Source organism: Misgurnus anguillicaudatus, chromosome 16 (assembly GCF_027580225.2).
Source record: "Misgurnus anguillicaudatus chromosome 16, ASM2758022v2, whole genome shotgun sequence".
NCBI classification, from domain to species: domain Eukaryota; kingdom Metazoa; phylum Chordata; class Actinopteri; order Cypriniformes; family Cobitidae; genus Misgurnus; species Misgurnus anguillicaudatus.
The window spans coordinates 34,518,821-34,807,178 of NC_073352.2; the positions used below are offsets into that span (position 1 = coordinate 34,518,821).

Sequence of the window (288,358 nt, forward strand, 5' to 3'; positions counted from 1 at the left end):
GTTTTCAGTGTTATTAAACTTTCGTTGATGGCAAAGTTCAACTTGTAAAGTGATATTTTTGCTCTACGTGATTGTGATTTCGGAAAACACTGCAGGTGCAGATCCCTGCCGTGGAAACACTCATAGCTGGCATCTGGTTGCGGTTGTTTGAATGAATATTTTAAGGGACCTGAAGATATTCATGTACAATCACCCTCATGTCGTCCCAAAACTGTATGTGTTTTTTGCATGAAATGCAGGAGGATAAAATGGTATGTGGCTATTTTTGGAAACCCTCTAACAATAAACATCATCCATGTACCCTTTAACTCTTGACTCAAACACATAGGGGTGGTTTCCCGGACAGGGCTTATCCTAGTCCTAGACTTAAATGCATGTTTGAGCTGCCTTAATTTAAAAACACCTTGCACTGACATATTTTAACATATTTCAGTGCTATTGTTTTGTCTCAAGATGCACACCAGTATAGGTTTTTGGACGTTATGCATGTAAAAACTAATTAAATGTCCTAATATAACTAATGCCTAGTCTTGGATTAACCGCAGGAAATCCCCCCCATGTACTAGTCACATAAAATATTCACATATTAACTCATTCCCTGCCAGAATTTGTTGTGATTTTCACAAAAGTTTCACAACATGCCTTCCAGGAAGATTTTCTTCTAGAAATATATAAACATACAAATATATCAAATGAAAGAACAGAGACACTGCTTTCAAACAAACAAACAAAACGGGGAAAAAAACATTTCATTCTGTCTTCATTTGTTCTCTTTTATACACTGCAAAAAAACGACTTTCTTAGTATTTTTGTCATCCTGTTTTTAGTAAAAAAAAAAAATGTTTTAAATTCTTAAATCAAGATCTATTTTCTTGATGAGCAAAATGACTTAGGAAAATAAGTCTAGTTTTTAGACAAAAAATATACAATTGCTTAAAACAAGCAAAACAATCTGCCAATGGAATAAGATAAATTTTCTTGAATTAAGTGTTTATGAAAAAAGTAAACTTATTTCAAGACAATTTGTCTTATTCCATTGGCAGATTAAGCACAAATTCGCTTAAAACAACAAAAAATACTAAGAAAGAAAGTCATTTTTGCAGTGTAACCTCTAGGTTTCTTTAAAAAATACATATTTTTGAGCAAAAAGCTGAAAGAATTGTATTTTTGTTAAGGAATTTTGTTAGAGATTCAGAACGATGATCAAAACATACACAGAATTTAAAATTAATTAAATTTGTTTTTGCTTCATTTTTTATACATTTGGTAAGGGCGTAAGAACCATCTAGTGGATAATAGCGGAATTACAGATTATCGTAAAAACTTGTCAGGAAAGCGTCATTGGTTTTCTCTTAATTGACGAGATAACTTGTCAATGGCAGGGAAAGAGTTAATATACCGTATTTTCCGAACTCAAAGTCACTTTTTTTCATATTTTGGCTGGTGCTGCGTCTTATTCTCAGGAGCGCCTTGTAAGTCAGTATGAATAAATTTTGACATTTATAAGGCAAGAGATACCATTACCGTCTACAGCCGCGAGAGTCCGCCATATGCTGCTTCTGTATTTGTGTAATTCAATGGATTCAGTGATGTTGAATGACGAGGCCGCGAACTTGATGCTCGGTGGCTTGTTCGGTTAATTTATGCTCTTCAACCTTCCAGGTAAGTTCTGTATGCTATTGTGTGTCGTGTAAATAACTGATAATATTACTTTAACGTACAGACATCTATTCAGTCTGCTGTTCTGTCTGCTATTGTTTAGTTGAATAACTTATATATGTTATTTTGTCTGACTGACGCATTTTTGATTGGTGCGACTCAGGCACGTGCACACATAGACATCAAAGGGGGCTTGAGCACCTGCCCTTTTTATTCCTGGAGAGAAAGTGCCCTTTTTTCTGGGGTGCTTTTAAAAAAAAATTTTTTTATTCATATAACAACTTATGTCTGTCTGTTTCTTGTGTTTTTTACTTGTTGCTTATTTAATTTAACATGAATTTATTCAGAAATCATTTAAATGAGATTTAAACTCTTATATAAAGAAAAATAGCGCTATTTGTGGCACACAAACGGTTAACAGATGAGTCCCGCCTCCAAAATTCAAATCGCTAATATGATTGGCTTTACCTTTCCTTAGTCCCGCCTCTCTAACTTACTTCGCTTTTGATTGGTTTGTCTAACCTCGTGCTGCATCATTCGCGCGCTTTAAGCGCCAAAGCTCAGCCCGTGAGTTCATGATTATGCAGGCAGCTACCGGTAAGTGTGTGAGGAAAGCATTCTTATATTAACAGTTTTATGCAATATGGGACACGTTTTTACACATACCGATTCAGGGACATTGTTTTCCATGGCAAATGGCAATCCCATATTAACCTGAAGAGTTGCAAACTTGTAACAGTGTAGTGTATGTAGTTTAAACAGACTGCTCATATAATAATAAAGCACAAACAATAAAATAATTGCTAACTGCAGTAGTAAGCTTTTTTGTTTGCGTTTTTTGTAATGGCTGTTAAATAAGTAAAATGTAGTATACTGGAGTGATGTAGTTAGATTGGGAAGAAATCTGATGGTTCAGTATTTTACTTGCCCAGTCTAAATTTTCACTGACATCACAAAAAAGTAAAATATAAAATACAAATAAAATAGGCCTAATCTATATTTGCTGTTTCTGACATGTGTAACCCTAATAAATATGAAACCTAAGATTAAAGGTGCAATAGGATGTGTTTTCATAATATGTTAAATTGTTCTTTGACAATTACATAGAAGGTATGTTGCTTTATTAAGTGCAAAAATTATCCAGAAACGTTTTTACATGTCTATTTACAACCCTAGAATGTGTCATTTTAATTAAATGGTCTATTTTTGCCCTATTTGAAAGAGTCATGAATAATAATGTTGAGCTCTGCACTGATTGCTCTGCTCTGAGGCTCATGCCAGAAGCTCACATTAGTAAACAGACCTTATATTTTGAGCCCTTATCAGACAAAAATACATTTTGAGTAACAACTAATCAGCTAAACGCTAGCATATGATATAGCATTTATTGGCATGTAGCGCTAACTCAGCAGTCACAACTTTGTTTTTAGCATTTTAACAAATTTGTAATTAATGTGTAATTTAATGTTTTCAAAACATGCACATTGTGTAATTGCTTCCTTTGCTGCTCTATAAACCTAGACTACTAAGGAGACCATTGTGTCTGTGTGAACAACTGATTATTTTGTAGACATCTTTTGAAAATTAAACAATAGGTTGGTTTCACGTGACGTCACATTGCTGCTTCGCGAAAGCGCGAAACTCAGATGGAGGGCAGGAAGTGAAGTAGCTTCATCTGCCGTATGTTAAAATGCCTATGTTTTGTGTAATTTACGGCTGTTCCAATCGTTCTAACCGAGAAAAAGGAAAGGGGGTTTATAGAGTTCCAAAGATTGTCGTTCATAAAGGTGAAAAATGTAAAAATCTCACAAAACAACGACGGAAAAAAGTGGATTTTAAGCGTACGTCTGCCGCCGGGAGGAGCAAACTCTGCTAATGCCCGCAGCGATCACTTGGTCGGAGGTATGTTGATATATAACTTGGTTTTTGTGACTGTGTTTATATAACATTAGGTTGACGTTAAATGCTCATTTACGTAGTAATGATTATTAAGTAACCGGTAGTCTAATGGACCTCATTTCTACATTTTAAGCTGCCCTAGTGCTTTGTGTGACGCTAATGGGCTCCGACATTCAACCTCGTTTAACTTACCAAAAACTAAACTCAAATCATAGGCATGTCTGCCACGAGAGCAGATGAAGATGTTTAAGAAATACCAACAAACACGGTCGGAATGTACAGAGGCTATTGGATCTCCAATAGACAGCTGAGAGCCTGGATCTGACGCAGACAGCCGAGAGCTCCGAACCGAAGCAGCCAGCTGACAACTACTCACAATCAGAGGGCATCAGTGGGAATGGGACATTAAATGATCAAGGTAAATTATTGTACTAAGATGTGTAACTAGCATTATTATTCAATGTTACAAATGTGATTGTCAGAAACTCACCCTGTGTAATTGGACCAGAGAACTTGAATGTTTGTAAAAAGGTTGTCAACCAACTCCACAAAAATTCACATAATTCATTCATGAATTTCAGGTGATACTCGAAAAATTAAAATATTGTAAAAAGGTTTCACCTATAAGTTGAATTACTGAAATAAGTTAACTTTTGCACAATATTCTTATTTCTCAAGTTTCACCTGTAACTAATTATGCTCCCCACTGCTATATTGCAGGCTATGCAGATGCCGGATGCCAGACTGAGCTGATGATGGATGACATTGAGAAGATGAAGCATGTTCTGAGACATAACACAACAGAACTGAGAGATCTTTGGACCAAACCACTAAGATGACAAAGTTCTAGACAGGGCTCCCCAACTTCTTAGTTTTAATTCAGATTTTTTAGCTGTGCAAACCCTACATCACATGTGGTCCTATGTCTGTGCTGTCTAAATTTGAATAGTTCATTTTAGTTTGCTAAATAAATGTAAGAGCTGTCCAAATTGAAAACGACCTTCACTGACATCTTAAAACACATCAGTGCCCTTTGTTTTGCTTTAAAATGCACACAAGTAATGTTTTTAGTAAGGCATGTTTGTTAAAACTAGTTATATTTCATAATTAAACTAAGGCCTAGTCCTGGCTGAAAGATTTAGCTTGAAGATTTATAAATGCCTGTTATTTGCTGTGTCTTGTCTAATCTTTTGGAGTCTGTCATCACATTAGAGTAATGAGGAGGGAGGGTCATCAGTCACATCATGTGTTTTCAAATGTAATATTTTTATCCCCTAATCTAATTGTACTGGCAATATGTATTATATGAAATGAAATGGATGCCAATGTATTATTGCACACCATGTTCTTGTAGTTAGTATAACAATATTGTTTAAAAAATCTTGTAAATAAACCAATGGCATTTAATCACAACAATATTCAAAATGTCATCTTGTCTCATACGACACTATTGATATAACAGAAATATATTACACAGCCTACTTTAAAGAGTGCTTGGAGTTCATATCCTTTCATCACATTACACATGTAAGTTTGTAACTTGCTGTCGCGGTATTTCTGGAAGTATACAGTTTCTAAAAAAACATTCAACTTTAGGAATCACACACCATCCCAAAGTTTAAGATCTGGCAAAAAAAATACTTTCAACAAAAATTCCATTACAGTAGTTGTCAAGACTTTGGTGACATTATCCCCATCGATACGATGTCGTTGATAATCGGTGATGTCAACAGCCTTGACTGTCGGTAAATCTTTCAGTTCTACCGAAAACTCACTCATCTTCATGAGGTAAGGGTCACGTCTAACATATGTTAATAAACTCCTTGTATCTATGTCTTGAAACTGGATCTAATTCTGTACAATACGGACTCTCTGCAACGGTTCCCTCCATTAGACGTATTCAGATTTTTACTTCCTGCCCTCCATCTGCCCTCAGACCCGCCCTCGCGCGTCATCAAAATCACGTGACTGAAACCCTGCTATTGCGTGAGTTTGAACTTTTTTGAACTTTTAAAATATTTTTTTTAAAAAGGAAGTCAGAATTGTGTTAATATATATACTTTTTGTTTAAAAAAAAAGAAAAAAAATATACATAATGATGAGAAGTGCCCTTTATTTCACTTGAGCCCCTGCCCCTCAAAATGTCTGTGCACGTCCCTGGTGCGACTTATAGTCTTACGGTAGCTTATACCACAGGGTTGATGAATGTTTTATTCTGATTGGCTGAGAAATGTTCCATAGGTATGCATTATTTTTCGATTTCTTGTCACATGTGTAAGGAATAATTGACGACGGGCCGTTAAATCATTAGAAAATAATGCACACCAAATGTGGTAGTGTGGCAACATGCGAAGTGTAGAATGCATTTTCAAATAATTCAAAGACCAATTATTTATTAGGAGTCAATTATTTTGCTTATACCACGGTTACCACAAAAAATTCTCTGGTGGTTATGTTAAGACATTTGACAGGTTAGGTGTGCGTTTTACAGAAAATAATCTTGGTGGTTTTTTAACCAATCAGAATAAAGCATTCAGGCCCATGGTATAATAAAATAACCACCTGAGCAATGTCTAATTCTAAGAAATAATTATTCCTTACATATATTTTACGATATTGCATGGTCTGTTAAAATTAACAAAAAAACATTCATATGCTGTTATTATACTGCTCGAAGATGAGTTTAAAGTGATACAATTATGCATTACATCAGGTTTTATCAGGTGTCAGTACAGAAAAACACTGTTTATACAGTATGTACATATTTTCTCCCAGCGATTTTCTCTTCACTACACATTCTACACTTGTTTTGATGATTTTGTTGTAAAGCTGCTTTGAATCAGTTTGGTCTGGGAAAAGCACTACAGTATATGAACAAAACTGAACTGACGTGTTTGCTTAAATTGAATAATTTTTTTTAAAAACTTAGCACCACAGATTCAATTGTGGAATTGCCTTCAAGATTGTTGTGGCGGTAAGTTCTTTCTATTACTGTAATAGCAGTTGTTTGTGCTCTTGGAAAGTGGTTCAATAAGGAAAAACTAAAACCTCAGCATTGTGTATGTAATCTCTAAAGTTACTGTCCATTGCGATATCATAAAAAACTGCAGAATTGTGTTACATGAATTATTACATTCATCCATGAGAAACACTTGACACGATGGGTAATGTGTAGATGGGCGTTCTCAAGAAATCATGCATTGATGCGAATTCTGTTCTATACATTTCCATCTCAGGACCAAAGCATGAGGGCCGCATGTCAGCTTCATTATTATCCTCCATCATTATCTACAATGTTTATGGAGAACATTGCAGATACTGTCATAACAGAGGATAATAATGACAGCCCTGCTGAAATAAACAGGAGCTAAAAGCCGTCTCCCAGCTTGGTTTTGACTGATTTACCTGGTTTTGCAAACTCTTCTTGGTGGTTTTGGAAACTTTTTATATGGCCAAGCTGGTCTCAGGCACCAGATGAACACCAGTTTCACCACCAGTTTAAATCAGCAGTTTAACCAAGAGTAGCAGTTTAAACCAGTGACTTCCATCTTAAACTAAGTAAGACTAGCCAGCCAGCATAGCAAAGCTGACCAGTGGCCAGTTTTATAAACTGTTTAGACAAGTCTTACAAGTTAGTCTTTCTTTCTTATTCAATTCAATTTTATTTATAAAGCGCTTTTCACAATTGTTTAATTGTTTCAAAGATAGTAGATGCAGGAAAAAACACAGAAAAATCTTATCACATAAACAGCACAATACAGCTGTTAAGATTAACAATACTACTGAGCGTAGTAAAAATGTAACCTATGTAAGAGGGTGCTAAGTTAATCCAATGTCAGCAGACTCCCCATTCCAGCATCTATGGCTATATTCATGGCGCCAACTGATTAATTCATACACAAGTTTATTCAGACAAGTTAATCCAGACACAGGTTGGAGGAGGAACGAGGTGGCATCTCCAATTTGCCTAACCTGCGTGTTTTTTGACCTGTGTGAGGAAACCGGAGTTACAAGTTAGTCTACAATTAAAACTGATAATAACTATTGTTTCAAAATCTCATTTCAGTCTAAAAAATTATTTTTTGATTAGCCTTAACTAATTGCTACTACAGTTTTGCTACTTACTGCCTATGTTTATGCAACCAGACTCAAACTGTAAGCTGGTTTGGTGGTTTAGCTGGTCTTTCAGCCTGACCAGTGACCAGTACGCTTCTAAAACCAGGCTGGGTGGCGGCTCGTGACTGCTCATCCGAGGGGCGCAAATTCAAAATAAGTGTTCGGAGTGTCATGTGTATTGCCCGTGTTTTTAAAGTATGTGTTTGTTGCGTCATGTGAACCATGTGCATCACGTGTTTTGTCAAAATAAGTGCCTGCTGCACACACGTCAAAACTGTTTATTCAATTCAATTTTATTTATATAGCGCTTTTTAACAATTGTTAATTGTTTCAGAGCAGCTTTACATGAATAGATGTAGGGGAAAACATAAATCGATAGATAATATAAGAAGCAGAATACAGCGGCTAAGAATAAACCGTACAAGCGAGCGTAGTAATAATGTAACGTATACAGGAAAGTGCTAAGTTAAATCAATGTTGGCTGACTCTCCATGGGATGAAAAAACCCCCTAGGAGAAAAACCCTGTGGGAAAACTCCTAGGAGGAGAAAAACCCTTGAGAGAGATACATATGTTTAGGTGATGTGTTTATGATAAAAGAAACGCTTACGTTCACAAAATACACGCAAGACACTCCCTTAACAGTAAACTTTGAATTTGCATGAGATTATGCGAGTATCTGACAAACGCGAGCATCTCTTTTATCATAAACCCTTTAGACGCGTCGGCACGAGGCACTCATTTTGACAAAACATGTGATGTACATAGGATCTCTCGACATGCAGAACACATATTTTAAATTACGAACCACAAACATGACGGGCTACATACATGTTGTGACGAACTTCGCATCGAGCACCCTCAAAGAAATATATATATATATCAGTAATATTAGCAATATCATAACGTGCTACATACTCAAAACACACAAATGATATTTTTTTCCTGAGAATAGTGAATGTATAGCTTATATTGTCAGAGTTTCCTGGCTAATGATGTTTGGTCTGATCTGATGGACCCGTAAAACACAACACCAGGTCTGATGTTCTCGTCTCCTTTTAGTTAGTGGCTGACAGAAGTTATATTTCATTGTCACTGAACTGCTGCTTTTTTCTTTTTTCTTTTACACACACACACATACATCTAACACTCAATTTTCTCTTCCCTGTCTGCACCTTCCTCGCATTTGGCAGATAAATGATTCGATCCATCTCATCTCTCTGACATAATTTATGGGCGTATCATGTACAGTTCTCACCGCAGTGCATATCTTGCGTATGTGATCGTGTGAGATATGGATTTGTATGTTTAGGTGATGTGTTTGTCTAGAGAGTGTGGTCATAAATACAAACTAATAATCCTTATACCACCGAGCTGACGCTCGTACCGCAACCCGGCCGTGACATACCTTCAGAGCATTGATGTCGCACCAGATACGGCTATCGTAAATCTACTCCTGCGGCTTGAGCATGGCTGTTATGAAAGCATTGCGTATGGTTTGTGGTCAGGGTCTTGGACATCAGATTGGACACGTTGCACAGCTTGTGTTTTACCCAGCAGCCTTTGACAGAACATTTGATTTGGTGACACTGAAAACACTTCTTGGCATATTAGGGTCTATTTTTGGCAGCATGGACATTGTTTTGTCGCATTTCACCTTCACTCTCAATAAAATGCTGGGTTGTTGCAACATATGGTTGGATAAAATGTGGATAAGCCCAACTGTTGTGTTTACATTAATCTATGGCGGGTTGTTTCAAATATGGACATTTTCTAGGTTAATTTGAACCAGAGGTTGGGTTTGTTTGTATTTTATCCAACCACGTTGAAGAGGTTTCCATTAAAATACCAATAGGAACCATTAGCTTTTACCATTAAAACCACTACACTGTAGTGTGTTTTGGGCCATATTCCATTAGAACCAATAAAATTCCCAGTAAAACCAATAAAACCAATAGAATTTCTGTGATGGTGTCTATTGGTTTTTTTAGCTGGGTGGTTACCATCATTTATTAAAATATCTTCTTTTGTGTTCAAAAAAATAAAGAAACTCATACAGGTTTAGGACAACATGATGGTGAGTAAATGATTTTTAAAAAATGATGACTTTAAAATGTTTGAACTATTAAAGAAAATTTGAGTATATGTAATATTTTAGTTTCCCATTATCTGTCTAGGCTGGAAAATGACACTTTTAATTTTTGAGTTTAAATTTTTTGTGTTCATATGGACTTTGTAATTTAAAATGCTAAGGGACTTCAATTTCAGTCAACCAAATTTGCATCAATCAAACTTTTTTGAAAACCACCCACATCATCTCCTCATGCTGTCTGAAATAAAATTTCCACTTCTGAGTTTCCGTAGCTGCGAGCGGCGTGCGAGTAATACGTTCACCGGCCGAATCCTCGACGTGCATGCCTCAGGTGAACCTACAGCATAATCATAAAGCTCATTTCACAATTATCAAAGCTTACAGTGCGTATGTGAGACTGTTACCCATCATGATGAAGTACCTTCTGTGAGAAATCACGATGAGAGAGACATTAACGTCACAGGTAGATTTATTGAGCCATCGCTGCCGTTTGTCATCTTGGGTAGTGAAAGTATTTTACCATCAACAGGATCTTCAGAAGTCGTTTGATTTAAAGTTTCCCTTGTGAACTGAAGTAGAAAAAAGTTTTTATAAACAGATGTAGTATAACAAACTAAAATCTTTCAAGGAATCAAGAAGTAACTTTCCATAACTTCACTGACACATGCCATTTATGTGCTATCCTATGTATGTCTTTGTGTAGTGTTTATTTCTCTGTTATTTACGCTAAAAAGGCTAGGTTATTTTTAAGCCAGCGTTGGGTCAAAACGGACAAACCGCTACCCTGTCTCCTGAGGATGCGTATAAATAGCACGAAGTATAAAACTCGTGCAATACATACGCCAAATTCCACTTTGGCGTGCATATGATGCGCCAGTCCTTCCCATTCACTAAAACGGTGCATCTTTTTATGTCGTTTTATTTATTGGTTTCTACATTTTTTTCTGTTTTTTAAACCATTTTCGCTTGGGTTTAGGGTTAGGTTTTAGATTTGCTTAATGAGGTTATTTAATATACAGGTTTCTCCATGTTTTTGTCCATATTTAAGCCATGGTCGCTTGGAGTTGGGGTTAGAGTTGGGGTTTGGGTTAGGATGTCATTTTTATATAACAAAAAGTTGTTCTAACCCTTAAACCAAGCGAAAATGGTAAAAAATAGCAAAAAAATTGAGAAACCGATAAATAAAATGACAAAAAAAGATGCACCGTTTAAGTGAATGGGAAGGACTTGCGTATCATATGCACGCCAAAGTGGAATTTGGCGTATGTATTGCATGAGTTTTACACTTCGTGTTATTTATACGCATCTAGACAAACACATTCACTAGGTTGTAATTTAACCTATGCTAGGTTGTTTTAACCCGTCGTTTGGTTAAATATAAACATTTTATGGGTTCATTTAACCCAACAGCTAGATTTTACGTTTTAACCCAATGCTGGCAAAAAGAGTCGGAATGAGCACATTTTCAAAAATGAGTTATTTATATTTTTTATTTATAAAAAATCAAAATAGACGTAAAGCTGTTTGATATTTTCAGAAATATTGAGTTAAAGAAAGTAGATCTAGCATACACAAAGTCAAAAACTTTAGGAAAAATATTTTTTTTGTATTTATTTTTTGATTGACATTGACACAGACAGCTTTAAGATCTACTGTATAATGCAAGGATCTAATATAATCTTACACATATTTTCCCCAACAGTTAACCAAACATTCACTTAAGACATAACAGATTATATCTGTGTGAATTCTTGTCAAAACAGATATTTTAAAAACTATAATTCTGTGTATGTATGTATTGGGGTCGCATCCTCGCGCTTCTGTGTGCACACGCTTCAGATGTGTCAGATAGCATGAGAAAGATTGTTTTCTAGTCTTCTCGCTCTTTAAACATCAATCAGGTCCCAAACTTTATTTTATACTATTTTAACATCAAGCAAGTCCTGCACTTTATTTTCTAATTCCTGCATGTTTCAAAACCTAAATTTCAGACGCTCATGTAATGGTCAGAGAAAAGCAGCACAATTATGACAAAAAAAAACATTTATATGTTACCCAGTCAGTAAAATCCATACTAAAGTCTCAAAATTAAATTCTGAGATAATGAGCATCAAAGTCTGATTTTAGACATTAATTTCATTATGATTGTAATCTTTGACATGACCTTATTCAATCAATTTTAAAGATATGAACAACATTACATTTTGACACACATTTTTTGATAAGACAGGCACATTTATTTTGTTGACAGCCAGCAATCATTCATGTGTAGCCTATTTAAAATAACGGCAAGAATTATGCTAACGTTTGCTGTTTTCATATTATCGTAAGTGCTGAGGTATTAGTTGTAACACAGTGTTACAATTAACCCCGCTGGGTCAAAATATTTTCAAGCGCACCAAAAAAGTTGCTAAGAGCTGCCGATATATTTCAAAATGATGCTATGTTTCAGTCAACAAGACTTATTGATTAAGATGACATAAGATTGGAAAATGTACTTACATGACACCAAAACACTGTTTCGTGGAAAAACATTATACCTTTCCATAAATTTGCGGGAGATCGTCTTTTGAAAGCGTGAAAAAATATGGAAATAACAAATCGCTGCACCCTGTGCAACAATGTAAACGGTCTGTGTTACAACCAACCCCGCGTTACTTTTTGCCCCGTGCACCCCTACACCTCTCAGAAACTTACAAATAAAGATCATTTTAATTGCTTAATGACTATTTACAGCATTTGGATCGCTAAATGAGGGCTTAAAGTACTTATTCTTATGAAAACCTCATGCTTTCTTTTGCATGAAGCTCAAAGTTAACCGACCGAGATATTTTGACAGCTTGGGTCACGTATAATACTCATCTGTTTGTTTATATTCTCTATTCAAAACTCCTAATGCATGTCTTAACAATCCTAAACATGTCTATGCATGCAGTACTTGAGAAAATACCCACAATTCTGTGCAGCAAGCTTCTTTGTTATAGCCATCACACTGATAGCAGTGAAGTTAAGGTTGTCTCATTTGTTTGCTTGTGTGTTACTCCTTTATGACCACTGATGAAGATCTGTTTTCATCATCATTAGAACTAGCAGCAGCTCATGCTTGATCTATTTCAAACGAGTTCACTGTAATGTGCCGTCATATTAAAGCAATGCCGTACAAACAGGATTGTGCGATAGCCATATTGCTATTTTATTACCTTTGCCGGTCATCACAGCCTCCATCAGCGACGAGTAGTTAGGAGGTGACCAAAGGTCAAAAGTTGTGTGATGTGTTGGTCTCTTAATGTTTATTTGAAGTGTGCGTGTGTCAGTGAATGGTTCGGTAATTTGTTCATGAATGCTCATTAGCTGGCGCAACCCAAATATTGGTTCATTTTACACTGTCAGACAAATGGTCAACAAATGGTCCTAAGCTGTCATGGGGTGGTACCCCGTATACCAATATGTATACCTTTAAGGTACTGCTATGCACTCATTGGTTATTCTGAGGTGCTAATATTAACTTTTAGGTGCACAGATGTATTAAAAAAAATCATTATATCAAATAAAGTGTGGATTTTTTTGCTCTTTTTAAAGCTGCTATCCATAATTTTCTGGTTAAAAATAAACTTAAACCAATTCTTGAGCAAGTACATAAAGAATTAGTGTTAAAAATTCTTACCTTAAGCTTATAATAATGATCTAAAGAGTCAACTGGAATGCAATGACTTTCATTCACATTCATGTACCCAATATGTCACATATTTCCTTTGTCATCATTCCCCTCAGGGCGATGATTTATCACGGCCCTGTTTGGACCCATTAGCTCTGCCAAGACAGAACCTTTTCCTCTCGCCTGCCATTTGCTTTCTGTTGACTGTACATAGTGTGAGAGGTTTGTTATCACATTAGTGAAACAGAGCAGGACGGTGCAGAAAAATCCATCACTGACTGCACGCGGTTGGATGGAGTTCAGCTGGGACATTGTTCGGATGTTACTAAGATGTTGTGTTTAGGTTGCTCAGTCGATCGCAGACATTAGGCAAAGAGAGGCATTATGTTGAGGGCACTACAGGGGATTGTGGGATCCCGGTGTCCTCTACACTCATTTACCTTTATACATTGGCACATGCACAAACACATACAGGCACGAGTGACCTTGCATAAGTCACATTATGCAAGGTTGCTACATGGTCGCTCAAGAGATCTATACCATGTAAAGATGGGCCCAAAATTGGTTTAATGATTCTTGTCTTCCGCCTGATTCTTATTTAATGTAAAATATTTTACTTAACGCAACAAACAATACGTCATTAGAAAGGTCTGAGGATCAAGCATTTGTATTTGACCTTTATTTTATTCAGACAACGTTATAGTGACAGTAATTTTATTCATTTGTGTCACAAGTTATGAAAATCTAAGTCCATACCTGTAAAATGAAATATGAACCTCAGTCTTGAGAAAAATCTCATGCATGGTCATCATGAAAGCACTTCACAAAACAACCTCGGGGCTTTTGGTTCAAAGGCATGCATGTTTGGAGAAATATTGTTTGATTTTAAATGTTTACTTCAAATTTGAGAGGAGTAATATTTATTGCATTTTTATTCCACATTTTTAAAAACACAACAGACAGATGGTAGCGCTTTAAAGTGATTTATTTAATAAATAATTGCATTTAAATTTTGTAAAAATGCCCTAGTCCGTCTGCGCTGCCCCTGAGGAGGTCTGTCAACGCCACTGGCCAAAACACATTTATGTCCAAACACCATTTAAAAGTAGACTTAGCATAATATGAGCCCTTTAAAGCATAAAGAAATTCCTGTTACAGGAAAACCTTTTACAGATGCTATAATGTATAAAATTATCAACTTTAAAACCAACACAAAACAACATACATAACCAATTTACTGTTGTATTGTAAACTCACCTAAAGGATTATTAGGAACACCATAGTAATACTGTGTTTGACCCCCTTTCGACCTCCTTCAGAACTGCCTTAATTCTACGTGTCATTAATTCAACAAGGTGCTGAAAGCATTCTTTAGAAATGTTGGACCTTATTGATAGGATAGCATCTTGCAGTTGATGGAGATTTGTGGGATGCACATCCAGGGCATGAAGCTCTCGTTCCACCACATCCCAAAGATGCTCTATTGGGTTGAGATCTGGTGACTGTGGGGGCTATTTTAGTACAGTGAACTCATTGTCATGTTCAAGAAATCAATTTGAAATGATTTGAGGTTTGTGACATGGTGCATTATCCTGCTGGAAGTAGCCATCAGAGGATGAGTATATGGTGGTCATAAAGGGATGGACATGGTCAGAAACAATGCTCAGGTAGGTCGTGGCATTTAAACAATGCCCAATTGGCACTAAGAGGCCTAAAGTGTGCCAAGAAAACATCCCCCACACCATTACACCATTGCATTAATGAGAAATTGAACTGGTGTTCCTAATAATCCTTGAGGTGAGTGTATGATTATGAATACAAAAATGTTTGTACTTACTTAAATAATCATGCATAATGCGATTTCATTTTTTGTTAAACACAGTCATGCATTTTAGTTTTTCATTGCATGTGAGTATTTTATCCAAATGTCCATTTCTCAGTTACAGCTCACCGGTAGTGGCACAAAGAAACTAGACGTATACCTTGGAGGGTTTCTCAGTCTGTCAGATGTCTCTTGACCCATTTTTTTGCTTGTTTGAACGTTGACCCAGATAGATACCTCATAAATGTTGATGTAATGTTATGCGTCTTACATTGTTAGTGAAATATTAAAGGGACTCCATTAGGGCTTGTATTCCTCTCCATCGTAATCCTTTATTAAATGATGACAGACTTCAAACCAGCTTTGTTAGCATATGTCCAGGATATCAGTAATAACAATCAGTTCAGTATTTGAGGAACAAAGCAATAAGAAACGTGTGAGTTTGTCAGATGTCCTCACAGGCCGGTGATCTCATGACATTTCGGTCAGCTGTATCATTGTGTTGTTAATAGTCTGATTATGCACAGAATGGAAGTCGAAACATCGCTGTAAGTCCTTTCTTTACTCCGTTCATGCTGTCGGGGGGAAATAGTCTCAGTAAATAGTTTCCTTGGTAACGATAGAAAGGGGATTTTCTAGTATGAGCAGCTAAGCTTACCATGACAGGAACGAAGAAAAGTAAAAAACAGCCTTGCTTTTAGGACCAACATCTTCTGAATGCTGCTTTTCACTTGTGATATCGTCATCAGTGAGGTGAGCTGGGTATTTTGGTTGTCTCGGCTAAGCTTCAAAAGCAAATATCCATGGACAAAATAGAAAGCACTTTAATTGCTGTTGCTAGGAAACCTGGCAGGCAACGTCTTGTTCACTCTTGTTTAGTTTTGCGTTGAGTCACCTTTAAAGACGTTTTGAGATTTTACTAGAAGATGCTGGCACGCTTATAATGGAGTGGGAACGGGATTTCCTACTGGATGGGTTGGTTTAGATGAAGTGTGTTTCGGCATCACCAGTGGTATCAAAAAGAAACGTGAAAATATTAATTCTTACAAAGAAAAGTGCTACATGATGCCATAAAACACGGGTGCCCAAAATTGGTCCTGGAGGGTTAGGTTAGCTCCAGGTTAGAGTTTAGCTCCAGTTTGCCTCAGCACACCTGCTAGGAAGTTTCCAGTATGCGTTTCCATTGCATAGTACCCCACGGTTTAGGTCGGGTCAGCTCACCTCACTTTGGCTTGGTTAGCTTTTCCATCGAGTTTAGTAACACTTTGGAGTGGGAGGGATTATGAGCTTGTCATTATATTTGCCTACTGCTGTGACATCATGAGAGCATCGTTGGAATGCCCAAACATTCATTTATTTCTCAGTCCGCCACAAAATTAAATTTGACCACCACATATAGATGTTTGCACATTGCGTTTATCACTACCTCTGTCTCACTTTCTGTACAAACACCCGTGGCGTCAAATGACGTGCCTAGCATCAAGGTAAAGCTAATCTTTTACATTTTAGTGATGGCGCTGGTAGTGACGATTCTCTCAGACCAATCAGTGATCTAAAGTGTTTTTATGTTATGTTTTGGTATCAGCTCGGGTTGCTTGGAACCCCAACCAAGGTGGTACTAAAAAAAAGGTATCCGGTACTACGTACTGCACCCATTGGAAAAGCCCCCAAAAGTAAGCTGACCCGACCCAAACCTTATAGTCTTTTACAGATCCTAGGACACGTTTCTCAATACTTAGGTCACTTTTGCAAAACTCTTCACACAGATCTCCTAACCAACTTTCAGCTTGGCAAAGCAGTTCATTTCACAAATCAACTCTCAAATCAACTCAATCTTCCAGAACACTAACAAAGGTTGACAGCCGACAAACACATTTTGTCATCCACAAAACAATGACCTAAAAAACACTAACAACATGTAGTATTATACATTGTTTTCTTGTGTAAAACAAGGACACATTTCTGTTTATAATTCATTGCAATATATGTTACTGGAATCAATCAGACATGATGCAAAATTCTTCAATATTTTATGTAGTTTATTTTTTATTTTTTGCATTGAGTAATTCCAAAATACAAGAATTTGTATACACACCATCCAATGATACAGATACAATAGTAATGCTAATCTACTCGGTCTTCTCCATTTAGCCAACTGTTTTATAGCATTTAATTTAAGATTTAAAATATATTTTATTAAAATATTACTGTAGAAATTTAGCAAATTGCTGTCTTATTCAGTTTTGTATTGTGTTATTGTTTTGATCATAAGTTTAACAGTTTTGAAAACAGTATGTAAGCATGTGCAAATTGGCCTGTATGTATAAAGAGTTTTAGCAGTTGTTGTGTCTGAGTGATAATTGATCCTAAGTATTGAGAGATGTGTCCTAGCATCTGTAAAAAAACTGCAATTAGTTGCTTCAGGTGTGTTTGATTAGGGTTGGAGCTAAACTCTGGGTTAAGGTTAGGCCCTCCAGGACCGAGTTTCTGCACCTTTGCCATAAAGAACCATTTTTGACTGTATGGTTCCATAAAGAACCTTTAAAGTCCGATATTAAATGTTTTCCCAGTGACATTACACACTAAAATGTAATATTAACCACCCAGACAGATCTGAATAAAAAAAGGTTATCAATATCTTGAAAAATCAGCTCTCAAACGCTGGGGGCGTGTCCACTGTCTGCACTCAAAAACCACTCCCATTCACGGGAAAGCTGTCTTTAGAAAGTAAAAAAAGGTTTACCGGTGTAACTTTACAATTCAGTACATAATTTACAAGTGCTGGTCATATAATTAGAAAATCATCAAAAAGTTGATTTATTTCACTAATTCCATTCAAAAAGTGGCTTGTATATTATATTCATTCATTACACACAGATTGATATATTTCAAATGTTTATTTTGATGATTATAACTGTCAGCACCTGTATAATGTGTTTAGAAAAAAATCTCTATAACGACATGGACTTTAACATCTCAAACTATTCCACCAAGTAACATGAATTAGACTAACTATAAATAGTAGTTGCCAAGCAACATTACTTTCATGTATAACATTGGTTATTTAGCTATGCTTTTGAACATACAGTATATTGTATCTACACCTAGCATTATATTTTATAGCTTATCTGCTTTATAAATATTGCTCAGGTGCTTGTCTCAAATCCCATTTGCCAAATTCCAATTTGAAATATTACCACTTTGCTTCACTTGTAATATGATACGGCCATGACAGAGGGCAACCCCGTCACATCCCTGTCAGATCTGATATTTTTCTGAATTGGCACTTTAACTCTGATGTTGGCATGGCAACGGACAGTCCTGTCAGGTTGATGACAAGCTTTTTATAACCACAAGTTAACCAACTGGTGCCCTTATGTGTCTAGAGACCTTTGTGAGAAGAGATCTTACACATGGGCGAATCATTTCAAGTGTTTGTTTTTTTTTAAGTTAAGTGTTTTTAAGATTATATTTGAAATCTGTTGAGATATCCTAGGATATAACTACAAAATGATATGCTTTTGGAAAATGTAAAAGAAATGAAAGCAAACACCTTGAACACCTTTTCACTTTCCTTACATGTTGGAATATCATACATCTTTAAGTTTTTTTTTGCAAAAGTAGCATGTAACCAAATTCAAGGTTATTTAGGGTAGAAGTGGGTTACTCATAGCCAAACTATATTGGGTCTGTAGTTAGCCGTCTATCAACATCTCAGTGTTTGCTTGCTGCGGGACGTCACATCTGGACATCTCTATTCATCTGGGAGCAATTTACCAATTCTGGACAGATTTAGAAAAAATGTCTAATGGAAATGTATAGAAATATGTTTGACCATATACCCTGTATTATGTCAACTTGTTCAACCATTATGCATGTAAAGACTTATACTATCAACTAATGCCTAAATGTTGTGGGGGGTGAGACTACACTGCAAAAAATGATTTTCAAGAAAACATTTTCTGAGTATTTTTGTCTTGTTTTCAGTAAAAATATCTAAAACTTCTTAAATTAAGATGCTTTTCTTGATGAGCAAAATGACCCAAGAAAATAATTCTAGTTTTTAGACCAAAAATATCAAATGTAAGTGATTTTGTGCATAAAACAAGCAAAAAAAATCTGCCAATGGGGTATGCAAAAAAATCTTGAACATTTTCTTAAACACTAAATTCAAGAAAAACTTGAAAAATTTGCTTACCCCATTGGCAGTTTTTTTTTTTTTTTTTTTTTTGCTTGTTTTATGCACAAAATCACATTAATTTGATATTCTTGGTCTAAAGACTTATTTTCTTGAGTCGTTTTGCTCATCAAGAAAATGCATCTTAATTTAAGATATATTAATTTTTAGATATTTTTACTGAAAACAAGACAAAAATACTAAGAACTTACTTTCTTGAAAATCATTTTTTGCAGTGTATTCAACAGAGACCCATTATTTTAATACATTTTGATCAACATACATAAGCAACTAATAATGTAGGAAAAAGCAGATAATTGAACATAATCATTTGCATGGATGTACCAAAGCATTTGCAACTTCTTCAAAGAAATGAGAAACTGCTTTTTTGATGTGCACACAATGATCTAAAGATTGAAGAGTCAGTTTTGAGAATTTTTATTCTGATCTGAGAAATGTACCTTGCAACTGAGAAAAACTTTAATATTTCCTCATTAAAGCTCATAAAATGTAATAAGATTTTGTTCTTTCACAGCACCATTGTAAAAGCCAGACCCGTCGGGTTTGGAGGATCTTGTGATGCCAAGGGCATCCTTCTGCCAGTCCCTATGATACAGGTCCATATGCTACTGAGCCAGATGCCAAGAACAAAGCCATGGCAGACGAAGTGCTCTCTAATGCCCTGGTCTGATGCCCCGCTAATAAAAAATGGACAAGGCGGAGACTAAACTGTGTAGCTCTGCGTGTGTCCAAAATCCACCACCAAAAACTCTCAACAGCTCACCCCAGCTTTAGTAGCATTTAAAGACATTTTCCAACATACAGTATGTGATTTGTTTGTTTGGTTGTGATGAAAAATGAACAAATGCACAGAACATATTGTTCTATAAAAATTTGAATACAATCTTGGGTAACAGTAGATTCGTCATCACAACAACACTACTTATTATTATCTATAACCACCGTATCTGTTGTCAACATCAAGCCTATTTTCTAATGCTAGAAATGATCTTGGTTAATGGTGTTTGTGATACAGATATGAATAAAAATATATGTGCCTTGTTTAAAGGTGCAGTGTGTAAATTTTAGTGGCATCTAGTGGTGAAGTTGCGAATTGCAACCAACGGCTCAGCCCACTGCACAACCCTCGATTTTAAAACACATAAAGAAGCTACGATAGCCACCACCGTACAAACATGTCATCGTCGGAGACAACTTAATAAAACAGTTTGTCCGTTAAGGGCTTCTGTAGAAACATGGTGGCACAAAATGGTGACTTCCACGTAAGGGGACCCTCAGTGTATGTAGATAAAAACGTCTCATTCTAAGGTTATAAAAACATAACGGTTTATTATAAAGGGTCTTTATACACCACTGCTAATATAGTTTTGTATATTATTAGGCATTTCTTTCAAGAGATCCTTCTAAAAATTACACACTGTACCTTTAAGAGAGGAGACTCAGGAGAAATCTTTACTGGGTGCATGTGGGGCCATTAAAATTGACAAAAAATGTAATTGTTTAATGAAACAGTTGGCTGTAAACCTGAGAAGTGTTTAGGGTTTCCTCACAGGTTTGAGTATAATTTGTGCGGGGTGTCCCAAAAACATACACAGATGTTAAACACATGGATGAGGGGTTTTACAAACACTTTCTCTCTTTACAACTGTCAGCCCAGAGCTACACAAGATGGAAGACAGCGTCCCATGAGTAAAGAAACTAAATGAAAAGAGACGGGGCGAACACACACACACACACACACACATACACACAGTCAACAAGTCAAGCTTTCACGCCACTGACAGCTATTGGGGAATCCAAATAAACAAAATAGATTAACACACCCACACAAGAGACACAACCTATTGAAAGTTATCACCCGGCTGTCAAAGCAAAGTGATATGAAACTAAAGGTGATGGCATGAAAGCTGATTAGTTTTTGATTGACTCAAAATAAACCCGAGACCAACTGCTGTTTGGAGCAGTCATGCTGAGATGGATTAACTACCGATACACGACAGCACAAACAAGGTTTTTTGGTATGCATGTGTGAGCTTATAGGAAAGACAAAGACATAAATGAGATCTCAATGAGACCTTTCGAGGGGTGCGTATGCAAAGCCAATAAATCTTAGCAAACTGTAAAACAAGTTATAAGCGTAAAGAGTCTCTTTTTCAGTAAAATGTCCCACTCGGAGCTAATCTCATTGGTTAAGTTTAGGATAAGGCTTAATTTAAACCCTGGATGCATTTTTGCATGCATGCATTCACGTGGACACACAGACACACATCATGTACAGTTTACCAACCGCTGTGACTGTGTTTGGCTGAACTGCAGCTGTCAGGAAGAGCTCGATTACTTTATGGTCCGGTTGGCAGGAATCTAATCGAACCCACATGCACCTTTTAGAGAGCGCAGCAGGTGAACGGGACATTTAGTCTTTCTGTGGCCTTTTCATAGCAGCAGATAATGTCACCCAACTGAGGTCGTGCACATTATCAGAGAATAACTTATAACTCCAGTATAATAAATCCAGTTTTAACTCACAAAAGACTGACCTTATGAGGTATTTTATGGTTTATGCAAGTTCAAATTGCAAAATTCGCCTATATGAAGAAAAAATGTTTTAAATTGCAATGTGTACATTTTTGGAGGATCCATTGACAAAAATGCAATATAATATACATAAATATATTTTCAGTGGTATTTTACCCTTACATGGAAGTCGCCGTTTTGAACCACCATGTTTCTACAGTAGGCATTAATGGACTACAGAGCGTGTTTTGTCCAGCCCAGTCACACGAAATTACGTACCTATAGTCACGTAATTTTTTTTAAATTCTTTTTCATGATACTGTCACAAATTTCCACGTTTTTTTTTGTGATCGTATCATGAATTTCTGTTTATGTGTCATTGTCACGTATTGGTTACTCAACTGTTTTGTCCTATTACCATTGTCGCTTCGGTTTAGGGTCAGATTTACATAAAATGACATCCTTACCCAAACCCAACTCTAACCCTACAACCCAATATCACGAAATTACGTGACTATTTCACGTATGGACCAACGTGAAAATGTCACGTTTTGCCGCGTTTGAACGTGAGCATGTCACGCTTTTCTGTTAGTGTCCCTGTCACGTATTGGTTACTCAACCTTTTTGTCCTAATTTCTTACCATTGTCGCTTCGGTTTAGGGTTAGATTTACATAAAATGACATCCTTACCTAAACAAACTCTAACCCCAACGTCAGGCGACAATTGGTTAAAGTTTAGAAAATATAAAAGAATAAGTCCTTTTTTTTATAGACCAATACTTAAAATGACAAATACTTAAAGTGACATATAACGCAAGCACCAAATCTAACCCTAAACCGAAGCGAGAATGGTTTGAAAAAAGGACAAAAAAGTTGAGTAACCAAGACAGTGACACAAACAGAAAAGCGTGACATGCTCACGTTCAAACGCGGCAAAACGTGACATTTTCACGTTGGTCCATACGTGAAATAGTCACGTACACCAGGCGACAATGTTTTAAAATTTAGAACATATATATAAAGTATAAAACAATATATAAAGTGACATCCTAACGCAAACACCAAATCTAACCCTAAACCGACGGGACAATGGTAAGAAAATAGGAAAAAGCAGTTAAGTAACCAATATGTGACAATCACACATAAACAGAAATGTGTGATACGATCACAAAAAAACACGGAAATTCGTGACAGTATCACGAAAAATAATCAAAAAATGTAGGTGAGCGGTGGACTGAGGAGCTGGTTGCAAATCTCACTGCTAGATGAAGTGAATCTATACACAGCATTTTTAAATGTGCCGTATAATGTAAAACTGTATTTACTTAAGCATAGATGAATAATAAGATAATATATCAAATAAGATATTAATAAGTTCTGAACATGATAATGACATATCGTGAGCTTTAAACACAATTGTTTCCTCTATTTTACGTAAACTTGTGCATGCAAAAGTGTACGCCCCAATAATAAATTACACATTAAATTAATTACAATGTTGTTACAATGCTAAAAACAAAGTTGTGGCTGCTGAGTTAGTGCTATATGCTAGTTAATGCTATATGCTAGTTAATGTTAGCGTTTAGTCTGAAGTTCTAGTATTGACGTTACAGTTACGTTTTGCAGGTCCATACTGAAAAAACACAAACTTACTACTCAGAAACGTCCATTAACAATCTCTAAACAATTAATTATTCCTCAAAATCTGTATCTTCATCTGATACAGACTCAAACATAAGATCTGTTTACACACACAGAGAGCTACTGAAGGAGAAACAGCCAATCAGAGCAGAGCTCAACATTATTATTCATGACTCTTTCAAATAAGGTAATAATAAACCATTTCATTCTTAAGACAAATCCTATAAGGTTGTAAATGGACATGAAAACCGTCTTTAGATCATTTTTGCACTTAAAGGGTATATCTGGCTTTTTTTCGTGTTTAGGTGCTATAATTGGGTCCCCAGTGCTTCTATCAACCTAGAAAATGTGAAAAAGAACAACCTAGGAACTAAGTTTTGGTAAACCATTCTCTGCAAGCATGTGAAAAAATAGATCATTGAAATTGATTCCCTTTGTGATGTCATAAGGGGATCTTATTATAATAATACAGCCCCTTAATCTGCGCTATTCAACCACAGCGCTGCCATTTAATGCAGAGATCAGCACATTTGCATTTTAAAGGACACACCCAAAAACAGCACATTTTTGTGTCAATTTTAACATTTTATTATAAATTATCTGTGCTAGAACTTCATATACATACTCTGTGGACACCAAAGATTTATTTTACATCTTAAAAAAGTTGTGAAATGTCTCCTTTAATAAAACCACATACCTTCCATGTAGATATCGGAGAATAATTTCACATATTATTTCAATGCATTCTTTGGCATCTTTACATATAAAATTACAATATATACAAATAAAAGCAATACCAACGAAAACTAACATAATTTAGAAATACTTATGCTTAGGACAGATTATAGCTATGCAATGCTGTGTACGGTTCAAACTTTTTATAATTTACATTTATGCATTTGACACTTTTATCCAAAGTGACTTACAGTGCATTTTATCAGTATGTGTGTTCACTTGGGATTACTAATGCTATACCAGTTAAGCTACAGAAACGCTGGTTTGATTTTTCCTAGTTGTGTATTGGACAGATTTAAATTAAACGTATATTCTGCACCATATATTTTATCCGCAAATAAATGTTATGTTTGCAGTCTTTGTCCTTTTAAATGAAATGTTTATCACGGTTAATCACAATTACATTGTTTGTCTCATCTAATAATTCTTCCTTGTTAAATTTCCATTATTCTAGGTTAGGATATGAAGGTGGAGGTGGCCACGGCCGCCCATATATCAAAACAAATAGGGGTCATTCATCACATCCGCCCCCCTTATAACACTTATAAGCCACACGGATTGCAATATCCTGCTTACATTACAGCTCAGAGCTGCAGGTGTATATTAACTTCAGCATGAAGATATGCCGTTTCAATGATGAGAATGAGCCAAGTTCAATTTTAATAACCGTGGGTGACATATAAACAATTAAGTTCATTATCAGTTTTAATCTTTAGATGAAATTTCTATTTTGTTCTTGGTTAAAAATACACTGTCAAATATGTTTCACTAGTTCCTTATCCATCCAGCTGAATCGAGTGTTATGATAAAGTTCACTGCTTTCCCAAGCAGTTGGGGATATAAATATAGGCACTTTAAATGAGAATTGTTTCATAAATGCTTCATGCATTGTTGGATTTATGTGAATATGAGTCGTTTGGCCCACCAGCTAAACGTCTTCATGTCTCTTGATGCTACCTGCTATAATTAGAACAGAATGCACAAATCAACATCTGGCTCTTTCTCCCACTCATCTCAGATCAGAGAAACATCAAACTTTTACAGCAACTTTAACTAGGCCACAAAAACGCTGTCAAAAACAAACAAGCGCAAGCCAAATTACACTCCAAAGTCCAAAATCACATGATTAATTTTTTGAAGGTTCCTTAAGGTTTATTGTCTTTATGGAAAAGAATTCCTCTCTTTATTTTGTTTGGCTCTTATGTGTTTTTGTGGTATCCATTTGTGTGCGTGGTTTCTGCTGTTGCACCTTTTTAAATATCATTTTCACAGCCATGTGTGCTGGTAATCTAAAACTGCTGCCTGAGGCTGTGTGGTGTCTGATGTCAGCGTACCGGCATTTAATCAGTAAACTTAAAATGGACTGCAGAGATCTGACAACGTTTGTGCAACATCAGCGTATAGCAGAAATTCACTTAAAGAGGGACGAATGCGAATGTATAAAAAACTATTTTTGTGCATGTGTTCATTTATGCATGCATGCATTGCTTTGGTTCAGTGAGTGTTGTGTGTGTGTGTTGGCAAAGTCTGAGGCAGACGGACCGCTCTGCTTCTCATTATTCATGCTGTGAAATGTTGCAAAGGTAATTGGGAGTAAAAGCAAGAAAGAAAAAAGCCTTTGTAGGACAACGAGCACCTTTTTATACTGACTGATCTGATTGCAAATTCGATATGACAAAGTCCTCTTTGCGTGCTTGTTTTGTAATTGCTCCAGGGATCTGCATTAGTGGATTGAGGGAGGTGAAGCAGCAGAAATAAAGCATTTCTTTAGCTTTACTTTGACAAATGAATGAGGTAAAGATGCGTATATTGGCAGAAAACACTTTGCTGTATCATGCTAGAGAGAAGTACACTCCATCGACTCTTAAATAAAAGAATCGACAAACATTTTTAAGTAATTTGTTGGCAAAAGGTGTACAAGAGTTGCTTGTTTAGTGTTGCAAATGAGTTTATTTTGACAGTCATGCTCTTGGCAGATGCATTTATTTACTGAAGCGATATACAAACATCAAACGATTAAGTTACAATTCTCTAAGCAGGTGGCTAGAGTTTCAAACTGTGTATCAAGACTAAAACATCAAGGTTAATGTACCATTTTGTAAGAACATACATAAAAGTAATAAAGTTCATAAAGTATATTAAGTGCACATATTAGTACCTCAGGTGTGCATATTGGTACCAAATGTATACATATCTGTATCTAAATGGTATTAGACCTTTTTAAACATGACTGCCCCAGTGACAACTTGGGACAATTTTTTAGTATTTTTTCTGACAGTGCATGATTGCAAACAATGCCAATGCAGACTTCCAAAAATGTTGCATCCTAGAAGAGTCCTGTGGGAAACATCTGCAAGCATTGCCACAGTTTGATGCAAATATGTTGCCTGCATTGCAATCATTTCTAAATGACGCGTATAAATGGAAAGTTTCAGTCATTATATAGCCTATCCGCAGATTAGCAGTCAATGATTCATACTGTATATATTGCTCATAGCAGTTTAAGCGTTTTAATGGGTCAGAGCGTTTGCAGTGGATTCGAGGGCCATTTACTTGCCCACTGACTGTGACAAGATGTTGCAGTAAGTTAGTCTGCTAAAGTATAACAACTACTTGTTTTCTTTACTGTAAAAAATATGCAGCTGTTTGCCAGTAACTTAAATATACATTAAACATGAACAAGTCTTTGTCTTTACAGAATAAAACTATAAAATAACAACCTCATGCTACGTATGAAATCCTCATTTCTGTTTTTCCTTCAGATTTTGGTTCCCAGAATGCTTTGCATGAAGCTGTTATTTTAGTTTTATTTTGTAAAGACTTGTTAATGTGTAATGTTCATTTAACTTTAAACAAATTGTTGCTAGTAAATTTAAATCCACAGCAAGTTACTGGCAAACAGCTACAGTAATACTTTAATTTTTGCAGACATTTTTAACAGTGTTGTTTAAACAGAAAGCTTGACTTGCAGTCAATGTAATGTACAATAAACAAGCTAAATGTGTGCACATCATACAGTATATATATAGCATAATATGCAATAAATAACAGGTCTTTAATGCACCTAATGATATCACAAATATATGTAATAAAATAATAAATAGTCTAGAAGCTATTTAATATCTATCATTGACATCTATTATTGACCTTACTCAGTCAATATTAAAGATATCAAGGTTATATTTTCACATTATGTTGTTCTTTACATTATAGGATTATTTTATGTAGAAACAGTAAATCACAAAAGAATGGCTTTAGTTGGGTTTCACAGACTGGGCCACATATTTAAACAATGCAAGAATTGTGCAAAGCTGCCCCGCTGGTGCTTAGAGATGCCAGCTGTAGTATAAATGCAAAGCTTTTGCTCATGTCCTGCAATCCTTTAAGTCATAACTCAGACTCGGTGCCAGCATAGTAGCAAGAACTGTCAGAATAACTTTTTCTCCATAATTTTTCTCTGCCACTGCAAGCCCACTTTTCTTTTTTAACCTTTACGTGTAGCAGCACTGCCCAATAAAATCCTGGAGCTACTTTTTATTCAGAAGACGCACAACTGAAGTGAAATTGAAACAATGAGCTGATTTGAAACGGGGCCATTTGGCATCCAGTGAAAAAACAATTCTAGTGGAATAATGATGTACATGAAACGCACGTTTTGAGCAAAGATGTTTAGACATTAACCGCACAACAAATTGCTCTTCTCTGTGAAATCGAAATCTTTTTTGTAGCTTACTGTATGTTTCATAGCTTCTGTTACAGCCATAAAAGCTACCGTCTTTACAGATGGCTCTGAAAACTATCACAGGAGTTATTTCTGCATGGAGATCATGTGCGGCACTGACGGGCAGACTGATTATGACTCCATCTGTAATTGCTAATGCTTCCCTGAGCTCAAAACATCTGACTTATAGATGAGCAGAGCTGGCCACATCTTTCTTAGCATATATAGCATCATTTGTGTCTGGTTGTGTTAAGAACCTTTAGCTTCCACAGAATCTTTCTGTTTCTTTGTGGAAAAACATTCATAAAAATATAAAAAGCTAAGAAAGAAGTGCTTCTTTTAAGGACCTTTGACTAAATGGTTCTTTTGGGGAACCAAAAATGGCATTTTCAGAACCCTTTCTATCACCTTTAGCTTTAAACTTTTAGTGGAAAACTGTGTTCATGGCCGTCATTGAGAGGAACCAGGAACAAAATCGACTAAATACCTCTACATTGCTGGATGGGGCCTATAGGACACCTTACATTGATATATGTGAGTGGTGGCCGGTGACCCTTTTTTCGTGTGCAGCAGGCACTTATTTTGACAAAACACATGGTTCACATGATGCAACAAACACATATTTTGAAAACACGAGCATTACACATGACACTCCGAACAATTATTTTTAATTTGCGCCCCTCAGATAAGCAGTCATGAGCTGCCACTGATGTGATAATATGTAAGTACTGGTGTACAATTTTATTATAAAAAAATACTTTTCCATCCATATTATAATGCTAATGCAAATGCTCATCTCTCACAATCAGTTTCCCAGACAGTGTTTAGATTAATCCAGGACTAGACCTTAATTATATCAAGACATTTAAGTCGTTTTTACAAACAAACCTTATAAATAAACTGTTCTGATGTGCATCTTGAGACAAAATAATGGCATCAATGTACGTTAAGAAATTTCAGTGCAAGACGTTTTCAAATTAAGGCAGCTCAAATATACATTTTAGGTTGGGACTTTTATAAGCCCTGTCCACCTTTTTTAATAGTTTAACATCAGGTTTGACTTAACTTTATGATTTATACATCTAGAAGTTGAATAAATAAGCGTTCATCCATTGATGTATAGTTTCTTAGGATTGGACAATATTTGGTCAAGATACAACTATTTAAAAGCCGTGAATCTGAGTGTACAAAAAAAATCACCTTTAAAGTTGACAATGAAGTCAATTTGAAGTCCTTAGCAACAAATGAAGTCCTTAGCAACACATATTAATATTTATATATATATATATATATTTATACTAGGAAACACTGAAAAATTATTCATTGAATTTAATCAATTTTTTAAGGTAAGTGGATGCAATCAATTTATTTAAGCTACATTTAAACAAAAGTTTTAGATTTTATTTTACTTTACTAATATTTTTTGTTTAAATAGCTTAAATATATTGATTGCAACCACTAACCTAAAAAAAATTGATTAAATTCAATGAATATTTTTTTTTCAGTGAATTTACAAAATATATTCATGAAGCATGATCTTTACTTAATATCCCAATGATTCTTGGCATTAAAAAAACTATATACAATACTTAATTTTTGCCTATTGATACAAAATCCAAAAACTGTGTGACTGGTCAAGGGTCAAATTCTAAATGGTGACCTACTCAAATACTACACTGTCAATAAAGGTACAAAAGTTGTCACTGGGATGGAGTTTACCCTCTAAATAAGTCCTAGCATGTACCATTTTGGTACAGATATGTACCTTTGAGATACTAGTATGATAATGATTTATTTTTCTTTCAAGTTGTTTTAGTCTTTTATGTTGTTTTGTGTGTTTTGTAGCACTTTGAGGTCATTGAGTTGATGTAAAGTGTGCTATAAATAAAATTTATTATTAATGTATTATTAATAGTAGTAGTAGTAGTAGAGGTATATGTGCCTCTAATGTACCATGTTTGTGTACCTTTGAGGTACCAATATGCATATTTTAGGTTCAAAGGTGTACTTTTTACAATGGGTACTGCCTCATTGTGACAATTTTTGTACCTTCTTATACCTTTTTTCTAAGAGTGTATGCATTGAATAGTGATTTTTAAAGAACAACATTGTTTTATTTGAAGAGAGGAGCTTATCACATGCCTGCAGATGAACACTTCTTTTGTTGATGTTTAAATTGTATGATTGAAATATTCCTCTATGGACCAGCCTCAGCAGAACAGACTGATTTAAGTGAGAAATGAGCAATGGGTTGGCTAGATGTGGGTGGCACGTCGCACAAGGATATTGTGTGGGTCTATGGTTTATTCCAGGATCTGATCTGCACAGTGGAGGATCATGATTTTAATAACTGCTATTATAGACGAGCCGAGTATCAAAGTCACATTGAACTTTATTCATATGCTGTTATTACAGGGCTGAAACCTTCAGCAAACATCCACCAGACTGTTTGAGAGGTCAACAGGGAAGAGAAACATCTGCTTTGGAAGAGCTTGTGTAAATGATCCTGCATTTTGGTTTATCGTCCCTTTCCATTTGCTTTTCCCTCTCTAGCCTTGCGTCTGAATTTGAAGGGTCGATAAATCATACTGATGAATATAGTGTTCAGACATCACCAAAATAAAAAGGCACTTATGTGGGGTTGTTTTACTGCACTTTGATAAATGTATTGAGGTTCAGATCTGAAATGCTGATTAATTTATAGCACTTCATACTCTCTCTCACACACAAACACACACACGCATCCAGAATGTATTCACAAGGACACACAAAATGCTTGATGAGGAATTATACATTCATATATGCATAAATAAATTAATGAATATATACATAACCACTCACAGCTGCAATCACTTTCCATTGCTAATATTAGTGTTCATCTTTATATATCTTCATTAAAAGCATCTGATTTTGCAGGTGAAATCAAATAAAAGAGCTATTTTCAGACAGATGCTTCACAAAGCCTGAGGAGAGACATGACAAGGATAAATATCTACCAACGTCAGCCATCAAAACCAGAACAGCATCTTTCATTTGATTTCTTATTGAAGCCATATTCAGAGGGTCCTGCTCACTGTGAGTGGGCTGTTATGTTGCCATGGTAATGATTTTTTCCTACTTATGGACTAGTTGAAAATTTTGTTTAGGGTGACACCATGTGGGAAACAAGAGCAACTACACAGAAAATCTCAAAATGTCAAATCAAATAGATTTTTTTAATAATAGAATATGTAAATCATTCTATCCCTGCTGAAAAAACAATAAAACCATTACAGAAAATTCTAATGGTTTCCATTAGCTTTTACCATTAAAACCACTACACTGTAGTGTGTTTTGGGCCATATTCCATTAGAACCAATACATAGAGCCAATAAACCCATTAGAATTTTCTGTAATGGTTTTATTGTTTTTTTTTCAGCAGGGCTCTCATGCATTTATTTTAAAGAAAGATCGCTCAATAATAGTTTTTAAGCAAAATGTTTTAGACGAATAGGTTCTTATAGGTTAAATCTTATTTAATTAATTAACCAATAAATATAAAAAATAAAGACACAAGGTATTTGTACACTTTTTGTTTTTCAAACATAGTGAATCGTGTACATGTTAATTTGATGTGTGTTAACTTGAGGAGAAATGATGCTGCGTTCCAGACAACTCGTTGGATGTTGGATATATCGACCTCAAACAAACCCGAAAGTAAACGTCTGGAACGGCAAACAAAGTTTGGTATCCGACCTCTCAGCTCACGTAAACAAGAAATAACACGCATATCATAGCAATATGCGTCTCATATTGGCTTTATGTGGTAAACATCGACGCGTTATTGACTGGAACGCATTGAGGTCGGAGGTAGGATATTTTACGACATATATACGAAATCCGAGTTGTCTTGAACGCTGAATAACTTTAGTTTTATTTATTTTTTCCTTTTCTCCTTGTGTCATATTCTTTTATGTTATGGTGTATGTTTTGTGTTTAAAATTCAACGAAAGTGCAATAATAATAACTTCATACAGTAGTCCGCCAAAAATTACCGATTGAGGAAGTAATAGAAAATACGGCTCGGAAAGTAAAGCTCTATTGTGTCATTTATCTGCAGATATACTAATTGACTTAATTTTATCATCCAATTCAATCCAATTCATTATTAAATGTGGTTTTGTATCCAAACACTTTAAAAACCTCTGAGCGTCTAACTACATTTCCCAGAATTCAAAGCGGGATGACGTTTAACTCAACATGGCAGCCCTCTGTGCTGTCACACTGAACTGTTCAACCTTAAACTTGGATGCTTTTAATATTTAAAAATGCGGTTTTGAATCTGTATTTTAGTCTCTAGTCTTTTTTTCAAACGGAGGAGATATTCGCCATGCAACCTAGAGTAAATACTGTTTGTTTATACAGGAATAAGATGATTTAAAGTAATAAAGAAGATGAATCCGACAGTGTTTAGATCCCACGGGCTCTTTCTGCCCTTTGTCAAACCCTGTCATTATGTTAAACTATTCCGTATTAAAAGAAGATATCAGGACTGCACGAGTACATGTACTGTGATCAGACACAGATGGATGAGAAGACCTTCATGTCCTGTGAGACACTTCAGCAGTAATACAACTAAACAGGTACATTAGCTTCAAATCATGTGCATTTTAGGTGCTACTGTATATTTACGTTATGTTACTTGTAAAATTGTTAGAAACTTTGTAAACTACCACTGTAATTAAAGAAATATAAACAAAACTTTCTGAAAGGTTCTTGCGGTGTTCGAATGAGATCCCATATTAACTTCAGCTTCTGACATTAAATCCATACTGACTGACCTTTAATCTAAATGTAGGTGGTTGTTTCTTTTGTATGTGTGTGTTGTTTACGGCCTTGAATTGTTTGCGTTTACAGGAGAGTATTGACATGTCAAAGTTTCCAGTGGAGAGGATTAGAAACTTCAGCATCATTGCTCATATTGATCACGGCAAGAGCACTTTGGCAGACAGGCTGTTGGAGATTACAGGTGGGCTGTCATATTAAAACATAACTTCCTGTAAATGACATTGATCATGAAGGCAATGACATGAGATATATGTACAGAAATGATCGCAAGGTGTGAAAACACTAAACAAAGAGCAGTCATATATGCAGTCATATGACAGAAAGATATTGTCCACAAATAAATATGTTGTCTTGTAGATTTTTAAATATATCAAATAAGGGCAAAATGGCCATCAACAACAAAAAATATCCACCAAAACACCACCATGTCAGAATTAGATTTGTTGTTTTTGCAGTGTTTTAGTGATCTTATATAATTGTTTCTCAGTCTTTTTAATAGAATACATCCAGAAAATACAGGAAATGTGTTTATATTGTGTATTAAGAAATGTATAAAAAGGTAAACTGATGTAAAAAGTTTTCCACTTACACTTGAACAATAGCAGGAAACTGCAGGATCTCTTAAACCTAAATAAAATTAAATCCTAATTTTTACTTCATTCTGCTCAAAAACACTCAAGATGTGTTAAGTGCCAAGAGAGGTCACACTAAACAACGATGATGCCTAAAGAAGACATTTAATCCTAAAAATTTATTTTTTTGTACATATTTCCTGTATTTTCTGTTTGTATCTTAATAAAATAGTTTGAAAAATAAATATGGATGGTCATTAAAACTTCTAAAACAACAAGTCTGGTGGTGATGGCCTTAGACTTTATATATATATATATATATTAGTAATTGTAAGAGATAACAGGAAAGTGCAGGATGGCGAGAGGGGTATGGGATCGGCAAAGGACGTCAAACACGGGTCTCCGGAAGTGTCGGAGCAATGTGCACTACACCAATCAGCTCCGTCTTAAAATATATTTAATGTGTCCCAAATCTCATACTTATGCACTATTGTACATCATTTTGTGGTAAAAAAAAGTGTAAATTGTTGGGGATGAGACTCATATCCTGATTGCCAAGAGGTAGAGTGTCTTGATGTGCAGGTCTAATCGACTTAAAAATGTATTTGTTCCTACTGCAATCAAAGCTTTAAATCGAGATAAAATATTGTGAACTGCCGTTGTGTCTTTTAAGTATGTTTTAATGTAATTACAAAGGTATGTACTGACTGTGCACAATGTCCAAGACAAATTTCCCAGTAAGTAAGTAGTATGTTCAAACAAGAAAGTGAACTTCAAGTACCCGGATGATGTATATCATTTGGGACACACTTTAATACATATGACCTATTCTGCTATTAAAATCTTGTATATATTTTGTGTGTGTAGGAGCCATTGCAACGACGGCAAATAACAAGCAGGTGTTGGATAAGCTTCAGGTGGAGAGAGAGAGAGGAATCACAGTTAAAGCTCAGACTGCGTCTCTCTTTTATCAGCATGATGGACAGATGTACCTGCTTAATCTGATCGATACACCTGTAAGTACACGGAGTTAGATAACACTGCTATATTATTCCTAATTAATAGTAGAAACTACGGAAAGTTAAACTATGAATAATCCATTTGTGTGACTTATTACCAACATGTTTTTAGGGCCATGTTGACTTCAGTTATGAGGTGTCACGGTCCATTTCCGCTTGCCAAGGAGTTCTGCTTATTGTAGATGCAAATCAGGTAAAGCTAAAAAAAATCTTCTAACATGAAACATTTTTGAAACATTTTATTGAGCTTGTGAAATGATATTAACTTTCAGCTGATTTTTGCTTTCTTTTAATTTAAAGGGCATTCAAGCTCAAACTGTTGCCAATTTCTACCTGGCATTTGAGGCTCAACTTACAATCATTCCTGTGATAAATAAGGTAGAGAACTTCAGATCATTACATTTTAATCAAGATATATTCTTACACCATTTGAAATTATGTTGTTTTTATTATAAGATTGATTTGAAAAATGCTGATCCAGAGAGAGTGGAAAAACAGATCGAAAAGGTTTTCGATATTCCAAAGGAAGAATGTATCAGGGTGGGCTTAAAACTTAACAAAACTTTTATTTATTTTTAATAAATGATTGTCATTGTAAATCTCTAATCCTCTTTTTGACATTGTGAAATATGATTGTTGCGGCTGTTCTCTGTAGATCTCGGCAAAATTGGGCACCAATGTGGACCAAGTTCTCCAAGAGGTGGTGAAACGGATTCCCCCGTGAGTATTCTGGTCATCAGATGATTACACGTTAGAAATGTAGAATCTGTTGGTTTATAACGCCATTGGTTCTTAAAAATGTTGCAGTGCGCTAACATTTCCCCAAGGTTGTCATCTTTCATGGCTGTGTGTGTGTATGAATGAATAGACAGATGTTTTCGGGTTGTCAGAATAGTTTTGGTGACGTCACACATTCATATCACGTGATGTCTGTGTTTCTCACAACCTGCTCTGCTGCATTACTATCAACTGATCTCACTTTAATCACATTCTTTGTAACTTTAGTATGTCGATTTAATTATTTAATGCTTATGACCCAAATGAAGCAAGACAACTCAAAGATTACATATTTTATTTATTAATTTCTTGAATGAGAGTCACATTAACATATACACATGTACACAATGAATCATATACAGTAATCAGTTGAGTCAGCTGACTTATCTCTGCCTTGCTTTCATCTTCAAAGTCCATAGGCTCCTCCCTTTCTTGAGCCTTGAACTCAAAGTCCATAGGCTCCTCCTTCTCCTCAGCGTATGCAAAGTCCATAGGCTCCTCCCCCTCCTGAGCCTTGGACTCAAAGTCCATAGGCTTCTCCCTCTCATCTGTGTATTCAAAGTCCATAGGCTCCTCCCTCTCCTCAATGTATTCAAAGTCCATAGGCTCCTCCTCAGATTTGAAGTCCATAGGCTCCTACCTCTCCTCAGCATATTCAAAGTCCATAGGCTCCTCCTTCTCCTTAATTTCGGACTGAAAGTTCATAGGCTTTTCCCTCTCCTCAAGTTTGGGCTCAAAGCCAGTTGGCTCATTCTTTTCTTCAATTTTAATTTTTTTATGCGATAGTCTATCTTTATTTTTTGTGTAATTAATACTTTTTCTCTTCACCCTCCTTCTGGTGTATTGGGGTGCCATAATTGTCCGTGTGTTTGGTTTACTTTACCCAACATTGCCATCTTTCATATAGGGGGAATTTTCGGGTTTTCTGTCACGTGATGTTTGTGTTTCTCAAAACTTGTTCTGCTGCATACTATCAGGAGGATTTTTCGGGTTGTCCGATTTTTTTTTTTTTTTTGGTGATGTCACACATTAATATCACGTGATGTTTGTGTTTCTCAAAACTTGTTCTGCTGCATACTATCAGGAGGATTTTTTCGGGTTGTCAGATTTTTTTTTTTTTTTTGGTGATGTCACACATTAATATCACGTGGTGTTTGTGTTTGCTCTGCTACAGTACATTCCTATCAGGTGATCTCACCTTTCTCCCATTCTTTGTGTAACTTTAGTCAGTATGCTGTTGACATCTGCACATGTGGGACATTGTTAGTGCTACAATTTTCTAAATGGGCTGCTTTAAATGAGTGAATAATTGCAATAAATATCTGTAGTGGCATAAATAGACCTTTTTTATCTCATTCAGGCCGTCAGCAAGAGTGGATGATCCGTTTAAAGCACTCGTCTTTGATTCAACCTTCGACCATTACAGAGGAGTCGTGGCCAGTGTTGCTCTGTTCGGCGGACGGGTCTCCAGAGGGGACAAAATTGTGTCTGCCCACTTAGGCAAAACTTATGAGATCAATGAGCTGGGCATCCTGAGACCTGACGAACACCCGACTGAAACTCTGTAAGCGTTTTATACTCACTATACAATCAGAAGTAAAACTATTATTAACTATTATAAACAAAAATTGCAGCTGCCGTGATGCCAAGTCATTGACTTTATCAGTGAACATCTACTAAAGAAACCGAATTCATAGGCACCATAATGTCATTAAATATTTCTTAAAATTGACATTTAATTGTTTTTCTAAAGCTAGTTTGTAGAGTTATATGTTAGCAAGTAATGATTTCGATCCCCAGGAAACACACATACTGAACAAAAATAATTGTATAGCTTGAATGCATAAATTTTTGCATTTGGCCGAAAAAAACATCTGCCAAATGCATAAATGTAATAACAATTTTAAATTTACTTTTATATTCAATAACAAAGTTTATTTCCTTTATAGTACTTTATGATTAAATTATCTAAATAAAAATTAGTTAATTTAATTTTGTAAAAAATTAAATATGTATAAAATATGTTTTTATATATATCTCCACTGAGCTCTAAATTTATAAATCTATAAATGCCATATTTATAATATACACCAACTGCACGTAAATAAAATCTATGCTAACTGTTTTAGTTTTGTGGCACAACCGCTGTCATCTGCACTGACTTGACCTCTGATTTTTTGTGTTAATCTCTTTGCTCTCAGGTATGCTGGGCAGGTGGGTTACGTGATAGCAGGAATGAAGGAGGTGAAAGAGGCGCAGATTGGAGACACGCTTTACCTCCATAAACAACCTGTGGAGGCGCTGCCGGGTTTCAAGCCAGCTAAAGCTATGGTTTTTGCAGGTGTGTGGCTAAACGCTTCCAGAAGTGTTGAGCTTGAATTTAAAACAATGTTTAAATGTCTGTGTACTATAGGAGGGTGTAATACAATGACTTTTTATTGTGTTTTAGCACTAAACATTTAGAATGTTATCCAAATCTACTTCAAGTGTGCAAATATCGATCTGTATGCTGTATATAGAGCATCGTCGAAATATAAAAAACAATCAAAAATTTTTGGTATATCACTCAGCCCCAGTCAATAGATATGTGATGTAAAGCTGAAATTATGCTATTTTTGCAGGCATGTATCCTATGGACCAATCAGAATACACGGCCCTGCGCAGCGCTGTGGAGAAACTGACGCTGAATGACTCCAGTGTGAGCGTTCAGAAGGACAGCAGTCTGGCGCTCGGTGCCGGGTGGAGGTAAACATACACAAACACACTTACAGTGATGATAAACTATTATTATAAGTTGAGTGTATGTGGAGCAGGAATAAGTGGGCTGTGTCTTTGTCAGACTGGGCTTTCTCGGTCTGCTGCACATGGAGGTCTTTAACCAGCGGTTGGAGCAAGAGTATAACGCGTCTGTTATCGTCACCGCTCCCACTGTGCCATACAAAGCAGTTTTATCATCTGCCAAACTTATAAAGGTGAGACTTCACAACACTTCTCTGATGTTTTTCTGTATTCTTTTAATCAATGTGTTATTTATTAGTAGTGTCACTTACTGCTGAGCACTTTTCACATGCAAGTTATGGAAAATACATGGATGTTTCTAGGATTTTTCCTGGCAAAAAACACAATCTGCTTTCCCGTTTTTATTTAGTTTATTCACACTGCCGGTGATTTTATGGAATGCATGGATTCACACACATCCCGTAAAGATCCCGTTAAGACGGTTATTAATAAATAAATTGTGCACTTTGTGAAATTTTTCCGCTATTTCTTATGTTTGCTTATTATCTTATCTTATTATCTTCTCTTTCAAGAAACCACATTTTTTTCTGCATTGATCATAAACTAGTGCATCGGTAGCTGATCTCAGCTTCAGTGTGGATAAGTAGGAAGCTCCCTGATGTCTGCTTCTTTGCAGTTTGCAGACATTTGTTTAATCGTGGATGTTGATCTGCATATAAAATGATGCGGCATCATTACAACAAACCCCTTGTGGCATTGTGCCTGCCTTTGGTTTATACAGGTCGCGTTCTGGGAATGTTACGACAATGTTACCAAAACCCCATTCCGGGAACAACTCCCGGATGTGTTGGCGTTAATTTTATGGGATCAACACGCCTTGTGAAAGGGGTTATAGACATACCCAGGGTTAGGAATGAAGACAATGACTGAATCAATGAATGAATGGTGAACTGATTGGCCATTTTTTGCCTGGTGGATGACAGGGTCATTATGTTTAAAACTGGATGTGGAATCCTTCAATCATTCGGAGGAATAAACTTTTACTTTATTACAGTTTAGCCCCTCTGGAACACCCATAGTAAAATATATATTTTAAAATGTGTTATTAAAAAAAAATATAGGCCTAAATATTAGTTTAAAAAATGAAAATTTGAAATGTTAGCAATAAACTAAAATATGTTTGAGGCTTTAAAAAAAACTAAAGTAAAAATAAGTTAAACTTTAAATGCTAATTTTAGAAAATAAAGTACAAAAGGCAAAATTACTAAACAATTTATCCACCTTATTTTTAATGTAAATATGGGCGCCGCCATCTTTAAGCTTTGTGTAAGACTTCCGGTGAGCCACTAAACCTAATGGTAGTCGTATTGCGAGGGACACAAGTCTGCAGTTTTGATTTGCTTTTTAAGGTTTATAATGAAATCCAGAAAAGATCATTTGCAGTTTGGGGTTGCCATAATAGGTGGTACAACTGCAGTAAATCTCTACAAAACATTTGTTTTAACCATAATTCACACACAAGAGCTGAATGTGTATGTGGCACACATGCACCCATGATCTGTACCCACACATCCATCCAGTGAAACTTTTCATAGAAACCGACAGTGAATAATAAATACAAGAGTTGTTCAAAAACAACTTGTATTATGCTGATAAAAATTATGCTGATTTAGCTGGTTTATTTATTCTGCTACTATATATTATTACAAAATGCGTACCCAATATATACGACATAAACTGCTTATTAGTTAATGTTTATACAGTAATAGTTCTGAATGTGACTTTGCGCTTACTTTTGTTATGTTTTAAATGATAAAGCAAATAAGTTAGTGCGTAAGAAGCGATGTAATAATATTTTTTATAAAACGAAAACAATACTGAATAAATGTACCTTTTTATTATGATTTATACAAATAACTTACAATTGCCATTTAAAAAAAACTCACAACAGAGGGACATTTTAAACATAAGCCTGAAAAGGTAAAAAACACATTCTTGGTCGATTTTTATTTACAAACACTCGACTGACTTTCCTACTGTACAGGTACTGGTATGTATCTATACTTTTATTGTTGCGCATTGAAGACCCATCACCCCCGAGCAACAACACGAAATTATTGAATATACTGTATCTTCATATGATATGTCAGGCCACTTCTTAATTTCATCCTTCCATTGGGTTATACATGGCAGGTGTAGTAAATATTTACCATAACATGTTTTATGCGTGCTCCCACGACACTGTTTTCTACTGGCTGGCTTTTGAAATGAAAGTCTCGCACAAAAAAAGGGAAATACGTCACATCACTTCCGTGTTCGAAAATAAAGTGGATACAATTAACATAAAAACTACAAATATTAAAAAGCTAATTAAACTACAATGAAATAAATTAAAAACTAAAATTGCTCTGGTGGGTAATAAAACAGATATACATTGAGGATGGGACCTGAGCAATATACTAAACCTAAAATATCTTAAAATATACCAATATAAAATCCATTTACAGCAGCTTAGAAACCGCTTAAAACACCCTGGCAGACGCCCAGCATTGTGGCAGTCTACATGATGTACATGGAAATGATTGAGTGATGAAATCTTTCACAGCACAAAACACAAGAGGAACATACCAGGTTGTAGAAGAATCAGTTGCTCAGTTGAGTCTATTTTTTAGGAACATGGTGCAGAAGAGATCACAATCATAAACCCTGCTCAGTTCCCAGAGAGGTCACAGGTTGTGGAGTATCTGGAGCCCATGGTGATGGGAACCATCATCGCTCCAGACGACTTTACTGGGAAGATCATGAGTCTGTGTCAGGTGAGATTTACTGGAGATCAGTCATATCGTTCATGTATTGTCATTAAAGTCATTAAAGCATCTACTAAATAACAAAAATAAGCCAGTGCATGTTTTGGGTCTTGCGTACAACTCTCTGCTTTGTTAAAGAACCGCAGGGCCGTTCAGAAGAACATGTTATACATCGATGACCATCGAGTGATGATGAAGTATGTCTTCCCTCTTAATGAGATCGTGGTGGACTTTTACGACCAGCTGAAGTCCATGTCATCAGGTTATGCAAGGTGAGTTTGACCTATTCTGGCAGATATCGCTAAGCTTATATAGGATCTCAGATAATATCACAAAACCAGTTAATAAAGCTGAATAAATAAGTAAATACAACTATTTGAAAATCTGGAATCTGAGGGTGCAAAAAAATATAGATTCTGAGATAATCGCCTTTTAAGTTGTCAAAATGAAGTCCTTAGAAACATATTAGTAATGATAAACACATTTTGATATATTTACGGTAGGAAATGTACAAAATATCTATTTAAATTTAAATTTTTAATAAACTATAATCTATAATATGCCCATGCTATTTATGACTGATTTCGTGGTCCAGGGTCACATACACTCACCTAAAGGATTATTAGGAACACCTGTTCAATTTCTCATTAATGGAATTATCTAATCAACCAATCACATGGCAGTTGCTTCAATGCATTTAGGGGTGTGGTCCTGGACAAGACAATCTCCTGAACTCCAAACTGAATGTCAGAATGGGAAAGAAAGGTGATTTAAGTAATTTTGGGCTTGCTCAAAAGCCCAAAATGCACATGCACAACCATTTCTAGGGTTTACAAAGAATGGTGTGAAAAGGGAAAAACATCCAGTATGCGTCAGTCCTGTGGGCGAAAATGCCTTGTTGATGCTAGAGGTCAGAGGAGAATAAGCCGACTGATTCAAGCTGATAGAAGAGCAACTTTGACTGAAATGACCACTCGTTACAACTGAGGTATGCAGCAAAGCATTTGTGAAGCCACAACACGCACAACCTTGAGGAAAATGTTGCCTGGTCTGATGATTCTCGATCTCTGTTGAGACATTCAGATGGTATAGTCCGAATTTGGCGTAAACAGAATGAGAACATGGATCCATCATGCCTTGTTACCACTCTTTTTTTTTTTGGCACACTTTAGGCGCCTTAGTGCCAGTTGGATATCGTGTAAATGCCACGGCCTACCTGAGCATTGTTTCTGACCATGTCCATTATGACCACCATGTACTCATCCTCTGATGACTACTTCCAGCAGGATAATGCACCATGTCACAAAGCTCGAATCATTTCAAATTGGTTTCTTGAACATGACAATGAGTTCACTGTACTAAAATGGCCCCCACAGTCACCAGATCTCAACTCAATAGAGCATCTTTGGGATGTGGTGGAACGGGAGCTTTGTGTTCTGGATGTGAATCCCACAAATCTCCATCAACTGCAAGATGCTATCTTATCAATATGGGCCAACATTTCTAAAGAATGTTTTCAGCACCTTGTTGAATGAATGACACGTAGAATTAAACCAGTTCTGAAGGTGAAAGGGGGTCAAACACAGTATAAGTATGGTGTTCCTAATAATCCTTTAGGTGAGTGTATGCTTATAGTCAACATTTTTACATCTGTGAGTTTATTTATTTATTGTTCTTTTTGCTACAGTTTTGATTATGAAGGTGCCGGATATCAACCAGCTGAACTGATTAAGATCGACTTTCTGCTCAACGGACGGCCTGTGGAGGAACTCGCCACTATAGTTCACAAGTAAAGCTTAACTTCAGTTTTTTATAGACATAAATTAAATAGAAAGAGATGGCATGACCTTTGTCTGTGTGTTCAGAGAGAGTGCGTACAGTATGGGAAAAGCAATATGTGAGAGGCTGAAGGACTCAATCCCTCGACAGATGTTTGAAATCGCAGTGCAGGCGGCTATCGGGAGCAAAATCATCGCTAGAGAAACGTGAGTCAATGCATTCAAATGAAATGTGTGTTACCAAAAATTACGTTTTTAGTAATGAATAGTCCTTGTCAATGTCTTTTATAGAATCAAAGCATACAGAAAGAACGTTTTAGCAAAATGTGTAAGTATCAAAACTCTTTCTTAAACATTCAAAAGATTTTTATTTACGCTGTTGATATTTATTTTTATTTATATATTACAGTACGGGGGTGACATTACGCGGAAAATGAAACTGTTAAAGAAGCAGGCCGAAGGAAAGAAAAAAATGCGGCGTATTGGAAATATCGATGTACCGAAAGACGCTTTCATCAACGTTCTGAAAAGAAAGTAATGTTTCATAAAAGCCGTCCGAGTTTTGGGCCGACTGGGGCTTGATTTGTAGATATGAGACATGGACTAATATAACTAAGTGAGATTGAAGCAGATTGAATGAATTAATCTTCATGATGCCGAAACGACAGCAGGGTTCTCCAGAAGAGACTGCAAGCGAAGCGTTTTTGCAGAAGAGTTGATGCAAAAGTTCTCGTCAGCATGGTTTTCAATCATTTGAAGAGATTTGGTTATTTGTGCATTACAAAAACTCAAATCCTTTACGTGCAATGTCATACTTTGGCCTGTGCAAACACTGCATCATATTTAAGAAAGAAAAATGAAATCTTTCATTTTTATTGTGCATTGTTGAACGAGTAAAGAAATACATGAAAGAATGATTTGGCTTTTGGAGTGCAAATCTATTAACAGTTAATTCATACAGATTGGAAATAAAAGTGTAAATCCACGAAAAAAAGTGTAATATTTCTCTTTGTGTGACTATACAGTAAAGTAATGTAAAGAACAATAAGACAATCAGATTTAAAGAAGTGCTTAAGTTTAAGGTGAACAAATGCAAAACAACTGACATTGAAATGATAAATATGCCATCATCGACTAAATAAGTTTGATATATAAATGTAACATACTAAAATGAATCTCAGCATCTTCCAGGAGTTTAGGAGTGTACAAGTCTATGTAACAGATACAAAACAACATTCCCAAAAAATTCACCTTGGAGTAAAAATTCACATTCAAGTTAACTTCGTAAGTAGTTTGTAATATTATTAAAATGATATTGACTTGAAATGTTGACCTTTTTGAAAAGTTTAAATGAAATAGACACTTTTTAGAAATATAAGAAAGGAATTGTAACAGATAATCTGTTGATTAGAGATGGCGTAATCTAAAGGGTTGAGGGTCTGTGTACATTTGATTTACAGTAATTTTAACACTTTATGGACATTTCTTGTTAATACTGGCCATGTAGTGTAGTTATAAAGTAATGAACACAGCACCTTGGGAAATGCAATCACAGAAGTAATTTGTTTGTCTACACAGACCCTGTTATGCTGGCATAGACCTTGAAACACTTTATGACCATTCAAAACCGCTGTGGTCCCTGAAGCTAGTTTCCATTGATTCAAAGTGATGCCATCATTTCCAGATGATTCAGATGTACCGTCTGCTGCGTTCAGTCCATGTAGTCCTTTACGCTGAGCGTCGGCTCAACAAGTTGATTGTGAACGTGCATCAGCCCTGTAGGACAGAAGATCTTTCAGTATGTTTGTAAAGTTCATCTCAGCTATGAGATATTAAACCCTCAGGAGACAGCAAAGCTCTTAATACTGAACAGATCCTGTGTCTGAGAAAAGAGCTTGAGATGGACATTCCAGACAGGGTTCATGTCTATCCTAAACCTACTTCCTGTAGACACATATTTAACTTTAGAGAAAACTAATAAAAAAATAGGACTTCTGTAAAGCTCTGTGTGTTTACAAATAGAAAAAGACATATAAAGATTTTAAAGGGATATGAAAAACACCATGATTGTACTAGGTTTGGTGTATAAATGGAAAAAATTATAGATGCACCGATATTACATTTTTCCACTCATACAGATAGACGATTATTCAGACTGATACCGATCATTTGGGGATTATATAATGAAAAAAATTTAACTAGTTATTTTTCATTACTTTTTTCTACATCTCTACAACATCTCACATCTTTCTTTTTTCTTCCAACGTTTAATTTTGTCTTTGCTCCTCTACAAATTGACAGAGTATCAACTTGTCATCTGTCTTTCTCTTGCTCAAGTCGTGTTTAAAGGATTAGTCCATTTTCTTTAAAAAAATCCACATAATTTACTCACCACCATGTCATCCAAAATGTTGATGTCTTTCTTTGTTCAGTCAAGAAGAAATTATGTTTTTTGAGGAAAACATTCCAGGATTTTACTCATTTTAATGGACCCCAACACTTAAAACTCAACACGTTTTAAAAGACTCCAAACGATCCCAAACGAGGCATAAGGGTCTTATCTAGTGAAACGATTGTAATTTTTGACAAGAAAAATACAAAATATGGACTTTTAAACCACAACTTCTCATCTATCTCCGGTCCTATGATGCACCAGCGCGACCTCACGCAATACGTCATCACGTCAAGAGGTCACGGATGACCAATGCGAAACTACGCCCCAGTGTTCACAACTGTGGAGAAAGAGGACCGTTCAGACGCTGTTGTATGATACTAATTAATGTCTTTGTGTCAGTTTATTGTTTAAAATGGTCCACAAATGTGCGTTTCATATATGTAACACGTGACCTTTCTACGTCACTACGCAATTACAAGAGGTCGTGCTGGCGGAGATAGACGAGAAGCTGTGGTTTAAAAGTGCAGATTTTTTTATTTTATTGTTTTGCTAAGACCCTTATGCCTCGTTTGGGATCGTTTAGAGTCCTTTTAACTCAACACTTACGTTGAGTTTCAGTATTAAAGGTGCAGTGTGTTAATTTTAGTGGCATCTATTGGTGAGGTTGTGAATTGCAACCAACAGCTCAGTCCACTGTTCACCACTTGTTTTGAAACGCATAGAGAAGCTACGTTAGCCGCCACCGGAAAAACACGTCATCGTCGGACACAAGTTAGTAAAAAAGTTTGTCCGTTAAGGGCTTTTGTAGGAACATGGCGGCACACAATGGCGACTTCCATGTAAGGGGACTCTCTGTGTATGTAGATAAAAAAGTCTCATTTTAAGGTAATAAAAACTTAAACGTTTATTACAAAAAGGTCTTCATACGCCTCTGATAATATAGTTTTGTATATTATTTTGCATTTCTGTCAAGAGATACTTCTAAAAGGTACACACTGGACCTTTAAGTCTTGGGGTCCATTAAAATGAGAAAAATCCTGGAATGTTTTCCTCAAAAAACATATTTTCTTCTCGACTGAACAAAGAAAGACATGGTGGATGACATGGTGGTGAGTAAATTATCTGGATTTTTTTTAAGAAAATTGACTAATCCTTTAAGACATCAGAGCCCTCAGTTATTTACCTTTGAAATACTTGACAGTTTTGACCCTGAGCTCCAGCGTTGCGTCCTCATCACAAATGAAAATGGTTCTTGGATGCTGCTGGAAGGCAGATACCGTCCACATGTGGTTCACACCCTCCTCGATTGCTTTATACAACGCAAAAGCCTTATGAGCCCCAGTAATCAGGATCATAACCTAGAAATAAAGACAACAATATCAGTATTGTCTGAATTGTAGCATTCATGTACCGTTTTGCAGGTTAACTATACATTTAAAAAAATCTGATTTTTTTTAGAAGATAGTTCTGCAAATTCGATTTCTGAATTTCACTACGGAAAAAAGCAGTATAAGGAAACTCTGACACCCCTCTATTAATCCCCTAGTAGGATAAACAAAATTAAACCCCAAAAACTAAGGGTATAAAATGAACGGACAAAGTTTGTAAAGTTGGAAATGTAAAAATTTCCTTACAAAACCCATCGCTTCACCTCGAAAGTTATTTAATAACTATGGATTTGGTTTTAATGGATGGATGTGCTTTTTTAGAGGTTTAAAAATGTGAAAATCTGTGAAAATGTGTCACAGATGGCTTTCTTTTCTTTTGGTTGTGCATTCGAATCTGTTGTTTCTTTAAGCATGTGCTGCTTCTGTAAATACATTAATGTCACTATTTACCTCTCTTGCATCCATCACTGTTCCCACTCCAACAGTGAGAGTCATGGTGGGCACTTTTAAAAGGTCGTTCCCAAAAAAACGAGCGTTAGCCACTATCGTGTCCTTGGCAAGGGTCTTCACTCTGGTTCTGGACACGAGACTGGAGCCAGGTTCATTAAAGGCGATGTGCCCATCTGGACCGATACCTTGAAAACACAAAATCAAAAGATCTGTCAGAGCTGTGATGCAGGATAGGGTGCATATAAGAGATGCCAGACCAAAGGGAGGCAGGTTTGAATCTGGTCTGGGTTCTGAATGATCCCATTCCCTGTCCTTTTTTGTTTACGTTTAGGTTTTATATAAGAAAGAATGATGTTGTATGGTGAAGGTTTGGGATGCTTTTTGAGGTCTTTAACTCTTTCCTTGCCATTGATGAGTTATCTCGTGAATTAAGAGAAAATGTTTCCCTGCCAATTCCACTGTAATGCACTAGGTGGTGCTCTTACCCAACGCATTAAAAACTGAAGCATCAACTAATTCAACAACATTGTAAACTCTGTGTATGTTTTGATCCTCATTCTGAATCTGATCTAGAACAAAAGTCCTTTATAAAAATGAAACTATTTCAGCTTTTTGCTCAAAATTTTGTATTCTTGAAGAAACCTACTCATATTTCAGATCAAATAAAGACTTTTTTCCCAGTTTTGTTTGTTTGTTTAAAAGCATAGAAGAACATTTTCCTGGAAGCCATTTTGTGAAACTTTTGTGAAAATCACAAAAAATGCTGGCGGCAACTTTATTTTTTTAAAGGCTGGTGTGGAATGAGTTAATAGCTAAATTGCTTATAAATGCTGGTTTTGTGTGTACAGATTAAGCCCTAAAGTACAGTACACTGTTACTGGTGCTTCTCTATTCATCTTTGTCTGAAAATGTATTGGCTTTGTATTGAACGCACCTCCAACAAACAGCTCTATGCCACCAGCCGCTGTTATCTTCTCCTCAAAGGCGCTACACTCCGCCTGCAGGTCACTGGCATTGCCGTCCAGTATATGAGTGTTTTGAGGCTCAATGTCGACGTGTTTGAAGAAGTTATTCCACATGTAGGAGTGATAGCTCTCTGGGTGCTCCCTGGGCAGACCTGCAGGGACACCGAGGATACACATGTGAGGTGTTTTTCGTAAGCTGGTCAGATATTACAATGTTGCAATGAGTAAAATGTAATGCCAGGCGAAACACTTAATTTATATAAAACTTCAAGAAAAGAAACATAATTTAAGGCATTTTTACATGAATATCCCATTCTCATTATTATAATGTGATGAAATTAGTGTTTTAGTCAAGATCACCTAAACCCCTGCAGTAGCTCCTCCAGTAAGCTGTGCTATCTGATAGTGGATTTTACTGATACCGATAACTAAGTTGGTCCTTACTTACCGATAACCGATTAATCAACCGATATGTATACTGGTGAACCATGAAAATCTGCTAAATGAAATTAATTACTTCATAATGAAGCAATGGATGCATTTGGAAAAACTATCAACATGGATTTTTTGCCAATAGCCAATTGTTTCCCCAATAAACTATCGGTGCAGATTAATCTGCAAAATCGATTAATCGCTCTACCTCTACTATCTGATTTCTAATGTTGAATTGAGCGAGACCAGGTGTGTAAAAACTCGCTAACCGTGGGTAATGTGTGACAGCAGCATTATCAGTGTGTAAATACTCCGGCTGACTTGCTTTATCAGCAGCTTTTGTTCTGCAGTATTTTGAAAGATCTTGCAAACTCAGCACTCCTCATGAGCCGTGTCTTGTGCCTCACGCTTACCCACATACTCATCCATGTTAAAGGTCTTCACATATTTAAAGGACAGATCTCCACTCTTGTGATACTCGATCAGCTTTTTATAGCAGCCAAGCGGTGTGCTACCTGTAATTCATCAGATTAGATTTCAAAACGCTACAGATGTGTGTCAAGTCAAAATGTGATACAGCAGTTGTAACCAAGATTCAATCTATTTTTAGAATAAAACATGGTATTTATATATAGGGGGCAGTATTTTTCTGTCCTTTATAAAGTATTATGTTTACCTGTTGGAAGTCCTAAAGTGAAGTACCGGTCAGCACTAGGTTTAAATTGAATGATCCGGTTGCGAATATACTTTGCAGCCCATTCACTGGCCAGGTCATAGTCATCCAGGATCACAAGTCTCATGACTGCTCACAGACAACAGATCACTACAACCCTTAAAAAGTGTAAAAAAAAAAAAAAAAAAAAGGTACAAATCAATACTGTATTAAACCTCCAGATATTCCAACAAAGTCATGTGCAGCTAAAAAACATCCAGTGAGAAACAAAATCACCAAGAACATTTGCTTCAGAATGATCAAACAAGATGCAAAGTATCTGATCACTGTAACAGCTGCTTTCATCAACACAACACATCAATGCAACTTTCTAAGATTTTGCTTGTGAACCCAAAATAAGAATAAACCCTCTAGCTTTATATACGACATGCTGCATCTACTAACGAATTTATAGAATAATGATGATAATAGGTATAATAATATAATAATACACTTACAGTGATATAAAGCGCAGGCACGTCTGGGTGAATGAACACTCTTTTCTTAAAAACACCGAATCATGTGATTCAGTTCCGGTCATGTGCGCTGACGTCACTCTTCCGGGACTGTGCCTTTGCCTATATATGGAGCTGACATCTTAAATACAATATATGAGCAATATGTAATTTAAATGAAATATCTTATACAGCAAGTATATAATATATAAATTAATATACATTAGACCTCATAGTATAAATCTCTCCAGCAGGGGCGTAGCAACCGGGGGGGACGGGGGGGTCACGACCCCCCCACTTTTACTGTGCGTTCACAAGGCCACCAAGCATCAAAGTGGCCAGAAGTCCTATATTTTTAATGAGAGACGGAGGCGAGCTCTGGCGAGCAACAGCGCAGTGCGTCATGTACAGTGTTCTCTGATTTGTTACTTAGATTTGAGTGAACTAACATTCAGCCAATCCCAGAGCGTGTCTGCATGAGCTTCAAATCTCTTGTTGCTCTTGTGAAGTTTCGTTTGTTCATTCACTTTTGCTATTATGCCGTCTGGGATAAAATGCACTCCAGAAAAAAGCAAAGGACGATTAGCCTACATCATTTTTTCAAACACACGTTAGATAATGTTGCAGTATGGCGTGATGACACAAATTACGCGATAAAGTTTTCATGTTATGATTTAACCTACTGTAGTTAAAATACACTATGGACCTCCTCACGCTGCGCAGGATTCAGAGTGGGTTGCACAGATTAAAATAAGCAGAGTTTAGAGCTAAAATATGGTTTGTTTATCTCAGTTTAATTTTAATTCGAGTTGTGTTGCACCACTTACATTTAAACACAGCTTACAAATCTTATAATATAGATTAAAACTTATTTATGTTAAACCCATCATCTGCGCTGATGAATCTGCCGGTGTAATTAAACAGCAACAAATGTTGACGTTGTCATTCATAAAGAAAATAAACAGTTTATGCAGGCAAATGTAATATATTTTTTGTAGCCTATTATAAATCACTATACATCGGTAATCGATTCTAAAGATCTTATTCAAATAAAAAACATTTGACGATCTTTTAAAACAATCAATTGTATTGATTAACGAAGCAATGTGGCAGGAAATATTGCGAAGCTCAGTTATTGTGATATAATGAATGAACAAGATGTGCCGGCGCGACGCATTTGTCATGAAGCACCGCCGTGTGTCCGTTCATTGACTGCTCTCAGTTTCTGACTGGAGCGCGTGACAGAGGAGAAGCGCATACGAGCATCGGGAGCTGTCACTGGTAGTGTTAAGTAATATTTTAAACCGTCAAACTCACTCTGTTGAGACGTTATATTAAACGCATCTTTGAATAGTGCCACCACGCTCGCGGTGTCTGTTTCTGATGATTTAGCCACATATTTAATTGTAGAAAATGTATTTGAACTCACTGAGATTTAAAACAAAGTTTAAAGTAATGGAGCAACAGGATTAAAGATAATCTAGTTTAATTGTAAAAAGTTGTTTTGATGTTTTGATTCAGGGCCGCTGGAAGTCATTTTGGACAGGGGGTGCTGTGAAATAATTTTTTTTTTAACAAAAACCTATAAGCCTATAGGCCTAAATACATTTTAAAAATAAATACATTTTTACTACTTTATTGTTATATACACTTCAGTGCACACAGCCAGGGTCTGAAACACACAGACATCATCAGTTATCAGATAAATTTATGCGCTATTAATCAGAAGCAGAAATACTTTTAATAATCCCAGGGGAAATTACTTTCGTTATAACTTCAGATATACATACATAGAACATATTTACATACAACATATAATATTATAACAACATAATATTAATTAAACACAATTTTTAATGTCCATGCGGACGAACATATTTTACTTTCGTTTTTAAATCACACGTCGATTAACAGTGGTAAAATATTCTCACAGTAACATACCTAGTATATTTTTATATAGATCTTTTTTTACTAAATAGTACTATTACTGTCTTTTTTTAAACTTATAATTCGAACAAAAATAATAATGGGTTTAGTTCTGATATTGTATACTTTTATAAAAAAATACATGGTGTATAATTACATTTTTAGAATATATTAGGCTTTATATAAGGTTTGTACTCTAAAAATTCTTTATTTGTTACAAACAAGAGATAAAGAATTTACAAACGTTCTCATCTTACCATATCCACAGGTACAGAGTCATTATATACAATAAATTCGTGGGGTAGCATTTAATTTTTTTTTAAAAATAGATGCATTCGTTTAAAGTAAATCATTTATTTACTTAGCTAAAGCAGCTCTTTACGCGTTCTAACGTCTCATAATCGGTCATCAATTATGTCAAAGAGACTCAATAATAATCTTTTACATTTTAATCCTTTTTTCATATTAAAAAGCGTTTTTGTGCTGCTTCGCATCCATGTATGTGCTAAGCAAACCCGCGTTGTCATCCCGTTAATACTGTATGCGCATAATATCAACGCGCTCTTTACTCTAGCAAAAGACACTCGCGTCGCGCTTTGCGCCGGTTGTATAATAGAGTCCAAAGTCTCTCATGAGCTAGGGGACGAATGCCCAGGGAGTTCAGAATTTCTGTGTGGGCATGCATTAGCCAAAGGTGTGTTAGTCTATTCTGGGTCATGGTGCTGCGTACCCATGTCTTCAAAAGACAAGGCAGAGAAAGTGCGCTCGGATGAGGCCACGGAGATGGGTAGGCACAGACAGTAATGAAATTAAAACCCAAAATACACGTAATAACCTACGTGTGTCAAAAATAATCTCCTAAAATATTCATAAGTAATATATAAATTGTGCAGAATATTTTTACTTAAAAAAAATCTCCCACCCGCAGCACCCCCACTTCCCACGGCCATGTTTTGATTAGAGAACTTACTTCCATCTTGAAAATATTAAAAACTTGTAAATACATTGATTTAGGTTTTATTGCTATATTTTCATAAAATGTATGTTCTATAAAATTAGTGTAGATATAATTTGTATATTTATCAAAATACAAATGTAGTGTAACTGAAATATTGTAACTATCATAAAATATCTTTATTTCATAAAAATAAAGTAGGCTATTGATGGTCTCACATTGGTTTCAAAGTCCTGCAGTATTTTTAAATTGTGAGTATGATTTCACAAAAATAGGTTCATGTAAGCTATCATGGCATGTTCCCAAAATTGCCACTAGGGTGCTGTAAAATGCCAATTGGTATTCTATTTAGAATGTATTATTATGAACATCAGCTTTAGGTCACATTACCATACTGTCCCCCCCACTTTTAAAATGGCTGCTACGCCCCTGCTCTCCAGTCATTCAATTCCATTCTTTTCCCCTGTGGTTGACCTTGCAGGAGGACCCTGATGGGGGCAGACGTGTAATGCGAGAAAATGGGAGGAGGGATGATAGTGTCCGATTCTTTAAAGTGAATCGTTTATTCAATGTGGGTTTTTTAAATGAGATATATTTTGTTTATTTATCTGATAACAAGTATTATCAAAGACAACATCCCGATATATATGATGCTGATTTCGATACCAATACAATACCATTATTCTATTAAGTTAAGTGTTTTTATGTGTGTACTGCAGTACAGGGTATACAAAAAATAAACAACAAATAAACAGCGAAAAATAAACCGCGAAATAAATGAACAAAATCATATTTCTGTAACAGTTAATGTTGCGAATAAATCACACGTAGATGCTCTGCGTCGTGTGATGTAGACGCATTTAGAATCGGTTCAAATGAATCAGAACGGTCTCGTGAGAATGATTCGTTTCGGAGTGTGAGGAGGGATGGGTGGAGTGGCCGAAAGGAGGCTGGCGGATTAAGCGCTTGAGCTGAGAGAGCTGGTCCCTCCCTATCCTGACAGCATCCAGCACGCGTCCCCAGCATCACCCCGCATCCAGCTATCTATCCTGTCGGACGCCGTCAGATTCCACCTGTGATTCTTATCCTCATTTGGATCGACATCAGTGTGGACCGGTGCTCCAGACCGGACCGGTGTCCTTTTAAACCACGAGGTGGGTGCAGCCTGCTGTCTGTCTCTGTTGTTCTTTTGCGTGGACGTCTGTGTGTGGCGATGGAGACCCGGATAGCATCTTTTCAAAGAATCAAGGTTTGTCAGGATCATTTTGAACATACTTCTGTTTTTCATTCCTGAGCGTCCATGCTGATCAGACGGTGAGATTCAAATCGGATTAAGATTAAACGTGAAACCAAACAGATTGGCCTTTTTGTATTTGCTTCCAAGCGTAAAAACAAAATGTGCTCTATCTGAGGTAACGTTAATTTAGCGCGCGGTGTAGTTATGGATTTAGATAAATCAACCCACGTTGAGATACGAGGAATCACTGTGTGTTTGGGATATGTAGGTCATGGATATCGGAACAGGCATGTATCATTTATTTGATGGGTATTGGAGTACTATTCACGTTTTACATTTTTATACCGATTGTCATAACTGTCTGGTTATTTTTGTTTAAGGTTGTCAGGAATTGTGGTTGTGTGGATGCACCGCACTGTATTTTAGTGATGTCCGACTCGCGAGCGATTTGTTCTTTTGAATCGTCTGCTTTCGAGCCAATCGATTCATCGATTAATAGTGCTTTAATTATTCATAGGCGAAGGTTGCTATTAAGATAAATGATTATTTCTGTCAATACAAATGGACGGCAAGAAGTTGGTTGAAACAGCAGGCGGGTCATTTGGTTATGCAAATCCTTTGTAAAACATACGCGTTTTCTTATATGGGTCTCATTAGGTGAAAACGTCGGGAACCTACCAGACTATATACTATATAAAATAGTGCAAATAAAAAACAACCAGTCTACATTAAACATTTTATAGATCAAATCCTGCAATCACTTAAAATGATTCCGTACAAAAGAACCGAGTCGTTCCAAAGATTCGAATTTCCCAACGCTGTGTGTGTTTACTATTGTTCAGCGAGCGCTGCTGAGGATTTTAAAGACGCACTCGCACGCACTGTGGCTTTTGTGTTGTTTTTGGATTGTATATGACCCGACTGCACACATGTCGTGGAAATAAATGAAAGATTGAGTCATGTGAACATGTGATTATGTCGCAGTGTAATGGTAGAGCTGGACCAACTGGGGACTGCTGGGTTTGTGAATGAGCGAGGTGTGGCATGTTCTCCCTTTCTCTCCCTCCCCTTCTCTGTTTTTGGCTTTTCGAGCACATCATGCACACAGAACATGACTTTTTAGGACCCATTCCTTCTTACAGATATATTATTGAGCTTTGTTTTACATGTATTTACACAAACATCACCAGATTGCAGTGATGTGTACGCACATGGCCATGTGCATCAGACAGATGATCTCAATATGTCAGAAAGTGTAAAGCAAGCAACATGATTATTTAGTGATGCATGTGTGGGTTTTGTGATGTGGGTCCTATTCATGTAGTCTGGTTGTGTTTTATTTGTGCAAATGTATGAAATTTTATGAATGCAAATTAGGAGAAATATGGATACAGGGACGATTAGAGTTAAAAACATAAATGAAGATATATATGTGTTTTCTTTTTTATATTTATATATGCATTTCAGCATTGAAGTTATTGGTCTATTTGGTGATTTATGTAATGGCATAATGTTGAGAAAAGATAATAGCGTAGTAAATTTACATTCTTCCTTGTGGTTATAGTATTGGACTTACACACACTGTCTGTTTGGATGAGATTGTGTTGATCCCTGTGTGTGCTTTGTGTGTATTCTCAGTGTGTTGTGTGTAGAGCTGTCACGATTATTAAATTTGGCTGATGCTGGTTAATTGTCTAATATAAATTGTGGCGGTTATTACGATAAATTGCCTGTTTTAGGGCTTTGGCGATTATGACGATTAAATGTCTGTTTTTTTCTACAACATTTAATTCTCATACATTTTTTGTTTGTTTGTGAAATAATTTTCACACATTGTTGTGATTATTTAAATAAAATCTTTTGCCAGGTTTATCTGGCAGTAAATATTAATACACATAACACATATTTAAAAGTATCTGATACTGTCTGGTTTATACAGGCACTGCAGCTCCCCCTTGTGTTTTTTAGAGAGATGTGCAATCATTGCGGTGATCGGAAATCATTGCGATGAGGTCAAACAATCGCGATGAGACGATTATTTAATCATTTGTGACAGCCCTAGTTGTGTGATGATTCAGTGGTGAATGGAGCTGAGCATTTTATATAGCATACTCGCAAACGTTCACCCATGTATTTTCTACCCACAATTCACCTCTGTGACTTCTGACCTCCCTTATCAGATCATCCACCACTAAATTAACCTCTTTGCTTAATTAAACAGAAAATCTGTGAGGTAGAGACAGATGAACTTGAAACATGCGTGTCATTTGACCAATCTGTTATTATCCAGTGCAGGTTGTTAATAAGTGCAAATGCATATAGTTTTAATCTCCAAATGGTGGCTAGATTTAAAAGCACGCTGGGAACTCCCAACTCCTCGGTTGCTGTCGCCAATGGAATTGAATTGAGAGGTTGCACAAAAGGGCTTTTCTTTTATTATGTTAATGGATGGCTCTGACAGGCCGAACAGAGAAGAGAAGGGTGATTTAATTAGTGCTAAAGAGGAAACGTGGAATCATTTTCAACACGAACAACAAGCTGCTTACCGGCACAGACAAAGCAGAGGAAACAGCATTTTACTGAGTCCGAACCGTTTATTTGGCTGTTAGTTAATACTTGTTTAGTTTAAAACAAATCTGACCTAGTTACGGCCTGAGACTTAAGCTATGAGCAGCAACACATCTCTGCATGGAGCATTTGTTTAGCGTCCAAGTGTTGTAAAACCGAGCATGAGCGAAAGCCTCATTTTATTGTGTTTTTCCAGAATTTGGTGCACTAGAGAACAGTGATATAATGTGAAATGATGTATTACATTAGATGTGCATGTGCACAGTCTGCACACATCCTTGAATATGAAATGTTAGAAATCTCAGTGGAATGTCTACAATTCAGTGGCATTTAGACCTGGAGGGTCTGCGGTTAAAAGCTTTTTCTTCTCAGAGTTTCTTACTTTCTTCAATCACTCACGCACAAACACCACCATTGAAACGAAGTCGTACATGTATACGTTCCTCTAAACAGCCTTAACATTTTTGTGCATGCTTCTTTTGAAACAACTTTTATGAAAATTAACCATGCTTTTGACATATTGATTAACATTTGCAAAGGACAGCTTTATCAGTGGTTTTACTACAAAAAAACATGATTAAACTATGGTAGTAAAGCTATAGTTAATTTGTGGTAAACATGGTTTAAGTACAAAAATACACATAAATCATGCTAAAAAATATGTAAAGGGCAAGTACACCTTCTGTGTTTATTTAGTCATCCTCATATCATCCCAAACCTGTACATTTTTATATTTGGGAAACAATTTCAGACCAGACTCAGACACATTATAGAGATAGTGCCAACCCGAGTATATCTTGCTAATTCTGTTGTCATCTGGGTTTTTTTTCAGCCCATCTTGGCTCGATCTGGTCTTGTCTTACTTATCTTGTGCTTAGTTTCATTCAGTGACAGAACCCATAGACTCATCCGCCTGAATCTGTACGATGCTTCAATCTCTCAGAGACAGAGAACACAATGTGAGGAGAGTTAGGACAGCAGTTTGTCAGCAAGGACTTGGGAGACAAATGCAGTGAAAAAGCATTTTCCATGTTCAGCACGATGGCAAAAAAAACTTTGGCCACAAAGTGCTCTGAAACTTGGGTTTAGTGACAGGAACACAGGGTTTCTGTAGCTCTGATGGTAAAGCATTGTGCAAAGTTTGTCAGTTCAATTCCCAGTTTAATAAATGTTCATCTTGAATAGGGCTGTGCAAAAATATCGATACAGCTAACTATCGTGATTCAATCTCCACTATCGATATTTTAAAACCCCATGAAATCCCTCTGTGTGCATCTAACAACCTGCTGTAGTTGTTGCTGTCCAGCTGTCTGTCATATACGGCCATTCGGCCAATGTCTCAGAAGTTAGCAGGAGTGAGAAAATGGCAGAAAATTCAAAGCCGACGTGTGGAAGCACTTCAAAAAAGTAAAAAAAAAAATGTAGCTCTATTTTTTACATTTTTGATTAAAAAAAGAAAAAGTATTGCAATGTATCGCAACATGCAACGTATTGTATTGTATTGTATTGTATCATGACACATGTATCGTGAGGCCCTTGCCAATACCCAGCCCTAATTTTGTATTGTACCTATAAATTGCTTTGGATTGAAGTAGTGGTCAACTGATATGGGTTTTTTAAAATAAGCGATTTAAAATATATAATTATAGTTACTGAGAAACATACAAACAATTAGTTACTAAATAAACATTTATTTTGCATATGTATGCATTGCAATATTCACTTAATTTGAAAAAATGTAATGAGGTAAAATAATTACTGTTTATAGATTAAAATAGATTAAGATTAATGACAAAAATATTAATAAATAATCAAATACATTGCATGAAGTTACTTTACTCAGTAAGAAGTTGTTTCACTTTCTTAAAGGTAGGGTAACAGATTTGATCCTGAAAATTTTTGTTATGCTGGTTAAAAGTCTCCTCACATCCTGATAGCAATCACTGTGTTAAGTTGTTTAAATGTATTTGTACAAGTTTATGTCATCTGTGAAAGGCGTAGGACCAAAAAATGTTCAACAAATCATAGATTTCGGTCCAAACGGACGTTTCCTTTTTTGTCCCTCATACGTAAGCGTAATTTGAATGCCCACCGCGCAGCGAGTCCGCGCAGACACCATACGTCATCTGCGCGTTCACGTGCGCTCACCTCCTGTCTGTAAACAGCGAGAACAGCAAACTTTTCTGCTGAATTGACAACCTGTACAGGAGCCACAAAACAAAAGACATCTTTTATAAAAACAACAGCAAAAACTGCGTGGATCAGCAAAGAGCAAAAACCCAAATGAACATCGCTAACTTTACTGCTTTACCACGAGATGCAAACAGCTACAGGAGGCAAAGGGTCTGAAAGGGTCGTTGAATTTTTTTTTGGTAAGGTAGGTACGCAATATGTTTGTATTGAGATGGATTCAGATATTCTACTTTGATGAAACATTGTGTTGCTTATGAAATTTGTGTTCGTTTGCGGATTAGCGTAACAGTTACTACATCTACACAACCGAAAGTGTGCTTAAACTAATTCTGATGTAATCCAGTTGTTTATGTTGGTTATTTTGGTAATGTTATTCACTTTGTACTGCAAAGTTTTCTCACTGGTGAATGAGACATGAGATTTGACCGTCTGATCTGTGCGTGTTCATGTGTTTTGAAAGAGGTGTGACTTTGGATGGCGATTTGACTTGACGGTGGGATCGTGATTTCATTGCTAGGCGGCTACCGTTAGCATTTTTCAAAATGTGTTACCCTACCTTTAAAGGGGACATATCATGAAAATCCTACTTTTTCCATGTTTAAGTGCTATAATTAGGTCCCCAGTCCTTCTATCAACCTAGAAAATGTGAAAAATATCAACACAGTAACTTGGTTTTGGTAAACAATTCTCTGAAAGCATGTGAAAAAATATCTAATTGAAATTTGGCTCCCCTTGTGATGTCAGAAGGGGACCACCCTTTAATCTGCACTATCCAACCACGGCACTGCCATTTAGTGTAGAGATCAGCTGATTTGCACTTAAAAGGACATGCTCACACCTACAAAGTGACTTTTTTTAAACATGTTATAATAAATTATCAATATGATATTTTGAGCTTCACATACATACCCTGGGGACACCAAAGATTTATTTGACATCTTGAAAGTCTTGTGAAATGTCCCCTTTAAAGTTAAAAATATATTATTAGACCAAACCAAATTTGTGTCTGCTTTTCTGTGTTGTCTAATGCGCTAACGTAACCCAACCAGAGAATCTATCGGCCAAACGGAAAGATTTATCGCCGATAATAAGAAAAATGTCCAAATATCGGCTTATATATCGGCATCTGCAATATACCGCTCGACCACTAGATTGAAGCATCTGCTAGATGCCTTAAAGGAATATTCCATTTTCTTAAAAGAAAAATCCAGATAATTTACTCACCACCATGTCATCCAAAATGTTGATGTCTTTCTTTGTTCAGTCGAGAAGAAATTATGTTTTTTGAGGATTTTTCTCATTTTAATGGAGTTTAATAGACACCAACAATTAACACTTAACACAACACGTAACAGTTTTTTTCAACTGAGTTTCAAAGGACTATAAACAATCCCAAACGAGGCATAAGGGTCTTATCTAGCGAAACGATTGTCATTTTTGACAAGAAAAATAACAAATATACACTTTTAAAGCACAACTTTTTGAAGTTTTTTAAGTTAACTAAGGTGTGGGAGGGTTAATGTAAATGCAGTAAAGGAATAGAATAGGAAAAATCAAACAACATGATTTACATAAATTTACATATTCTGAAGAGATTCCTTCTCATTACAGTTAGACTGTGCGTGTATTTGTCTGTAAGGCTGCGCATCATTGTTTAAAGTGTTTCTGTGTGTAGATTTCTGTCTTTTCCATCTGCTGTACGATCTGTTCGTAAATGTCAGAGTCACAAGCAAACATCTCTTTCTCTCCCAAGCTGACACGTGAGAAGACGAACCCTGCGCTTTACAGACACAGACCACCATTGATTCTCAGGAGACAGTTTGTGTGAACAGTCCAATGATCAGGCAGATAATAATACACTTACTACTGCACATTCCCACCAATTCCCACTCTCAAAGGCCAAAGAGACACTTTTTGTTTGTGGGACGATGCCATTTTAGGCTCTTAGATAAGCGCAGAAAAGATGTTTGGAAATCCAAGCTGTGATGCTACTACTGCCACATAGGTTCGATCCGCACTCGTCCTGTTTATTGGCTCATTTCTCATTGACTTCTTGTTGCCTAGTAGGCATTTTGCTGTATTGCAGTGAGTTGCTCTCTGCAGCGCTAAGCGAAATATTTAGAGAAGTATTTTTCACACCCTTCACACCCATTTCCTTTTTTCCTGTATCATTCTCACCCCATCCACCCTGCTTATTCTGATGTGTATATTTATCCTGTAAAACAACTACATCATACTTTCATCTCTTGCTTTTTCTGTATTTCATAATCACCCCTTCTTTGACACTCCCCCCCAAATTACCATTATCCAAGGTATAGTTGATAATCAAAATTTTGTTGATGTGACACCCAAAGGAATTGTCTACAATCTAAGATTGATCTCAGATTAGGACCATTAAAGATTGATTTCAAACTTTGACATGACCTAATTCTGTCAATATTAAAGCAACACTATGTAGTTTCCATGTAAAAATGACTTACAGCTCCCCCATGTGGTTGAAAAGCGCAACAGTGCCTGGTATCAGACACTCTTCTGCATGCAGGGGGAGGGGCGGAGCTGTGTTTCCTACCCTCCACCTCCACTTTCAGAGTGTGCTTGTAGCAGCTAGGAGGCTGCTCAGGTTGCAGCAACAGTACAATTTGTCCAGTTAAAAGTTGTTCTATCACTGAAATAAATTATTTAAAGGTAAAAAAAACTACATAGTGTTGCTTTAAAAATATTAAGGTTTTATTTTTTAAATTACATTGTGAACCCGAATAAGTTCACAAAACTCAAAACACTAGCTACATAATTTTTTAAGTTCTCAGATTTAAGTAATTTTAATCAAATACTAATGGTAAATTAGATATTTATGCTTATTAAACTCAGTATTTGTTGTATATTTTATTATACATAAGTCAAAGACTTTCATCGATAGCTTCCCACAGCCAAAACACACCCAGACAGCACAGATACATCTGTCAGATGTCTGCTAAAGATGTCTGGAGATCTGGACTACATCTGCTGTGTAAAAATATCTGATAAACATACATCCTAAATCATAAACATCTTACAGACATCTTTTAAATGTCTATATGACAGGTGTCAGCTATTGTCTCAGAGACGTATTGCAGATGAGCCAACATTTAATACAGACATCAAATAGACGTCTCTGAGATGTATGTGTGCTATATGGCCAAGCATCAGTCTTCTGCACAATGCTAACCAAAAACTCTGCCAAATCTTTAACATAAATGAACATTAAATACTGAAAAACACATAAAACAACAATTGAAAATGTCCTTCCCTAATGCAGTTCCATGCAAAGTATGCTGGGAACTGAAAATGCTCCGCCCGGTTTCAGTAATGATACTTTAACATCGCAAAAATCATTCATGCAGTCAAGGTAGATAACTGGAAATTATGAAATCAAGCTATGATATGACATAATATTATTAAAATAAATGAAATTTAATCTTGTAAAACATTTTGTGAGATTACTGGGGATTTCTTCTAAGATGAAGAGAAGAAAATATGTCCATTTGTTCTTTCTTTAATCTCATGTCTAGTAGAAACTATTGAGACAAAGAGATTTGTGATTTTTCTCTGTTATGGGAACACTCTCTTTTTCTCACACTTTTCTCATTAGACGGCAGCAGTCTTGCTCACACAGTAGCTGCATTATTGTCATTTATTATTCATGTGTTTTGCAGTCTCCACAATCTAGTTAGTCAGAAGCACAGTGCACAAAACAGGGAAAAAGTCTTAAATACACTAGAAAGACCGATGAGAACTTGAGAACCCCACAGACTGAGCAACAGAGAGATTTACAGCCCCCTGGGGGGAGACAAATAGTAGGGGGCTGAGATGCATGTTTGCTGACATCACAAATCGTGCAGATGCTCCGTGAACCCGGTGTTTGTGACGCATGGATGCCAAGTTTGAGGATCTCTCTTGACTGATGCATGACCACTGCTGTCGCATGATTTCATGCATACTGGGGTGCTAATAAAGCGTGCTGTACTGAAAATAGGCTCGGCACAGAAAGTGGATTAATCTATCAGGATAAGTGCGGAAATGGAGATTTATTCGCTGTTCAGATGCAGGCCAGGTGTGCTTGAGTCCAGGAAGTCAAGAAAAACAATTTCAGAGTAAATCAGAGAAGCTCAAAGATTGCTTCTGTACATGTGTTAAAACATACAAATAAACAAAATAAATACAGTAACTCGATTTTTCGATTAATCTTTTTTTCCTCAAAGAGCAGAATCGATATTTTTTTCTGCAAACATTGAACGTAAGATTAACGTTAAACTAGTCTTACTAGTCTTCTTCACTAAATGTCACCCTCTTTTTAGCCTTGCGCGATGTTACCAAGGAGTGAGCCTGTCATTCTTTCATTCAGTGCTTAAAATGGCAGTTTTAGGTGCTTCATCGACGTTGATGCCACCCTCACATAAAAAGTAAGAGGTATGGAAGCATTTTAGATTTCGCAAGCAAGACGATGACGATAGTGGTTTTTAATTTCTTTTTATTAATTACCCACTTGTAAACTTATGTTCACTGTTCTTTTTTATTAATATAGTATTTGTATTAAATCTATATTCGTTGAGTTGAATCCAGAATCGAGTATAAAAACCGGCCCGAGAACCGGAATCAAAAATTGAATCCTGAATTGAAATCGAATCGATTTTATAGCTTGTGAATCGAAATTTAATCGATCTGGAACATCTGAATCAATACCCAGCCCTAACAGTAACTGTGCGTTCACACCAGATGTGAATGAAGAAAATAAATTGCTCCATTCGTGTGTAGTTATATATATATATATCGGGGTTTTTTACAACTTACCAGATGTGCGACATCCTCAATCACTTTCTTCCAAGCAAGCTCCTTTTTATTCTTATTTCTATAAAAGTATGAAGATGTATCGTACAGCTCTGGGTGGCCACATACAGCGACAATGATTTTGTCCTCTATTGTTGATTCGTATTTCTGCCTTAGCTTGCTACGTCGTAATCACGCAACTACTAAAGCAAGCTCCTGATTGGGTAATGCGGAGCGAATTTTCGCCAAAGTTCAGATTTTTCAACACGCATCAAATGCCCAAAATTATTTGCGCAAATCGCATAATTTGTGCTGCCTCATTTGCGCCGCAGGATGTCTATTGCGTCTTTGCATTGAATTAACATGTAAATCATTTGTGCTTAGCACTTCATTCGCATCTGGTGTGAATTTATCATAACAGTTTAGACAGTGATGTGTGTGTGTGTGTGTGTGTGTGTGTGTGTGTGTGTGTGTGTGTGTGTGTGTGTGTGTGTGTGTGTGTGTGTGTGTGTGTGTGTGTGTGTGTGTGTGTGTGTGTGTGTGTGTGTGTGTGTGTTTGTGTGTGTGTGTGTGTGTGTCTCTGTGTATGACTGTCAGTTCTGTTACATAAACTGTCGACACTGTTACTCTACATTGGTAACAGAGTTTGACAGTAACAGAAGTGACACTGACTAATTCGGACAACAGAAAATCATTATTTTCAGCTATGTAAAACACTTTTTACAGAAAACTTTATATTGTTATGGCCTGTGACATCTTGTGATCTATGATGATGAGTACCAGAACAATTTTAACCAGTTAAAAGAGCAGAAAAAAATTATGCTTTTTGGACGAATTATAAAATCACCTATATGTTATATAATGTAGATACATTGTTTTGATTTCCTACATGAGATAATACCCTTATGCTGTATCATCATACAATCTCTGATTATAATTATATTTTATCTTTAAGCAGATTCATTCTCACCGGTCTTGATGGTTGTGAGGACCTGTCTCCGCTCATCCAATCCACACACAAGAGATGTGACATCCAATCACACGCTACCATTTCTGCATTCTGGAGCTTTTAGGACACAAGCTGCACCCAGGTGAGTTCAAGTCAAGACCACAGATCCAGAAGCATCTATCTATCTGTCTGTCTGTCTATCTGTCATTCTATCTGTCTGTCTGTCTGTCTATCTATATGTCGATCTATCTGTATGTCTGTCTGTCTGTCTGTCTATATATCTGAAAACAAATGAATGACAAACCCTAGAGTTTTGTTTTATTCAAAGATCTCAAGCTTTAATTTCCTCTGGGATTTCCTCTATCCAATCGCTGGGCCTTTGATTCAGAAATTGAATGAAACAGAGCTTTAAAGGTTGCGTGTACACCAAAGCATTTAAACACGGCTGAAAATGGCAGGCGGATGCGGACTGTTGGCACTTGCCAGCTTTTTTCAGCTGAGCATTTTGGTTGCTATGATACTTAGTTGAACGATATGCCGGTTGGTTGTTGTGATATTTGTCCCGCCCCTCCTCAATTGTGATTGGACAGCCAAATAACAAGTGACAAGCTGAGCATTTCAGCCAAAGTTAAGCATTTTTCAACTCTTGGCGCTGAATGCAGACAAAACCTGCCAGCTGGCGTTTTTAAAAAGTGTGGTGCTTCCATTAAAAACATTTGAAAACACACGCCAGCATAAACGCCTTGGTGTGCATGCCCCCTTATGGTGCATTCCCACCAGCCGCGATAGAGGCTATTTGCGCGTAGTTGGAGTTCACTCGCTTCATTCCCCCGTGAAATTCTGGTAGTTCGAGACATTCACGCGGAAATTTGCGTCATGGGAGGGGCTTCTGCGACTTACGCGGGAGACTCTGCCACTCCGCTCGCTTCCTGTAATCACGTCACTACTACAGCAAGGTCCTGATTGGTTAACACGGCACAGGAATCCGCCGAAGTTCAGATTTTTTAACTCGCGCGTCTACCGCGTCTGGTGTAAACCCAGTCTTAGACTTGAGAATAAAATAATTGTGCTGTTTTTGTTACATCTGAATGATTGTCCTGTATTTAACTGATGGGATCATGCATTGTGGGATACAGTATCTCCCATTTTGTTCTTTATTTGGCTCAAAGGCGTTTTGTCTTTGCAACCAAAAGATAATGAAAAATAGGAAATCTCCCAATTTATAAGACCCAAAAACATTTGAATACACAATCAGCAATTTCTCCAGGTGGTCTTGAAGTTAGCATTGCTGTTCACAAAGTTGAATGCTTTCCAGTCAGTGGGTCAGAATCACATTGCATGACCGCTCATAGGCCGTGCAGTCAAGCAGAAGTGTGATGCTCTCAAGCATGTATAATAAATACTAATGCATCCTCGACCACATGAAGAAAGTGATGTATCTGGGAGTCCTTCTGAATCGACTCTCAAAATCTGACCCAGTGACCAAACTCAAGGGAAGGTTACGGTTACATGTTAAAAGCCATTCTTTCACTAATGGTTCTTGCATTGAATTTAGAACATGATTTAGAGGAAGTATAATCCAGACATTAAGCGGTCTTCCCTCGCACCGTGTCCCAGCGTGCTTAATATAGCCGTCTGCTTTTGCGCAGTAGATGTTCTGTGTCTGAAGGCAATGGGGGTTGGTGCAGATGTGGAAGGAGGGTGTAGAGTTACATTAATAGATGGTTTGAGGAGGTACAGAGCTGAAAACAGCTTTCCGGTGGTTACAGACGACCTGGACCAGACGGTCAAAGAAGGGGGATGCTGTGCCTCAGGAAACACGGCTTCCCATATCATTTCATTTACAAATCTGTATCTGTTTAGACACATTTATTGCTTGACTTTAATTTCAGTATTTTAGCCAATAAAAACACACTCTATAGGATTATTTTATTCTGCATTAATTAGGAGTAAATGAAGAAATTCATTTTTTCTATTAACATTTGTAAATATTGTACTGTAAGTTTTAAAAAACAATGTTGCAATGAATTTATAATTTGATAGAAGTACATTTATTTTACTTTTTATAGCACCTGTCTGTGGCTCAAAGCTTAACTATGAGATCACTTATAGCTGAGAGCTTTAATAATGGCTTGTAAGTGAACGTGTCTTAATGTGTTAAATGCTTTGACTGATGGCACTAATTCACAGAATCAGATTTAGCAGCGTTCACGTCAGTCCCACTCGTCAGCTGAGCAGCTATAAACTTGACACTGAGACGACTTATAAGACTAATGCTGAAATATTCCTGGTTAAATACACATTAATCTCTTCTAACAGCATCTGTGATGTACCCTTACTATTAGGACTGCACAATATGTTGTTTCAGAATCGACATTGCAATCTGTGCATCTGCAGTAGTCACGTCGCAGAACATGCAGGGTATTTTTTATTTGAAAAGGAAAGCCATTTTTGACGCGTTTCCCAGTGCTAAACTACAGTATATGAGAGTGGTTTAAAACTGCAGAAAGAAATCACAGATTCAGTAACATTTCACCTCGCAAAAGACCAATTAATACGGTTCCAAAAAAGGTTTGAACTATTTTGACGCTTGACAAGAGGAACTGTTTGTGATACCATCATGCAACTGTTTTCTATCCTAGAGCTATACAAGAAATGCAAGGCAGAAGTTAATTATTCTCAAAGAGCTTTTTAAAGGTCCAATGTGGGTTTTTTTAGCGTTGTCTAGCAGTGAGATTGCGAATTGCAACCAACTTCAATTTTGAAACGCAAAGAGAAACTACGGTAGCTGTCACAGGACAATGTTGTAATTTGACACAACGTAGGGACGAAATGCGCTCTGAGTATCATGTTAACATCATGTTAGCTTTGTGATAAATCATGCCAACATCATGATAATCATGCTAACTTCATGCTAATTCATGATGGCATCACTTTAACTTTGTTAAATCATGCTAGCATCAGGCTAACTTCATGCTAAATTATGATAACATCATGTTAGCTTCAAGTAAATCATGCTAACATAATGTTAGCTTCATGCTAAATCATGCTAACCTTGTGCTATATCATGTTAGATTCATGTTAAATCATGCTAGCTTTGGGTTAAATCATGCTGACATAGTGCTAAATTACGTTAGCTTCATGCTAAAACATGCTAGCTTTATACTAAATCATGTTAGCTTCATGCTAAATCATGTTTACATAGTGCTAAATCATGCTAGCTTCATGTTAAATCATATTGTGCTAATCATGCTAGCTTAGTGCTAAATCATTCTAACATAATATTGTGCTTAATCATGCGACCTTCATGCTAAAACATGTTAGCTTTATACTAAATCATGCTAGCTTCATGTTAAAATATGCTAGCTTCGTGCTAAATCATGTCAACTTCAGTTTGTCCGTTTAGGGCTACTGTAGAAACATGGCGGCAACTTCCATGTGAGGGGACACATGGTGTATTCATGGGTACCAAAGACGTCACTTCCGCCATGCCCGCCGCCATATTTGTGTCCCATTGAGGGTTTACCAGAGAAAAATTACTCATTTTACAATGTGGAGTTAGATGTCGGCTGCCAGTCAGTCCCTCTAGTTGTTCGCGATCGCGGAAGAGCGCAAAATCAACAAAATGCATTATTTGTCATATTCTGTATTAAATATTTCCATAAATTAAAAATGTATCATAAAAGAATATGACGCGGTTTGGCGGCAACCAATCGGAATGCAGAAGCATTTGGCGGCAACCAATCGGAAGGCGGAAACCTCCGCTTGAGCGAATTCCAGAGAATGCGTTCGAGCGTCACAGCGTCCACTACACCTTTTCTATAGCGTCGTTAGTAAAGCAGCCAGAGCTTTCATTGACGCTTTTGCCGGTGGCGGTGTGAAAGCACAGTAAGTCATTTGTTGAAGTCATCCAGTATTTCATCAATATATTGCAATACATTGCAGGGTAAATAAAATAGCACAATGTCAGTTTCCCCACAACATCTTGCAGGCCTACTTAATATGATTAGAAACTGAGAACTGCTTCTTTATTCAGAAGGTGAAACTAAGAGATTGTTTTCTGTGGTATTTAACAGTATTTCACAGGTGGTTAATAAAATACATCAAAAGATTACTGTAGGCATTTTTTCATTTATGTCCAGTGGCCTTAGGTTATGAGAAGGAAATAAAACATCTTCTCTTTTGTCTTAAAGCAGACGTTTAGGACCTTTGGGCGATGTACTGAGGAAAAGAGATGAGGCAGAAACTGTGTAACTGATGATGCTGATACTGCAGTCATGGAGCCAGGCTGTATCGAGTTTATTCTTATTTCGTCTCTTTATACGCCAAGCATTGGAAAAAGCAGCTAGCCTCAACATTAAAGTAAATAAAGACAAAGTAAAAAGAAGAAAAACTGCTGCAGGGTCACTTGTAGTACAAAGGTTGTAGTGTTTCTTTACAAAGTAACGTCGCCATCTACTGGCCTGGCACACATAGTCAAGCGTTTATAGCCGTATGTCATAGTAGTCGTATGTGCGGATCCGTGTAAGCGTGTAAATTTTCGACAGCGCTGTCATGTGTATGTGAAGTGTTTCTGACAAAAAAACTGATGACTGGATTTGCTTAAATTGTGGCATCAAATGTTTAAACGTTATTTTTAGTTTTGTTTGCGCTCTGTAGCGATTTCATATTGTCGAGTAAAGCTATATATTTTGCTTCCTTTTCAGACTTATGGTTTGTTAAATAATCTGCACATGGATATCTGTGATATCAAAATAAGTTATACATTTCCGAAGTAAAATCAAATTCTGGGCACATGCTAATATTGTCATGGACAGTTTGTTTAGCTACTAACATTTAAATGTTTTGAACGAAACTCTGGATGTCCTTTAAAGATGTGATTTCTTATGTGAGCCATTCCACTGAACAGCCTTTGCAACATTTCAAAGTGATACTCAAGTGTGGATGTTATAGGAGTGATCTTTAATGGCTTTTAGCCTGAGTTTTGCAGAATTAGTATGCAGTAACGCAGGTGGTGACAGAAATGAGCCCCATGCATTTATGGATGAACAGGACTTCAGTCTGTCACCTCTAAGAAGGGCAGCGACTCTTACCTGAGTCAGCACAGGTGCTCAGAGTCAATAGTGCAGCATGCATTGTGCCGTAAACACACATGACCTATTTTAGCACTGATCTGTGTGTAAGTAAGTGTCGACATCTGTCCTTCTCACATCTGCAGACCCGGATCACAAGTAATAAAGTGACACTCTTACTGGGTGCATTAATCCTTCAACCCACACACACAATCAATACACCAATTGTACAGTGGATTAATCAAGACGGTCTCATGAGAGATGCAAACATCCCTGCGCTTAAGGATTCCTAGAGGTCATTCAAAGCTTTGTTTACATGCTTTAGCTTTCAGAAGTCATCATGAAAGAAAGCTACTTTTATTCAGAATATTATATTTTTATATTTGCCATTAGGAAATTACAGAATACAGTATAGGACAGTTGGATCAATAAGATTTACATTATTAGTGCTGTTTGATAAGCATCACTTTTATTGTTGTTCCCAAATTTAGGTTGAGTTTACTCAGATCCTTAAAGGGGACATTTTACAAGACTTTTAAGATGTAAAAGAAATCTTCAGAGTACATATGTGAAGTTCTAGCTCGAAATACAATATAGATACTTTATTTCAACTTAAGCGCAAAAATGTGCCGTAAAAACGTGTGTCCTTTAAAATGCAAATGAGCTGATGAAATGCAAACACTGACCGCCATGATGTTGGTTTGTGCTGTCAATTATTTTCTCTCTCTTTCCGCACTAAATGTCAGTGCCCTGGTTGGATAGTGCAGAGTAAGGGGCGGTATTATTATAATATGATCCCCTTCTGACATCACAAGGGGAGACAAATTTTTATGACCTATTTTTTCACATGCTTGCAGAAAATGGTTTACCAAAACTAATTACTGGGTTGATTTTCTTAGTTGATAGAAGCACTGGGACCCAATTATAGCACTTAAACATGGAAAAAGTCAGATTTTCATAAATTAATTAAACTTTAGTGTGTAACTCCTCCCACAGTGTTTGTACTATTTTTGTGTTTCAGATTATAAATTGTGCATTTTGCTGAGTTCAGATCTTTCACTGTTGAAAATCCTATAGATTTACATAAAGAAGGATACAGATAGTGAAAGAGTCAGGGTAAGCTGTGATTCAAGTTGCCCAGAACACTCTAGTACAGTATTATGCTGGCTGACATGTTTTGCATAATGCAAATATCTTTACATTTTCTTCAGAAAAATACAAAGCAAAATACTTTTTGTTTCCCCGGCTCGACGCAATGATGGACAGGGCGTGGTCAATTCGGAATGCGTTTTTAAAGTCCACATAGAATCTAGCTACATCCATTGTGCAATATGGAAATGCATGTATTAAGGTGCACACCGAAGGGGATTATATTGTGGTAACAACCTGCCTGTACATTATCACACTTATTACGTGGCTATTATTTACCTGATATGAAAGGTAAGAAACATTAAACATTAATTTGAAGTCTTTTATTTGCTAATTATTAACAAATGCAGACCTTCTGCAAGAAAAACCCATTTACTTTTGGTTTTAAAGGAAAACACCACAGTTTTTTAATTTTACGTGCACTTCTTTGTACAGTGCTTCTAGAATGTGTTAGCATTTAGCCTAGCCCCATTCATTCCTATGGCCCCAAACAAACGTTTTATTTTGTACCACCATACTTACTCATGTAACAGTCTTTAAATAGGGAAAAAATTGAAGTGTTTGGTGGCTTCTAAGTTTATCCCTCTTTGGAGCCATAAGAATGAATGGGGCTAGGCTAAATGCTAACACATTCACAACGAGCTGTACAAAGTTTAAAAGTGCATGCATTGAAAAAAGACAGGGATGTATTATTTCGTCTAAGTTGAGGTAAGAACATAGTAAAGATAAGACAAGACATTAAAATGTCATGAACACACTATTTGGTTTAATCATTTGTAAATTTAGACATATTAATATTTAATTTTATGTAATATTAAACTGTATTGTGTGTTATTAGTTTTAAGCGGTTGTTATCTGGGAATAAAAACCTGCGAATGTGGTGACTGGCCAATCAGAATCAAGCATTCCAACGAGTCGCTTAATAATATTCGTTAAGTAAGGAATAATTGATGACAGGCCGTTGAATTATAAGAAAATAATGCACACCCCGTGTCGTGCCGTTACACCGTGGGTGTGCGTTTTTTTGTTTTTGTTTTTGTTTTTGTTGAGGATTTCAAAGGACCAGAGTCAATTAAAAACATTTTAAAGGTTAGGTGTGCAGTTGCTGAAAAATAATCAATACCCATGGAACATTTCTCAACCAATCAGAATAAAGCATTTAACAGACCCGTGGTATAATGTTAATTCATGTTAGTTCACTGTGCATAAACTATTGTTAACGTTTACAACTTTTGATTTAAAAAAATGTATTAGTAAATGCTAAAATCAGATTAATAAATGCTTTAGAAGTATTGCTCATTCTTAGATTATATGTGACCCGCTCTGGCGAAATGAGTCGGAAGTCGCAACGTTCCGTTTTAAGATATGAGCCAATAATGTGGAAAAACAATGAAATTATCAAAAAAAATATTTTTAGCTAATATCAAAGAACAGACATTAAAAAATAATCTCCCAAAGTTTCGTAGTCCAAATAATTGAGTAAAGGTGTTTAAATGACTATTAAAGTTGAAACAGTTTTACTAAATTCGCTGGAAATGAACATTGCTTCTCTCAAATCCTCTCGTCACCTCCGAGCATTTCGGGGGATCCCCTGAAACGTCACTCTCTCTCCAAATATGGTGTTACACGTTGTTTTAGAGCCAATCTGAAATCTTCATAAAGGCTGATCATTTGTCAATGGGAAACCCCGGGGCACGCGATTGGTCCAGCCATCCTCCTGTCATACTCACAGCACTCTCCTCTCCTATTTAACTCCTTTTTGAATTGGTTACAGGGTTATTGTCAACTAACCTACACAAAGATATGATTACAGAGGCAAGCATTATTGTTTTCTTTTTGCTTGTCTCTCTGCCTATCAATTTCTCTCACACGCGAACACGCGCGCGCACACACGCGAACACACACACACGTGCGCGAACTCGCATGCGCGCACGCGCGCACACACACACACACACACACACACACACATACATTGTTTTGTGGGGACATTCCATAGACGTAATGTTCTATTCCCTTCCCCTAACTCAAACCCCAACCATCACAGAAACCTTTCTGTTACTTCACATTTTCAATAAACATCATTCTGTTTGATTTATAAGCTAGTTTCCTGGTTTACTGATGGCATTTATATTAATGTCTTTGGTCAAATTAAGCTGTAAAATAAATAGTTTATCCCTTTAAAAATGCAATGGATTTTGAAAGATATCTACAAAAAACGGGCAAAAAACTTTAAAGGCGTTTTTCTCAGGTTTTCAGTTGGAAAAAGAAGACAGACAACCTTATTTCAAATGTCTATATCTTTAAAACCATTCAAGGTATGACTTTGACTAGGATATCATTTGACAGCTTATGGTCTCCTCTTTTCATTGATACCAAAATCTCAATTTTGAAATTTGGGTCACTGTGACTCATTTTGCTGGATCAGGTCACATATTAGCCAATGCTAGGGATGCACGATATATCGTCCCACATATCGTTATCGGCCGATAACTGCTTTTTTAATATTATCAGTTATCGGTCTGATAGCCAAATGAAAGCCGATAAATTATGGATTATTTTGGTTTGTCGAACCACTTCACTTGCTCATTGCTGGCCATGTGGAGTTTTGATTGGTGCTTTCTGTGACATAGCACGAAGATGACACGTGTTGCGGGCTTAAGAAGAGTATGCTAGTCTACCGCAAAGACAAGATGTCCACGGTCTGCGAGTTTTTCATTGTGATAATAATATGAATATTTATCGGCCTATAGATATCGGTTATCGGCCCCCAAATATAAAGAGTTATCGGTATCGGCCAAAAGTTCTATATCGGTGCATCCCTAGCCAATGCATTAACTTATATTAACATTTGCAACCTTATTGTAAAGTGTTAGCCAGAACATAAACACATGTGTTTTAATGGCATAGATATTTAATGGTAACCGTATTGCATACTTGAGTATTGAGGTTTGACCACTGCAGCAACACAAGAACACGTTATGTTTAATAAACAACAAGCCAGGAATTTATATCTGCCTTTACCGACTTTCAGTGAGTTTGTTTCTGGCCTCAGAGGAATAATGTATTGTACAACAGGAAATTTGTGCTTGATTATTGATATTTAATTGTACTGACCTCAACACCATTATAGACAATCATGATCTGAACTGTGTCTGTACACAGGCATTGACTCATAGAGCAAAGGTTAAAGGCCACATCTCCCAACATGCAATACAGATCAGTGGACAATCATGCAGATTATCTGAGTTTGATGACACACTGTAAGATGTATTGATTTGATGTTCAGAATGTGTCTTTAAGCACATACACACAGTCTGGTTGTGGTTTGTGAGAGATCCCTTGCATCTGCATACTGCAGAGACATCATAACACATTCAGCAGTGTGTGTGCTTCCAATGACAGTGATGCATGTGTGTTGCCATCGTGAAAAAAGACGTTAAGGTAAAGTACAGGAGTTTGTCATATTTCTCTGTAGGGTCCTGATCTTCTTATATTTTCTCTTCTTCGCCGTCTTTGTATTTTGTGTATGTGTTATCTTGTCTGTTATGATTTAGTTTGTCCTCACACCTGGTCTCATACCTGTGCTGTACTGTATAAACACATACAAAAAGAGAAAGAGAAGGTTGTGCAAAAAATAATAATAGAAATTAATAAATCAAGGTGTGTTCAGTTGATTCATAGATTTGTACAATTTCTAATGAAAATGTGACCGATTCAAAGGTAGTGCTATGATGCTTGGCTGTTTTGATGCTATGGGGTTTTCGGTACTTGTCAGGGGCGTTACTAAGCAGTTGCTATGTTAAAAGGATAGTTTGGATAGAGTATCAGCGTAGTGTACGCACTTTTCTTAGTGATGTATGATAAAATGCAGCAGCAAAGAATCTGAATGCAAAGGCGTCTAAGATGACGTCTAGTTCAAAAAAGTTTTTCTACAACAAACCCGAATGGAACAAAACCTTTATTTATACGTCTGAGAGGTGTAACGTTACCGTCCTCCTAATGCTTAATCTACTACAAAAATGCGTCTCAATTCATTTGGTTTCGCTTTTATGCATGACTTATAAGATAGACTGCAGGACTTGCTTGATGTTAAAATAGTCATTAAGAGAGATAAAGTTCGGTAATGTTACCTGATTAATGTTAAAGAGTTATTAAGAGCGACAAGACTCAAAAGCGATCCCCTCGCGCTGACTGACTGACTGACATCTGAAGCGCGTGCACACAGACGCGCGAGTGCGCGACCTGGATACATAGACATCTACACAAAATTACAGTTTTACAAATATCTGTTTTTATAAGAATTCACGAAGGTAGGATCTATAATCTGTTGTGTCTTAAGTAAATGTTTGGTTAACTGTTGGGTAAAAATATCTGATGTGTAACATTATATTAGATCACTTAGATTTTAAGCAGTCTGTCACAGTGTCAATCAAACAAAAGGAAAAAAAGTTGAACATACATTGATGATGTTTTTGCTTTGTGTGTGCTAAATCTATTAGTTTTACCAGTGATTTTAAGGTATTGATGTGGTAATATAATGTATGGATGTGGTAATTTTTGTGGTAATTTGACTCTTTCAACTTCAAACACGTGTAGTTCTGTCATATTTTGTTATATTTCAACAAAGCATGCATTGTTCTATGTTTTAATAGAGAATGTCAAAATATTAAACAACTTTTTTTTTATTTGCTAATTCTGACTCAACTTGCCAGCACAGGTCACAAATGATGCAGCAGCAAACAAAAATGGAGAAAGAAAAATCTTCTTAAAGGAAAATTCATATACAAAACAATGGCTGGTGATCCTGTTAAAAATGTAAACAGGCTGTTGTTAACATACATTTGCATAAAGCATTTATATATGTATATATGATTAGAATATTAAAAACCTGAAAAGTGTTAAATTAGGGTAAATTTAGAATGGATAAAAATGTGCGATTAATTTGCGATTAATCGCAGTTAACTCACGAAATCATGCGATTAATCTAGATTAATTTTTTTAATCTATTGACAGCCCTAATATATATATGTATATATAAAAAGCTAGGACAGTCTGATTGCTAGGATTGTCTGAAAATTTATTGACATGTGCATCTCGGATGGCTTCAGGGTGAGTAAATCATGGGTTTATTATCATTTTTGGACGAACTATCCCTTAAAGTCGTTCGTGTGTTGCTAGGTGGTTTGTTTGGCATTTATGGTCTCATGCAGAAGTGTAATATTTGTGGTTTGTTTACAGTGTGAGACACAATAGTCACAGCATTACCAAACACAACTAGTTCAAAGTAATAATTTATATAGAGGGTTTTCACCGACTTCACGATCTGGGCGGTAACCCGGATGCACGGCCATTGTGGAGGCACTCGGTGTAAAAAACTGAATGGAGTACAATGGAGTATTGTGCGTTTTGGATACTTTAAGTGAATGTAGACATGTCTAAACAACAGAAAACACGTCCAAGATACAAAGGCATATATGGAAGGACTTGGACCACAAGAAAAGGCACGATATTTCGAGAAATTACAATTTATAGGTGGTGCAGATCCTTACGAGTTAGCTCCCTCTTCATTGGACCCGTGACGACCCGGCGATTCATTCTTCAGTTGCATATCCTGGTATAGTCAACTACCTGGTTTTCATGCCGAGCCCATATGTCATTGTCAGCTTTATTTATATAGCAAATTTAAAATAGCCAGTGTCCTACCAAAGTGCTTTACAGTAAAATAAGCACACAGTAAAACAATAAAAGCAATAATTGTTTATACCATTTACTATTAAAAATATTATTATCATTACAATAGAAACTTTGTTATGAGCAATTAAGCACACTGTGACTGGCATTAAGGCATTGCAGCGCAAATTTTAGTTGTGTTAAGTACATTTTGTGCATACACTTAAAGTATCCTTTAAAAAGTACATATTAAACACTCTTTAAATAAAGCATAATTGTTTTATACTGTATGTACATAAATCATATTTCTAATACAATACTACTCTTTTCTTGAGCTTTGCCAAACACAAGCGCCTCCTCTGATAATTTCTTGCATTCCTTTCCCTGGTTTTTAATAACTTTTGAAAGTCGATAATATTCCAAATGTTTTTCTCAAACTGTCCTAATGGTACAACCTCAAACACGGCAATAATTAACCATTTTCCTTGACGACGTTCGGGATATACTTCAGTGCCTGTGCTCTGTTGTGATGCGGAGTACCTCCAATATGGCGCCTACCGCTCTGATGACGCGTCGTGAAATCCCTCTATATTAAAAATATTTATATTGTACTTTTTGATTTAATGTTTTTCCTCTTCATTTTCTCTCTTTCTCTCTCTCTCTCTCTCTCTCTCTCTCTCTCTCTCTTTCTCTCTCTCTCTCTTTTCTTCTCATTTTCTCACCCTCTCAGTTAGATGGAGGAGAAGGAGAGGAGCAGGAGTCGATCTCCGCGACGGGTCCGTCGGGTGGAGCAAGTGGTGGGAAAATGGCTGCGTCGCTCTCGAGACTCTCTCAGCAGGTGGAGTAATATCTCTCTTTCATAGATAAACACACACAAAGATAAAGGTATAACACATACATAAAGTGACTGGTATCGACAAACATACATAACATACAGAGGTGAATTATCCAACAGTTTAAAATTGAGTTTGGAAGTCTTCATGATGTTTAGATTTAGGTTCAGGCTTCATGAAAGCTGTAATGTTTACAAACACAAAGGAAAACCATAAAAGTGTAAATTATTCAAACTTAGAAATATCCAGAAGAAAGTAATTAGATAAATCCCTATTGTTTTCCATTACCCAGAAAAGACACCGTGTACAGTATGCTTTGGGCCTACATTGTGCATGATACCTCATTACTGACCCTTCGCTAACCAACCGTCGCTAGCAGAAGGGGTCTGACAAGCTTTCGAGGAAGGGAAACACGCCAAAGCGTTGGGGATATGGATTGTGTAAATATTTTAGCATTTTGTTAATAGACGGCCTCCCCCTGAGTACCCCAGTCCGATTGGATGACTGATTATCTTTAGGAGGGCGGGGCTTAGCGAAGGGTCAAATATGGCATGTTAAGGAGAGTTGTTACTTAAGTGATCCAACCTACATTTTCTTCTGGTGTATGATAGGACTACTAAACCTGAGCAATACTTTTATCTATTGTCTACTAGAATATCATAGGCTGGATATACATCGCAAATCTTGATGCCCAATTCCGATTTGTTGCTGTTTATTTTTTGACGACCTGTGATTGTGGGTGTCCACCTGAGTTGACGTCTTTCGCCAGCGTTTGTTTGTTTGTTTGTTTATTTATTTATCAGGACAATGCGCAGTACTTTCCATCTGTAGTCCTACAGTTTCTACAGTCTTACAGCATTGCAGTTTCAATAAAGCATGACATGTCTAGACATGGAAATATCCGATCTGTCCAAGTATTCGAGTCATATCCGATTTATTTCCACATATGAATAAGACCTGAAACCGATTGGAAAATATCGGAATTTATGTGCTTTTTTCTGCTTACACGTCATATTCGATCTGTGCCAGATCGTAATTGAGTCACTTTAAACATGCAGCTATAGAGACTATATAAGAAGTATTGTTTTGAGGCTCTGGGAATCCTAACCGTATATATAAAATGCATACAAATATTGTCAGCATAAAGAAAAAGCACCTAATATTTTCTTACATACAAATCCAGTTTGCAAAACGCATTAACACATTCACATAAGCACTGGCACATCTCTGTATTTTCTCACTTTGAAGCACATACTGTGCATGATTGAATCTTTAAAAGCATTTTCTCATTTTTAGCTCCATCTGCTGACGTTTTGCATTTCGTTTCTCATTCACCCGCTGGTATAATCACAGTCACAGCCTGCCAGGCAGCCACATGTTAAACCTGGCAATTCTCATTCAGTCTGTTGGCATACAGTGATACAATCTGATGTGGTTTTACACTGATTTGTTTATTTATTTTATTTTTTTAAGAAAAGTCTCTGAAGACATTGAAATGTATTCATTAAATGTACCCTAAACATATAAACAATTCAGATTGTTACCAACTACCATCTGTTTTTAAATGAAAGTAGTATGCAGAATTATTATATACTATAATATACAATAATATTATGTACCTTTATGCAACAGTGTAAGTTTTATGCAGTATACAACCATAGCTTACTGTATTTTAAAATTGAACTGTACAACATTCACTAAATAGTCATCTGACACACTTAAAATGTCATGCATGTAAAGCTTTTTGCAGACGCTTTTTTCCAAAATTACGTACAATGCATTTAATCTATAATTTTTTTTTTATTTCTTGTGTTTGTTTCCTGGGGTTGAACCCATGACATTCACATTGCTATTGCAATACTATACTCTTGAGTCAAAGGAACACACCAATTGAAACATTTTTTGTTGCATACTGCAATACTTTTATTAATGCATTACTGTATGCAACAATACACAAAATCTCTTTGTGTACCTTGCTTAGTTTACTTAATTTAAGGCCTTTTAACTTTTGTCTATGTCTGATCTGGACTGTCTGTCTCTCTGTAAATGTAGGGAGATGTATCTAATGTATAATGTATCTATCTGTGTGTCATCTAGGGAGCGTATACTAGGAGGCAGGAGGTTTCGCTCTCGGGATGCGGGTCAGCAGAACTTTCCTGTGAAGGTGACAGTGGAGGTGAACAAAGATGCTGTGCTGGACTCCCATGGTTTTACTCTTTCACCACAACACCCCCTGCTGGTCAGGGACATCACTATAGGTACACACTCAAACACACACACAGTACACATGCAAGCAGGCTTATGGATCTTTTTGGACTAATCTGTTGGTTACCTGTTTTTGAACTAGCAAAGATTATGATCAAAGCGTGACTTGTTATAAAGAGCAAAAACCTTTTCTTTTTGCTTATCTTAAGTAAAAGATCATAGTTTTTGCATTTGTATCCGGGAGAGTATTAGTAAGTTCACTAGAAATAAAAGTAATCGAATCATGTAAATCTAACAATGTGCAAAAGACGGTTTAGTGGTGAATATGTTAAAGGGCACCTATTATGCAAAATCCACTTTTACAAGGTGTTTGGACATAAATGTGTGTTGGCAGTGTGTGAACGCAACACCCTACAATGAAAAAATCTATTCACCCCTTCTTCTTTAATCCCCATTAAACACAAGCAGTATCATTAGACATGCTGTTTTGATTCTCTTAGCAATGTGATGTCACACTTCTAAAGCCCCGCCCACGGACACTGACTGACAGTGTTGTATTATCATATTTTCTGCCTTTAGTGAGTTGGACGCTGTCTGTTATTTTTTTCTGTGCTTTTTTGCAAAATCGCATCAATTGTAACCAAAGCATCACTCATAAGGGAGTAAAGAGCAGTAGCTTATTTGCATTTAAAGGTACACACACACCAAATTGGGGCATTTTAGACATGCTATAATAATTTATCTGTGGGGTATTTTGAGCTGAAACTTCATAGACACATTCTGGACACACCTGAGACTTATATTACATCTTGTAAAAATGTGCATAATATGTGCCCTTTAAATATCATTATCTTAGTAATAAAACCCACACATAGCTTCAAAGATCTATGCGTGACTCCTGGACGTCTGCATCCGATTAAATTTACACAGCTCTCCAATGCTGTGCGCGACTATAAAACTGTGAGCAAGGACATGACACTTGTGTGCGTGTGGCCACCTGCTCCTCTCTTTTATTTCATTATAATGCAGGTGCACGACGTCTTTCACACGCAAACACACACTGAGACACTCTCATTACATTTATTTTCTCCTTGAACCGATTACACATGGTCACACACACATTAATGGGATTGAAACTGATGCAGCATACTTCTGTCCTGAGCTGCCTAACAAGATAGACGACAGTGAAAGCTCACTAGAGATGCAGTCGTTCTGTGCTAGTCTTATTCTGCAGTGCTGATGTCTCTCCTCTTGCAGTAGAAACAGCTGATAAAAGCCCAGAGGGACAAAACCTTACAGCAAACTATTATAAGAAAGAGAGAGAGAGAGAGAGAGAGAGAGAGATACTAGATGAGTGTGTGAGAGAGAGACCAAGACTGAAAAAGAGAGATGGAGAAAGAGAGCAGGGATGCAGAGAGAAAGAAAGAGATGTGCTATGCATTGGCGATGGATGTATCAGGACAGAGAGTGACTGAGAAACGCTGTCAGGGCAGATTGTGTGTGTTTTTGTGTGTATTCCGGCTCAAAGACAAGCGAGTGTAAATGTCATGAGACAAACACACACTTACATTCAGTAATCTTGTGAATAATTAATACATTTTCCAAAATTGCATGCATTCATTAGCGGGCCAGACTCACTGAAACTATGACTGATAGATTTGATGCTTGAACAAACCTCTGACACACTTCTTGCCTCCCATACGGCAAAAAATATATTTACAATTATAAGTTTAAGTATTTTTATATACAAAAATGAAATATATTTTAAACATGTTTACAAAAATGTATTCTTCACCAATATATTTTTGGCCACTTTTTTGTATAGTTTGAAATATATATTTAAAATATATATATAAATATATTTTAAGCATTTATATTAAATGAAAAAACACCACAGTTTTTCAATATTTTACTATGTTTTTACTACTTCGATAAATTAAAACATACCTCTCTTTTCTCAATGCGTGCACTTTTAACTCTTTCACCGCCAGCGTTTTTTAAAAAAGTTGCCAGCCAGCGCCTGCGTTTTTCATGATTTATACAAAAGTTTAATGCCTTCCAGAAAATGTTCTTCTTCAAATATATAAACATACAATATACCAAATGAAAGAACAGACCCTCTGCTTTCAAACAAAAACGTTTCATCCTACCTTCACAAGTTCTTTTGTAATCAGCTTTTGAATATGGGTAGGTTTCTACAAAAACACCACATTTTGAGCAAAAAGCAGAGATAATTCCATTTTTGTCATAGAGATCCCATTCAGAGCGATCTTTAAAACAGACACGGACATGCAGCAGCTTGCCATAGGGCAATACTTCTGGTTTTAAAAAGTTGCCACCTGGTGGATAATAGCGGTATTGCGGAAAGACGGAAATACTCGTCATTGGCGGGGAAGCGTTTTCTCTTGATTGACGAGATATCTCGTCAATGGCGGCGAAAGAGTTAATCTTTGTACAGCGCGTCATGACTGTGTTAGCATTTAGCCTAGCCCCATCCACTCGTTAGGATCTAAACAGGAATGAATTTAGAAGCCACCAAACACTTCCATGTTTTCCCTATTTAAAGTTACATGAGTAGTTACACGAGTAAGTATGCTGGCACAAAATAGGGAAAACATGGAAGTGTTTGATGGCTTCTAAATTCATCCCTGTTTGGATCCTAAGGAATGTATGGGGCTAGGCAAAATGCTAACACATTCACGACGTGCTGTACAAAGAAATAAATTAAGCTTAACCTTTTACAAAATGTATTTAGCATATATTAAAACATATTTGTGGCCAAAGAGTTTGTTTTTTGCCATGTGGGTAAACAGAATTGTCTAGAACAGAATAAAAGTATGCTGCGGATAATGAATGAACTTCAAATGCAGCTTCCCTGCTGAAAAAAACAGCATCAAACCAGCATGGGAATTATGCTGGTCTATGCTGGTTTAGCTGGTGGTCACCAGCATACCAGCACCAAAACACAACATATGCTGGTCTTGCTGGTATGACCAGCATGGGATGCTGGTGCTAATGCTGGTTTGGTGCTGGTTTAGCTGGTGTTCACTAGCAAGCCAGCACCAAAACACAACATAAGGTTGTCTTGCTGGTATGCTGTATTTTTCAGCAGGGTTGTGAATTTTCTGATTAGATTTAATTTTTTTATCTGCAGATGATAAAATTGGAGAAATAAAGACTTTAGCATTGAAGGAGGGACCAAAATATCTATAGATCACAATATCATGGAGACTTGATTTAAGGTTTTTTTGTAACTAACGTCTTCAAGGATCATGGTGAGATTTGAAGGTTTAAAGGGATAGTTCATCCAAAATGAAAATTCTGTCATCATTTACTCACCCTGTAGGATTTTTGCTACTATTGAAGTCAATGGTGCTCCAGTTTCCAGCTTGTTTACAAATATCTTTGTGCTTAGCAGAACAAAGAAATGTATATAAGTTTGTAACAACATGACTTTTTGGGTGGACTATCCCTTAAAGGCCAATTCACATACGTCTGTTGGGTCAGTGTGAAACCCCTGTTGGTTGTTGGATGAAAGTAAATGAGAATGTAGATGTCTTATGGAGTCTGTTGTTGGAGTTTGTAGTTGTTGTACCAGTGTGAATTGGCCTTAAGATTAGCTAACAGTTTTCTTAGTAAACACCAAATCTGTATGTTTGTAGGAGGCCCAGCTGATGGTCGCCTCATTCCTGGAGATCAGATCCTGAAAGTCAACAACAAAGCCATAGAAGATCTTTCTCCAGAAAATGTGGAGCAGATGATTAGGTAACACTACATCAGTTTCTGCTTAACTTCACAACCTACTGTAGATGAGTTTATATATGTGACCTCATGGATTCTGTACTGATTGGTTTGCTTCATGCTCCGCCCTCAGGGAATGCCGAGATTCTGTAACCATGACGATCCTTAGAAACATGTCGGTGGGTACCGACTCTTTTTCATCTGTTCTTACTGTAGTTGGGTCCATCATTTAATCTCGTCTCTCACTGCAGGAATTTAAAAAGATTCTGTTTGCTTCCCAGAACCCGAAGTCATCGTTTATCACGGCAGAGAAAAGAGCTCGATTGAGAAGAAACCCTGTTAAAGTGCGCTTTGCAGAAGAGGTGGTTGTAAACGGTCACACTCAGGTGAGAAGTCATCATTTCCTACAATAGAAGTCAATGATGCCCCAGATGTGTTTGGTTACAGACATTCTTCAAAATATCTTCTTTAGGATTCAGTGGAACAAAGTTTTGAACAGCATGAGGGTGACATAATTTTTATCCCTTTAAGTTCCTCCTAAGTTCCCTTTTTTGTCATGTCACATTGTTAGCCACCCCAATAGCAAAATCTGATTGGTCCAAAATCCTACACTGTGTAATGTGAATCAAAAATCTTTGATTTTGGCACTTTTAGTGAAATCTGCTTATTACACTTGGTCAGCACTGCCTCGTTGGCAAATTTAAATGTATTCAAATCTACTAAACCACATTGTTTTTCTTTTTTTTTAGGGAAACTCTCTTCTCTTCCTGCCCAATGTTCTGAAGGTGTACCTGGAGAACGGCCAAACCAAAGCCTTCAAATTTCACAGGACCACTACTGTCAAGGTACCAAGCTGTTTATGTGTCTTGCATCATTTTAATATGACACTGAAATCCATTTTGACTTGATGCTGATGCAGTTGGATAGTGATGTATGAATGTTTCTGTTTGCAGGATATAGTGTTAACTCTAAGAGAGAAGTTGTCCATTCGTGTTATCGAGCATTTCTCTCTGGTCCTGGAACAGCAGTATAACATCACAAAACTACTCTTACTGCATGAGGACGAGCTTATACAGAAGGTAAAGCACACACGCACTTATTGTAAAATGGTTTGTTACGGTCTTTGATTCTGATTGGTCAGTAGCTGTGTTTATTATGTATGATAAAACACAGCTATGACTGCTGCACACAAACCCGAAGAACTGAATCACTTTTTACCTGAACCTGATGTGCACAAATCATTTTTTTTTTAAAGAAAGACCCGACCCGAGATAAACCCGCGACCAACCCAGTGGCAATTGTTTTAACCTGTACCCGAATGTAAACGGCACTGACGTCTGTGCGGGTCTGCATCCCCACACAAACCAGTCAGAAAGAAACCCCAGTAGCTTTAGCAAAAAATGGCTCCATTTATTTTTATTTGTTATCCGACGATGACACCACTAACCTCTTAAATCTGCATTAAAAATTGATTGACAGGGTCTAGAAAATAAACTTACCGCCAGCCACACAATGTCACAACCGCTCTTAGCAAACAGAGGAGGGGTTGGAAAAGCACACATGTGAGAGAGTTCGCGTTTTCTCAAACACATTCATTTTTAAATTACCCAAGACCTGATGCCACTAATATTATACCTGACCTGTGGTCGAGGTACACGTGAAACTTTTAGACCTGAACCTGCTCGGGTCTCGGGTTGGACCTTGGGTTTTTGGATCTAAGTGGATCTGTGAAGACCTCTAGTTCAGAGCAATTTTTTAAGGAAGACTTTTAGTGATTTTACTTTTGAGGGTTTTTTTTGTTTTTAAGGTACATTCCACTTTTTTAAAAAATATACTAATTTTTCAGCTCCCCTAGAGTTAAACATTTGATTTTTACCATTTTGAAATCCATTCAGCTGATCTCCGGGTCTGGCGCTAGCACTTTTAGCATAGCTTAGCACAATCCATTGAATCTGATTAGACCATTAGCACCACGCTAAAAAATAAGAGTTTCAATATTTTTCCTATTTAAAACTTGACTCTTCTGTAGTTGCTAGGGCTGGGTACCGAACCTTGATACTTTTATGGTATCGAACGAAAAACTCTGATACTTTGAGTATCGAAAAATGATATATCTTTTGGTGCCAAATTTCGGTTCCAAAAAAAGCCAAGCGGCTGTGGCTGTGTGAGCCTGTACTTGCGTGTAAGGACCTAAAGCGCCGGCAATTGGCTGTCCACCACCACGTGACGGGGAGGTTTCTGAAGATACCCGCAGTCACCCAACACAAGTCTAGAAAGGATGCAATATGAGAAATATACAGAAAGGCTTTGTGATAGTCTAACCAATTGAGTGAGCGCACGTATGGGCGTGCTGTCTCCGTGAGGCACGTTAACCAAAACAGCGCTTTACTAAAACTGACGAGGGGTTTCAATTTAAAGCACGTGTGTAGCCCGTGTCTCGCAATGCTTGTTACTCGCGTCTTCCACAACAGTCAGACAAGGTGTTTAAACTTGACGTGCAGCTTGTGTCTCTCAATGCTTATGAAATACTCGCGCCTATCTCTCCGCATCGCAAGACTTCATGCCCTCGTCTCCCAAAATGGACGATGCGTTTAAAACTATTTTTTACAGTCTATGGTTTAAACTTGACGCACACGCGCAGCCCAACACTGCTTACAAGCCTGACTCGTTATTTACAACTTTTAAAACTAAATTCCGTTTAACTGGTTTGCTAATTTCACTTGAATGAAATGACATTGAACGGATTTTCTACTCATTTTATAATATTTTGATATTTATGAAGTTGAGTATTAGCCTACAGTTCTTTGTTTACAAAAAACAAACATGCATACAAATCTTCCCAGTAAAACTCAGTCACCCATTTAAATATTTTAACTTTTTGTCAAAGTTGCAGCTATAATGAACCCACTTATTTAAATACTGTTAGTCCAAGCTAAATTTTTTTTTACATTTCATAAAATAAAGCAGTGTTAATTATATTCTTCATTTCTTTATTAAATTTTCATTAAAAAAACAGATAAGTGTGTCTGCTGGCGCACCACTATCCAAAAATCACAACCAGTTTTATTAATAATGTTACCCTGAGTGAAAAGTGTTACCAGAATTTGTTTTAAATAAAAGTTTTGTGTTTAATGTATTTTTTTGTGGATTTTAAAACTTATGGTATCGGAAAAAGTATCGTTAGGAACCGGTATCGAAACCGAGGTATCGAAATTGGCACTGGATCGAAAGATTTTAAACAATACCCAGCCCTAGTAGTTGCATCATATACTAAGACCGAAAGAAAAATAAAAGTTGTGATTTTCTAGGTAGATATGACTACGACTCTACTCGATAACTTTCAATAGGGCAGGGCTATTTTTGGGCAGTGCGTAATATCCCTACGCCTACTGCAGCCATGTTACAGCAGCAAAGTTCTTGATTATTACGCCAGAATGAGAGGATAGTTCCTAGAAAATCACAACTTTTAATTTTCTGTTGTCACAATGTAACTACAGAAGAGTCAAGTTTTAAATAGGAAAAATATCCAAACTATGTTTTTTTTGCGCGCGCGATGCTAATGGTCTAATCAGATTCAATGGATTATGCTAAGCTATGCTAAAAGTGGTAGCGCCAGACCCGGAGTATGGCTGAATGGATTCCAAAACGGTAAAAATTAAATGTTTAACTCTAGGGGAGCTGGAAAATTAACATAATTTTTTTTCCCTTTAATACTTGTATTGTAACTGTTTCATAAAAGCAATAGCGTGACATACCTCCCTATACATACTACAGAACCGATAACATCATGAGTGTGTTTCTCTTACAGGTGGTGCAGAAGAAGGACTCCCATGATTACAGGTGTCTGTTCAGAGTCTGTTTCATCCCCAGAGATCCGGTGGACCTTCTGCATGACGACCCTGTGGCCTTCGAGTATCTTTTCCAACAGGTTTGTGTAGTTGCAATAGAAACAAACAATGTACTATAGAAATAAAGCCGTGATTTAAAACCACTGTTTGTGTGTGTAGAGTGTGGGAGATGTGTTACAGGAACGCTACGCTGTTGAAATGAAATGCAACACGGCGCTGAGACTCGCAGCGCTGCACATTCATGAGAAAATGGCGAGCTGCGGACAAACCACGAGAGCATCTGTCAAAAGCATCCTTAAGCGAACACCCATACATTATTCTCCATACAGTAAACACTGAGCTCTAATGCACGTGTGTCTGTATGTCTGTGTGTTGCAGTAAAGAGTTTGGTATAGAAAGTTTCATCTCTCCCACACTACTGAGAAATATGAGAGACAAAGACCTGCGCAAAGCTCTCAACCATCACATGAAGAAGATCCAGTCGCTGCTTGAACCGCGTCAGAAGGTCTGTATTGTGTGGTCCTTAAACCAGACATCCCACCCTGCAAAAACTTATTTCAGGGAGGTTGTTCTCAAACAAAGCTGGGTCTACGGGGGGCTAGCGGGGCATTGTCCCCCCCTCCAGATGTTACCCTGATACCCTGTAAAATATCAATTTTATAATAATCAATACTATTTCTATTAATGTTTCATCAGTTACACTGGAAATGAAACTCAAGGGCATTGCATTGTTGAGATGTGTAGACATAATCCCAGCTGGAAAACCAGCATATGTTGTGTTTTGGTGCTGGTATGCTGGTGACCACCACCTAAATCACCACTAAACCAGCATAAAATTATGCCGGTCTGTGCTGGTTTTTCCAGCAGGGAATATTCATGGTATGCATACAGGGCTATAAAAGTAGCATGGTAGCACGCTGTTTCAAACATAGTCTTGTTCTTCTCCATTTCTGCATGTTCTGCTTGTTTTAGCTGATTTAAAAATATCTCTTTCGTTTTCAGGTGATTTCTGTGTCTCAGGCCCGTTTGGCTTATCTGACCCAGATGGCTGAGCTGATGTCATACAGCGGGAGAACCTACAGCGTCACCATGCTGGTGAGAGAGTTTAATCCATCTGCTACACTTGGCTTTTGATAAAAGTGTCTGCCAAATACATAAATATAAATGAAATATTTGATTAGCTTATAATAAGAAATAATCAATTATGATATATGTATATGCGGGTCATTCTTTATTTGTTGTGGCAAGTGGTGTCCCTCTACTTTACAACAGTTGTAATAAACTTTAAATGCCAATAAATTATAAATTGTTTCCATATTTGTATTCTGTAGGATAAACACAATTCGTGCACTCTTAACAATTATATGTTTTGTTTTAAAATACATATTTAATTGAGTTTGAGAGATTCCCGCCAAACATCAGAGTTTTCATGGATTGTAATTGCAACAATATAACATATTGTTATAATATATATAATATATTTTTAACACAAATAAAGTGGTTATATTGTGAATATATATTTTAGTTAACACATCAAATTGTATACAATTTTTAAAAAATATTAATTTAATTATAGTAATAATTAAGAAAAGTAGTGTCCCCCAAATTCATGTCTGTGGTGTTACAACAATGGATGTCGCCCCTTTAAGAAAAAGGGGGAAATCTAATTTGGACTACTTCCTGTGTGTAAAGGTCATTGCAGGTGCTGGTTGATCTTTCTTATTAATTTTCCTAAATTTCTGACAGTTTCATGTGTCGCACTTTATTAGTGTCAGTGGTGTTATCTTTATAACTTGCGGATTTTAAATATTTAATCAGAATTTTGATAAATGCATACTTATTAATATTTCCTAAATTATGTCCCCTGATCTTGAAATCATCATGATGGCAGAATCCATTTAAAAAAAGACTGGATCTAGGATAATTTGTTTGTGGTGTTACTGTCTTTCCTGGTAACACCACAGACATACATTGTTTTAAATTATTTAAATGTTTTTAAATGTTATAAAGCTTTAATGTTGATGGATATAGCATATTAAACTCATTTTAAATGCATAATAATCCATTTTATTAAAAGAAAACAATTAAGCATTTTTAAAATTTCTGCCTCTCATTTGCCGCCCCAATTGAAGAATGACCCACATGTGTCTGTGTGATATAGATTTGACTGACTCTTGAAAATGTGTTATAGTTGCAGGACAGAGAGACATTGGTGAGTTTGCTGGTGGGAGCAAGATACGGTATCAGCCAAATACTGAACCACCAGCTTAACATGATCTCAACCATCATAGACTTCCACTACATCACCCGAATAGAGGTGCTGTCAGAGTCGGACAGGATCAGCATGGTCAAGATTTACCTGCAGGACATTCAGGTGTGTGCACGTCCACCTGGAGATAAAAATATACAGGGTGCTGTTTTATTATATGAGACATCTGATGATGAGATTAGGAGCATCAAAGTTTGATTTCACTTTTAGTCTTTGACATCACCTTAGTCAGTCAATATCAAAGATATAGTTTAATTTTTCACAGAAAATATCCTCACATTCTTAACATTATTTATAAAACGGTTAGTTCCAATCCTTGATTCTGATTGGTCAATAGGTGTGCTTTATTCGCAATAAAACACTGCTATGACCGCTTCACCCAACGGTTCTATTTAATATCACTGCGCCCTTAGCAACACCCTTAGCAACACATAAACATATAATGAGACAAAGTCTGAGAACAGTTTGTTGTTTTTATTTGAACTTTCATGTTGTTTTTCGCAGTCAGGGACTATTTTTTCTAGCGGAAGGAATGCTTTTATTAATTTAACTTCATGAAAGTTGCACTAATATTTTTTTTACTTTAATATTGTGGTGTAACCGTTTTATAAAAGCAGTGGGGTGCTCGAGGCAAGTGCTGTGTCGTGAATAAGTAACGGCTGAAGGGGTTGCAGGCACTCCGCTTCACGTCGTGACTAACAACGCCCTTCAGCCGTTACTTATTCACGATACAGCACAGCCTCTCGTACCTTATTGCTTACATACAATAGGATAATTTTATGTAGAAAACAGTAAATCACAAAAAATGACAGGGTCACATATTTATTCACCTTCATAGTATTAAGATACAGAACCGAGTCCTCTCTGTCTCTGTACAGTCCATCACACCATCTTTCTTTTTATCTTTCCCACAACATTCAGCCTATGGCACTACTAATGGAGTCGGTGGGAGCTAAAGATTTGGCCTGTCTGCTGGCTGGATACTGTAAATTAATGGTGGACCCCAACATCAATGTGTTTCGCTGGGGACCAAGGCCTAAAATGAGACGCATTCCAGCAGAAGAAGGTAAGACTCCGATCTCTTTGCTGAAGCCACCATTGAAGTGACTTAAACTGCAATTCATTGACGGGCCGCTAGAGGCTCCAAAAGGGAGTCAGTCCCGATAGACCTCCATGTTAAAATCCACAACTTTACAGCAGAAAAAATGTGTTTACAGCCTAGTACAAAAAGTGATTTTGGCCTATATTGCTAATGTTGCCCTTCTTGACAGCTGTGAGGGGGTTAATTTTTTGTAACTCATCTGTTTAAATTATATTAACCCATACACACCAAATGCAAATGTAATGATTTGCGTGAGTAGATTAGTCAATGTAAAAATGCGAATATATGCAAACGGGTGATGCGCATGATGCAAATTGGGTGACACGATTACCACGAAAGCATGCGCTATTAACCTCAAACTAGGGCTGTGCAAAAAATCACCTGCAATTCTCATGCGTGTTTCATCATTAAAGCCAGTTCCTTGATTAGTAATAAATCATCATCAGCTGCTTTCAGATGAAGCCGCATTTACTACACACAGCCCTATTTCACAGAGAAGCTAGGCAAAATCACGTTCATAATCGAGGAAAATCGACTCCAATAATCTATGCTATTTTGCCTAGCTTATATGTGAACCACGGCTCTGTGTAGTAAATGCCGCTCCATCTGAAAGCAGGTGATGCCGATTTACTACTAATCACCAAACCGGCTTTACTGATGAAACACGTATGAGAATCGTGCAAAGCTCTACCTCAAACGCATCTAAAGATGCGAAAATAAACGCAAACTTGTGCGGAGCGATGCAAATGATGCAAATTGAGTGACACGATTGCCATGAAATATTCAACTAAAATGCATCTTCGCACAAGTTAAAATATTCAACTCTAGCGAAAAATTCACATGACACAAAGTTAGCGAGTAATTAAGAGCGTGAGGAATGCGATGCTTTATGCTTGGTGGGTACGCAGCATTAAAATTCTGCATAATTAAGGGCGTGGCCACTTGAGTGACGGGTGAACCGCCACTGCTGTCACTACTGTCAAGCTAGGCGGGCATGGTTTCAGCAACTAGCCACCTCAGCTTCACCCACGTCCCGCCTCTTTACCCATTTTTGGTAAATCGCTGCGAAGATGGTGACGGCAGGATCTGCCAACTATTGGCTACAAAAAAGCTCTTCACAAACCTATGGGTGACATCACAGACACTAAGTCAATATTTTTACAGTCTATGGTAAGACACAAGATTTCAGTGTGAATGGATTGTTAATGTGACTTAGGCTTCACAAAGTTTGAAAGAGTGGTGGAACGGCAACATTTTTAAATGCATAAAAATCATTCATCATCATTTGACTACTTTTATAGTTTTTCAATTTTTAAAGCTTAGTAGGAAAACACAATGTGTTTGTTCAATGTGGTTTGTTATGTGCAGGATATGTTTCTCGGTGCGGCAGCGATTCAGAAGACAGTTCGGAAGATGATTACGTCATGGAGGCTCTGCTGGACACTCCGGTTTCAGAAGACACGATCTCTAATCAAACTGACGGCACGGAGGAAGGAGAAGAAGAGCATTGTAAAACTGCAGCTGAGGCAGACAGGGTGAGAGTGATTGTTACGCATGAATATTTGGATGATGAAGGAGAGGAGGCAGGAAAGAGCGAGTCCGTCATGGACGAGGATTTCACACTTTTGGAGACGGGCTGGTACACGGATCCTCGTGTCAACAGCAGCTTTTCCAGTTTGTCCAGTAACTCGCTGAATGCACTTGAGGAAAGTATCAAGGCGGCAATCGGTGGACTGGGTCAGAAAGACGATAAGCCCAGTTCTGTTCGTGGCTCTGGGACGTCTGTGGATGTCCATCATCCGTACCTGCTGCCAGAGCGTTTGGATCAAAGAGGCAATTTAAACAAACCTGTACGACCTTCTGTCCTGTCCTGTAATAATCAATCAGGTCTACACTTTAGAGAGCTCTCGCAAATGTCCGACAGCTTGCTAAGCCCGCCTGCGGCCAGCGATGATGCGTTGAGCGATGAAGAAGATGAGGAAGAAGGAGAGAGTCGATTTTCCAGCATGTCAGCAGAATTTGAGGCCGTGTTGTCGTCTTGCAGTGCTAATAGCATAAATGCTAAATTAGCAGGGGTGAATTTTCAAGCACTTTTCTCCAGGATTCATAGCCAGGGAGACCGCTTTGCGAACAACCAGAGAAATGAAACTAAACAACAGAGACTTTTACAGATAAGATCCGGGTCATCAAACGTCAAAGTAAAAGACGCTAGAGCAAATGGGTCGGATTCAGAGGATGAATTTTTTGATGCTCAAGATCGATTTACCCCTCCCATAACAGAGCTACGCCCCACAGGTCAGTAAATATACTGTTCATAACACTAAAAGGCTAAACATCTGTGCAAGAGCAAGAAATTAAATGGGTTTTGTCCCACCTGCCAGTGGCTGGCAAATTGGATAATATTTTACTGCCTAGAAATACTTGTGCATTTAAGGGAACTGTGTTTTATTTATTGTGCTTTTCTTTTTATAAAGAAATTAAATAAAGCTTGACTTCAGAAGCTCAAAAGTAGTAAAGGGTGTGTACCTCTTTAAATGAATTTAATTTCTTAGTGACAGTCAGTTTCCCAGACTGTTGTTCTTGCAATTGTATTTTATTGCAACTTTTAGGTGAACTATCCCTTTAATTTGCTATATCATTGCTTTTTTATAAAAAGTATCACATTTTCTCTTTCTGATTCTTTTGCAGATAAACATTATGATTTAGAGAACAAACTAAATGCTGTCTGCGACTTCAAAGTGAGAGTGGAGGTTCACGAACCCAGAAAGAGAAATGAAGAGGAAAAAAGAGCGGAAAGCACCTCGCTAACTTATACAGACAACATCAATGAGAAACCTTCTATTTCGAACCATAACACTCCTAACAACACTAAAGCGGAGGTCCATCAACCCTCACTGATTTTACCTCCTAAACCTGCACCTGTGGAAACTAAACCTTTCTCTGCTAACCAGTCTTCAGGTCAGAAAGCCCAGCACAGCAATGGTGACATCTCTGGCCGAAATGCTCGTCTGTCATCACAACTTCTAGAGATGGAGCCAGACACTATGGAGTTTAAACCAGTCACTGGACGTAAGCCATCAATGTCGTCTTCCCTAATTACAGCAGTACGCCAAGCTCCACAGAATACAGTAGACTCAGAGACTCTTTACAATGGGTCCAAACCTCAAAATGGGATATTTGACCATGACATAGTATGTTTGGAAAAGACACCAAATCATGGGCATTTAGAAGGACATGATACTCAAGACATTAAGCCAGCTCAGAAAGAGACAAAAACTACCAAAGGACTGATTCAACCTGGAAACATTACAGCAGACAATAGGGGTGAAACCAGTAAACCAGAAAACAGACTATCCCACAAGCCCCCAATACCTCCCAAACCTTCAGCGATTATTTTACAGTCAAGACCTATTTCAATTGACGCCCCATCACAAAAACCTGAAGCCAAGAAAAACATTCCCCCTAATGGTCTTTCTCTTCATTCCTGGTCTCAGAGAAATGGTACCTCCCCATCTGGTACACTAAGCAAGGGTGTTTCTCAAAGTCATGAAAACCTAAGAACTGAACAACAGACTGAAATTTTTGCAGTCAAAGCAACGAGTGCATCAAACACACCTACCCCTTCTCCCTTACCTTCTCCTTCAGTTCAGTCCGTAAGTATTGTACCTGAAGATCCGGCCCAAATTGGGACTTGCTTCCCCAACAGAACAGGCCTGTCTGGACGACTGCCGGCCTCAGCCTTGCGTGGAAAAATTCAGGATATGCCTTGGTACCTCACTCGTTCCCAAGAGATCTTGGGGACAGTAGCACTCAGCAACACTATTTCATCTACAGGCATGAGTTCCACTCATGCAACAGATGGGAATCACGAATCTAAGAAAGTTTCCCCTAAAGCCACTTCAGTGCCATCTTTAAGTGACTGGAAAGAGAAAGACGCTGAAGTTGTTATCGTGAAGCTCAAAGATGGACCAGAGGAAGTGACCCCCATTCCTGTTAAAGACACCAATGGTAAACCACCAGCATCATTGAGCCATTCTAACCTAAAGCAGGAATTATCTGCAGAAGCCATCGAGTTGCACAAGCATTTTGGGACCTGCAAGTCCGAACAACCTCAGTCACAGAAAGGAAACCCTCCAGAGATGAGACTCGACAATGCCCCTGCTCTTTCTTCTACAAATCTTTCTCATCTAGATGTGTGTGGTTGCCATACAGTCTACGCCAACTGTTTCAGTGCAGATATAGAGGATAATTGTGGCTTCGATGACAATCTGACCGTGTATGAGTTCTCCTGTCGAAACCGGATCAGTCAAGCCCCCCAACCCTCACCAATTCCACCCACTTCTCTTGCTGCTCCTTCTCCAAATCTCCTGTCCCTTCTTAAAGACTCACCTCGTCCCCTCTCCATGTCTTCTGAGCTCAGTCCACTCTTGATCCCACCCAGGCCCCTGGAGTCGCTGGACCACAGATCCATAGATAATCCGCTCCGCTTCTTGCAGGGCCATCGTTATATTAGCGGCCAAAAAGGCGCAGGGCTCAAAGATGGCTATGCTTCATTGCAGCGAGATATCGATGATCTACTTTTAGTGTTGAAGAGAGGACCGTCTTCAGTATACCCTCCGAGCCACAAGGGAAAGTGTGAAAATGGAAATGGTATGATTGGGCAGTCCATTTCAGAGACTGAGAGATGCCTGGTCCAGGCAGAGGCACGTAGGTTGGCATCGGGATGCCAGAAGGCCACTAGAGTAGGTTGGGCACCCGATGATGCTCTTCTGTCACTCGGAAACAGCTTTGGTGCACTGGTGCAACTAGCCTCCACCTGCATGCGAGTTCCCTGTTCGGACTGTGGAGGTTGTCACGGTGATATCGATGCGGACGAGGCACTCGGGAAGCTTGAGGAGATTGTGGACCTATATAAGGAGTTTGTGGCCGCCGTACAAACGGCAAGAGAGGGTGAAGGTGTTAGACTGTTGGCCAAACAGTGTACGGTTCTCATTTCAACAGTCTTCTCTCTCACACAGCTGTTTAGGACACGGACGCCAGATATAGACAATGGAAATGTACCTCTGACTTTTTGAACTTTTCAGCTTCCTCTAATGGACCGTAAAGTGAAAGAATAGTCTAGAATTGTACTTTAAAAGTAGCGATGCCGTTTTGGCATATAAAAACAGATTGTGTGCTGGCACACAAGAATAATTGTAAGTGCCGTGAGCAACGCACACATCTAACAAACTGACACGAGAGATCTGATATGTGTTAACTTGTTTGTCTTGCCAAGTCTCCATATAAACGTACTGGAATTATGCATTCAAACATAACTATTTTCTAACAGTTCTTGAAGTCCTGATGTATGTACAGTCGGTCGTATGTATTTATTTTTACATACAGTATATGCGCACCATGGTTTCTAACCTGCTATACCTGCATTTTGTTTTTGTGTTTGTTTGTTTGTTGGTGTATGTGAAATCCCTACCTCTTGCTCTAATAACCTGAAACCTGATATAAACAGTGTTATTAAGCTTCACTTGTTTTTATGTTTAGTTTAGTGCTGCTCTGTACTTAATCCCTGATAACCTGTACAAACAATTCTGGGCAATTCTGGGGCTACAACACTAAACACCCAAAATACTCATGCAGTAATTTTTACAAAACTATCCAAAGGATACTGATGTGATTTTGTCTGCGTTACGCGTCAAGACTTTAGAAAGAAATCAGATGGCAATAGAAGTGGGGCTGTATGGGATTTTTTGTACCCATGTGTTGGTGTGTCCAGTTGGGCTTCTGATGTTTGTTTTTATATTTGCTGACTGTTAACCACAGAACCAGTGTGGTCCAAAGACGCAATAGCACAACTTGGACGTGTTTACACAACAGCGTTGTCACCATGTAGCACCCTGTAACCGATCCCAACGATATTCACACAGTTTCTAACTTGTCCTTTGTTTTTGACTATGCAAGTGTCACGATTTATATCTATATATATTTTTCACATATTTCACACTTTCTTACATTTTATACATATCAAATGTATTTTTTGTTGTGGATCACTAATATCTTTGCTTTAGAGGACTTCCCTGACAAACCTAGGCCTTATATTTTATCTTGGAGGACCTTTACAACATTTTGTTAAATGACATCATTATGGAAATGCAGCATATTTTTTAACATTATTTGGCTTTTATTTGAGTTAGGTTGAAACATTTTTCCTGACACTTCTATCAATGATGTACAGCACCAAATCTAGTGTACTATAAATATCTTTGAGGAAGAGGATCCTAGCACGATTTCACATTTAGCTCTTTTTCATCGTTGTGCTAAACCCATTCTAATGTAGCGCACACACCAAATGTGAATTTAACGATTTGCGTGAGTCGATTGCATACAAAGTCAATGCAAAGACCTGAACTCTCGCAGGGCGATCCGAATGGCGTGAATTGCGCGGTGTAATTTCCGCTGAAACAATCGTTATTTGTCTCAAACGCGTCTTTGTGCAAGTTGAAAATATTCAACTCAAGCGAAAAATGACCATGACACGAAGTTAAATTCTGCAAGTAATCTAGAGCGAGGAACGTGATAAGAACGGTATGGGATGGTTACAGTTATGTTTCCACTTGAAGCACTGCATGATTACAAACCGTTCCCAGCAAGCAATTCTCAGTGTGGTTATCAAACCAAATCGTGCTGATAGAATTTGTGTAGTGACGTCGCCGCTCACGATTGGTTACTCGTCTGTTGCCTGGCCATAAGTTTCTGCCTGTAGCTGGTAAAGCACGTTGTTTGAGCAAAGTAAACAGTTCAGGGAAAAGTAGTCCTAAAAACATAACTATGAAAACCCTTTTTAAATCTCATGCCGTCTGTAAACTCTTCTTACCAAGGCAACGACTGACGCATTTGTATTTCATTTCAAGGGATGCTATTATCAGCCCCACAGTGGAAAATGAGACCATGGGCCTCATTTATAAAATGCTGCGTTAAAACCATCCTACATTTGATCTTACGATCATTTATCAAAAATGCGTACTTGTGATTTATAAACGCAGAAAACGTGCGTACCCCTTTCATAAATGGCAAATGAACTTAAACTTGTGCGCAGCCGAGCAGTTACAGATCTCAGTTTATTAAACAATTCCTAATTAATGTCATAGACATATAAAAGAGCGCTTGTCAATCTTTAAACCCAATTTCGAACAGCAAGAATGGCTTATTTCCAAAAACCTGCAGCAATCAGACAAGCAAAAGTGCGTACGTCTGCTCAGACCCTGACGTTGCGCTAAGCACTTTTTCACGTCAAAGACAGTTTTTATAAATATGGACTTTGCTGTGGATTTTTGCGTATGCACACTTTACGATCAAATCTGTGCGTACGCACGCTTTATAAATGAGGCCCCATGTCTTTGCCGGATTGGTCGGATCGGCACGGAATAGAACAGTTAGGCTGGCCACACACGTGAAGATTTTAAGCCTGATTTACACCCTTTGCAATCGAAAGAGGGGCGTGGCCCGATTAGTTTAATCGCAATCGCTTTTTCAACAAAAAAAGACTCTGATGTGTGGTGTCATTGCGGATTTTTTGCTGCTCCTGATCACGTTGGAGCCTCCCAATCCCAAATCGTAAAAAAAATGTTTCCTTACGTTTGTGGTCGTCCATGGATTTAAGATTAGAAAATCTTCTAGTTTGTCCCAGGTCGTACACAATGAGAACAGTTTGGCACGGCGGTGGAAAAGTAGCTAATTTTTTCCGAAAATTTCTTGTAACGCAACACAACTTGCCTTGCATTATTAGCATCACCAGAGGGGGTGCTATTGTATGCATTAGCATGAACTGACTTCTTTGATTAGTTTCTCTAGCAGGTTGACTATTGTTATGGCAGAAAAACAATTTCAAGAGAATTTTACTGAGCAAGTTAAAGTTAAACTGTCAAACTAGCAGAACGAAAATATCTGGTTAAATTTACAAACATGTGAAGAGGTTCGATTGCCTCACATTACTTTCAAAGTAATGTAAAACGTATATGTAGTTTTGCCTGTAAGATAACATTGCAACGGTTTCGGGTTCACATCAAAGTGTTTCTAACATAAGAATTCCAGACGATTTGTCAACAAAAACATATGAAGTGAGGAGATCCCATATATTAAAGCAAATACAGTAAGAATCTGTTTGAATTTAGCTCCCTGACCCTAGACCAGTATTTGACAGTTTTTGCTGCAGCAGTCAAGGCTGTTCCTAGATCAGGTTTTAAAGGTTCCCACAAAGTATACAGTATAATTAAATCACTTGAAGTCAATGGACGGATTATGGCATCATCTTTGTTCGCTTCTGAGTTACTTGAAATTGGAGAAGTGCTTCCAGATGGCTGCACTATCACTTATATAGACACCAACTTCAACACACACTGCCATACTGTGCTTATCTAGTCAGTGAGATCACACATAGCTAGTTTGTATCAAGGATACCAACAGTAGTAGAGAAGAAAGACACTCTTAACACAGTAACTTGTATATGTGTAGTATTTCTTTTTACAAGCGACTCTTCCCAGGAACAATTTTCATATTAATCTGTCAGAGAACGAACATATTTCTGTATAAAACTTACTGTAGTATGAAGGCTCTCAGACTGAGATCAAATGAACTGCAATGGCAACTGTAGCAAATATGAAACAAACTGCTTGTTGTGGAGCGTATGTATTGAGACTCTACTGTACGCAGGCATTTCAAGGCGAACAGATAAAGTTTGATTACGGCTGTATGTGAATGTGAAGAGGATAACAATTGAGAATATGTTTTGCATTTCTTCTACTGTGTTCATGATAATAAAAGTTTGATTTTGAATGACAGTTAATGGTGAACCGTTGTACTCTGTGGAGTCTGTCTGTCCTGCTGCATTTATAAACATAATGGAGATTTTAATCTTACACGTACGCTTGATTATAAATGAACCTGTGCTGGGTTGTTGCTACCAACCATGGGTTGAAACGACCCAGCACAGGTTTATTTATAACCAAATGCTTATGTCCAATATTTACTAAACAGTCCAGCATTTTTATAGTGTATACTGTATGTGAAGATATCTAGGTTATTCATCCCAAAATCACATTTCAGTACGACAAAAATTGCCATAAATGTTTTTAGGGTGAAGTATCAACTATAAATATAAAATGGTGCCTCATTTATAAAGTGTGTGTATGCAAATATATCCATATTTATAAAAACTGTCTTTGATGTGGAAAAGTGCTTAGCGCCACGTCAGGGTCTGAGCAGACGTCTGCACTTTTACACTGTAAAATATTCCTGTAGAAATTACAGTATTACTGGGTATTACTGGCAACTAGCTGCCAGTAACTTACTGTAAATTTTACATTTATGTTATTTACTAGCAACAGTTTGTTCAAAGTTAGATGAACATTAAACATTTTCAGGCTTTATCTTCTACAGTAAGTTACTGGCAACCAGCTGCATAATTACAGCAAATTTTTTACAGTGTACTATTGTCCGATTGCTGCCTGTTTTTGGAAATATAAGACATTATTGATCCTCGAAAAGGATTTGAATATTGATAGGTGCTTTTTTATATGTCAATGACATTAATTTGGCATCATTTATAGTTGGAAATCTTCAACTGTTCAGCTCAATTTAGGACGTTTTCTATGCAGAATTTTATAAATGAGGCCCCAATATCTGACATGTTTTTATCTGCGGAAACATATTTGATGTTTTTGGGATATGCTGCTATTCTGTATCTCATAGGACTTGTGTGATACAAAACATTGTGACTTGCTGTGTCACTACATTCTTATAACAAACCGATAGCCACTAAAGCATCTGTCAGACTATATTTGCCTTTGAATTTGGGCAGGAGGGGATTACAGATTAGGCCTGGGATTAAACTCACTCAAAGTCGTCTACAATTCAAATGGAGAGAATGATGGGAGGGTTTACTGGCAGACCCACATACTGTAATCTGGGGGAGTTAATCTGTAGTCAGACCAAGAGTTTCTTTAAGGCTTTTCTTTTCAAAATATTTTCAATCCCCATCTTCGGTGCTTAATAAATGTCCCGAAATGTAATGTAGGGTACACAAACAATTTAAGTGCATTATTTAAACTATACTGCAAGTGTTGCAATTCATTACCATTGTATGGATTTTGACAAAAAAATGCCAAAAAAATCTAATCCAAAGTGTTAAGAGCCCAGCTCCAAGCCTCTCCTGTAGGAAATGCTCAAGATAGGAATAGACATATTTTTACACAATCAACACACATCTCTGCTACAAATCCCACTGTTTGTGGGATCTAACGTTATCAGACAATTACATTGAAAGTGACAGAAGTACAAACGTTACCCCATAGGTGCGGTTCATTGTAACAAGCACAGGGTTTGATGTACTGCAAAACCCGCTAGAAAATTTAGTTTAAAGGTGACATAGAATGATTGAAGGGGTATTTATCCTTGTTCTGTGATGTGACATGTAGAAAAACCTTTTTTTGTTTGGGTCTGTAATGCCTTAGAAGCTTCCTAAAAACCTCTCTCAGATAGCTCTATTAGGGTGGGTGATTTTAAACACGTGGTTTTGAACCTATTTGGCTCACCCTACTGGCTAAAATTGCAATCTCATTACTGATTGGCTGACTTTGCTGCCACTCAAAAAATGTAGCCAATTATTTTAAAGTTGAGGGTCAGTTAGATGCCTGTGATGTCATAAGCATCAGTTTTTCAGATTGGGCTGTTTTCTGTCTGACATTTCTAAAAGAGGAATTTCTATGAGACTGAGATGTTAAGCATGTTTTGCACTTTTTGGATGTTCGTGAATGCGGGTAGACTACCATTATTCAACAAAGACAAGGTAAAAATGCTTTTTCATTCTCTGTCCCCTTTAAACACAAATAACTCAATCATATTCTGTCTATATACTAAAGGTGGATATTGTTTATATATCTGCCTATAATAGATAGATATCCACATATTCATCCAACACCATCTTTGTATTAGGCATCAATGCATTTTCGAAAGAAAAAAAATCATAATTGTGAGTTATTTCCCCTGATATTGTATAAAAAGTTATCATTTTGATAACTTTTCATTATCATTGTATACTGGAGGCTTCATTGTAACATTGTGTGACAACTAACCCCGCTGTGTAAAATTTTTTCAATCCCAGCTATCAGTTACTGGGATTTGCTGACATGTTTCAAAATGCTGCTATGTTTTAGGTAACAAGAGTGATTAAATTAATATAAGGTTGGATTTGGTGAATTACACACAGAAATAAAAAAAAACATAAGATAAAGAAATGTACCACCAAAGCACCCTTTGTTCGATATCTTAACCAAAACACATCAAAACTTTTCACAAATTTACAGAAGGTCTTCTGACAGTAAGAGAAAAATACTAAAAGCACAGATTGCTTGGCCCTTTAGAAATGTGTGTTACAATTAACCCTGCGTTAGCTTGTGTGTTGCTCACCCCAATTTAATATTTTTTAAGTCAACGTGCTTAAAAGGTTCTTCACAGCAAGTCGTCATCCATTTTTGGTTCCTTAAAGAACCATTCAGTCAAAGGTTCTTATTTCTTACCTTTTATAATCTGAAGAACCTTTTTCACCACAAATAACTTTCTGTAAAATATGGCATTGCAAATATGAAACATTTCTTTTTTTAAATTGCACGTATGTGTTAAAAAACTGTTTGAATTGTTTTTGTCTGTCATTCAAAAAAATGTGAATGAAATTATCTTGATTTTTATGTTGATGGGGTTCAATGACAAGATCCGAAAATCCAATTTGAAGAATTATGTTTACTTCTCACCCACAATTATCACAAAACATTTGATACATAAAAATATAATTTCCACCTTTGAAATGAATACATTAGAATTAATTGGATTGGCAAAATAACAGCATGGACTTTTCTCATAGTAGCGTGGTCCACAAATGCTGTTATGAACACCCAGACAAGTTACACATTTTAAAACACTGATCAACACAGTTTGCTATCTTCTAGTCCAGAATGCATATCTGGTACAGGACTGAACCTCTTGGTGTGTTTTCAGTGAAGTACAAATGTTTTGTAGTGCAACACTGTTTTCTCCCCCATGTTCCACAAAACCCCAAACGTCCCCTAGAAAGTGATTAAAAACTTATACTAGTAGTGCCACTACAGGTGGCGTTACATTTCACAACACTTATAGTAGCCAAGTGATATGAGTGAACTTTATATTTAAGCAACAATCCATGAAATCGGTTTATTCATAAATTACACAGATCTTTATTTGGAGGTGCAAGTGTACAGGCAGTGTCCAGACCTCTTTTAAAGAGTGACGTCTGGTACGATAACGAACATTTAATTTGTTTGGCTCTCTCTGTTTTCCACTCCGTCTGCTTCTTGTCCCTCAGAAAACTTTCAGAAGAAACTCATAGGTCGCGTTGATGATACCCCACGAGAGCAGAGATCTGTGGTAGTTTAGTGTCGCCCCACGAAACAACAGCACGATGCTTCCCCCTCTCTCCCGCCACACTGTCATCAGCACCTGGCTGCAGGGCACAAACTCGCCCCCTACTTGGGCTTGGGCTCGAGATTTGACCACATTCAGTGGGTAAAACATGATGCCCAGAGCTGCCCCTAGCAGGCCGCCACACACAAAGTCAGTGGCCATGTGACCCGTCCAGTTTCGAGCCTCTGGCAGCCGTTGCTTGATGGGCCCACGGAGCCCGAAGAAGAGAACGTTACTGGGCCCGTTACGCAACAGAATCGGGACCAGCCCGCGGTAGCACTCCCTCACGCCGTAGTCTCGTAGGAGTGTCCGGAAAGTGTGGGCCGTGTTGTTGAAACGCTTGTTATGTCGGTGGTCCTGAAGTAGCGTTTGTACCCGTTCAAACGGAGTGAGGGTGGCTTCGGCCGTGCCGGCCAGCGCTGCCGCGGCGCTCCGCGTGACGAGCTCGGGCGCACCGCTACGTCGAGCGTGTCGCAAGAGCAGCCGAGAAAAATCCTCGTACAGGCCGAACATGATGGCTACCGTTGTGGTCTTCTGTAGTAGAGGAGGCAACAGCCCGCGGTAGAGGTTTCTAAGCCCCTCCCTCTGGAGCTGACGGACGGCTTCGCTCACACGAACTCCGTACAGCTGCTGGCGAAACAGAACTTTCTGAATGGGAAATGTGACGATGATGTTAGTGAACGCAGCAAGCGAGCCACAAACATAGTGCTTTCCACGAGGCCCCGGCCCCGCCCCCAGACCGGCCCCTACTAAGGCATGCCCACTTAACGCGCCCTGCTGCAGGGCCGGGGCTTGCGGTTGCCGAGCCGAATCTGGGTCCATAGTAGTAACCACCCCCATAGGAAATCAAGCATCTGATTGGTTAGCCGACCCGAGTGTGATATCCAGGTCAATATTCACCAACGACATTTCAGCCTGCAAAAAAGGCAAAGAGAAAGAGTGGAAATAGTCAAGCATGTATAAAAAAAACTCGCAGCTTACGGCCTACGAGGAGATCATCCAACCCAAACATATTTTTGGCAGGTGCATAGAGGTTTCAGATAAGACTTGAATCTTTGGAAACCATTTTGTGTCATTAACTGCTGAGATAAGACATGTTACCTAACCAAAGATCAACTGTCCCGGACAGAACGTAGCAACGTAGGGTATAAATTATTATTGCATTAACATTGCTAAAGTGTCTAAATATTTGCGGCGACTGCGAGTCTATGTCCAAACAGCCTACATTACTGGTTTATGACGATGAAACATCTCATAGTAGTGTGAGCCATGTGTAAGACTTCTCCAAAAATAAAACAGCACATGTGGTGATCAGGAAAGACACTATGGGAAGCTTTGGAGGTCACGTTTTGGGATTCAACTTTGATCCGCTACTATGTTATCAAACATAGATGAATAAAACTAAATGAACATCTCTCACATATTAGTATGAAACAATGCACAAATATAATCAACACAGGTCTTAAAACCCGTTTCAAGTTCACATCTCATAAAACATTTACATATGTGTTACTGTCACGGTTAACACATGACTTACTAACTTTAAACATCCATGTTACACATGCTGAACTGAAATGTGCTGTGATCAGCAGTGAAATGTCCTTGATGTGACATATAAACTATATTCAATATCTCTTCTTACAGCATGTGTCAAACTATCACGAGCACGTGCACTTCATACATACAGTGTTGTTTGAAACATGATGTCCTTTTAGGCTGATGATTTAATCTGCATTATATTCACTACATGTGCTAAACACAGCTACTGCTAATACTTTACTGCCCAATAAAGCAGACAGGCAGGAATAAACCCCATTGCCAGTATTATATAAAATAAAAACTCGATTAAGTCCAATATAATAGTATCAAATTAAATATTAGTTCTAGTTGTCCTCTATTCAAGGAAAAGTCTACAAAATATACCCACATATAGTTCTGATTATACAGACTATCAGTTATCACTAACATAAACATCAATTATCTTTAAACTAATTGTCATGAGCGTTTACTTGTTAAATGAGATTGTATGTCACTTACTAAACCACCAAAAACACACCTACCTAATGCTAATGCTAATCTTGTGACAGAGGAAGTTCACGTGTTTGCAGGCAAAATTATTTCATTAAAATTCGTGTTTATAAAGTGTTTCTATTTGATCAGTCGGTATCTATGAATTAATTACCTTTAATTTGTGCTCAATGGAAGAGTGACGCGGTTCTGTTGAGCTGATTTGGATCATTAAGGCGGTACCGACTCAGAACTTCTTTAGTTTCTAGTGTTTCCACTGAACGAGTGACAGACCGGAAGTGGGCAAGAAAGACTCTCTTAAGAGTTTCTAGTGTGTACACTCTTTACTTTTACTTATCTGCTCGTATATTTTTATTTAATTCGTTTTATTTGATTGTTTTTTTTATATAATTGTTTTATTATTATGTTCTCAATGCAGCGATGTTTTCTAACTGAGCAATCTAAAATAGTTAAATTATAGTGAGACTGCGGGATGCGGGAAAGCGATTCATTTCTGCATATTTAGAAAATGTAACACTTTAAAAACTTAAAATAACTTAACACATATGACAAAAATAAAAACTTTAATACATTTTATAATTTACTATAAAATTTACATTTACTATACCTTTTAGAGATTTTTACATACTGTCGTTGCAGTTCTGCGATTCAAACCAAACGTTGATGTTGTAAATAGATCGAGTATCAACTGTTAACAGCTGTATTTTTGTTTTACACAGCTAGAGCGAAATGATGCATGACGCGAATTGTTATTAAACAAATTAGATGTAGAAAAATAATCACTGACGGTGTTATATGTCAGTCAAGCAGCAGAGGGCAGTAATGAGCTGAACATGAGTCGATGTACCGTAGCAACCCACGCAACAGAGACAGTCAGAACGTGCCAATTTGAACTGGGGGGAGAAGTGTAAAACTAATTGTCAAAAGTCTGCTCTAAAATGTATGAACTTGTATGATTTATATGTTCTTGAAGAGGTCAGCGACTTTAATTTTAAATTAATCCGTATATTGCAACGTAACGTTACTTGTTTTTAAGCACATTGTGGGTCGTGGAGTTAATCAATGTCCCCTTTTTACAGATGGTAGAGTACAGACGTTCAAACCTTCGCGGTAAAATCATTTGTGGCGTGTTTTGATACTGACGTTTGTTGTTGTTTTCTTTAATGAAGAAAATAAGTTAATGTCTGAGGTTTGTTTGTGTTTAAATCAACGCGGAGATGAGTCGAATGACAAAAACACTGAAAGCAGTTCAGCAGGAGCTGAAGGTGTGTGTTTTTAGTTTGTGTTAACTGTTGATATTAAGTCAACACTGGAAATCAGCATTAGACTTTCAGATCAAATGTTGTAAAATATATAATTACATTTTGACAAGTATTTCTGTGTACTCTTGATATACTTAGTAATATGTGCGTAACGTTACGCATGAAGTCGTTTAGGAAGGTAATATGTAAGAAGTAAGTAATAGCTGTGCTATTTCGTGAAATAAGTCTTACTTTACCATACAACACTAGTCTCGTATACCTTAACTTAGTGGTTTTAATAAACGGTTACCACACAATACAAATAGTTAAGCAATAAATGTGTATCAACGCAAAATTATTAGTAAAATACGTAAAAGCCAGGCTTCCGCTAGAAAATATAGTTCCTAAGCGACTGTGACACATGTGCTTACGTTATGGTGCTGCGCAATGATACACAGCTGGGTGCAGCAGTCCCAAATGTCTTTTATCGTAAATAAAACATAGCTATTAACCAATCAGAGTCAAGGACTGGTACTAACTGAATGCATAACTATATTTATTTATTTATATATGCATGCTTTTGTCTTAGAGCACGAAGAAGAAAAGTGATGATGTTGTGGAGTCTCCTCAAGGGCTGGACATTTCATCCATAGAAAAAGCCAGTTTTTTTCAGGGAGATCATTATTCTTCACATGGTATAAAAACTTTTATTATGTCTGGGGTGGTATGGCATAGTGATTTAAGACCACAGATAACTAAATGACCAACTCTGTATATGATTATTGTTTTTTGAAGGTAATCCCCTCCACAGCACTGCTCTGGAAGAAGGTCTCAGTCCTGGAGCCGAACAGAACCAAAGATCTGCTCCAGAAAAGACGGGCCGACAGCAGACTGGGAAGACTGCTCCTGGTGTGCCTGACGCCCCTAAGACAGATGGTAACCAGAATAAAAATAAATCCAAACCTGTTTCTAAGGCACTGAAGAACATTGAAGCATCCAAGGAGAACCAGGAAACATCTCAGCCAAGAAATCAAAGACCAACATCTACAGGAAGGTACTGTGAGGGTTTCTTTGGGATCAGTTAAATTGGTTTTGCTGATATGAGTTTGTTATCTTTGTCATCATTATAATAATTAAAAAAATGTTATGTCACTGTAGTGGAGTTAATGGTGGGCTCCTTCCAACCATATCAGAGCACAGAGAGAATTCAGGAGCATCGCTGATCACAGTGTCAAAGGTGTGACTGTTACTTTACTTCTTTCTTGATAAAATGTTTTTAAATTGTTTGTTTATTGCTGTTGATAATGTGTTTTTATCATTCTAGAAAGGTCAGAGGTCAGCCAAAGGCACATCTGAGAGACAGCAGAAGTCGTCTTCATCCTCAGAGGAGCTAACAGATGAAGATGAGAGCTTTGTATGTTTTTACCTGACATTTGAAATTCAGAGCACATGTAAAACTTTCTTTTTATAATGTAAAATCTTTTTCAGCATCCAAACAAGGAGAAATCTAAAAGAAAAGGGTTGTCGTCATCCAGCCGACGACAGGGTGGACACAAACAGAAAAGAAAATCTTCATCCGAGTCCTCGGGTATTAAACCTTACCTGACAGATCTTATTTAAAGAACGCATGTGTTTTATTTTTTTATCATATTGGTAGTTCTGATCCTTGATACTGATTGGTGATGTGAAATATCTGTTAAACATACAATATCAAGAGTGGAAATGCTGTTTTCAACAATGTACAAGCATCAAATGCAACTGATTATCTTTATGTGTAGAAAAAGCAGGTCCTTCTAAAAGACCCAGAAATCCATCTGACCTTGATGTGGTGCTCTATGCTTTCCAGGAATTTGTCGACCAGTACAAGTAAGTTTATGATGATTTCAACGAATCATTGTAATAAAGAGTTGACTTGCACATTGAATTATTGTACGATTTCTCCGCAGGCAGACTGTGAATGACACGGTGAAACGTAGTATTGATGCGTTCAGCCGCACGTTTGACGAGCAGCTCTCTGAGATCGTGAGATGATTTTAACACATCTATTAAACCAGTCGAACCCTTGATGATGTCAGAATGTTAATGGTAATGTATCATTTATTTCTAGATCACCGAATCGAGAGAACTCAAGAATTTAAAGAGAGAAAACGCCAAGGTGATTCTGCATTACATGCTCAATTTATCTGGTATTTGAGTAGCACAATTATTTTAAAATCATTGTATTTTTTTATTTAGCTCAATAGCACCATTAACCAGAAGAGGACCAGATTTTTGGAAGCCAGTAATGACTTGATCAAGTAAGCACTCATGATGCATGTACACAAACAAAAACAGCCTATTTACTTGCTATGTGCACAAGTACATTTACATTTGGGCATTTAGCAGATACTTTTTTCCAAAGTGACTTACAAAAGTGAGGAAAAGACCAAAGCGATTCATCATAGGAAATCAATGTATGGCTGGCTCCTCTCATACTAGCCTTTCTCAGTTTACAAAATTTCAGGATTCTCTAGAGACACCACCTGTTTGAAGAGAGAGAAAAGAATATATATATATATATATATATATATATATATACATACACACACACACACACACACACACACATAATGTTTTTTTAATGTTATATACAGTGTAAATAATGAAAGAATAAAAATCGGCAGACTGCTTATACTGCTCCCAATATTTATTGAAAGACGTTTCGACCACACATCTTCATCAGGTCTGACAAACACTGTCAACATCAAGTTACAATTATTTAACATCTCAGTCACACCTGATAGACTTTTAGTAAATAAACACAAATCACCACAAAAAATAATAAACCTGTGGTGATTTTCTGTGGCGGGGAAGAAACGTAAGCCATCAAAATCTAATAATTTACGTGAGAGGCACTCGGGCGAAGGAGAAATGCCGGCTGTTGCTTGTTCTCATCAAGCTTCTGTCATGCTAACACATTGACACCAGAGGATCTTATGAAAAACTTTCCATTATTTTAATCAAAAGTCACAAAAATCTAGCAGGACCAAAACATTTTACAGCTGATCGCTCTCAAAAAAGTTCAGCGACAACTTCTCAAGTATAATAGCAGCAATGACATTCTTAAAGTGTTTTGATTAATGCCATTAATGTTGTTTTTTTAGTCAGTGTATACCACTAGTCAACTAAATAAATATAACATGGCAAAGATTAATGCATATTTACATATTGATTCAATAGATTTATTGCATTTTGCGGAAAAAATAATCCCTTTTTATAATAAATCTTTGAAAATCAAGTTATGGATTTTAATGTTTAATATTATTATAACCTAAAGATGTATGTGAAAGTTTGTAACAGAAAATAGTGGTTTTCATCTTGACACATAGAAAACACATTTTTACCCAAATTAGTCAAAATGGATTTGTTGCGTTTTGGAACCAAACTCTTCATATTCATTTTTTGATACATATATATCAAAAAAAGGTTTAAAATCTAAATTCAAACCATTAGGGTATCTAGTGTAAAAATATAAAATGCAGTTTCTGAGGGAAATTACAGATGTGGACAATGTGCTTATTGTTGTTCTTTCATTATTAAGCTCTTGTGATCAAGTATCTGCCCCAAATTGTTGTTGTTGGGTTTTTTATATATATACACACTTCACTCTCTATATACAGTATAAATGTCTAACAAAACTCAATTGATAAACTGTCTTCCGGGGCAAGAAACCTTATGAGCATCATTAAGGGAAACCTTGCATGGTAATACGTTTTCGGCACGTTTTGGTTAAATTTACTGATGCATCAGTGGAAAGTTGAACTCTGTTTGTCGTCAAAGAGAAAAGATGAAGCTGACAGCACTTCAGAAAGATCATGATGAGTTGCAACAGAGATGTAAAGCTCTGAAAGAAGGAACTTCTTTACTCACCAACCTGCAGGAACTCAACAAGAGATACCTGGACCACCGCAACGCTCATCCGGACGAGGTGGAAACGGTGAGAAAAACTACAAGCTTTGGTTTGTTATCTAACCTTTGTTGTGTAGGGTAAAAACATTAGCTGGCTTTCCATCCAAACATAATTTTTAAGTTCGCAAAAACGGAAAACCAATGCAAATTAGGTAGTTGTCTATCCAGTTCTTTAAGCAAATGACAGTGGTAGTGGTAACCTACTTATCAGCATTAAAAAACAAAACAAGGTAATAATATTTTGGTTTCCTCATCTGTCCAGACACACATAGAAAGACACCATCAGCAGAATCAACCAATTCAGTGTTTGCTACGTCAAAATTCATTCAGTAAATGCGTTTCTATTTCTCTTTTCACACTAAACAAAAACCTTTTTAAATGAGAGCAAAACATTTTTGTGAATTGGGGAATGTTTTTTGTAGAAATTTACTATATCCATCACTTGTTTCTGATGTGATGCCTTAAAATGCAAATAAACAGGGTGATGGAAACAGCAATTGTTGGGTGATAGTTCATCTTTAATGTTTGACTTATGTTTTGTCCTTCTCGTTTAATTTCTGTCTGTTGTCTGACAGTATGGCCCATCCTGCATGCCTGCCATGTTGCTTGAAGCCAGATGCATCATGGGAACTGAACAACAGCTAAAGACTGTCAACGATCAGCTGCAGCAGGTCATAGATGAGAGCGAGGATTAAATATCAACATTGAATTATTAGACTTGATTATTTGTATATGATATGGGAATTAAAATATCTATGTTTACATTTATCACATGTTGTTTTATTAGCTGTAATACTGTAAAGAAAAATGTCATATTGTAAAAATAGATTTGAATCACGTTACACTCAAAGCTGTTGCCATGTTATGAATCTGGACTTTGTCAGCGTATTAATTGCAAATAATAATTTATGAGCTGGGTGCGGTTGTCATTGCTGATTGGTGTTTGTGTCTAAGGTAAAGTTTAGTCACTGAACGCCCCACCTGAATCTGATAAGAGGACAATGTGTGTCCCAACCTACAACTCGCATGATATATGAAACACTTCAAAAGCTTTTTGTACCACTTAATAATACAAAATAATAAATGAATGCCTTGTTTCATACAGATTGTAAACTTTTTTGTATATACAATTTCTTTTAAAGTGCAAGGAGAAAATAACACTAGATAGACCTTATAGTTATCTAATGTAAGTTGAGTTTCTGTTCATTTGGTGCGAGAAGCGTTGGGCACTACAGGACAAATCCTCAACTTCCTATTGCCAGCCTACATTTCTTGTCCCCTAAAACTTCATTGTTCAGAAAGGGTTTTTCTTTATTTAGAAAATATAAACAACACTTGACAAACAACAAGTTTAATACATTTACAACTTACTTTTTTTAACCAACTGCAGCATGAAGAATAATATTCAGTTTATGTAGTGTAATAAAAAACAGTAAAGAATGCAAAAACTTTTCACTTTGTCTGTGTGCTTGTTTAAGCCATGCCACTTAATTTCTCGCTAACTTCCCACAGTTTCTTGCTGATACCATCGTCTCTGGCCTCAGGTTTGACTTGGACCAGCTGACAGTCGGAGAAATATTTCCCGCTCAAGTGCTCGATGTCCTCTTGCAGGGCGCAGTACAGCGTCGTCTGAGCTCCAGACACCGGATCTGTTGCCCAGAACTTAGTAACAATGGCCTTGATGATGCGCATGTACCACCCGCTCATGTCACGAGCGAGTTCTGTTCTTACAGACCCTGAAACAGATCAAAACAGTTAAAACACGGGCAATAACTTGGTTTGCTTCAAGAATCCTTTCTGGCCTTTTTAATGGTGGTGCCTTGTTTGGATAACTCATCTGGCTCATTTTATTGTGTTTGCAAGCCAATTCATGTTTTTGGCATAATTAGGTGGTGATCAGTTACGTGATGTGTGTTGTCTTATGAATGAAAGCTAGAAAGTGTTGGCATACGGTACTTGCATATTGCAATTCTGTTAACTCCACTAACCTGGATGGAGACTGTAGCAGGTTACTTTGGTTCCCTTTAGTCTCTTGGCCAGTTCATGAGTGAAGAGCACATTACAGAGCTTGCTGTCGGTGTAGGCTTTGAATATATCTCCATCAGAGGAACCCAGACAAAGTCTCTTGTGTGTGTTGATGCAGTCGAAATCAATGGTGCCCAGATCATGACCGCAAGACGACACATTCACTATTCTGCTTGGTGTGCATTCCTTAAGACGATCCAGAAGAAGGTTGGTCAACAGGAACGGACCGATGTGATTCACACCAAGGACCATACCAATTCCATCTTCAGTGAGTCCTGGACAGGCCAATGCTGAACAATACAATGTATGGATCATTTATTGAAATATGCGAGATATTACAAAAATGTTGATTGTTTCTTATCATTGAATATAGCTATGCTGTGTGTTTTTAAGGTGTGTTTCTTGTAGTACTTTAACCTGAAGTATTGATTAACTCTCACCACTTTGTTTGAACTCTTGAGAACTAGTGAGATACAATGATTTGTTTGCACTTCATTCATCATGTTGATTTCACCTGCATTATTAATGAGAAGGTCAAGTCTGGGCTCGGTCTTCAGGAAGGTTTCGGCAAAAGAACGGATAGATTTTAGACTCGCAAGATCTAGTTGCATGAAGACGATACCATCATTCCCTGTTTCCTGAAAGGAGAAAAATGCTGGAATGTTCGGTGTTTGTACAACAGAAGCAAATTAAGTTTCTGAAAATAAGTTTAGCTCACTGTCTTTAGTTCTTGTACTGCTTCCTCTCCTCTCTGTTTGCTTCGACAGGCCAAAATCACTCGCGCTCCTCTCTTGGCCATCTCTGCAGCCGTTGCCTTTCCAATGCCAGTGTTACCCCCTGTGAAAAATTAAATGGGTTTGGCATAGGCAATATGGAATATATGTAGTTAAAGTCTGAATAATGAATCTTAGCTTTCAATTTACACCTACACTGTAAAACCTAAAAGTTATCTCAACTCAAACCATTTAATAAACCGGTTGCATTAGTTTTAAAACACATAGGCTACATTTAAGTACTTTGAACTTAAACAAATTGATTCATATGCAGTTATGCACTTATATTTAAGTTCACACTTCTTAAATATAATTGCACATGACTCAAGTTCACAGCACTTCAATTTTTGTGTTTTAAAACTTAAATGGCCTAATGCAACCGGATTACTTAAATGGTTTGAGTTAAGTTAACTGTTAGGTTTTACAGTGTACAGGGATGAAAAGTCTTCAAATTGTTTTTCTAAATAGCACTGACATTCAAACGTATATTGATGAAGATTTTTTGTTGAGTTTTAAGGTTTTAAGAAAAGTAATTTCCTGCCTCCTATAGTTTCAGAAGAGATCTCAATAATCATGGGAATTCATATTACAAGTCAGCTTCGTGCGAAGTGAATCGTACAAAAACGTACAAATGTGGTCGAATGACTTACTTCAAATTAGACCGCCAAGTAAAATACAAATGAATTGCCATGACATTATGTTGATAATATCTCAAACTGGGCTCAGATTTGCAAGATAAGTATGCAGTTAAACATCAGGTATTATTTAATATAAGTCCATAATACAATAAGCTTCCAAGACCAAATGATCTGAGCTATGCTTTTCATATTTATTTCAAGGCAGCGGATATGTAGTATTTTCTTAAAGGGACACTTCACCCATTTGCATTAGGCTGTGTATAGTTAGAACCCCAGTCATGTTTTTGAATGGTCGTGCATAATTTCCTCAGTTTCCGCTGAGACAGGAGAAATACGGATTTCAGTGTTGTACTTCCTTCTTTCAATGATGTAAAAATCATCATTTTGCATCATTGAAAGAAGGAAGTCAAATATCTTTGTTGAGGGGGTGAGACTACAAACACTCCTTTTCTCGGTCAAATAGGCACCAAATTCGAAATTTATGTTACATTTCGACTACAAATATGACACACTTTCAATAAAGATTAATGTTTCCACGGGTGAAATGCTCCTTTAAATAGGCTATGGTATTTACTGTAGGTGAGAGTAAGTTTTATTTAATAAATATAATTATCAAATTTGCAATAAGTGTAAATAGTAATTATTTGCTATACATCAATGGTTCTCAAACTTTTTGTCGTGCGGCCCCTCTTGTGTATGGTGGCCCCCCCAAAGAAAATGTATGACATAAAACTTTGTAAAATATAAAATTTTAATTAAACAAAACTTATTAAAATATACAATGTAGTGTTGTTGGTTAGTAGCCTTGTAAATTGAGTGTAAATTATTATTTTTATTAAAAATATTCAATGGATGCTGCATTTAGGGAGAATGAAAACCTTCCTGACTCCTACACCGAATCCCAACCCTAGCCAGTAAATACTTTTATTCTTAATAAACACTCGTTTTTCCACACCAGCATGTTCTTCATCTTTATTGAAAACAAATTCATTTTTGATGTGATAGGAATTAAAAGCGAGGTCGCGAGACGGATTCGAGCCAGATGGGCGGAACTTGTGTAGCGTTTGCCAACAAAGAACTCTATTTACTACACTGTACTTACACCTTAAACCTCCATGTTAACAATATCTGATTTGTGTTTTTTTTCATTCCTCCAAGGCATTTGAGAAAAAAAATCTGATACTTTTCTAATACTGAAACCTAAAAAAACGAGTGTAAACTTGTGAAATATAGGTTATTTCACCTACCTGTTATGATGACTGTTTTCCCATAGAGTTTAGCTTTGCCTGTGAAGGTTTTCCTCTGTACAAAAATCTTATGAGTAATATAATAAGCTATGAGTAAAGGCACAAAAATTAATAGCAAGTAAATCATTTTTGCGTTTCTAAGCTTTGCAGACAGACGTTTTTGGAAGCAGAGTTTCACTCCTTTATATTCACACAGACGATGAACGTTCAGATATCCACAAGTTTGAGTCACGCCCATATGTGGTCATGCAACTTATAGTATGTGGGCGTTATATAACCCTTTATTCAGATGATAAACTATATTTACATTTACCACACTGTATAGAATAGAACTTTAATAAAGTTAAATAATGAGTTCATTGAGAAGTCACTGATATATTGATGAAGTGAAATATTCTTTTGTTCGTAAATGATCCTGCGCAGCAAGACGGACTGGAGTTTGTCAACTTTCCTCCAATTCTCTGCACCTCAAACTGCACACTCATTATTAATGCAAAAAACCTTGCTGTTAGTTTTTGGTTTTATTTTTTTGCAATCCAGTGTTTTTAATTGAGGAAAAATAATTACATAAAACTATTACAAAAAACTGACAAAAATACATATTTAATGATGCGTACAAATGACACGCAGTGTGATTATCGTGCAATAGATACGCCAAATTCCGCTTTTGCGTGCACATATGAAACGCCAGTCCTTCCCATTCACTTATGGCGAATCGTTTCGTGTCGTTTTATTTATTGGTTTCTCAATTGTTTTAAACCATTTTCGCTTGGGTTTAGGGTTAGATTTAGGTTTTGCTTTAGGATGTCATTTAATATATAGGTTTCTCCATGTTTTGTCTATTTTTAAATCATTGGTCGCTTGGAGTTGGGGTTAGAATCGGGGTTTGGATTAGGATGACATTTTATGTTACAAAAAGTTGTTCTAACCCAAAACCCAAGCGACAATGGTAAAAAAACAGAAAACAAACGAGAAACCAATGAACAAAACGACACGAAACGACCCGCCATATAAGTGAATGGGAAGGACTGCCCTACCACATGCATGCGAAAGCGGAACTTGGCGTATCTATTGCACAATAATCACACTGGGCGTCACTTGTACGCTTTTTGGTGAGAATGAATTGATCTGACTGCTGTAAAAGATTAAAGCTGCTTGACTTCTCTAAAAATCAGTTTAATTGTTGCTTAGAAAGAATTGTTTTCTACTATCAGCAAATTATTTCATTTGATTTACAAGCAGAATGCGTGTTGAACGTGTCATGTTATTAAGATAAAGCTGATATGGCCTTATTCCATTCTAATGATGATTTAGCACTTTTTCTGTTTTAGAGGATGATTTTGCACTTTTTCTGTTTAAGAGGTTTCAATCAGTTATATGTAACTGCCCGAGATGGTTGGGTGTCACCCAGGAAACTGTTCAATCAGAATAAACCAAACCATGATTTTAATAATGATGGAGTCACTAATTTGTTAAAGGTGTAGCGGAGGATTTTTAGAAAAGAACCGCCTTCTCCACTTTTTAAAAAAATGCAATTGCGCAACACTCCTGATTGATAACTAGGAGGGTCTTGATGATCCATTCCACCCGGAAAAAGAAAATCCTCCGCAATACCTTTAAGTTACTCATGTCAAGTGCATGTATAGGGCCACATAATCTATTCTGCAACAGTTTTTTACAAATCATTTCTCACCAAATAGTTGTAGGACAAATACCTCCACCAGAGTTAAGGTGAAAAAAATTCAAAGTCTAATAAACAACCTAATAATGTTTTAAAGAGGTGAAAAGATTTTTATATATATCAGGGTTCCCCACGCATCCTGGAATTCATGGAAATTGAATAAGTAATTTTCCAGTGCTGAAAAACATACATGTTTGTGTTGTAGGTCTCAGATGAGCGGACTGCTGGTAGAGGATGGTGTGTGGTGTGGTTGTTCTTGTTTTTATAATTTTTTTTAAATGTGTTTTCATTTCAAATAAAAATAAATTTATATTGACCCCACACTGGCTATTCTACTTGTTGCTCTTTACATATCTATAGTTCTAGATTGTGATTTCCTATCCTGTTTGAGCACTGGTTATCCGGATTTGGTGATCCTGAAAAGTTCCTATCCGGATCAGATTGATCCAATCCGATGTTGCTTTGAAAAACTGGCTCAAAAGTAACCTGGATTACGTGATCACGGATCGCAAAAAAAAAGATTACTAAATCCGGATCAATTTTATCCAGATTAAACCTTTTGAAAAACCGGGCCCAGGGTTATTAGAATTGTCTCGTCTAATTTTACTTCATATGTAATGACTTATAATATACAGAATATAAAAAAAATATTTGTAGGCTGTGTTCCTAAATCTTTGTTCACAAACATCCCAAGTTCAAATATCTGCCAAATGCGTATTAAATACACGAAGCGGCCTGCAAAGAACGCATGATATAACTGGTGAGCATCAGAATTCAATAACATTACTTAATTACATTAAAATGTAATATTAAATGTAATGTTTAACTTTAATTTATGTATTACCATATATTGGAGCGGTTTTTGTGCAGTAATTAGTAAATATCTTCCTCAGATGACGGTCACGTAATAAACAGGACAACAAGCACTTTGTTTTTAGGATCTCAACAGTCAGCATGAAAATATCAAACCATTTGCTCTGTTTATTATTATTATTATAAAGGCAGATATTCTTGTCAGATCAGGTTTGTTGTTACAGGGAGTTAGCAGCGCTTTTTATCCGTTGTCGGCTTGTTCTGGCTGAGGAACAGACTTTCGGTAAATAGGCCTATATGCTAATTTTTCTTTTCAAGAAAATGTAAAACGAAATAAACAAGAGAATTATAAACGGCAGACTGTCAGTATACATTGCGTTTTGTTTCATATGTTCAGATTTTGTATTAAGCTCTGCGCAGATTTAAATACAGTTTTTTTTCCTGTTGCTAATATTTTCAACATAAACAAACTATATAATATTGGTGTGTTAAAACTATTTCATGATAGTGTGTTAAACAGCATATTAACAGTTTTTTTCTATAAAACCAACTTTCTTGAAAGTGCAAGAATAAATAACACTATAGACCTTATAGTTATCTAATGCATAGTTGTAAGTTGGGTTTGTGCTCATTTGGTGCAGGAAGTATTGGGCACTACAGGACAAATCCTCAACTTCCTATTGCCAGCCTACATTTCTCATCTTGTCCCCTAAATCTTGATTGTTCAGAAAGAGTTTTTCTTTATTTAGAAAATATAAACAACACTTGACAAACAACAAGTTTAATACATTTACAACTTACTTTTTTAAACCAACTGCAGCATAAAGATAGAAAGATATTCAGTCTAGGTAGTGTAATAAAAAACGTAAAGTAAAAGATGCAAAAACTCCTCACTTTATGTCTATGTACTTGTTTAAGCCATGCCACTTAATTTCTCGCTAACTTCCCACAGTTTCTTGCTGATACCATCGTCTCTGGCCTCAGGTTTGACTTGGACCAGCTGACAGTCTGAGAAATATTTGCCGCTTAAGTGCTCGATGTCCTCTTGCAGGGCGCAGTACAGCGTCGTCTGAGCTCCAGACACCGGATCTGTTGCCCAGAAGTTGAAAACAATGGCCTTGATGATGCGCGTGAACCACTGGTTAATGTCACGAGCGAGTTCTGATCTTACAGACCCTGAAACAGATCAAAATGGTTAAAACACGGGCAATAACTTGGTTTGCTTCAAGAATCCTTTCTGGCCTTTTTAATGGTGGTGCCTGGTTTGGTTTGAGTAACTCATCTGGCTCATTTCATTGTGTTTGCAAGGCCATTCATGTTTTTGGCATAAAATAATTACGTGATGTGTGTTATCTTAGGAATGAAAGCTAGAAAGTGTTGGCATACGGTACTTGCATATTGCAATTCTGTTAATTTCACTAACCTGGATGGAGACTGTAGCAGGTTACTTTGGTTCCCTTTAGTCTCTTGGCCAGTTCATGAGTGAAGAGCACATTACAGAGCTTGCTGTCGGTGTAGGCTTTGAATATATCTCCATCAGAGGAACCCAGACAAAGTCTCTTGTGTGTGGTGATGCAGTCAAAATCAATGGTGCCCATGTCATGACCGCAAGACGACACATTCACTATTCTGCTTGGTGTGCATTCCTTAAGACGATCCAGAAGAAGATTGGTCAACAGGAACGGACCGATGTGATTAACACCAAGGACCATACCAATTCCATCTTCAGTGCGTCCTGGACAGGCCAATGCTGAACAATACAATGCATATATTATTTATTGAAATATGTGCGATATTACAAAAATGCCATATTATTTCATATAATTGAATATAGCCTGATATATGCTCTGTGTTTTTAAGGTGTTTCTTGTAGTAGGCTACTTTAACCTGAAGTATTGATTTGTTGAGAACTAGTGAGATACAATGATTTGTTTGCACTTCATTCATCATGTTGATTTCACCTGCATTATTAATGAGAAGGTCAAGTCTGGGCTCGGTCTTCAGGAAGTTTTCGGCAAAAGAACGGATAGATTTTAGACTCGCAAGATCTAGTTGCATGAAGACGATACCATCATTCCCTGTTTCCTGTAAGGAGAAAAATGTTGGAATGTTCGGTGTTTGTACAACAAAAGCAAATTAAGTTTCTGAAAATAACTGCTTACTTTCTTGAGTTCTTGTACTGCTTCCTCTCCTTTCTGTTTGCTTCGACAGGCCAAAATCACTCGCGCTCCTCTCTTGGCCATCTCTGCAGCCGTTGCCTTTCCAATGCCAGTGTTGCCACCTGTGAAAAATTAACCCTCATAAGACCCAATTTTCCCGAATATGATATAGTTCCTTGGTGGTAAAAATGACCCCAGACATTAAAAGAGTGATTACACAAAATATATACATTTTTAATGATACAAATAATATATAATTTTTTTTCATTTACTTCCCATCCATACATTAATTCTGTGTTTTAAGAAATTTGAAGTACTTTTAAACCCGTACCACTCAATTCCTCAACTACACCATTGAAAAATATATACATTTTATAAAAAATCACATAAATTATGATCTAAGTTTGATTTAAATTGTTTTTAGATATTGATCTAGATGTTATGTGTTGAATTCAGCCATTTGGTGTTTAGAAAAAAAACAGTTTTATGGGTACAGTTTCGGAAATAAACCACTTCGACCAGCAGAGGCCCATAGAGACCCGTTCATTTCACTGGATGTAGTCAACTGCTCAACATCACCACTTCATTGATACATTTGTGAATTTATATAAACATTAGAAAGGACATAAAAAATTAATATTAGTTCAAATAGTAGAATTTGTTGTTGTTTTTGATGCATTTTGAAATGTCTGTTTTTACAGAATGCCACAGAAATTTGTGTGTGTGTGTCTGTCTGTCTGTCTGTCTGTTTGTGTGTGTGATTCAGCATGTATTTTCTATGTAACATTTGTGCTCTAGTACCAGATCTACCTTTCTGTGTTGAAATTTTCAGATTTATTCTGGATGCATTGATTTTTTTACAAATTAAAAAAAAATTTTTGCAATCCCCAATTTGGGTTCATTTTACCTCCAAAGGGACTAATTAAGTGAATATTTTATGCCTCTTTAGAACGACCGAATCAAGCCCAGGTTTTTTATGTAAATCTTGACAGATAATCTGGAAAGTCACAAAGTCTAATTCCAAGGAGATGAAGGGAACCATGTTTCTAAACTAAAGAAAAGTGGCTTGGGGTTAGAATTGACCCCAAGGGTCTTATTAGGGTTAAATAGGTTAATGTGTTACAACATGGAATAGACGATATGGAATATATGTAGTTAAAGTCTGAATAATGAATCTTTGCTTTCAATTTAGACCTATACTGATGAAAAATCTTCAAATTGTTTTCCTAACCTGACATTAAAAAGAATATTGATAAAGGATTTTGGTTGAGTTTTAAGGTTTTATTATAATATCTCAAACTGGGCTCAGATTTTCAAGATAAGTATGCAGTTAAAAACCATGGTATTATTCAATATAAATCCATGATAGAATATGCTTTCAAGACCAAATGATCTGAGCTATGCTTTTCATAGTTATTTTAAGGCAGCAGTTATGTACACTATGTCACAATATCAGCATTGTCTTAGATATGCTATTTACAGTAGGTGAGATGAAGTTTTATTTAATAAATATAATTATCAAATTTGCAATAAGTGCAAATAATAATTAACTTAGTTGCTATACATCAGTGGTTCTCAAACTTTTTCCCATGCGGCCCCCTCTTGTGTATGGTGGCCCCCACTTCTGCCCCTTTGTGTTGCCATTAAAGACAATTTATGATATAAAACATTTTATAAAACGGTTAGTTCCAATCCTTGATTCTGATTGGTCAATAGGTGTGCTTTATTCACAATAAAACACTGCTATGACCGCTTCACCCAACGGTTCTATTTAATATCACTGCGCCCTTAGCAACACCCTTAGCAACACATAAACATATAATGAGACAAACTCTGAGAACAGTTTGTTGTTTTTATTTGAACTTTCATGTTGTTTTTCGCAGTCAGGGACTATTTTTTCTAGCGGAAGGAATGCTTTTATTGATTTAACTTCATGAAAGTTGCATTAATTTTTTTTTTACTTTAATATTGTGTGGTAACCGTTTTATAAAAGCAATAAGGTACTCGAGGCAAGTGCTGTATCGTGAATAATTCACGATACAGCACAGCCTCTCGTACCTTATTGCTTACGTAACATATGAAATTTTAATTAAACAAAACTTATTAAAATATGCAATGTAGTGTTGTTGGTTAGTCACACAAGTGGCCACGCCCTTAATTTTGCAGAACTTTAAGGCTCACGGCGCATTCACACGGGGCGTAAGCGTTAACGCTTAACGGAAGGCTTGTCTGAAGCGTGGCCAACCGCCCCTCACAGTGGCCGCTACACATGCTCCGTTCTTCCATAAACGTAATTGGCTGGCTCTGTCTAGGTAATTTGCATAAGGCAATCTGATTGGCTGACGCACGCGTTGCCGCTTGAAAAGTTGAGAACTGTTCAACTTCTGCCGCGAGCAACGGCACTGACGCGGCGCCGACGGATCCATAACGGCGCATTCACACGGGGCGTAAGCGTTAACGCTTAATGGAAGGCTTGTCTGAAGCGTGGCCAACAGCCAATCACAGTGGCGCTACACATGCTCCGTTCTTCTATAAACGTAATTGGCTGGCTCTGTCTAGGTAATTTGCATAAGGCGATCTGATTGGCTGACGCACGCGTTGCCGCTTGAAAAGTTGAGAAATGTTCAACTTCTGCCGCGAGCAACGGCACTGACGCGGCGCCGACGGATCCACAATTCAGTTCGGCAACGCATGACGTCACCCATAAAAAGTTACGGGGACGCGTTACCGCTGCCGCCCCGTGTGAATGCGCCGTAATTCAGTTCGGCAACGCATGACGTCACCCATTAAAAGTGAATGGGAAGCGTTAACGCTGACGCCCCGTGTGATTGCGCCGTTAATATCATAACGGATAATGATATTCTCTGCACCTCAAACTGCACACTCATTAATGCAAAAAAATCTAACTGCTGTAAGTTTTTGGTTTTATCATAACGGATGAGTTACAAAAAAATCAACCCCCTCACAGTTGTCATGAAGAGCAATTTTTTAAAGAAAATAATTATTTGTGATGCATTGTTTTCATCATTTATTATACTTGCTTAACTATCAGCAGACATATGCAGCTTAGTTGATTAATGCCTAACAAAAAACAGTAGCCTAGGCTGCTTTATTCCACGTCGGAAGGGCAACGTGAGTCGAGAAGGGCATATGGGCGGTTACCCGGGCAACCTGAGCAACCCCCCCCCACCCCCCACCCCCGTACACGTCCCTGCTGTAAACATATTTTCTACTGTAAAGTTGGCCAGTTTAACATGGAAGTCTATGGGAATTGACCTCCTTTTGGAGCCTGCCTCTAGCGGCCAGTCGATGAATTGCAGTTTAAAATGAATTGCAGTCTTCAAAGAGATCGGAAGGGTGCCCCTCGGACTTTTCCACACCAGCATGTTCTTCATCTTTATTGAAAACAAATGCCTTTTCGATGTGTTAGGGAAAGCGAGATTCGAACCAGATGGGCGGAGCTTGTGTAGCGTTTGCCAACAAGGAACGCTATTTACTACACTGTAAATACACCTTAACCCTCCATACATACTGCATGTTAACAATACTCTGATTTGTGTTTGTTTTCATTCCGCCAAGGCATTCGAGGAAACAAATCTGATTCTTTTCTAATACATAAACCTAAAAAACGAGTGTAAACTTGTGAAATATAGGTTATTTCACCTACCTGTTATGATGACTGTTTTCCCATAGAGTTTAGCTTTGCCTGTAAAGGTTTTCCTCTGTACAAAAATCTTATGAGCAATATAATAAGCTATGAGTAAAGGCACAAAAATTAATAGCAAGTAAAACATTTTTGCCTTTCTAAGCTCTGCAGAGTGCAGGCAGACGTTTCTGGAAGCAGAGTTTCAATCCTTTATATTTACACAGACGATGAACGTTCAGATATCCACAAGTTTGAGTCACGCCCAGTATGTGGTCACGCAACTTGATCTTATATTATGTGGGCGTTACACAACTATATATAACCTGCGCAACAAGACGGACGGGAATTTGTGAAATTTCCTGCAATTCTCTGCACCTCAAACTGCACACTCGTTAATGCAAACAAAGTCTAACTGCTGTTAGTTTTTGGTTTTGTTTTTTGCAATCCAGTGTTTTTAATTAAGGAAAAATAATTACACAAAACTATTACAAAAAACTAACAAAAATATATATATCTGACTGCGGTAAAAGATTAAAGCTGCTTGACTTCTAGAAATCTAATCATCAGTTTAATAGTTGCTGAGAAAGAATTGTTTTCTGCTCAGCAAATAATTTCATTTGATTTACAAGCAGAATTCGTGTTGAAAGTGTCGTGTTATTAAGATAAAGCTGTCCTATTGATATGTATGGCTGCATTCCATGCATTCTAATGATGATTTAGCACTTTTTCTGTTTAAGAGGATGATTTTGCTCTTTTTCTGTTTAAGAGGTTTCAATCAGGGACCAAAATGGTTAATGTGTCACCCAGGAAACTGTTCAATCAGAATAAACCAAACCATGATTTTAATAATTATGGAGTCACTAATGTCTTATAGTCTTATAGTTATAGATTCATTGTTTGAAAGTGGCATGATCAAAATAATAGCAGTGTGAAGTTTAATTGGAAAATGAGTTCATTCTGTGAAAAAACTACACATCTCCTTTTTGTCCTTTATTAGGAAAGAGTGGAAGCAAATGTTTTACCCATTGTTTTAAAATATATTTGCTGCTGAATTTCTAAGTAAATGGGCCGTTCCATCATTGCTCAGAGGAACAACGCAATTTGATTAAAAAGTTGATTTGAGAGGGGAAATATAAAGAAATGCAGCAAAGTTTATGATGCTCAGCTTAAATGATCTCAACTGCTTTAAAATGGCAACAAAAACCCAAAGCACATGGAAGAAAACAATCATCTACGGTTAATACAAATCGAAGAATAGTCACGGATGCAAAGATTCAGGCTTTAATCACCTCTAAAAAGGTGATCTAAAATGATCTGTAAGTTTTGTGACAGTGAGAAGACATCTGATTGAAAGAAGTCCCCGTAAAGCACCATTGTTGAAAAAAGGCATGAGCAGAATCACATCAACTGACCCAAATAAATATGGCGTCACATTTTGTGGCCTGATGAGAGTAATATTGTTATTTTTGGTTCAAGTGGTTATCAAACGGAACCTCAGGTGACCCCCGGGTACTGTCACAGTATACTCTTTAAAAACAGTTAAACATGGTGGTGGTATTGGGATGTTTTTCATACTACCATGTTGGGCCTATTTATTGGACACAATGGAAACATGGATCAGTTTGAATACATCAGAATACTTGAAGAGATTATGTTGCCCTTTGCCAAGGAAATGCCCCCAAAATGGGTGGTTCAACAAGACAACAACCCCAAACACACAAGCAAGAGGGCAAATTCTTGGTTTCAGACAAAAAGGATTGAGGTTATGACCAGCTCAATCCCCGATCTCTACCTCATTAAAAACTTGTGCCGTGACATTTTTCTGACGCAAAACCTAAAAATTGACAGGAACTGTGGATCCTGGGTTGAACTACCTGTTTCTGGGTGCCAGAAGTAGATTGACTTGATTTGAAACATGTGCAGCAGTTAACAGCAATAATCCAATAGTTTAAAGTGAAGTTAAATCTTAAGAAAATTCTTCAGTTTTAAGTTTCTACAATGTTGACACTGCTATTTTTCTGAACAGCTTAATGTTTATTTTATTTGCCTTCCTTTAAAAGAACAAGACAGACTTGTTATGTTAATGCTTTGATTTGTAATTTAATGTGTAATGTTTTCAATACATTTAATATTCAATACAATACATTTTTGCACTTTATTCACTTTTATTTGTATCGCTATTATTTTGAACATAACTGTGTGTGTGTGTGTGTGTGTGTGTGTGTGTGTGTGTGTGTGTGTGTGTGTGTGTGTGTGTGTGTGTGTGTGTGTGTGTGTGTGTGTGTGTGTGTGTGTGTATTATAGAGAAGATCATACATAAAAATATATTGTATAATAATAGTTAATACTATGATTCCTATCAGAAATTGTATTGCTGTACACCAATATTTCACTACTTGATGTAGTTATAATTTAAGCGTATAAACAAATCCTTAAAATTGGTTAATAATAAGAAAGCCCTTAAATGTATTTTACTTTTTGATGAATACAAGCTAATTTGAATAAGCCTTTTTTATATTGTTTTTGTGATGTTATTATTATTATTATTATTTAAATATTTTCTTTATTTTACTTTATTATTTGTTTAATGTTAAGTTTGTGCTCTTATTTTGTACTTTTGTAATTTCGATTCTTATATAGGCTATTCATTGTTGTAATCACATGCTTTGATTGTTTGTAAAGTTAAATAAATAAATAAATACATATTTTTTAAAGAGTTATCTCTTTCAAAAAGGTATAGAGTGATAGTTTCGAATAGTAATACAATGTCACATTGGTGTACCGTGGTAATAAATTATTCCAATATTTTATATTTAATGAATCTAAAATGACTAAATTGTTTTTTTTTCAAAATGTACATGTACAAACAACAAGGCACCAAGGTTCAATGTACAATATATCTTCACATTACATTGTAGGGAACAGGCGCATACTTCAAGTAAAAGGAAAACAAAATAGAACAAAACAAAAACAATCCAACTAGTAAATAAACAACATCAAAATTGAGAGCTAGGGCTTTTGATCTAAGTCATATTCCTTAATTATGGAGAAAAGTTTAGTGGCATTTTTATTCTGCATAATAGTAAGGGCTTTGATAAAGAAAACAAAATCATTGTGAAATACGTTTGTTTTGTTTATTGTCCTGGTTTTTCCAACAACTTCGGTAAATGATAAAAAAGGTGTTTTCGACTTCCTGCAGCGCTGCACAGACCGGTCGAACTATGACATTAAAGTATCGCGCGAGAAGGATTCGAATGCTTCCGCGGTACTTTGACGTCATATCACAACCTGTCTGCGCAGCGCCGCAAGAAGTCGAACACGCCTTTTTTCTCATTAGCTGGGCGGTTTCTCGTGTGGCGTTCCCTTAACCGCGATGCCCTTAAAAGTGACATGTCTGTCTCCTATGGGAGGGGAAAACAAAAGGGTTGTGTTTACGAACTTTTTTCGCTTGTAAAGAGAAACTTTGCTATTCGAAGGTTAAAGACAACGTCATGTTTAGTTCATTAATATTCATAACCTTTTGCCTGTACCAGGAACTTAGTAAAGTCGTAAACTGTTCATGTTAACGTTTCTTAGGTCATCGTAGATATAAGGTCTTGCATTCATTTTCTCTTTCAGAAGATAATATACAATTGAACTCTGGTCTTTGAATTTTTCTGAACTTACAGTTATCTTGTGGTAAGTAGTTTGTGCTTGTTTGTTTTAAATAAGTAGTTGTGATTTTAAAAAGACTAATATATTAAGATCACAATAAAAAGGTTGCTGTTTGGATGTAATTGTATGTATTTGGGAAATTCCAGGGAAGTAACTTACAGTAAACCATATCCGTCAACTTGTTTGTCTTATTATCAGGTGCTTTGGTAGTTTTAACGAAACCTTTTTTCTCATTATAACCTGGCAAGGTCTTGTCCCAAAAAACCAGTGACCTACTTTCCACACTTTGATCCAATCTGAACAGCCTGTAAGAGTTACAGTGTCGCCGTGTTTGTCAAATGAAATTTTTGTGATCATTATGATTCTAAAACATTTTAAATAAGAAAGTTAAAAACAAGTAATGTTTGGTGTTACACCTATTTTTAAATGAAAAGCATGTCTGTTTCGTGCAAATGTATTTTGTGTCATTCAACAGCTATATTTACACCAGACAAGCAGAGAAGAAGAGCCTGTTAGGTGTCTATTCAATAGAGAAAAGGTCTTTATAACCTCAGCAGACAGTGAATGTGTAAACTGAGACATGACAGCATAAAATATGAAGTTTAACAGGAACTACAGTACTATATGTTCATATGCGTATATACTAGAAACAATGTCTAATCTTCTTCATCTCCACATTTAAAGAGAAGAAATAATAGTACAAGGCCAAGGTGAAGATATAAATCACCTGACAATGAAGGCATTAGTTAACAGCTGTTTAAGATGAGGGCTATGGAAATTCCTAAATTCTTTTGTTGGCACGTGGAACTCCTTTTTTCAAGGGAAGACTTTCCACAACAGCACTTTTCGTGTCTGAACAACTACAGCAGCTATGACGCTTTTAATGTTTTTTACAACCTTATGATTCAGTGATTCATAATTCTTGGAAACCACCTTGTCTTTTCCTTTACCTGTGCATTAACATACAGTATTGAAAGAGGTTTAAATGTGCAGTTAAATAGCATTTTCCTTCTGATCTGACCCAGCCGCATATCTAACAAATCTAATGTAGTTATGGGGATTATGTAATAAATAATAATATTTCAGACTTGCATAAAACACCAGTCAGGTTTATTTTTGTTTTTGTTATAATGTTTGTTACTCAAAGTGAAAAGTAATTAAACAATGGTGTGGGAATATTGTTTAAGTTGGCCTAGATGTGTATTTCAGGCTTAAGGCTAGTCCTAGACTAAAATACATGTTTGAGCTGTCCCAACTGAAAATAACTTGTATTGACAGATCTTAAAATATGCTAGTGTCATCAATTTGTCTTAAGATACACACCAGTTATGTCTTTTTCTAAGGCATGTGTTATAAAAGACGTTTAAACCTTTTCATTTAACTAAAGCCTAGTCCTGGCTTTAGCTAAGCCTTGTCTGTGAAACAAGACCTTGAAGTGGTAAATGAATTTAATTGAGGATATTTATGATTTATTAGAATAGGCTTTATGCCCAGCTGCTTCAGCCAGCTCCTTGTTTCCTCTCTGCCATTATTGGACAAACTGATTATTCCAGGTGTGTCTGATTATTGTTGTTGTGACTACTGAGGTCAGGCACACCTGGATTAATCAGTTTGTCCAATAATGGCAGACAGGAAACAAGGAGCTGGCTGAAGTTCAGGAAGTAGTGCAGCTGGGCATAAAGCATATTGGAATTGAACTTCGATTGTTAATGATGAAGTAGAGCGAGGACACAACGATGCAAGATTGCTGAAGAACGCATATTGAGAAACAGCCTTGAACTTTCCTTAAATTAAAACAGAATGTGCTGTTGTACCATAACTCATTATCATAAATGATATTGTTTTGTTGTCATAACTAATAGCCAATATATTCTTAAAGGCTAAAATAAAGCTTTTCATGCTTTTTTAATTTGTGTGTGTTTTCAGAGATCATGTCAGACGAGAGACCTAGTGGAGGAGACTGTGTGGATGCCAAACAGGCAATGAATGAGTATGTGTGATTTTATCAGCTATTGCTAGATTTTACATATAAATTAATGCTAATGTATAATCTATAGTTTGTATGTATGTTTGTATCATAACACTACTCTACGATACCCTGAAGTGACTGTAAATGCTTTCCATTTGAATTATGAATAAACTAAGAAAGTCTCTTTTTTTTCTCAGGGGACCGATTAAGAATACAGATCAAGGAGTAGATCAAGCAGATGCAAAAGATGATTTACATGATTTTAAATACAATATGAAGTATCCCAGCGTGGGACAGTGTGTCATCATCAACAACAAGAATTTCCACAAACGTACAGGTAAGATGTATGAAGATATGGTGAGAGGAAGATAGCTGCTATTCAATAGTTTTTTCATACACAGCAGTGGTTGGATTGTTTAATGCTCAGATTTTAAATTCTGGACATACAGCTAATCAGTTGATGGGTTAATGCCATCTAACTAATCACAGATTGGCTGATGACACCTGAAGATGCGGAGTCACAGTCCTTTACTAGAGACGGCAGAAAAGAGAGAAAAACATAAATCCATTTTAAGGATGTATTGTGTTACTTTTGTTATCTCTTGGCAGAAATGCAATATAATCTACGTAACTATATAATCAGAGGTGTACATTATGAACTGTTATGTTTTTATTACCTTAAAATGAGTCGTTTTTGTCTACATACACCATGGGTCCCTCTAAACTGTTATATAAAGAGCATGTTTTGTCACTGCGTTGCCTCAGATGCTGATGTGTTTGTCTTGTGGTGTCTGCCGTAGCTTTTCTATGCGTTTCGAACATAGGTATTTATAAAGGCTAGATGTGTCATCTGGCGGCCATCTTACGACAGGGTGCTCGCTTACTCGTAGCATTGAGTTTTAATGGTGCAGGTACTTTAAAATGACCATAACTTGCTCAATTTTCTATCGATTTTCAAACGGTTTGGTTTCTTACAAACATTATTAACGTGGCTATAATTCTGAATGCTTTAACATGATTCATAAAAATTACTCATTAATTATGTAGTGTTATAGGTACATCTCTGACGTTTATAACAAACCAAACCGTTTGAAAATCGGTAGAAATTAAGCAAGTTATGGTCATTTAAAAGTACATGCTCCATTAAACACAATACTACGAGTAAGCGAGCTGCCTGTGGTAAGATGGCCGCCACATGCTGACGTTCCACCGAGACATCTATGCTGAGTCCCAATTCGCCTACTTATACTACGACCTAAAAGTATGTACTGTTTTTGTGAGGAAAACGTACATACTTTTGAGTGTGTATCAAAAGAGTATGCACGTTCTGGGACGTACTTCGATGACGTCATGCAACGTGAACGAAAACGTGGTTGCCTAGTTACGCACACCACGACTGTTTACAATATTTCATTCATTCTTATAACTTATGTCCAATATAATTTTTTTTACTATTCCCATCTTTTTTTCTCATAATTTTTTTTCACAATACATTTTACAATGTGTTCTACCAAGTTAAGGAGTGAAGTAGGGTGTCATCGTAGAACCAAACGCAGGTCGTTTGTGAGGCGACTGGTTCTGATGTTCATGTGCAATGTGTGTAACGAAAGCTACTTATTTTAAAGTCAAAATATTTAAAGTTTATAGTATAACTATTGTTTAACTTATATTATACTTAATTTTATACTTATGTATATAACTCAAAAATACCCAGATAAAAATGAACCATGCTTTTACTATAGTAAAAGTGTAGTAACCATGTTTCTTTGGTTGGACTAATAAAGTTAAGTTAACATTTGTACAGCCACAGTATTACTACAAATAAGTCAGTGTGGTTAAGCTCCTCCCTCCCACACGCAATGGGTTGTGGGCAATATTAGCTGCATTGATCTGCACTTCGAATTCTAACCGGAAATAGTAGACCATCCGGGTATCTTTGGGATACTCATTTTAACATGCTACGATTTGGGACGTACTTATTCTAGTTTCGCATACTATTTAGGACGGATAGTATGCGAATTGGGACTCAGCACTAGCCTTTATACATATCTATGCGTTTCGAAAGGAAGGGGTGAGCTGTGGAGAATAGCCATTGGTTGCAATTTACACGTTCACCACTAGATGCTGCTAAAATCTACACACCTTTAAACAGTTCAGTGATACGAAATTTGAGATTTATATGTTGCTTGCAAAAATATAGCAGGTGTTTAATTAAAAGGCTGCTTGCTGGAGCTAACTACAAAAATCTTAACCCATTAGATAAGAGCTGAGCAAAACACTGACTGCATAGAGGATCAGAATGTTTTTTTGTGAAAGTACTTTGTTTTTAATTAATTTGTTTTAAAGGAATGGGAGTTCGTAACGGAACAGACGTGGATGCAAAGAAAGTGATGGAGGTCTTCACAAACCTGGGTTTTAAAATCAGCATTAGCAATGACCAAACTGTCTCACAGATGAAAGATTTGTTAACTAAAGGTTTGTGTCGAGCTGCTTGTCATTTATGTCACTAATGTTTCTGCTTGAATCTTTTATTCACCAATTCTGGATGTTTTTCCCCCGGCAGTATCTAAGAGTGATCACAGTCGTTCGGCCATGTTTGTCTGTGTGTTGTTGAGTCATGGAGATGATGGAGTGATCTACGGCACAGATGACTCTATAGAGCTAAAGGATCTCTTTCAGCTCTTCAGAGGAGATCGCTGCTCCACGCTTGTTGGAAAACCCAAACTTTTCTTCATCCAGGTGAGCTTCAGGATTTCCTGTGTAATTTAACTTCTAAAACATTTAGGGGCGGTTTCCCGGACCAGAATTAGCTTAATCCAGGACTAGGCCTTAGTTTAATTAGGAAATATAACTAGTTTTAACAAATATGCCTTACTAAAAACATTACCTGTGTGCATTTTGAGGTAAAACAAACAGCCCTGATGTATTTTAAGATATGTAAGTGCAAGTTGTTTTCAATTTGGAGAGCTCTTAAAAGTGTTTAAGTCTAGGACTAGCCTAATCCCTGTCCAGGAAACTGCCCCTTAGGGTCAGTTTCCCGGACAGGATTTAGGCCTTATTTATATTAGGACATTTCAGAAGCTTTTACTAGTTGTTTTACATCTTGAGACAAAACAATACCACTGGTGTATGTAAAGATATGTCAGGGTAAGATGTTTTTAAATGAAGGCAGCTCAAACATGCATTTTAGTCTGGGACTTCCTCTGTCTAGGAAACCGCCCCATAGCCTTTACAACATAAAAGGACAAACACTCCTGTGACATGTTTTTCCAGCATCCAGTTATTATTTCGTTTAAAGAGGCCATGGCACAAGACTTTTTTAAAGGCACACCATGAAACTTTTTGGCCACTAGGGGGTGCTAGACATGTATTTTTCACTTCTAGCGCCCCTAGAGGTCACAAGCGCCGCAGCACTGTTGCAAAGGAAAGGAACTGGCCAACCTTAAAACTAAACTAAAAACTAAACATTTAAAATGCTAAACGATCAACATTTTGAGACAACAGGGAGAAACGCAGTCATGTTACAACTTTCTGATGAGGAACCCGTCGTGGCAGAAGCCATTTCTCAATCTGAAGGTTGCAGCCTCCGAATGTCGTATTTCTAAGCTGTATACGTCATCAAGACTCTCTTATTTCACAATATTAACAATTACAAAGTTGACTATTATACTTAGTTAATCGTAAATTGTTGCAGTATGCTTATGACTTGCGAATGTAATGCTCAGTTTACCTTAATAAACCAGGCTTGATGACGTGTGCAGCCTGCATATTTGACCTCCGGAGGCTGCAGCCTTCCAATTGAGAAACGACCAAAAATATTTCCTTGCCTTTTTCCAAACAAATATTGTTGCATCGTCTCTCTCTCTCCCTCGCCACCAGGATTTTCCGCAATAGCGCTCGTTTTTTCTCTCTTTTGTGTGAAAATTGTCGGTCCAAATCCAAGTAAACCGATGTGATCCAAGCAGACCTAAAGGCTGCCGCTTTGTAATACGTCACGCGAGTGACAGCGGAACGCAGCAAATGAGGAAGAGAGAAGAGAGAAACACTCGGATCTGATTGGTGAATGAGTAGGGTTTGGTTTTACACTGTGAGCAAGTTTGACTGCTGTAGTATCCTGGATTGTAATGTAAATACCATAGACACAGTAAAAGAAAGGTAAATACGTGAACACAGCATCTGAATACAGCGAACTATAAGCAAGATAATCGCCGTCATTTATAAAGAACATCGCATTTATGTATGAATCAAGATCGTGAGTTTATATAAAAAAATTGCCTTAAAGGGGAATCGAACCCGGGTCGCCCTTGTTATAGGTCCGTGACACTAAAACTGTGCCACGGAGTCACATGCTATAAGATGCTCTCTACACTCCTTAAGTAGCCTCCAGCAAAATTCACGTTAAAAACCAATTGTGTGGAGGAAGTGACGTATGCCGTAAAGCAGTCGAATTTTGTAGTTTTTTTTGGTGCTCTGGTTACTACCAGAAACCCTAAGTTTTAAAATACGAGTAAAAGTGATACAGACCTTGTCAGGCTATGGTAGACATGTCATTCAACCTATTTAAAGTCGATGTACTACCACAAGGGTCTTGATAATTTATTATGAAGGTTGAAAAATTACATGGTGTCACTTTAAGATGTCAAATAAATCTTTGATGTCCCCAGAGCACATATGTGAAGTTTTAGCTCAAAATACCATGTAGATCATTTATTATAGCATGTTAAAATTGACACTTTGTTGGTGTGTGCAAAAATGCAAATGAGCTGATGAAATTCAAACATTGATCACAATGATGGTGGTTTGTTGCAGTTAAAAACTCAATTGTGCTGTCAATTATTTTTTCTCTCTCACTTTTTCTCTGCACTAAATGGCAGTGCTGTGATTGGATAGTGCAAATTAAGGGGGCGGTATTATTTTAATAAAAGCTCTTTATGACGTCATAAAGAGGGCCAAATTTCAACGACATATTTTTGTATGTGCTTGTACAGAATTGTTTACCAAAACTAAGTTATTGGGTTGATCTTTTTCACATTTTCTAGGTTGATAGAAGCACTGGGGACCCAATTATAGCACCCAACATGGAAAAAGTCTGATTTTCATGCCATGGCCCCTTTAAGTAAAGTCTGGTGGGGTGGTTACAGCTTGGTTGAGTTTTTAAGCTTCAGTCCCCCAAAATGTACAGGAAACCAAATCTGTTTGCATTCACGTATATTCAACTTTAAACTTATACTGTTATGCACACATCATCCTGCAAAATCTTTCCCACCAAACGTAAATCACTGAGGCATTCCTTACATTGTGACATATTAGAGAGCATTCTCATTGTATTACACAAAAATTGCATTTCCCCTGTGTGCAAGATGAGTCATCTGTCTGTTTCCTATGAGAGGAAGATTTTAAATTAGGAAAGCTGCTATAATGTTATTTTGTCAACCGTTAAGGATATGGTCTACATGTGGCTTTCCCTCTCCTCTGTCCCATGACAGTTTTTTGCAGCATCCCTCCTCCACCCCATTGCTTATCTCTCTGCTGTTATACCTATCCCAGTTATGGAGGGGGGACTACTGTGGTTTTGGTTAGTTCCATGCTCTGAGCATTCCCCTCGGATATATGAAATAGGAAAGCTGCTATAATGTTATTTTGTCAGCCGTTAAAAAGAGTACTAGCAAATAAATGACCCCAATGCTAATAGAGATGTTTATGTTCTGTTTCTCTTGTATATACAGGCTTGCAGAGGGACAGAGCTGGATTCTGGCATTGAGACTGATAGTTGTGATGACTCAGCGGGACAAAAGAGAATTCCGGTTGAGGCAGACTTCCTATATGCATACTCCACTGTACCAGGTGCTGTATAAAAATAGACACGTTCTTGTGTAGCTTGTGACTATGTGATATGACTCTGTGGCTGTTGGAATGGATGCAGCTGTAATAGGAGAAATAAAAAAACAATAAACAACAAGGTTGTTAAAGAGATAATTCACCCAAAAATAATTCTGTCATCATTTACTCGCTCTTAAACGGGACATAACATGAAAATCTGACTTTTTATATGTTTAAAGGGACAGTAAGTAGGGTTTTAAGTGTTTTATTAATCAAAATCAATGTCTTTATTCATAAATATGTCCTTGTTGGTGTCAAATGACCTCTTCCAGTGATCTGAATTTTTTTTGTAAGCTTAGAATTTCTTCTCTTTACTGACATTGAATGGAAAAGTCCATGGAGGCATCCATGTCATTCCGCCATACTGATAAACTATAATAGCAGAGAGGGACAAAAAGCACTAGCCTACCAATGTGTTTCCACAACGCTTTTTCATTCAGAAGGAGAAGGACAAGGAGATCAGTGATTACATAACACCTACCGTAGTTGCATCACGCATTAAAACAGCACATTTTTGCTCAAACCTACACAGTGTGAATTTTAATATAATAAATTAAATGTCCCCTTTTAAGTATAAATTCAATAATTTTTTGCAAGCTTATTACAGGGTTCCCACGGGTCCTTGAAATCCTTGAAAGTTTGTGAATCTGGGGGAAATCATTTAAGGCCCTGGGAAGTTTTTGAAAATATACATACATAGATACAGGTCATTGAAAGTGCTTGAATCTATTTTATGTAAGAAGTTTTCTGGAAAAAATCCATATTATTCCCTGTGTAGTGTAGGATAATATCATAAAAATTCTAGATTTTTTACGCACCCGTGCTAAACTGTTTAAATGCTTATATCTTCTGTGTTGATTTATACCAAAATGGTTTTTTGCATAGTTGTATTTGACACATGAAATCGTCTCTTCATGTTGTGTCCCTGAGAAGGGAACGAGACGCTGCGTCTCCCTTGCCATACTTCCTGCGTCCCTGTAACGCCGTCTTTGCCAATATTTCAGATATGGCTCCCGCGTCACCCTGTTTTTGTCGTTAAGCCTCATCATTGGTTGAATTTGATGCACATTCAGACACACTTACCCCTGGAGGCGTCCCCAAAGTGTCACCGTAGTGACTCAGTGCGAGTTCCCTCTAAAGGGAACTGTAACAATGTATCTTAAAAGGTAACACGATGTAACCTTGATCTCACTTTGAAATGTGTCCCACATTTAGTTCTTAAATTTGAGGGTATTGGACCTGGAAAGTCCTTGAAAGGTCCTTGAATTTGAAGTTAACTAAGGTGTGGGAACCCTGTTATTAGTTAAATAGTTAGTAGGTGAAATATAAAGAATTATTACTGACGTAAATGAAAGATATTAATAATAATAGAAACTATAAAATGTATAAATATTTTGACTAACCTAATCAGTAATCACAATATGATACCAGATACCACTCCTATCATGTCTAAATTATTTTACCATTTATATCCATAGTACTGATTAAAAACTAAACGAAATCAGGAAATGATAAAGTGCATACGTTCTGCCCTAATAATCTCTCTTTCTGTTTGTCCAGGTTATTATTCCTGGAGGAACGTTTGTAATGGTTCATGGTTCATCTCATCGCTGTGTGAGATGCTGTCAAAATATGGGAAGCAAATGGAGATCATGCGGATCATGACACGTGTCAACCACAAGGTGGCTCTGGACTTTGAATCCTCCTCCAATCTGCCTGGATTTGATGGCATGAAACAGATACCCTGCATTGTGTCTATGCTCACCAAAGAGCTCTATTTCCCGTAATAATGCTACATAACTGTAAACACTTTTGAATCATTTTAAAATGCTAGAAATACATTTAAATGTTCCTGTGATGTGTAAAATGTTTACATTGCTGAATTTGACACAATTTGACATCTTATCAGGCTGCATTATTATTATTATTATATTATTATAGTATAATATATGCATTAAATTATCTTAATAACTCAGGATTTTTATTATGAAAATATTTACTTTGGCAGTTTCTGTGTTTTGATGACGTTGCTATGAAGGTTATGGCATATACTGTGTGGGTAAAAACCAACCATGTGCTTTTCCTAAAGCATGTGTTCAACTTGATGCATATCAAAATGGAAGCAGTGCATGTTGGTTTATTTTTTAAAATGCTTTGTTTACAGAAAACTCACAAATAGATATAAAAATAATTATAGAAAAAAAGATTTAATAGACAATAAAATGATAAATAAATCAAAAACATTTAAGGAGAAACATCTTGACACTGAAGGTTGAGTGTAAACTTATGCATACAGTACTGTGCAAAAGTCTTAAGCCACCATGCCAGAATTAGATTTGTTGTTATAGTGCTCATATATAATTATTTCTCAGTCTCTTTAATAGAATACAGCCAGAAAATACAGGAAATGTGTATATAGTATTAAAAACTGTATTAAAATGTAAACTGAAGTGTTTTTTGGGGTAAATTTCCACTTGAGCAATAGCAGGAAACTGCAGGATCTCTTAAACCTAAATAAAACTAAATCATAATTTCTAATTTTGAAGAAATTAGTCTTTTTACTTCATTCTGCTCAAAAAACCTCAAGATGTGTTTAGTGCCAAAAGAGGTCACACTAAACTCTGACGATGCCTACACTGTCAGAGATGGGGGTACGAAGCTGTCACTGGGGCAGTACCCTTTAAAAAAGGTCCTAATATGTACCATTTAGGTACAAATATGTACCTTTAAAGGTGTACCTTGTAAATATGTACCTACAAAGGTGTACCTTTTTGAAAGGGTACTGTCCCAGTGACAACTTTTGTACCTTTATTTCTGAGAGTGTAAAGAAGACATTTAGTTCTAAACATTTATTTTTTGGTACATATTTCCTATATTTTCTGTGTGTATCTTAATAAAATAGATTGAAAAATAAATATGGGTGGACATTAAAACTTTTAAAACAACAAGTCTGGTGGATAATAAGCAGATTTCTTGAGGGTACTTTAAGACCGGATAAGCACGGATCCATATAATTTAATTTCTTTCTGAACTGTTTGCATTCACTTTAAGATATAACTGACTGTTTTTATGAGATACTTGCCAAGACTGTGTTATTTCAAGATAATTTTGGGTGTATGTTGTAAGCGCAGAGAGATTCTGTGTTTACGTGCTGTTTGAAACGTGTGTCTCTGTGTGTGCGCTTATACAGTAAATGTGCGCACAGAAAACAACTCACTGTAACATCTTGTGCTGAAATTGTTTAAATGTTAACATTCGCACAGTTTAAAAACACATGCAAACCATAAACGTTCTATCTAAAGATTTTTGAGTAATTATTATTACAGAGATTATTCATTTATTCGTGAATTCTTTTGCTTTTATTTTGTGTCTCTTCTCTGACTGGGTGTGCCAGGCGGTGGGGCAGTGCCACCCTGGCACTTAGCCTGGCAGCCCCGCCACTGGGTCATACATATAAGTTCTTGCATTATTTCTTTTTTGAACTCAACTGTCTTGTCTCTGTTCACACATCTGATACTGAATTTCTTCTGAACTTAAAGTCATCTTGTGGTGAGTGATTTTGCTTGTTTGTTTTAAATAAGTGGTTGTGTATTTGGTTTGAGTAAAAGGTTTAGATTACAATAAATAGCTTATTATTGTTTAGATGTAATTGTATATGGCACTCAAGATAATCAAGACTTTAATGTATATTTGGAAGATGTCATGGATGTTAATGAGGTCCGTCTATTAAATGCTGGCAAAGTGTTTATCTCATTTTCAGGTTTCAGCAGTTTTAATGAAACTTGTTATAACTTAATTTCCAAATATAAAAACACTTTTTCTCACTATAACCTGACAAATTATTTCCCCAAAAACAGTGACATACTTAGATCCCCACACTGTAAAAAATGCAGCATTTCCGTCAAATCAACAAGTTATGCAACTTAAAATCTAAAATAGTATTTAAATTACCTTGCAAAACCAAACTAGTTTTTACTTCATGCTGCATTGACCACTGACCCTGACATTTACATATCTAACCAATCTAATGTAAATCATGGAATATTATATTTTTGACATCACAAATTTTTTTTATTATATAAAAAATGTAATACTTGTTGTACACACACATGGACAATTACACTGCTTCATGTTCAAAGAAAAATATTTGGTTATTATATTTATTGGTTCTTCCTAACCGCAAAATCGCTGGTAGAAATCTTAAAAAAGACAAACCAAAGCTCGGGTCTTAGGAGGTTAACCCCCGGTTTCATAGACAAGGCTTAAGTCTATAGATTAAGACACTTTTTTGAGTTGTCTCAACTGAAAATACCTTGTACTGACAGATGTTAAAATATGCTAGTGTCATTGATTTGTCTTTACACTAAAAAAAACAAACTTTTTGGTGTAGTAATATTTATTAGATTAACTCTCATAATTTCTACATAATAATATTAACATTTATTGAGAACTAGATTTTCCTAAGTAAAATGATGATAAATACACAATTAATTAATGTAAAAAATGAACTGTGTGGGAATAGTAAGTCTTATTAGATATTTTCTTGTATTATTTAACTTTTATAGTCACTGCACATAGTCCTAAAATAATTAAGTAAATTTCTTAGTTCATTTTACTTAAAAATATTAAATCCATTAAACTAAAAAATCTAAGTAAAATTTACTTACATTTATTTGCACATGTTGTAAGGAATACCCACAATTCTTTGCGCCTGAATATTTTTATTTTTTAAGCTTTATCACAGAATAAGAACTGAAAAGAACTTTAACTACTTAAATATTTGTTAGCAAAATGTCATAAAGGTTTAAGCTCTTATATTATTGATGTTGTTTTGTTCAGGTTTCTTTACATGAACCCTGTTCAGAACATTGTATTGTAATTCTCTCCACAGTGCTGATAATGCATGTCAAAAACACAGTTTGTGTGCGTTTCTGTTCCGAATCAAGTTTATTCAATGACTGACTTGTTGTCAGTCATGAGTTTTGTGTTATAATGCCATTTATAACACTAAAAATAACTAGGTCCATAGGAATATGTTAAAGAAAATAACAAACAGAAAATACGATTTATTTAATATTATTAGGACAGCAATGCTTCAATTTTCAAAAAAAAAAAAACATAATAGACTTTACCTAATCGATTAAAATAAATCTAACTTCTAAATAAAATAATTAAGTAACATTTAATTAATTATTTAACATATGTTTTATCATGCAATTTTAAGTAAATTTTATTTGATTTTAGTAGGTACGTTTTACTTATAAAAAAGCAGTAAATTTTACTTTAAAAAAGTTCGTGCAAATTGTTACGAGGATTTTTTAAAGTAAATTTTACAAGTTGTTTTTTTTCAGTGTAGATAAACATCACTAATTTTTTTTAAGGCATGTTTATAAAAGACGCTTAAACATCTTAATTTAACTAAGGCCTAGTCTTGGCTTAAGCAAAGCCTTGTCTGTAAAACCAGACAAGATTTCTTATTGATTACTCTTAAAGGCGGAGTGCACAATTTCTGAAAAACACTTTGGAAAAGGGAGTCGGGCCAACTACCAAAACATACTTGTAGCCAATTAGCAGTAAGGGGCGTGTCTACTAACCGACATCGTTGCCTGTGTATGTGTGGGGCGGGTCTATCAAAAGAAGGTCCAGATTCTATTGGGGTAGGGGCGTGTTTGGATAGATGATTTCAAATGTCAACACTGGCTTTCATACTTTGTGCACTCCGCCTTTAAGTATAAATGAAAAGAAGACAAATCTTATCAAATCAAGAAAACAAGAACGTCTAAAAAATAATTATCTCGAAAAATTAGTTTTTACATGACAAAGCAAAACTTTTTTGCTCAAGATAACAAAGCTGAGACGCCTGCAGATCATATCTCACACATCCCTCATCTTTGTCAGATGACTTACATCTTTAACGAATAGCAATCATTCAATGCGGAAATAAAGCTTTTTTGTCAGTACAGATCAGTTTTGTTTGTGTGTTTTTGCAGAGATCATGTCAGACGAGAGACCTAGTGGAGGAGACTGTGTGGATGCCAGACAGGCGATCAATGAGTATGTGTGATTTTAATGATATTGATTTTACGTCTTGTATAAATGAAGCACTAATGCTTTTAGGTTATTTTATATAAAAACCTCTATAGTTTGTATGTAGCTTTCATAAATATCACTACTTTTAAATTAAATAAGTAATTCAGCTTGCCTAAGCACGTAATTTCATTCAATGTCTGGAAAGCTACGTAACCCTGAAGTGACTGTAAATGCTTTCCATATGAATTATAAATAAACTAAAAGGTTTCCTTATTTTCTCAGGGGACCGATTCTTACACATGATGGAGTCGATCAAGTAGATGCAAAAGATGATTTAAATGATTTTAAATACAATATGAAGTATCCCAGCATTGGACAGTGTGTCATCATCAACAACAAGAATTTCCACAAACAAACAGGTAAGAACCTGCTGTCCTGTGACTGCAGACACAAACATAAACAATCTTACACTTTAAAACCCTTTTTAACACTTCAGTTACATGAATATTTGAGATTAATATGTTCTTTGCAAAAAAATATAGTCTGTATTTAATTTAAAGCCACAATATGTAACATTTTTGTAATAAAACCACTTGCACATTGTGATATATTTCTCATCCGTGAACATTCCACACGTCTCTCCGATCATTACACTCCTATTGTGTTATTGTGAAATAGCGACTTCTAGTGGTGAAGATCCTACATATTTTGCCTTGAACCGATTAGATAAGAGCCGGATAACTGCATAAACAGTTTAGTTTGGAGTATCTGAATGTTTGTTGTGAAATTGTTTTGTTTTTAATTAATTTCTGTTACAGGAATGGGAATTCGTGAAGGAACAGACGTGGATGTAAAGAAATTGATGGAGGTCTTCATGAACCTGGGATTTAAAATCAGAATTAGCAATGACCAAACTGTCTCACAGATGAAGGATTTGTTGACTAATGGTTTGTTAGGCACTATGTCATGTTAAAGGGGCCATGGCATGAAAATCTGACTCCATGTTTAAGTGCTATAATTGGGTCCTCAGTGCTTCTATCAACCTAGAAAATGTGAAGAAGATCAACCCAGTAACTTAGTTTTGGTAAACCATTCTCTACAAGCAAGTGAAAAAATAGGTCATTGACATTTGGCTCTCCTTATGATGTCATAAGGAGCTCTTATTATAATAATACCACCCCTTAAACTGCACTATCCAACCACTGCACTGACATTTAGTGCAGAGAGAGAGAGAGAATTTCAAAAAACCTTTATTACAAATCAATACAATTTCATAACCTCAAATCAGAAACAACAAAAGAAAAGAAAAAAATTATATAATAATAGTAACAGAAAAAACAAGCTTCTTAATTAATGGTGACTTGTACAACGCTCTCCATTCAGGGTTTTCACCCTCTTTTAAATTTAAAACAATTCTCCAAGGAGTATCCACTTTATTATTTAAAAACATTCTGTTCAGAGATTTGACACAACTTTTATACAAAAGAGAGAGAGAGAGAGAGAGAGAGAGAGAAAATAATTGACAGCACAATTGAGTTTCAACTGCAACAAACCACCATCATTGTGATCAGTGTTTGCACTTCATTTGCATTTTAAAGGACACACCCAAATCACATTTTTGCTCACACCTACAAAGTGGCAATTTTAACATGCTATAATAAATTATTTATTAATATTTTGACTTAAAACTTCACATATGTGCTCTGGGGACACCAGAGATTTATTTGACATCCTAAAAAATGATGATGACATGGCCCCATTAAGCTGCTCATCATACACAGATGTCAATAATTTTTCTGCTTAAATTTTTCATTCACCGATTCAGTCAATCTTGAATCTTTCCCTCGGCAGTATCTAAGAGTGATCACAGTCGTTCGGCCATGTTTGTCTGTGTGTTGTTGAGTCATGGAGATGATGGAGTGATCTACGGCACAGATGGCTCTATAGATCTTAAGGATCTCGTTCAGGTCTTCAGAGGAGATCGCTGCTCCACGCTGGTCGGAAAACCCAAACTTTTCTTCATCCAGGTGAGTTTCATTATTTTCTTGTATAATTTAACTTATAAAACATTTAGCCTTTTATTTCAATTCCATGCAACCTCACTTCTGTGACATGTCCTTTCGGCATCCCACCTTTACTCCAATGGCATTATATATAGTAATCATTTAGTTTAAAGGTGCCAAAGAATGCATTGAAAAAAATTTGTTAAATTTTTCTCTCTGATATCTACAGAGAAGATATATAACTTTATTAAGTGCAAATATTATCCAGAAATGTTTTTACATGTTCATTTAAAACCCTAGGATTTGTTCTTTGAATATTTTTGCCCTATTTGGAAGGGTCATGAATAATAATGTTGAGCTCTGCTCTGATTGGCTCTGAGGCTCATACCAGTAGCTCACATTAATAAACATGTTGAGGCGTACATCTCGACTGTTTCATCACAGTTGGTGTTATGTTAAGATTGGTCGGTTCTTCTATGCACAAGGTTTACATAAGAAAGAGGATGTTTGTGTTTGTTTACCATGTACAGAACTCATATCATTTATCTATGCATACATAAATTCATTTTTTTATTCTATGGCACCTTTAAGTAAAATCTTTCCCACAAAAACAAAATCAGAGGCATTCTTACATTGCGACATTCTCATACTGGAGAGTATTCTCATTGTATTGCACAAAATCTTGCAATTCCCCGTGTGTGCAAGATGAGTCATCCATATGTTTGGTCTGTTTCCCGTAAAGTAAGCTGTTAAATTAGGAAAGCTGCTAAAAAGTTATTTTTTAAACCGTTAAGGAGAGCATTAGTGTATAAATGACCCTAAAATTAATGGACGTGGGCACTAAGCCACAAAACTCTAATTGTGATACAGTAGATGTTTGTTCTGTTTCTATACGTACAGGCTTGCAGAGGGACGGGTCTGGATCCTGGCGTTGAGACTGACTCGGGGGGACAAAGCAGAATTCCTGTTGAGGCAGATTTCCTGTATGGATACTCCACCGTAGCAGGTGATGTATTAAAACAGACACATTATTAGAATGTGACTCTGCAATCATCTGTAGTAGGAGAAATAAAAATAAAAAACAATAAGCAAAAAGTTATAAAAAAATTGGTCATCATTTACTCACCCTTAAAGGCAGGGTATCTGATTTGATCCAGAAACATTTGTATGAATATATGTCATCTGTCAAAGGCGTAGGACAAAAAATGTTCAACAAATCATTGAATTCGGATCGAATGCAACAACTGGACACATGCAATTTTTCCTCCTCTTCCTCATCCTTTTAACTCTTTTAGGGGTGGTTTTCCAGACAGGGATTAAACTAGTCCTAGACTAAAACATTTTTAAGAGCTGTCCAAACTGAAAACAACTTGCACTTACATATCTTAAAATACATCAGTGCCCTTTGTTTTGCCTCAAAATGCACACAGGTATTGTTTTTAGTAAGGCACGTTTGTTAGTTATATTTCCTAATTAAAGTAGCATAGTCCTTGATTAAGCTAATCCCTGTCCGGGAAACCGCCCCTAAATCTCAAATCTGACCCCATTTTTAATCTTTATAAGATAAATGCTGACCATTACACCTTTACGAATTAGGGTAACGATATTTATGTTTTCAAATTTACAAGCAAACCACATCCACACAACCATAAATGTGCTGTATCGAATTCCGGGGGAGATATTATAAAAATCTGACTTTTTAAGTGCTATAATTGGGTCCCCAGAGCTTCTATCAACCCAGAAAATGTGTAAAAGATCAACTCAGTAACTTAGTTTTGGTAAAACATTTTTTGCAAGCATGTGAAAAAATAGCTCATTAAAATTTAGCTCCCCTTCTGATGTGGGGGATCTTATTATAATAATACCACCCCTTAATCTGCACTATCCTACCATGACACTGCCATTTAGTCCCAAGATCAGCTCATTTGCATTTAAAAGGACACAAATAAAAATGCCACATTCACAGCTACAATTGTAACATGTTATAAAAAAATGATCTATATGATATTTTGAGCTTCTTCACATTTTTACTTTTAACTTCTAAACTTCACTCTGGGGACACCAAAGATTTATTTTACATCTTTAAAAAGTCTTGTGAAATGTCCCCTTTAAAACATGTCCCCTTTAAAAATGAGAGATGTGGACGTCTGGTCCGTTTGTGTTCATGTGTTTTGGAGGTGGCTTGACTTTGGATGGTGATTTGAATGGAGGGTGGGATCATGATATCAGTGCTAGTAGGCTAAAGTTAGCATTTCTCAAAATCAGATATACCCTGTGCTGTTCCAAACCTACTAGGGAAGACAGTGGTGCCCCAGATTTGCTTTATTACTAAATTTTTTCCAAACATCTTCTTTGTGTTCAGCAGAACAAAGACATTTATACAGGTTTGGTATTAACTTGAGAGTGAGTAAATGATGACAGATTTGCATTTTTTTTTTTTTTTTTTGATGAACCATCCCTTTAAAATAATTTAAATGCCTGTTGTTTTTACAGCACACAGGATTTGTTTTATGGAAAAGATGTAAATGAAAGGCACAGACAACTGTTATCATCACATAAACTGTCCTTGTTGCTTATTAAGTACTTTTTTTTCTGCAAATTTGTTATATAAACTATAAAACCCTCTATGAAAATAAAGTGAGAGACTTATTTCTTAAATATTTTTACCTAATTACAGTATGATTTTAAATACCATGCTATCATGTCTAAATTATTTTGCCATTTATATCCATAGCACAGCTTTTTAACCTGAACAAAATCAGGAAATAATAAAGTGGAATTTGTCCTAATAATCTCTCTTTCTGTCTGTCCAGATTATTATTCCTGGAGGAGCCCTAGTAAAGGTTCATGGTTCATCTCATCGCTCTGTGAGATGTTATCAAAATATGGCAGGCAACTGGAGATCATACAGATCCTGACACGTGTCAACCACGATGTGGCTCTGGACTTTCAATCCTCCTCCAATCAGCATGAATTTAATGGCAAGAAACAGATGCCCTGCATTGTGTCTATGCTCACCAAAGAGCTCTATTTCCCTTAATAATGCAACATATTATGAACACTTTTGAATTATTTTAAAATGCTTAATGACAGAATAGATCTTGAGAATTCAGAATAAATTTGTAAAATGTTTAAGTTGCTGAATTTGACAGATACAGCATCAGGCTGCTTTAAGACAGCAGTTCTCAGAAATTTTATTATGACAAACATTTACTTTGGTAGTTTGTGTGTTTTTATTATTTTTCTATGATTATTTTGTAATGGCATAGCCTACACAGTGTGTGCGAAAAGCTTTAATAAAAGACCAAACTTGAAGCATGTCGGTTTATTCTTTAAAATGCTTTGTTTACAGAAGACTCACAAATAAATAAATACATTTTTATAAAAGCAATACGGTTTAATCAATTAAACAAGACAAACAGGCTATCCAACGACATTCATTCTAAAACAAGAACAGTCTCTTAAATAAAAGTCATAAAAGTACAACTGCAAAACATTCGCAGAGGCCACGTCACTGTGACATCCAATCACCAGAAAGTGTCCAAATGCTGCTATACATTTTTAAAAGTATATCGATTGTTTCTTTATTTAAAACCTAACAATAGTCTTTTATGCAAGTTAAGGCTTTGTTTTGAATATGCGCTATTGATTTTAAATTTAGTTAGGCCTATATAATGCAATGACATTCATATATAAAAAAATTCTGTAGAAATAACAGAATTACTGGGTATTACTGGCAACTAGCTGCCAGTAACTTACTGTAAGTTTTACATTTACTGGCAACAGTTTGTTCAAAGTTAAATGAACAATGTCTTTATTTTCTACAGTAAGTTACTGGCAACCAACTGCATAATTACAGCTACTTTTTTACAGTGAAAGGTAATACTTGTTTGGTCACTACGGGGCAGTTTCCCAAACAGGGATTATCTTAAACCAGGACTAGGCCTTAGTTTAATTAGGCAATAAAACTAGTTTTAACAAACATGCCTTGCTGAAAACATCACTTGTGTGCATTTTTATGGCAAAACAAAGGGAACTGATTATCAAGTTGTTTTCAGTTTGGATAGCTCTTACTAATTTTTAAGTCTAGGAGCCTAATCCCTGTCCGGGAAACCACCCCACTGTGCAGTTTCCCGGACAGGGTGTCTAGTCACGGACTAAAATGTATATTTAAGCTGTCTTAACTGAAAACAGCTTGCACTGACATATCTTAAAAACAAATAAGTGCAATTGGTTTGACTTAAGATGCACACCAGTAAGTTTTTTGTAAGGTATGTTTGTGAAAACGACTTAAATGTCCTAATAAAACTGAATCCTTAATCTAAACTCTTTCCAGGAAACTGCCCACATGTTTAAGTTTATTTCATTGCCTATTACTGGTTTTCGCATTATCTTGGTTAAAGCACTGACCTACAAGTGTTAACTGCATTGACCTTATGGGGCAGTTTCCTGGACAGGGCTTATCCTAGTCCCAGACTAAACAGCATTATTAAGCTGCCTTAATTTAAAAACACATACTGACATATCTTAAAGGGTAGTTATAGTTCACCCAAAAAATTTGTCATCATTTTCTCCTCCTCGTGTTGTTCTAAATCTGTTTGAGTTTTTTTATTTCGATGAACACAAAAGAAAATATTTTGATAAATGATTGTAAGCATTGACCTCCATAGGAAAACAAATATTATGGAAGATATTTTGATAAATGATGATAAGCACACAATAGATTCCTCCGTATTTGTTTTTCCTACTATGGAAGTCAATGATTACAATCAGCTGTGTGTTTACCATAATTTATGTGTTCATCAGAAAAAAATAATTCATACAGATCTTTTTCTATACTTGCATTGCAAGTTAGTACCACACTTAACCAATAGGTGGTGCTATGTTCATATATTTCATTTTGTTTTGTTGGACAACAAGGCGTGTTCTTGAGAAATGGAACAGAAAGAAGAACAACTGCTTAAAGCTGAACCCTAATTCTGTTTCACTCTCGTTTCTGTAACCAACCATCAAGCTGTTTCCTTTTCGTGATTCATTTCGGTATTTTTGAAGAGGTGGTTCGTGAGAATAGAAACATGTCTTGTTTTGTAAATGCTTTTAAATTATTTCACAGTTATTGTACTCCAGTAAAGATCATCTAAGTCTAATAAATAATTAATATGTGGTTTATGTTGTTAGCAGTGCGCGTGTTGCATCATAGGCTGGGAGTTGCAAGGCTTGGCAGGATAGATAAGATAAGAGACTTCCCGCGTGCGCGAGTGTGTGCACACCAAAAAAAGTAGGATTGCAGCCATAATAATGCCTTTAGCAACTTGCAATGCCTGTTTCATTGCTAGAGATCAAGATCATTTAAACTCAAAATCTGATTTCAACCACGGCTGCACAACTCTTGAATGTACAGTAAAATAATATTTTTAAAAGTTTAATGTAAACCAACTTTTATGAATTTGAGAGTTGGGTTAAATATATATTTGCATAAACTTGGAAAATATCAGTATATAGAACAAATAACAGATATTCAAGAATCTAGTCATGTTTACGATAGAGAGCACCCATATGCAGATAAGTGACGTAGGCATAAATTAAATTTGAGCTTTCTGATGCCACTTTTCATTCAAACAGAGCCAAAAGTAAAGCTGAAAGTTTTTTTTCCCCTGCTTTAGCTTTGAAAAGCAAGAACGAAACAACGAGGAAGTGAAAATGAAATTGACTTTCGCATGTCAGCCCGCAGCCAATGAACGGACCAGCGTGTGCCACTATGGCGAAGGCTCAACTCATGAATATTAAATAAGTCCTGGTGACGCGTCCTAATTAGTATTAAGTAGCCTCTTCTTCACTGTTCCAGCGATTGGCTCATAAATGCAGACTTCCGCCCACCCGCTTACATTACACCCAATCAGTGCGCCAACGTCTCCTCACTATTAAATATTAAACAGCCACGCATTCGCAATAGTAGGATTCGTAAACACGCAGAGCGAGTGCACAGCACAGCCAAGCAGCACGCCCTCCAGATAGCGCAAACACACACACACACTCGCGCGCACACGCACAGTCCGAGTGGGGATTTCCACCCAAGCGTTTGTTTCCTTCACTTGTTTTGCTTTCGATCTGAGGAGCGAAATCAAATCCATTTGACTTTTCCTTTTGTTATCGAGAACTACAAATTGTCAACACTCCAAAGACTCCTCGCGTTTATTCCCGGAGTGAAATCTGCACGCGTAGCAGGTAATAAATCGCATTTCCGCATTTATTTACGCGGCGGCTCGTGTACTTTATATATAAGTGGATATTTAAGCTGTAGGCCACGCAGCAATGCAGGGGCGAATGTAAAATCGAAAGTCATGGTCTGTATGGATCCAATGGGAATCAAGGGACGTTTATTTTCACTTTTGAGTTGACTTGACAGCACTAAAACACACTTGTTTTGGGGGAGGCTGAACTCATCTGATTAGTTGTGATGATTGGGATACACTGGCCATCACAATGTAAATGCACAGTAGGTACTGGGTTACTGCTGAACTTCATGTGTTTCGTGTGTCGTGGTGTGAACAGTGGCATATGGTTATTGTTTTTGCTGTTAATGTGACATATAAGTTAGGCCTTTAGCAACATGTACTGTAGACGTGTCTCTTACATGATACCTTGAAAATTCAACTTTAGACTCCATAGTGTACTTAATGAATATTTGTGTTTTTTTTGTTTATGTATTTTTTGTTCTTATACTTTAATGTATAAACATGTTTCCCCCCGAGACACTCTTATTTTGTTTTAATATTACTGTAGTTACTGTACTAGTAAATGCCTTTCATGTGATACATTGAATATTTACCTTTTAAGTCCACAGTGAACTTAAATGAATGTTGAGTAATTTTTGTTTAAGTAATTTGGTTAGTTAGAATTGATTTAAAATACATTTTTGTAATGAAGAGTTTTTTTCAAAAAGTGGCCAGCAGGCATATGACAGACCTTCAATGTTGAAATAATGTCAGGTCTTGTTTTATTGTTGAAACAACGTTGATACAACAGTTAATGCTAAATGTTTTCAAACGGTTAACAACAAAATGCTTAAAAATCAACGTTGAAATAATGTCAGTTCTTGTTTTGTCGTTGAAACAACGTTGATACAACAGTTAATGCTAAATGTTTTCAAAAGGTTAACAAAATGCTTAAAAATCAACGTTGAAATATGGTTGAAATAATGTCAGTTCTTGTTTTAACATTGAAACAACGTTGATTCAACAGTTAATGCTAAATGTTTTCAAAAGGTTAACAAAATGCTTAAAAATCAACGTTGAAATATTGTTGAAATAATGTCAGTTCTTGTTTTAACGTTGAAACAACGTTGATTCAACAGTTAATGCTTAATGTTTTCAAAAGGTTAACAAAATGCTTAAAAATCAACGTTGAAATAATGTCAGTTCTTGTTTTGTCGTTGAAACAACGTTGATACAACAGTTAATGCTAAATGTTTTCAAAAGGTTAACAAAATGCTTAAAAATCAACGTTGAAATATGGTTGAAATAATGTCAGTTCTTGTTTTATCGTAGAAACAACGTTGATACAACAGTAAATGCTAAACGTTTTCAAAAGGTTAATAAAATGCTTAAAAATCAACATTGATGTTCGTTGTTTGTTCAGCGTTGATTCAATTTGCAAAATGAAAAGGTAATTCAAAGTTGATTCAGCCTTGTCCTTGACGTTGATTCAACGGTTGATCAACGTTGAAATGCCAGCTGTGACGGTTGTCAGTGTGTATGTGCTGTGCTTTACGCTTATGTTGTGATTGCCTTTGTTTACTCTCATTTCCTAATGGACCCTAAACATATTTGTCGGAGCTACAGACAAACAATGTTCAAATTTGGGTTATAATTGTGATAAACTATTAACCTTTTTATGAGCTGGAATTGGTTAATCTGTAACTAGTGAAACGGCAAGGACTCTTGATTTCTGTCATCATGTATGATAGATGTAAAAGGTTTAACCACATGTACTCGTTCTTACTTAGATAAACATTTCTCTGTCTCTCTCTCACGCAAACACAGACTTACTTCAAACATCATTTGCATATACTATCATGACATTCATTCTTCACAGCCTTTGGTGTCATCTTATTAATTTTTTAGGAAGTAATGTTCATTTAATTGTGATTCAGTTGGTCTTACCTAGTGGTTTGTTTGATAAAGTTAAAGCTGCTCAATGTGTTTCCTGCGTTTACAGGAACAACCTGTTATGAACGAAACGTAGCTGTCAAAGTTTGACCTAATACAGATGTCTCTCTCTCTCTCTCTCTCTCTCTCTCTCTCTCTCTCTCTCTCTCTCTCTCTCTCTCTCTCTCTCTCTATAGGCCACCATGCCAGTGGAGAGAATGCGTATGAGGCCATGGTTGGAAGAGCAGATAAACTCTTGTAAAATACCAGGACTTAAATGGGTCAACAAGGTGTGTACGCTGTCCCTTACAGGGGTGATTTCTGTCTGATTACTGTACATGTGGTTATGGTGGTTAAAAACTTGTCTTAGCCATTAAAACTAATAGCTGACCATCCTCATTGGGTTATTTAAGTGTGTACACTAATATAAGCATTTTGGGTGTGTCAGGTTGTCATTTGCATGCTCTTTGCCTGCAGGAGAAGAAAATATTCCAGATTCCGTGGATGCATGCCGCACGTCACGGCTGGGATGTGGAGAAAGATGCCCCTCTCTTTCGAAACTGGGCCATACATACAGGTGACGTACAGACGCACACAATTGCATACCTTCTCAATGATAAGGAATATTTAACAATAAAAAAAATATAATAAAATGAAAGTTTTTTTGAAAGAATTTGAGCCTTTATGTGTGAGTGGTTCCTGTTTATCCTATATTTGCTAATATGATGCTAGGTTATTGTAGATGGTTACTATGGAGTTGCTATGTGGTTGCTTGCTATGGTGTTTTGATTGGATGTTAGCATCATAGATAGTATAATAAAGGCTAGATGTCTTACGGCGGAGTCTCTAACGTCATCACCTGGCGGCCATCTTACCACAGGCAGCTCGCTCACTCGTAGCATTGAGTTTAATGGTTTTCAAACAGTTTGGTTTCTTATAAACGTTATTAACGTGGCTATAATTCTTGATGCTTTAACATGATTCATGAAAATAATTCATTAAGTATGCAGTGAAAATCGGTAGAAAATTAAGCAAGTAATGGTCATTTAAAAGTACATGTACCATTAAAAACAATGCTATGAGTTCGCAAGCTGCCTGTGGTAAGATTGCCGCCAAATGTGGACAATCCACTCAATTGGCCAGCAGTGCAAGACATCTAGCCTTTATTATACATATCTATGGTTTTTCTAGATGGTTGCTAGGGGTTCTGGGGTGTTGCTAGGTGGTCACGTACAGGCCCAAGTTGTTCGATATGGCACAGGTCTCTTTTTCAATCTAAGCCTGTGGGATTTTGCTTGATTTTCCACTTCCAGATTGAACTGTTTAACTGATTGTGGTTGGGAAAGGAATTGCATTACTAATCTGAGAAGTCATCATGACATACTGGATGTATGAGCAAAATTGCTTTAGCAAATACCACTTATAATAGGAATGCAATAGTAAAGGATGAATTAAATAGTAAATGTTTTCTTTCTTTTTTATTTCAGGAAAATATATGCCAGGTGACAAACCGGACCCCAAAACATGGAAGGCAAACTTCCGGTGTGCGATGAACTCTCTGCCGGATATTGAGGAGGTGAAAGACAAAAGCATTAAAAAGGGAACAAATGCCTTCAGGGTGTACAAGATGCTCTCCGCATCTGAGAGACATTCAAAAAGAGGTCGGTCAATAATGCGCATCAATGCAAACTCAGATTACATTACAGAAAAGAGCCTTTCTTTCATACTCGCATATCTTAACATTGTAATACGCAGTGTAGAGTATACATAATAAAAGACACTGTACGTGCCCCAATTTAAAATTTAAGGGTGGAATAAAGTATATACTAATTTTTTCTGCATTGTGAAATTATTTTTCCCTGTTTGCTTAAAAATTACTATTCTCATTGGCAAAACATAATGGCATGTTATTTAAATTGCAAATATTTTATACATCATGGCATGGGTGTCCAACATTGCTCCTCGAGGGCACCTGTCCTGCGACCCTAATCCAACACACCTGCCTCTTATTTTTAGGTAGCCCTGAACAACTTTATTAGTAGATTCAAATGTGTTTGAACTTAAATCTGCAGGACAGGTGCCATACAGAAACAACGTTGGAGACTTTTGTTGTGCTGATATGCTAATTTTTGTTTTTATATAAAGTAACAATGTTACATTGACAAGGATCTAAGAAGAATCCAATAAGAATTACAAAATAACTTGATTGTAAAAGCAAATCTGGATACATCTGGAATGCAGTAATAAAAATATTTGGCGAAAACATGCTTACTTGCCATTAAAACATTTTTAAAGTACAAAACGTTACAAAAATGTTCCTGTTTTTCATTCTTCTTATTTTAAATATAATTTTCTCTCATTTTTATGTGCGAAATATCATCTGTGCATGTCCTTGACAGTTTTATGATATGACTGTTTTTCTTATAGGGAAAAAGAGGTCGATAGAAAAAGAAGAAAAGATCAAGGTAATTTCTAACCCAACACACTTTTGCATATAATTTGCTTTGTGAAAAATGCACTGAAACAGATTATAAATAGATATATAGATTGGTTGAGTAAAACATCTGTATGTAACTGATGTGTATCTTTGTTACTGCAGACAGAGCGGACATGCCCTCCACCTTTGGGATGGGAAAACAGTAATGGCTCTTTACCTTGTAAAATCCCGGTCACAGTCAAGCAGGAGGCGGATTACTCCGGTACAGGTAGATCCTAAACTTCCTGCTCCACCCTTGCACACCTGTGCTCAGGTCATGTGAGTTTATTCTGCTGTAACCTGTTATTTACACGCAGGACAATTCACAAAAGCCCCCCCCCATTCACTTATTAAATTGTTTGTCTGATCATCCAGAATTAATCGTATGTCATTTGTTAGTGACACAATTCAGGTGTAGCTTAAATCTGCTGACTGGAAAGTGATGTAGTTTTCTATTTAATTATAATAATGTCGTTTTTCGTTTTAAATGCACAAAGGCATAACATTTAATATTAGCTAAAAATACAACACATTCATTTAAATAGCAAAACTATAAATAAATCATCAGCGTCTATAATGGGTCATACTGTCAGAAAGAGTCTCTTAAGATATTTAAGACGTTGTGAAAGGACTGAATTGTCTTCTTGTTTAAGAGATTATAAAAGGAGGCATGTAAATAGACAAGCAGTTTCTATGTATTCTTCAGTTGCTTGTTTCGAATACCCAAAATGCTTTAGGCTCCCCATACAATGGCCCATTTATATGTGTTTATTCTGCAGCTGCTCCTCCCATTCTAGTTTACATACATAACACACACACACACATCGATTCACAGCTGTTTAACTTGTAGTTCAAACCGTTTATCTGAAGTTGAACTGAGGTGAACAGGAACCTAACCTTGCATGTTTTTAATGTAAACACGTCTTGCAAACATGCAAAATGATTCTGGCACTGAACTTGACCTGTAGAATGAGTAAGAAAATTGTTTTTATTTTCACGCCAGCTGCTGCGCTCATGCGCATCCATTCGTTGTCTCAATAGCTTTGAATGCATTATTAAAAAGCCTTTGTACGCATGCCCATCCTTAAATGAACGTTTAGTTAAATGCATGGAAGGTTAAAGCAAGTAAGTTAATCCGTTGTGAAAAAGCATTTGTCAGAAAAAATGGTCAAAAACAGTCCCTAGCTGTTACTGGGGCAGTACCTTTGACGTAAAGGTCCTGTACCATTAAGATGCATGTAGGTATACATTTGGTACCGATATGAACCACTGAGGTATTTAACTGTTTAGATGCAACGCTGTGGTTTTTAAAAGGGTATAACCCCGGTGACAACTAAGGGACCTAAAAAAAAAGTTTCGTTTTTTTTTTTTGATGAATAATGAAAATGAATCCGATTCTTAAGGCTACTAAGTGATTTGGCTTTGTGACATGATGACAGTGAGCATTTTACTCTCTAAATGTATGTTTAGTAGTGCAATAAAAATCTTATTATGTATGAATTCATTTATTTTACTCGATGTGTAGTAATACTAACAACAGGCACTTGATTTGGCACAGAAAAAACCTGACAGTTAATCATATCCCAGCATGCTTTGTGAATGTTTCAAAGAGCATTCAGTGAAAATCTGACCTTTTGTACATGGTCAATGTCACAAACGTGTTTACTTTGGATTAGTGACTTACTCTTGATTTCACGCCAGTTAACATTTATCTTCAAAAAGTTTTACACACCAAATGTTTTTCAAGTACTAAAAGAGAAAAGCAGATTTGGTCACTGTGGTCTCAGAAATGGAGGGGAAGTTTTAGGATTTTGACTGCGATCAAACTCTGTCGTCTTTCGTTCTGTCGCGGACCTGTTTATCCGGCTTTACTTGACGTTGTTTGTTTTTTTATGTCCCTGTAACTCTCTTTAAGCTCAGTAACGCTCTTGTTTGGGGTAAAAGGTGAGCTTACTCTGTGTTTGTTTTCTCAGCATTGATATGGGCTTGTGATTCACCCGAGTTGAGAAAACTGAACAAAATGGCAACATGATTCATTTACAAACAGCTGGTTAATTTGTGTTTAACCTTGTTTCTGGTCTATTGTTTGTATATGGAGTCACAGGATAAGCAGGGTTTGAAGAGGGATTGTGTACAAGGTGGAAAATGACACAGAATCACGTTCACTTCCCACTTTGCCCTTCATTAGTTCACTCTCTCTGTTCCTCTTCCTCAGATACCGATGGGCGGAGTCCTACGGACGACCACCTGATCATTAATGATCTGCCTGACGTCTGCCAGACCATCGAGGTTGTGACAGAAAATGAGGAGCAGACCGTGACATCCAGTGACCTTTATCCTTTACAGATCTCTCCTGTCTCCTCGTATGGAGGTTAGTTAACACACCTGATCATATAGGCATCAGTTATTGGCTGTCGATACATTTCACAAAATCTATAAAGGAATGTCACGGACCAAAGAAGCAATAGTTGCATTAAAAATTGTACTTATTTTTAAGGCAATCATTTTTAGCATTTTGACATAATGTCACAACTAAGCACATTTCAACCAATATTGTCAGGCCATCTGTTTTTTTTTAGTAGTCAGTTTAGTTAATTGCTAGCTTTGAAAAATGAATAAAAAGTGAATATACATGATACAATGTTATTTTACACATACATGTATACACTGTGAAAAAAATATATGTTGGTTCAACTTAAAATAGTAAGTTTTCGGGTTGCCTTAAACTTTTTAGTTAATTAAAATTAAATGTATATATTGAGTGAACTAATATTTTTAGATTGAACTAAAGAATTTAAGGCAACCACATAAATGACTTGTTATTTTTTACATATACATACTAGCCACTCAGCATTTACATTGGCCACAATTTTGTTGTTAGTAAAATACATTTTATATGATTAAACTTGACTTTGGCATCCTAGAATGACTTTAATTAAGAGTAGATTTACTTGATTTAGCAAGATCAGATTTTAAACCCTTTCAAATGCAGACTGACCACCCAAATTAAGACTACATTTATTAGCTGGTATAGCAGATATATCAGTATAGATCATATCATATATTTAGCTGCATCAAAAACATAAATAGATTAACTTTTAAGTGGCGCTGGGGTGTAAAAGATTAACTAAAAAGATAAACACAAAAACACTTTAAATATTTATTAACAACAGCAGTAAATAGTGTCATGCAGTGTTTATGCAGATTGTATTTTATAAGCCTGATCATGGTTTCTATTAAAGGTGCAGTGTGTAAATTTTAGAAGGATCTAAAGACAGAAATGCAATATAATATACATAACTATATTATCAGTGGTGTATAAAGACCTTACATAATGAACTGGTATGTGTTTATTACCTTAGAATGAGCCATTTTTATCTACATACACTGCGGGGCCCTTACATGGAAGTCGCCATTTTGTGCCGCCATGTTTCTACAGTAGCCCTAAATGGACAAAATGCTGTACAGAGCGCGTTTTATCACTACTGTACAAAACATGTTTGTCCTTTGGTGGCTACTGTAGCTTCTTTATGCGTTTTGGTGAATGGTGGACTGAGCCGTTGGTTGCAATTCACAATCTCACTGCTAGATTCTGCTAAAATCTACACACTGCACCTTTAAAAGTGATTTAAGACTTTAACTCTGTTAAGATTTTTAATGACAAATGTCGAGAGGGCATTATTGTTGCACAAGGTATCCTACTGTACATTAATAATGTGTGTTGCTCGTCATGTCAAAATATGTGTTCGGCGTTTCGTGTTTGTTGCTCGTCATGCCAAAAAATGTGTTTCTTTGCGTCATGTGAATCATGTGCATCATGGGAAAATATGTGCCACACGCTTCGCAAGGGTTCGCAAGGGTTTATAATAAAAGAAACATTCACAAAATACTTAAAAGACACTAATTTAACATTAAACTCCGATTACACATGAGATTATACGAGTATCTGGCAAATGTGAGCGTCTCTTTTATCATAAACCCCTTTGAAGCCTCAGGCTCGTATTTTGATGCATGTTGTGACGAGTCACCGGCCCTCTTTGTTTGTGTGTGTGCATGTATATAAAAAATGTTCACTGGCCCTAATAAAAAATGTCAGTCTCACATTTAAAAATAATAATTCAAAAATCAAATATTATTGTATACATATACAACAGACATGTTCCAATGAAAAATGGCTCCCAAATTTTCTGCTTTACTTGTAAACTAAGAGCAAATTGTGCAAAATATTGCATCGTTTCTTTCGTCGTGTTTTACCCAAGTAGCTTCCAAGATAAATAATATACACTGATGAAAATATATTTTAGTGACTGAGGGTCAAGCACTGTGACATTCCTTTTTACTTGCCCAAAACGTCTCTCACGCTTTCCCCGGGCCACTGTGCAGTCGTTTATGTTGAGCTCTGATATATATATATAATCACTGCTGACACTATACAGTTGTGGGTTTATAGATCTTGTTTGGTTTTTAGAGGAACTTGATAAAGTTTGTAGATCTGATATTGTACATGCAACAAACTGATATGGACACAACCTGATTTTAGTGCATATTGGCCCAGATTTGTTTTTGTCTGCAGAAAACTTTTTTTTTTCCAATGAAATGCTAAATTCCCTTTCATGTGAGATCCTGAATGCTTGACACTTCTGATCACCTGAGATCTGTGTAGGTTATGATGGTGTTCAATGTCCATCGGAGATGAGCTCTAACCAGTTGTACTGATCTCATAACTCGGCTCTGGTTAAAGTTAATGTGTAACATAATTCAATCTCTTTTACATGCATGAATTTGTGTTCATAACTTAAAAGTGTGTCTTCATAATTTTACAGAAGCCTCTGCTTGTCCATAACTTGCAACCGCGAGTTCTACTGTATAGGGTTGCTATGATGTTGCTAAGTGGTTGCTAGGAAATTACTTTCTGGACCATAATTGTAACAAAATAAATCATAAGTATATTTTACAATTTATAAAGAAAATGTCAATGCATTGTATTTAGTGGTTGCTAGGGTGTGGTGGTTGCTAGGTAATTGCAGGTCAAAAAACTGGGATACCCTCAAGTCTATGGGATGTTTAAATCTCAACCAGCACAACTCTTCTTGCTAAATCACATAATGCAAGCTCTCATTCATGTCTGTAACAGGGAGGTTTGAGTAATAGCAAACTAACTTGCCCACGCAAACACAACTTGTTGTTGTCGTTTATGGCACAGGTCCACAGAGAGACTCTGATCCTGATATTATTATGAGTGATAATGAACAAGATTCAAGATAACATCCCAGCTAAAGCATTTCCGCTTACACGTGTTGTTGTGTCTCTAGTATCCTGTCTTTGGGAACTAGTTACAAGCAAGAAATAAAAAACTCCTATAAAATTGGATAAATACTAAATGATATCTTTCTTTCTCTCTGCTGTTTGACTGCGTAGAAATGATCACTTTGACCTTGTAAATGTCTTTTGAAATCAGGAAGTAGCTTTACATTTCCTATGGGATCTTAAGACAGGAACCATTATTACAGGATTGTAAGCCAGGAACACTTTTTATGGGATCTTTAGTCAGGATCGTACACTTTATTGGATCGTATCCAAACTGATAGGTGGCCACATACCGAATGTTAGTCTGTTTCTACATGGACGGGAATGTTGACTCATGTCCTGTTGTTCCGTCTATTCCAATCAACAACAATCCTTTTTCTTTTTTTTTACCGAGAAGTCCCTGAGGCTGTGAGCGTATGGTTTACGGCACGAAATGTGTTGCTCAAGTGTCAAATTATGGTAACACAAACACAATGGCAGACTTGCTTGCTTCTGGAAGTTATCATTTATATTGTCCAGGATCTCCGCAGCTGTCAGTATGAGTTTTCTCATGTGAAATAGGAAACAGAAGCTGTAATCCTGAGGATAGCCCAGTTAGACATTCATTTAATCAGTTAAAGGGACTAGTTATCCCAAAATCATTTAAATGATGTTGTACTAGTTTTATCCGTATAGTGAAAGTCAATTGAATGAAAATTTTACTGGACATGAAAGTGAGTAAATGATTACAAATCACACGCTATTGATGACGGGTTAAGAGTCACTTAATGTGTGTTATAGTTTTTCACAATAAGAATATCAGTAAACCCTTCAGAACTATGGAGACACAAATTTAACTTTGTGTATTATGTTGTGACAAAAATTAAACAAAAACTATATGTATACAGAGTTTCCCGCAGAAAATGTGTTAGTTAAGGTGGTAGGGTTGGGTGAGTGGGCGTGGCAGAGGGCGTGGCAATCAAAGGGGCAGGGCGTATGCATCATGATGAAAATTAAAATATTTTAATTTAAAAAAACTCAAATAAAACTTAATTTTGAAGAAACTATGACAGAAAATGAACACATACTAGATTATTAATGAATTAAATGTTTTTAACAGATACCTCTAATGGGAATAGCTGCGCGATGAAGTGAAACTAAAGGGTTAATAAACACAAACTAAAGCAGATGTTGTGGAACGTCAGGCGAAGATGATAGATGGCGCAAAAATTGTAAAAACTAATTATTTCCCACTATTAATTACATTATCTGAAAGTAGCTACTGTAGCATGTAAATAATGCACATAAATAACGTGAGCAAGAGCGCTCAACAATTATATCAAATCAACAGGCACGTGAAACCTAGCTAGCAGGTTGCTCATACAACAAAATCACCAGCTAACTTACTTTAAAGCAAGAACTATAGACTTATACAATAACAGGCTTAAATAAACCCAAAACAAAAGTCCACTTACAGTTCTCACAGACACGTATTTTATCAACTGGCTAGTTATCCTCTAGACAGTGACGGTCTGGACCATGTCTGTCTCATTTCGGCCATGTGGCGCGGGGCCCCGCTCGCAGTGTGAAGCGTGTCTGCGCTATTCTCCGAGATGCACTTGACGGCCTTTTGTGCAGCGAAATTATTATTTTTTGTGACGACCTAGTTAAGGCGGTAGGGTTTCCAAGCTTAGGCTGGCCGCCTGAACCGCCCATGATATATGGCATATATTTATGGTATGGCTGCAACAACTAATCGTCTCCGACGATTAATCGTCTGCAACAACTAATCATCTGTGACGTCACATGCTATCGAACAACCATCAGACAGCGCGGACACACGTCTGCCAGCTTGTTTTCAAGCAAGGCACCACTAATGAGACCGCAGCGTTGCCAGATCCTCTGCTTTTCGGTGGAGTTAAGAATTGGGCTTCTTTTAAACCGTTTCTGCAGGTTAATGTCTTTGCATGGGTTAAAGATTGAAGGATTTGGTTCATTAGTTGTTGTTATTTGGGCTGTGAGTAGTCAGTGTGATGCTTTTGGAATGGCCATTAGGCTGGTTTTGTTACGCGGATCTGGGCAACCCTGACAGGACAATGAGTTAGAGAAATTGAATTAAGCAAATATTTAGGTTTTATCGATTAATCGGAAAATAATCGCCCGATTAATCGATAACAAAATATTAATATCAATATATTGCCTAAAATGTTTTCTTATCAAGCAGCTTTTTTGGTTTCACCCTAAGATGAGTTTTTAAATAGTATTGAAAGAGTTCACATCTAGTTTGGTGCCTTATTGACTGCTCTTTCTACATTTTTAGTTCAAGTCATGCGTTTCAAAAACTTTTTTTTTCATACTGTATATGTGACCATGCTTGTGAAAACACAGCTAAAGTCTTTTTTTTTGTGATTTACAGTTTTTTTACATGTAAAGAACATTTTGTTAAAATATAACTTTGATATCTATAATATTGACTAAGACGATCATAGATTAAAATTAAACTTTGATACTCCTGATTTTATAATACGATCATGAGACTTTAGCCTTGATTTCACTGACACGGTCACATTTCTTCTTCATATAACTAATTAAAACATTCAGATCAAAAGGTTGTTGAGATCATAAAAACTTTTGCCTGGTAGTATAATTTTGGTTTTAATAGTCCAGCAGTTGAACACTTCTTTTATCTGATCTTTAATTCAGTTCATCCACCCTAACGCTGTAACCTGTCGGACAGGAAATCCCTGATGAATCACTTTACTTTCTCTCTTTCTCTTCCAGCAGAGAGCGATACAGACAGCGTTCACAGCTATGAAGACTCTAAAGAGGTATGTGTACAACTCACACAAAAATATTTTCGGAGAAAAAATAGAAGCCGCCTTTGTGGTTGGGCAGGTTTGAACAGATATGAAGCCATTGTTGTCTCTTACAGATTTCAGTTACTGAGTGATTAAAGGTTAAATTCACAAGAACTCTAAATTAGATATATAAAGACAAAAATGTAAGGATCTTTAATATTTTGTTCTGTTATACTTCTGTAGCTCAATTGGTAGAGTAAATGTTAGCAACACAAAGGTCATGAGTTTGATTCCCACATTATAACTTGCTTGTAAGTCACTTTGAATAAAAGCAAATGCAAAAACTACATAATGAGGACTTGCATAACAATAATGAGAAGGATTTGTTGTGCTGCGTTGCTGTTATAATAATAAGAATTTCAAAATGTGCTTGGTTGGAAAATATTGCATTGCAAAAAAGTTGTCAAAGTAAAAATGACTTGGAAAATCTCATTTTAATGGGTGCATCGAAGACATAATCCATTTGTTTGTGAGCTTTAAGGTCTGAGAGGAACTGGACTGTGTCTGTTATCATTCAGTCATTAAAGCTGAGCGTGGGGATAAAGTTTAGACGTTCTGCCACTCCAGGGGCTAAATTTATCAAAGCTGTCAGCGTTTAGGAATATTTGCACAAGCTGTAATACAACCACAGGCTGAAACGTGTTGACTAGTTGAAGAAATGTACACACTCACAACCGGTGCTTTTGAGAGGCAGGGCTTTTTTATTGTGACTTCACACGGTTCAGCTGTGTTGCAGTAAAATATTCATACAGGTGGCCAGGTGTGTAGATATTAAGCAAGTTTTTATACAAGGCCAAATATATGTCAACCTGTTGTATATTACCCCTAGGGGTGGGTGATAAATCGCCTGCGATTCTCATACACATCTCATCAGTAAAGCCGGTTTGGTGATTAGTAGTAAATCGCCATCACCTGCTTTGAAATGGAGCGGCATTTACTACACAAAGCCTTATTTTACAGAGAAGCTTGGCAAAATCATGTTCATAACCATATGGACAAATTGCCTCAAATAATGTATGCAATTTTGCCGAGCTTCTAGGTGAAATGTGGCTATGTGTAGTAAATTTCACTCCATCTAAAGTTGACAAAAAGTTTTACATTACGTTTTTGAGATTACTAATATTTTTAAGTTGAATGAACTCAAAATTTTTTAAGTGCAACCACGTAACTTACTATAAATTGAACCAAAAAAATTTTTTTTTAAATACGAGTTGACAAATTTTTTTAAATCACTTTTTTGGGTTAACTAATATTTTCAAGTTTAATTAAGTCAAAAATTTAAGGCACCAACGTAACTTACTTTTTTCAGTTGAACCAACAAGGTTTCTTTACTTAAAAATACGAGTGGACAACATTTTTTACATACTAATATTTTAAGTTGAATTAACTTCAAATTGTAAGGCACCCACGTAACTTACTTTTTTAAGTTGAACCAACAATTTTTTTTTTTTACTTAAAAATAAGAGTTGACAAAAAATGTACATAACTTTTTTGGGTTAACTAATATTTTTAAGTTGAATTAACTCAAAACTTTAAGGCAACCATGTAACTTCCTTTTTTTAGAGTGTAGAAAGGAAGTAAGTATTTGGGATATTAATTTCCTATTGCATGGCTGGATTTTATCTGAATGTTTAGTGGGGCAATGAATGCATTTTGTATTCCTGCTGATGTATTTCCTGTTAAAACAGGAAGTTGGATGTATCAAAGGGTTTTCCCATTTTCAAATAATTAAAAAATATATTTTACTCACTTCTCTCTAATGCTAGTCATAGATGGTAAGATCATAATTTAAATACAAAATCACACCCATTGGTAATCTGTTATCAATATATTTGTTTCAGTAGGTAATTCATATGAAATAAATATCAGTTTGGTTTATATGATGTCTATAAAAGCCAAGTCCACCTATGTTTCATGTTTGTAAGATTGTGGATTTTCCCAGTTCTCATTTGCAAGCGTCTGTTTACACATGTGTGTTTCTGGGGAAATCGTAACTCGCAGACTTTGTCAACCCACCGCTTTCAGTTCCTGTAGCTCAAGTCTCTGATGCAAAACATGACGGGGAAATAAAGCGAAAGAGCGCGCAGTGACGTCTTCGATTCCGGAAAGTGCAGCGTGTGTGAACTGTTAAGACCCAATCTTTGATTCACCTGTTGAATTACTGACGGGCGCTGATTAAAATGCCAATAAAATGGCGGGGAATTTTGCCGCACATAATCTGCAAAAAGTAAACATGCATTGCAGGGTAGGATGTTAACACAGTACCAAAGCTGTGTGTGTATTATTGCTCTTTTAACTCAAGAGAGCTTAAATTGCTTAGTCTTGGTAGCATTAAATTAAAATAAGTTTTAAAAAGTGTTTAAATTAAAGTCTCATCTCTTATTTAAGATATCTCTCACAAATACATTTATGCATTTAGCAAATGCTCTTCTACAAAGGAGCATTTTAGTGTATGTGTTTTGACCTTTATACAGCATGACCTTTGCATTTCTACTTCTATATTCTACCAAGTAAGCTACAGGACACACATCTAAAATTCAACTTGTGTTTTTCCCACAATTTAACTAAACTGGTAATTTGGTTTTAGACATTCCTGCTATAAATCTATAGCTTGTGCTCTTATAACATCAGGAAGTCACAAACCCTGCAGTTTAGTGATAGTCTGACTGCTGCCGTAATTCTGTCAGCATAAACAATAGAAGCTGTAAATAGTGGTGGATTTATAATGCAGTTTGACGTGTGAGTTTAAACACAGCGATGAGGTGAGTATTTGAATAGTTACTAAAAGAAAAGCGCATGCAGTTTAGAGAGGAAATGCAACTAAGTGTTACAAACTTGTGTGCGACTGGGCCTCTGCTCGTCTGTGTGTGTGTGTGTGTGTGAGAGAGAGAGTTTTTATGCGGTTACAAGTGTGTTTGCGTAATGATGTTGGTGATAGACAAAGAGTTTTGTTCCTTCAGTGTAATCATAATTAAAACAAAAAAGTGTGCGCTTCTGGCCTTAGATTGTCATTTATTATAATTGCAACTAATTGTCAATCAGTGTTGTCAATAAAAGCTTTTTTTAGTGCATGTCGAGGACAGATCCAGAGATATTTAGCAAGCAGGATATACACTGTAAAAAAATTCCGTAAAAATTGCAGCTGGGTTGCCGGTAATTTACCGTAGATTTACATTTATGTTATTCAGTGGCGGATGCAGAACGTGACATATGGGTGGGCATGGATTAAGTCCGGGTGGGCCTGAATCTATGGGTGTCACTTTTGAATAAGAAACTATAACAAGTCTATAAAATTCGTCAAAACTTCAGAACACGAATTTAAACAGCATACACACACACCCGAACTGCACGTCACATTTTTGACATTATTGATACTTTAAATTGTAATGCAACGTGACATTTATTAAGCCTTTTTGGTAAAAAAAATATTGTGCTCTCATAGCCTACAAAAAAGAACCTGCACACAGTGACAGGAAATATAAATGAACCCAAAAAAACTTATACTTTTTTAAATAACCTATTAAAGTGTTTAAATAAATACGGCTACTAAATGCTTAAAATGAAGCTTCTAACATCATATTCTCTTCATGCAAATCACTAAAAATATATTTTCGTTCTCACATATTTAAGTTAACTTACTAAATAAAGAAAGAAAAAGGGAATTGCTAGAATAATGTTAGACTCTGGGGTTAAACGAAATGACAAATAAAGAAACATTTAATATTTTTATTGGGGATTGAAGAAAAAATTTAATATGTTGTAACTTTCTATATATTGCGGTATTTGACCTTTTTCCCACGGTGCAGTATCGGTTGCTTTGCTTGCAGGTAGTAAAATCAATTTGAACTATATTAAGATATACTGAATATTGGAAATGTTTGGATTCAAAACGAGATCATTTGTGTTTTATTGTGCTACTTAGCTGTATTTTTTAGTTATCAAGCTTAAAATCAAAACAAACCAACTGCAATTTGATTGATATTAATTGGAATGCAAAATCAAAAAACAAGATGTTTGAAAAATGTAAAAAACAGACTTATCTAATTTTGGGACCAAACTCTTCATTTGTAGATACAACCAAACATGCATGTTTATTTCACCCAAAAAATGTGGGGGTATTTTCAACCCCGCGATGGGTCAGCAACCAGGTTAAATGAACCTACACTTTAAAAAGGGATGTGTTAAAAACAACACAATCGGTTAATGCTAAACACAAACAATGCGTTTAGCAATAACCATTGTTTTAATGTTATATCAACATTGAACAAACAACTGACTGATTATTTCAACCAAATTTCTACTTTGAAGTCAATCATGTGCCAGCTGGGTTTAGTATGATCTGCCTTAGGCATGAGGTTATGAATGGCGCTTCATTATTGTTTTTTGTAATAATCATACATTTTCCCAAGATACGAATTCAAGTGAATTTGCCACCGGACAAAAAGTTACAAATTCCTGTAAAATCAGGCTGTAATATAATGTGTTGTGTTAAATAGCATAACATAAAAAATGTGGTAAAAATGAACGCATCCTTAAAAAATAAAAAATATTTATATTTGACCCATTTTGGGTTGAAACAACCAACATGGCTAAATTACAACCCAACAGGTTGGTTTGTCACTTTTTAAACCAACACTGGGTTAAAAATGATCTTTGCTGTCTGCATTGACCTAAAACTTTCACTTTTATATAACTTAGAGATGGCAAAAAAAAACATTAAGTTTTTCAAACATTGCAATGTGCATTTTGCGTTATTCCAATATATTGGGCGGTTGTTTCTGTGTTTTAATATCACCTACCTCCACTTGTGTCTACATCCCTGGTTGATTTGGTGGCCTGTTGGTTAATAATTTTGTCTAGAAACTAAAAAGATGGTAGGTTTAAACCTTAACATGGTGCTCTACATTAAAGCACATGCGTTGTATGTTGCTTTGTATTTTAAAGGAGAAATATCATGAAAATCAGTCTTTTTCCATGTTTAAGTGCTATAATTGGGTCTCCTTTGCTTCTATCAATTTATAAAATTTAAAAAAGATCAACCCAGTAACTTAGTTTTGGTAAACCATTCTTTGCAAGCATGTGAAAAAATAGCTCATTGATATTTGGCTCCCCTTGTGATGTCAGAAAGGGATCTTATTATAATAATACACTGAAAAAAATGATTCATTCAATTTACTACATTTGTTTAAGGTAAATTTAAAAAAATTTAAGCTAAATTTAAACAAAAGTTTTTTTTTCTTTGTTTAAATGTAGCTTACATAAATTGATTGCGACCACTTACCTTAAAAAATTTAGTAAATTGGATGAATCATTTTTTTCAGTGTACCGCCCCTTAATCTGCACTATCCAACCACAGCACTGCCATTAATGCAGAGATAAACTAATTTGCATATAAAAGGACACACCCAAAAATGGTACAAATGATAAAACTTCACATACGTACTCTGGGGACACCAAAGATTTATTTGACATCTTAAAAAAGTCGTATGAAATGTCCCCTTTAAATGTCATAATTATCAGATCACTCTCTTTATTTATTCGCCGATCTAACGTGTTTGCTTTGCTCTGTCCTGCAGCAAGTTCAGGCGTATCTGTTTGCCAATGACGACAAGAAACCTCTGATGATGAGTCTACCTGGCATGTCCTCTTTCATCTCCCCTGACAAGCCCAACTTCAAGATAACCACTGTTCAAGAGCAAGTGCCTTCCTCCCTACACACCCCCTTTCCTACTGGACCTCACTGGAACATCTTGAACTCCTCCTTCCCCTCGTCCCACACGCCCGGACCGTCCGCCGTCCAGCCGCCCGTTCACGAGAAACGCGCCAGTGTAATCATGAAAACCTCAGACGTGTCCAAATCCTCGGTCAAGAGCTGCTGATGATGTCTGGATGATAGCTGGACCCGACCGAGGTGCGGACACGCGCAGAACACTATTGTAGCCTTTGATATAGGACCTAAAAGAGCTCACAGGACAACATTGCCTTAAAGGACATTCTCTGGACCGTCCGAGCTCGTCAGTAAGTGACGCGTGAGCTTAAATTCAGGGAGATTTGAAGCGCAGAGTGATGTGAAACCGTAAGTTGCTGTAGTGATGGGTGTCTAGAACGAAAGCCATTGTGAATGTGTATATACAGGTAGAGGGGTCGTGACCTAATTGCCTTTAGCCACCTGAGCACCTTATGGAAAAGCATTGGCTGTGATAATCAATGACTATAGTAGTTTGTGATGGAGGGGAAATAGCTTTAGGAGCTTTTATGTAGCTCCAGCAAATCCAGAAAAAATGATGCACATAGATGGCACTTAATGGCATAATCTTAACTTATCCTCATACGTTTATCACGAGCCAATATATTTTTATACTTTAGGGATCTTTATACAATTATACAAATGCCATTTTACGTAATTGGCCTTATCATGTATGAAATTTCGTGTAAATTTGTGGTTTTTATGAAAAAACAAAGCACTTCTTTTTATGTTTTTATGTTTTTTTTTTTTAAGTAGGGTAGAAGATTTTATGCGTCTCTTTCTACTGTATATGTGAACACAATGATATATGTATATGTTTTGTGTGTATATGTCTAAATGTTGGGTATGTGAGCCCTAGATAATGTGTGTATATACGTAAAAATATATGATCTTTACGTATATACACACAAGGGCTTTTAATTCTGTGGATCACAGAAAGTTTCATGAGAGATTTCCTCAAGATTGTGGTGTGATAAAATCATGTTATCATAAAAATAAATGGAAACTCTGCTGAAGTAAGATTACTGTGTGCACGCCTGAAGATTTACACTTTTTTTCTGAACATTTATGGCTGTTTTTAGCCTGTTCAGAGGCATTTATACTCTCTGTTTCTTATGGATTCGTCTGGGCATTTAAAGGTGCAGTGTGTAGATTTTAGCAGCACCTAGTGGTGAGCTTGCGAATTGCACGCCTCCCTTTCGAAGCACATAGAGAAGCTACGGTAGCCATCAAAGGACAAACACGTCATCGTCTAAGACAGGGGTTTTCAAACTGGGGGGCGGGGCCCCCAGGGGGGGCACGAGATGGTGCCAGGGGGGCCCCAGTTTTATGACATTCTATAAAATACATTAATTTATCATGAATTCTGTGTAATCAAACATAAAAAAGTAAGGCTACTAACCAAAAGCACTACTTTTTTGTATAATTTAATATGTGTTTTAGTAAAATGTTGAGTTTAGAACAGTTTTTTGTCAGAAATTTTCTTTGGGGGGGCGGCGAAGGAATGCACCATACACAAGGGGGGCCGCATGCTGAAAAAGTTTGGGAACCACTGGTCTAAGACAACGTTGATTTTCAAGAAAAAAAATGATAGTTTTTTTGTCTTGTTTTCAGTAAAAATATCTAAAAATTCTTAAATTAAGATGCTTTTTCTTGATGAGCAAAACAACCCAAGAAAATAAGTCTAGGTTTTAGACCAAAAATATCAAATTTAAGTGATTTTGTGCATAAAACAAGCAAAGAAAATCTGCCAGTAGGGTAAGCAAATTTTTCTTGAATTTAGTGTTTAAGAAAAATGTTCCAAGATTTTTTGCTTATTGTTTTTTTGAATTTTTAAAAATTTTTACTGAAAAAAAGACAAAAATACTAAATGTTTTTTTTCTTGAAAATCATTTTTTTGCAGTGTAGTCCATAAAGGGACCTGCGGCATATGTAGATAAAAACAGCTTATCTTAAGGTAATAAAAACAATACAGTTCATTATGTAAGGTCTTTATACATTACTGCAAACATCTATATTATATTGCGTTGCTGTAAAAAATCCTTCTTAAAGTTACACACTGCACCTTTAAATCAGCTCTGATTCAAACTACCACCAACTCATGCCGCCAAGTTAATTTCCAAACAAATTATCCAACTAATCTGTCACATAAATAACATGTTGGCAGTACAGATTCATTCTCAATGATGTGAACGTCAATGCCAACGTCCAGGTAGATGTTAACAACACTAAGATTGGTGATTATGATCTTTGTAATCAGATAGAGGTACCATATTGCATAAGCATTGGCTGACATCTGCTTTAGTGAGTTCATTCTTGATTTGTGTACCTGCTTCTTAACTCTCATGCATGTTTATCTGAACTCATGCATCACTGTTGAAATCATCAGCTGCAAACACTTTAACTAAAGTTAATCTGTCTACAGCTTGTGGTACAATCGGACATTACTCTGTACTGGACACCTAAACACTGAGTACACACCCATACTTTATGATAGTGTTTGACATATTTAAATCTTTATACTTTGTTTACATTTCTCCAAGCCAAATAATTCACGAAAGACCCTTATTATTGAAAACACAAACTGTAATGTAATTTTGTGTGGTGTTTGTAATGTAGTGTGTGTGTCCTGGAAAATCACACGGTGTTGAGACCAAATGTAATTTTTGACTTTGTGAGGACATTTTTGCTCTCCATGAGAAAAAACAGCTTAGAAATAAAACTAAATTATATTTATTTCAAAAAGAAAATGCAGAAGTTTTCTTTCAGGGTTGGATTTATGGGTTGGGTTTAGGGCAAGGACACAGAATATGGAAAATCCCCTTACAACATGGCAATGTGTGTGTGTGTGTCTGCTTGTTTGTCTGTCTCTCTCTATGTGTGTCTGTGCGTCTTTGTCTCTCTCTCTCTTTCTCTCTCTCTCTCTCTCTCTCTCTGTTTGTGTGTGTCTGTGTGTCTCTGTCCGTCTGTGTATGTGCGTCTGTGTGTGTGTGTGTGTGTGTGTGTGTGTGTGTGTATGTGTGTTTGTGTTTGTGTGTGTGTGTGTGTGTGTGTGTGTGTGTGTGTGTGTGTGTGTGTGTGTGTGTCTGTCTGTCTGTCTGTCTGTCTGTCTGTCTTTCTGTTTGTGTGTCTGGCTGTGGGTCTATGTCTGTCTGTCTGTCTGTGTGTTTGTCTCTCTCTCTCTCTCTCTCTCTCTCTCTCTCTGTGTGTGTGTCTGTCTGTATGTGTTTGTTTGTGTGCATGCATGCGTTTGCGTGTGTGCATAGGGATTTGTTTGTCTTTTGGTTTCAGTTGCTATTCTAAACCTTAATGACACCTGCCTCACTATGACAACCAGAGATCAGATACATGACCAGCGTGTGACAGGACGATGCATCCTTAACAAGTTAATTGACAATACATTTTCATTCAATTCCTGCATTTAAATACAATTTGAAATAAGAGCTAGTAAACAGATTACAACATTTTAATTTGAGTTTAAGAAGTAAAATTAAAATGTAAGTGTTGTTTTGACAAAAAATATTATCCCAAAACAAAGTGATGGAGAATTTGATGTCAAAAAGTACTCCTAAAGAGTGCATATTAGTACCTCAAAGGTACTGGTACCTTGACAGTACATATTTGTACCTAAATGGTACATACTAGTAAAGGGTACCATCCCACTGAAAGCTTTTGGGCCTTTTTCTGCATCAGAATGAATAACAGGTAAATTTAGTCCAGATGAATGCTGTAAATATTAATGTTTGTTGTCTTGTGTGACTGTGTTGAATTTCTATTGAGTTAATAGCATCATTTAAATGTACTTCAATCCAATGTGACTCAACTTCATCTAATGAATAAAAGGGAGTGAGTTTTTACATTCTGATTTTGCCCAACCCTGACATTTGGACAAGAAATGTGTCCATCAAGATTCTTCTCATGTTTGTATCTTTCTGTCTAACCTCTAAATCAGGATCTGCCTGCTTGACAAAACATAAAACCAACCGAAATGTTTTCTTTTCTTTATCTGATATAAACACTGATGTCTTTTACACTCATAACCACAAATACAAACTCCATTGAGTGTTTGCATTGAGTGAGCTATACTGCAGAATAGTCTTTTCTGGATTATTTGGCAACTTCTGTTGTCTATATTATGTAAGGAATAATTGACGACGGGCCATTGAATTATAAGAAAATAATGCACACCCTTGTGGAGTGCCGTTACACCGCGGGTGTGCATTATTTTCAAATAATTCAAAGGACCGGGGTCAATTATTCCTCTTATACCACGGTTACCACAAACATGCTCTGGTGCCTATTTTAAGATATTTGAAAAGTTAGGCGTGCGGTTTACAGAAAAATAATCAACACCCAGAACCTTTCTCAGCCAATCAGAATGCAGCATTCAACAGACCCGTGGTATAAGTTGCTATAATAAAAACCTGGTTAAAATTTAAAACTGGTGTTACAGCACAATCTAGTGGATGAGTAAAGAATTAATATAAACAGAATTTTCCTGGGCTGTTTTAAAAGCTTTTTGACACAAGAGGTCAGTGAAGAGCAGATCATGGTCACAACACACAGGCCAAACTTTTAATAGGCTGAACCAAAGTTTCTTTTTATATGATGCTAAATATATTCAAGACCATAAAAAACCAAAAGTGATAAAAACAAAAAACAATGAAGCAGAACAGAGGCCTAAAGTCACAACAGAGAGAAGTTACAGACATCACAAATGCCAACATTAATGATGTCCAAAAACAATATTTCATAAAAATACACATTTCATGCAAGTAGTTTTAGATGATTGGTTTGAATATGGTGTAATGATGGTTTGCACTGTGAGTAAACCTGGTGTCTGTCTACTTTTAACTTTAACCAACAGCTTAAAAATTTACTTTTAGGTATAACACTTTACAATAAGGTCTCGCACCACAAAAGCGAGTGCTTCCAGCAAACAGTTAATGTATGAAATTGTTTCTCGGGTGTAAAAGTCCCTTTTTATTAACAATAATATTAAATGCATTAGCTAACAAGAACTAACAATGAACAATATTTTTACACCATTTATTGATCTCTGTTAATGTTACACTTGTGAAAATGAACTATGGTTACTATAATTAACCCATGCTTACCACAAATAAACCATGGTCTTACTTCAGTCCCCACAGTTTAATCGTGGTTTTGGAAGTTAAACCATGCTTTTACAAATGGTAATCAATACGCAAAAACACAGTGTTCTCATACAGCAAAATATCTTTTCAAATATAATTTTAAATATATTTAAAAAATATAACAAAATAGCCAAAATACTGAAATATATTTTGAAATATGTTTACAAAAATGTATTTTCAACCAATATATTTTGAAATATATATATAAAAATATAAATGAATGAATGAATAAATAAGTAAATAAATACATTTATTAAATTTAAACAAAAAAAATGTGAAATACAAAACAAAAAACTTTTGTTTAAATGTAGCTTAAATAAATTGATTGCAACCACTTACCTTAAAAAATTAGTACATTGAATGAATATTTTTTTTCAGTGTATATATATATATATATATATATATATATATATATATATATATATATATATATATATATATATATATATTTTTTTTACAAAACCTGTAAACATCCAGATTTAAAAAGGTTAAAATTAAATATATTTTCAACTGCAAAATATATACTAATAATTTTGTATTTCATACATTTTATACTTTATACATTTTATACAAGCCTTTATATTTTGGCCAAGAAAAAATAATATATAATAATATATTGTATATAATATATGTAATAATTAATAATTTAAATAATTAGTAATATATTTGAAATATATGTTAATATATTAAGAGATAAAAATAAATTATAATTCAAAAATATGTTTAATTAAGCTTTACTTTATAGACAATGTATTTAGCATATATTTAAAACATATGTTTGGCCTGAGAAATGTATTTTTTGCTGTATGGGCAACTACACATTAATGTAATAAAACCATGCTTTAATTTTATAAGGGTAATTAATACTAATATTGTGCTTTAATAATGTTCACATATACAACTGTTGGTTTTAATGTGTTTGTAAATGTGGAAATGAACATTAAATGATTATTCCATTTTCTTAAAAATAAAAAACTAGATAATTTACTCACCACCATGTCATCCAAAATGTTGATGTCTTTCTTTGTTCAGTCCAGAAGAAATTATGTTTTTTGAGGAAAACATTGCAGGATTTTTCTCATTTTAATGGACTTTAATAGAGCCCAACATTTAACACTTAACTCAACACTTAACAGTTTTTTTCAACGGAGTTTCAAAGGACTATAAACGATCCCAAACGAGGCATAAGGGTCTTATCTAGCAAAACAATTGTCGTTTTTGACAAGAAAAATAAAAATATATGTACTTTTAAACCACAACTTCTTGTCTAGGTCCTTTCCTGCGTGACCTAACGTAAATGCGTAGTGACGTAAGGAGGTCACGTGTTACATATATAAAACGCACATTTGCGGACCATTGTAAACAATAAACTGACACAAAGACATTAATTAGTATCATTCGACATACAACAACGTCGGAACGGTCCTCTTTCTCAACACTTGTAAACATTGCGCCGTAGTTTTGCGTTCGTCCTCTGTGACCTCTTGACGTCATGACGTATTGCGTGGGGTCGCGCTGGCGCATCATGACCGGATCTAGACGAGAAGTTGTGCTTTAAAAGTGTATTTTTTTATTTTTCTTGTCAAAAATGACAATTGTTTTGCTAGATAAGACCCTTATGCCTCGTTTGGGATCGTTTATAGTCCTTTGAAGCTCCATTGAAAAACCTGTTAAGTGTTGAGTTAAGTATTAAATGTTGGTGTCTATTAAAGTCCATTAAAATGAGAAAAATCCTGCAATGTTTTCCTCAAAAAAAAAAAAAAAACAGAATTTCTTCTCGACTGAACAAAGAAAGACATCAACATTTTGGATGACATGGTGGCGAGTAAATTATCTGGATTTTCTTTTAAGAAAATGGAATATTCCTTTAAGATGAATAAATAATGTAGAAGTATTGTTTTTAGACTTTATGCTGACCAATGTGGTTTGATTGTAAAGTTTTATCAATGTTTGTAACACTTCAATAAGTTTTAATTTTAGGGAAGTGTGTATACTCTCCTCCTTTAAAAGCTGATGGATGTGATTGTGTGGACTCTCTCACTCTCTCTCTCTCTCTCTCTCTCTCTCTCTCTCTCTCACACACACACACACACACACACACACACACACACACACACACACACACACACACACACACACACACACACACACACACACACACACACACACACACACACACACACACTTTCTAAGGAGTGAGTTTGTAATTCATCAGTAAAGTCTCTCTCTCTCTCTCTCTCTCTCGCTTGCTCGCTCGCTCTCTCTCTCTCTCTCTCTCTCTCTCTCTCTCTTTCTTCATCAGACAGACACAGAGCAACATGACTCGAGCAGCTCTGAACATCATCATCCTCTCTCTTCTTATTTTCTGCAGATCTTGTCAATGCCGCAAACTTCTGCTCTTTCTCATCGATGGATTCAGATATGATTACATAGATGACTTACAAAACCTGGCTGGATTCAGAGAGATCGTGGAAAATGGTGTTAAAGTGGATTACATGACTCCAGATTTCCCCAGTCTGTCCTATCCAAACTATTATTCTCTAATGACAGGTAAGTCTTACTAAGATACTTTATTTTAGTTAAGCAAAACTAATCCGTATCTAGAAGGTTTTATTATTTTCTGTGTCTTACGCAAAAAGTAAAACAGTAAGGTACACATTACTTTTCCAGGGACTGCTTATAGCGCAATGTTATAAATATTTCAGGCCACTTTCAAAAATATATTTCTTGATTACATGATTTAAATGGAAAGTTATATCATCATATACTGTTATTTCCATGTTTTTAGAGTAAGGGCATTACATTAAGGCTTAAAAAGGAACGTTCTCCAGTTTGGATTGTGTAAAATGTTATGAAATGTAAGAGGTTAAAGGAGGTTAAACCTCTGGGGTCTTTAATTGGTTACATATGTCTGTAAAACATACATATTCAAACAATAATGCTGGTCTTGCACATCTTTATTATTGTGTTTAACAAAGAAACACATTCCTGATGTGAGATTACACCGCACAATTAAAGTTAAGTGGGGAATATGGGTCACAGGAACAATAAGGATCTGTTATATGTAAGATCTGCTGGTTGTTTATTCATTGATTACAGGCCTGTCATTCTCACCCCAAACACAACAGAAAACATCAATGTTACGACTTAGATACTAACGGTATTTAAAGGAATAGTTCACCCCAAAATGAAAATGTTGTCGTTATTTACTCAGATTTTTGTAAAGTGTTGTTTTGGGTCTTCTGGAGTGGATGGTGACCGCTGCTTCAAGCTTCAAAAGGACCAAAAACTGCTAAACAAATGATCCCAACTTGTGCCAAATATTTTAAATGTCCTGAAGGCATACAAAAAGGTTTAGTGAATTATGATCATTATAATCATGTGAGTGGATGGTGACCACTTGGGTAACCACTCCCATAGTAACCAGAAAACATAAAATTAAAAACAACTGATTGGGTTCTGAAAAACAAAGAAAGACATTGAGGATCAAATGGCCTAAAGGTGAAAAAGTTTTTTGTTCCTTTAATTTAATTATTTAACCCTTATGGTTTTATTATTATTATCATTTTAGATCCTAATACTGTATGTTTCAAGTAATAATAATAATTTCTTGCTTCATTGCAGTGTTAATCTTTTGTTGACGTGCTTTTGTAGCACAAAATTGCTGTCCAGTATTTTTTGTTGCTTTTGTTTTAAATCAGTATACCTCCCACAAATACTGGAGAAGTAAAATCGTAACTAAATGTTATAAAGCAAGAAGTCAGCAGTGTGTTAACAGTGTGTCATAGTGTAACAAAGGTCAGCGGGCTTCAGCCAATCACAACAGCTCAAATCTAAAGCTTTAATGCTTTGCTGATGGCAGTTGTTTTGTTTGGTCACATCATCTGGCTCAGACAAACCAATGAGTTCAACAATTATCTGTCTGGATTTATTTCTGGGCAAACCATCTAAGAAGAACACTTTATTACCTTATATAATGCTTGTTATAAAAAGAGTTGTTATGAAGTGTACAGAAAAATATTACTTGAAATGTTATCAAAACTTGTAAACACAAGCGGCATAAAGCACAAAGGCTCAGATTTAGTTTAAACTTTAGTTAGTTTCAGATGTGCAGGGCATGCAAAACTTTCCATTTCTTGTTCATTGATTAACAATGCATAAGAACTAAATAGGAATAGTTTTTTTTTTAAAAGAAGTCAGATGTCTTAAAGGTGCAGTGTGTCAATTTTAGCGGCATCTAGTGGTGAGGTTGCAAATTGCAACCAACGGCTCAGTCCACTGCTCACCTCTTGCTTTTGAAACACATAGAGAAGCTACGGTAGCTGCCACCGGACATACATGTCATCGTCGGAGACAACTTAGTAAAAAAAGTTTGTCCGTTAAGGGCTTCTGTAGAAACATGGCGGCACAAAATGGCAACTTCCACGTAAGGAGACCCTCGGTGTAAAAACGTCCCAATCTAAGATAATAAACACATAACGGTTCATTATGAAAGGTCTTTATACACCCCTGGTAATATAGTTTTGTATATTATTTTGCATTTTTGTCAAGAGATGCACCTTTAAAGGTGCAGTGTGTAATTTTTAGAAGGATCTCTTGACAGAAATGCAAAATAATTTATAAAACTATATTATCAGGTGTGTGTAAAGCCTTGCATAATGAACTGTTATGTGTTTATTACCTTAAAATGAGATGTTTTTATCTACAAACACAGAGGCTCCCCTTACATGGAAGTCGCCATTTTGTGCCGCCATGTTTTTACAAACAACTTTTACTTACAAACTTTTTTACTAAGTTGTCTCTGGCGATGACATGTTTGTCCGGTGGCGGCTACCGTAGCTTCTCTATGTGTTTCAAAAGCGAGGGGTGAGCAGTGGACTGAGCTGTTGGTTGCAATTCGCAACCTCACCACTAGATGCTGCTAAAATGTACACACTGCACCTTTAAACTAATCTTGTATATGGGCTATACAATAAACAAAATGCATTAACTATGATGGAAATATTATTTTATAGTTGGCGATTAGATTCTTCTTTATTTTTAATTATAAAACGGTTAGTTCCAATCCTTGATTCTGATTGGTCAATAGGTGTGCTTTATTCACGATAAAACACTGCTATGACTGCTTCACCCAACGGTTCTATTTAATATCCCTGCGCCCTTAGCAACACATAAACATATAATGAGACAAAAGCCGTTTCTCAATATGCGTTCTTGTCTGTACTTGTGTTCTTGTGGACTTGTGAAACGTCATCAGTCGCGGCCCAAGTACTGTTCCAATTCAAAGTTCGCATCAAGCCCAAGTTCACATAAAATCCCCGGATGTGTTCTTGATCCGCCCATTTTATCGAGGATGCATCAGAGGAGACTTGTGTGGACTTATGACAGCGAAGTTTCCCAGAATGCATTTCGCGTCAGAAGTTCGTTCTTCCGAGTCTGAACTTGCAAGTTCGAACTACGAAGGACACAAGTCCGAGTTTGGCGTACTTGGTATTGAGAAACGGCTAAAGTCTGAGAACAGTTTGTTGTTTTTATTTGAACTTTCATGTTGTTGTTCGCAGTCAGGGACTATTTTTTCTAGCGGAAGGAATGCTTTTGTTGATTTAACTTCATGAAAGTTGCACTAATATTTTTTTTACTTTAATATTGTGTGGTAACCGTTTTATAAAAGCAATAAGGTACTCGAGGCAAGTGCTGTATCGTGAATAAGTAACGGCTGAAGGGCGTTGTTAGGCACGACGCAGAAGACAGATTTGAGATTACTGGGATCTATTTGCAGGACCAAGTCTGATAAGCATGAAATCTCATTTTTATGGCAGAACAACTGAGCTGTAAATGAGCATAAATAAATTTGTGTTTTACAGCACAATCCTTATCCTGAAAATGTGTGGCTTCACACGCTCCTAACCAATCAGATGTTGAATTTTACCCTAGCACACAGTAAACAGCAAAAAGCAATATTTGACAAGCTATATTTAGGCACATAAATAGACATGAAGGTGGGCCTTTTTTTGACCGACGCCAGCAAGTAACCTCAAATAACCACAATGTTTCAAACACTAAAATCTGCTGTGTTGAATGTGCAGTGGATGATCAAGTCTTGTATGATGATTTGTGCAATCATGTAAGAAAAATGAGTAGACGGTGCAAAGTCTGCAAACCAAAGTCAAATAAACTCAAGCATTTCATCCAAGAACAAGTTATCTGAGCAATGCAATAAAAACTTTATAACTCTACTGTACAAACAATTCTCTCACTTCGGATAAACAGACAAAGTTGAATCAAATGCTCTGTAAACAAAAATGATCCTTTTTTACAATCCTCCTGCTGTAACTTTACTCCTCACGTTGCAGGACGCTTCTGTGAAGTGCACCAAATGATTGGGAATTACATGTGGGATGAAGAATCCAATAAGGAATTTCTGATCGGGACGAATCCGGACAGCCGGCTGCCCCTGTGGTGGAATAACTCGGAGCCGCTTTGGGTGACCATGCAGAAACTGGGAAAAAGAGTCTACATGTACTTCTGGCCCGGTCAGTCGACCAAATGACTTCATGCTATGACGCTTACTGTAAACAGTGTACAAGAAAGGGTCAATGAATGGATGTGCTTAAATATGAGATGTTGCAAAGCTTAAAATAACTTATTTACTTATTCAAATTTCAAAAAGAATACAAGTACTGCCCCAATGACAGCTTGGGACTGTTTGTTAACAATATAAATGCAGGTCTTTGAAATGTGTTTGTTGTGTTCATTCAGGTTGTGAAGTGTCAATTCATAATGTGAGACCTACGTTCTGTGAGGAATATGTCTATAACCCGTCAGAGAAGAATCTCACAGACTCGATGGAGAACGCTCTCAATATGTTAAAGTATAAGAATCACCTCAGTTAATTATAAACACGCTGTAAAAATTAAGTAAAAAATGTTTTACTTGTTTTTATAAGTTATGTCAACTTATTACAGGTCAAAACCTCAAATAGTACACTGCAAAAAATTATTTTCAAGAAAAAACTTTCTTGGTATTTTTGTCTTGTTTTCAGTAAAAATTTCAAAAAATTCTTAAAGGGGCCATGGCACAAGACTTTTTTAAGATGTCAAATAAATCTTTGGTGTCCCCAGAGCACATATGTGAAGTTTGAGCTCAAAATAGCATATAAATAATTTATTATAGCATGTGAAATTGCCACTTTGTAGATGTGTGCAAAAATTTGCCATTTTGGGTGTGTCGATTAAAATGCAAATGAGCTGATGAAATTCAAACACCGTTTGTTGCAATTAAAACTCAATTGTGTTTTTCTCTGCACTAAATGGCAGTGCTGTTGTTGGATAGTGCAGATTAAGGGGTGGTATTATTATAATCATAAGGAGAGCCAAATTACAAAGACGACCTATTTTTTCATGTCCTTGTAGAGAATGGTTTACCAAAACTAAGTTACTGGGGTTGATCTTTTTCACTGTTATTCACTGTTTTTAATTATGAACTATATTGAAATGAGATATGAATTTCTTTGATGGCAGCTACATTCACATTTTCTAGGTTGATAGAAGCACTGGGGACCCAATCATAGCACTTAAAAATGGAAAAACTTAGATTTTCATGCCATGGACCCTTTAAATTAAGATGCTTTTTCTTGACGAGCGAAAATATTTTTTAGACCAAAATAGTTTTTAGACCAAAAATATTAAATGTAAGTGATTCTGTGCATAAAACAAGCAAATCTGACAATGGTGTAAGCAAAAAATCTTGAACATTTTTATTAAACACTAAATCCAAGAAAAATTCAAGAAAAATTTCCTTACCCCATTGGCAGATTTTTTTTGCTTTGTTTTATGTGCAACATCACTTTAATTTTATATTTTCTTATTATATAGACTTATAAAAAGCATCTTAAATTAAGACATTTTATATATTTTGCTGAAAACAAGACAAAAATACTAAGATTTTTTTTTCTTGAAAATCATTTTTTTGCAAGTGTAGGTTGAATTGACTTGCAAAACCAAGTTGTTTTGCACAAACATGAATCTTTCTGTTTTTTATTGGTGAGGATCTGTTTCTGTGCCTAAAAGTTATTCTTTTAGTAATGCCTAAAGTCAGCATTTGCAAGCCCTTGTACTTCTGTAATGTGATGTTAAACATCTCCGCTCTGGTTTGCTTCAAACAGAAACAATGAAGCAGACATGGCAGCGATTTATTATGAGAAGATCGATGTTGAAGGACATCACTACGGTCCTCATTCTCCACAAATCCAGAGCGCCGTACGTTCACTGGACCAGGCCTTCCAAACACTCAACCAAAAAATCAAGGTCTGTTTCTTCTCAAGGGGAGGAAAGGAAATATTACTGATTGCTTGCTGTGTCACAGTTTCAGATTCAGATATTGAGCTGTGCTTCTGAAACACATTTGTACTTTTTCAGGAAAAGAATATGAGAAATGATGTAAACGTGGTTATGTTTTCTGACCACGGTATGACCCAGCTGAAGTGGATGGAGAAAGTTATCGAGCTGGACAAGTACATTGACATGTCAAACATCATTAAAATGTTGGACAGAGGACCGGTGGTTAGCCTGTGGCCCAAACAAGACAAGTTTGAGGAGGTGAGTTAAAATCCTGTCGCTGTCCTTCTTTCATTTCTACAGAGTGATGTTTCAAACCTACTGGAGCTGTCACTGCACTGTCAAAAAATTACTTTCTTATATAATATTTTTATCTTGTTTTTCGTAAAAATATTGAAAACTTCTTAAATCAAGAGGAATTTTCTTAATGAGCAAAATGACCTAAAATAAGTTTAGTTTTTAAACAAAAAATATACATTTCAAGTAAATTTGTGCTTAAAAAAATCTGACAATGGGGTAAGAAAAGTTTTCTTGAATTAAGTGTTAAAAAAGTAAAATTATTTGAAGATTTTTTTTCTTACCCCATTGGCAGAATTATTTAGCTTATTTTAAGCCCAAATTCACTTAAATTTGATATTTTTTTGTCTAAAAAGACTTATTTTTAGGTCATTTTGTTCATCAAGAAAAACTGCATCTTGATTTAAGAGTTTTAAGATATTTGTACTGAAAACAAGACAAAAATACGAAAGTCATTTTAAACTGCAAAAAAAATTTATTTTCAAGAAAACAATTCTAAGTATTTTTGTCTTGTTTTCAGTAAAAAAATATCTAAAATTTCTTACATTTAGATGCTTTTTCTTGATGAGCAAAACAACCCAAGAAAACAAGTCTAGTTTTTACACCAAAAATATCAAATTTAAGTGATTTTGTGCATTAACAAACAAAACAATCTGCCAATAGGGTAAGCAAATTTTTCTTGAATTTTTCTTGAATTTAGTGTTTAAGAAAAATTTTCAAGATTTTTTGTTTACCTCATTGGCAGATTTTTTTGCTTGTTTTATACACAAAATCACTTACATTTGATATTTTTGTACTAAAAACTAGACTTATTTTCTTGGGTCGTTTTGCTCATCAAGAAAAAGCATCTTAATTTAAGAATTTGTAGATATTTTTACTGAAAACAAGACAAAAATATGTTTTCTTGAAACTCATTTTTTTTGCAGTGCTGAGGATGATTAAACAATTTATTGCATTCTTTTGGTTTTAGTAACCATTAAAAACAAGTCCCACAGACCCGAACACCACACAAGGGTTAAAAAGGTCCTAACATGTATATTCTTGGTACCGATATGAATAATGTGCTAATATGTACGCTTTAGGAATAAAGCAGGTCACATCTGCTGTTTGTTTCAGTAATAGCAGGGATGTATACTGTCACATATAAGGTACAGAAGCTGTCACTGGGATGGTACCCTTTAAAATAGTAATAATGCCATGTGCCTTTGAGGTACTAATATGCACACTTTAAGTGTGTACTTTATGAAAGAGTACCACACCACCTCTTATTCTCTAGTGTATACTGTATTGTGTATACATTATGTGTATATTATTCCACTTCAGATATATCGAAACCTGAACACAGTGGACAACATGAAGGTTTATAAGAAGCAAGAGATTCCAGACAGATATCACTATAAAAACGGGAGATTTGTCTCTACGCTTACGCTTGTGGCAGAGCCCGGATGGTTTATCACAGAGGTTTGTCTTTAAGATGATCTATTTGGCGTTTGTAGTTGTTTTGGGATTATAACATCATAACAGTCATGCTTATCTATGTCATGGTTAGGGTTAAGCACACATCGTAAAGTCATAATAACCAGTGGGACACAGGATATACCATCTGTGCAATATTCTATTGACCAATCAGCATTCGGGACCAGATGTGTTTTGTAATTATTCTTATCTGTGTGGTTATCATAGATCAACATTTACCAGCATTCGCACCTGCGCTTGATTCCAAATGTGCACTGTGGAATTTTCCACTAAACTTTCACACATATCCTTTTGGACCTGTTTATTGGGCTGCTTTGTAAATTTCCAATAAAACCACTGATTAGGGAATTCACTGGAGTCATGATTCAGTCTTGCACATAATAGACCAAAAACAACAGACTTGCTGATGTGTGCTGGCCAAAAACAGAATATCTCAGTGATGTGTCATAGGTTTGACTACAAAAACAAATCAAGATAATGGACCAAGACATCAGCGTAATTCCAACGCAACAAAAACTTTTCTGCATTTCTGCTTTTGTTTCAGAATAAAGACAAACTACCCTTCTGGAAAAATGGCACGGAAGGTTGGCAACACGGCTGGCACGGTTACGATAATGAGTTCATAGACATGAGGGGATTTTTTCTGGCACAGGGACCAGGTAAAGCACAAATATTGTATGATTATAAATGCACTTTATTACACTATTCTGCCCTACAAAGCGAAAGCGCAGTAACTACGCATTTGGTCAAAATTGAGTTAAGGGTTAAAATGGGCTTTTTGAGATCTGTTGTGTCTTGTGACAAAGTCTCCTGGTTCAATTTTGTCCCATTTCAGAGAAACGTGTGTTCCAAAGTTGCAGTTACATGTTTGACTGGCTGGTGTAAAAAACTTTAAAGACATTTTTCTCAGTTTCAGTGTTTGCGTAGATACTGCACTTAGCCTTTGGAGGGCAGTATTGTTCACTATAGAAAGCAACTTTGAATAATGGCATAAATGATTTTAAAAATAGCAATCAATTTAATCGTGTAATGAAAATGTTTTTTTCTTTCCAGACTTCAAGACGAATTTCCGTGCTGGGCCCATTCGAGCAGTAGATGTGTATAATATTTTATGTAGGACACTGGGCATCGACCCTCTGCCCAACAACGGCTCCTGGCCCAGAGTGGAGTTTATGTTAAAAAGCTCAACAGGTGTCAAATCATTGTCTCTGATGTACAGCTGGCTTCTGCCATTACTGCTGTTTACACAGTCTTATATGCTGTAGGATATTCACAGGTGCTTCTGGAGAACTCACATTCTCATAGAAATGAGAAGAATATCTCAACCATATTATATTTTTTTGGCTTAGACTTTTTAGTCTGCTTTTTGCATCACTGTTTCTATTATGACTTCTCAATGTTGCTTGATGTTAAAGAAATAGAAAGGATGTTGGTGTTAGTAGATGAACCAACTTGCACATTTGCAATATACTGAAGAAATGTATATTTTAGAGACATTATAATGGTATAATTTTTTTGCGTTCTATATTTGTATTAACCTGTTTCTATTATTGTGTGAATAGGTGCTGTATGCAGTTTTTCTGTATACGAACATAGTGAAAAGACTTTTATTTATAATTACCCTACTTAAAAATCCAGCTAAGATCAGCATAAGCTGGTGAGCTAGTTTACGCTGGTCTTTCAGCTTGGTTTTGGCTGATATAGCAAGCTGGTCTAGCTGTGTTTTGGTCACTTTTTAAGCTGGTCTAGCTGGACTTAGCTGGTCAGGCTGGAAGGCCAGCTGACCCACCAGCTTGACCAACTTAGTCAGGCTTAGAGGACCAGCTTAGACCAGCTACTGCCACCTTAAACCAGCCAAAAACCAGCTGCCAGCTTATGCTGGATTTTTCAGCAAGGCCTAGCATAAAATGTAATGGTTCTAGTTCTAGGCTTTAGTCCCACCTTCCTCTCATGCTTTGTAAAGTTTTAAATGTTTAGTACATGTGGTTTATTTTCTACTCATAAAAGCGCATGCTTTTCTTTTAGTACAAACTTTATTTCACAATAAAGAGTTTTTTTCTCATACATCCATTTTTTCGGTTATTTATAGCTGGACTTTTATTCTATAATTAGAATGCTGGACCGCATTCATTTATTAAAATCTAAAGAGCTTTTCCGCCACTTGCCGGTCTGGCGGCGCATCTGTACCTTTATTTAATGTCATAATAATGCACATATTCGATTAAAAAAAAATCGTTATTATACTATCAATCAAATAAACTACCAATTTTTTTGTAGCGGAAAATATTTATATGCGACTTTACTTGCGTTGCAAATGCAGAACAGAATAAAAGTAGACGTGCTCTATATAATGAAGGCACTTGTTTCGACCACAGGGTGGCGCCAAAAGACTGATTAAAGAACATTAATAAAAACGTTAACATATTCTTTGTTGTAAACACAACACGTGGTATTACTATGGTGTTTTTAGACATATACCATAAGATTATGTGGAATATAGGTATATTCAGTACATTCAATGGTAACTGGTACAATGGTACAGCACATACAATGGTAAATGTGAGCTTGACAGTAATGCACAACAAATGTAACATAAATGTTACTATTGAAGTATCTTTAGACCTATTAAAAAAAAATTTCCCACAAAAACAGACACAGAAATCTGCTCTATATAAAATGCTCAATGTTATGTATTTTTCAAAATATTTCAGCTTGACATTTACACCATAATATTAATAACATTTTCACATTTTGTAAGTACAGTTTAAAACAGTAATAACAACATAAAGTGAAATTAAAATGTAGAAATACAATAAAACTATGATGATAAAAAGGGCATCATAAACATTATTTTAAAAGAAACACTTTTTATGTTTTTTTGTTTTTAAAACTTTAGAGATTCTAAAAAAATTGTAAAGGAAAGGAGCAACATGGGATTCTGAATTACTCCATTTGAACCGATCTTACTAGGCGTGTTCGACTGCATGCAGCGCCGCAAAAACTGACAGGAAGATGACGTCAAAATACCGTGAGAACGAGTCGAAATTAGACTTCTCTGTACGGTTTCTCGAATCGCTCTCGCGGTACTTTGACGTCATCCGAAAGTCGTTTCTTGTGGTGTCGCATTATGTCGAACAAGTTTAATAACGTTGGCGAAGGACGAAGACTTTTGTGTTTATTTACTTATTTGGCGCTTCTTACTTTTTTATTTTAAATAATGCTTGAAAGAACAGAAAACAAACTGGGCGAAGACTTACTTCATGAATAATAATACAATAATGCTGACGTTGCTAGGTTACCTTCCGCTAGCGCACGTCACGTGCCTGATTAATATTTATAACTCAAGCCTTTCTTGACAGTGCGATTCGCTTATTAGCCAGCCGAATACCGCCCACTCACTTTCGTCAGTCTTTTAGCGAATCGATTAGGTCGAACGTGCCACCGTCAACACTACGCTTTTAATATTCACGAGCCGTGCCATCGCCATAGTAGGACTAGCAAATTTGCATTCAGAGAAGCAGCGGAGGCGATCGCGCCTGTCAACACGACCCCGACGGATTGTGAATAACTCTTATTTTGATACATTTTGGATCAGCCGCGATTTGCATTGGTCAAGGGTCGCATCGGGACCTTTATCGCGCTGTTTTGTATTCGAGGTTTGGAAAGTTAAAGTCATCGCGCGATATCGCGCTGTTGTTTGTAATCGGGCGCTATTTTTCCTCCCGTTTTATGTAAGAAATCGGAGTTGTTTTCCATAACTTGCCGTCCCTTGAATGCTTATTCTGTTGGAGGAGGATTTGAATTAGCAGCCATCTAAGCTGCCCTACAGCCAACTAGGTTATTCACCGATGATCCTTTCTGCTGACTAGTATCACTTGCAACAAATGTAACAGATGTTTCAAATGCAACCCGTCGGATGAAACATTGTAACATTCGTACCCGCCAAAGTGCACATGCATTTGTGTCGATACTGGATTATACGTCTCATTCCAAATGCACTGTCTAGTGCACAGATGCATGTGTGTTTTATGTGTGTCCGAGCTTTGATCTCCCGTGTTTTTTTCCTCTGGATTTGATGCACACATTGTGATGAGTGAAGTCTGGCCTTTGGACTCAATGGGCATGCAGTCTTACCTCTGTTGTGATGATGCACATGTGAGGAAATGTCATTTTCAGCAGCAGCATCATGCATCCTCCTGATGGCCGAAGCAGCAGCATCAGCAGCCGGTTGGGTGTCCTCATGCCCAGCGCCGTTTACCCCTCTCTGGTTGTGGGCATCGCGGCGGCGGTGCTCGCCTTTCAGCTCGGCTCTGGGGGTCTCACTCTCACCTCGTTTTTCCTCAAACTCTTTATTTATGTGTCCTTCGCGTTGTTCTGTTTTCTCCTGGGGAGCTTTGTGCTGCTGGTGAGGAAAAGTCCCCCCAAAATCAGCAGATTTGACACGGCTAAAAGACAGTCAGTACAGCTGCTGGAGTTATTTGAGAAGTTAATGGTAAGTTGTAATGTCTACAAACACACACAGACTCTCTTTTGAACTATGTGATGGCATGTTTTAGTTTTATAAATATGATTGATAGACACTTCAAACACGCAGTGCACTTCAAAAGAAGACAAATGGATGGATTCAGAAGCCAGGCGCATAGATTAATGAATGGATGGATGGATAGAGGTTTTAGGTGAACTGGGAATTAAAAAGGACTCAATAGACATGACGACCAGTTACAGCACGTAAAAAATATACACCTTTTCTTTTAAGGACCATTAAAATAATTTCTTAGCCATTAAGCACCCAAATATTTACCCAATGACAATACTTTGTATGTTTATTATATATTAATAATATACTATAATTTTTCTTATTTATTCTTATATTAATATAATATATAATTTTATAGCATTGCAGTTAAGTGTTTTACTTTAAAGTAGACATTCAAATAAATCTTTGGTGTCAACAGAGTACGTATGTGAAGTTTTAGCACAAAATACCCCACAGATCAATTATTATATCATGTTAAAATTGCCACTTTGTAGGTGTGAGCATTTATGGGTGTGTCCTTTAAATGCAAATGAGCTGATCTGTGCACTAAATGGCAGTGCCGTGGTTGGATACTGCAGGTTAAGGGGTGGCACTATTATAAAAAGATTCCCTTCTGACATCACAAGGGAAGCCACATTTCAGTGATCTATTTTCTCACATGCTTGCAGAGAATGGTTTACCAAAACTAAGTTACTGGGTTGATCTTTATCACATTTTCTAGGTTGATACAAGCATCGGGGACCCAATTATAGCACTTAAACATGAAAAAGTCCGATTTACATTATATTTGCCCTTTAATGTTTCTTTATTTGAGAAAAAATTGAATGCCGTAAAATGAATTATTTTTGATACATTTTAATTTAAAGTCACAATGAAATCAAAATTAAAAACTGTAATTTATTTTGGAATATTTTTTTTACAAAGGACTTTTCTGTGAGTCTCTCTTTTTACTTCCGGTCATATGGTATGGCGGGTGGGTGGGGTCCGGGAAAATATTGCAGCGATTAGCAATTAGCGACATGATCCAACTTCCAACGATTGAATGAATTCTCGGTGGACAAATTCAAGTCCAGCCCTACCTTTTTTATTTCAGAAGCCGTTTCACTCGGATATACATCATTACGGGGAAAATAAGACAATTGCTAATTCTGTTTCATGCCGACTTAAATTACAGTAATGATAACAAGAAGTTATCGAAAATTATTAAATGAGCTTTGTTTTCTTCATGAACAATGAATTATTATTTATTACATATACAGGACCCAAACATGACCTTGACTGAATTCCCAAACACTGGCCTCTGTATGAAAAATAGTTTCCACATCATTCAAGACTTTTACCTCATTTATCCACATTAAAGTGCTTTTGGATTATGAATGTATACTCTCCTAAAGGATTATTAGGAACACCTGTTCAATTTCTCATTAATGCAATTATCTAATAAACCAATCACATGGCAGTTGCTTCAATGCATTTAGGGGTGTGGTCCTGGTTAAGACAATCTCCAGAACTCCAAACTGAATGCCAGAATGGAAAGAAAGGTGATTTAAGCAATTTTGAGCGTGGCATGGATGTTGGTGCCAGATGGGCCGGTCTGAGTATTTCACAATCTGCTCAGTTACTGGGATCTTCACGCACAATCATTTCTAGGGTTTACAAAGAATAGTGTGAAAAGGGAAAACATCCAGTATGCAGCAGTCCTGTGGGCGAAAATTCCTTGTTGATGCTAGAGGTCAGAGGAGAATGGGCTGACTGATTTAAGCTGATAGAAGAGCAACTTTGACTGAAATAACCACTCGTTACAACTGAGGTTTGCAGCAAAGCATTTGTGAAGCCACAACACGCACAACCTTGAGGCGGATGGGCTACAGCAGCAGAAGACCCCACCGGGTACCACTCATCTCCACTACGAATAGGAAAATGAGGCTACAATTTGCACAAGCTAACCAAAACTGGACAGTTAAAGACTGGAAAATGTTGCCTGGTCTAGTGAGTCTCGATTTCTGTTGAGTCAGAATTTGGCATAAACAGAATGAGAACATGGATCCATCATGCCTTGTTAGCACTGTGCAGGCTGGTGGTGGTGGTGTAATGGTGTGGGGGATGTTTTCTTGGCACACTTTAGGCCTCTTAGTGCCAATTAGACATGGTTAAATGAGCATTGTTTCTGACCATGTCCATCCCTTTATGACCACCATGTACTCATCCTCTGATGGCTACTTCCAGCAGGATAATGCACCATGTCACAAAGCTCGAATCATTTCAAATTGGTTTCTTGAACATGACAATGAGTTCCCTGTACTAAAATGGTCCCCACAGTCACCAGATCTCAACCCAATAGAGCATCTTTGCGATGTGGTGGAACGGGAGCTTCATGTCCTGGATGTGCATCCCACAAATCTCCATCAACTGCAAGATGCTATCCTATCAATATGGGCCAACATTTCTAAAGAATGATTTCAGCACCTTGTTGAATCAATGCCACATAGAATTAAGGTTGAAGGTTCTGAAGGTGAAAGGGGGTCAAACACAGTATTAGTATGGTGTTCCTAATAATCCTTTAGGTGAGTGTATATTCAGTATTTTAATTTCTTAAACCTTTGCAGTTGATATTAAAATGTCCATGCTGGGTTTTAAAATGAGGTTTTCTTCAACATTGTGTGCATGAGTAGCTCATTGTATGATTCTTAATCACCTTCCTGTGTGATGGATAGGGCCGGTTCTGTGGGCCTTTGCTGGATTTTTCTCAGACCAGGAGGGTCGTGGTGTCTCTCAATGTGGATAAAGCTCTTAAAGAAGGTGAGTAAAAAGGTTCACACCAGTAGGAGCCATAGCAATCCACAATCTTAAGTTGATCAAACCATTTTATTTTCTTTCTTGTTGTTGTGAATAATGGACATTAGCCTGTGACTTCAGTGTGTAAACAGGAAATTGTTAGGTGATAAAATTGGCACCCTCTGGGTTTAGATGGTCTGACTCATAACTAGTCCTTGTTTGATCAGTGATTTACTCAAATCTCTGCATTGGATCATTATAATGGAAAATGGTTTGTCACAAGCCAGACTGTCTTACTGATTTGCCATCTGTAGCTGCAGCTCTCTCAAAAGACAAGAAAATAAATGAGCAAATTTCATGCTGAAATCTTTTATTCAATGCAATCAGTTTAATGGGTACTGAGAAAGAGCGAGAGAGAGAAAGCGAAAGAAAGAAAGGGAGAATGCCTCAAACAGTCCTCTAGTCTGTTGCAATGACTGAGAAACACGAAAGAGTTTTGTTGTCTTTGATGATGAAATCGGCAGCTGTCTTGGTCTGTTGTGAAATTACCTTGCTATTTTTATCCAGTGCATTCAGCAGATACATTTTGTTGTGTTGTGTTTTTTTTTTGTGAGGGGGTATTTAACCTGTTTCTGGAATCTTCATAACCCTTTATTTTGGCAAAGGCACATACATGTTTCATCTGGCAGTTGTTTTTAAGTCACAGAGTCTATGGCTGTGTTTGGAAGCTGTAAAATGTTGCCCTCAGATGATGCATTCCAAGACAGGAAGGCCTTAAAGCATGTCCGAATCCAATGTTTGCTTTACTTCCCGTCTCCTCAGATACCGTCATAAATTAAATTTTTGAAGGCAGCATAGATGTATCATTTGCTGCATTCCCACAATGCTGTGTGTGTGCACGAGGAAGGTGATTGGTTGAGGATTGAGCTCAATAAAATAAAATGGTGGAAAACTGGTTTTGTATAAATTTACATATTTTCTTTCAATCCCTACTGTTTTAGATGTTTTTAAAAAATGCAACAAACTGTAGCACCCCCCAAAAATGCACAAACAACTAATCACACTTTGCACCAGTCTCTTTGACATAAATGCTGCTATCAAACCTACAACATTGGTAGCACTATGTAAATATACTTTTCCACCACTGTTTGCACTATGTAAATACACAGAGTATAGACACTATTCTTATTTGCCGAAAATGTCTGTATACTTTTATATACAATTTGAATATTATTTATTTTATAATTTTTGAAACTGTTTGTTGCTGTTGTTGTTGCTGTTTTACACTGCGGGATTGAGGGAACGATATTTTGATACTCTGTATGTCTGGCACATTCAGTAGAATTGACAATAAAGTTGACTTTGACTTTAAGGTGGCAGTAGCTGGTCTAAGCTGGTCCTCCCAGCCTGGCAAATCTCATCAAGCTGGTGGGTCAGCTGGTCTTCCAGCCTGGCCAGCTAAGTTCAGCCAGCTCACGAGCTTATGCTGGTCTTAGTTGGATTTTTCAGTAGGAACAACATTTGATTGCATTTCTTGCAAGAAATTAGTGTTGTTGTTTGACATGACGCGTGATGCACATATTTTGACATGATGAGCCACACACATGATGGGATAAATACATGTTTTGACGAGCTTCGCATTGTGCACGCTCGAAAAAGACCGTCTGCTACCGGTAGCCTGCCAACTTTGGATGCAGCATGTGTTGAGACTTGACTTAACATTTAAAAACAATACAGTATTATTTTTACGAAGGATCCATGTCAAAAATCCTACAAATGTTTTTTAAATGGTACTTCACTCAGAAGTTTCAGTCATCATTAACTCACCCTTGTGTCTTACTAAGATCAACCCATTTATTACAGTTTATTAAAACCATGATTTTACTACAAAAACCGTGGCTAAACAATGGTTACTTTAGCAATTCGTGGTAACTATGGTGTGGTTTTTGATTTTATTTGTAGTAAAACCCTACTAAAAAGATATGGTCTCCCAGCCTGATTCTATCTAGTTAAGCTGGTGTAGCAGGCTGGATTAAGAGGGGTTTTGGACACACTTTAGCTGGTTTAAGCTGGTCCTCCCTAGGGCTGCACGATTCATGCTAAAATGTGAATAACAATTTTCCTCCATGGGAATTGAGATCCCAATTCTCTCTGTCTCTTTTTTTATAAAACATTTATTATGCACTTAACTTAAAATTATGTGCTACACGACTTTCAGTTATAATAACGAAGGCGTTTTTCTCAATCTGAAGGCTGCAACCTCTGGAGGTCACATTTCTAAGCTGCGCATCATAAAGACTGTCTAATTTCAGAATATTAACAATTAACGTTATAAAGTTGACTACTATTTTTAGTTAATCATAAATTGTTGTAGTATGTTTATGACTTGCGAATGTAATGCTCCGTTAACTCAAATGAACCAGGCTTGATAACGTATGCAGCCTGCAGATGCGACCTCCGGAGGCTGCAGCCTTCCTATTTAGAAACGTCCGGAGGTAAGTAATTTCCTTGCTTTCCTTGCTTTCTTTCAATGTTGTTGCATCGTCACTTTCTCCGTCGCCACCAGGATTTTCCACAATTGCGCTCGTTTATTTTATTTTGTGAAAATTGCCGCTCCAAATCCACAAAGTAAACGACTGTGTTTAGGTCTTCCGCCTTATACGTCATCGCGTGACAACGGAAGGCCGCAAATGAAATGAGAAAGGAGAGAAAAGTTGGGGACTGATTGGTGAATGAATAGGGTTTGGTTTTACCCTGTATGAGTGTGTGTTAGCAAGTTTGACTGATATTATAGCAAAGATATGTATAAAGGCTAGATGTGTTACGGCGGAGTCTCTAACGTCATCACCTGGTGGCCATCTTACCACAGGGCGATCGCTTATTTGTAGCATTGAGTTTTAATGATGCATGTACTTTTAAAGGGGCCATGGCACAAGACTTTTTTAAGATCAAATAAATCTTTGGTGTCCCCAGAGCACATATGTGAAGTTTTAGCTCAAAATACCATATAAATAATTTATTATAGCATTCTAAAATTGCCACTTTGTAGGTGTGTGCGAAAATGTGCCGTTTTGGGTGTGTCCTTTAAAATGCAAATGAGTAGATGAAATTCAAACACTGATCACAATGATGGTAGTTTGTTGAATGATACTCAATTGTGCTGTCAATTATTTTCTCTCTCTCTCTTCCTCTGCACTAAATGGCTGTGGTTTGATAGTGCAGATTAAGGGGCGGTATTATTATAATAAGAGCTCCTTATGACATAGCCACATTTCAACGATCTATTTTTCCATGTGCTTATACATATAATTGTTTACCAAAACTAAGTTACTGGGTTGATCTTTTTCAGATTTTCTGGGTTGATAGAAGCACTGGGGACCCAATCATAGCACTTACAGTAAACATGGAAAACATTAGATTTACATGCCATGGCCCCTTTAAATGACCATAACTTGCTCAATTTTTTACCAATTTTCAAACGGTTTGATTTCTTACAAACGTTATTATGGCTATAATTCTGGATGCTTTAACATGTTTCATGAATTTTTTTTAGTTTAAGTATGCAGTGTCATATGTACATCTTTGACATTTATTACAATCCAAACCGTTTGAAAATCGGTAGAAAATTAATCAAGTTATGGTCATTTAAAAGTACATGCACCAATAAAACTCAATGCAACGAGTGAGTGAGCGCCCTGTGGTAAGATGGCCGCCAAATGCGGACGTTCCACTCAATTGGCCAGCAGCGCAGGCGAGATATCTAGCCTTTATACATATCTATGATAGCATCTTGGATTGTAATGTAAATACATGAACACGTGAATGCAGAATCTGGTGGGTCAGCTGATTTAGCTGGTGGGTCAGCTGGTCTCCCAGCCTGATCAGCTAAGACCAGCTAAAAGTGTCCAAAACCCATCTTAAACCAGCCTCCTACACCAGCTAAGACCAGGCTAGGAGACCAGCTAAAACCAGCCGTCTGTTTTTTTTCAGTAGGGAACCCTTGGTAATTTCCGTAATGGAAGGTGACTCATCATCTGTTTTTATGGTGCTATTTGTTTGTGTTTTCAGTGTATGGAAGGATCCGTCTTAAACTCCTTCTTTTATTTCAAAAGAAAAGAAAGTCATGCAGGTTTGAAGAGAAATGAGGGTGACTAAATGAACATCTTTTAATGATCTACTCTCAGAGCAGCCCTGAAGTTAATTCACATTTAAGCTCTGACAGTCACAAGAGTCTTTGTTCCTGTGCTCAGAATCTCACTGGATTTCTCTAGAAAATCTCAGCGCTTTAAATTCCAGGAGTAGATCAGAGAACGGCATCAGAAAGCATTATGGGTAAAGTCCTACAGCAGTCACAGAAAATATTTAGAGAATTACACCACACTGAATACCACTAAAGCTTTTCTCAGAACTTCACTTTTCAACAAGGCTTTTCTGGAATTACATTTAACCAGTTAGTGCCGCTGCATGTCCAGGAAATTAAAACCACAACAGATCTCTTAGCATCTTTTGTTTTCGTGCTGAGCTCATGATAACAATAGATGATTGTGCAGGACAGATAACACAACTGCTTCATATTTTTTGATGAATCACACAGGATGATGTCATACATTGGAGAGATAAGGGGTATCAAATTTGCACACTCTTTAAACTGGTTATTATTTGTATCTCTTTCTAGTCACATGACCAGCTGCTGTTTTAAAACAACTAATAACATGAACACGTATTAAAATAATCTGCAGGTTATTCTGAAATGCTTCAACCAAATAGAGAATAAGATCTGTGATTATAATATTGAGCGTGCTTACACGGTTTTATCCCTTTAGCGTTCAGTACACTAGATACCCTGTTACCAATACAAAGCTAACATAGATCACTGGTGAGCAATGGATCCACCCGGGTTCTAGTAACAGAGGGCCATTTATACAAACCACACGCATGTTTCTCTACAAAACACACAATGTATTCTGCTGCCCACAAATTTAACAAGTTTGTTTTAAAGGTTTTGGGTGGAGATGATGGGTTTGAAAGTATTCCGGCCTTTTTATCGAAAAATTATATGTGTTTACTTTTACACATTTTGGCAGACACTTTAATTTAAAGGGACATATTACAAAAGATACATTTTTGATCAGTATGCATGTTCCCTGGGTTCGAACCAGGGCTGCCTAAGGATTAGTCGCAACGATTAGTCGTGTCTAATAATTATGTATTAATACACACACACACACACACACACACACATGCATGCATATATATATTTAAGAAATATTTGAATGTGTATATACATGTTTATGTTTAATATATATATATATATAATTTAAGCAATATCGCTCGAGTAGGAGTGTGATATAGCTCTATATCATAACAACGGAGTGATGATATAGAGCTATATCACACGACTCCGAGAGCGATATTGCTTTTATACAACAGTTCGACGGCACACGTTTGAAAAACGAAAACTAGAAAACAACAACGGAGTTATTTTAAAAGCCTCTTTGTTTGAGAACTACTTCTTCCGCCATGGATATGAGGGCGGCCAGAATGACAGGTAAAATTTTCGGCTGCTTTGAAGCTCATACAACTCAATGGACGGAAAAGCCGTTACTTTATATTACCGTTTCTTGGTCAGAAAGTGTAGTTTTAAGATTAGTTCAGTCGAGAATGTATCTGTATTATATTTAAATCTGCAGTCGATTAGTAAAGATAGCGCCTGTTTGAACGTTTTCTTAGTGAGATTCGGTACGAATGAGAACCAAAGCATGAGCGGACATCAGTGTTCACTCCCCCGCTGACCACCGCCCTCTCTGGGCTACATCTCTGAAAGGGATTCCCTGGCTCTCATGTTGGCCTTGTTTGTTTATGATCGTCAAAATGAGATCAAATCAGCAGTATTTGGTGTCATGATCAAACTAGTACTTGTTTTTTTATTCATATTTAGTGTCTTTTTGTGTTGTTATTGTTTTGGCGCGAGGTAAAAGTTAATAAAACTATACTTGTGTAACGTTACTATTGCTTTCTCATTTATTCTTAACGCGATACGAGCACTCGATTATTATTATTAAACTTTGTTCTTGTCAGTACTATATAAAACGGTTTTTTATAAGTGTCAGAGAGATGTTTTTGCATGCTGCTTATAAATATACCAGTGGCCATATCTCATAACATGTTTTAATAGTCACGTCACGATAAAGTAAATGATCAATGTCCACATTTAAAAGCTGCGGTGCTTACCTGCAGTTCCACGGTGTTTTCGCGTTCTGATAAGAAATATAGCTCCAGAAAAAAACGAGTGTTTATATTCCTCTTTCCAAGTGTTAATCGTCCACACGATGTGACAAGACATTTCTCCCATTAACTTTATTAATAACTTCTGATTGGGGATTCACAGACTGATTTATGATCTAGTAAACTAATGAGACACACGGAGAGTGATTCAAACAGAGCGTCTGTGTTTTTCCATTCAGAGATGAGCCTGCTTAGGACCTCCATTCACTAGGTGGCGGAATAATACGAAAGGTGAAGCGGTTACAGTGCCGTTATCAGCACAATATTGTATAGCTCTTAGCCAATCAGATTCGAGAACCAGAAAGAACTGTTGTATAAATATATATATATATATATATATATATATATATATATATTTATATATATATATATATATATATATTTTTTATTAAATACTTTTTTTCTTAAAATTATACCTGCATGTGTGTCTGTGTGTGTATTTATACAAACATAATTATTAGACACAGTACACCCACATATATTATGTAAACAACAACTTTTATTCTGCAACCGGTTAGTTGCGACAAGGCAGCCCTAGTTTGAACCCATGACTTTTTCGTGCTACTAACGCAATGCTTTACCTCTACATGAGCATAACTAGATTTTCTTTAAGAAAATTAAAATGGTAACATCGCTCGCCCGAGCCAGAAGAGATTATCCTCGTGCTTAGCTTCTCTCTGATGTTCTGGTTTGTATTTGTGGCTTAGCAATAGTGATGGTTTCTTTTGAAAGTACATCCTGCAGAATTGATCTAGACTTCTGGTCGCATTTCTATCTCATCCGCACTTGCAAAGCACCTGAACCATTAGCCACTTAACCACATTACTGACTTAGGATCAGGTTTTACAGACAGAGAGAGTAAATTGCTTGTGCATGATGCATAGTTCCTATAGTTCAGTCTGATATGACTAAATGTAAATGATAGGCCAAACTGACTCCATATTATAGAGAAGACGTGAGTGTTAACATTTCAGCGCTGTGTTTGATACTGTGCAGTGTATGCTCTGTATGTTTGATGCATACAAAATATTTGCAAATATATAATGCAGAAAATGTCAATGTTGGATGGCAGTTTGCTTTTTCAGAAATGAAACTTAATGCACAGTCATAAATTTGTTTTGGTCATGATGGGAAAATGGACGCTTTTGAATACAAACGGAGTGAGTTGTTATCAGAACTCCTGCTGGGTATTTTTAACGCACCAATGATAAAAGCCCATTAACCCAACATCAGACACTGTGAGTAATGGAAAGTGTTGTCACTTAACATTCAATCTGACTTCTGCATGCTGTGAGAATCTTATTAACCGATCAAAAGAAGAAAAATAAATAAAACAGGAAATTCGAGAGCTGTTTTATGGTCTGGGCTTTTACAAAGTGTTAAATAATTCAAAACACAATTTCTCTTGTGTAGTTTTAATGTTTTTATTTATGCATTTGGCAGACGCTTTTATCCAAATTGACTTAGGTTGCATTACAAGGTATACATTTTATCCACATGTGTTCCCAGGGTTTGAACCCATGACACTGCTAACACAATGCTCTACCACCACTTTAGTTTAAAGTCCCCATCAAAACTGACACTTCTTATTTTTTAATGGAATATTGCAGCGATCATTACAAACAATTTATTCATTCAGGTCATTATTTATTATTATTTTTATTCATGTGGCCTCAAACAACTTTAATCAGAGCTTGGGCAGAGCATCTGTTAAAGGAATAGTCTACTCATTTTCAATATTAAAATATGTTATTACCTTAACTAAGAGTTGTTGATACATCCCTCTATCATCTGTGTGCGTGCACGTAAGCGCTGGAGCGCGCTGCGACGCTTCGATAGCATTTAGCTTAGCCCCATTCATTCAATGGTACCATTTAGTTAGAAGTAACCAAACACATCAACGTTTTTCCTATTTAAGACGAGTAGTTATACGAGCAAGTTTAGTGGTACAAAATAAAACGTAGCGCTTTTCCAGGCGGATTTAAAAGAGGAACTATATTTTGTGGCGTGGTGGCACTTATGGGAGTGCTTCGACTCGGCGCAGTAACACCCTCCCTCTCCCATTATGAGAGGGAGAAGGGGAGCGGACTTTTCAGGCGAGTCGAAGTACTCACAAAAGTGCTATTACGCCATACAATATAGTTCCTCTTTTAAATCCGCTTAGAAAAGCGCTGCGTTTTGTTTTGTACCACCAAACTTGCTCGTATAACTACTCGTCTTAAATAGGAAAAACGTTGATGTGTTTGGTCACTTCTAACTTTATCTCTGAATGGTACCATTGAATGAATGGGGCCAAGCTAAACGCTATCGAAGTGTCACAGCGTGCTCCAGCGCTTACGTGCACGCACACAGATGATAGAGGGATGATTCAACGGTTCTTGGTTAGGGTAATGACATGTTTTGATATTGAAAATGAGTAGACTATTCCTTTAACACCGCCCCGTCCGTCCGCTGCGTCTTCTAAATGAAATGACAACTTTTCTATATCCTATCAAGTCACATGGAAAACACATGCTATGCTTGCTGTTTGCCTTGTGGGATATTCCATTAATATTCCGAAATGCATCACAATACGGAAGTAAAGTTGATCGCAAATTCTTGTTCATAGGGACTTTAAATCCTTGATCTTAAGTATGAGCTGTTATAATAGTGATGCCGGGCATTTGTGGCCTTGCTATGGTTGAAGAGCCTGGAAAATGTCTCTTTAATGACTTTTTTTAATGTGTCATAGTTTTTTTTAAACAGTTTGAGTGATGTTCATTGAAGCTAATGTTAGGTCCCAGCCAAGTTTAGTTTGTAGGTATGATGTTTGTTGGGTTGTGGTCTTTCCACCTGAGGCTTCTTCTTATGCATATAAGCAAGCACCGTGGATTGGTGGGGGGGGGCACGTAACAATAACTACGTTTACATGCAAGCAAATAATCCGTTTGTAATCGTATTGATGGTTCAATCATATTGAAAAACCTTCATGTAAACACCTTAATCAATACAATTGAGGACGATCGGATGCAAAATTTGATCGTATTGAAAGTTGTGGTGTAGTTCAATCTGTGAATCGATCATCAGGAGTAAATTACGCATGTAAACATGTGAATCGTAGTATTTTCTCATTCGGATGCAAAAATACCTTGTGCACATGGGCAGAACAAGTGTGCTCAAGATCAAGTCTTATATTTACGTCTCGCATAATTCTTGTCACAGAAACATGCAATAGAAAGGCAATAAAAACACGCATTATTAAGATAATGGGGTCACGCACTGTACATTTCTGCAGCGCTCATGTGTACTTTTATAACAAACATAAAGCAATAAAATAGCATTGTGCCTTTTGAAAATTGTGTGTTCATTGCCTATATCTAAAATAAAACTTATTAAGATAAACTTTCTCTAACTCAGCTTTGTACATTTATTCAGAGATAAAGCATGAACTTGATGAGAGATGCTGTGCGCTGTGTGGTGTTGCCAAGTCCTCTGCTTTTTGTGTTCAGGATTGGCTACTGTTTAAACTGTCTCTGTGGGTTGTTTTTTTCCTGCTGGTTAAAGATGAATAGAGTTTGTTCATTAGTTATTGGTATTTGGGCTGTGAACAGTCATTGGGATGCTTTTGGCTAGTTTTGAATGTTCATAGAGATGGTTTTGATACACAAAGCTGGCATCCCTGGATAGGGCTGTGCAAAACATTGTCAGGGATTCTCATGCGTGTTTCATCAGTAAAGCTGGTTCTTTGATTAGTAGTAAAACGCCATTAGCTGCTTTCAGATGGAGCTGCATTTACTACACAGAGCCGTAGTTCACAGAAAAGTTAGGCAAAATCTTGTTCATAATCGAGGAAAATCGAAATTTTGCCTAGTTAGGTGAACTACGGTTCTGTGAAGTAAATGCCGCTCCATCTGAAAGCAGCTGATGGTGATTTACTTCTAATCATGGAATCGGCTTTACTGAACACACGTGCATGAGAATCGCAGAGAATCGAAATTTTTTTTTTGCACAGCCCTAACCCTGGATGTGCACTTGCGCAGGCATTCGGTTGGGATTATGTAGAATGAACATGTACACCAACATTTTAATCATATTGCAATGTTTAAGGTACATGTTAACTGTATTGTATTCAATTGTATTAAATTCAGTCAGATTGACAAAATTTGGTGCATGTGAACATGTGAGCCAATGTGACTGCAACTCACAGAGTGACTTCTGTTAACATCCATGCAGACCTTAAGCTTTCAGTCCTTTTCCAAGCACTCTTCATCGTTAAAGTTCATGTACTGACTGCTGATTGTTTGGATATTTTTGTTAAATTTATTATTTTGTTAAATAAAACATCTCTTTTCTCTACTTGCCCACCTGTGTTGCATCTCGTTAATGTTACAATTATGAGCCGTTGTGACACTGAACTCTCACTAATCATACTGACTCTCCCTACTGTGTTTTTAGCTCACCAAATTAATTTTTTATTATTCTAGTTAGAGTTGTTCACTATGGGGATTTAAACAAACCTCTTACCTACCTTATTAAAATCAGGTGCATAATTTGTCCCGCAGTGGTGGTCATTCTGTGGACAGGATTAAAGTCTCAAAATGTGCCAATTGTGTGCTTTTAATTTTCTAAGTGATTGGAGCATGGATGATAAAACTCAAAAGACTTACTTGAAAGCAGGCATCTTTATTTGTGGTCTGTAAGCAACAGTTGCTTACTAGAAACTATCCCTAATATTATTGCAGGATCTTTAATGAAATACTCTTTAGTTTAAGAAATGTAATATGTATATGTATCATAGCGCTGTTGTTTCACGTTCAAATTAAATCAAATCTTTGAAATTGGTTTTAAGGGGTCACAGACAACCGTCACAACAGTATTTTTACTCAATGTCAATTTAATATTAAAATCTTAGCAGTTAGCGGTTAATGTTCGGTTAACAAGCCGCAGTCATCTGTCGGGAAAATAAACTGAAAGGAGCATTCCTAGTTTAAGAAAAAAATGGTTTTTTTAACAACATGATGCTTTCGTGCGACTCGTGCAGGAAAGGTTTCAGTCTGGCTTGTTTTGTGTTGTGATGTAAAAAGAGGAACAGGAGTGGAGAGATGGTGGCTTGCCGCTCTTCCTGATGCTCAGCTGGGGAAAGTCAGCACATTTTATGAGGTCACAGATGCTATAAATAGTTCTGCCTTAGTCTGGTGGAAAATGCTTGTGAAGTGTGGTTTAGGAAACTGATGCAGAAAAGGAGTCACTGCATGCGCTTTAGCTTCAGGATGTTTTTGTGTTTGACGTGTGGATGGAGGAATCTGTCGAATCGTTGCAGTAGTATGCAGTTGTTTAATTCCCAGAAAATTATGCATTAAATTCCTGCCATCTGTCACCTGGACCCGCAGGTGTTGTTTGTAATGTATCTGGACATTGATCAGGACAGGGTTTCTTTTAAAATTGTATTCTGTTACAGTTACAAATGACTTTATAAAAAAGTATTTAATAACTGAATCCAAGCAACAAAATAATGTAATCTGAAAAACTACATCTCTGTCTCTTTCTCAATCTCTCTGCAGTGTTTGATTACAGCTACAGGGACTATATTCTGTCATGGTATGTCCCATTGAGTCGAGATGAGGGTCACCTGTACCAGATGTTATCAGAGGACTTCTGGGAAATGACCAAACTGCTGCGAATGCGTTTGTCTGAGGTGGATGTGGTCAACTTAGTCTGTAACGAAACAGTCAAGACCCTTCACACGCATTTCTGTGACCTCAAAGCTGCTAACACAAGGTGAGACGCCACATACCACATGTTTAATTGGACAATGCATGATATTTAGTAGGGGTGTAACAATACATCGATGTGGATCGATACATCAATTTTATTTCTAACGATCTGATGGATCGATGCCACACGTAAAAAAAATTATTTGAGGTACCTTTATTTTGACACTCTCCACCATAGATATGTATAATGAAGGCTAGATGTGTTATGGGTGAGTCTTTAATGTCATCACCTGGCGGCCATCTTACCACAGGCAGCTCGCTCACTCATTGCATTGAGTTTTAATGATGCTTGTATTTTTAAATGACCAAAAATTGCTTGATTTTCTACCAATTTTATAACAGTTTTGTTTCTTACAAACGTTATTAACGTGGCTATAATTCTAGATGTTTTAACATGTTTCATGAAAATTCTTTTTTAGTATAAGTATGCAGTGTCACAGGTACATCTTTGACGTTTATAACAAAGCAAAACGTTTGAAAATCGGTAGAAAATTAAGCAAGTTATGGTCATTTAAAAGTACCTGCACCATTAAAACTCAATGCCTGTGGTAAGATGGCCGCCAAATGCGGACGTTCCACTCAATTGGCCAGCAGTGTGGGCGAGACATCTAGCCTTTATTATACATATCTATGCTCTCCACATCCTTATTCCTTGACATAACGTCCATCTACGCATTTCCGCCAAAACGCACATTTTTGTTTATTTTCTTTTGGTAGCATCAGCAAGTGAATGCAATGTAGCAACAAAGTGTTTGTAGCAGCGAAAACACAGCGAAAGAGACAGACGACGAGCGTGTGTTTAGCACTGCAGGTGATATTGTCCTTGCAAAACACAGTGTCCTCTCTCCTAATCATGTTGATCATATTTTTTAAAGAAAAGTCTCTCAAAAGTGACCACTGCAGCACTTTTTTGACTGTTAGATACGATGTTGTGTGACAGATCAAATTCTTAAGTTTAACAGCTTTATTTTTTATATTAATTTAATTTATTTCTAAAACTACCTCAGTGATCGTCACACACTTTTGCACATTTAGGCACAAAATACTGAAAGATTGTTGCCATCACAAGCTTGATTTTATGTGACATTTTGATGTGAAACCTTATAAATTTTTCTTTATTTAAAAAAGTGTATTTTTGTTAGTTTGATGTTGTAAATGTTCAAATTGGGACAAAAAATGTGCCATTTCCAAAGAGTTTAATTAAATGTTCATGTGTTATATTTTGGTTGCATTTGTAAGTAAAAAATATAACCGCTTAACCAGGCACATAATAGTAAAATATCGATAAATGAAGTGTATCGAATCGAATTTGCATCTAGGGATGTCACAATAATAATAATAAAAAAATCATCTTATCGCGATTGTTTGACCTCATCGCAATGATTTCAGATCACCACAATGATTGCACATCTCTCTAAAAACACAAGGAGGAGCTGCAGCGCCTGTATAAACGAGACAGTATCTAATGGATCTAATACACTGCAAAACTATTTAATACAGTGGAAAACAGCATTTAAAGAAATGCAGTAAAACTTTGATAAGCAGATTGATTTGCCAAGTAAAACAAACATTTCCGACACAGCAATTCTAAATTTAGGGAAGTGAAAGATGCTATTCTTAAGAATCTGTAAGGAATTTATTTTTTTGCAGCCACTACAGTCATGTGGTCCAGTACTAATATGACCTTTGGCTACTATTTAAGGTCTGTTCTGGCATAGTTCGTTTTATGGATTGCATTTTTATTTTCAGTTATTTTTCAGACACTTTATTGTGTTTATTTCTTTTTTGAAAGATATATGCATTCAAAAATTACTTTTGTGTTATGTGTATTAATATTTACTGTCAGGTAAACCATGCAAAATATTTAATTTAAATAATCACAACAATGTGTGAAAAGTATTTCATGAACGAACAAAAAATCTATGAGAATTAAATGTCAAAGCCCTAAAACAGGCAATTAATTGTCATAATCGTCACAATTTATTAGACAATTAACCATTAGCCAAATTTCATAATCGTGAAAGCCCTAGTTGCAGCGAAGATATGTTTGATGTATGGGCAAAATTTGTATCGAATCGTAATGAACTGTCCTAATATTTAGGAGATCACTAGCTGATATAACATTGTTTTTAATGCAATTTAATTGTAACTTAACTACAAGTCAGTACACATCTACTAATTTTTACTATTGTAATAACAATAAAGTTATGAAATATATAAAAAATGGATTTATGGCAGTTATCAAATACACATAAAAGATCTAAACTATCTTACATTTTCCTTCTTCAAAGTAGCCACTGTGCCGAGATTACAGCTCTGCAAATCTCTCTCAGGCAATTTCCTGAGATGCATGCTGGGATGTTTTGGAGTAGAACGGTAATGGAGTTTGTTTGCTGATGGATGTGGAGGCTGTAATGAGCGTCTCTGCCTGTCATGTCTTCATCTGTGTGTTCTCAGCGATCAATGTGTGGAGCTCATTATCTGAATCTTCATCTTCATGTCTTCCTCCACATCATCCTTACTGTCTCTTTCTGCAGGCTGGAGGAGATACCTCGACCCTTTTCGTTGCATCCCTGTCTGCACAGTCCCGATGACGAGCTGCGTTTTCTCCGCTGCTGCGCTCGTCTGCTAATGCTGCGTCTGCTGCCCGCGCGGGACGCTCGATCTCGCAGTCTGCGCCTCTTGCTGGTCGAGGTCGTTGCTACTAAAGGTGACCTGGAAGTTCTTAACTAACCCACAGTATTAAACTTGAATGATAACATGAATGCTAACTCAAATAATGCAGATTCTGGACGACGTGACTTTACTTTGCTAAGCAAACAAACGTTTGGCGTAGTGGATGATAAAACTGTCAACAAACTTTATAGACTTATGTAGATCTAGAGACTTTGGCTCTTTTGACCTCTTTTAAGTCTTCAACCACCTAGGAATCCTTATAAACTAGAAGTACATGAGATTATTGGATAGGATAACATCACTTACATTGTATTCAGACTATGTGAAATCTTTTTTGTGAGGTTTGTGGTTTTATCAGATGTTTCCTGCTCTGGTTTTGAATCTCTACAGATCACATTACTCTTAGCTGTAGACAGACCAATCATTTCTCAAAACAGGCTCTTGTCTGCTTGACTGATTCCAGATCAGAAAGCATCATTCAGTTGATTACATCTCAGGCACTGATTTATGTTTAGATCTGTCTGCGTTCCTTTCGGCTCTTATTGATCTTATCACATAAACTTCTGCAAGTTTGAACTGGTAAACTACATTGATGGATTTGTAAATAACAGCAACCTTTCAACACATCCTCATATGAGTGACAGTCTATACAGTTCTGTCCATTGATTTGATACTAGTAAAGTTCCAATCAAATCAAAACTGACAATTCTTATTTTATTTTTGAATGTAATATTGCAGTGTTTATTAAAAACAATTGATCCTTGTCAGTCATATCAAATTAAAGAACAGACCCTCTGCGTTCAAAACAGAAAAAGTTTCATCCTATCTTCATTTATTCTCTTTTTATAATCTCTTAAATATGGGAAGGTTTCTTCAAAAATACCAAAATTTGAGCAAAAAACTGAAATAATTTTGTTAGAGATCAGATTCAGAACGAAGATCAAAACATACACAGAGTTTAAATAAATTAAATAAATTCAGTTTTTTATAAATTAGGTAAGAGTGCCACCTAGCGGATAATAGCGGAATTAAAGATTTCAGTAAAAACTCGTCAGGAAAGCGTCATTGGCAGGAAAATGTTTTCTCTTAAAGCTGTAGTCTACGATGTTGAAAATCGGTCTAGAAAGCCTGAGACGGTTAGTAAGTTTTAAAAAACTCATCCCGCCCCTCTGTGCTACCTGATCCCTCCCACCGGGAAACGACCTGAACAACGTCACTCATTCAAGCTGTGATCACTGGTAGTAAACATCAGAACAGAGATTTACCGAGCAGTAAACACATAAAGGCTTGAAGGAATGAACAATTACAATTATGATTGTAATTGACGTTATTTACTTTCACAACAATGTTTGGCATACGTTTCCCCTCATGAGCTTTAAGAAATGACTTTATAAATATAATTACTTTGACCCGTGATACGCGATGCTAAACGGCTAACATTCCAATGCCGACCGGCAGCATGGGCATGTTGTCAGACTGATAATATCATATTGATGTAACACCTCACACAATCTTTGTAAATATAATTATTTTGACCCGTGATACGCGATGCTAAACGGCTAACATTCCGATGCCGACCGGCAGCATCAGCATGTAGTCAGACTGATAATACCATATTGATGTAACACCTCACACAATCTTAGTAAATATAATTACTTTGACCCGTGATACGCGATGCTAAACGGCTAACATTCCGATGCCGAACGACAGCATGTACTCATAAAAAGATATTTATGTAACACCTCACACAATAAAAGTATAAATAAGTGCGTACCTGTTCAACAAAAAGTCTGCCGTGTCGGCGTCGGTTTTCAGCCCCAAATCTCCCTGACGCGTCCTCCAACAGCCAATGGCGGACCATATATTGATTCTACTTAGAGTCCGGCGTTTTTCAAATTTTTTTAACCTCTGCTCTTTCTTCAACAGACTTCCTTTTTCTTCCAACCTTTACTGTAGGGACAAGCAGGGGCTGCTTGCTGCTGTCGTTTAGTTTTTTTGTCCATTAGTGAGAAGTTGCTGCTTCGCTAGCTACCATACACTGACACAAATTTCATGTCGCAGGCAGGAGAGGGGCGGGGTGGTGTGCGATGGGGTGGAGACGCGAGCACGAGGTGGATTTTCAAATGTAGCAGGGATTGGATGAGAGCAGTTAACCAATGTAAGCTATCCGGCCGGACAGTTTACATTGGTCAACTTATCTGCTACCAAACACCCAATAGACTGAATGGATTTTTTTAATTCTTTTTTCTCTTCATATTGTTAGGATGTTACTGTAGAACCATAACCAGCATCTAAACGAGGTTATTAATAATGAACAATCTTTGAAACCGTAGACCATAGCTTTAATTGACGAGATAACTTATCAATGGCGGGGAAAGAGTTAAGATAAAACTTTTGTATATGGAGTCATCGTATTTCCATGTTTTTTTTGGAGATACCATAACAATGCCATATGTAATCAATTCTTCAACAAAATCAGGTGACAAACATGTACGCAACTAATTGATTCTTTCTCATTATTGTTACTAAGTAATGCCTCTCCTATGAAAGAGCTTTAGAAATTGAAGAGTTTCGTTGCAAAACGAGATAAATCCATTTTTTAAAATTTTTGTCAAAACATGTTTATTATTATGTTATTATGATATTTTTTTTTATGGTACTACTTAGATGTATTTTTTAAGTTATGAAGGTTTAAATCAAAACAAACCAACTGCAGTTGAATTGAAATTAATTGGAATGCACAACTAAAAAACAAGATTTCTGAACAATTAAAAAAATGGAGTTATCTCAAGTAAAATACAACTTTTAAAGCTGCACTGTGTACTTTTCTGAGTTAATTCTTAGCAAAAACCCATGTTTTCATTCAAAAGTATGTGCTCATTCATGTGTAATTACTTCCACCCACTAATCAAAGTATTCTCGTAAGTGTAGAATCTGCTCGATTGGCTAAATCAATGTTGTGCCTTCATCTTTGAAATACATTTGCAGACGAGGGACATTCCTGAAATTCAAGCTCCGCCTTTCGCGCTTTCAGAGCACACTCAAGCTGGCCGCTAGCTGAAGCCTCCCGAGGTTGCATGTGTAGGCGGTATACGTCATCAAGACAGTCTTATTTCGGAATATTAACAATTATAAAGCTGACAATTATTCTTAGTTAGTTGTAAATTGATGTAATATGCTTATGACTTGCGAATGTAATGCTCAGTTAACTTAAATAAACCAGGCTTGATGACGTATACAGCTTGCATATGCAACCTGTGAAGACTGAATCCTTCGGATTCAACAACAGCTGCACATACTGTGATGATCCCGCGATCTAATGCTTTGATTTGAGGCAGATTTGAAAGCCTGTTGAAGACCTATTTTCGAGGACATTAAAACACATCGCCAAGGAAGCGAAAAGGGGATTTAAAACGACAACACGACAGGAAAAACAACAAGACCAAAGTCAATATTGGAGTAATGTTAGTTTTCCAAGATGGGGCTCAAGGGACACAGAAGTAAAAGTTGTAATCTGAGGTACTGAGATAAATGTTTTTCATCTTTTCTGACCTCTAGCACAAACACACGGTGACAGTCCTATTTTTAGCCTTTCGTTGATAAAACTAACGTAACGCCGCTGATCTGCGCGTCTTTCGTTTCATTTTACAAGCGTGTAAAAGTTGAGCGATCTTATTTCACCAATATCAGAGAAAGCTCTTACATATACACGGACATGTAACATATTTACTTAAAAAATAAGCATTGGACTCTGACATAATATTAGTTCGCGTCCATTTAACCTGTCATTACTCCCGCTCATGATTAAATGACAGGAGAGAGACTCGTCCACAGACCATCCCCTCAGTAATCTGGAGAGAAGCGGTTGAAAATGGACAAAAAGAGACGGATTTAAACATCAAGTGTAAACGTGATGTGTCGCTCTCGTCCACTTGTGATCTGATCGCCGAAAACACATCTTAATAACAAGTGTAAAAGCCCCTGGGATATTTTTTTCTCGCGTCGATGAAAAAGGAGTGTCTAAGCTACGTTTATGGTTGCTTTTTGTTTGTGATTTTAAGCGGACATATCATGACAATCAGACTTTTTCCATGTTTAACATAAATCTGTGTGCTTTGACGAATCACAGGCAAAGGACATTACAAATTGTTCATTTTTTTCATTGCTTTTGCTTTGTAGCTACTGGAAGCCATGTTAACCTTGGCATGACACGGCCACCGTAAGAGTTAAAATGCGTTCCGAATGGGGGGGGGCTAGAAAGTAATATTCAGTTGGTTGTCATATAGAATTTCACCGCTAGATGGGAGTAGATCCTACACAGTGGAGCTTTAATAACTCAACTCTAAATTGGCTTTAGTGTTTGTCTGACTTTGCTGCTCCCTTTTAAGTGGTTTAATAAAAATAGTGTATTTCGATAAAGTTGAAAGCAGCAAGGATTTTTACATTAAAGTTTTTAATGATTTCATGAATTAAAATAAGATTTTCCGCACTAATTTAAAGTCCTAATCATGCACCTATTTTCCCTCATATTGCATTGCCACAAGAACAAAGATTTGATTCATTGAGATTACACCCGTGTCATAAGTGAAAATTAGATTTTGGGGAAACTTATTTTTGGCTTGAACTTGAATGTCTCAGTTGCGTGTATTTAATCTTAGTAATTTGATTAGAAATGATCGACTGTTCAGAGAGAGAGAGAGAGAGAGAGAGAGAGAGCATAACCTCATAGGGATAGGCAGACACAGACAAACCAGACTTTCTTTCATACCTTTTACCAAGCCTATAAAGATATTTGAATCCTGAATCTTGAGCGACAGAATCTTGAGAGACAGTCAGACTGCTTGAAAGAGACTAATATAAAGAAGAGCCCCTGATGTATCATCGCAGGAAATTACAGGGCTTCAAACATGCATTAAATAAATGAAATCTGTCTGAACATTTTCTCTGAAGAAATTATTTCAGTGTTAGAACAACTTTTAACTGGACAAATTGTACTGTTGCTGCAACCTGAGCAACCTCCTAGCTGCTACAAGCACACGCTGAAAGTGGCGGTGGAGGGTAGGAAACACAGCCCCGCCCCTCCCCCTGCCTGCAGAAGAGTGTCTGATACCAGGCACTGTTGCACTTTTCAACCACATGGGGGAGCTGTAAGTCATTTTTACATGGAAACTACATAGTGTTGCTTTAAGATATTACTGTATTTCATATATGAAATTACTGTAAAAATATTTTTCTCTATAGATTATATGCAGTTAGTAGTAGTTGTAATACTAATTGGCTCTTATTTGTTTATAGAAAAATCACTCAAAAATTAACCTATTAGAATAATTGTTTTATTTCTGGTAAAGTTGATGGGGTGAACAACTAGATGACAGATTGCAAAATATCTGATGGTCCCATTACATGATGGCTAAATCTCCGATGGTTACCCTTACATGATGGAAGTCATTTTGTGCCACCATGTTTTTACAGAAGCTCTTAACGGACAAACTTTTTTTACTAGAGTTGTCTCCGACAATGACGTGTTTGTCCTGTGGTGGCTACCGGAGCTTCTCTATGCGTTTTTAAAAGCAACGGGTAAGCAGTAGACTGAGCCGTTGGTTGCAATTAGGGCTGTCACAATGATTAAATAATCATAAATAAATCATTGCGGTGACCGGAAATCATCGCAGTGAAGTCAAACAATCGCGAAGATTTCCGATCACCGCAATGATTGCACATCTCTTTAAAAACACAAGGGGGAGCTGCAGCGCCTGTATAAACGAGACAGTATCATATGGCGCTCCTTAACTGACAGTGTAACGGTGATACACTGCAAAGCCATTCAATACAGTAAAAAAAAGCATTGAAAGAAATGCTGCAAAACTTTGAGTAGTAGGAGTATGAACTGCCATATATTTCCAAAACAGCAATTCCAAATTTAGGGAAGTGAAGGATGCTATTCTTAAGGATCTGTAAGAAATTGATTTTTTGTGGTCCACATGTGGTCCAATACTAGTATGACCTAATATGACAATCCTTATAGGATTTGCTACTATTTAAGGCCTGTTAGTCAGTTTATTTTGATTGCATTTTTATTTTAAGCTATTTTTCAGACACTTTATTGTGTTTATTACTCATGAAGAATTTTTTTAGTTTTTTTTATATATTAATTTAATTAATATTTACTGCCAGGTAAACTTTGATAAAGATTTAATTTAAATAATCACAACAATGTGTGAAAATTATTTCATGAAAATTTTTTTTATGAGAATTAAATAACAGGCAATTATCATAATCGTCACAATTTATTAGGCAATTAACCGTCAGCCATATGTCATAATCATGACAGCCCTATTTGCAATTTAAGAAAGACAATATTAGGATGAGGATCCAATTAAAGACATTGTACACGGTCTTATTATTGTATATGTGCATGTAAATTTATGACCATTTAAAATAACACCTTACGTTTTATTCTTAACATTTATCGTCAGCTGTACTTCAGTAAACTCTCGAGACAATGATAAGCTAGCAGCTTCACCTTAGTCTCACTGTACTGATTTACAGTTGATCATATCTAAATCTGACTTCTGTCTGTATAGGCAACATATTTTCTTGACAAGTGAGAGAAAAAGAATGGTATTAAATAATAATAGAAATAAAATAAATAGTTACACGAAAAAAAAACATACAAATAAACTTATAATAAAGTCAGAAAGATCCATAGTAATATACATGGGTTTTTGTGTGAGCAATGAATGTCTCTCTGTCTGTCTCTCTCTCTCCAGTGCTGAAGCCTTTGGTGGATGTGTTGAGCGATCCAGACTACATTAACCGGATGTTGTTGGCTCAGTTAGAGCACCGAGAGCAGGTGAATGAGCATCATAAAAAGGCGTACACATATGCGCCGTCCTATGAGGAGTTCATCAAACTCATCAGCAGCAGCTCCGATGTTCAGTTCCTTAAACAGCTCAGGTACAAACATCCAGCTCTCACACAACATCAATTCACATTATAGATTTCTAAACCATATACGTACTTCATACTGCTGTCGTACAGGCATGCAATGTTGATAATCAGTCCAGGGTGACTTTCCATTGGACTTGACAGTGATATAAATAGATGATTGTGTGTGTGTGACTCACTAGATCTGTCTGCATCACTGCTATCTGAACCAAATAGCTCTGCTGAAAGCCATTTCTGTTATTTTGTGTCTGGAGATTTTCTCTTTAATAGGTGAACTAGATGAATACACTTTCATTACTTTAGTTGTTGTTCGCCTCACGGTCTCTTTTGGGTCAGATAGGAAATCTGTCATTTGAGTTATGTTGTTTTAGATTTCAGCTCTGGATGTGTATTATCTGTGAGTCATGAGACATTTGAAGGCTCGGACAAACTTTCTAGCCGTATTGATTGCAGGCGTGAAGGTTAGAGATGGATTGGTAGGCGTCTGACTCTAGTTTCTTCAGAGTGCATTTTAATTGTAGCTGTATTTAGGTCTTTAAATGTTTTTGGTGTTGGTAAGATGGTTAGAAAAGAAATAAATGCAATAGCAACGCTCAGAGAACTCAGTCTGTCTCTCCCGTCGCTCTGGGATTAAAAGAAAAAGCAAAAGCTGAAATATTAATCTTCAAGGCAGAAAATTATATTCTTAGTATTTGTAGTTTAAGCTTTTCGGAGAAATGGATCAACAAACAGCTGAAAGTTTATGCCTGGAGGAGTTTATGTGATGTACCTTTTTAAGAATAAAGCTTTTCACAATCATTACAGCTAGCTTAAAGGAATAGTTTTCCCAAATATGGAAATTCAATCATAACTTATTTATTTCCATTCCATTCCACATGTATTTGACTCAGTCTCTTCAGCTGATCTGTTGTACGCTTAATGATGGGAATTTAAATGTTTGCTTTGATTTTGCTGAAGAATGTGATATTACCGGAGATGATGTCTGTGTTGTCACTCTTTATAACAGACAGAAACTGGTTATCTGTCAACTCCCCATCTACCTGATCCCTCTGTTTCCATGACAACAATGAGCCTCTTTGGTTTTGTCTTCAGTTGCACCATAACATCTTAAAACTTATGGTCTAAAATTAATTATGTTAATTAGGTCCCTGTAAAGTCATCACTTTGATGAACATTTGTTGTTTTAAAAAAGTGCTTTATAAATAAACTTTGACTTTATAGAGTCTTTGTTTGAGCACTGACTGAAGGGGAGAGCAGGAAAGGTTGTGCGTTGTGTGAAGAAAATTGTGCATCCATAATTGGCCCATCTCATTTCACAGCAGGAGGAAATGTGGGGTCAGGTAATGAGATTGTTGCTAGGTGACACAGATAAACACCCAGGTTTCTTACCGCGCTGGTGATGATGAAGAGATGAGAAGGAGAAACAGTTTGGCTTTTGTCTCATTATATTGAAGTGGGAGATGAAGATGCTTCAAAAAGATTAGCTTTCAAAATGAAGATGTATGCTAATTGAATTTGCATGAAGTCTTTGGAGGGATAATGAAAGCAGCTATAGAGCGCGAAGATGTGATGTCAGAGGGCGATGATGTATTGTCAGTGCGCAAAGATGTGATGTCAGAGGATGAAGATGTGATGTCAGAGGACGAAGATGTGATGTCAGTGCGCAAAGATGTGATGTCAGAGGGCGAAGATGTGATGTCAGAGGACAAAGATGTGATGTCAGAGGGCGAAGATGTGATGTCAGAGGGCGAAGATGTGATGTCAGACGGCGAAGATGTGATGTCAGTGCGCGAAGATGTGATGTCAGAGGGCGAAGATGTGATGTCAGAGGGCGAAGATGTGATGTCAGAGGGCGAAGATGTGATGTCAGAGGGCGAAGATGTGATGTCGGAGGGCGAAGATGTGATGTCGGAGGGCGAAGATGTGATGTCGGAGGGCGAAGATGTGATGTCGGAGGGCGAAGATAATGCGATGTCAGTGCGCGAAGATGTGATGTCAGTGCGCGAAGATGTGATGTCAGTGCGCGAAGATGCAACCTATAGACTTCTGACAATAAACACACAAAAACATGAATATCAATGTGAATATCAATGTATGTTTAAGTCATGCTTAGTCATTTTTTAACTGTTCCCTTTTGTACCGTCATGAAAAACTCAACATCATTTCACACCACTCCTTCTCTTATTAAAATGTTTTCAATGACTCAGATATTTGACTTGCTCAAAGCAATTTGGCTGTCCCTCTCTCCCACCCGGTTTCATCAAGAACAGAAAATGTGTAATAAATATTCAGCTTTTCATAATTTCAGTTGATTGATTTGATTAATTACAGAGAACATTGTTCCTTTGAGAAATTTCTTAATAAAACTTGAGCGATCTTGAAATATTAATAGGCTAATTTTTTATTGCAATTTTTAACTGCAGACATTATAAAAGAGATTTTCTTGTCTTTATGAGGGATGATTTTTACCCACAGGACTGTGAATATGATAGGACATAATACTTAGTAAACAGTATAATTTAATTATTTAAAAAGTCAATAAGAGACCAAACTGCGAAATTATAAGTGAGTGTAGTATCACATAAAACAACAAATAATATAAAATATCACTAGTATGATGTAGTGATTTAGACTCTGGTTACCAAAAGGTTGCATGTTCAGACCCTCAAACATGGATGCAAATTATTTTTTATTATACTCTCATAAGCTTGAATGTTTAAAATAAATAATAAACACTTGTTTTGTTTTATTCTCTGCAGGTATCAGATAGTTGTGGAGATCATCCAGGCCACAACTATCAGCAGTATTCCACAGTTAAAGCGTCAGAAAGGTAAGATGACCTTTAAACCTCTCATCCCTTCTTATCTGGCCAATAGCTATTGATTTATTATCCTGTTTCTTCACTTCATTCTAATGATGAAGTGTCTCTCTCTTAAGCCTTAGACATTTGATGTGATTTATTGTGTGCCCACCTCTTCAGCTCCATTAGCACATGCTTTGATGCTTCTTTTAATAGAGTCTAATCTATTAGAAATGTCATAGTCATATCTGAGGAAAACATCTCCCAGGAGTCAAGAAAGGACATTTATGTTGAATTCAGGCTGTTATAGCAGCAAGAAAGCACACAACACACCACTGTATCTTCTCTGATCCTTCATGATTTATAATGAAGGTGTTTTTCTCCTCTTCCTCACAAGAGCTTCTGTCTTTCACCTCGTCTAGCCGCTCTCTGATTGGCAGATGGGTAAACACAATGAACCTTGTGCCAGGTCTATGTTAAGCTGAACATTGTTGACTGTAAATGTTTTTATGTGAAGTAGTCTTCATTAATTTCTTAATCTTGAATAGAAAGATGTGTTTCTGTAAGGTCATGCATGGTCAGACTCTTTGTTGTTTAACGCATTGAACTGTTGATTTTGTAATAGATCTTTTAGCTTTTATTCACACAGGTAATTCATCAATGTGCCAAAATGTTATTAATGTCTTATCAGTGTGCTAATGAATTTGATCTGGATATAAGTAAGGATTTTTCACTAAACCAAGAAACTAATTTTAAGAGTCACACATCTGTGATTTGGAGTGTTAAAGCTAATGCCTTTGTTGCAGTGTTAGAGTTAATTTAAGCCGGTTTCGATCACACAATGGGAAGCGCTTGTTATTTCAGTCCTTTAGGAATAGGCTGTTTATTCATAGTCATGTTGTCTTTCTTCTGTCGCCCAGTAATGGGCAAATCTATAACTCGGTCCACTGGTCCATCACCGTGACAGGGGCTGTTAAAGGAGAAGAGACGTTTCTGTCTGTGTTTCCATTCATCACTTGTTTCCAGTGACAGATGGAGCATGCAACTAAAATCCATACTAGTACAGATATACTCAAATTAATCAAATATGAATTGTTTGCTTTATTTTTACATACCCTTAAATATTGCACTGTTTGAGGGAACATCCAAAATTGTAGTGGTCATTATTGAGTGCACTCATTTATCCCCATAATGCACCACAATAATGAGTGTACAACCAATGTACACTCAGGGGTTAAATTGGGTATTCGTAATTTGTGCGGGTTCAAGGGTAACATGTTTAATACTGATGACAGCAAAGCAACTGGTGTTTCAGTGAAATGATGGACTTCTGATTGATAGGATTCGATGCGTATCAGCTTTGAAGCTGTGCCAGATGTTGACCCAAAATATTTTAACGTGTGAATTTGCATTAAAGTGACACCCTATGTGCATTTGTTGAACATGTCATCATGAACAGTTGATCAAACTTTCAGAAAAGGAAATTATAAGAACCATACGACCTCCTTGACTAATTATAGGCATAAGATACCCCAAAAGACTCAATTAACAAGAAAAGGTACAAAATCAGCAACATGTTTTAGCCGTAGAGATTCCTTATGCTGATCTTAGTTCAGCAGCTAGTACTACTACTACTAATAATAATAATAATAGTATTATTATAGAAATACTATAAATACAATTACTATAGTAAGATTAGTATAAATCTATTGTAGTCTTTTATTATATAGGAGTTGAACAAATAAATTGTGTTGTGTGATTCATTTAAATACTCTCCGACCATGTCTACAAATGCACATGCACAAGGTCAGTCGTAAAAAATAAACCGTGTCCACGCTAGGGATGCATAACGATTAATCGCGATTAATCTATAGCAGAATAAAAGTTTTTGTTTACATTATTATGTGTGTGAACTGTTTATAATAACTTGTATAGATAAATGCACACACATACTTGTATACATTTAAGAATGTGTATATACATTTGTATATTTATTTTAATTTATATTATATATAAATACTTAATATATAAATATATATGTTTTCTTAAAATAATACATGAATGTGTGCATATTTATATATACATAATTATTATACACAGTTCACAAACATATATGATGTAAACAAAAACTTTTATTATGCTTTAGATTAATTGCGATTAATTGTTAAGCATCCCTAGTCCATGCCTTTTTCAGTGGTTATTTTTCAGGGCATGTCTTTAATAAATCCTGACAGCGTTAACGGCAAAAGAGGAGTGATCACATAACCGATGGACACAGGGCTTATAATATTTATTAAATGAAGTTTTGTATAAAGTGCTTTTGTTGTGACAGTGTCTACATAAAATGCGGTTTTGTGTGTTTGGAAATCTGTGCTTGGTGATACTGATTGATTCTGGGTTGGTTTCGCGGACAGGGATTAGTTTAAGACAGGACTAGGCCTTAGTTTAATTAGGAAATAAAACAAGTTTTAACAAACATGCCTTAATAAAAACATTACTTGTGGGCATTTTGAGGCAAAACAAAGGGTACTGGTGTATTTTAAGATATGTTAGTGCAAGTTGTTTTCAGTTTGGACAGCTCTTACAATTATTTTAGTCTAGGACTAGTCTAATCCCTGTCCGGGAAACCGCCCCTTTGTGTTTGTAGGTGATGAACTGTGTTTAGTCACTGTTTTTGTTGGACACAGTGCTTTTAAACAAAGTGATGTCTCATTCTTCTTATAATGATGGGTTTTGAACTTGACTGACTCATGAGGAGATATAAAGATTGAAGTGATCTAGAGTCAGGTGGGATATTTCTTGTATTGTAATTGTATAATGACGTTGATCATCTTGAAGAAATCAAACTTGTGCTGGCTGAAATCTTCAACTGGACCAGACAAAGAACCAATGATCACCTCGACCATCTGCTGCTGTGAAAATATAGAAAAAACACAACATGAATACCAGAATAAACCAGTAATCCACTGATTCACTTCAGTCATGTGCACAAAGTGTTTGTGTGTGTGGTGATGTCTGTGTAAGTTCTGAAGAGTTTTTGCATCACTTCTTTGTCATTCATATGTTTAAAACAAAATCTGAAGCATATGGGGTGAAGATCACATGTAACAAAGATGCAAGAGTCTTTACACCTTCAAAGTGTAAAACTGAAGTATCATCTCCACTCTTTAGTTAAGTTGTATGCCGATGTAGACGTAAACTCATTACATGTGATGTAAAAGTGACAGTGGCCAATGTATGGTAACCCATACTTGTAAAGTGACTTCTGCATCTAAACCATCCCACTGCGAAGTGAACACACACACCGATTGGTTCGGGCTTTCCTTTGATCACGTCTGTGCGCTCACGCGCTCTCTTGCGTTGTCGTCCGTGCTCGTCCTTGTCGCGCCAGGTGAGCAGTTGGGGACGGGCGATCTATTGCTTGCCTTTCCGTGGTACTAGAATCCGGTGACCTTCGGGTTACAGGCTGGACTCTTCAATGGAGCGCACCCAAAGAAAGATCATACAATTTACGAAATGAAATCACACAATAAACATGTATACACATTTTAAGTTTATTTTATATACACAATATCGTTGGTGACAGAGTGCTGAATGAGTTTGGTTTGGTAACTCAACAAGCATATTTTGCAGCGCACAACGAAGTAATAATAAAATATAGAGATGCCTGCGTGGTCGTCGAGCCGGTTCAGAGACGTGAACGGCGGCGAGATCTGTCGATTCCACGTTGAAGTTGACAAGCAACTTTAGCGTAGCGCATTATAAGCGGACCCAGCAACTCTGCCACCATGTCGTTGATCGTTTATGGTGTCGGCATGTTGAACCATGGTATGGTTATGCCCATATATTTTGACACGAACTCATTCAGCTCGGATACACCTGATATAAACCGGTTCAAAGCTGTAAAGATTTTCACCACAGCTATTAAAGTGTGGCATGCATCCAAACATACAGCTTTTACACGCACAAACCACTGGATCGAGAAGTTTGGTTTGCTGCGGTGTATGAATCAGCTGTGATGTTCGGTATATTTACCTCAGTGGATTTCAGTGAACCGAGACGAGACATCTTGAAGAATGGTCCAATGGTGCCGTGTCTAGTCGACGGTGCGGTTGTCTGCTCGTTTGCCTTGTCGGCCGTGCGCTCGTCTGCTCGTTTGCTTGCCTTGACGTGTTGTGTCTTGTGCTCGTGCACTCGCTTGCGTTTGCTTCCTCCTTCTGGCTCTACCGCAGTTGAGCACCTTAGCTCAAATCACAGGTGAATTTATATCATGAACATGGGTGTGTCCGACAGGTGTCAGATGTTGATTGGCCGTGTAAAAAACATTCATCCAATGAGCAGTCTTCAGGACACTGCAGGTGATATGAGGTCAAATTCTAGAAAATTCCATAGGGGAATTCCAGACCAAAAATACTTTCACTTACAGGTGTTGTTATTAAATCTCGACTATGCTTTATTTTCAGTTTGTCACTGACACTTAAGTTTATAATGTTAAGACAGATGTGCTTTATTTTTTATAAAAATAATTCATGTTAATCAAGTAAACTTTGAAATTCATTTCTGCCTACTTGTAAACCTACAATAATAAAAGTAGTCAACTTTTCTTAATACTGCCTTCTATTTTTGAATAAACAGAAAAACAAGATGCTCATGTTAAAAGTTTAGATGTTCATAGTTGTAGAAGTTGAAATTGCAATTGCACACATTCACAGTTCATTGAGCTGTTTTTTGCTCAGTGGAGAGAAGTTTGCCATGAATCAGCTTTAGCAGACACTTATCCAAAGCAGATTACCGTGTATAATGTTAGGAATATATTTGTAGCAGTATTTGTGTTATTTATTGAACATATGACTGTTATACTGCTAACACAATGTTCTAACAATTGAGCTACATGTACACTTTGTACAACATTTATCTTCAGAATGACTTTTAAATAGTGCTTATGAAAAAAAATCGTATAAACGAAACATCAGCTTTGTGTCCTGGCTCGAGATCTTGTATGTTAGTTGAAAGCTGTTTGTGTCTGTGTGAATGTAGCAGAAGGAACTAAAACATGTTTTTGGTCTTCTGAGATCACATGGCTGTGGAAATATGTCCTTAAATGTGTTTCATACCTCTCTCTCTCTCTCTCTCTCTCTCTCTCTATCTATCTATCTATCTATAGACAGTAAAGGTAAAGAGGCAGCAGCTTTGAAGGCCGACCTGTTGCGTGCCAGAAACATGAAGCGTTACATTAACCAGCTGACAGTGGCTAAGAAACAGTGCGAGAAACGCATCCGGCTCCTCGGGGGTCCGAACTATGAACAGCAGGAGGACGGAGCTCAGGATGATGGGGACGGTCCACAGAGCCAGCGGGTAAAACAACAAATTACACTCACAGTCACACAGTCACACAGTCTAACATTATTATAAAAAAATGCTCTCAGAGAAAACCCGAACACATCTAAAGCCTCGCTGCAGACCTGCAGGAGTGGAAAAGACCCGCAATACTCAATGGATTTAACATGTTTTTTTTTTCTCATTCTGTGTTTAACCTGTAAGTATAATATGTTGCGTCCGAATGATAATTATTTCCAACTCCACTAGGTATACAGAGCCCAAACAAATGTGGCACATAGGATCATTTGCTCAATGTTTTAGCTCAAAATATCATATAAATAATTTATTATAGCATGTGAAAATTGCGTTTGTAGCTGTGTGCAAAATGTGCCGTTTGGGGTGTGTCCTTTAAAATGCAAATGAGCTTATGAAAAGCAAACACTGATCACAGTGATGGTGTTTTGTTGCAATTTAAAGTCAATTGTGCTTTTCTCTGCACTAAATGTCAGTGGTTGGATAGTGCAGATTAAGGGGTGGTATTATTATAATAAGAGCTCCTTATGACATCATAAGGAGAGCCAAATTTCAACGACCTATTTTTTCATGTGCTTGTAGAGAATGGTTTACCAAAACTAAGTTACTGGGTTGATCTTTTTAACATTTTCTAGGTTGATAGAAGCACTGTGGACACAATTATAGCACTTAAACATGGAAAAAGTCAATTTTTCATGCCATGGCCCCTTTAAAAATAGATCTGGTTTCTGTGAATACTGCATTAGTGCTACATTGTGCTAACAAACACATTTAGAAAAGCTTTTGGGTTCAGTCAGTCAGTGGCTATGGGCGGGGCTTCATCAGTGTGACATCACATTAACAAGAGAATTAAAACGGCATGTATAATGAGGCTGCTTTGGTTTAATGGGGATTAAAAAAGAAGTGGTGAATAGATTTTTTTCATTGTAGGGTGTTTGTGTTCACACACTGCCAACATACATTTATTGTATATCCAAACACCTTGTAAAGGTGGATTTTGGCTAATATGGGCCCTTTAAAGATGATCAAATATGTGTGTTTAGCATTATATTATAGGGTAGCTCTCTTTTTCTTTCTCTCTTGTCTTTTCTATTTCTCTTTATTTAGTGTAGAAAAGTGTTATGACCTCGCAGTCGGTCGTGTGACCTGCTGTTCTGATCTCAGTAGCTCCAGGCTGTTGTGATTTATACAGACAGCTCAGTCTCTGAAGGTCCCTACAGCCCGAGCCTTTATGGATCTCTCCCAGAAAAACCTCAAAGAGCATGTTGGTTTGTTACATGTTAATAGGTCATATCTCCTGATCTGGAGGCATTCAGTGAACCCAGAGAACCCTCATAACAAAACCTCATGTTTATAGATATTATCATGTTAGAAAGGCTGTGTTTTTCGTGATCTTTTGAAATGATTCAAACCTTTATACCCAGTCCACTCCAAAGCCATTTATTGAAGCTAAGTGGAAAAAGCTATTTGTTTTGATGGATGTAATGTTCCAACCACAGTAGTTTCATCCATAGATGGCTCACGGACAGACCAGACTGACTTTTACATTTAAGAAGAAACATCTTTATTGGCTTTTGTTGAATGATACAGAACTCAAGATAAATCAAACCCTCGACATATTGTGTCATCCACAATGTAACATGTTTTAGTAATGTGAAATGTTTTTAATGATAATAAAGTGTGCTTCATTTATTTTATGCTCTTACAGATACTTCAGTTTGAGGAGATCATGTCAAACTCCGTATACCGGGATCATTTCCGTGTCTACATGGAGCGTGTGGATAAGAGAGCCCTGATTAGTTTCTGGGAGCTGGTGGAGATGCTCAAGAGCGCCAATAAGGTCAGATTAAAGCTGTTGACAGATAATACAAGAAACCACGTATAACCCCATCATCATATAAAAACATCAGCAGCTGACTGAAGCACAATTCGCTTACTACACACTAAAAACTACACAATTTTCCTATCACAAAAGTTCATAGTTTCAGTGCATAGTATATGTCAACAGGGTTCCACGGGTCCTTGAAAGTTTGTGAATCTGGGGGAAATAATTTAAGGCCCTGGGGAGTTTTTGAAAATATACATACATGGATACAGGTCATTGAAAGTGCTTGAATCTATTTTATGCAAGAAGTTTTCTAGAAAAAAATCCATTTTATTCCCTGTATAGTGTAGGATAATATCATAGAAATTGTGGCCTTTTAGACACACATGCTAAACTGTTCACTTTAAATGCTTATATCTTCTGTATGCGAATGTTGATTTATACCAAAATGCTTTTTTGCATAGTTTTATTTGACACATGAAAACATCTCTGGTTATGTATGTAACTGTTGTTCCCTGAGAAGTGAACAAGACGCTGCGTCTGCCTTGCCATTACTTCCTGCGTCCCTGTAACGCCGTCTTTGGCCATGTTTCATATAGCGATATATTTCCTGTCTCCCGCGTCACCCTGTCTTTGTCGTTAAGCCTCATCATTGGTTGAACTTGACAAACACATTCAGACGCACCCACCCCCGGAGGCGTCCCCAAAGCGTCACCGCAGCGACGCACCGCGAGCTCCCTCGAAAGGGAACTGCAACAACGTATCTTAAAAGGTAACATGATGTAACCTTGTTCTCACTTGAAATGTCTCTCCACATTTAGTCTTAAATTTGAGGGTATTGGACCTGGAAAGTCCTTGAAAGGTCCTTGAATTTGATGCATTTGAAGTTAACTAAGGTGTGGGAACCCTGTGTCAAGATATTATACGATTAAATAAGTGTTATGTATTATAAAGTTTATATATCCAAGTAGGTGAATTGGGACACGACATGTGTATCATCATGGAGGTCTATTAACTCCCAGCTGTGTTAATTTAGCAATTACTAGAGAAATACTGACATGTTTGGCTCATTTTTGCGCATCGGGAGATTTGTAACAGTGTTTCTAATGACATATTCATCACTTGTAATAGCATCTGTTTGCATAAAACAAAACAAAATGGTTAAGATTAGCCGTATGTTATAATGCTATGCCGTTCTGCAATGTGACATTGTCTAAAATCAGTTTGGAAAAACAGAGATTCAAAGCATTGCTCTTGGAAGACCGTCATCCATAAATCTTCAAATCTTGCGCTTTTTTAAGATTACTTGTCAGGTTAACAGTAGTTTAGCAATCTGTTCTCTGCAGCTGTTATTGAACGTCTTACTCGTGAGTAGGCATATGGGCTGGTTACCAGTTTTAAGGTATACCAAAGTTTTAATGAACTGATACTGTTTTCAAGGTATGAGCTGTGTTTACACAAAAGTAATTAAATCATTAAGTCATGTAATTAATTTGATATTTACATTTATATGTAGATATTACAAAAATATAAGGCTTTGTTTTTACCTGGCATACATGTTGTATGTTGCTTAAAAATTAAATCTATTTTGTCCAGTTGAAAATTTTTGCCTAAGGTTATCAAATCGCCAAAATCTCATAGCGGCCCATGCCTACTCGTGAGTCTCTTGATTCTTATAAATGGTCTCTCATGTGTTTGTGTGTGTTCAGAATGAAGTGCCACAGCTGGTGGGAGAGATCTATCAGAACTTCTTTGTGGAGAGCAAAGAGATCCCGGTGGAGAAAGCCCTTTATAAAGAGATCCAGCAGACGCTGGTGGGGAACAAGGGTACGGATGTGTTCCACAGGATCCAGGGAGATGTTTACGAGACAATGAAAGAGCGATATTACCCATCATTCCTGGTTAGCGACCTGTACGAGAGACTCATTAAACGGGAGGAACAGAGGAGCAGCTCACAGTCCAGCAGTGAGGAGAAAGATGATGTCGTGAGTTTAACATGACACACAAAATCACTTTGTCTCTAGCTCAGTTTTACGAGTAATGAGTAATGGAAAAGCTAAATTTTAAATAAAAATCCATTCATTTGCAAAAAAGTTTTTGATGTTTGCTTGAAGTGGTTTTTGATTTAAAGCGAGTGAAAGCGAATAATGGGAGATGGAAGCGCATTTGCTAATTAAATTTTGACGTAGTGAACATTAAACCCAGGTGACTGATCTTCTAGCTCAGGGTTCCCCAAATCTTACCCTGAAGGGCCGGAGCACTACAGAGTTTAGCTCCAACACTAATCAAACTTACCCACCTGTGATTTTCTAGTGATCATGAAGGTGTGTTTGATCAGGGTTGGAGCTAAACTTTGCAGTGCTCCGGCCCTCCAGGGTAAGATTTGGGGAACCCTGATCTAGCTGTATCAGCTGTTGTTGTCTTGGGGCTCGACGTTGTCGCAATGCCCTTGCTGTTAGTGCCTGCGTCAAAAACTCTGCATTCCTTCTTCTGTGCACAGCATTCAGTTTGGCAATTACAAGCTGCACTGCTAGTTAATTTATTTAACTTGCCAAATCGTAACTAAATGCAATCCTGTCTCCATTTTCTAAGCATGCCTTGTTTTATTCACTGTTGGGGACTACACTGCAAAAATGATTTTCAAGAAAAATTCTTAGTATTTATGTCTTGTTTTCAGTAAAAATAAAATAAAAAATCTTAAATTAAGATACATTTTCTTGATGAGCAAAACCACCCAAGAAAATAAGTCTAGTTTTTAGACCAAAAATGTCAAATGTAAGTAATTTTGTGCATAAAACAAGCAAAGAAAATCTGCAAATGGGGTAAGCAAAAAATCTTGAATATTTTTCTTAAACACTAAATTCAAGAAAAATTAGCTTACCCCATTGGCAGATTTTTTAGCTTGTTTTATGCACAAAGTCACTTAAATTTGATATTTTTGGTCTAAAACCTAGACTTATTTTCTTGGGTCGTTTTGCTCATCAAGAAAAAGCATCTTAATTTAAGAATTTTTATTTTTAATCTTGAATACCAAGAATTTTTTTCTGAAAATAATTTTTTGCAGTGTAGGTTATCGATATCACCGTCATTCGCACAAACAATGATGAAAAGGCACCTAATTTGCATTAGTTTGTTTTTCTTTTCTTTTTTTGCGAATTTTGAAAAGATTTGCTTTATTTAGGGGTGGGTGATAAATCGCCTGTGATTCTCATGCGTATCTCATCAGTAAAGCCGGTTGCGTGATTAGTATTAAATCAGCTGCTTTCAGATTGACCGCCATTTACTACACAGAGACTTATTTCACCAAGAAGCTAGGCAAAATCGCGTTCATAATCGTGGACAATCGCTTCTGATAATGCATGCGATTTTGCCTAGCTTCTCTGTGAAATACGGCTCTGTTTAGTAACTGGCGCTTCATCTGAAAGCAGGTGATGGCGATGTACTACTAATCACGAAACCGGCTTTATTGATGAGATACGCATGAGAATCGCAGGCGATTTATCCCCGACCTCTAGCTTTACGTATTGATGGAAACCCAGATACTGTCTATATTCCATTTGAGTCCATTGTATGTTAAATACTTAATATATTTTTGCAATGCAATATTTAAATACTGTATTTTCTACCATTGAGTTTCCTAAGAACTCAATTTCACAGTCTGTCAAATATGTTATTTATTACAAATATGATTTTGTGGCAGTTTTTATAAATTGTAATCTTTTTAAACTATATATAGTATTGCATGATCTCTATTACATGGTGTCACATGACTCATTTCTTTGATTGTCTTGTGTAGGGTCAGGTGATGGAGGGTGGTGATGTGACCCTGGATGAGGGCAGTAAAGGGATCAATGAACAGGCCAGTTACGCCGTGACCAAACTACAGCAGCTGTTTGAGAGACTCGAGTATAAGCGTCAAGCTCTGGGCTCTATTCAGAATGCACCACGACCTGATAAAAAGGTGTTTGTGTACATTTTCTATGTATAAAGCTGTTTTTTGTTTAATCAGGGCACATAAATATAATTTTCATGATACTTAATGTTCAGTAGTCAATACCATTAACCAAATTGTATAAAACAACAGCAAAAATATTGTCAACCATTACAGCATTGAAAGTAGTCAAAAACTTGAATACTTTGGTACTTTTGACATCCCTCTATCTGACTAATAACACATGCATTTATATTCCTTCTTTATGTTGAATATATTTCCTGTTGTGTGTGTGGTTTTATTAAATCCATTACATAAGGCAGAAATCGATATCTTCTGACGTGATCTCATTGTTTTCTTTGAGGGGTTGCTGAAAGCTCAGCGTTTCCGTTCCCCAGGGTCGTGGTCAGAATATCATGACGCATTTCTACAGATCTGGTATACTCATATGAATATCTTTCTGTAGATTGTGTCATTGCTAAAGGAAGAAATCGGAGCGATGGAGAAGGAACACGGTGACCTTCAGCTGCACATAACGCGCACGGACTGCTGGTGTGAGAACTTGGGCACCTGGAGAGCCGTCATACACACTGCAGAGGTCCGTTTTGTTCCCATTTAAATGTCCAAATGATGAGAAGGTGGAGCGGGGTTTTGATTTCATTTGGGGTTGTTGGATCTTACTTCTATCATTTGGTATGAACTAGAACAGAGAAATGGGGTTTGGGGAAAGGGGCTAAAACGTCTTGTGGCAGCACCCTTATGCATTCAATACACGACATGCCGGCTTTGTGATAATTTGACTCTGCTCACCATCATGCTTTAGTGTCTTTGCAAAGTTTTTGAATCTTCACTGACCTTAAAGGGGCCATATTATGAGATTTTTTTTAAAGATGTAAGTCTTTGGTGTCCCAAGAGTGCATATGTGAAGTTTTAGATTAAAATACCCCATAGATAATTTAGTATGGTATTAACATGTTAGAATTGTTAAAAAGGTGTGAGCAAAAATGTGCAGTTTTTGGGTGTTTTCTAAAATGCAAATGAGCTGATGAAATGCAAACACTGATCGCCATGATGGAGGTTTGTTGAAATTAAAACTCAATTGTGGTGTCAATTATTATTTTTTCTCTTTGTCTTTGCACCAAATGGCAGTGCCGTGTTTGTATAGTGTAAATTTACGCGCGGTATTATTGTAATTGGCCTTGCTACCTACGTCACAAAACAGTCAAAATCTGATCTTTTTCACACACCGCAAAAAATGACTTTCTTACTTAGTATTTTTGTCTTGTTTTCAGTAAAAATATCTAAAAATTCTTAAATTAAGATTGCTCTTGATGAGCAAAACAACCCAAGAAAATAAGTCTAGTTTTTAGACAAAAAAATATCAAATTTAAGTGATTTTGTGCATAAAACAAGCAAAAAAAATCTGCCAGTAGGGTAAGCAAATTTTTCTTGAAATTTTCTTGAATTGTTTAAGAAAAATGTTCAAGATTTTTTGCTTACCCCATTGGCAGATTTTTTTGCTTGTCATTGGGGCTTTCAGCAGGATAATGATGTAAAATATGTGGCAAAATCTACACAAAAATGGTTCAGCAGTCACAAACTCAAGGTCCTCCCATGGCCATCTCAGTCCCCAGACCTCAACCCAATTGAAAACCTGTGGGGCGAGCTAAAGAAGAGACACTGGATGATCTAGAAAGATTGTGCAAAGAAGAATGGTCAAAGATCCTTCTCTCTGTGTTCTCCAATCTTGTGAAATGTTATAGGAGGAGAATAAGTGCTGTCGTGTTGGCAAAAGGGGGTTGTACAAAGTATTAATATTGGGGTGCCAATAATTGTGGAACACATGATTTCAAGTTTTTTTAAATGTGTAAATTCTTTACCACTAAAGTAATGTACTTAAATCAAAGGTTGGATTTTTGTCTTTTTTTGCATTTGGGTTCTATGTTGTTTAAATAAAAAGGAGAATTTTTAGAAGTCCACGACCACATATTAAACACGGGTGCCAATAATTGTGGAGGGCACTGTACTTGGTAAGCAAGTGTCTTAAGATATTAAGTCTTGTTTATTGAAATGTTTAAAATCAAGAGATTTTTACTTAAAACAAGTCAAAATATCTGCCAGTGCAGTAAGAAAAATCAACTTAAAGTAAGTTTACTGAATTAAGTTAAAACTGGAATTGAGTTTATTTTTCTTACTGCACTGGCAGATACTTTGACTTGTTTTAAGTAGTTTATTTCAATAAACAAGACTGAAAATCTTCAGCCACTTGCTTACCAAGTAAATGTATCTCAATTTAAAAATTTTCAGATATTTATACCAGAAACAAGACAAAATTACTAAGTAAGACGTTCATTTTTTGCAGCGTAGAAGCACTGGGGACCCAGTTATAGCACTTAAACATAAAAAATAAAATTTGCATGTTATGTCCCCTTTAAAATACACACAACTGTTTATTTTCATAAGTGATTATTTGCCTTCTCTCAGAATTTTTTAAATCTGAATTTTTTTAATCTGCATTATTATTGCTTTATCTGTTTATCAAACATTAAGTCTTCATGTGTGTGTTTGTGTGTGTCAGGCGTCGGAGGAAAACGGAGAGCAGATGGCATTTTACTCCGTATCCGTGAGCCTTTCGGAAAGAGACGACTCCCAGAACAACTGTTGGAGCGTCGTCAGGAAGCTCAGCGAGTTTCATGCACTACACCGGAAGTTGACGGAGGTACAGCTGATGTTTGTGTTAGCTGATGTTTGTGTTATCATATGCACACATGCCAGTTAAAATACCAGTGAAGCGTGACGCCCCTCTGAGCCGTGACCGTCGCTGTGTTCCTGTGGCGTCAGTGACTCATGTCGCTGTACATGATTCGTTTTGACATGCATGCTGCATTACAGCAGGAAAACCACACACTGATGTTTCCTATTCAATCTTCTTTCCAGTGTTTTCCATTGCTTAAGAAAGTGCAGCTTCCCTCGCTCAGCAAACTGCCGTTCAAATCCATCGACCAAAAATTTCTAGACAAATCAAAAACTCAGCTCAACACATTTTTACTGGTGAGTGCCTACAGAAATGATCACACATGCGATATAATGGGATAAAAATAAAGATGATAGATGTTTCTAGTTTATTTGTATGTTTCCTCCGTAGAAAGTGCTGACAGATGAGCGCATGTGTCAAAGTGAAGCTCTTTATGCCTTTCTGAGTCCATCTCCAGAATATCTGAAGGTCATCGACATCCAGAAGAAGTCCTCTTTCTCTCTCGCATCCTTCCTGGAGAGACTGCCAGGAGATTTCTTCTCACACCAAGAGGTGCACACACATACAAACACTCCTGAATCTGATCGATTGGTTTGCTAATTTATTTCTGTGAGCGAGTGATTACTTGACTATTAAACTGTGAATGAATAAAATTCAGTATTAGATAAAAATTCAGTCAGACACTTCAAACGCGCCTCCCGGCCAATCAGATTGAAGATTTCAGGAAGATGATTTTGTGTCTGTCAGGATGAAGCTGACGATGACAGCGATCTGTCCGATTACGGCGATGAGACGGATGGAAAGAAGGACGCTCTGGCTGAACCCTGTTTCATGTTGATCGGAGAGATATTTGAGCTCAGGGGGAGTGAGTACGGTGTACTTTGTGTGGTTTGTGTATTTGTGTGTGGTTTGTGTCATGTGTGTCCAACTTGCACTTATTCGCACCTCATAACTTGTGGTATCACACAGTAAGATAACATTAACTCACACTTTTAAGTTTTAATCTGTGGGTGTGAAAACTGAAGCACATCTTTGATACAGCGTGACTAATATCACACACTGAAGTGCACTTGCTTTATTTGCTTTGACTTCTTAACAGTTTTCAACTTTTTCAATTTCATTCTAGTGCAAACTCATAAAAAGCAAGTTTGTGCTTTAATTGCTATTTTAAGAATAACTGTGGTTGACCGGCATATTATATCACATCTGCTCTGTGTATCTGTTAGGGATGTCCCGATCCGATATTCTGGATCGGTATCGGGCCGATCCGGGCTTTTTGTCTGGATTGGACATCGGATCGAGGACGGTCAACATGACCGATCAAATTCCGATATGTGCTTTAGCGTGGTTGTTACTGACAAGCTATTAAAAGGACAACGTATTATAAAATCACCATAAATGTTTTAGGCACTATATTCAAAGTCTTTTAATACACTGAATAGCTTCATGTGAAGGAACAAACGCACATTTAAAGATATTTAAGTTCACAGAAACACTGTAACTTACTCGCAAACTCAGTTAATCCACTGTTGAAGCGGACGGAGGAAACGCGCCATTCACACACGCACACACAAGATAACTGTAGGCTATTTTAAAGATCTGATTTTATAAAGTCTCAGTAAGCCGTTGGATGGATGCAATTCACTTTGTGCTGAGCACAGAATGCATCTAATCTCTTTGTTTTAACAGTTATGAACTTTCATGAGAGGATGATTCAAGGGCATCAATTCTGCGCCCAGGAAGCCCATAAACGTAGCATGTATATGACTTTGGCGCATCAATTCCGCACCCGGAATGTGCATAAAAAGTCCGGTCAAGCGCATAATTCCCAAAATAACCATCTGCACACTAAAGCTTTTTTACTATGACTATATATATATATATTTTGAATACTTAAACGATCAAACGTACCTATTATATGTTCTCCTAAACACCGCCACGATTAATAATTACTAATGTTAACTTGAAAATCATGTTAAATGATTGCTTTTTACATTTAAAATTATTCTAGATGTAGCAGAAAGCACTATACACATTTAATTACAGTAGTATTGGGAAGGTATCGGCTCGGAAATGAAAAAGTGGTATCGGGACATCCCTAGTATCTGTTAAGTCCAGTCTGCACACAGAGAAACATTGCATTGTTTCATCCATTCATGTTGTTTTTTCTCTCTCTAGTGTTTAAATGGGTGAGGAAGACGCTCATTGCACTAGTTCAAGTCACGTTTGGAAGGACAATAAATAAGTAAGCATTACTCAATGAATGAAACTACTGTGGATATTCATTACACTAATCATTTCATTTAAAGGTGCAGCTCTTAAGAACATTTTGGTTTTAATAAAAGTTCAAACTAAAAAAAGGTTACTACAAAATAACCATGTGTTTGCCAATGAATAAATAAAAATGGTTGCTATGATAAACCGTTAAATTTAATAAGGGACTTCTTGTTGAAACAGACATTGGAGGATGTATCAAAGATATCAAAGATCACTTTTATCTGAGCAATTCCAGCATTATGGATGTGATGCTGTCAGTCAAAAACTAAAATAAAACTTTTCAGAGAACGCATTTATTACCAATATATTGAACAATTTGTTTATATTTTCCTAACCCCCTGATGATTGATTGCAGACTTCAGAAAAAATGTCAGTCTATAGTCATGTTTTCGATTTTAATGGAAAGTTTTTGGAAGACAGTTATGGATGCAAAGTTCTGGGAATTTTCAAGGCTGGAAACTTTCCATGGGAATTAACTGGGAATTTGCAGAGTTGCTTATAACAGTGAACTTAAATGTAGTTAAAAAATCTTGCAGATTTAATGCAGTTTCATTTCTACCCTACAAATGTATTTATGTAAATTACGTAAATCTAAATGTAAGCTAGCACTATTATAATAACTATAATAATGTTTATTATGCTTTTGTGTTACTCAATGAAATAATCATTTAAAGGGGACATGTCACAATAATTTTTGAAGATGTAAAATAAATCTTTGGTTTCACCAGAGTACATAGGTGAAGTTTTAGATCAAAAAACCATATAGATAATTTATTATAGCATGTTAAAATTTCCACTTCGTATGTGTTTGCAAAATTTTATCGTTTTGGTTTTATCCTTTAAAATGCAAATGAGCAAATAAAGTGCAAACACTGATCACAATGATGGTGGTTTGATGCAATTCAAACTCAATTGTGCTGTGAATGATTTTCTCTCTCTCTTTCTCTCTGAACTAAATGGCAGTGCTGTGGTTGGATAATGCAGATTAAGGGGTGGTATTATTATAATAAGAGCTCCCTGTGACATCATAAGGAGAGACAAATTTCAACAACCTAATTTTTCACATGTTTGCAGAAAATGGTTTACTATAACTAAGTTACTGGGTTGTTCTTTTTAACATTTTCTAGGTTGATAGAAGCAATGGCGACCCAATCATAGCACTTAAACATGGAAAAGTCCGATTTTCATGCCATGGCCCCTTCAATGTTCTACTTGCAATTAAAACAGTCAAGATGTCAATAAAAAAAAAATGTATTACCTTGCATGCATGTCAGCTTATGACCAAACAAAATGTTTATTTATGTTTGTATTTAAATACATTTCCCTAAATTTCCAAATAATTCCTGTAAATTTCCATAATTTCCCATTAAGTTTCCAATTAAGCATATTTCCAAAATTCCCCACATTAAGTTCCCATTGAAAGTTTCTAGAAATGTATCGGTAACTTTCCGCCTTTTTGCAAACCTAATTGCTACAAATATATTGTATGACTTATGACGTTTTGTGATTCAGGGTCACATATAACCCTATGTGTGCAATCAGGAGACTACATTAAATGTCTTTAAATAGTTTGACTAGTCTTAAATTTGCACCTAGATGATCATAAAGCTAACAGACCTGGACTAAAAGCCCACAAAACTCTGCTATATAAATCATGCTGTTTTTAAGAGTAGAGCTGTCTTGATTTTAATACATTTACCTGCTGTAATTTAAACTGATGGTTTATTATCAGTCAGATTGTCAAGGGAAGATTTATAAAGGTGCTATAAGACTGACAAACACACTCAGTGTGTCTTTGAATCAGAGGTCCAGACGGATGTCACTGATGTGAGAAATGGCCCATTTATTAGTGTGAGATTGTGACAGGTCTGGAATGAAGGGCGGACACATACACACATTGTCAATGGAAAGCACACATAGAAATATGCGACCATTGTGTCTTTGTTTTAGAGGTCATAGTTGAGAACAGTCGAGTTATCTCTGCTCACCAGAGACACTTTTCAGACTATGAGCTTCTTTAAATGTCAGTCGTGAGGGCTTCACAAAATCTGCAGTCTTATGAAAAGGAAAAGCTTGTTATTAACTTTCATGTTGTGTTTGTGCTCTAAGAATTTCTAATTGTATGGAAAACGTTCAATATGTTGTTTATATTTTACATTATTTAATATCTCTCTGTAGGCAGATTAGAGACACAGTAAACTGGATTTTCAGCGAACAGATGTTGGTTTACTACATTAATATATTCCGGGACACGTTTTGGCCCGACGGGAAACTGGCACCTCATAACAAAACCCGATCCGAGAGCGAACGCAGAGAGACTAAAGAGAGGGCACAACAGAAGCTTCTAGATAATATTCCAGGTGAGAGAACAACAGTACACTTGTATTTCACAGGGTTTATGGGACATTTTTCTTCTGATGTGTACATCAACACATTAAGAGGAGCTGTAGTTGCATCACCCACGGCACCTGTCAGAGATGTTTCTGACTTCTCGAAATAAAAATTAAGCCAGAAGAATTTATGTTTTATTTACGCGACATTTGTGTAGATTATATTATACCCAACAGTAACAACAGTATACGCAACATAGACAGTTTGGCACCAGTAATATTAAAGGTGCTGTACAATGTAAAACTGTATTTATTTAGGCATAAATAAATAATAAGAGTTGTGTACATGGTAATGAGACTCAAACAAAATCGTTTCCTCCTTATGTAAACCTCGTGCATGCAAAAGACCGCTGGAAAACAGACCAATCTCAACATAACACCAACTGTGACGTTACAATCCAGATGTACACCCCAACATTAAATTGCACATTAAATTAATTACAATGTTGTTACAATGCCATACACACAGTTGTGAATGCTGAGTTAGCGCTATATGCTAGTTAATGCTATATGCTAGCATTTTGTCTGAAGTTCTACTATTGACGTTACAGTTACGTTTTGCAGGTCCATACTGAAAAAACACAAACTTACCACTCAGAAACGTCCATTAACAATCTCCAAACAATTAATTATTCCTCAAAATCTGATACAGACTCAAACATAAGATCTGTTTACACACACACAGAGCTACAGAAGGAGAAACAGCCAATCAGAGCAGAGCTCAACATTATTATTCATGACCCTTTCAAATAAGTTAATAATAGATCATTTAATTCTAAAGGGAAATCTGAGGGTTGTAAATGGACATGTAAAACTGACTCTGGATCATTTTTTGCACTTAATAAAGCCACAAACCTTCTGTGTAGATTTCAGAGAAGAATTTAAAATACTACATAAATGCATTCTTTGGCACCTTTAATAAAATACATAATTTATAATAGTAATACAGTGACACGGACATTTTTTCTGCAAAATACATACTTTTATTTAAAAAGGTTATGAATATTTTATTTTAAATATCCAGCCATTACAGTCGTGCATTGAATTTTAAGATAGTCGAGGCTGTCTCCATCAGATAGATCCTTAATTTCATGGGAAACAAGGTAGGTATTTGAAGGAGTTTTTGCATTAGGACAGCTTTTGTCATGTTGCGGTGACATCACTGGCTTTTGGAGGATGCAGGCTTTAAATTGGGATGCAATTCAAATCAATTCTGATGTGATGTTAACGATGCATAAGACACACAGCTGTTTACGCCTTTCATAATGTTGTGCTGTTTATTTGGAGTGAGACACTTGAAACTCGCCCGCACACACTTCAGTGAGCAGATCCAGAGAGATATTACACCAATAGTCTGAGCCCACAACTTGTTGGAGAAAACCTTTCCACTTCACGGCCCTCAAAAGCCCAACACAACAAACTGCTACTGTATGAAACACAGCACAAAACCTGGCTTGTGATGGTCTGATACACAAATAAACGTTTATCACTTTTTATATGAGGAATTTAATATTTTATAGATGAATGATAACAGAGATGTGTGTATGTTTGTTGTTTTGGTCATGAGGTATAAAATTGCACTTTTAACTCTTTCACCGCCAGCATTTTTTTAAAAAGTTGCGGAAGGGCGCCACCTGGTATTGCGGAAAGACGGAAAATCTCGTCATTGGTGGGGAAGCGTTTTCTCTTAATTGACGAGATATCTCGTCAATGGCGGTGAAAGAGTTAATAACACTAACAGTAATCCATAATGTGGTTATACTTAGAGGTGGACCGAGTTATCACTTTTGCCGATTAATCGGCACCGATAATCCATGATTTATTTATATTTTAAGTTAATAACGAGACATTAACATCAAATTAACAACAAATCAAAATCAGTTTTCAGTTCTTTTTTTCATCAATGCAATCCATCTTTTGTTATTTTGATTAGATAATAATTAAATGTTAAAACAGAAGCAAGTAAAGTACAAGACTATACACATATAATAGACATTTATGTCATTTCAGTTTTACCAGTATTTCAAACAAATTTACTTCAATACTTATTAATATAATTAATTTATTTTTATTTATACATTTATATCATGTAGCACTGTTTCACTTTGAGTCTTTTTTGGTTTTATCCAGTATCCATTTTATAAAACTATCGGTCGATTAATCGGTTATCAACAAGTAGGGACCAAGTTAGTTTTCGGTAAACACCACTAAAGATCGACCTCTAGTCATACCATACTTTAAATTGATTTCTACATTTACTGTAAGTGCATTTGTATGAGGTGTATATACAAATGTATAATTGTAAAATCACCAAAGCTTTGAATTATGGAAAGTGAAACATCTAACTCTTTATGATCATAAAAAACATTTAATCACAACATTTTATGAATACTTAATGTCCTTGTTTCAGCATTACTCATGTGTGTATTTATATTGAAATGAATAATCTCATGATATTTAACTGTCATGTTGCTGTTGGCATACAGATGCTCTTCAGAATCTTGTGGGGCAACAGAATGCAAGATATGGGATCATCAAGATCTTTAATGCACTTCAGGAGGCCAGAGCCAACAAACATCTCCTCTATGTGAGTCTTTACAAACTCTGTCCCTCTTATAAAGATCAGCTGTTATTTCAATGGAAAGGTACAGTTGTACCATCGCTTATTAATCCTTACCTTAACCTTAAAATTGCCTGACATTACTCTGGGGAACACTGGACGATTATAGAGCTACAAGATAGTAAAAAAGAAAAAATATTGTCATGAGGAAGCACAAATAAATTTTCACTTTTGGGTGAACTTGAATGACCTCTAAAAGCACATGAATGTTGTTGGTTTTCTCTGGGACCCTGCTGCTTTCAGACTTTCTCTTTCTGTCAGGTGATTTATGTGGAAAATAGTCATGATACAGACCTCAGTCTGAATTGAAAGTGATACCGCAGCATTCACAACCTGTCAACGTCTCATGAACTCCACTGAATGTGAATGAAACGATTTTTCATAATTTTACACCAGATCAAAGTGATCTTCTCTATTGAAAGGACTTATTAAGCAGTTTATTAATGCAATGTTCATCATTTTTATCCATTGTCTTGCATTAACTATTTACATTCACAATTACACAACAAATTAGATGCATAAGCAGCATGCAAACATTTTATTAATGCTATGCTGTATGTTAAAGCATATTTATCGTTGATCTTATTATTAAAGTATATTATATGAATTCTTTTCAAATGTGTTGTTTGTATAACATAATCCACTAATACTGCCTCAAACCTCCTGTTTTTATCTAGTTTTATGAACTGTTTTGGTTCTGTTTAAAGATTATACTGTAGTGCCCTCTTATGGTGTAATGAAGAACATAAAAGCTTTTGACACAAATCCTCATAAGCTAATATTTTAGATCAAGCCGATGTGTGAGAGAGATGTGTTATCATTTTCATCTAAATAACCGTTGCAAGGGCTGAGTGTGCAAAACAACATTTTAAAGGGATAGGCCATGACATGCAATTAAAAAAATTAAATTATGTCAGTGAACTATTGCTTAAGGTGCAATCCCAAAACAAAGAAGGTTTGCCCTAAATACATCTTCTTATGCAGGCAAATTCTTAAGCAGCATTGAACATATCATTCACAGAGAAAACAATCCCAGCATGCACTGTGACGAGGTCATTAAAAACATTTGTTGTAAAAAAAATCACACATTTATATATTTAATTGAAGATCCAAAAATTATCATTTTATAAATCATTATATAAACCAGAGGTCTTTAACCTTTTTCAGGATAGGGACCCCTTACTGTATAGACCATTTCAAAAGATGTAAACACTACTGGTCCAGAAACACTTCCTGTTTCAGTTTTATTATTTCACATATATCATGATCTTTAAGATGTTTGTTTAACTTTTTTATTCAGTTCTATATGTTCTGTTGGTTGTATTTTATCCCAACGTTTATCTAGTGTTAAAAAACTAAAACAGGAAGTGCCTCTGGACCAGGTTTTTTTTACATCTTTTGAAATGGTCTATAGGGAGGAGCAGGGACCCCCAGTATATGTATCAATTTAGGACTGTATTTATTATTATTTAAAATACTTACTTTGTTATTAAGTGACATTACAAAGAGACTAAAATAATAATTTTTGGCACACTACATTACATTTTAATATAACTGAATACATTATATGATGGTTACATTATGCTTTTTAATTTTAATAGCATATTAATCAATTTTTGCTTGATGCCTACTTTAAATTGTCCAAAAATATTATTTTGCATTTAAATAATATTTGAAGGACCCCACCGCGGACCCCCTGTTGAAGACCCATGATATAAATAGATCAGACGGATTAAAGTAGACTATTTTATGTAATATTGTGTAATAATATGGGTTGTTTGGTTCACAGCATGCTAACATCAATCTCTGTATGAATAAATTGCAGTTCCTATATTTTACACAAGGAGTGCATTATGTCCTCGATGATGTTGCCTTGAATGAAAGACAGCAAGGTTTATTGGATTTTAAAGCAGAGCTGATGGGTAGATGAATAATTCATAGTTGCATTAAACGTAGATTAAGCATCATCTTTCTGATCTTTGTCATTCAGATCTTGTTGGAAATGCTTCTAAAGGAACTTTATCCTGAGCTGAGTATCGAGGCTGTGCAGGCCTGAACATCACGTGATGACTTCACCTCTGCATCCACTTTTTCTTTAATGTACTGAAGGATGTTTGTGTTGTTTTATTTCTGAAACACTTGACACTGTAGTGCTGGATCGTAGAAGCATCACAGCTTCATAAATGACATGAATATGTTTTTGTTTAAATAATGTGTTAATCTCTCGTCTGATTGGAGGATCAGGACGCATCACTGCCGCCTGCAATCGGCTGCTTTTCTATCTCTGATTTTTTTTTGTTTTTTTTGATGGGAGTGTGTGCTTTATAATGTGAATAACAGTGGAGTATGTGTCATACATCTGTAAAAACAGCTCTGTGAACTTTCCACATACTAATTGTGATCACTATGAAGGCTTTTAATCGTGCAATATGTCATGTACAGTTATTGTGAAGGTTTTGTTTGTGATATTATTATTATTATATTATTATAGATTTTTATTTTTACCAAAAATAGACTAGAGCATTTATAAGCAATAAATTACAAAAGAAGATTTGTATTGTCTCTTGTGTTTTATTGTGCTAAACAACAGCTATGAAAGCGTATTGGTAGCAATATTTAGAATGTAATATGCAATATGGCAATGCATTTATGTATTTAATTTTACATTTCCATACATATTTGTGCAATGCTTGATGCAAAATGAAACTTCAAATTGAATAATTTAATTTACATTTTCAATTTTTTTTAAATATGTAATTAAAATACAGGTTTTAACGCCTTATAAGTTGCAAAAATAAATTGAAATGTTTTACTTAAAATTATTAGATGATCAAGCAAAAACTGTAGCAAAATGCGTATTTAAATGTAATTTTCCCTAAATGCATTTTGCATTTACAGGTAGGACACCTTTGGGATTGTGTTTTCATTTACATACCGCGTGATGGATTTTGATTTGAAAATCCACTCTTGAGTTTATCACGCCCCTGCCATGTCAATCATTGGGTCAAGGCATGTTAATTCATGTTAATCTCAGCATTTATACTTAATCTTTAAATTGTTAATATTTGTTAATGCACAATGAGCTAACATGAACAATTGTATTGACATTAACTAACATTAAAAAAAGTTTAATATCTGCTAAAAAACTATATTGTTTATTGTTAGTTCATGTTACCTAATGTATTTACTAATGTTAACTAATAAAAACAGTAAAGTGTTACAAATATAAATCGGATAGATTTTTTTCATGTACACTTGAAAATGCATTCTTTTAAAATCACAATCTGTATGACAAACAAGAACATGAAAAATGTCATGGCCTAGGAATTGTTTAATTGCTGCTGTGATTTACATCCTGCCGTACAAAACGTCCATATGCAGCTTTTTGCAGATCTGCGGATCCATCTTTGCAGCCTGTTGAAAGAGACAGACCTATGAAACTGGTGTTGGATGCTGCAGTCACGTTGCCTGGTGAGGAAAGTCAGTATGTGTTGTGTCATTTCAGCATCACTGGAGTTATATTTTGATGATGATTGTCATTACCTGTGTAAAGTAGCGCTGTGCTTTATCTTTGTGCTGTTGGACGCCTCTGCCCAGCTGAAGGCACTGTGCGAAGTAGAACGTGCCGATGGTGATTCCCTTACGGATGTATTCCTCCAGACAATCTGTGCGTCGAGCTATGGCACTGATGTTCTCATATTTGCTCACCCTGCAGGTCAATGACAAAACAAGCTCTTAAAAAGTTTTTTTTAAATGTTTTAAAAATGGATGTAATGCATATTTTGAATCTGGAAGAATGTGTTTAAAAAGTTTTGTTTATTGAACAACATTTAGTACAATTTAATGATTTTTCTCCACAATATTTTTGATATCCTCATTCAAAAAAATGTCAGGTGGTACAACCAACCAATCATTGTTTATTTGCCAGATAAGTTTTAATGCAAGCCCTGTGTCGTGCTGATTATTTGATAGTGGCATTTAAAATTATAATCATGGAAATACTGTAGTTTGAAAGTGTGTAAAACAACTTTACCATAAAACTAACATTTGAAAACTATAAACGAACAATAACTTAATAAATAATATTATAGACAAACTTGCATTAAAGGGGACAGAGAATGAAAAACCATTTTTACCTTGTCTTTGTTGAATAATGGTAGTCTACCCACATTCACAAACATACAAAAAGTGCTAAACATGCTAAACATCTCAGTCTCATAGAAATTCCTCTTTTAGAAATGTCAGCCAGAAAACAGCCCAATCTGAAAAACTGATGCTTATGACATCACAGGCATCTAACTGCCCATCCACTTTAAAATAATTGGCTACATTTTTTGAGTGGCAGCAAAGTCAGCCAATCAGTAATGAGATTGCAAGTTAAGCCAGTAGGGGGAGCCAAATAGGTGCAAAACCACTTGTTTAAAATCCCCCACCCTAATAGAGCTATCTGAGAGAGGTTTTTAGGAAGCTTCTAAGGCATTACAGACCCAAAAAAAAATTTTTTTGTCTACATGTCACATCACAGAACAAGAATAAATACTCCGTTCAATCATTCTATGTCACCTTTAATTAAAACTAAAATGATAAACTAAATTATTAGATTATTAAAATGATTTAGCATAACATATTGTTTCTTAGTGGCATGTGCAGTTGCACCCTTTGACTTTCTGGTTGCACCACCTGACCTGCAATGAATTTACATTAAACAGTCATCTTGTTGGGTATTTGTTATATGCTTTTGCCTGTGATATCAAATTCATAAATATAATTTTTAAATACAATTAAACCATGTTTTACAAAAAACAAACTGTTTGGTAAAATAGCTGTTTTCTAGTTTTACATTGGTTGTACCACTTGACACAAAAAGTATACCAGCCTACACATTAGATTAAAGTAGCTATTTTTTTAGTATTTGAGAGAAATATACAAACTTTTATTTCAGCCATAAGGGTTCACTAGATGATGTGATATCATATTTCATGCTAACACTTGCTAACTTCTTAATAAAAGGCCCATGATTGCGGTTGTATAACCTCGACATTTGAGAACTTAAAAATTGTTGGACAAAAAATAATGCCAAAGTATCTTATTTTCAATTTTTAACAATTTAAACACCATTTTTAACAGTTGCCTAAAACTGCTTATTTGTACAGACCCCACCTGCATTTAACAAATTTGAGATACCAAAACAAAAATTTGCATTTATTATTAAAAAATATGGAAAATGTATTTAAACAAAATAGTTTAGTTTAAAACAAAAAAGTGACATGCCATAAATTTATGAAATCATTTTTTATAGTACATAATACCCTCAGACACAAAAATATTTATGTTGTGTCACTGACCCAGTAACAATTTTCACTTTTTTTCTTTCCTAAAGTTCTCAGTAAGTAAAAAAGAAAAGTGAAAGTAATTGAATGCATTTTATTAAAAATATGATGTTAGTTTATTTATCAGAAATATGCTTTCGTAGGGTGTCTGAAGATGTCATCAGTACCTTTCCCCCAGACTGGCCGCTCTTGAGTAGAGTTTTCGGTGGTAGTAGCAGGCGGTCAGGTGTCCCTGTGCGTAGACGTTCCCCCTCTCTGCAGCCTCCTTCAGACAGTACAGAGCAGCTTCTGGATCCTTCTGTACTCCATATCCATAAAGATACATCACACCCAGAGCGCCCTGGGACTCCAGACTGCCGTTTCCACAGGCCTGAGAGTGCCAGAAGAACGCCTGACAAGACAGAGACATTTCTAGTGTAATGTAATGCTCAAGAGATCTTCATTTTTTCTGGGCACTGATCTCATAATCTATTAAACAATGACTAATGTATGGACAACTATTAGAAAGATTGAGCAAGCCATTAAAAAATTAGCAACAATTTTCTAATGGAAATGTAAGTGCTTTTTTCTTTCTAAAAGTGGTCCGGGTTATGTGCATAAGTTAGGGTTATGAAGTGATATATGAAGTGCAATAGTAAATGCTTGCCTGATAAAAGCAAGGTAAAACGGAAAAATACGTTTGATTCTTAAACATTTTATAAATAGGTATAGCTTGTTGATATTCATTGTCTCACTGATATCAGAAACCTTTCTGAGGTTGAGGGTCTCAGGTCTGCAGTAAAACATGCCTAATGCTGACTGAGCTTTTACATTGGCATTTGGGTTCCCGTCATCAGCTGCCAGGAGCCAAAACCTGTGAATCAACACGTACAATACATGAGAGATCTCACAGCTCTTATATCTGAATCTCATTGTTGAATTGTATTTCTGGATGAATTCACCTCTCCGCTTCGATGCTAGATGCCTGAACACCACAGCCTTCCAAATATGCCCTGCCCAAATTATACAGCGCTGCGAATCTGATAGAGCCCACATCAGAGGAATCCCAGAATGCAACTCTTCTCATGTACTCAATTGCTCTGCCCTGTCAAATGATTGGTCACATAGCCAAAATGTACAATGTGATTTACAGTAAAGGTGTGATGTGTCACTTTTGACAACCTTTGATGAAACACAGCGTTTACAATTCTCAGGGGAATCTACAAATGGTTTATTTGTAAAAAAAAAGGTCACTAAGCTGGAATTTAAAACATTATGGGGTGGTTTCCCGGACAGGGATTAGCTAAATCCAGGACTAGGCCTTAGTTTAATTAGGAAATATAACTAGTTTTAACAAACATGCCTTACTAAAAACATTACCTGTGTACATTTTGAGGCAAAACAAAGGGCACTGATGTATTTTAAGATATGTCAGTGCAAGTTTGTTTTTAGTTTGGACAGCTCTTAAAAATGTCTTAGTCTAGGACTAGTCTAATCCCTGTCCGGGAAACCGCCACTATAAGTACATCATCTTAAGTAATTTTATTCTGGGTGGAAAACTGACAAAGCTTAGAGAATTTAATTAAAGAATTACATTCTAAAATGTTGCATTGAATTACAAGTTTCTGTAAATCATGCCCAAGACATCACAGTCTCATTATAATGTTATGATGTCACCAACGCTACTCACAAAGTCTTCTTTGGTATGAAGGCCATCATAATATATGACAGCCAGCTGATACAAAGCTCTGGGGTCTTGATCTTTTATGCCATCAAAGATCATCTCAGCTTCTGCATAGCGGCCCTACAAAACACCAAGAGTCATAAAAAAATAATATTCCTCAGAAGTGCAGCTACTATGTAAATTCTGTTTTTCTGTTATCTACAATAGAAAGCAAATTCTTGAGCAGTCTAAATCTGTGGTATTGATAAAGTACTCTGATTTTAGGACATTGTTTACCTCTTCAAAATACAACTGTCCCAAGAGAAACGCAGCTTCTGAATCGCCTCCATCTGCTTTCTCTTTCAGCAGTCCTACAGTCTTCTCCAGAATCTCAACACTGATCTCTGATGCACAAAACACTTAAATCATGTTTCAATATTTGACGTGGTTCTTCTAAAGTAGATTGCTATGCTAAATTTGAGTGCATTGAGGGGAAATGTGCATGGTTGCTTCCAAAAAATATTGTATAAAAGATAAGGTGAGAGAGGTACATTTTAAAATACTTCATTTGGTGTACCCTGTTAAACACTTTTTCTTAGGTTTTAGGATACTGTTGATGTCAAATGTGATTTCTGTGGAACAGATAGAGAGACACTTATTTTTTAATAGTATATTAAAAGGTTTTGCATAGATTTGGAAGGCCTCATTTATGAATTTTGTATGATAATCTCATACCTTTATTTCCTTATCATTTATTATTCATATTCTTATGTATATAATTTATTAAAAAAAATTTCTATTTAGTATGTTGTAATGATTATTGCTGTAATGTAACGTTAGTAAAAAAATTGACCTGGTTTATTTTGCAGTTGTTAAACATTAATAGAGTAAAAGTAACAACTGTTCAACAACAAAAACTATTGTAGATTAGTTTAAAATTGTTAAAACATTTAATGTTTTTATTATAAGATAAAATGGTTACAGTTGATGTCATGTTTAATAAACATTATTAGGGTCTAACGTTACACTATTTATTAATTTTCAACTTATTTTTTTTTTTACAAAATATCAGGTGACATAACATATATTAACATATAAGACATGAAATTAATGTTTTAGTTATAAAATAGGCTATTAATCCATGGTCAGGGAAAACATGTGTATAAAAATGTATTTATTGTAATATGTTAACAGTTTTATCACCTGATTTGTCGTTTAGCTTTAACTCTTGGCTTATATCTTGATAAATCTCAGTCATTGTCTTCAAGCTGTTTGTTGATTTCTTCACATATTCGTCTTTTGAGTCCGTAGCACGCAACACAAACTGCATTTCTACAACTAATCAGATATTATTAAAATACTGTTTCAATCTTCGTCCTTACATTTGTGGCTCATTCAGTAGCTAATATAATGCATTTGACGTCGCCACAAGGTGAACAGGGCGTCATTACAATACGTCATAACAACAAACGTTGCCTTGACAACCGCAATGTCGTCGCACTTTGTTTGTTTGTTTTACAACGCTTTATCCTTATTTTATACACACGACATAAGCTAGTTCTGTCCATAGTACTATTATATAATAACCTTTTATATTCTACATTAAACATAGTTTATTACCCAACATAATATAAGTAAGGGATAATGTAGAGGCAGCCGGTAGTTATTGGGAAATAAGCCCCGACAGTGTGATCAGGACCCGACGCGAAGCGGAGGGTCTTGTATCACACTGAAGGGGCTTATTTCCCAATAACTACCGGCTGCCTCTACATTATCCCGCTTATTACACGGCTACTTGCCACATAAGAAAAAAATCTGGACATGAATATGAATTTGAAACATTTTATTGGCATATTTGTTTTAAATTAACATTTTTATCCTTCCGCGAAACTTTGCACAGATGCATAAAATGATCGTAATACCTTATTAAGATCCTCTGCTTGATACTTGTCTCCATTTTTTCTCTTTTAGCCAGTCTTTGAGAAGTTTTAATGCCCATTCTGTATTTTTTTGTGTGTTGGCTGGCTTCGTAGCTGTCATGCTCTATTTTGTCAAGTTCAGTCTCAGTAAGCTGTCTGTGTCTTGTCGTGATTGTCGAGTGTTTGTCACAAGATGGCGCCAAACAGACAGTAATCTTTATTGATCTTTATTGGCGCGGAGCGATATTACTCGTGCAAGTAGTCCAGTTATGCGTTATTATTTTGGAGCGGTTATTATTTGAAAAGAACGAACCTGCAAATGTCTCAACTGACCAATCAGAATCAAGCATTCCAGAGAGCCGTGTAATAAGTTTGGGTAATACAGAGGTACTGTATGAGAAATGAAACATCAGGGACACGTTCAATCTCACACGGGTGCACAACGTTTTGCTACGGTTTCCGGGTTGAACGACATGTTTCTCAATATGCTTTTTTCAGCGATCTTGCGTCCTGCCGTCCTCGTGTCCTCGCTCTACGTCATCATTAACGGTCGAAGTTCATTCCAATTCTCAAGAACGCAAGGACAGAGGACGCATGAAAATACCCGGATGTGTTCTTGATATCGAGGATGCATCGAGTGCAGACTTGCTGAAATCGCTTTACTCCCAAGAAGTCATTGCGGCAAAACTTCCGAGTTCGTTCTTCCAAGGTCGCCTGGCAAGACCGATCTCCACGAGGACGCAAGTCCGTTCTTTGCGTTCTTGGAATTGAGAAACAGCCTATAACATTTAACCCCTCGTTCGCTTGTCTCTTTCAATGAGGCGTTTCTGCTCTTCATAAACAAATGAGTACCATCCACACCAGTAACTGACAAGAGAAGGATGACGTGAACTCCAATGATTTGTTCTCATTGGTAGTCTCTCCCGAAAGTCGCTCGACATTTGCATAAAGTTAAACTAAAGTTTAAAGCTGTGTCCCAATTCAAGGGCTCCGACCTTATAAGCATGGGACCTTAAAGACGAGCACTTGGTCTTTCAAGGTGGCAGACTCAGAAGTTCGCGAAGAGAACTGAAATGAGAGACGGTCTAATGCTGGCTGTTTCTCAATATGCGTTCTTCAGCGATCTTGCGTCCTCGTGTCCTCGCTCTACGTCATCATTAACGGTCGAAGTTCATTCCAATTCTCAAGAACGCAAGGACAGAGGACGCATGAAAATACCCGGATGTGTTCTTGATATCGAGGATGCATCGAGTGCAGACTTGCTGAAATCGCTTTACGCCCCAGAAGTCATTGCAGCAAAACTTCCGAGTTCATTCTTCCAAGGTCGCCTGGCAAGACCGATCTCCACGAGGACGCAAGTCCGTTCTTTGCGTTCTTGGAATTGAGAAACAGCCGCTGTGTTCCAGGCAACCTGTAACTCATGTTTTTACAACCTTCTACCGGTGAAAGTGCACTGGAACGGCAGTCAAACCCGTGACTTCCCACCCGTGAACTCGTACTAGATCGATGTACTCCCAGTTCAGAGTCGTGAGTCGTGAGCCGTTTCTCAATACCAAGTACGCCAAGTTCGGACTTGTGTCCTTCCTAGTTCGGACTTGCAAGTTCAGACTCGGAAGAACTCGAAATGCATTCTGGGAAACTTCGCTGTCATAAGTCCACACAAGTCTCCTCTGATGCATCCTCGATAAAATGGGCGGATCAAGAACACATCCGGGGATTTTATGTGAACTTGGGCTTGATGCGACCTTTGAATTGGAACAGTACTTGGCCCACGACTGATGACGTTTCACAAGTCCACAAGAACGCAAGTACAGACAAGAACACATATTGAGAAACGGCTGTGGTTTTGAACTCGTGAGTTACGGGTTACCGGTTGCCTGGAACGCAGCATAAGCTTCGGACGACCCATAATTGGCGTCACACCTGCTGCACGCGCCTGTCAGCAGGACAAAGCGGAAACGTTTCTGACTTATTAAAATAAATATGAAATCAGAAAAATATTAATTTAGTTTAGAAAATATGACACGTTGATGTAGATTAAACTATTCAACAATTAAATGAATCAACCTTAGAAATATATGCATCATAAAAATAATAATATTACCAAAAAACATAACTTATAATACTAAAACAGTGACAAACTTTTTTGATAAATACACACTTTTATTTAATGAAGGTTTTAATTGTTTATTTTAGAATATCCAGCCGCCGTTGCAGGCCCGCAATGAATCTTGGGATATCCTCGGTTGTTAAGGATCCATTCGTTCTTATCCTTAACATCGCGGAGAAATGAGGACGCATTTTGAGGCTTCATTCTATAAGCATCCTTTGAATTGGGACGTCCTTACCAGCCCCAAGTCGCGTATATCAAAAGGAAAACAATGATTAGAGACCATGCTGAGGGAGGCTTTAATGCTATTGATTTCACAACTCTCAATCAGGTGTTTAAAATCAACTGGGTCAAACAATGTATGCTTGGAGGAAATGCTCCCTGGTTTTTCATCCCAAATTTATTATTTAATCGATGTGGTGGTTTAAAGCTTTTGCTAAGTTGTAATTTTAAATGTAATAAGTTACCTATCCATTTATCAGATTTTCACAAGCAAGCACTGGATTCTTGGAAACTGGCTTTTAAACACAATTTTTCACCTCACAAATGCATTGTATGGAATAATCAATATATCCTATATAAAAACAGGACGGTATTTAATAAAGAATGTGTAGAAAAGAATATATTATGTATTTCAAAATTTTTAAACACTGACGGGACTCTAATTAGTTATGAAAAATTTAGTCAAGAAAACAATATTAATATTACTCAAATAGATTTTCTGAGAATAATTAAGGGTATTTCCCCAAAACTTCTACAGCTTATCAGATCATCCTTACAATACTCTCCTTTAAGGGAAGACATTCCTCGAATAATGATAGATGGTATTGACTTGTTAGATAAAAAATGCAATAATATTCATATCAGAAGAACATTACTCTCTATAAGTAGTATTTCTCCTAAAGCTGTGTCTTCATGGAAACGGTTATATCCTTCTGTATCTTTATCTAACATATGGTCTATTCATAATAAGTTTGTGATACCAAATAAAGTCAAAGAAATCCACCTTAAAATCCTTCATAATTTTTACCCCTGCAAGTTATTTTTATCTAAATTTATGAATATTCATCCAGAGTGCTCTTTTTGTGGTTCTGAAAATGTGATTCATTTGTTTGTTAAATGTCCCTTTACAACACCATTTTGGAATGAAATTTCAAGATTGATTTTTACATCCTTTAATAATCTTATTGACTTCACTGAAGAATTGGTCCTGTTTTTGTCATGTAATACTGGTTCTGTTACTTTAAACAATACTATTAATATCCTGTGCTTGCTTGGAAAAGGTCATATTCATAAGTGTAAAGTTACAGCCTCAAAACCTAATTTTATTACATTTTGCTCAGAATTAAAAGGTTTAACTGAATCTCTTTGTAAATTAAAGAATAACCAAAAAGCAGTTAAATCATACCAGATTTTAAATAAGGTTTTGAATTCACCTGTAATTTGAGATATGATATTTAGATGAACTTTCCTACCCCCTTCTTGAGTAATCTTTATTTATTTTATTATTATTTGTTTATGTATTTCATTATTATTTTTTATAACTGTAAATCCCTCATAAAAGAATGTTTGTTCTTATTACTTTATAATACTATGTTATTGTATAATACTATTTGTATGTATAATACAAATGTTAATTGTTACTGACATAATGGTAAAAAAAAAGCCCCAAGTCGCGCTGCTGTGACGAAATCGGTCTTAAAATACGTCCTTAGAAGGTCGCAGCCTTTGAATTGGGACACAGCCAAAGTTCACTTTCTCGCGTCGCTGGACACGCCCATACGGTCGCCAACGGTCACTTTCGCTCGTGTCGCTTGTCGTTGGCTGTCTCTGAATGGGGCGTGAGAAACATGACTGAGAACTCAAACAACACTAGTAAGTGATCCATTATAGTTTCATTATAGACCCCTACATTTAATAACAAGTAGTATTTACATATTTAATATATTTTAAAAGCAGAATTTTGCTTGAAATTTTCAGCCTTAAGTCTCTGTAGCCTATGCCATTATGCGGCAGTATAATTCTATGATTACTCAAGTAAAGATTCCTTCAGCTTTTGCTTTCATTTTAGTTGTCTGTTTTACTTTGTTGTTAAGAATTGGTAACATTAGACCGTTTCCAATAAAATAGGACTTATAAGGATAATATTTAAATAATTTAGAAAAAGATGTGCTTAAAAGCTGTTTTCTTTTTCTGTGGGGTTTGTTTCTGCCTTTGAAGCTCTCCTGATTTTGAAGTGGTTGATGTCCTCAGGACAACATTATGTTTACCCTGAGATAATATTTCCAACAACCAAAATTCAAAAATAATTTTACAGTTTGTTTAAGTTCACAAACAGGATAAGCTGTTTCATTTTTTTCTTACCATTTCCTTTTGATTTTAGGGTTCAGTTATGGTTTGGTTTGGGGTAGGTTTAGGTTATACAGTTATACAAATGTTGCCCTGAGGACATTTCTCACTATCATCACTTGGCAAAATCAGATCGAGCCCAATTTTGCAACCCTGTTACCTAACTTAGAGACGTCCAAATATAGTTTGACTAGTACACACTGTTTGCGTTATTTTGTCATAATTAAAAATTAATAATAAAATAAGTTGTCAATCAGAGCTAACTAGTTTGGAACCAAATTATGGCTTGTGAGTATTGATAAGCTTTTTCAAAAGTTATGACGTCAATAAATATCTTATTATTGGATGTATTACAAACATCTTTCTAATAACTTATCTTTGTGTTTTGTCTAAGGTTCAGTATATGACTACAGTGACAGTGATGACACCAATACAGAAGAAAACTCTGTACAGCCATTTCAAGTTTTTGTTGCCACCCTGTACAGCATAGTTTTTATCATTGGCATCATTGGAAACATCCTTGTACTGTCGATCGTGTTCAAATACTTCAGATGGCGGATTTTTAAATTCTTTAGGACAGAAAAGTGCATCTTTCACATTGCTTTAGCTGACCTGCTGTTTCTTATATCACTGCCATTTTGGGCCTATGATGCTATGGCTGAATGGATCTTTGGTGGTTTCATGTGTCGTACCGTTACAGCTCTATACATGCTGGGTCTCTACGGCAGTGTCTTCTTCATGGTCCTTATCATAGTAAATGAATACTTACACTTTTTCCTCCCTTTCTATGGAAATACAATAACTTTAAAAATGTCCTGCTTTGTGTGGATATTCAGCTTGCTTGCATGTCTACCTAATGTTATTTTTACCCGTGACATACAAGGGACCCATCGAACAGTGTGTGTACATGATTTTCCAAATCCAGCCTGGAGATCATTTACTTTCTTAAATATGAACTTACTGAGCTTTATCATACCTCTGATTATAATTGTGTTCTGCTATTTACGGTTTTGCGTGTCATTAGAGCGAGTGACCTTCAGGTTTAGAACCAAATTAAATACAATGCTGGCTGTGGTAGTTGTTCATTTTCTGCTCTGGGCTCCATACAACATTGCATTGTTCATCATCATCTTACAGACCAATGGTTACCTGCAGACATTTGAGTGGTCTGGTATGAATCTGGCCATGCAGTGGGTTGAGATTGTTGCCTACATCCAGTGTTGCCTCAAACCTATCATCTATATACTTTTTGAACAGAAATTTAGGACATTTAGAGGGATTAGTTATTCTTCAGCATTGACCTCAAGATTCCCTTTACCTGCCTTAGAGGAATCATGGGTTTAATCCCAGGGACACATGCTGATGAAATGTATAGATTGATGCACTGTAATAAGTCACTTTGGACACAAGTGTTGGCGTTAACTGTGTGTTGAAATAAGTTGAAGTTTACTTGATATCATCTCAAATTTAAAAATATAAAGTGGCTTCAGATTTTTGAGATGTCTCATTTATATTGTAGAGCATAAGGTGAAAATTTACTCAAGTAATTTAAACCACTGACATTTATAGTACTAATGTCCCCATCGTTCATTCCCCCTCCTCTCTATAGTGTTGTGGTTATAAGGAAGTAAAAATGAAAACAAAAAAGATGTCTTGTGGCCCCGCCCTGTCATTTGATATTGAATATGCTTCTGAGAAATAAATACTTCTGTTTAATGGTTTGACAAAAACGCATATTTCACAGACTTGACTGTAAAATCTAAAAAACATGACAGAGGACCTAAATTACACTAGTAAGTGACAACTAAAGTATTTATGATTTAATGTAGTTAAATTATATGTAATACATGTAATTGAAATAAAATGTTCAAATGTTTTACACTATAAAAATAGAATGTAAGGAATTCTTCTGTCGTTTTCAATCTTGTCTCCGTGCAGCTTGTGTGGCATAGTAGTCCATTATTACTGATTTTATGTTTTGTTTTCGCCTGGCAATTCTTAAGAAAAATAAGCAATTGCATCTACTGTAGATATTTAAACTATCAGATGATTTTCAAAGAGCAAACTCCAAAAGCCTGATGTGACCAACAGATTTCATAATTGTCACGAGTCCTGTCGGTGTCTTCCCTGTTTTAGTGCTTTGTTCCCTCTTGTTCCTGTGTTGCTCCGCCCCCATGTTTGTTGGATATTCATTGATTCTTCACCCACTGCCCGTTTGTTAGTTGTTATTTGTTTCTGCCTTGTGATTAAATTGAATATCATTTCATAATTATTTATCAAACATCTAATAGGTCTAAAAGAGATGCTTTTAAAAAGATATATAGTAAGACACAAATGCTGTCCTTACATAGAATATGAGAATTTCAAAATGTATTCCATTCATCTTCCTTCATCAATACTTATCTTTTTGTTTTGTTTAAGGTTCAGTATATGACTACAGTGACAGTGATGACACCAATACAGAAGAAAACTCTGTACAGCCATTTCAAGTTTTTGTTGCCACCCTGTACAGCATAGTTTTTATCATTGGCATCATCGGAAACATCCTGCTACTCTGTTTCACCTTTAAGTTTCTCCATGAAATGTTGTGTAGTTGCGTTTTTAACATCGCTTTAGCTGACCTGCTGTTTCTTATATCACTGCCATTTTGGGCCTATGATGCTATGGCTGAATGGATCTTTGGTGGTTTCATGTGTCGTACTGTGACAGCTTTATACATGCTGGGTCTCTACGAGAGTGTCTTCTCCATGGTCCTTATTGTATTGGATCGCTACACGATGGTCTGTTGGGCCTTCATCAGTATCATTACGACATCCAAATCAAAAATAATCTGTTTTGTGTGGATACTCAGCCTGCTCGCATCTCTACCTAATGTGATTTTTACCCGTGAGATAAAAGAGACCCGTGGAACAGTGTGTGTACATGATTTTCCAAATCCAGCCTGGAGATCATTCACTTTCTTAAATATGAACTTACTGAGCTTCATCATACCTCTGATTATAATTGTTTTCTGCTATTTACAATTGTACTGCAAGTTGTTTAAATTAATGATGTCAGAATATCAAGATAAGAAGAGTCAAGTATCCATGAGACTTATAACCATGCTGGCTGTGGTAGTTGTTCATTTTCTGTTCTGGGCTCCATACAACATTACATTGTTTCTAATCATCTTGCAGACTAATGGTTACCTGCAGACCTTTGAATGGTCTAATGGTTTGAACCTGGCCATGCAGTGGGTAGAGATTGTTGCCTACAGCCACTGTAGCCTCAACCCTATCATCTATGTACTTTTTGAACCGATCTTTAGGGAAAAAATAATTGAGACATTTCAAGAGTTTTCTGCAAGATTCTGCAGATTTAGTGCAACATCTTTAGAGGAGGTTACGGATGTTCCACCACTTGGATTGTAACAGTATTAATGCCTATTTAGGATATTAGGATATACTTTTCTGTATATGACATGCAGTGAATGAAGAAGAAAAATAAATTGTTATAACAGATATTTGTTAAATAAAAAAGATCAAATTCTATGCAAAACTGTATTACATTTTTTTTGTCAGAATCTTCATGACTTCAGATTATGATTGGAGAACATTTATTGTTATATGATAACTTATTGCCTTGATGGTTCCATGTTAAACATCTTTAATATCAAAAGTGTGTGCCAAAGCAGAGAGTGATGACACACTCGAATGATGCACTGTAAGAGTTAATAATGTAGTTTTGATTAATGTCTGACGTGATGGGCAAAGAGGTTGAACCATCAATAGGTCAGGTTACGTGGCCTTTCTGTGTGGAGTTTGCCTGTTTTCCTTGTGTCAGCGTGGATTTACTCCGGGTACTCCAGTTTCCTCCCACAGGCCAAAAACATGCAAGTAAGGCAAATTAGAGATACCAAAATTGCACCTCCCTAAATTTGTGTATGGATAAACTTGTGTGTATTAACTTGTGTATGGATGTTCTCACCATGAATATAGCCATAGATGCTGGAATGGCCTAAAGAATAAATAAAGAAGAAGAACAACCACAATACTTGATTCAGATATTTTAAAATGAGAACAAATTTGAAGAAAAAAAAATTACTGGACCATTTTACTGCTTTTCAAAATGAATACAAATATAAGTATGAATAATAAATATCTTGTCATATGTAATTATTGTAATATAATTTAATTAACTTAAAAATGTAATTTAAACAGAAACAGGACACATCACTGCTTAGTTGTATAGCCTACTTTATGTTGTAATTGTAGCATTGCTGAAATATAAAACAACAAGGCCTAATGTAACAAGTGACAAAATATGTTTTTTTTTTTTGAATGAATGAATGAATGAATGAATGAATGAATGAATGAATGAATGAATGAATGAATGAATGATTTATTTCAGACTGACAGTCAACACAGTCAACACAGTTGAGCTAACAAGCAACCAAATATATGCTTCAGTCTGAAACAGTTGTAGGCTGAAGCCCTTGCTTATAATGCCTACCCTTTTTAAACATCATATTTTAACCACATAAAAATAAAATAATAAGATAAAAAAAAATGTATTACCCTATACCATGTTATCAATCAAATACTGATAAAATTATAAACATTAATTTTGCATATGCATACAGTTTCATAATCCAAAATTTAACAAGGCAATTTGTTCAGTTATCACTCTTTAACTAGTTTCATATAGTTTCAGTGCATTATTTTTAAATAATTTCTTTAATTTACTAAGTGTCCCACATTTTTTTAATTCATCATCACAGTTGTTCCATAGATTTACACCTTTTACCGACAGGCAATGGTATTTTGCGTTGGTCCTCACTTGTTTCTTTTTAAATACACAATATCCTCTTAAGTCATGTTGACATTCTTTTACTGTAAACAACCCTTGGATACTTTCTGGCAATTGTTGTTTTTTTGCTTTATACATGATTTGTAATGTTTTTAGTTCTACTAATTCTTTGAGCTTTAGAGCCTTTAATTCAATAAATAGGGATGTTCGTTTTGTAGTACATTTATTATATATTTATATAATTAAATAACGAGTCACTTTACAGTACATTAGCAGAGATTTATTCATGAGTAAACATTCAATGATTTAAAATACGCTGAAGTATATTTAAATGTTAAAAAAATAAGAACAGGCATGTGGCGCTGTAGACTCGAATCGGTCGAATGATCCTCTTGAGTTGCCGTAGTGTCGCCTACGTCACAACGCGGAAGTGAGCATTTCAAAACATTAATCCGTCAGACGCCTCATTCATCGAGTTTCTCTGTTTTACAGCTATGAATTTCATGCATTTTTCTTATTGACATGATGCTATTTTGTAGTTAATGAGATATAAGACAGCGGTTGTCAGTGTTTGTGTCGTGAGAGTGTAATTAATGTTCAAGATGAGGTTGAGTTCATCTGTCTTTGCTTTACTCTGTCTCATATGTGAGGTTGTGAGCATCGCTCTCTTCCTCAGAGGATTCTTCCCTGTTCCTGTCAAATCATCCTTTTCATCCAAAAGCAAAGTGTCTCACTTTCCTGCTGAGCCACTAACAGGTAAACACACAGACTGCCTAAAATATAATAACATCAATAATAATATACATTTATAATAATAGTAATTTGTAAGAAATGTGTGTATTGTTTACCCACCCAGTGTCTTTCATGTTTGGTAGGATGAAATCTAAGCTAAAGGAGAAAGATTGTATTGTACTGTTATCTACGTTATTTCTGTTTATTTCTGAATCTTAAACTTGATTATGTGGCAGATGTTTTATGGGTTTATATGTCTTGCAGGAAGTGGAGTAAACTCCAGCAAAATCCCTGGAGCGTTGTTCAGGCGGGTGGTGATAGTTTTGATTGACGCTCTTAGAGAAGACTTTGTGTTCGGTTCTGATGGCCGCAGGTTCATGCCATACACCAGAAATGTGGTGGAAAGAGGCTCGTCCCACAGCTTCATCGCCAAAGCCAGAGCACCCACCGTCACCATGCCTAGAATTAAGGTAAATCACACACGACATCAGATCTGGCTTTGGTTATGCATGTGGTCTGATAAACAGCCCATAATATAATATTTGATTAAAAACTATTTGAAAAATTGGTGTTACTTACTATAGCTTTCTTCAGTCACTAAAGGGATAGTTCACCCAAAAATGAAGATTCTGTCTTCATTTACTCATTTGTTACAAACCTGTATTCATTTCTTTGATCTGATGAACACGAAGAAAGATATTTTGAGGAGCTCATGAATCATGATATTATTTGACTCCTCAAATTATCTTCATTCATGTTCATCAGAACAAAAAACTATACAGGTTTGAAACAACATAAGAGTATTAGTAAGTAAATGATGACAGAATTTTCATTTTTGGGTGAACTATCTCTTTAAAGGTACAATTTTTAAGATATTTGCACTAAAATATCCAAAAACCATAAATCCAGTCTTATATATTTTGTCCAGCTGATTACTAACAATAGCTCTAATGTTTTCAACTACTTGTAAATCGTGAGAAAATTGCCATTCTAAACAGTGACACGGGGCAGTAGAGTCACCTGTAAATGATGTTAATATCCACGTTACCCTTTGTTACCGCCTTTACTGACGTAGAAACCAAATGACAACAGTGTCGTGGACAAATGCGGAAGTAATAGCCTCTGTCGGACCACTCGCTTGTTTATGGTAAATTTGTTAATCTGAACACTTAATTCTGTGCTGTGTTAACAAACCATCGTATTGAACTAATACTGTAACATCTATGACTAACAATTGCATTTTGAACATTACATGAAACCATATACTGAAATAAAACGATATCATCAAACACAACATTTATAAAACTTGTTTACTTTACCTCATGTGTGATTTCTCGTTCCCGTCTGATTGATGGCCATTAGTGTTTGAGTTAAAGACAAAAAATCCCATCATTCCACGCTACTCCAGAGCGTCATTAATCTAGGTCCTTGCGTGAATTATACAAATTGCATATTTAATGTGCCCCTCTCACCCTTGCATCAATGGTATCTCTATTGGCATAGTTCTTACTCATGATGAAATGAAATAATTCAAAATCTTACATCTATAATTAAGGGGTAATGGCTTTTTGAGCCTAATCTGACCAAATTTATCAGCATGTAACAGATATCTTGTGTTATATCAGTGCAAAACAGTGAATACTTCTCATCCAGCAGATGGCAGTCCTGATCTATCTGTAACAAACAGTAGACCTACTCCTGTCCAATCACAGGAGATTTCTCTGTTGTAAACCTGTGTAACATGGCTAACTAATCGATTTGGGCAGGAAAACTTGGGTGGAAAGGGCATAATCATTACTGGAACAATTGGACACAGAGATCTTAATATTCCTATTTTACTATCTCTGTCTTTTGCTTGGGCATCATTAACAATGCAACACTTGTATCTGAATCCATTTCACAAACATCTGCTTGTTGCTTTCAGATCTCTTGTGTTCTTCCTGTTGCATTTGAACAGGATGCGCTATTCATGAATTTATAAAATTTCTGAAGGGAGGTGCTTAAAGTTCAGAAAAGTCAGAAAGACTGTAAATGCCAACAAAGCAGTATTTCTGAATGGCCTGAGGGCAGGATTAAGTGTTTTTGATGAACGTATAATACTTGCTGAGAGCATTTGGTTAATAAGATTATGTCATTTTTGAAGGTGGTTGGGTGATTCTCATGAAATCCAGATTTAGAAGGTGTCCAGCATCAGAATTTTTTAAAAACCCTTGAAACCAATTTTTTTTGCACATATAAGATTAAGGTCTGGACTTACTATAACCATTCTTTTTAGAGGATTAAACAAATATTTGCTATATTATTTACATTTTTAGATTATCATTATCAAAAATTATCATTACCACAACATTATATTACATTAAATATATGCATTTACAAACTCATGTTTCGGTAATGAGAACTAAAAAGTAGTCTAGGTACTATGACAAACAAAATTTAAATTTTTATCTGGAGAGAAAAAATAAGAACTGCTTACCTGGAAGCCATCTTGAGTTTCACAGTCAAGTCCCTTCCAACAATTTTTTTTTTTTTTTTGAAATTGTTAGTTCCTTGAGGGCTTAAACAATGATTGAAAATTGTTGCGGAGGATGAGAAAATTGGTCTTGGATACATTTATATTCCTTATTATTGTCTCTACATTTACCAATGATCCCAAAATACCACATGTTTCTTTACTGTAAATGTTTATAGTATAACATGCACTGAAGCTTTTTATTTTTTAGATTTTTTAATTATAAATATTTCCATGTCAAAGAACCCAAATCCAGTCATGGACACGTTGCGGTAATGAAACTTTTTCCCTTAAATGTGGGAAAAACAACAAAATTGGTTTGTATGATGTCATGTGAAATCATGTGCAAAATAGTACATGAAGAGATGTTTGTAACTGTATGCTTCTTATTTTGATACTCTTACTTCGCATTTACTTTTTTATCAAAATGTTTCATGACACCTCGTAAGTCTAATTTCGTGAGAATCACCCAGTTGCATTTAGTGGCCTTTGCATCTAAGCTCTTTAAATACATACCCTATCTATGAGGATATGTACCCTGTGATACCATCACTACACTTCTACATTTCTGTAAGTGGTGAAATAGTTTCTTCAAAGAAACCTTCAGACAGTGAGAAGCCGTGAAATGTTCAAGAAATTTAAATGAATTCAGCTCATTTATTTCATCCTATCTGTCTGTGTCGGGCAGCATTATGACCTTCACTGCAGTGAAACCCTGTTCATTTTTGTGCATGACACAATCAACGGCACTCTCTTCTCGAGCATGTGTGTGGTTGAACATCAAGTGTACATCTTGTCACACACTTCAGTAGGCGACAAGTGCGTGTGTATGTGCTGAATGAAAACAGACAAAGTGGCCCCATCACATCACGGTATAAGAACATGAGTCAGACTGCCTTTTGTTGCCGTAGAGATGCCAGAGAGAAATCTCATCATTGATTTTCACTCATTGTCACAGATGATGATGTCATAACGGAGACTGTGACATCCTGTCACAAAAAGCTCCACCCCTTTCTGATAGGTCGCAGCACATCTAAAATGGGCTAAATATACTTAATGTACTTTGTTAATGTGGAATAATGTACTTTTCCTCCCAGAATACCACAGTGACATTTAACGATTAGTTTTGAAATGAAAGCATGGTTGCAAAGCTGCTGGTTTAGTGGGCAGTTCTCAAACACGCGTAATGTATGCACGCTTTCGGCGAGTCCCAGGCCCGTTCCCTTCTCTCCACCCTGTACTTTCCTGTCCTCTCTGTACATTATTGTCACTCAATTAAAAGCAAAAAATGCCCAAAAAATAACTTAACAATGAAAGAAAAGAAATTAAAGTGGGGTCAAGCCCATCAATAGCAAAAAGTATAGTCGCCTACCCATGATGAGTGCTGCATAAACGTTAGATTAAATTCATACATTACTTAAACAAATAGGTGGCACTGCAACATTATGGTGTTATGTACAAAGTTTCATGTAAGTATATGAAGATTTTGCTGAGATAGCGCCTCACTGTCTGGTACCTTTGGCGTCTTTGTCTGTCTGGCGTCTTTGGGATACGGTGTTGAATGCCAAAAAATCTATTTAGTGGTTCTTTGAGGTGCGGTTTTGGTATCATATTAGCCAATTTAGCTTAATTTTTCACTGTTGTTCTGAGAGCGAAACACGCTTTATATTTATACACCCTATAACTCTGTTTATTCAGACCTGGTTAATTGTTATACTATATTATTATTAATCACCTACATTTTACATCTACTCTTATAATATACATTATTATATATACTGTATATATAATGTATTGCTTTATAGGGGAAGGTAAAATGTTACAGGTTTCCAGTACAAAGCTATTATCTGTTTATGTTTAAATCAATAACTCCGAGTTTATGTGAATAGACACTGATCTTTTAACAGATGCCATTACTGAGTGTTTGTTCTCTTTGTTCAGACTCATCTGGAGAACAGCAGTCTTACACTAGCTGTGTTTGTATGAGTACTAGATTAATGATATAGGTTTTATATAGGATGTAGATTCAAAGCTATACATTTTATCAGTATGCATGCTCCTGGGATCGAACCCATAATCTTTATGTTGCCAACACAATGTTGTATCAATTGAGCTATAAGAACAGATTTGGTTTTAGTTCCTGTTTTATTTTTTCTCCATAAATGTAATAGCACACGTTGGTAACTTTTGTGCATTAGCTCAATATAGATTTATTAAACAGTTAGCTCCAGTCTGTGATTCTGATTGGTCAGTAGTTCTGTTTTATTAAGTCAACTTTCTTGACAAGTGAGGAGTTGGTATAAATAAAAAAAAAAATAAAGTTGAATGGACTTTAGTTATTACTAACTTATTTTTATAATTTATAGCAACTTCTATAGTTTAAATTACTTATTAATTAAAGTTGTTTAAACTTAAAGTCCTAATGAAATCATAACTGACCATTTTTTTGTTTGTTTAATGTAATATCATGAACATTTGACTTTCATGTTTAAGTGCTATAATTGGGTCCTTCTATCAACCTAGAAAATGTGAAAAAGATCAACCCAGTAACTTAACAATTGAATGCAAGCATGTAAAAAATAGGTCATTGGAATTTGGCTCCCCTTGTGATGTCAGAAGGGGATCATATTATAATAATACCACCGCTTGATCTGCACTATCCAACCACGGCACTACCATTTAGTGCAGAGATCAGCTCATTTGCATTTAACAGACCACACCCAAAACAGCACATTTTTGCTCACACCTACAAAGTGGTAATTTTAACATGTTAATAAATTATCTGTATGGTATTTTGAGCTAAAACTTCACATATGTACTCTGGGGACACCAAAGATTTATTTCACATCTTAAAAAAGTTTTGTGAAATGTCCCCTTTTTAGTGCAACAAGGTATTTTTAAAGTGTTTACGTAAACATATGTAAAACATACATACTGTTGCTGTTCACTGTCCTTATACAAACACAGCATGGTGTAAGACTGCAGAAACAATTTTTTTCCGGCGGAAGAAATGCTTTTAGTGATTTTACTTTATAAAAGTTGGGGTTGATACATATTTTGCTGCTTGAATATTTATAATGTGTAGTAATTGTTTAATAAAAGCAGTAAGGTACTCAAGGCTGAATTGTGAATAAGTCACAGCTAAAGGGGTTGCATTGGCCCCGCTTCACTTCATGCCTAACGACGCCCTTCAGCCATGACTTATTTCACGATACAGCACAGACTTTCGTACCTCATTGCTTACATAAGAAATTATAATTGTAATGCTTACTTTAGCAAACTCCTCTCAAAATGAGTTTTTTTCACCAACATCACATAATCATCCACTGATGTATCATAAAAAGGATAGAGGAATGATTCTGTGCGGTCTGTGTGGGTTTGTTTCTTTGCTGTTAGACGTGGAATCTCCTCTAATGGCCAGGTTCCTTTAGATCCTTTGCAGCTCTTGCTGCTTTTATTGAAGTAAAAAAGTTTTGTTTCTGCTAAAGAAGGCAAACATTTCTTACGTTCCTGCAGAGATAAGCTTTCTGCTCGCAGGGCTTCAGCTGTAGATTTAGTGCTGTAAGGTAAAGTAACAGGGAGATTTTGAATTGAACGTTGGAAAAATCTTTCATCTGGGCCACTTTTTATGTGGACTGACAGATTAAACGGTGGGCTGTTGACACAAATACATTTCCAAACTGCAATTCAACTTTTCTGGAGGCGGAATTTGAGAAATCAGTGTCAGAGGAAAAGTCTTAAATGAAAGGAAAGATTTGTGGAAGTTGGAAAAGAAAAACAAGATGGCTTCCTACTGTTATAAGAATATGCTGAGATAACACAACCAGAGTGTCATTCACAAAACTTGTGGCTAAAACTGGTACTGCAATCACACAACTGGTGACCAATACACAAAATGACAACATAAACATCAGTTGGAGCTGGAACTCCACTTTTTAAATGACAAAATCCTGGCCGGACCACTGTTGTCACTGATATAAGTATTTGAAATGAAAATGATATATATTTTTGATATATTCTGTATATTGTGCGATCCTAGCACTGATAGTTTGCCGGATTTGTCTATTCATAGAAGAAGGAGTGCAGTTACGGTACATTCACACAGGGCGTAAGCATTGGCGCTTCCCATTCACTTTTAATGGGTGACGTCATGCATTGCCGAACTGAATTGGGGCGCCGCATCAGTGCCGTTGCTCGTGGCAGAAGTTGAACATTTCTCAACTTTTCAAGTGGCAACGCGTGCGTCAGCCAATCAGATCACCTTATGCAAATAACCTAGGCAGAGCCGGCCAATTACGTTTATGGAAGACCGGAGCATGTGTAGCGGCCACTGTGATTGGCTGTTGGCCACGCTTCAGACAAGCCTTCCGTCAAGCATTAACGCTTTCGCCCCAGGTGCATGTACCGTTAGAGTCATATTATCATCACTACTATACTTAAGGTTGGCAATTTGAACAAACTCTCAGTATTAGAATTTGCTGTGTAACTCATCTTGGTCTGTTTCATCATGATGAAAGAAGGAACTGAGGCATTTGAGTCCAGAATATCACAGATACTTGTTCGACCTGGGCCTGTAGGCAGGCACATAGCAACACCCTGACAACCACTTAACATGTTCTTGGAAAAATTCCCTATGGGTCTTTCATGATTCTGTGTTTGTGTATATTTCTGAAACCGTACACGGTATCATAATGATGAAATGGCTTGAAATGCACACGCTGGGATTTGTAGATGTCTTGTGTGTTTTTGAGTATTGACAGCATATGGTAACGTATACATGTATATGTATTATATAAATGTTAAAGGCTCGCATTAATCATGCTATTAAGCAAAAAACAAACCGATGATGTATTTAGGCAATTGTTACTGTCTGTGTTAAACGAAATAAGATTGAGTTCACTGGGTCTAATGCAAAAAAGTAAGCTTTGACAAAGTGTGTTATTGACAGTTTTTGTCCTCAGATCAGATTGATAATATTCTGAATTTAATGCTGTTAGTAGTTTAGTGTACATGTCAGGTACTCAAGCAGATTTCCAGCTCATAACTTATTTTGAAATTTTATATCGGGTCATTTGATTGTTTGTTAAACTCTGGGATGTAAAACATGGATGGGGATGGAAGTAAATGGTTTTAGCATGCATACTGTTTTTAGCATGCATACTGGTTTCAGCAGGCATACTGGTTTCAGCATCCTTACTGGTTTCAGCTTGCATACTGGTTTTAGCATGCATACTGGTTTCAGCATGCATACTGGTTTCAGCATGCATACGGGTTTCAGCATGCATACTGGTTTTAGCATGCATACTGGTTTTAGCATGCATATTGGCTTCTAGATTTGGCTCAGGCTCATTCATGTTTTTTGTTTTCCAAATTTGTTTTCTTGAAAAAGCAAAGATTACCACACTTCTCCTTCATGAGCTGCACAGTTTTCTGTATCATTTACATCTGTAACACAAACAGTGAAGGCGAGTTGCACACTAAAGTGCGGTATTAAATTTGAGAGCTTTGGTTGTGATGGTATTAAAGCAGATGTTAGCAAGCATACAAATTTAAAGCTTTGCTTGTGCCAAATTCTCTAATGCAACATAAAAGAAATGCAGAGGAGAGCTGGTGTTTCCTAATTGCCCATGTTTCACTGTAAATGTGACACGAGTAAAACCATTAGCCTGTGATTTTACTGAAGCTCTGGCTACAAAAAGAGGTTCTGTGCATTGTGCTGTCACAGCAATTCAACTGGTTAGCAAACACGAGAAAGGCCAAACAGGTGTAGAGAAAGCCCTGCTAGCATACACAGATGGCATGCTTTTATATGAGCCATACTTTACTTTTTATACTTGTGCATTCTGGTACACTACATTGGTAGCATTTTTTTTCTAGAGGGCTCCTGTGAGAGTTTCCAACCGTTACATGTTTTTCCATTAAGAGAAAGACATGTTAGTGTTAGTGTATATTGAAGTGTTTGTGTGTTTTTTTTTTGCAGAAGTGTTTAGGCTTTGAGAGGTTACATAATACACATAGCCTCATTCAATGACCAATAACTGTGTTATCATATAATATTACATAGACCTGTATACAGCAAAAAAGTTTTTTGATGTATACAGTAGACCTAAACTAATTGAATGGACATTTACCTAATTGAATTAAGTTCACTGAATGTAATTACATGAACAATTATTGTAAACTTAATTAATCTTATACTTTTGGACAACATTAAGACAGTTAAAGACATATTTACTCACAGCTTGTGCCAGCGCAAACCATAATTTTGGCGTTAAATAACCTCTGTCGTGATTTATTCGCTAAAAATGTGTGGTCTAGTTATTTTTGCAATTGACCTTATTGCATATGCATTTGTAAGAGTATCTCTTTCAGATGTAAAGTGTATAGGAGGAGAGTATTTAAATGATTCGTTACATTTGCACGTGTGATATTACTGGTATTTGCACCATAATTTAACGCCAAAAAAAGCATGTCTTAAATCATTTTGAGCTTGAAATGGCAGCAATTGTTGCTGATAGGAGGACACATCAAAGAGATCAGAAGAGCGCATGGTACAAGGGAGACGTAACAGTTTATTTGGTATGCCAGAGGAACATTATTATTAAAAAATATTGTTTGCCAAGCCATGTTATTTTTTATTTGCTGGATGAAATTAAAGAGAAGTCACTAGAAGTCGTCAAGTGTTTCAAAACTTAATTTTATTGTCCTCCAGTTTTTTCAGTGTATTTTGGTTTGTTAGCTGGGATTTCACACCCCACATTTTTAACTGTGATGGCCGTGGTGCTGAACTCAAGCTCATCAGGTGTTAGTTTACTCGCACCTGCAGAAGCATCAGCTCTGCTTATTTGCAACCTTGAACTAATTTGCGCTGCTTTTAGTAGATTACGTTGGTCATTATGGAAATCAGCTGTTACTGTACACCTGTGTTATTTAATTTGCGCATTTTTAAGTAAATATTCCGCAGATACCACTCCTAGCGGCGCTTTTTTGGAATTGCACACTCACGCTAATTTGCCCCGTTTAGTAAATCTGGCCCTTAATCTGATTTTACTGAACATCATTGGATTACCCTTATGAAATCAATGTTAGTTTATTAAAATATCAATGTTACGTAAATGCAAATTAATAGGGATGCACCCAATGTTAGCTAATAGCAAAAATATCAAAAAAGGCATTTGCAGTGTTTGGGCAAAAAAATGAGAGACTGAATCAATTTTACCAAACAATAACATTTTTAATGGCATGATCAAAAATCAACCAGTGTTGAGTGAGATGATGGAAAGCTTTATATACTTTTGCTGGGTTATTATCACAAAAATGTGTTTTTTTAACCATAAACCACAGGAACACATTGTATTATACCAAATACACAAAATAACTTTTGTTTTTTAGCATTGAAATATTTAATCTTTTTTAAGATCACAATGCAACTGTTTAAGTTAATAAAAGACTTTAAATTTGCATGCTTACTGCCTTCTCCTTTCTCTTTAGAAGGAGTTGTGTGTAAGCTGTCTTTGATCATCACCCGTGATGACAGTAATTATGTTTTATAGACTAACAGACACATAATCAATACCTTCATTATACTTCTCGCATAACATACAGGAGGACTGCTGTCTGTGTTTGTCTTTCTTGTAGTTTACATTGACAGCATCATTAGATGATGCCGGTCTTAAGAGACCAGCTGGTAGGAACCTGTTTATGTTTTTTAAGTGAGGAGATTTTGTTCTCTACAAGCCGTGATTTTCCAGGAGGATGAGGAAAAGGTTTTGTGTTCAGCTGTTCTCCTGCTGAAACTACAAAGAGTTTGAAATTTGTGATTCTGTACTCAGAATAGCTAATGAAGCATCTGGCCTATTTTAGCATCTCTGTAAGGGGTGCAAAATTCCAGGATTTTTCAAGGCTAGAAACTTTCCATGGGAATTAAAGGGAGTTATGCCTAAAAGGAGTAAAAGGAGTTGCCTAAAACAGGGAATTTAAATGTAGTTCAAAAATCTTGCAGCATAATTTAGTTTAAAACAAGAAGATTTAATGCATTTGCATATTCTTCAGTCAAACAGCAGCACACTGCTTACTGAAGGATCATTGAGGCCACACCCCCTGCATGCACTTGCATTCATCAATAACATGCACAGATCATTTCTTCAATCTTGCACACAAAATTATCCATCTTTGCATGGATTCACGTAAATTACATACATTTGTTAAAACTTCCTTGTGCTGTGTCAATCTATTAAAGTTCTACTTACAATTAAATCAGTCAAGACGTCATTTTTAAAAAATGTATTACCTTGCATGCATGTCGGCTTATGATCAAACAAAATGTTTATTTATGTTGTTATATGATATAGTTTATAAAAATTTCCCTAAATTTCCAAATCATTTCCATAAATTCCCATAAAAAAATAAATCCCCAGAAACTTTCCTCTTTTCATCCAAAATCTCTGTGCATTTGAATTCAAATGTATGGTTTTAAAATCAGATATAACTTTGAGATAAAGAAAGCCTTTAAATCATGCAAACCTTTTTTTTTGTCAATTTAACTGTGTTTTTGTTGAATGTATTTACGTTGGTTTTGTTAGTGTTCATGATATGTATATTAAATACACATCTACACTTTAAAATGTGAATCTGGATCTACTTACGAAAATTACGAATATTGGAAACAATTGAAAAGTTTTCAACTTAAATTTTCAAACTTTAAGTGGAAAAAAACTAAAAAACCTAAAGTTAAAATGAGAAAATTAAATTTGAAAAAAAAAAAAAATTAAAAAGTATTTTTTTAAGTTAATCCAACTTGTAAATGAGCCCTATTTTGATTGCCTGACCTTGTTGATAGGAGCTGTCTTTTGTTGTGGCACAATATTATTACGTCTCTAAAAATGTGGTTGACTGTGCTCCTTAAAAATGAAAATGTAGAGCCATGTAGAGTAATTTCCACTTATATTCAGATAGAAATAAAATAAATGTATAGAGATTGCAAGTCATGTTTCTTTTTCTGTTTCTAGGCCCTGACCACCGGCAGTATTCCAGGTTTTATAGATGTTGTGATGAACCTCAACTCTCCAGCCCTGTTGGAGGATAATCTCATCTGGCAGGCCAAAACCGCTGGCAAGCGAATCATCTTTTATGGTGATGACACTTGGGTCCGGCTCTTCCCCAAACACTTCATGGAGCAGGACGGAACGACATCCTTCTTTGTCTCCGACTACATGGAGGTGAGCAAAGCTGGTCGCTAAACTCAGTAATCATCATATAGGTTTGAAATGACATGAACTATTTTACTGCCAGGTGGACTTTAGATTTCTAGCAGACAAGAAAATTCAAGAAAATGTGTTATATTTTATCATCTTCAGTGTAGTCACTGAGTTTGCAGAAGTGTTGTCTCTTCATGTTATCAAGCAGCTTCTTGAAGTCTCACTCGAGTTCACATCTTTTCTATTTTAAGACATCAAATCATTAAAAGTTGTTTTTTTTTGGTTAAGAGACACTTAACTTTTTACTAACAGTATTTTGTGTTGTTTGGATCAACACACAGTTATCACCATTGTTGTCCTGTCTCAGGTATGAAATCTAAAATATTGCACAATGCACATTGTCTCTTTCTGTCAGGTGGATAATAATGTGACCCGTCATTTGGATGACACTTTGAAGAGAGACGACTGGGACATTCTCATCTTACACTATCTGGGTCTGGATCACATTGGTCATATTAGTGGACCACACAGCTCTCTGATTGGACCAAAACTCATGGAGATGGATGACATCATTAAGAAGATACATGCCTCCCTCATATCAAAGGTTTGTTTAATAAACAGATATATGTAACAGAGACATTTTTAATGGGGTGAAGTTGAGTCCAAAGAAATGTACCCGACACAAAAGACACGAATCACATTTTACCCGAACCCGATGTGCATAAATACATTTTTTTTTTTTTTTTAAACCTGACTGGACCCGAATGTAAACGGCACGACGTGTGTGCAGTCTGCTGCTCCGCACGCACCAGTCAGACAAAAAAAACCCCGGTGGCCTTGCAACAAATTTGGCTGGCTGCTCCATTTATTTTCTCGTGTTATCTGACGACGACACCAAAGTAATCGCTTGCAATGTGTATTAAAAATTGATTGACAGGTCTGGCTAAATTAAAATGAATCTACCGCCAGCCACACAGTGTCGCAAGCTGTCTTGGCAAACAGAGAGGGGTTGGAAAACAGGGTTCCCACCGGTCCTTGAAATCCTTGAAAGTTTGTGAATCTTGGGGAAACAATTCAAGGCTCTGGGAACTTTTGAAAATATACATTTCAGGTCATTGAAATTGCTTGAATCTATTTTATGCAACAAAAACAAATCCATATGTAGTGTATTTAAAAATCCCTGTGTAGTGTAGGATAATATCATAAAAAATCTAAACTTTTTAAGCACACGTGCTAAACTGTTCGCTTTAAATGCTTATATCTTCTGTATGCGAATGTTGATTCATACCAAAATGCTTTTTTGCATAGTTGTGTTTGACACATGAAAACGTCTCGGGTTACGTATGTAACTGTTGTTCCCTGAGAAGGGAATGAGACGCTTCACCCTGTCTTTGTTGTTAAGTCTCACTATTGGTTGAATTTGATCTACACATTCAGACACACTTACCCCTGGAGGCGTCCCCAAAGTGTCACCGCAGTGACGCAGCACAAGTTCCCTCGAAAGGGAACTGTAACAATGTATCTTAAAAGGTAACATGATGTAACCTTGCTCTCACTTGAAATGTGTCCCCACATTTAGTCCTTGAATTTGAGATTATTAGAGCTGGTAAGTCCTTGAAAGGTCCTTGAATTTGAAGTTAACTAAGGTTTGGGAACCCTGGAAAAGGACTCTATGCACATACACGAGATAGTCCGGGTCTTCTCGGGTCCCTTCAGCAAAAACACATTTATTTTAAATTACTTAAGGCACATGTGAAACTTTTATACCTGAACCCGCTCGTTTCTCGGGGCGGACCTTAGGTTTTCAGATATATGTGGACAAGTGAAGACCTCTATCTGTCAATATTAATATCAATATGTCAACATCAATAACAATAAATTACCTAACAACCAACTAACATCCTGGCAAACTATACAGGGAGGCACTGAAAACATCAAGAGCAAGAACCTTAGAAAAGGCCAGGCACCACATGAAACACTCGGATTTCAGATCTTTGCTCTCTCTCTCTCTCTCTCTCTCTCTCTCTCTCTCTCTCTTTATGTCTCTCTCTCTCTTTATGTCTCTCTCTCTCTTTCTTTTTATGTCTCTCTCTCTCTCTCTCTCTCTCTTGATGTCTCTCTGTCTCGTTCTCTATTCAAACCAAAAAGCCGTTCATTACTTTTCATTGTGCTTTAGTGTTTCATTTATTTTTCCTCAATGTGGTTAGTTAAGCAAATAAATATTTATTTGCAATAGCTGCACTATTGATAAGATCTATAAGAAATAGTTTTTTCTGTCATGGGTCTTGAACGCACCTCTAGTTCGTGACATCTGTATAAACAGCTGCGTCCTACTTTTTCACTCCGCAGGCCTTCTGCCCATTATAATATCTGCATGCGAAATCTGTTCCCTCTGCAGGTAAGAGAGTTTAACTCTCCGCAGGACTGCCGTAAGACACGCCCCTTCTCATTAATCATTGCAACCTTTTATGACGGATTTTATTCAGGAACCTTTAATGTCGGTTATTCAGATCTTTGCCTACAGTAGTAATACATTTTGCTCCTGTATACTGTAACTCAGTGGTAGAGCTTTGTGTTTGTGTAATACATACTGATAAAAATGTAATGCGCTGTAAATGTACATAGGGTGGTCCTTATTTTTCAACTTTTAAAAGTTCATGTTCTCACCCCACCAATTGTGCAACCTTTTTTCAATATGAATTAATACTTAGAGGTTGCTCAAGACCTTTGAAGTTTAACACATTTGCGTATTATGTGATACTTTGTGCTTTATACTTTGGGTATAATATATACTTGTGGCAGCAATGGACTTATTTGACCATGCTTCATGCAATTAAAACTAATTGAGAAAATTGTGCATCAGGTGACATATTCAAAGAATGAATTGTGCATTGACGACTGTACTATGAAAAACGTAACTGTTAACTATGAATTATCTAGGTCAGTGGTCTCCAACATGGTCCCTGCGGGCACAGAGTCTGTGAGTTGCCCGCAAAAGCTCATTCGATTAATAGCCTCAATTTTAATATTTCTTACATATTTTTATATTAGCTTGACTTCTTTTATGTATGTTAACATTTTAAACAATGTTAAAACTAATCAACAAGTAAAATAAAATAAAACCAACAAGTAAAACAAAAATGTCACGTCACCTGTGAGTAGACTATATCAAAAAAGTAGCCCTCGAGATTGTTTTTTCCATTGTGGTAGCAAAAAGGTTGGATACCTCTGATCTAGATTATCTGTAATAATGGTTTTTAGTTAGAAGGTCTGAACTTATTTGCCATGATTTCTGAAGGTTTTTATTACAGATTTGTGCCAAACTTTTGCATTATTTTGTATATTTCACAAAAACTATTGGGAAATGACAGCATTTCCATTAACCAATGTTATATACGACTAAAACGTAATTTTGTTCCGCGATAAGTCATTTTAATAATCATGGAGACGGATGTTGGTAGGTTTGCTTATATCACAGCCACCGCACTAACCATTCATTTTAATGAATGGAAACAAAGGCGTGTTATCCAAGCATTGTCGAAAGGAAGCCACTTATACTTGGTTGTGGCCACATATGTTTCTGGGACATTATAGTACGCACTTACACATCTTTAAAGAATGATCATGTGACGTACATCAGGTGACCAATGTTTCCCTTTTCATTGCATTTTTGCGATATATTCCTTTTCTGAAATCACGTAAAAACGTTTAACCTATATGACCTATATGGTGATCTGAAATCATCGCAATGAGGTCAACGAATCGTGATGAGATGATTATTTAATCATTGTGACAGCCCTATGGTAAGGAAACGCAGCATTGTCTGTTTGCTATCACATCAGTGCAGACATTAGTTGGGTTTATTGGGTCAGCATGTACATTTTCAAAGTTCTTCTGCAAGTTTGAGCTTAAGTTTCAGAGGGACTTTTGAATAATATCTTGTTTCTCATAAACTCTATTCCATTGAATGTTATCTGGGATTGTAATGTCTTGCTAGCAAATCTTTTTTGCATCCTTAAACTAAAAAAGTTTTCTGTAAGAGTATTTCAACAGGAAATCTATTTCTCCCTCATGTCCTTTCGAATTATCATCCGCGTGGCGTGGGATTGTTTGAGTATTGTTTGCATGTAATGAAGGCAAGAGAAGGAGGGTTGAGGGATTAGAAACTCTAGAGAGAAGAAATGAGTGTGCAAGATGAATTTAGGTGTCAGATTTTGAAGGATTCCCTTGAGCGGCGTATCAAATCAGATGTTTTGTACTGCTCTGGGTGAAGTTATTAAAAGAATGATCGATATGAGTGCACATCTTTGAACACTCATACAATATGCTTTCCTCTCTCTCTCTCTCTCTTTACCTTTACAACAAGAAGAGATGAGATGAGTGGGTCAGTTCTGTTTCCTTCTTTAATGATTTTTTTTGGTCATTCTTCATCCATTACAACAGAAACAGAGAAACAGGCCCCGAGATGTTGGTCAGGGTCCTCCAGTGGTCTTCAAATATAAATCCAGAGGAAACAAAGTAATCAAAAATGTGTCACCTTAAATATGTTTACTTAAAGTGTGAATCGAGCTTGCATAGCTTTTGTGTTTATAGACTTTGGGTTGTATATACTATGGTCCATTAATATCAGGTTGGCAAAAGATGATGAGTAGGTGATATCTATTATTATGTTGATTGCAAAATACTTTTTTATAAACTTGATTGAGCGGAAAGCTGCATATACTTTGTTGAATACAAATTCAGTTCATCTGGATATAAAGTGACATTTTTGAAGGCCTGTAGAGATGGTTTTATGAGTGTCATAATCTTACACTTTTTTGTTTTTCTAAAAGCTCTTTCACATGGATATGTGTTATACCATTAGAAACAGAAACAGCATGACTCAAGATGAGGTAAATGACTTATTATCTGCTCTTTGATATGTTCCCGTTATCATGGAGCAAGACATAGGTGGTCATCTAAAAGCGTCATGTAGATTATTGATCAAAGCCATTGAGTCTGAATTTGGCACAACGTATGTCTCTCTGTATGTAATGTTTTTTGACAGATGATGTTAGAAACAACATGATCATCCTAATCATAAGATGTTGTCTGGTTTTATGTGTTTGTTGTGTTGGTCTTAAAGTTCAGATTCATAGCTTTTGAGATTGAGAGTAATTCATGAATGTGACAATGACAATTAATTCAAAGAGATGAATCATAAAAGTAATTACATCACGGATCAACAGTGAGGTCTCTTATTGTTTCATTTCTTTAATCATTTTGACAGTTTCATTAGGATTCTTTTGTTTATCCTGTGATTCATTTGGGATTGTCGTAGTCTAGTTGTTTGAGAGTCGGGCTTGTAACCTGAAGGCCGGTGCTTCGAGTCCTTGAGCAAGGCACCCTTACCACAATTACTCCCTGGCCGCTGCAGTATGTGTGGGTGTGTGTTTACTACACACTGGGATGGTTAAAGTCACAATGAAATTAAAAACTTTTTTTAAAATATTGTGGTATTTTTTGCTTATGTTACTGCGCCCGTCATACAATATAGTTCTCCTTTTTTTATCCGCAAAATAGTGTGTGTAAATAGGAAAAACATGAAAGTGTTTGGTGACTTCTAAATGTATCCCTGTTTGGATCCTAAGGAATGAATGGGGCTAGGCTAAATGCTAACACATTCACGACATGCTGTGCAACGATGACGTGCACGCATTGAAAAAGATAGGTATGAATTACTTTGTCTAAGTTGAGGTAAGAACATAGTAAAATATTGAAAAATGGTGGTGTTTCCCTTTAAAGAAATGAGGTCACATGCTGTACATTCTGCAGCGTTCATGTGTACTTTCATAACATTACATAAAGAAATAAATAAGCTTTGTGCCTTTCAAAATGTGTTTTCTTTGTGATGTGCTATCTGATAACTTCTTAAGAGCAACTTTCTCCAACTCAACTTTGACTTTGTACATTTATAAAGAGATTAACTCGACGAGAGATGCTATGCGCTGTGTTGCCAAGTCCTCTGCTTTTTTGCGGACTTGGGCTAGATTTTGGCTACTTTTAAACTGTTTCAGCGAGTTGATTTTTTCTGCCGTTTAAATATGAAAGCATTTCGACTGTGAATAGTCATTGAGATGCTTTTGGGCTAGTTTTGAATATCCATTGGGCTTGGTTTGATACACGAATCTGGCAACCCTGGCTGTGTGATTGCGCAGACATTTGGTACAGATTATACAGAATCTACATGTAAACCAACATTTTAATCAGCTTGCAATGTTTAGGGTGCATGTAAACTGTACTGTCGTAACCTGCATTTGGATTAAATTCAGTTGGATTGACAAAATTTTGTGCATATGAGATCCATACTTGGCAAACATGTCACATTTTCACTTTCATTGAGTTACACTGGTGCCCTGTATGTTTTTTTTTGTGGAGCCTGTAAAAAAATCTTCCATCTTGGCATAATTTTGACTTTTTGTTTATTTTATTTATGATAAAACATTGTATCTTCAGTCGTGACGCTATAGATTCAGTTGTGGTGCAGAAATCACTGTAAGATGCTCGTGGTGTAAAGCTGTGGTTTCTGTGCTCCAGTTTACTGCGTTTCGTCCCAACATACTATATCATTCTCTCTCTGATGTGTTTTTTTCTCGCTCAGCCTCAAAGATGAACACATCGATTTATTTCTATCCTTTGACAGAACAATCGCACTATTCCTTTGTGTCCGATCTCCCAAGTGATACCAGCGATTTCAGCTTCAGCACAATAGGAAAGCTTTTGTTTAGCCTTCACTCATTTTTTTTGCTGCTCTTTGGGCCATTTGGGAACACTGGACCCCGATACTCCATTCAGTGTCTGTGTTTGTTTGACTATACTGGGAGTTTGGTTGTATCCTGCTGCTATTCGCACTCAAACTTCTTTTCCTGGACAATATATATCCTCCTGTGAAGGAGAGATTTCAGACTGTAAATTGGGCCATGCTTTTATAAATTCACCCACACTGATTTCTTTTTGTGTGCACTGTATAATTACATGCAAATCTCTTATTTGCCTTATTCTGGAATAAAGTATTCGTAGAGGACTTTGTCAGGCGTACTGTTAGTTGATGTAAGAGACAGGACACCATTTATTACTTGAGCTGCATCATTTGAACAGGTTTAAAATGAATGGTGTACTGTACCCATTGATTGTTATAAAAGTCAGTCATTTCATTTGATGAAGGCTTGCCGTGGTCTGCTGTCAATCTTGTCTGACTGCCTCAGAGATTTTTGGTCCAAGGTAACATAAAGTACACTAGTGCACTACTTGACATATATTTTGGCACAATATGTGCATTCAGCTTTGTAGTCAAGTAAGCTCAAACTATAATCAGTGTATGTGCTGTCATAATGCAGTGTTGGGTTGTCTTGTTTTTAGTGAATTATTTAGTTAAAGGTGAAGTGTGTAATTTTTAGAAGGATCTCTTGACATAAATGCAAAATAATATACAAAACTATATTATCAGGGGTGAATAAAGACCTTTCATAATGATCCTTTATGTTTTTATTACCTTAAAATGAGATGTTTTTATCTACATACACAGAGGGTCCCCTTACATGGAAGTCGCCATTTTGTGCCGCCATGTTTCTACAGAAGCCCTTAACGGACAAACTTTTTTTCACTAAGTTGTCTCCGACGATGACATGTTTGTGCGGTGGCGGCTAACGTAGCTTTTGTATGCGTTTCAAAAGCGAGGGGTGAGCAGTGGACTGAGCCGTTGGTTGCAATTCACAACCTCACCACTAGATGTTGCAAAAATGTACACACTGCACCTTTTAAGTCATATAACTAAACCAGTGCCAAAAATTAAAATGAAAAATAAAAATTCACATTAACATATTTTTAGTGAGAAGTTTTTGAATGATGTTACCACCTCAAAGAGCTTTAATCTAGTTGGATGTACATTGTATTATTCACTTTAACTTTTCACAAAATGCCTTTCAGGAAAATTTTCTTCTATAAAAATTAGGGCTGTTAGTAGACTATAGTATTTAATCTAGATTAATCAAATGATTGCCATGAGTTAACTCACGATTATTCGCAAATTAACCACACATTTTATCTGTTGTAAAACACTTTTTTCAAGTATTCAATACTCCAATCAACATTGGTGTGTACAAATGTAGATGCATTAATGGCAAATTAATTAATTAGCCTGTTTACATTTTCAACAGAACCATCAACCATTGTTTTGTATATGAATTTTCCTTTCAGAAGACCATTTTCTTCCTCCATTTCTGTTTGCTGCTGCATCATTTGTGACCCGTGCTGGCAAAATCAGTCTTATATGAGCCACGCCCCCGGCACCACCCACCGTCCCAACCCTTCCACCTTAACTTTCAATATTTTCTTCAGTAAACCCTGCTTAAAGGTGCAGTGTGTAAATTTTAGCGGCATCTAGTGGTGAGGTTGCGAATTGCAACCAACGGCTCAGTCCACTGCTCATCCCTCACTTTTGAAATGCATAGAGAAGCTACGGTAGCCGCCACCGAAAAAACATGTCATTGACGGAGACATAGCAAAAAAGTTTGTCCGTTAAGAGCTTCTGTAGAAACATGACGGCACAAAATGGTGACTTCCACGTAAGGGGACCCTCTGTGTATGTAGATAAAAACGTCTCATTCTAAGGTAATAAACACATAACGGGTTATTATAAAAAGGTCTTTATACACCCCTAATAATATAGTTTTGTATATTATTTTGCATTTCTGTCAAGAGATCCTTTTAAAAATTACACACTGCACCTTTAATATTGTTGAACTACTTAAAATCTAAGTAGCTTCAGCACACTGATAACAGTTTAGTTTTACCTGGAAATGAACCTTAATGGTTTGTTAGCACCACCCTTCATGAACCTTTACAAATGGCTGTTTCTCTTCATTTGTGCTGAACTCTTTGTTAAAGATGTTTCTGTGCTTTAGTTTAATGGCTCATCCTAACCTGTCTCCTCTTCAATTAACCAGATAGTGTTAAAGGATCTCCAGAAAAAACTCCTCACAGTCATTCTGAATTTTTGTAACACAGCTGTGGCCGCTGTAAAGAATCACTTTGTGTTTGTAAATGTCAGAACAAGAGTCAAACCTCAACTGAAGCCAGTGGGTTCGAATCCTGTGCATGCACTGTAAAAAAAATGCTGCATGCAAGATTAATCAAATTAGTTATGTAACTATATTTAACATAACTTATAAACAAGTTGAATTTATTTTACTTAATTTGTTAAGTCAAGTAAGGGGGTGGGTGATTCTCACGAAACCTTTGAAACACCACGGCACTAATGATTTTAGCTTTAAAATGTGTAATATAGTAACATTAAAAAGCATCAGAATTAACACAATACTGTGTTCTACCTTGCACAATGTGTGATTTCAACATAAGAATTTATAATTGGAAATTTTATCTCATTTTCTGCTGAAATTCTCATTACCGCAATGTGTCCGGCTGTGTTTGAACATGCGTTATGTTGTAATTTAATCAAATTAACACAAAAATATTAAGAAAAAAAACAAATGGATGTTTTGCTAGACTACTTTAGATGACAGAAAAAATATTTACTGAATATTCATGTATAATAATAATGAAGAAAAATTAGGAAAGTGATGTGTGCATGCCTGATGTTCTCATCCTCCGCAACACTTTTTGAGAACAGTTTAAGCACACATACAGAATTTTAATAAAGTTTGATTTTGAGTGACCAAGCACATGGACCAGTTACTTCAAGATGGCTACCAGGTAAGATAATTTTTTTACAGTTTATTTGAAATATTGTCTTGTCAGAATGCTTACACGACATTTTGATTATCATTACCGCAACAGATCCTTATTAAATGTTAATTTAATTAATAGAAGTATAATACTTTGATTTTAAATGCATGTGCAGATTCTCCAAATTATGTTCTTTCAGGTTTGTCATGTCATTTTGAAAATATGTCAGTGTTGATGTTTTCTGACTGTTGCGGTAATGAGATTTTTTAGGACAAATTTTTTTAATTATGTTACAAAAAGTGTTAAATGATAAGTAAAAGTTTTTAAATTAATGTTCCCATTTACTCCAGACTTTGTTTTTCAATGTCTGGTGGGAAAAAAGTAAATTTAAGCAATTTTTACATTTTCATGCTTGACATTTTTAAAACCAAGTTTTCGTGAGAATCACCCGGGTATTTACACCTGTCTTGTTTGGTTCGATTGAATCAAACTCATGTTTGTTTCCCCCCCTTTGTGATGACCTTTTGGGCAGGTGTGAATACAGCATTTAAACTCAGGTGCCAACCAAACAACTGTACCGAGACCCATCTGAAAAGAAAACTTATGTTGATATGATTTTTTTTACAATGTATGAAAATTAGGGCCAGGCAGACAGATAATCTAGATTAATCTCATACAAAATAAAAGTAATTTTTTGCATAATATATGAGTTTGTGATGTGTGTAAATATTATGTATATTTAAACACACCCACACACACACCCACACACACACACACACACACACACACACACACACACACACACACACACACACACACACACACACACACACACACACACACACACACACACACACACACACACACACACACACACACACACACACACACACACACACACACACACACACACACACACACACATAAATACATTTAAGAAATGTTTTATTTAAATATCGTTTTTTATTTATATATAATTTAGAATATATAAAAATATAAATAAATATATATACACATGTAAATGTTTTTAAATACATGCATACATTTGTGTGTATTTATATATACATAATGATTACATGAAGCACGAACTCATATTATGCAAGGAAACTTTTGTTTTGTATGAGATTAATCTAGATTCATCTATGCCCAGCTATAATGAAAATTCACACTATTCAACTTCTTGCCTGTGCTCTCTCTCTCTCTCTCTCTCTCTCTCTCTCTTTTTTCGTCTTTCACTCTCAATTTTAGTGTGCTTTTTTAGCATTGACAAAATTGCCGAAGCATTTGCAGCTGCTGCGTACTGGTAGTACAAATAGAAAGATGATAGGAAGATGTATTTTGTACAAAATTAAATAAAGTGAAATGGTGAAGTATATAAGAACATTTATAAGAGAAGAGCAAAAATACAAATTCAAATATCAAAGTAAAGATGTAATATACATTATACAAGTAGCTACATATAAATCTCTCTCTTTCTCGTGTATATATTTTCCTCTATACCTCTGCATCTGTATCTTTATTATCTTTATTATTTTTTAACTTAACCTATGCATGACTAAGTGTAACTTGTTTGAAAATGGCAGGTGGCATCTTTCATTATTTTACCTTTCCATTTTTCAACCATTTCTGCCATTCTTTTTTCTGTTAGCTGTCTGCTCATCCTAAACTAAATCACATCAGCACGTTCACATGACGTCTGATTTGTGCGTCACGGCTGTGTTGGATTCGAACACGTCTGCCTCTGAGCAAATTCACACACATCTAAGTATTATTATTTTTTTTTCGCAGTGAAGTCAGAGACTGAGTTTTTTAATACATCTCCCAGCGGTCGCCTGATGTTGAGTTATTTTTTAGATTGTTGACTTCTTAAAGTTTTGTTTTGCTTTAAGCTTTGTGATATTGGGTCATGGGGGAAGCAATCTATTTTGATTGTTTTTATGGTACCAGTAAAGCATCCAGGGGGTAACGGTTAAGATACCTCACGAAGATGGAGGGAGAGAGAGAAAGAAAGAAAACACTTTATATTCTTCTATCATGTTACTTATTTATTCCTAACCCTGTTCCCTTCTGCTGAAATATTGTAACCCCTGTAGGGTAGGAGTGAAAACACAGTTTTACAGTCAGTGACTCATCCATCTCCATCACAGTGCCACGGTTTTCCTCCAGTATATTTCAAGTTCACAGTTGGAAACCAAGTATCCCAAAAATGTCACTAACAGGAATTGGCGTATGTGACACCCCTGCAGCACCCTGTGGGTTCCCAACCTCATCCCATCCATTAAAAAAGTCTATTAGGGAGTTTCTACACATTCACAGCTCCACTCCTGCAATGTCACTTCTTTATCATGTCATTGTCAAATTTTTGCTGGTTGGTGCAAAATTTCTGCCTCCAGCCTCTAGGGTAACCTACTGTAGGTTGTAACTTGAAATAGTTGGCCCAAAACTTGTTTAACACCAACTTGGCATCTTTATTAGATCAGCTAAACCAGTTAAAAAAAAGCTGTAGATCTACTTTGGACTAGGCTAAGCTGTGTCTTGCAATAATGACAGTGTTTAGGACAGAAAGCCTTTCAGAGACCGGAGGGAAGGTTTAGCTTCTACTTGACTGTTAAGTGTTGGTCAATTACAGGATTAGCATATTCCAAGTAAATTTATGCTTTGCTATTCCAGACCAGCATGGCTTAAATTACACCTGTCAATGCAGACCACACTGTAGTTCACCCGCGAGCCAGCAGCATTAAAATGGCTTCATTCGTTGGGACTCATCATTAGCCCACATTAACTTGTCATTTGCATATGTTTAGCCTGCTCATGAATATTTCAAATGCTGCAACTGAAACTATTAGCAGTGGTATATTTTATTTAAACATTAACAGATAAACACGGTTGATTTTCATGACCATGTCATGATGCTTAAGCTCAATTGGTAAAGCATTGCATTTGCAGTACAAAGTCATGGACCATTTATTTAGTATGCATGTTGCCTTGAAATTGAAACCATGACTCATGTACAATGAGGCACAATATTTTGTTTCAGTGATCTAAACAAATATCTATACAGAGCAGATATTCTTAAAGGAACAATTCACTCAAAAATGAAAAATCTGTCAATTTTTAACTCTCAAATCTGTACAATTTTCTTTGTACTGATGATCACAAAGGAAGATATTTTGAGGAATGTTTGTAACCAAAACGATTATGAGCCCCATTCACTTCCATAGTAGGAAAAAAATAACATGGAAGTGAATGGGGCTCATGAATGGTTTGGTTACAAACATCTAGGGATGCATCGATATCGGCCTATAATCAGTATCAGCAGATAAAAGCATTTCCTCCCACTATATTAGTTTGAATTGGGTCACAATTGCAACAGAATTGCAGGTTGTACGCTATGCACTTTTAGGATTTCATGATATAATACTGTAATTTGTATCATCGCATTAAATGACTCGCTAAATTTGCTTTTTATTTACCATTTTAATGCAGTGTGAAAATTTTTACTACCCATTGCTCTAGGGATGCACCGATATGGAAATTTTGGCCGATACCGATAACCAATAACTCTTTAAATTTGGGGGCCGATAACCGATATCTATAGGCCGATAAATATTCATATTATTTTCACAATGTCTTTGCGCTAGACTAGCATACTCCTCTTAAGCCCGCAACACGTGTCATCTTCGTGCTATGTCACAGAAAGCACCAATCAAAACTCCACATGGCCAGCAATGAGTAAGTGAAGTGGTTCAACAAACCAAAATAATCCATCATTTATCGGCTTTCATTTATCTGCCTAATTTTGCTTTAAGACCGATAACTGATAATATTAAAAATAAGCAGTTATAGGCCGATAACGATATGTCGGCCGATATATCGTGCATCCCTACATTGCTCATTTACGACCTGCAAATTTAGATTTCTCTTTCTGCCTTTACAGAGATATGTGTACTTTTTATGATGGCACGCTCCAGTCCTACACTGAAAAAATTATTCAATTCAGTTTACTCATTTTTTTAAGGGAAGTGTTCGCAATCAATTTATTTAAGCTACATTTAAACAAAAAAATTAGTAAAACAAAAAACTTTGTTTAAATGTAACTTAAATAAATTGATTGCCACCACTTACCTTAAAAAATTTAGTTAATTGAATGGATTTTTTTCTGTGTAACATGCAGTGGGACGCGTCTTCACATTCCCATCAAACAGCATATACAACATAACTATCGCGGACATTACGTCTTCATGCCGAAAGTTTATTATTTGCATGCGTTTTAAAGTTGTTGCACGCACACAGACACATCCTTTCATTAAGCATGAGTACAGAGCAAAGATCTCTCTCACGTCTTAAAGCAACAGTAACATAATTAATTTGTCAATAATATTAAAATGAAAGAAAATCACTCTCTAATCATGATTAAAGAACTGTTGTACTTTATAAGAATGTGTCTATATTTACTTCATACACTGAAGACTGTGCAGTGTTTTATATTTAGTACTTTTAACAGACATAAGCATTTTTAAAGGCATATGAAATTGCTCTTTGTAGAAGGAATATTTGTTGTGCTTAGTTATTTGATTATCGAATAAAACAATAATATACCTGATAATAGAATAACTAAGGAAAAATTGACGACGGGCCATTGAATTATAAGAAAATAATGCACACCCAAGGTGCAATGCAGCACGACGCGAAGCGGAGTGCCGTTACACTGCGGGTGTGCATTATTTTCAAATAATTCAAAGGACCAGAGTGAATTATTCCTTATATACCACGGTTACCACAAACATTGCTCTGGTGCCTATTTTTAAGACATTTGACAAGTTAGGTGTGCAGTTATCAGAAATTAATGCATACCCACGGAACATTTCTCAGCCAATCAGAATACAGCATTCAACAGAACCGTGGTATAATATAATATAATACCTAATAATATAACAATACTACTTTATCTTGAAGATTTAACAGTTACCGTCATCAAAGAGTTTACATATTAGCTTGAAGAATCAGTATCGGGCAATGGTATCAGACCATCATGATGGCAAGAAATCGGGACTTTGGTATCGGCTGCAAAAATCCTGATCGGAGCATCCCTAGTAATTTGAAACAGGTAGTTAAAAGACTATCAGTATATATCAGTATCAGTAGATCAGTCATAAGTAATCGAATATCGGTATTGGCACAAATAGTTGTATCAGTGCATACCTAATATCTATATCTATGTAATGTCTATCAATATGTATAATTTTTCGCAAACCATACACTGAAAAAAAGAATTGTTGGATTTACGTAATTCAGTTTTAGACACTGGTTCCACATGATTGAAATAAGTTTTCTTAAAACAAGCTTAACATGTTACCTCTGCATTATGTATTTAATAAGCAGTAGTATAAGTTCAGACTTACTCGTATTACTTTTAGTTCTCTACCTAGAACCCTGTAGAGATTGATGTCGTCAATTAATTACATCTCGATGTGGTGCATGCTCAGTAAGTTTCTAGTGCTGGTCAGGTAACTGTTGTTAGCGTGTGAAAGGCAACTCTTTGTTGTGTACAGATCCTCCGAGTACACGTTGGGGGAATCGAGTATCCCCTAACACACTGAGAGACTCTTTGATGTGAAACAGAGCTGATCGTACCCGTGTCCCTAAAGACAGAGAGACATTTCTCTACGGCTTAGCATTAAAACTGCAGTGATCTGCTCCGGTGGAGAGAAGAGCAATTCAACATCTCTCCAGCATTTTCACTCTCTTACGCACACACACACACACATACATTCCTCATACTGTATCTAAACACAGATTTTTCACACATGAAACTCAATCTGGTAAGCCGCATTGCAAATGGTGCCACACAAATAGTCTGCCACACGTACTGTATAGCACACGTTATCTCTCATCTTTGAGACTTGTCTGTTTGTTTGTCAGTGCATTCTGGAATCACTTTTCCTGTAAAGGATAACTGCAGTCCTTTTTGGATTTGGCCAAAGCAAGATATAAAAACACTGAAAAAATGATGTTACCTACGTTTCTTTTAACATTTATTCAGCAAATGCTTTTATACAAGTTGACTTGTTCATATGATGTTTTTAAATGCAGAATCAGTCCATGTATTAACAGGCTGCATTAGTATATATTGTCAGTTGTTGTTTTCACAGTTTGTACTGCTATTTTACTTGTAGTACTTAGTAATACCATATATCCTATTTATTTCATATGCATCTTTTTATTTAGCTGTACGTCTCTTTATTTACTCTAAATCTGCCTTGATACAATGCAAAAACCACTATAGAAATTAAAGTTTGTTATAAATAAGGGCGTGGCATGGCAACTTGAGTGACGTCAAGCTAGGCGGGCGTAGGTTTAGCAACCAGTCACGTCATGCCTCTTTACCCATTTTCGGTGATGCAATGCCAAGATGGCGATGGCAACCCCGTCAACTGTTCGCTTAAAAAAAATTCTTCACAAACCTATGGGTGGGTGATTCTCACGAAAACTTGGTTTTAAAAATGTCAAGCATGAAAATGTAAAAATTGCTTAAACTTACTTTTTTTCCCACCAGACATTGAAAAACAAAGTCTGGAGTAAATAAGAACATTAATTTAAAAACTTTTACTCATCATTTAACACTTTTTGTAAAATAATTAAAAAAATTTGTCCTAAAAAATCTCATTACCGCAACAGTCAGAAAACATCAACACTGACATATTTTCAAAATGACATGACAAACCTGAAAGAACATAATTTGGAGATTCTGCACATGCATTTAAAATCAAAGTATTATGCTTCTATTAATTAAATTAACATTTAATAAGCATCTGTTACGGTAATGATAATCAAAATGTCGTGTAAGCATTCTGACAAGACAATATTTCAAATTAACTGTAAAAAATGATCTTACCTGGTAGCCATCTTGAAGTAACTGGTCCATGTGCTAGGTCACTCAAAATCAAACTTTATTAAAATTCTGTATGTGTGCTTAAACTGTTCTCAAAAAGTGTTGCGGAGGATGAGAACATCAGGCATGGACAAATCATTTTCATAATTTTTCTTCATTATTAATATACATGAATATTCAGTAAATATTTTTTCTGTCATGTAAAGTAGTCTAGCAAAACATCCTTTTATTTTTTTTCTAAATATTTTTGTTTTAATTTGTTTAAATTACAACATAACACATGTTCAAACACAGCCGGACACATTGCGGTAATGAGAATTTCAGCAGAAAATGAGAAAAAATGTACAATTATAAATTCTTATGTTGAAATCACACATTGTGCAAGGTAGAACACAGTATTGTGTTAATTCTGATGCTTTTTAATATTACTATATTACACATTTTATAGCTAAAATCATTAGTGCCGTGGTGTTTCAATAGTTTCGTGAGAATCACCCGGGTAATGCCACGGACACTACGTCCATATTTTTACAGTCTATGGTCACGCCACAATTTTTTTTTGCTAAGGTTTGCATATGGTGGTGTGTTCTCAATGACAGCTTTCCTATAATATATCCTATGATAGTCCAAAAAGAGGAAATACCCCAATATATCGCCTCACTTTACAGTACCATAATGCATTGCAACATATCGCATTGCAACCCCTATAACGTGATACGTATTGTGAGATTCTTGCTGATTCACAGCCCTATTGAATTGAGTTATGTGTTAAATAGGCAGCAGTTTAACGTTACTATTTTATGTGCTGTACCTGTATTTTGTCCGAGCGCTATTTCACTGGAAGTCCTCATGTGATACTGTGTAAGTGACATGCACTTTGTGTGTTGCAGGAATCTGAAGGGACGTTGCCCAACCTCCTGGTCTTATGTGGAGATCATGGCATGTCTGAAACCGGCAGCCATGGCGGATCATCAGAACCAGAAATCAACACGCCCCTCGTGCTCATTAGCCCCGCATTTCGGAGGAAAGGTGAGCTGAATGTGGGGCAGCTATTTCTCTGGTGGGCTTGGGTGGACTTATTTGACTCTATTGGACTTTTGTGGTGGCAATAAATTATATTATTTCAAAGTGTTGTGAAGAAAAGGTTAACTACATTCAGTTACTGGTCTAAATGAAAAGGTTATACAGCTTTGTATGAAGTTCAAGAGAATAAAGTTGGGAGTTATTTTATTGATTTTCTTTTTCTGTTTGAACTAAAGCTATTTTAAGCTCAGCTCCTATATTTGATGTCTTATTCTTCAGGTCAATAGTGTATATTGGCCAGACTTTGCAAAATTTGCGTGCACAAAATTCCTTTCACGGTTTCATAAGCCGTATTCAGTATTTGCAGTACGACTGATATCCCAGCTAAAGGAATATCGTGGCTCGAACAGCATTTTGGCTCCTGCAGAAGAGCTTTGCACACAATAACATTTTTTGTGAATCACTACCCAGGCGGTGTGCTGATGTTTCTGAGCTTTCTCATCCTTACCCAGCTTTAAAACAGATTGGCAGAGTCATGTTTCTTATTTCACCCGGGGTTTACTGTTACCGTAGAGCCGATACACGGTTAAATGAGGTTATTTACCTTCTGCTGCAGGAATTTAGCTAGCTAGTGTTCACAGTCTCCGATAACTTGCTTTCCAAATTCAAAGGTCTGAAATGAGGACGTCTCAGTAGCGATTATGCATTTGGAAAGCTCACAGTACCGAAATCAAAAAGAGCCGCACAGCAAAACTTTACAGACTTTCAAATCAATCTTAATGACTTTTTAAGATATTCTTAGAATATGCAAGCTAGACAAACATCTGTGTGGAAGATAGTTGAACCACTGAACCACATGCATGTGTGTGTGTATATAGTATATTTAGTTTATGTATGTTGTTTAGAAATACTGAGCCCATGGTTATTTTGTCTTCAGTGTAGTGTGCTTTCCGAATGACCTATATTTGCTTAGTTACAGCTAGATTAGCATATCTGGAAGTAAATAGCAGTGCCTGCAAGGCACCAAAAGAATATTGTTAAAAATTAGAATTTTTAAGATTAAGTTTAAAAGATTATTCCACTTTCATAAACAAATCAGATAATTTACTCACCCCCATGTCATCCAATATGTTTACGACTTTCTTTGTTCAGTCGAGAAGAAATTCAGTTTTTGAGGAAATCATTCCAGGATATTTCTCCATATACGTTTCAAAAAGTTTAGCTTTTGCGTCTTTCTTTGTTTGTGTAAAAAGAGAGATGTTTATGGTCAGGGTCTAAGACAGAGACATCGGTTGGGGATTGTTCTAGCAAACCCATTGTTGTAGCAAAATAATCATCATTTTTATAAAAAAGTACTTCACAGCTTCTCATCTTGCGCTAGCCGTGTGAAGCACCAGCGTGACCTTACGTATTACATAATCACTTCAAAAGGTCACGTTTTACATATGTGAAACGCGCACTTTGCAGACCATTTTAAACAATAAACTTACACAAAGACATTAATTAGTATCATTCCACATACAGCAACGTCTGAACGCTTCTCTTTCTCCACAATTGTAAACACTGGGGCGGTAGTTTCGAATCTGTCATGCGTGACCTTTTGACGTGATTACGTAATACGTAAGGTCCTGCTGGTGCGCCACACGGCTAGTGCAAGACAAGAAGTTGTGGTTTAAAAGTACTTTTTTGTGTGAAAATGACAATCGTTTTGCTAAATAACCCATATTTCTCGGTTGGGATCATTTAGAGCACTTTGAAGCTGCGTTGAAACTGCAATTTTAAACTGCATTGAAACTCTAAACTGTTGAGGTCCACTAAAGTCCACCATATGGAGAAAAATCTTGGAAATCCTCAAAAATCCTTAAAAAAATTTATTTATATTTGACTAAACAAAGAAAGACAAACATCTTCGATTAAATGGAGGTGAGTAAAGTATAATTTTTTTTTGTAAAAGTGGAGTAATCCTTTAAGGCTCGATGGTCTCCACATCATTGACTAATGTATTAGAAATCTTTAGAGCTGTACGTTTTTATCTAGTTTACATGAAATATATTACAGCGTTGTTCTCTATGCATTAAATGGCAAATTTCTAAATGTCTGAATGCATTATAGGATTTCTGCTGGACGATTTGATGCCCCAAAAATTTTAAATTACTCGCTGATTCATATTTGTCTTACGGTTTTAATTAATTTCATCCTCGCTGTTTCATAATGGATTCATTTGTGTGGAGTCCAGATTGTAATTGATTGTGACACACCCACAAACCTAACCCTTACAGAAAACTTTCTGCATTTTTAATTATTTTAATAAACATAATTTAGTATGGTTAATAATCAGTTTATTTAATTATCATTTACTATCATTGTTGGAATGTTGAGACTACGGATGGGTGATTCTCACGAAAACTTGGTTTTAAAAATGTCAAGCATGAAAATGTAAAAATTGCTTAAATTTACTTTTTTTCCCACCAGACATTGAAAAACAAAGTCTGGAGTAAATGGGAACATTAATTTAAAAACTTTTACTTATCATTTAACACTTTTTGTAACATAATTTAAAAAATTAGTCCTAAAAAATCTCATTACCGCAACAGTCAGAAAACATCAACACTGACATATTTTCAAAATGACATGACAAACCTGAAAGAACATAATTTGGAGATTCTGCACATCCATTTAAAATCAAAGTATTATGCTTCTATTAATTAAATTAACATTTAATAAGCATCTGTTGCGGTAATGATAATCAAAATGTCGTGTAAGCATTCTGACAAGACAATATTTCAAATTAACTGTAAAAAAATGATCTTACCTTGTAGCCATCTTGAAGTAAGTGGTCCATGTGCTTGGTCACTCAAAATCAAACTTTATTAAAATTCTGTATGTGTGCTTAAACTGTTCTCAAAAAGTGTTGCGGAGGATGAGAACATCAGGCATGGACACATCATTTTCCTAATTTTTCTTCATTATAATTATACATGAATATTCAGTAAATATTTTTTCTGTCATCTAAAGTAGTCTAGCAAAACATCCATTTATTTTTTTCTTAATATTTTTGTGTTAATTTGATTATATTACAACATAACGCATGTTCAAACACAGCCGGACACATTGCGGTAATGAGAATTTCAGCAGAAAATGAGATAAAATGTACAATTATAAATTCTTATGTTGAAATCACACATTGTGCAAGCTAGAACACAGTATTGTGTTAATTCTGATGCTTTTTAATGTTACTATATTACACATTTTAAAGCTAAAATCATTAGTGCCGTGGTGTTTCAATGGTTTCGTGAGAATCACCCGGATGTTCATTTCATTTATTTTTTCTGGCCGGCAGCCGAAGCTTGTTAACTGATAAGATTTTAATCTAAAATTGTCATTGAGTAAAAATACAATTGATGGTTGTCTTTGACCCAGTAAAAACAATACAAAGATTTTATTTTATCTGAATGTGCAAACAACAGAAACAGACCAACAACATTATCATCATACATTATCACATTTTCCCACAACATTACAAGAGCACACGATCAGTCCAGAGGATTCATATCCAAAGAAACCAGATTGTCTCTTAATCATCTACCACAGTGGCCATTTCTAAAGCAGGACATGTTTCAAAAAGTTTTGCGTTTGCAAAAAGAGATATATTTATGGTCAGGGTCTAAGACAGAGGCGATCAGCGAGGTCTGGCAGCAGGACGGAGATGGGCCGCATCATCTTGCACATAACACTGTGTCTCCGTGCAGTTACCAAACCATTCTCAAGCACGGACACATATGCAGTACAAATAATTTCTTATACAAATGATTACTTTACTAGACTGTCAGGGCAGCACTGATTCACGTCATTTACAGGCCATTCACAAATTAAGGATACAAAAGTGACAAATATGACACACACCGTGCTTTAACAAATATTTGTGTCTTTTAACTGCAACTATTATTGAGTCATAAATTCTTACATTCGTTTACCAGTTAATTTGTCAATATAAACATCCCTAGTTTAGACCCCATGTATAAAATCGTACACGCACGCACACACACAAACACACAAAGCCTGTATTTTCACACTAAGCTTGTGATGCATTACACACAGCATGCACGTAACACACATTATACTCGCACCCTAGTGTGAGACGTTCTTATTATCTACTTGCACCGATCCATGTCCTCTCTCTCTTTCTCTCTTGCTCTTTCTCACTCTCTTCTAAATGAAAGTGTGGAGTGACGGAGCATCTGTCTACTTCAGACTGTCAGGATGAATGTGATAATTGTTTCTTTTCCTGCCTGATCTATTTTGGTGACATCTTATTCATTCACACACACATTTGCAGCAGTGCTTCTTATAAAAAGATCAGCTTATTTTCAGATCTGCTACACATGTAGCTGTTATCGTCTGTGTGACATCTACACTATCTGTCTGTCACAGTTTTCACTCAGGTCCTGCCCTGCACACACACAGTCCTGTAGTCTAATTAAACACTAATGAATCTCATTGTGATGTTGAAACCTTTCCACTGAATGCAGTGCAGTGTTGTTTTCCATCAGCAATCGCTGTTTTATTCAAGAGAAAGATTTGACCCTCCAACAAGTGCATCTCATTTGCATCAAAATCAGTTGTAGCTCTTTATGATTCATGCCGTGCTTCTTGTTGTTGTAGCCGAATTTGAGGAGCCGGGTGTTCTGGAGCAGGTGGATCTGACGCCCACCCTGGCTTTGGGTCTGGGATTGCCCATCTCTCAGAACAGTGTGGGCCGTTTGATTCCAGCCGTGTTTGAGGAGCTGTCACTCAGAGAGCAGCTACGCTTCCTCCAGCTCAATGGACACCAGCTCAGCCGTCTCCTGCAGGACAGCAATCCTACCTTTCACAAGGGTGAGTTTAATTCGATTGCAATAAACATTCAGTGATATGCACATTGCAATGTGTCTTAAGCCGATTATGCTTAATAAACTGATAACGTGTGCCGTGTGGGGTCATGTAAACAAGTTAAATAGTTTTACTTTTATTGGAAAAGCCTATAAACGGTGTAAGCAAAAACGGATCTGTGCAGGTTGGTGTTTTGCTTCTTACTTTGATTTTGCCTTGCATGTTAACACCTTAAGTGACTTTCTCGCTCTTTTGCTTATGTGCGCACGTCTCCTTGTGTGAAAGATAACATCACATGTGGAAGTAAGCGCAAGTAACGCATAAAAGTCTGTGTTTGATTGAGAAACTGCGAAACAAGGCACATGTTACATTTACTGGTTCTGCAGACATGAGAAGAGATGCAACTTTTTAAATGACTATACCTGTATGTACTAATAGGCGGTGATGTCACTGCCTGCAAGAAAC

The 288,358-nt window shown here is 36.4% G+C and overlaps 16 protein-coding genes and 1 long non-coding RNA gene across 34 annotated transcripts in view; 12 read left to right on the forward strand and 5 right to left on the reverse strand.

Moving 5' to 3' along the window:
- Positions 1-3,240: 3,240 nt before the first annotated feature.
- LOC129434118 (uncharacterized) lies at positions 3,241-4,895 on the forward strand. Its single transcript, XR_008640583.2, has 3 exons — positions 3,241-3,561; positions 3,774-3,976; positions 4,279-4,895. It is a non-coding gene; the product is annotated as an uncharacterized lncRNA (long non-coding RNA).
- A 27,364-nt stretch (positions 4,896-32,259) lies between these two features.
- On the forward strand, positions 32,260-43,564 carry guf1 (GTP binding elongation factor GUF1). The gene is made up of 17 exons (XM_055178676.2): positions 32,260-32,673; positions 32,948-33,059; positions 34,318-34,466; positions 34,582-34,662; positions 34,770-34,847; positions 34,926-35,009; positions 35,125-35,189; positions 36,607-36,810; positions 37,448-37,587; positions 37,868-37,991; positions 38,086-38,218; positions 40,658-40,801; positions 40,931-41,064; positions 42,480-42,581; positions 42,658-42,777; positions 42,862-42,898; positions 42,980-43,564. The coding sequence occupies exons 1-17, from the start codon at positions 32,485-32,487 to the stop codon at positions 43,106-43,108; spliced, it is 2,025 nt and encodes a 674-aa protein (XP_055034651.2). The 5' UTR covers positions 32,260-32,484; the 3' UTR covers positions 43,109-43,564.
- On the reverse strand, positions 43,413-49,510 carry gnpda2 (glucosamine-6-phosphate deaminase 2). The gene is given in 8 exon segments (XM_055178699.2): positions 43,413-44,292; positions 44,294-44,346; positions 46,149-46,323; positions 46,804-46,988; positions 47,738-47,920; positions 48,614-48,715; positions 48,877-49,031; positions 49,371-49,510. Coding segments are annotated over 7 exon segments (855 nt in total). The 5' UTR covers positions 49,001-49,031; positions 49,371-49,510; the 3' UTR covers positions 43,413-44,259.
- A 3,669-nt stretch (positions 49,511-53,179) lies between these two features.
- frmpd1b (FERM and PDZ domain containing 1b) lies at positions 53,180-98,718 on the forward strand. 7 transcript variants are annotated; one of them, XM_055178669.2, is made up of 17 exons: positions 53,180-53,497; positions 64,005-64,140; positions 76,620-76,727; positions 78,820-78,980; positions 82,590-82,692; positions 82,802-82,847; positions 82,950-83,054; positions 83,418-83,513; positions 83,622-83,747; positions 86,477-86,596; positions 86,676-86,812; positions 86,895-87,021; positions 87,519-87,611; positions 88,708-88,890; positions 89,707-89,851; positions 91,256-92,182; positions 92,576-98,718. In XM_055178669.2, exons 3-17 carry the CDS (start codon positions 76,624-76,626, stop codon positions 94,960-94,962), a joined length of 4,860 nt encoding a protein of 1,619 aa, XP_055034644.2. In that variant the 5' UTR covers positions 53,180-53,497; positions 64,005-64,140; positions 76,620-76,623; the 3' UTR covers positions 94,963-98,718. The 7 variants fall into 7 exon arrangements, with proteins under 7 accessions (XP_055034644.2, XP_055034648.2, XP_073710643.1 ...); XM_055178673.2 differs by having other exon boundaries at positions 76,624-76,727; XM_073854542.1 differs by having other exon boundaries at positions 64,008-64,140.
- A 2,936-nt stretch (positions 98,719-101,654) lies between these two features.
- On the reverse strand, positions 101,655-105,133 carry slc25a51b (solute carrier family 25 member 51b). Of its 3 annotated transcripts, none has more exons than XM_055178696.2 (2): positions 105,006-105,133; positions 101,655-103,285 (listed from the first exon to the last, which is right to left on the reverse strand). In XM_055178696.2, the coding sequence occupies exon 2, from the start codon at positions 103,208-103,210 to the stop codon at positions 102,269-102,271; it is 942 nt and encodes a 313-aa protein (XP_055034671.1). In that variant the 5' UTR covers positions 103,211-103,285; positions 105,006-105,133; the 3' UTR covers positions 101,655-102,268. The 3 variants fall into 3 exon arrangements, with proteins under 3 accessions (XP_055034671.1, XP_055034669.1, XP_055034670.1); XM_055178694.2 differs by lacking the exon at positions 105,006-105,133 and adding an exon at positions 104,553-104,708; XM_055178695.2 differs by lacking the exon at positions 105,006-105,133 and adding an exon at positions 104,431-104,568.
- Positions 105,134-105,282: 149 nt separating this feature from the next.
- On the forward strand, positions 105,283-110,355 carry cenpu (centromere protein U). The gene is made up of 12 exons (XM_055178682.2): positions 105,283-105,663; positions 106,229-106,334; positions 106,435-106,693; positions 106,798-106,876; positions 106,964-107,053; positions 107,128-107,227; positions 107,418-107,505; positions 107,586-107,661; positions 107,747-107,794; positions 107,875-107,936; positions 109,459-109,615; positions 110,163-110,355. The coding sequence occupies exons 1-12, from the start codon at positions 105,616-105,618 to the stop codon at positions 110,280-110,282; spliced, it is 1,233 nt and encodes a 410-aa protein (XP_055034657.2). The 5' UTR covers positions 105,283-105,615; the 3' UTR covers positions 110,283-110,355.
- A 522-nt stretch (positions 110,356-110,877) lies between these two features.
- LOC129422647 (retinol dehydrogenase 11-like) lies at positions 110,878-114,523 on the reverse strand. The gene is made up of 5 exons (XM_055178693.2): positions 114,271-114,523; positions 112,331-112,449; positions 112,127-112,250; positions 111,576-111,902; positions 110,878-111,323 (listed from the first exon to the last, which is right to left on the reverse strand). The coding sequence occupies exons 1-5, from the start codon at positions 114,506-114,508 to the stop codon at positions 111,061-111,063; spliced, it is 1,071 nt and encodes a 356-aa protein (XP_055034668.2). The 5' UTR covers positions 114,509-114,523; the 3' UTR covers positions 110,878-111,060.
- Positions 114,524-117,484: 2,961 nt separating this feature from the next.
- Positions 117,485-122,833, reverse strand: LOC129422646 (dehydrogenase/reductase SDR family member 13). Its single transcript, XM_055178692.2, has 5 exons — positions 122,591-122,833; positions 118,927-119,045; positions 118,726-118,849; positions 118,188-118,514; positions 117,485-117,940 (listed from the first exon to the last, which is right to left on the reverse strand). Exons 1-5 carry the CDS (start codon positions 122,715-122,717, stop codon positions 117,678-117,680), a joined length of 960 nt encoding a protein of 319 aa, XP_055034667.2. The 5' UTR covers positions 122,718-122,833; the 3' UTR covers positions 117,485-117,677.
- Positions 122,834-126,026: 3,193 nt separating this feature from the next.
- LOC129422652 (caspase-3) lies at positions 126,027-137,373 on the forward strand. 2 transcript variants are annotated; one of them, XM_055178701.2, is made up of 8 exons: positions 126,027-126,045; positions 126,188-126,247; positions 128,150-128,213; positions 128,390-128,529; positions 130,539-130,667; positions 130,756-130,931; positions 133,919-134,036; positions 135,633-137,373. In XM_055178701.2, exons 3-8 carry the CDS (start codon positions 128,155-128,157, stop codon positions 135,857-135,859), a joined length of 849 nt encoding a protein of 282 aa, XP_055034676.2. In that variant the 5' UTR covers positions 126,027-126,045; positions 126,188-126,247; positions 128,150-128,154; the 3' UTR covers positions 135,860-137,373. The 2 variants fall into 2 exon arrangements, with proteins under 2 accessions (XP_055034676.2, XP_055034675.2); XM_055178700.2 differs by lacking the exon at positions 126,027-126,045 and having other exon boundaries at positions 126,108-126,247.
- Positions 126,068-145,420, forward strand: LOC129422653 (caspase-3). Of its 2 annotated transcripts, XM_073854544.1 has the most exons (8): positions 126,068-126,216; positions 137,590-137,621; positions 140,063-140,126; positions 140,385-140,521; positions 140,921-141,049; positions 141,954-142,129; positions 143,006-143,111; positions 144,919-145,420. In XM_073854544.1, the coding sequence occupies exons 3-8, from the start codon at positions 140,068-140,070 to the stop codon at positions 145,143-145,145; spliced, it is 834 nt and encodes a 277-aa protein (XP_073710645.1). In that variant the 5' UTR covers positions 126,068-126,216; positions 137,590-137,621; positions 140,063-140,067; the 3' UTR covers positions 145,146-145,420. The 2 variants fall into 2 exon arrangements, with proteins under 2 accessions (XP_073710645.1, XP_055034677.2); XM_055178702.2 differs by lacking the exon at positions 126,068-126,216 and having other exon boundaries at positions 137,463-137,621.
- A 2,688-nt stretch (positions 145,421-148,108) lies between these two features.
- Positions 148,109-169,297, forward strand: irf2b (interferon regulatory factor 2b). 5 transcript variants are annotated; one of them, XM_055178687.2, is made up of 9 exons: positions 148,109-148,330; positions 150,450-150,542; positions 150,730-150,829; positions 151,740-151,913; positions 152,680-152,717; positions 152,852-152,957; positions 154,944-155,099; positions 160,796-160,842; positions 166,449-169,297. In XM_055178687.2, exons 2-9 carry the CDS (start codon positions 150,456-150,458, stop codon positions 166,749-166,751), a joined length of 1,011 nt encoding a protein of 336 aa, XP_055034662.1. In that variant the 5' UTR covers positions 148,109-148,330; positions 150,450-150,455; the 3' UTR covers positions 166,752-169,297. The 5 variants fall into 5 exon arrangements, with proteins under 5 accessions (XP_055034662.1, XP_055034661.1, XP_055034660.1 ...); XM_055178686.2 differs by lacking the exon at positions 148,109-148,330 and adding an exon at positions 148,396-148,601 and having other exon boundaries at positions 160,799-160,842; XM_055178685.2 differs by lacking the exon at positions 148,109-148,330 and adding an exon at positions 148,400-148,601.
- Positions 169,298-174,041: 4,744 nt separating this feature from the next.
- On the forward strand, positions 174,042-183,947 carry enpp6 (ectonucleotide pyrophosphatase/phosphodiesterase 6). Its single transcript, XM_055178681.2, has 8 exons — positions 174,042-174,324; positions 178,128-178,307; positions 178,534-178,645; positions 179,939-180,080; positions 180,192-180,371; positions 181,731-181,868; positions 182,428-182,542; positions 182,937-183,947. Exons 1-8 carry the CDS (start codon positions 174,093-174,095, stop codon positions 183,146-183,148), a joined length of 1,311 nt encoding a protein of 436 aa, XP_055034656.2. The 5' UTR covers positions 174,042-174,092; the 3' UTR covers positions 183,149-183,947.
- Positions 183,948-185,190: 1,243 nt separating this feature from the next.
- Positions 185,191-237,358, forward strand: snx25 (sorting nexin 25). Its single transcript, XM_055178675.2, has 19 exons — positions 185,191-186,375; positions 189,135-189,219; positions 201,021-201,237; positions 203,771-203,943; positions 210,680-210,866; positions 213,617-213,687; positions 218,822-219,012; positions 220,718-220,849; positions 222,544-222,819; positions 224,631-224,795; positions 225,232-225,363; positions 227,344-227,484; positions 227,703-227,816; positions 227,911-228,072; positions 228,268-228,385; positions 229,699-229,765; positions 231,976-232,157; positions 234,674-234,774; positions 236,798-237,358. Exons 1-19 carry the CDS (start codon positions 186,070-186,072, stop codon positions 236,861-236,863), a joined length of 2,886 nt encoding a protein of 961 aa, XP_055034650.2. The 5' UTR covers positions 185,191-186,069; the 3' UTR covers positions 236,864-237,358.
- Positions 237,359-238,120: 762 nt separating this feature from the next.
- lrp2bp (LRP2 binding protein) lies at positions 238,121-243,233 on the reverse strand. 3 transcript variants are annotated; one of them, XM_073854546.1, is made up of 8 exons: positions 242,983-243,228; positions 242,077-242,183; positions 241,807-241,920; positions 241,079-241,221; positions 240,885-240,990; positions 240,305-240,528; positions 238,351-238,516; positions 238,121-238,275 (listed from the first exon to the last, which is right to left on the reverse strand). In XM_073854546.1, exons 1-8 carry the CDS (start codon positions 243,107-243,109, stop codon positions 238,267-238,269), a joined length of 996 nt encoding a protein of 331 aa, XP_073710647.1. In that variant the 5' UTR covers positions 243,110-243,228; the 3' UTR covers positions 238,121-238,266. The 3 variants fall into 3 exon arrangements, with proteins under 3 accessions (XP_073710647.1, XP_073710646.1, XP_073710648.1); XM_073854545.1 differs by having other exon boundaries at positions 238,121-238,221; positions 242,983-243,226; XM_073854547.1 differs by lacking the exon at positions 238,121-238,275 and having other exon boundaries at positions 238,357-238,516; positions 240,872-240,990; positions 242,983-243,233.
- A 2,595-nt stretch (positions 243,234-245,828) lies between these two features.
- On the forward strand, positions 245,829-249,516 carry LOC129422645 (C-C chemokine receptor type 2-like). Its single transcript, XM_055178691.2, has 2 exons — positions 245,829-247,683; positions 248,552-249,516. Exons 1-2 carry the CDS (start codon positions 247,659-247,661, stop codon positions 249,499-249,501), a joined length of 975 nt encoding a protein of 324 aa, XP_055034666.2. The 5' UTR covers positions 245,829-247,658; the 3' UTR covers positions 249,502-249,516.
- Positions 249,517-249,844: 328 nt separating this feature from the next.
- Positions 249,845-252,241, forward strand: LOC129422644 (C-C chemokine receptor type 5-like). 2 transcript variants are annotated; one of them, XM_073854548.1, is made up of 2 exons: positions 249,845-249,950; positions 250,579-252,241. In XM_073854548.1, the coding sequence occupies exons 1-2, from the start codon at positions 249,926-249,928 to the stop codon at positions 251,565-251,567; spliced, it is 1,014 nt and encodes a 337-aa protein (XP_073710649.1). In that variant the 5' UTR covers positions 249,845-249,925; the 3' UTR covers positions 251,568-252,241. The 2 variants fall into 2 exon arrangements, with proteins under 2 accessions (XP_073710649.1, XP_055034665.2); XM_055178690.2 differs by having other exon boundaries at positions 249,849-249,950; positions 250,585-252,241.
- A 1,095-nt stretch (positions 252,242-253,336) lies between these two features.
- The window catches only part of pigg (phosphatidylinositol glycan anchor biosynthesis class G (EMM blood group)), a 106,397-nt gene continuing 71,375 nt past the window's right edge, over positions 253,337-288,358 (forward strand). The window contains exons 1-6 of the mRNA XM_055178674.2: positions 253,337-253,701; positions 253,942-254,147; positions 265,198-265,407; positions 265,802-265,990; positions 282,892-283,030; positions 287,687-287,899. Coding sequence (XP_055034649.2) covers positions 253,539-253,701; positions 253,942-254,147; positions 265,198-265,407; positions 265,802-265,990; positions 282,892-283,030; positions 287,687-287,899 — 1,120 coding nt within the window. The 5' untranslated portion in view covers positions 253,337-253,538. The remainder of the gene's footprint in view (positions 253,702-253,941; positions 254,148-265,197; positions 265,408-265,801; positions 265,991-282,891; positions 283,031-287,686; positions 287,900-288,358) is intronic.

Coding starts and splice junctions, on each gene's coding strand:
- frmpd1b (XM_055178669.2), top strand. CDS start 76,624: ATGGAGGAGAAGGAGAGGAGCAGGAGTCGATCTCCGCGACGGGTCCGT. Junction 87,612..88,707: donor CCTACAGCGTCACCATGCTG/GTGAGAGAGTTT, acceptor AATGTGTTATAG/TTGCAGGACAGAGAGACATT. Junction 92,183..92,575: donor AACAGAGCTACGCCCCACAG/GTCAGTAAATAT, acceptor ATTCTTTTGCAG/ATAAACATTATGATTTAGAG.
- irf2b (XM_055178685.2), top strand. CDS start 148,563: ATGATTGGGATACACTGGCCATCACAATGTAAATGCACA. Junction 152,718..152,851: donor AAAAAGAAGAAAAGATCAAG/GTAATTTCTAAC, acceptor TTGTTACTGCAG/ACAGAGCGGACATGCCCTCC. Junction 160,843..166,448: donor GCTATGAAGACTCTAAAGAG/GTATGTGTACAA, acceptor TCTGTCCTGCAG/CAAGTTCAGGCGTATCTGTT.
- LOC129422647 (XM_055178693.2), bottom strand. CDS start 114,508: ATGGGCGTGACTCAAACTTGTGGATATCTGAACGTTCATCGTCTGTGT. Junction 112,450..114,270: donor GAAAACAGTCATCATAACAG/GTAGGTGAAATA, acceptor AATTTTTCACAG/GGGGTAACACTGGCATTGGA. Junction 111,324..111,575: donor CTGCTACAGTCTCCATCCAG/GTTAGTGGAGTT, acceptor GATCTGTTTCAG/GGTCTGTAAGAACAGAACTC.
- LOC129422645 (XM_055178691.2), top strand. CDS start 247,659: ATGACTGAGAACTCAAACAACACTA. Junction 247,684..248,551: donor TGAGAACTCAAACAACACTA/GTAAGTGATCCA, acceptor GTTTTGTCTAAG/GTTCAGTATATGACTACAGT.
- slc25a51b (XM_055178696.2), bottom strand. CDS start 103,210: ATGGGGGTGGTTACTACTATGGACCCAGATTCGGCTCGGCAACCGCAA.
- LOC129422644 (XM_073854548.1), top strand. CDS start 249,926: ATGACAGAGGACCTAAATTACACTA. Junction 249,951..250,578: donor AGAGGACCTAAATTACACTA/GTAAGTGACAAC, acceptor GTTTTGTTTAAG/GTTCAGTATATGACTACAGT.
- snx25 (XM_055178675.2), top strand. CDS start 186,070: ATGCATCCTCCTGATGGCCGAAGCAGCAGCATCAGCAGCCGGTTGGGT. Junction 189,220..201,020: donor GGATAAAGCTCTTAAAGAAG/GTGAGTAAAAAG, acceptor ATCTCTCTGCAG/TGTTTGATTACAGCTACAGG. Junction 229,766..231,975: donor TTTGGAAGGACAATAAATAA/GTAAGCATTACT, acceptor ATCTCTCTGTAG/GCAGATTAGAGACACAGTAA.
- cenpu (XM_055178682.2), top strand. CDS start 105,616: ATGAGTCGAATGACAAAAACACTGAAAGCAGTTCAGCAGGAGCTGAAG. Junction 106,877..106,963: donor CGCTGATCACAGTGTCAAAG/GTGTGACTGTTA, acceptor TTATCATTCTAG/AAAGGTCAGAGGTCAGCCAA. Junction 107,937..109,458: donor GCCAGTAATGACTTGATCAA/GTAAGCACTCAT, acceptor TTGTCGTCAAAG/AGAAAAGATGAAGCTGACAG.
- lrp2bp (XM_073854545.1), bottom strand. CDS start 243,109: ATGCAGTTTGTGTTGCGTGCTACGGACTCAAAAGACGAATATGTGAAG. Junction 240,991..241,078: donor TCTAGCATCGAAGCGGAGAG/GTGAATTCATCC, acceptor GTTGATTCACAG/GTTTTGGCTCCTGGCAGCTG. Junction 238,517..240,304: donor GCGGCCAGTCTGGGGGAAAG/GTACTGATGACA, acceptor ATTGACCTGCAG/GGTGAGCAAATATGAGAACA.
- LOC129422646 (XM_055178692.2), bottom strand. CDS start 122,717: ATGTTTTACTTGCTATTAATTTTTGTGCCTTTACTCATAGCTTATTAT. Junction 119,046..122,590: donor GAAAACAGTCATCATAACAG/GTAGGTGAAATA, acceptor AATTTTTCACAG/GTGGCAACACTGGCATTGGA. Junction 118,515..118,725: donor CCTTCTCATTAATAATGCAG/GTGAAATCAACA, acceptor TGTATTGTTCAG/CATTGGCCTGTCCAGGACGC.
- LOC129422652 (XM_055178701.2), top strand. CDS start 128,155: ATGTCAGACGAGAGACCTAGTGGAGGAGACTGTGTGGATGCCAAACAG. Junction 128,214..128,389: donor GCCAAACAGGCAATGAATGA/GTATGTGTGATT, acceptor TTTTTTTCTCAG/GGGACCGATTAAGAATACAG. Junction 130,932..133,918: donor CCAAACTTTTCTTCATCCAG/GTGAGCTTCAGG, acceptor TTGTATATACAG/GCTTGCAGAGGGACAGAGCT.
- enpp6 (XM_055178681.2), top strand. CDS start 174,093: ATGACTCGAGCAGCTCTGAACATCATCATCCTCTCTCTTCTTATTTTC. Junction 174,325..178,127: donor CTATTATTCTCTAATGACAG/GTAAGTCTTACT, acceptor CTCACGTTGCAG/GACGCTTCTGTGAAGTGCAC. Junction 178,646..179,938: donor AACGCTCTCAATATGTTAAA/GTATAAGAATCA, acceptor TGCTTCAAACAG/AAACAATGAAGCAGACATGG.
- guf1 (XM_055178676.2), top strand. CDS start 32,485: ATGAATCCGACAGTGTTTAGATCCCACGGGCTCTTTCTGCCCTTTGTC. Junction 32,674..32,947: donor GCAGTAATACAACTAAACAG/GTACATTAGCTT, acceptor TTGCGTTTACAG/GAGAGTATTGACATGTCAAA. Junction 42,582..42,657: donor CTCGCCACTATAGTTCACAA/GTAAAGCTTAAC, acceptor CTGTGTGTTCAG/AGAGAGTGCGTACAGTATGG.
- LOC129422653 (XM_073854544.1), top strand. CDS start 140,068: ATGTCAGACGAGAGACCTAGTGGAGGAGACTGTGTGGATGCCAGACAG. Junction 140,127..140,384: donor GCCAGACAGGCGATCAATGA/GTATGTGTGATT, acceptor TTATTTTCTCAG/GGGACCGATTCTTACACATG. Junction 140,522..140,920: donor GAATTTCCACAAACAAACAG/GTAAGAACCTGC, acceptor TTTCTGTTACAG/GAATGGGAATTCGTGAAGGA.